The sequence below is a fragment of the Capricornis sumatraensis genome, chromosome 7 (assembly GCF_032405125.1).
Source record: "Capricornis sumatraensis isolate serow.1 chromosome 7, serow.2, whole genome shotgun sequence".
NCBI lineage: Eukaryota > Metazoa > Chordata > Mammalia > Artiodactyla > Bovidae > Capricornis > Capricornis sumatraensis.
The window spans coordinates 37,399,915-37,688,272 of NC_091075.1; the positions used below are offsets into that span (position 1 = coordinate 37,399,915).

Here is a 288,358-nt window from a genome sequence, read left to right on the forward strand (position 1 = left end):
AACTAGATGGTAACGTGTGGAAATTTCTGTTGGCCTCTTTGTAGTCTGTTTCCAAATAGTCACTTATTTCAGAACCAGAGAAACAGGAGCTTAAGAGGGAAAGGGGGAAACCACCCTCAAACAATAGCCCTGCCTTTATTCTCTGTAAGTGCCTAGCAACAGAAGCCCAGAGAAAGAGAAACTAAGATGCCTGAAGGCACTGACCCCCAGTCTGCTCCTGTCCTTTCAATGCTGATGTGATCCTAAGGCTGTTACTAAGAAGTGTTATCCAACCTGGAGATTTAGCCACTGTAAGGGAAGTGTTCTGACTAATATAAAGCTAAGAGAGTTTTCTCAAAAAACTTGATGGCATTATACTTTGGTAATTAATAACATTTAAGTCAGCATTGAAAACAGGCATAATATATCAATATATATAAATCTTCTGTATTACAATTTAGTCTTAATTCTATCAGATTTAGGAAACAAAACAAAAAAGTGGAGAAAGCTAGGGAAACCTGTTCTAGCTTTTTGATTAACACAATTGCTGCAGGCCTGGGTTACTTTACTAAGAGCATTTCATAATCAGCCACCCCTCACTGATAAAATCTGCTCTAATTCTTTGCTAAAGTGATCTCTATAGTTTCTTATACAGCTCTAGGGAGTGGAGAGAAAATTAGTTCTTGAGAGTTTGCCTCTGACAGAATTTTTCTAGTCTAAAAGTTTCAGTCAGCTAAATCTCTTTACTCTTAGCTTCTGCCTCTGTTTCAGCATGTGTTACATTTCTCCTGCTGAGTAAAAAGATTTTCCTCCACAAGCTGGTGGGAAGGGCCATGTGCATTGTTGTCTTTTGAATCCCATAGGCTTAGTAGTGCACATGATTAGTGATCAGTCCATGGTGTTCCTTCTGTAGCTCAAAGGAGTGAAAGCTTTGACATCAGTTTGATGTGTATTTTGCTCCCTTAAAGATTTTTCTCTCCCTGATCAGCTCAGACTCCCCAACTAAATGCATGGTTTACGACTGAAAAACAGTCTCCAGGTTATAGTACATTCAGATCTCTGCCTAAAATACATTTGAAAGTTTAGAGGTATATGGATGGAAGTGTATCGAGATTCCAGTGAGTCTTCAGTGTTCTGCTTTTCACACACACATACACACACACACAAAGTCTATTTAAGAAAAAGCCAACAAAAAATATAAACCCTGACTAGAACAATGTTCTTTTTAAAATTTAAAATCCATTTATGCTTCACACATTTGCATGCTTCATATACAAAAAATGTTTATAACCTTTGGAAAAAAAATGGTGTTCTTTTTTCGTTAATGATGTAAGCATTCCAATAGTTACCCTACTCTTATGAAATGGGTAGAGTCATAGCAAAGTATCATAAATCTCTCACATGAAATAATCCAAAGTTCTATCACAGATTTTGTGAAAATACAACACATAAAAGAGCATTGCATTCAGTTCTGTGTTCCACTAAGCTATCCTATTCAGAGTCACTGTAGAAAACTTCTAAATTGTTTTATAAATATCCGTTAGGTAGTTAGAATAGGACAAAGGAGTCCAGAATGGCGGTGGCCAAAAGACAAGGAAGAGAAAAGCCTGCAAAAATAGGACAGAGGAAGGTCCGAGAACCTGAGTGAGGACCTCAGGTGGAACAAACAGCACTCCCGGCTGGCCCAGTTTACACAGGGCAGGCCCAGGGAGGGAAAAGCAGAGAAAAGAGGAGCCAAAGGCCGGGGGTCTCTCTCCCTCGCGCACGAGCACGGGCATTCTCTCTCTCTTTCTTTTTTTTTTTTTTTTTTTTTACAAATTGAAGGCAACTCTATTGAGATAAATACTGGACATCAGTTGTATGAATCTTTAAGGCATAACTGCAGACATTCTTCAGACATTCTTCAAATTCATAGAATGACAACAAAGTATGGCTATGTACAATCCATTCGGTTTTATAAACCACTCATGAATAACCTCACAAGCCATTGAAAACCAGACGTCAATTTCAAATGTCATTTTCAATATTGAATAGCTTTGATCTACAAACAAGGCTGTAAGACAGAAAGTTAAAATCGAAATACATGAAGTAAATCCTCAATAGATAGGAAAACATCCCATAGTAGTGAAGTCAATTAACATTACTTATTAGGGCTTTCATGCACAGACTCATCTCCGATTGATGTGATCTCAATTCATATTTGGCAAAAAATACGAAAGCTGATCTTAACAGTCATATTATTTTTCTTTGTACCCCTAAAAAGAAAAACGAACATGGAAAACTAAATCTAACTTGGAGACTCACATTTCCCAATCGGTATACAAAGCAACGGCATGTCAAACTTTCTAATTCACATATGCATTTAAATGAAATTGGATGAAATACCCCTAAATTAACACATACTTCTACGCTCAATATTTCACAAGGCAGATAACTTTCAATGAATGAAACTGAGGGTAACAGCCAGGAAGGCCAGGGGTCTCCAAAGGGAGCAAATGGGGTGCGAGTGTCAGACAGTTGTTATCTGTCACTTCCGAGGCAGGAGGAAACAAGCTGTTCTCTTTCTTCCCCTTCTCGATACAAATTTAGAAAGAGGTTTTCTCTTACAATTCTGCGTTGCTATAATGACACCTGGTTCCACCTGAACTTCACTTTTCTCATACTTTGAGCTGACCAAGGCATTTTTCTTATGGAAAGGTTTGCCTTAAGCTATGTGAATGTACTATGTATTTACCCTAGACTCTATCTTCAAGTGGGTTCTGCCTAAAGGCTCAGAACTGATTTGACAAACCAATATGCGTTACTCATACATGGTTCTCCTGATCTATGTGATTGAAGCTATCTATTTGCTCATATCAATCGTTTTATGGCCCAGGATGACTCACCTGGTGCTACGGTCATCTCCATATGTCTTGTGGGTGAGGGGTCTGCTGCCATTCCTTTCTCTAATGAGTAGTCTGCTAGTAGCTAGATAACATCCAGCTAAAGATGAGTAGAGGGGCACTCTTTCTGCCCCCTTCTGATGTCTATGTCAGAAGCTTTCTCTCTTTTATACTTTAATAAAACATTGTGACACAAAAGCTCTGAGTGATCAAGCCTCATCACTGGCCCCGGGTTGAATTCTTCCTCTAAGGAGCCCAAGAATTCAACCATCTTTCATGGTTAGACGACAACCTTTAAAAACAGTGGTCTTTTCAAGAAAAAATGATGATAAGTGATGAGTATGCATATGTCTATGAATGAAATGGGACCCATATGTCAAACCACATAAAAATATATCTTCCCTCAACATACATATCAGGCCTTCATATGCATTGATTCTCCAACTATGAAGTCATACAAATATGGATGTAAAATATCACAATACATTCCAAAGTGATGGATATTGACTTTTGCCCGCTGGCACTTCTTTTTATGTCATCTCCATTATATTAGCTCTGACAGTGAATCATGTGCTGTGCTAAGTCACTTACATTGTGTCCAACTCTTTCGGATCACATGGACTAGGCCCCACCAGGCTCCTCTCTCCATGAGATTCTCTAGGCAAGGATACTGGAGTGGGTTGCCATCCTCTCCATCAGGAGATCTTCCTGCCCCAGGGATCGAATCCATATCTCCTATGTCTCCTGCATGGGTATGTTCCGCATGTTCTTTACCACTAGAACCACCGGGGAAGCCCCACTGGGCATATACAGAACCATTCCTCCAACAAAACTGAAGAATGACTTTAAAATCTCAAACGAAACATGAGTATATGTGTTCACAAACTTCATGGAGCAAGGGTTTCTTCGATCTGAAAACTGGCGTCGATGAAGGACTGTGTGAAGAATACTTCAAAGTCTATTTGGCAAACACAGCCTAAGTTGGCTATATTTAGTCCTCAGATGAATGAGAATGTCATGAGTACTGGTCGTTTCAAATAAGTAGCATGTGAAGCTGTTTACACTTATTGGGACGCGTGGTATACCACATTCACACATTTCAGTAGCATTGGTGCAAAAACGATACATTTCTCAGGGGAAGCTTCTACATGGACTCTTGGGATCAGAGATCTAACTCATACACACATACTTTTCCTTTTAAAATGATCCTGCATGATCAGCAAACAAAACACTGGATGAACACCTAGACGGTGAGCTCTGTACTAAATGATTAGGGTTATTTTCTTAATAAACATTGTAAGATTTCTGCACAGCTTTGTTACTGGCATGAATAGAATATCTACAATAGTAACTTATCACATTAAAATGGATTCACATTCGATATCGATTCACATCTATAAGTGATGTCATAGCTGTTTGATACTATTGCTTGAATGAATGCAACTTATGTGACTTCACAAACTACAAACACGACTAACATAATAGCTATTAAAAAACCTTGAGTGACATGAGTGTTAAGATGTAGTAGAGTTGCTCTCAAGAATAACGATACTATTATTCACTCCAGCCATAGTACTGGAATCTGTACATTGACACCCCCAGACGAAGTTCAAGGGAAGCTGAGATGCTCACTGCCCTTGAAGGAGTCCACGTGGAATGAAGAAGTACTGTGGGAAGTCTATTAGTAACCACCATGTCTTGGGTCCTCTGGATGACCTAAACAGGAGGTCCTGGGAAGGAACAAGGAACGAACAAGCTACCACCAAGCAGAATTCTGGAGAGGTCAGGTGATGGGAGGCTCCAGTTCAGAGGTCCTACCAACCTCCCAGGATCCACTTCGCTGGAATCCATCTCGGCTGAGTGATGTGTGTGCCCCCAAGAAGGATCCCAATTCAGAATGCCCATGCAGGGAACACAGGTTCAATCCCTGTGTAGAAGAGTCCACACGCCCACGGACAACGAAGCCCTTGAACAACTCTTGAAGTTTGCATGCTCCAGAGCCCAAGTTCTGTAGTCCACAGTCCTCCGCTCTGCTCGCTGAATGCGGATCGACGGGGACCCAGGAGCCCACGAAACGAGCATTCCCAGCTGCGATGGCGAGCCCTGAGAGCACAACCGGGAACCTCTCTCTTTCTTCTCTTTGCGTCTTTTGGGTCAGCATGGCCTCACATCTTGAGGATGCATTTTCCTTTTATTTTCTAAATAAAACTGAGCTGTAAGACAGAGCTGTAACTCTGATCTGATCAACAGCTATAACATGGTCTGTCTGAGAGCTGTGACATGACGAGGGCTTTAACGTCCGTTGCTTCAAATTTTTGTTGTGATGAGACAGAACTGAGGAAATGACCCACTCCCCTGACATATCTATCACAAATAGAATGAGTTAAATAATAATTAGTCATAAGTAAACAAAAATATTTTTGCCTTGACACTAACTTTTGACATATTTAAAAATAAGAAATATTTCTTTAGGTATATTTTCACATAAAAGGAAAAAATATTTAAAATAATTATTTATTAAAATAAAAATATAAAATTATTTTTATAGAAACGTATAAACACAAGTTTGTGACTTCAACAGAGAATGTCCTGTGGTATATTATATAGTATTGGGCATGACAAAATTGAGATTACACTACAAACTATTAAAGTTACTGCTGCTGCTGCTGCTGCTAAGTTGCTTCAGTCGTGTCTGACTCTGTGCAATCCCATAGATGGCAGCCCATGAGGCTCCTCTGTCCCTGGGATTCTTCAGGCAAGAACACTGGAGTGGGTTGTCATTTCCTTCTCCAGTGCATGAAAGTGAAAAGTAAAAGTGAAGTCGCTCAGTCGTGTCCAACTCTTCACAACGCCATGGACTGTGGCCCACCAGGCTCCTCCATCCATGGGATTTTCCAGGCAAGAGTGCTGGAGTGGGGTGTTTTCAGGTTTGTTAACTATTTGAATAAAAGTAGTAACTTTAATTACTACTATGTTAATTACTACTAATAAAAGTAGTAGTAACTAAAGTTATTACTTTTATTCAAATAGTTAACAAACATGAAAACTCTATGTATTAATGCATAATTAGCATGGGCATATTATATATAACATCTATATAGTATTCTATACACATATATAATATACTATATATACATAATATATTCTGAGAGAGATGGGAATACCAGACCACCTGACCTGCCTCTTGAGAAATCTGTATGCAGGTCAGGAAGCAACAGTTAGAACTGGACATGGAATAACAGACTGCTTCCAAATAGGAAAAGGAGTATGTCAAGGCTGTATATTATCACCCTGCTTATTTAACTTCTATGCAGAGTACATCATGAGAAACGCTGGACTGGAAGAAACACAAGCTGAAATCAAGATTGCTGGGAGAAATATCAATAACCTCAGATATGCAGATGACACCACCCTTATGCCAGAAAGTGAAGAGGAACTAAAAGGCCTCTTGATGAAAGTGAAAGAGGAGAGTGAAAAAGTTAGCTTAAAGCTCAACATTCAGAAAACGAAGATCATGGCATCTGGTCCCATCACTTCATGGGAAATAGATGGGGAAACAGTGGAAAGAGTATCAGACTTTATTTTGGGGGGCTCCAAAATCACTGCAGATGGTGACTGCAACCATGAAATTAAAAGACACTTACTCCTTGGAGGAAAAGTTATGACCAACCTAGACAGCATATTGAAAAGCAGAGACATTACTTTGCCAACTAAGGTCCGTCTAGTCAAGGCTATGGTTTTTCCAGTAGTCATGTATGGATGTGAGAGTTGGACTGTGAAGAAGGCTGAGCGCCGAAGAATTGATGCGTTTGAACTGTGGTGTTGGAGAAGACTCTTGAGAGTCCCTTGGACTGCAAGGAGATCAAACCAGTCCATTCTGAAGGAGATCAGCCCTGGGATTTCTTTGGAAGGAATGATGCTAAAGCTGAAACTCCAGTACTTTGGCCACCTCATGCAAAGAGTTCACTCATTGGAAAAGACTTTGATGCTGGGAGGGATTGGGCACAGGAAGGGAAGGGGACAACAGAGGATGAGATGGCTGGATGGCATCACTGACTCGATGGACGTGAGTCTGAGTGAACTCCGGGAGTTGGTGATGGACAGGGAGGCCTGGCGTGCTGCGATTCATGGGGTCACAAAGAGTCGGACATGACTGAGTGAGTGAACTGAACTGAACTAATGCAAACATAATCGTGCTCATGCTCAGTGGCTCTCATGCCCATGTTCAGTCGCTCAGTCATGTCCAGCTCTTTGCAACCCCATAGACAGTAGTCTGCCAGCCTCCTCTGTCCATGGGATCTCCCAGGCAAGAATACTGGGGTGGGTTGCCATTTTTTACCCAGGGGATCTTCCCCAGCCAGATGTCAAACCCATATCTCCTGCACCTCCTGCATTGGCAGGTGGATTCTTTACCACTGTGCCATCTGGAACCCATACACACACATACATACATAATATACAGTTATAACATATAGAATATATCTATATATATAATGTAGTATGCATATAGATAGTGTGTGTATGTATCACAATTAACTCTAATACAAAGTAAAAGAATGGTATTTTTAAAAAGCAAAAATATATGAAGAGCTATAAGATTATTCAGAGATTACTTTTCATACATTCAATTTTATAATTTGTGTTTGTGCATAGAGAAGTGATAGGGATAGAAAGAAAATCTCTTTATAGAAAATTAAGCTTCATTAAACAAGATATTTTGTCTTTTTCTCATCACTGTATTGCTAGAGTGTGGAACACTTCTGTATTTATTAAATAATTGTTGAAAGCAGTTCTCAAAAATAATGTCAAGTTTTCTGAAGTCTTTTTAATCCCTAAGTATCTGTTTCTCAACTGAACCCAGAGATAATTTATGTACCATATTACTCTGATCACATGTGCTTTCACTGGCGTTAAATCCTTGTCTTCCATTGTGCCTAGAAAATAACCCAGATTCTCAGGCACTGAGTGATCTTACCACTCTCATCTCATGTCACACAACTCTTTTGCTTACTGTGTCCCAGTCAAGCAGATGTTCTTCTAGTTCTCAAACTTGTCGCTTTGTCATTGAATGGACCCCTTGCCTAGAAATCTGTGCTCCCTGAGGCTGCTTCCTCCTCATCACTAATTCTCACTTGTATAGTTCCCTCTTTCCTATGAGCATCTCCTTCAAATGCATATTTCATAATTAGTCATTTGTTTACTGTTTATTAATATTGTCTTTCTATCACATATCAAAATTAGCTATTATTTCACTTATTTACTTGTTTTCAATCATTCTTCCAAATGAGTCACTGAATGTCATGATGGCAAAGGAACACACCATCACATTCATTTGTTTTATCATGTTGTCTAGCGTGGTATCTAACATACAGTAAGTGCTTAATAAGAATTGTGAATGAGTGGATAAACTGTACCCTCTGAAACCCACCCCTCTTTGTTTGTGTTTTTGTTTAAATACTTAGTTCTTCCAATCTTGTGTCTGAGTTCTTTGGAATGTAACTAGAAGGTAAGGTCCTCATTTGGCAAATGAGGCAAATGTGTTTTCTATTTCCTACTTTATCCTCCACAGCAATCATACTTCTAGCAGTCTTCAATGGTAGATATTACAAGGTCCCTTTACAGGAATGAAGATGTTTTTCCCCCAAGTGCTGGCAAAGAGCCCTCAATTGTCACTTCTCTTTGGAAATTTTCTCAGCTGAAGAGAATTGTCTTGCCCAACATATCTTTCAGCAAGAGTCTGCAGCCTGCAGTAAGTGACCAAAGTTGAAATATGAAGACTGACTGCCCCTGCCCACTTCCAACAATGGACAACTCTGAATGGGACTGGCTTAGATCTTTGTTGGGACTGTGGAGCAGTTCAACATCTCCCACAGGCATTCTCTTCCCCAACCTTTCATCAGCTGTTGATCCCAAGAACACTCTCCAATAAACTTCCTTGGAAATAACCTCTATCTCAGATTCTGTTTCCCAGGGAACTTGAAATGTAACATCAGCAAATATTTATTTCCCTCTTTCCCATACCAATAGAACCTGTTATTTTTATCTGTATCACCCAGAATGAAGGCTGCATGTCCTCATTTTCTCTGCAGTCAGCCATGGCCTTGTGGCTAAGTTCAGTGGTTGCAAGCAGAAGTTGTGCACCTAACTGCCAGAAAGTATCACTAAAGGAAAGAAATACACTTGCATCTTTATTTGCCTCTTCCTCCTGCCTTCTAGATGGAATGTTTAGAGCTCTGATAAATACCTGGTATCATAAAAATAACAAGAAATGAAAATCCATGTAGCCCAAAACATTAGGACAGACATGCCTATGTGCTGGACCTCATCATTATCACCATTTGGATTAGCAACATTTCACATGGTTGGTGATGCCATCTTTCTAGAAACACTATCTTCACTTGGAATATGGAGAATGCGACTGTCTTGCTTTTTTATCTCATCTCATTGGGCAGTTTTTCTGTTTTTTTTCTTACTCCTCCTACACTCCCAACACCTGAGGTTAGAATTCCCCCTAGCTTAGTGCAATACATGGGCCTCTTGCATTCCCTATCTCTATTTAGTACTTGCTGCTAAGTCGCTTCAGTCGTGTCCGACTCTGTGTGACCCCATAGACGGCAGCCCACCAGGCTCCCCCGTCCTTGGGATTCTCCACGCAAGAACACTGGAGTGGGTTGCCATTTCCTTCTCCAATGCATGAAAGTGAAAAGTGAAAGTGAAGTTGCTCAGTCGTGTCTGACTCTTAGCGACCCCATGGACTGCGGCCCACCAGGCTCCTCCATCCATGGGATTTTCCAGGCAAGATTACTGGAGTGGGGTGCCATCGCCTTCTCCGATTTAGTACTTAGAAGTCATCTATTTAAAGATTTTTAATCTATATCCAGTTGACTCTGACATTTAAACACACTTATGTCTCTAATTCAATGTTTGCCCTCTAAACTCCCCACAGCCATAGAAAATTGACCAACTTTTCTATAAATCCTCATTTATATGTATAATGGGTAATTTCAAAACTGAACTTTTGATTTCTCTATCCCCATATTAACAAAATAAAAGTAAATATTTGTTCTCTAGCTGCTTCTCTCATAGTAAGTAATCATAATTCACCCAATTGCTTTCTCTCAAAATGTACATCTAATATAAAAACAAAAATGATAGCTTCCATTTTCTATATATTTTTAGAATTGAACCTATTCCTATGACCTCCACTATTTCTAACTTAGTGTAAGTTCTCTTCTCTCTCCTAGACCTTTGTGTATCTCAGTTCTACTCTGGTTTCTCTATTATAAGTACTGCACAGCTGTCAGAGTGAATTTTTAAATTGTAGGTCATATTATAAAACTACGTCTTAAAACTACACAGTTACTTCCTATCACAGTCACTATAAAATCTGAATTTTTTTGTCATAATATTCAAGTCACTTCATGACTCTCTGCCTGATCTCATTGCCTATAATTATCTATCTGGCTCACTTCTCTTAGCCATATTGATGTTCTTCCTGCTATAAAAACACATCAAGCTAATCCTATTTCAGGACATTTTATTTACTGTTTCTTCTGGTTTCATCTCTGTGTGCTTTTCTCCCTTAAATTTGTATGTTTTCTGACAAATATCACCTTAAACATTTTTAAAAAATTTATGTAAGTATGGTTATTTACAATATTGTGTCAGTTTTAGATGTACAGCAAAGTGAATTAGTTATGCAGGTGTATATGTATATATATATATATATTCATTCTTTTTTTAGATTCTTTTTCCATATAGGTTTTTACAGAGTATTGAGTAGAGTTTCCTGTGCTAACAGTAGGTTCTTATTAGTTACCTATGTTATATATAGTTGTGTGTATATGTGAACCCTTATCTCCCAATTTATCCCTCCCCCCTTTACTCCCTGGTAACCATAAGTTTGTTTTCGACACCTGTGATTCTATTTTTGTTTTGTAGATAGGTTCATTTATACCCCACCCCCTTTTTTTAGTTTCCACATATAGGTGATATCATGTGACATTTTTCTTTGTCTGACTTACTTCAATCAATATGACAATTTGTCTATCCATGTGTATCAGTCATAGTTCTTTGTTGCAAATAGTAGAATTCATTATAGGCAATTTAAGAAGAGATAAATGTATTAAAAGATATTACATAACATATTATACCAGCACCAAAACTCATACCAATGATGCTGGGACCCCATTTACATCAATATTTGGGGGAAAATAAATACCAGAAATGGCCAGTACTATTCTCCTGGACTGTGTATTACTACATTTATCAAGAAACTCAGTGTACTGAATGAAAAAAAATCTTCAAGATGTTCAATTCCATATTAAAATCGATGTTAGTAAATATTATTTACAGAATCCAAGATACTGCCTGAATCCAAGATGAAAGATGGCTATGAAAGTAGGTTTTCTATTTTCCATTTTGGAAAAGGTAAAAACTCAATGTAGAAAACTCAAAATGTAATGCCAGTGCTCAAAAAGATTGTGTGTGTGAAGTCACTCAGTCGTGTCCGACTCTTTGTGACCCCATGGACTGTAGCCTATCAGGTTCCTCCATCCATGGGATTTTCCAGGCAAGAATACTGGAGTGGGTTGCCATTGCTTTCTCCAGAAAATCTTCCCGACCCAGGGATTGAACCCGGGTCTCCCGCATTGTAGGCAGGCGCTTTACCATCTGAGCCACCGGGGAAGCACTATTGGTTATTTTTAAATGACATATTCATTGTATATGTAAATGACATATATAAAGGTATATACTGCTTTTATTAATCTTTTTTATTGCTCTATCACTTTCTGATGTTATAGGCACTACTTATTTATTGCCAGGTTTTCTGTCCATTGAGATATAAGCTCCACGACCCCCAGCCAGAGCAAAAACTGTATATTCAACTCCCAGTATGACACTCTGATATTCTATGATTTTGTTAGCACAGAGATAGACGTATATTTTACCTTGGAACTGAATATCATGAAGACTTTTTTCATTTAGGTCACTGAATTTCTTGAAAGATAAAGGTGTCTGGGTCTTCAGGAGCAGTATAAGTGAAGTATCTGCATCCAAGTTATGCTCACTTTGGCATCCTCAGTTGCCTCACCTGTAAACTGGGAATCCCAGTGGTTCTTGCTTCCTAGTATTGTAGTGAAGTATAAATGAAATAACTTAGGACTAAGCAAAAGACTTTTCTTCTAGAAAATATTCAATAAATATTAAAGTTATTCATAATATCTATCTTACCTCTATCTTTGTATATTATTAAACAAAATCTCCAGCCTAATAGGACAATTAAGCCATCTATTTGAGAGATACATCCTTGAGTGAACACAGTGACTCATTTTTAAATTGGACATGTTAGTTGAAAGAAAATATTTTTTCTATTGAATAATCCACAGAAACTTGTATAGAAAAGAATCCAGGAGCTGCACTGGGTCATTGGAAAGAAAAAATGATCAAACAACCAAAAATTAATTAATATAGAACATACTTATATTTAAAGTTTATCTGTAAAATTGGAAAACTGTACAATATTTTACAGTAAAGGTGGAAAAGCAATTCTAGCTACAGGAAATTGATGGCATAATATTCAATGTTAGTCAGAAATCAACCTATATTATGAAAACTTTGTATGGTGACTTGAACATCTTAGAATTTTCAAACCCCTATCCCTCAAACTTGAAAAACATGGATAAATTTATCATCAGTCAGCATATGATTAAGGGAAAAGGAGGAGAAAATAATTAAGGTTGAGTCTCTTTCATTCAGTTCAAGTTCAGTAATGTGCAATGGAAAAAGACATGTCATATTTTTTTAGTATTTAAAAAAATGGGGTCATCAGCATCCAATAATTTTGATCATTCTCTACACCAACTGGTTTGGTTTTGAAGAATGTCTAATACAGAACATTAAAATGACACATACGTTAAGAGAGAGAGAGATGCTATTATTAATTTTGAGATAAAAAGGAAAGAAATGTTTAATTTTATAAAAACACAGGTGTAACTTTTAGGAAAACATTTGAAGGAAAAATGAATGGTTTTGTAAAAATCCTGACAGATTATATTGCTAAGTCTTCATGTAGCCAAAGTCAAATGCTGCTTTTTAAGTGTGTCACAATAATATTGGAACTAAGACCTAACGTTTCTAATTGTAACATGCTGAGTGAATGCTTATTTGAAAGAACATTGGGCTACCTTTAAATCTTCTGATCATTCTCATTTTCTATGCTGTTAACACTTGGCCTGCTTTTTCCATTTTCTTTTCTCTAGGCATGTCATGTAATAATTAAATGTACCTAAACTTTATGTGTGTAAGCTAAGTCCTCTATGATTTAAAAAATAAAATAGCAGATATGTGATTTAGGTGCTAGTATAACAAATTAGTTGCATTAGTATTAATAAGAATCAGTTCAGTCACTCAGTGGTGTCTGACCCTTTGTGACCCCATGGACTGCAGCAGGCCAAGCTTCCCTGTCCATCACCAACTCCTGGAGCTTACTCAAACTCATGTCCATCGAGTCGGTGATGCCATCAAATAGTCTCATCCTCTGTTGTCCCCTTCTCCCCTGTCTTAAATCGTTCCCAGCATCCGGGTCTTTTCCAATGAGTCAGTTCTTTGCATCAGGTGCAAAGCATTGGAGTTCCAGCTTCAACAGGAGTACTTCCAATAAATATTCAGGACTGATTTCCTTTAGGATGGACTGGTTGGATCTCCTTGCAGTCCAAGGGACTCTCAAGAGTCTTCTTCAACACCACAGTTCAAGCATCAATTCTTCTGGGCTTACCTTTCTTTATGGTTCAACTCTCACATCTGTACATGACTACTGGAAAAACCATAGCTTTGACCAGATGGACCTTTGTCGACCAAGTAATGTCTCTGCTTTTGAATACGCTATCTAGGTTGGCCATAACTTTTCTTCCAAGGAGCAAGCTTCTTTTAATTTCATGGCTGTAGTCACGGTCTGCAGTGATTTTGGTGCCCCCTCCCCCCCAAAATAAGTGTCACTGTTTCTACTGTTTCCCCATCTATGGGACCAGATGCCATGATCTTCGTTTTCTGAATGTTGAGTTTTAAACCAACTTTTTCACTCTTCTCTTTCACTTTCATTAAGAGGCTCTTTAGTTCTTCTTAGCTTTCTTCCATAAGGGTGGTGTCACCTACATATATGAGGTTACTGATATTTCTCCCAGCAATTTTGATTCCAGCTTATGTTTCATCCAATCTGGCATTTCACATGATGTACTATGCATAGAAGTTAAATTAGCAGGATACCAATATACAACCTTGACATGCTTCTTTCCCAACTTGGAACTGGTCTGCTGTTCCCTGTCCAGTTCTAACGGTTGCTTCTTAACCCATGTACAGATTTCTCAGCAGGCAGGCAAGGTGGTCTGGCATTCCCATCTCTTGAAGAATTTTCCACAGTTTGTTGTGATCCACACAGTCAAAGGCTTTGCTATAGTCAATAAAGCAGAAGCAGATGTTTTTCTGGAATTCTCTTGATTTTTCTGTGATCCTATGGATGTTAACAATTTGATATTTGGAGAGGAGTTTTCGTTAAGGGCTAATTTTGCTTGACTACTGAGACAAGAGCATTCCTCATACTCTGATGCCTTATGAAGTAATGTGGTTTTCCACTTTATGTGTTAGGAACATGCACTTATCCTGACCCTGTGTGAGATGTAGAGTTTGTTTCTTCTAACTGTTTTCTGCATGGTTTTCCCCCAGCTTCAGATTGTTTACTCAGATGAATATGCTCAACAGTACTCAGCCACGCACTTAAGGATGGCCCTCTGGAGAACTCTTGCTGCAGGTCTTTCACTCAGTTTTCTGCCCTGCAAGCTCTTACCACCTTTACTTCTCCAGTCTCCAAGTTTGACTCACTGGACTTAAAGAGAACCTTCATCTCCCTGTGCCATGGCTGGGTCCTTTCTCTAGCCTGTAATCTCAGGCAACCAAAAGCCTCACTGTCTTTGTTTCTCATCTATCAATGATCACTATTGCCTGATATCCAAGATCCAGAAAGCCATTATTTTATATTGTTTTTCTGATTTTTTCAGTTGTATCAACCAAGGGAATAAAGCCAATCCTTGTTACTCCATGATAGATGTAATTAGAAGTTTGTTCATTCAACTTCCTTAGGGGCCTGTATCTGTTTGAGAGATGTAAGACTGAGGACTTGTTTACATTTGTGTAACATATACTGATCTGTAAGGTTATTTTCAAAATACTCAAAATTAATTCATCATTGTGAGGTTATTATCATTGAATGTTGTCTACAGCTAAACACAGAGAAGAAAATAATCTTCTTGAAATCTTTCCTTATGTGAGCTATCAGTAGTGTCAAGAGATGAGTATAATACTTCATTCTGGAAATAAATGGGATTTAAAAAAATTTTTTTTACTATTTCTATTTCCACTCTTAGAATAACTATAGATAAGAGTGTAATTCTAAAAAGTAGTTTTATAATTCCACTGGTAAATGTAGTAACATTAGAAAAGACTCTGACTCAAGCAAATTTGAAATTACCTACTATTGAATGCTAAGCCGCCTCTGTGAAAAACAGTATAAAGTAACTTGAAATGTTGCTCAAACTAAGGGTTGTTTTATAACATCACAAACCTAAATTGTTTAGAAATTTCCTGGATACCCTTTTATCTATTAGTATGTAAACAAATTCATTATACCAACAAATCTTTTAGACAAACTGGGAAGAAGATGACAGAGATGTAGTAGTAAATAATTTATATGCACAGAAGATTGTTGTTGTTTTTTGAAATCTCATGAACTGCAGCACACCAGGCTTCCTGTCCTTCCCCATCTCCTAGAGTTTGCTCAAACTCATGTCTGTTGAGTTGGTCCATCTAGTCGAAGCTATGGTCTTTCCGGTAGTCATGTATGGTTTTTCCAGTAGTCATTCATGGATGTGAGAGTTGGACCAAAAAGAAAGCTGAGCACCAAAGAATGGATACTTTTGAACTGCGGTGTTGGAGAAGACTCTTGAGAGTCCCTTGGACTGCAAGAAGATCCAACCAGTCCATCTTAAAGGAAATCAGTCCTGAATATTCATTTGAAGGACTGATGCTGAAGCTGAAGCTCCAATACTTTGGCTACCTGATGTGAATAATGGACTCATTGGAAAAGACCCGGATGCTGGGAAAGATTGAAGGCAGAAGGAGAAGGGGACAACAGAGGATGAGATGGTTGGGTGGCATCACTGACGTGATGGACATGAGTTTGAGCATGCTCCAGGAGTTGGTGATGGACAGGGAAGCCTGGCATGCTGCAGTCCATGGGGTTGCAAAGAGCTGAATGTGACTGAGCATCTGAACTGAACTGATTGAGTTGGTGATGCCATCCAACCATCTCATCTTCTGTCACCTCCTTCTACTCCTACCCTCAATCTTTCCCAGTATCAGGGTCTTTTCTAATAAGTCAGCTCTTCGCATCAGGTGGCCAAAGTATTGCAGCTTCAGCTATAGCATCAGTGCTTCCAATAAATATTCAGGGTTGATTTCCTTTAGGATTGACTTGTTTGATCGCTTTGCTGTCCAAAGGACTCTCAGGAGTCTTCTCCAGTACCACAATTCAAAAGAATCAATTCTTTGGTCATCGACCTTCTTTATGGTCCAGCTCTCACATCCCTACATGACTACTGGAAAAACCATAGCTTTCACTATAAGAACCTTTGTTGGCCGTGATGTCTCTGCTTTTTAATACAGAAGATTAGCTGATTATGAAGGAAAAAATAGAGTGTTTAAACATATTTCTTTGGAATTCTGCTTTTATTTAACCAAGATACAGAGTCTATAGTAGAATTGTTTCATTTTTCAGCATGCTAAAATAAACTCAAAATTTTTTAGTAATAAAAAATCAAAGACAACAATCAAGTATAATTTTAATTTTCTCTTTTCCTCTGGAATACAAAGATTTATTTAGTATGTTGATTTTGTTATTATCAGTACTTAAGATCTTCTGGCAAGATAAAAACAAAAACTACAGTAATTAAACATATAATCACATAAAAATATTTTCCTTATATTATCCAAATAATTAAAATATATTTATAAAGATTATTTTATATAAGAATATCAAAATGAATATTTTGATGAATGAATAAAGTCATTCTTTTACTTTTATCTGCTTCTATAATGTTAGTTACATAGAGTATTTGAAATTTTCTGATTTTTTTTTTAAACAAAGAGAAATTATATAATTTGTGTTTCTAAACAAGCTAAATTCTCCAAGCCAGGCTTCAGCAATACATGAACCGTGAACTTCCTGATGTTCAAGCTGGCTTTCGAAAAGGCAGAGGAACCAGAGATCAAATTGCCAACATCCACTGGATCATCAAAAAAGCAAGAGAGTTCCAGAAAAACATCTATTTCTGCTTTATTGACTATGCCAAAGCCTTTGACTGTGTGGATCAGAATAAACTGTGGAAAATTCTGAAAGAGATGGGAATACCAGACCACCAGACCTGCCTCTTGAGAAACCTGTATGCAGGTTAGGAAGCAACAGTTAGAACTGGACATGGAACAACAGACTGGTTCCAAATAGGAAAAGGAGTACGTCAAGACTGTATATTGTCACCCTGCTTATTTAACTTATACACAGAATATATCATGAGAAATGCTGGGCTGGAAGAAGCACAAGCTGGAATGAGGATTGCCGGGAGAAATACCAATAACCTCAGATATGCAGATGACACTACCCTTATGGCAGAAAGTGAAAAGGAACTAAAAACCCTCTTGATGAAAGTGAAAGAGGAGAGTGAAAAAGTTAAAGCTCAACATTCAGAAAACTAAGATCATGGCATCTGGTCCCATCACTTCATGGGAAATAGATGGGGAAACAGTGGAAACAGTGTCAGACTTTTTTTTTTCGGCTCCAAAATCACTGCGGATAGTGACTGCAGCCATGAAATTAAATGACGCTTACTCCTTGGAAAGAAAGTTATGACCAACCTAGATAGCATATTAAAAAGCGGAAATATTACTTTGCCAACAAAGGTCCATCTAGTCAAGGCTATGGTTTTTTCAGTGGTCACATATGGATATGAGAGTTGGACTGTGAAGAAAGCTGAGCACGGAAGACTTGATGCTTTTGAACTGTGGTGTTGGAGAAGATTCTTGAGAGTCCCTTGAACTGCAAGGAGATCCAACCAGTCCATTGTAAAGATCAGTCCTGGGTGTTCATTGGAAGGACTGATGCTGAAGCTGAAACTCCAATACTCTGACCACCTCATGCGAAGAGCTGACTCATTGAAAAAGACCCTGATGCTGGGAGAGATTGGGGGCAGGAGTAGACGGGGACAATGGAGGATGAGATGGCTGGATGGCATCACTGACTGGATGGACATGAGTTTGGATGGACTGCGGGAGTTGGTGATGGACAAGGGAGGTCTGGTGTGCTGTGAATCATGGGGTCGCAAAGAGTCAGACACGACTGAGCAACTGACCTGAACTGAAACAAGCTAAATAATTTAAAACATAAATTTTATTCTTCCAAATCAAAAATATAATTATGTATTGCCATAGTTGAATAATCATTCAAAATTGATTATCTTCATTGTATAGAACAAAAACTCATTCTCTTCTTTAACATTTGTAAAAAAATTTAGGATTCATTATCTTTTGAAACAATCTTTATTATCTCCTATAGCTGCTTTTTTGCTTTTCATTTTTAGTTCATTTTCATTGAAATAATTATCTTTTAAAATAGTTGTTAACTTTAAAATGCTTATATAATATTTATATTTTTAGCAATTTCAAAGCTATAACACATGTTATACAATATATTAATAAAAGAAATGTCACATTCACTTGAATCCACATTCAGAAATACAGTGTGAATAAAGGACCATGTTTTTCTCTTTGTTGATTGATAAACTGGTCCTAATTAGCAAGAAAGAAATTATAGGTTTAAGGCATGTGCTATTTTGTTTTTAAACAACAGATGGCAGCACCAAATTCGCTATTCACTTTATAATTTTTTTCTATGTTTTCCTTTTATAATCTTTTTTATTTTAAGCTCATGATGACTTTCTTAGCATTAGAAACACAATCAATTTTAATTCAAGAAATACAGTTTTACTGACATTCAGTCTTGAAGAATAATGTTTGCAGAGTCTTGAACAAAATACTGTTCTTTCAGAATTAATGACAGTAGCTGAAGAGCTGATTGCTCAAATTTCACACATTAACATCAAAACAAATGAAGTCAAACTCATAATCTAACAGATTACACTAATAGCTCTGGAATGCTCCAATGTTAAACCAGGATAATCTCCTCTGACGATCCCTAGGTTTTAGGAGGGTCCACCAGTTCATCCTAAAGGAGACCAGTCCTGGGTGCTAATTGGAAGGATTGATGCTGATGCTGAAACTCCAATACTTTGGCCACCTCATGCCAAGAGTTGACTCATTGGAAAAGACCCTGATGCTGGGAGGGATTGGGGGCAGGAGGAGAAGTGGACGACAGAGGATGAGATGACTGGATGGCATCACCAACTCGATGCACATGAGTTTGGGTAAACTCCGGGAGTTGATGATGGACAGGGAGGTCTGGCGTGCTGCGATTCATTGGGTCGCAAAGAGTCGGCCACGACTGAGCAACTGAACTGAACTGATGAGGGGAAGTGCTGCACTGAAATAGAGTATGGCAACCCACTCCATTGTTCTTGCCTGGAGAATCCCAGGGACGGGGGAGCCTGGTGGGCTTTCGTTGATGGGGTCGCACAGAGTCGGACACGACTGAAGTGACTTAGCAGCAGCAGCAGCAGCAGCAAGTAGCCACTGGGAAGCCAAGACACACAGAGATTTTAAAAGGTAAATAAAATATTTGTGTTGTTTAGTCGTGTCTGACTCTGTGCAACCCCATAGACGGCAGCCCACCAGGCTCTGCCGTCCCCGGGATTCTCCAGGCAAGAACACTGGAGTGGGTTGCCATTTCCTTCTCCAATGCATGAAAGTGAAAAGTGAAAGCGATGTCACTCAGTCGTGTCCAACCCTTTGTGACCCCATGGACTGCAGCCCACCAGGATCCTCTGCCCATGGGATTTTCCAGGCAAGAGTACCGGAGTGGGTTGCCATTGCCTTCCCCTAACAGTAACAGTAACAGTAACAGTCACTAAGTCGTATCCCCAGGGGCTGTAGCCTGTCAGGCTCCTCTGTCCATGGGATTACCCAGGCAAGAATATTGGAGTGGGTTGCCATTTCCTTCTCCAGATGATCTTTCTGACCCAGAGTTCATATCCAACTGTCCTGCACTGGGAGGTGGACTGTTTACCACTGAGCCACGAGCAAAGCCAAAATAAAATGTAAAATTTGCCAAACTGCCTTTTTGTGTTCCACTCAAGAACTATAGTCTCAGGTAGAGATGTGGGAAAAGAGCTGAGGAGAAGGAAGAAAGATGGAAAAAAAAAAAGTTTATTCTCACAATAGAGAAACAGTCCAGTCTGGTGTAGGAAGAACAGATTCATTTAAAAAGAATTTTGCCACGAACATGAGTTATCCGCAGAAGAGTTTAGAGTCAGCAGCTTCATCCTGTTGGCTTTCTTCTAGTGCATCCTGGGGCTGCCAGGCAGTGCTGGAGGCAGAGTTGCCAATCTGAGGCGCATGTCTGCTCATGTGTTCCGTGAGGTTCCACTTGCAGTATCCTCAGTGACACACCATGCTGTTGTACCAGATGCTTTTCTTAGAACAACATTTTGGAAATTTAGCCTAAGCTATTCTCTTGAATGATTATAGTTATCCCATTTGCCTTGTTTATATCCTTTTCCATTAAAAACATTTTTCCTATCTTTTTTACCACTCAAAAGTTATCATATGTCTCTGTTCTCGTGACTTAGCAAAGTATTAATAATTTATCCTTTTCCATGTTTCCTACTTCATTCTTTTCAAATCCTTACTATGCTTGACAAAATAGATTTTGAATATAACTAAACTATTTTAATACCCTTTAATGTATTTTTTTCTTCTATTTTCTCTTTTTTGTATGAGAATATCACTGCATGGGTAGCTTAAAAGAGACCTCCACTGCAGTTTTTACATTCACTATTTTCACATCTCTACTGATTTATATAAGTGGCTTTTTCAGTTTTTTTGGCTATACTAAAAGCAGTGTACATTTGCTCTACTGATTTAATCACATCAAGAGTAAGATTTAACTGCTTTAGTCTATCTTCCCAGAATTTAAAACAAAACAAAAAACCTCATTCCTGGTTGTGCGGAACTCTAGCATATTATTATAGTGGAATTATTATAGTGGAATGTCATGATGTTTTTAAAAAGAAACAAGCAAATGAACCAAAATACCAAGACAAAAGTCTATGGTATCTAAGATGTGTTGGAATCTCTGAGGTAATCTCTTCTCTTACTCAGGTAAGCGAGGGGACGACAGAACCAACACGGCTGCTGGCACCTTGTTCGCCACCTAGAGCCCACCCAGAGAGTAAGAGCGGTAGCAGGGGGAGCAAGCTGAGGTGCTCACGGGTGACAGATAAGCTCATACACGAATGAGGAAGATCAGTCTTCCTAGAAAAATGTAGCTATCCAGTGCCATCTTTCCGATTTCCATTCTTGATACAGACGTGGCACCTTAGGATTCCCTTCAATTACAAACAGTAGAAAAACGCAAAATAACAATGGCTTCTATAAGATGGGCATAACTTCTCTCTTGTGGAGAAATTCACAGACAGTCAAGCACTGAGATGGCAACTGTATTCCAAAAAGTTGACAAAGCTATATGTAATCCACAGCTCTGCCATTTCTAGTATATGGCCACCAATACGTCAGTGAGCATCAAAACACAAAGCAAGGACTTCCCTGGTGGTAACAGTGGATAAGAATCTGCCTGCTAATTCAGGGGACCCCGGTTCAATCCCTGGTCTGGGAAGATCCCACATGCCGCGGAGGAACTAAGCCCTTGGGCCACAACTTCTGAGCCAGCAAGCTGCAATCAGTGAAGCCCGTGTACCCAGAGCCTGTGCTCCACAAGAGAAGCCACCGCAATGAGAAGCCAGTACATGGAGACCAAGAGGAGCCCCTGCTCGCTGCAGCTGGAGAAAGCCTGTGTACAACAGAGACCCAGCACGGAAAGCCACACATACACACACAGAGCAGTAACAAACACAGTACCATGTCTGTGTTTCAGGAATTACCATGAAGAAATCTATGAAGAAGAAAAAGAGATCAAATTTGTGTACCAGCTGTCTCCTTTTAAGGAAGGTCCTAGAAGCTATCATTGTGACATTCATGCTAAGAATTAATTGGCCAAAACCTCATCTCATATCACACCAAACTGCAAGAGATTATAGAAAATGTATCTTTTCCCACTCTGCCTGGACATTATCCCAGAGTATTTCTCAACACAGAAAGCTATGTAATCAATGTGAAAAAGCCAGAGTGGAAGTACAAATGCTGTACTAATTGCCTCTTTCATTATTGGTTGTGGCAATCAAATCCAAATGAGTTTGACTGAAATTGAAAATAGGGAAGATGCAGTATACTCTGTTGTTATGGTAACTGAGATAGTTGAAATGTGTGCATTATTTTCATGGCATAAATGATATACTTCTAAGTATATATTTTGAAGATTTGCTGCAGTGTTTGCTTAATAACCAGAGTATAAAGGAATATTGGTTTCTCAGTTGGCAAAAATCAGTTTTGACTGATTAGACAAAATTTTAGCAGCTTTTTAGCAGCTCTGTACTTTATTTGATTTAATTTAATTTTCATCTTATCCTCACAATGAGTAAATTGAAATGAAATTTAAAGGTCTAAACAGGAAAAATTTAAATCTGAATGTGTTGGTTGGTCAACATAATTTTAACTTGCAATTCAGTAGCAGATAAATAAGTTATTTCACTGGATCTGAGCCATCTCAAAGAGAACATCATTAATTGCACAGTCACTAGAGATTTAAAATAAACTACAGGACTTCCTGGGCTTCTTAGGTGAAGCTAGTGGTAAAGAACCCACCTGCCAGTGCAGGAGATGTAAGAAACGCAGGTTCAATCCCTGGGTTGGGAAGGTCCTCTGGAGCAGAGCATGGCAACCCACTCCAGTATTCTTGCCTAGAGAATCCCATGGACAGAGGAGTCTGGTGGGCTACAGTCCATAAGGTCTGTATGGGACAAAGAATGGGACACCACTGAAGTGACTTAGCATGCACAGGAACTCCTTGGTGGCCTAGTGGTTAGGATTCTGAGCTTTCACTGTGTTGGCTTGGGTTCAATCTCTGATTGAGGAGGGCCCTATAAGCTGTGAGGTGTGGTAAAGAGAAAAAACGTTAAAAAATAATAATAATAAAGTAACCTACAGATTAAGGTTATGTTCTTATAGTCCACAAAATGTTATAGTTCACATATTCAGAAAAACATTTTGTTTATGATATGTACATGTATAAGATATATATATATATACACACACACACATACATATGGATTATTGGGTATAAAGTTGTGAAAGATATGGCAGATTTTAAACTTTTGACCATAGTTGAAACTCTATGTTTTCAAAAACTAAAATTTAAAATGTTTAGTGTTTTTGATAAATGCATCATGGTTGTATAGATGGTAACATGAGGGGAGACTGAGTGAGAGATACACAGGGACTCTCAGTGCTTTACAACTCTTCTGTAAATGTTATATTATTTAAAATTTTTGAATGGCAGGTCTTAAATACACTAGAAACACTTATTCAGAGTTTTACTGGTGTTATGGCTAATATGTTAATAATGTTACATACAGAAAGACAAGGAAAACAGTCTGAATATGGCTATTAGATCATTCACATTCAGCCTTATCAACTTTACCTCAGGCTGGAGTATAACATCTCCCTGACTTAGATACATGGTTATACTCAGAATTTAAATCAAATACCAAGAGCATTGAAATATCAAGGACTCACTATGTGTCAGGAAATGATAACGTCCCTTAACCTTTCTTCACCAGCTCCAAGTGTCTTAGAGAAAGCACAGCTTACACTCATGAGTGGGGATCTATAGCTTCAAAAGGCAAGTGTGGAAGTATTTAATATAATGATTCATTAAAATGTTGAAATAAAAATTAATTCAGCTTTCCTTTTAGCTCAATTATTTTCCTACCTTCTTATTCACAACTGAAGCTAAAACCATTCCCCCAGGTGCCCAAGAGAAAAACTAACTCAGAAATGTATGATTTTGTAACAGAGATACAGCCTTGTTTACATTCAACCCTCTTCTCCATTGAGCCCTGCAGTTCAGCTTGATCTGAACTGTTCATCATCAGCTCCCCTGTAGCCTCTACCTACGCAGGAACAAAACGACCTTTTATTGTTTGCTCATATGATTCATTCCATACAGCACAATCAGCTTTTCCTAGTGCAAGTCAATATCTCTGGACCTTCCCTGAGATATGCTGCCCCACCTCACATACATACAAACATATTCAAGGAGTTTCAACACCTAACACTGAGCTCCAGTTCTACTCAGTTCACCAAATCAAAAACATTTCATTATAGGCTCTAAACTAAAGGAGAAGGCAATGGCACCCCACTCCAGTACTCTTGCCTGGAAAATCCCATGGACGGAGGAGCCTGGTAGGCTGCAGTCCATGTGGTTGCTAAAAGTTGGACACGACTGAGCAACTTCACTTTCATTTTCACTTTCCTGCATTGGAGAAGGAAATGGCAACCCACTCCAGTGTTCTTGCCTGGAGAATCCCAGGGACGGGGGAGCCTGGTGGGCTGCCGTCTATGGGGTCACACAGGGTTGGACACGACTGAAGCGACAGCAGCAGCAGCAGCAGCAGCTAAACTAAACACTTTTATTCACAGAAAATTATGACCAAATTTCTGAACTTACAAAAACAGTGGGGGCATTGGCAATCTAACATTATATATATATTTTTGTATTGTCCAAATTTGGTCTATTTTAATCTGAATGGACTGGGGATTTCCTAGATCTGCTCTCCACAACTCTTTTCCCTTCACTTAAAATGTTTCCCCTTTCCCAATCATTTTCTTTACAATGATCCATACAAATGGAACCAAAGGATCTCTGTTGTGAAATTTTCTCTAAAACCATACAGCAACTAATGATCTCCCTATTTTCTTTAAAAGCAAACTTTTTTTTTACACAATTACTGCATACCTATGAAGTTTCAAGACACAAGAGACTTGCCATTACAGTTCCCTAATATAACTTATTTAATGCTCCTTAGAGAATAACTTGTGATGTTGCCTGTGAATAATGGCTTCCAAAGACTCCAAGATTCTTGTGGATTTTGTTGATGAGGATCACTCTTGCAAGTCTTTAAGTGTACAAGGAAGTGTCAACCACAGCTCTTTCCTGCCTTAACAGTGAACAGTTACATTTACTGTTTGTAATTTTATGTTGTAGACTTAATCCATCTTCCGGTCATGTCTCCTCTTGAACTCTTCAGGAAATAAGCACTAAGCTTTCAGAGTGTGATCTCTTTTGATGTCGACCTCACCTGCCTCTTACACACCACTACCAACCGGAGGACTGGGGATGGGCCAGGGATAGAGCAAGAACAGCTGTCACATTTGTGCAGAAGTGTCCATTCTACCCGCAGCTTGGCGAAGATCTGTTCACAAGAAAACGACCTCATCACATGGAGGAGAAGAAAGAGAGGACATGTATCAGAAAGGCCCATAGGTGATGCAGAGCAATGTCTTAGAAGCTCTCAGAAGAGATAGGTGTGGCTTCCCTGGCACCTGGGGATATATCTAGCGGGTGGAATGGAGCCTGCAGAATGAATGGCATAATGGCTGGAGGGCACACAGGGCAGAAGATGCCTTCCAGCACTTTGGCCTATCCTAGTGCTCTATTTCGGAGGACTCCCAGGTGGCGCTAGTGGTAAAGAACTCACCTCTCAATGCAGGAGACATAAGAGACGCAGGTTCAAACCCTGTGTCGGGAAGATCCCCTGGAGGAGGGCACGGCAACCCACTCCAGTGTTCTTGCCTGGAGAATCCCATGGGTAGACAAGCCTGGTGGGCTACAGTACGTAGGGTCACGAAGTGTCAGACATGACTGAGCAACTTAGCAAGCATACATGCACACATAGTGCTATATTTCAGAGGTGGCACCCTGAAGGAAATGCGAACAGGTAAGAGTCCTTGCAGGAGCTTAGACACAGAGCTCAAGCCCCCTCAGCCAACTGTAGTAGGCTCCTAGCCCAGAACCTTGAACTGGTACTGTGTTCAGCATGAGCAGGTCACGTGAATACAGTGTGTTGGCAAGATAGATTCTGACTGTCCCTTTGTGCATAGTCTCATTAAAGAAATATTTTCCAGCCAGCAGGAATTGATGCCATGATGTCCTCCTGAGCCTGTCCTCATCATAGGGTCCCCAAACAAAGCTAATAATATAAACAGGAGCCCTGGGATTCTTAGGGGCATGTGGCCCACTCCATAAGGAACAGGACTGGGAAGTAGGGAGAGGGGCTGGTATTGGGAATCCTTTTCCAGCTTTTGGATTGTCTCTTCTGGAAAGTTCTGCTGACTTGGCAGGTCTCAGCTCTGGAGGGAGAAGGACTTAGAGTTTTGAAGAAGGCACTCACTCCAAAAATCAGCAGGGTTAAATGTAGAGTTCCATCATGCAGAAAGTTTTAAAAAATCCCTTTCTCCCAAGTGGTAATAGGAAGAAGTTAAAAATGTATCTTTCCCAGTTTTGCCCAGTGTTTAAATTACCTTAATGACCTAGGGCAGAATAAGGTGTTAGGGAAAACCTTCAGGAGAATTTACGGAACATCTCTATGGAAATCCAAGAAATGTGGGAAAACAGACCCTAATAATAGAAATGGCTACCTTTTCCTTTAGCCATTGAAATGAAAATTTAAAAGTTATTTTCCTTGTCCTTGCACCTGCCTACACCTTGGTCCCAGTTATCAAAATTGACTCTCATAGCAGTATCTACGTGATGAAGAGTGTTTCTTTCATCCTCACACTTTCCAAGCCATGTTCTCTTCTGATCACCTTATGAATAATGCTTAAAGTTGGCTCACTTAAATCATAATTTTTAACTCCCTTATTACCTTTCTGAAGGTTCAAATACCTGAGTTCACTTCAATTCAGTCACTCAGTCCTGTCTGACTCTTTGAGACACCATGGACTGCAGCACACCAGGCCTCCTAGTCCATCACCAACTCCCAGAGAGTGCTAAAACTCATGTCCATTGAGTCAGTGATGCCATCCAAACATCTCATCCTCTATCGTCCCCTTCTCCTCCTGCCTTCAATCTTTCCCAGCATTAGAGTCTTTTCAAATGAATCAGTTCTTTGCATCAGATGGGCATCAGGGATTGGAGCTTCAGCTTCAACATTAATCCTTCCAGTGAATATTCAGGTCTGATTTTCTTTAGGATGTACTGGTTGGATCTCCTTGCAGTCCAACGGACTCTCAAGAGTCTTCTCCAACACCACAGTTCAAAAGCATCAATTCTTTGGCACTCAGCTTTCTTTATAGTCCAACACTCACATGCATACATAACTACTGGAAAAAGCATAGCTTTGTCTAGATGGACCTTTGTTGGCAAAGTAATAATGTCTCTGCATTTTAATATGCTATCTAGGTTGGTCATAACTTTTCTTCCAAGGAGCAAATGTCTTTTAATTTCATGGCTGCAGTCACCATCTGCAGTGATTTTGAAGCCCTCCCCCAAAAAGTTTGTCAAGGTTTCCACTGTTTCCCCATCTATTTGCCATGAAATGATGGAACCAGATGCCATGATCTTAGTTTTCTGAATGTTTAGCTTTAAGCCAACTTTTTCACTCTCCTCTTTCACTCTCATCAAGAGGCTGTTTAGTTCCTCTTTCCTTTCTGCCATTAGGGTGATCTCATCTGCATATCTGAGGTTATTGATATTTCTCCTAGCAATCTTGATTCCAGCTTTTGCTTCATTCAGCCTAGCATTTCTCATGATGTACTCTTCATATAAGGTAGTAAGCAAGGTAACAATATACAGCCTTGATGTACTCCTTTCCCTATTTAGAACCAGTCTGTTGTTCCATGTTCAGTTCTAACTATTGCTTCCTGACCTGCATAGAAATTTCTCAAGAAGCAGGTCAGGTGGTCTGGTATTCCCATCTCTTTCAGAATTTTCCATAGTTTGTTGTGATCCACACAGTCAAAGGCTTTGGCATGGACAATAATGCAGAAATAGATGTTTTTCTGGAACTCTCTTGCTTTTTCCATGATCCAGCGGATGTTGGCAATATGATTTCTGGTTCCTCTGCCTTTTCTGAAACCAGCTTGAACATCTGGAATTTCATGGTTCATGTATTGCTGAAGCCTGACTTGGAGAATTTTGAGCATTACTTTACTAGCATGTGAGATGAGTACAATTGTGCAATACTTTGAGCACTCTTTGGCATTGCCTTTCTTTGGGATTGGAATGAAAACTGACCTTTTCCAGTTCTGTGGCCACTACTGAGTTTTCCAAATTTGCTGGCATATTGACTGCAGCACTTTCACAGCATCATCTTTCAGGATCGAAACAGCTCAACTGAAATTCCATCACCTCCACTAGCCTTGTTCGTAGTAATGCTTCCAAAGGCCCACTTGACTTCGCATTCCAGGATGTCTGGCTCTAGGTGAGTGATCACATCATTGAGAATATCTGGGTTATGGAGATCTTTTTTGCATAGTTCTTCTGGAGAAGGAAATGGCAACCCACTCCAGTACTCTTGCCTGGAAAATTCCATGGACTGAGGAGCCTGGTGGGCTACAGTCCATGGGGTCGCAAAGAGTTGGACACTACTGAATGACTTCACTTTCACTTTCACTTTCACTTTCTTCTGTGTATTCTTGCCATCTCTTCATAATATCTTCTGCTTCTATAAGGTCCATACCATTTCTGTCCTTTATTGAGCCCATCTTTGCATAAAATGTTCCCTTGGTATCTCTAATTTTATTGAAGAGATCTCTAGTTTTTCCTATTTTATTGTTTTCCTCTATTTCTTTGCATTGATCACTGAGGAAGGCTTTCTTATCTCTCCTTGCTATTCTTTGAAACTCTGCATTCAAATGACTATATCTTTCCTTTTCTCCTTTGCCTTTCGCTTCTCTTCTTTTCATAGGTGTTTGTCAGGCCTCCTCAGACAGCCATTTGCCCTTTTGCATTACTTTTCTTGGGGATGGTCTTGATCTCTGCCTCCTGTACAATGTCACCACCTTATTCCATAATTCATCAGGCACTCTATCAGATCTAATCCCTCGAATCTGTTTCTCATTTTCACTGTATAATTGTAAGAGATTTAAGTCATATCTGAATGGTCTAATGGTTTTCCCTACTTTCTTCAATTTAAGTCTGAATTTGGCGATAAGGAGTTCATTGTCTGAGCCACAGTCAGCTCCCAGTCTTGTTTTTGCTGAGTGTATTTAGCTTCTCCATCTTTGGGTGTAAAAAATATAATCAATCTGATTTCAGTGTTGACCATCTGGTGATGTCCATGTGTAGAGTCTTCTCTTGTGTTGTTGGAAGAGGGTGTTTGCTATGACCCTGCATTCTCTGGTCATAGCAAAACTCTATTAGTCTTTGCCCTGCTTCATTCCACATTCCAAGGCCAAGTTTGCCCATTACTCCAGGTATTTCTTGACTTCCTACTTTCACATTCCTGTCCCCTATAATGAAAAAGACATCTTTTTTGTGTGTTAGTTCTTGAAGGTCTTACAGGTCTTCATAGAACTGTTCAGCTTCAACTTCTTCACACTACTGGTTGGGGCATAGACTTGGATTGTTATAATATTGAATGATTTGCCTTGGAAATAAACAGAAATCATTCGTCATTTTGCGATTGCATCCAAGTACTGCATTTCAGACTATTTTGTTGACTATGATGGCTACTCCATTTCTTCTAAGGGATTCTTGCCCACAATAGTAGATATAATGGTCATCTGAGTTAAATCATACATTCCAGTCCATTTTAGTTAGCTGATTCCTAGAATGTCGATGTTCACTCTTGCCATATCCTATTTCACCACTTCCAATTTGCCTTGATTCATGAACCTAACATTCCACGTTCCTATGCAATATTGCTCTTTACAGCATTGGACTTTGCTTCTATCACCAGTCACATCCACAACTGGGTGTTGCTTTTGCTTTGGCTCTGTCGCTTCATTCTTTCTGGAGTTATTTCTCCACTGACCTTCAGTAACATATTGGGCACCTATGGACCTGGGGAGTTCATCTTTCAGTGTCCTCTCTTTTTGCCTTTTCATTCTGTTCATGGGGTTCTCAAGGCAAGAATACTGAAGTGGTTTGCCATTCCCTTCTCCAGTGGACCACGTTTTGTCAGGACTCTCCACCATGACCTGTGCATCTTGTGTGGCCTTAATGGCACGGCTATATTTTCACTGAGTTAGACAAGGCTGTGGTCCATGTGATAAGAGTGATTAGGTTTCTGTGATTGTTGTTTTCAGTCTGTCTGCCCTCTGACAAAGAAGGATAAGAGGCTTATGGAAGCTTCCTGATCAGAGAGACTGAGGGGGAAACTGAATGTGCACAAATACCTCATTCGTACACATTCACTTCCTGTGTTATTTGAGAATGCTGCATATGAAAAAGTTCCTAATTAAGAACCACTCCGAAAAGTCTCAATATTACTTCTTCTCTGCTTCAGATAACCTCTGTTTTATGATTGATTTCAGCCACAAAACTCCCCTGTCCCATGAGAGGATTTAGCCTTCAAACTGGTATTTGGAGCATCGTCATGCCTGCGTTCGTGAAATACAGCTCCCCACTTCCCTATTTGGGATCCTTCCACAGACCCTATAAACATGCAATTACACGAGGCTTTATTATTGTTCACAGAACAAATTGTGGGCCAAAAAAGTAAAATACTCAGTGCTGTTTAAATGTATAAATATGCACAGCAGCTCAATGTGTTTTTATTGGATTAACAACATGCTTTTACATTGTGATACTGCCAAAACCCCTGATATTTCAAAGCTGGGAACATTCTCACTGGAGAAAGAGGAAGAGTTGCTCCAGTTATGTTGATGACCTCTTTGTAAAAATGTCAGCTTCTTTGCCTAAAGCAGCACAAAAGAGTGCATGCCCAAGAACAAAACTCTGGATCAGCCCAACCAGGGTCTATTGCACTAACCTGTGGCTTTGATACTCTGTTTCCTTATCTGCAAAGCAAATGTTATTATTAATGCCCAATACAGTTCAGAGGACTGAATGAGGTTAATTTAAAGCACTTAGCTCACTGCCTGAGTCATATTGGTGTTAGCTATCTTTCACTAGAATGGGTGAATTTAACTCAGATGACCGGTATATCTACTATGGTGGGCAGGAATCCATCAGAAGAAATGGAGTAGCCATCATGGTCAACAAAGTTGTCTGAAATGCAGTACTTGGATGCAATCTCAAAAACGACAGAATGATCTCTGTTCATCTCCAAGGCAAACCATTCAATATCACAGTTATCCAAGTCTATTCCCCAACCAGTAACGCTGAAGAAACTGAAGTTGAACAGTTTTATGAAGACCTACAAGACCTTTCAGAACTAACACCCAGAAAAGATGTAGGGGACTGGAATGCAAAAGTAGGAAGTCAAGAAACACCTGGAGTAACAGGCAAATTTGGCGTTGGAATGTGGAATGAAGCAGAGCAAAGACTAATAGAGTTTTGCCAGGAAAATGCACTGGTCAAAGCAAACACCCTTTTCCAAGAAGACAAGAGAAGACTCTACACATGGACATCACCAGATGGTTAACACTAGAATCAGATTGATTATATTCTTTGCAGCCAAAGATGGAGAAGCTCTATACAGTCAACAAAAACAAGACCAGGAGCTGACTGTGGCTCAGATCATGAACTCCTTACTACCAAATTCAGACTTAAATTGAAGAAAGTAGGGAAAACCACTAGGCCATTCAGGTATGACCTAATTCAAATCCCTTATGATTATACAGTGGAAGTGAGAAATAGATTTAAGGGCCTAGATCTGATAGATAGAGTGCCTGATGAACTATGAAATGCGGTTCATGACATTGTACAGGAGACAGGGAGCAAGACCATCCCCATGGAAAAGAAATGCAAAAAAGCAAGATGGCTGTCTGGGGAGGCCTTACCAATAGCTGTGAAAAGAAGAGAAGTGAAAAGCAAAGGAGAAAAGGAAAGATATAAGCATCTGAATGCAGAGTTCCAGAGAATAGCAAGAAGAGATAAGAAAGCCTTCTTCAGCAACCAATGCAAAGAAATAGAGGAAAACAACAGAATGGGAAAGACTAGAGATCTCTTCAAGAAAATTAGAGCTACCAAGGGAACATTTCATGCAAAGATGGGCTTGATAAAGGACAGAAATGGTCTGGACCTAACAGAAGCAGAAGATATTAAGAAGAGGTGGCAAGAATACATGGAAGAACTGTACAAAAAAGATCTTCATGACCCAGATAATTATGATGGTGTGATCACTCATCTAGAGCCAGACATCTTGGAATGTGAAGTCAAGTGGACCTTAGAAAGCATCACTACAAACAAAGCTAGTGGAGGTGATGGAATTCCAGTTGAGCTGTTTCAAATCCTGAAAGATGATGCTGTGAAAGTGCTGCATTCAATATGCCAGCAAATTTGGAAAACTCAGCAGTGGCCACAGGACTGGAAAATGTCAGTTTTCATTCCAATCCCAAAGAAAGGCAATGCCAAAGAATGTTCAAACTACCACACAATTGCACTCATCTCACATGCTAGTAAAGTAATGCTCAAAATTCTCCACGCCAGGCTTCGGCAATACATGAACCGTGAACTTCCTGATGTTCAAGCTGGTTTTAGAAAAGGCAGAGGAACCAGAGATCAAATTGCCAACATCCACTGGATCATGGAAAAAGCAAGGGAGTTCCAGAAAAACATCTATTTCTGCCTTATTGACTATGCCAAAGCCTTTGACTGTGTGGATCACAATAAACTGCGGAAAATTCTGAGAGAGATGGGAATACCAGACCACCTGACCTGCCTCTTGAGAAATCTGTATGCAGGTCAGGAAGCAACAGTTAGAACTGGACATGGAACAACAGACTGGTTCCAAATAGGAAAAGGAGTACGTCAATACTGTATATTGTCACCCTGCTTATTTAACTTATATGCAGAGTACATCATGAGAAACACTGGACTGGAAGAAACACAAGCTGGAATCAAGATTGCTGGGAGAAATATCAATAACCTCAGATATGCAGATGACACCACCCTTATGGCAGAAAGTGAAGAGGAACTAAAAAGCCTCTTGATGAGAGTGAAAGAGGAGAGTTAAAAAGTTGGCTTAAAGCTCAATATTCAGAAAACTGCGGCACATGGTCCCATCACTTCATGGGAAATAGATGGGAAACAGTGGAAACAGTGTCAGACTTTATTTTGGGGGGCTCCAAAATCACTGCAAATGGTGATTGCAGCCATGAAATTTAAAGACACTTACTCCTTGGAAGAAAAGTTATGAGCAGCCTAGATAGCATATTCAGAAGCAGAGACATTACTTTGCCGACTAAGGTCCGTCTAGTCAAGGCTATGGTTTTTCCTGTGGTCATGCATGGATATATGAGAGTTGGACTGTGAAGAAGGCTGAGCGCCGAAGAATTGGTGGTTTTGAACTGTGGTGTTGGAGAAGACTGTTGAGAGTCCCTTGGACTGCAAGGAGATCCAACCAGTCCATTCTGAAGGAGATCAGCCCTGGGATTTCTTTGGAAGGAATGATGCTAAAGCTGAAACTCCAGTACTTTGGCCACCTCATGTGAAGAGCTGACTCATTGGAAAAGACTCTGATGCTGGGAGGGATTGGGGGCAGGAAGAGAAGGGGACGACCAAGGATGAGATGGCTGGATGGCATCACTGACTCAATGGACGCGACTCTGAGTGAACTCTGGGAGATGGTGATGAAACAGGGAGGCCTGGCGTGCTGCGATTCATGGGGTCACAAAGAGTCAGATGGGACTGAGCGACTGAACTGAACTGAACTAAACTGAATCTTTACATTCATTTATAGTGAGGCAATCTAGTGATATGTTTATAACTTACTTATCCACAAGATGGGCTTTCCAGATAGCAGTGTTAAAGAATCTGTCAGCTAATACAGGAGATGCAGGAGACTCAGTTTCGATCCCTGGGTTAGGGTAGATCCCCTGGAGAAGAAATGGCAACCCACTCCTGTATTCTTTCCTGGGAAATCCCTTGGACAGAGTAGTTTGGTGGGCTAACATAGGGTCGCAAAAAGTTGGACATGACTTACGGACTGAACATGCATGTACACCCTCAGAATTAATATAAAGAAAAATTCATTTTTGTAGTCTAAGTTGCTAAAAGAAATTGAAATTAAAATAGTAAAATTGTCAATAATTTGTGTTTCCTTGCCTCAGCCTTTTGGACGTTTCAGTCAGCTTATTTCTGTGGTTCTCCATGTATCCTTCTTGGGCCAGCAGCATTAGCATCACCTGAGGAAGGAGCTAGAAATGCACATTCTTGGGCCTTACTCTGGGGCTGACTGAAAACCACTGTTTTAGTGCGATTAGAGGAAAACCAACCAAAGCACTGTACTTAGCATCATGTAGGGGGGAAAAAGAAATCTGATATTGATACTTTCCTCATTTTCAAATGTTTCTGCTTATAGAAATCAGATCAAACTATATGTTTAAAAATAAAGTTGAACATTTATTTCACAAGGTATTTCCTCTGTTGTTTTCTGTGTTTAGGGAGATGCTCATCCCTGAATTCTAATGTACACCCAGAATCGGCCTGTTTTCTCCCACCTGTCTCTCTTCTCACCCCTGTGACCCCTGGACCCTAGTCTCCTTTCTGTCACAGAATGTTTTCCTCCACACCCCTCAGCCTGCTCTGTTTTATATGTGCAGCCAAATGTACTCACCAATACAGGCTCTTCTCCTTCCCATTCAAACAGCTGGAGCCTCCCTCACTACCAGAGAACCCAGAGAAGCTCCCAGTGCCAAAGACAATGTCTGTGTAAGAGTCTCCGTCTTAGCGCTGTTCACACTATTCCTTCTGCCTAGAATGGTATCCATGTTTTACATCTTCACACTGTCTCTTCTGAAGATCTTTTTCTTAGATATCATTTCTCGGGAGTCTTTCTATGACCACTCATCAAAAATGGCCACTCGCCTCCCTCCAAGAACTCTCCAATCCATTCTTCTGCTTTATTTATTTTAAAATTAATTACTTCTACCCCTTATATTACATAATTCTTAATTGGCCGCCTTTGACCTTAGGTTCTAAACAGATCTTTGCTCCAAACCAATGTGTAGCAAATAACAGACACACAATGAAATGAGCATTCTAATTTAAAACTTTGAAATGCCTTTTTTTCTATAAAAATTAGTATATACACAATACTTACTTCAAGACACAAATATTCATTGAGTGCCTAAAGCCTTCTGAGTATTTGACAAAGCACTGGGTAGGAAGAATAACAGGCTAATATCCCTGCATTCTAAGAATGTGCACCCCAATGGTTATAGATATAGTAACAGCAGTATGCACAGTGGCTTGTGAATGCTAAGGCCAATTTCACAGATCAGGAAAGGTTTTTAAGAAGAAATGATAAAATTTGCATTTATTTTGAAACTGATAAATATGTTTTCCAGAGGCAAACATTTATATTTTATATAACTATTATACATAGCATGCTTTATTCAGATTAGTTCAAATCACACTTTCAATAGCAAAATAGATTTGCCTCATTTACTCTTTCTTTTAAATAAAGAGTTCATTAACTTAAGAGCATATCAAATATATCTTGGAGACATCTTCTCATTGAAGTCTCTTAACATCCTTCTATCCTTTTGACACAGAAATCAGAAAGTTGTTTGACTTCTCCCTCTCCTTCAGCTCTCACATCCAAGCTATCTTTAAGTCATATCCATGGGATCTCCTGAATTTCTTACATCTATTTTCTCCGTATACATTCTCACTGTCAGTATCTTCTCTTTAGCTCACATAATTTCTTTCTAAACAATTAGAACAACTTCCTAACTGGTTTCTCTGAATGTTGTTTTCATCCCTGGTGATGGACAGGGAGGCCTGGTGTGCTGTGGTTCATGGCATTGCAAAGAGTCAGACACGACTGAGCAACTGAACTGAACTGAACTGAACTGAACTGAAACATCTACAGGATAACATCAGAGTATGCTCTTTAGGCAAAACGAATCAGATTACACTGATTGCATTTCTCCTTTGAACTCTTTATCATTATCTCTATCTGTAGAATAATTATGTACCCCAAAATGTTGATCCAAATTGACCCAAACGCAGTCCAGTTTTACAATCCGTTGTCCTAGTGTGATTATTTGTAGTGTTCCTTTTGCTCTTATAAATGTCTGGTTTGAATAACAAATTATATGATTGCTGTTTTCATTGCCTTCATTATTTAGTTTGAATTCTGTATTTTATATATGCAAAGACTTCACTCACAATATGCATCTTTCTATTAAGAGAAATAAGATTGATCTCATACTCTGATCGGTCTGTTATAAAATCTGAGTGCATCAAAATCATGGATTGTGTCTTAAACATTTTTGTCCACCTGATTTTCAACACCATGTTTCGCAGTGAATAGGCATTTAATGATGATCATCAAATTTTGAATAGTTATCTCTACAACTAAAGTTTTGTTATTAGTGATTGTTGTTGTTCAGTCGCTAAGTCACATCTTACTCTTTGCAAGACATGGACTGCAGCACTCCAAGCTTCCCTGTCCTTCACTGTCTCCTGGAATTTGCTCAAATTCATGATTGAATCAGTGATGCCATCCAACCATCTCATCCTCTGCTGCCCCCTTCTTCTTTTGCTCTCAATCTTTCCCAGCATTAAGATCTTTTCCAATGAGTCAGCTCTTTGTATCAGGTGGCCGAAGTATTGGAGCTTCAGCTTCAATCCTTCCAATGAATATTCAGGATTGATTTGCTTTGGATTGACTGGTTTAATCTCCTTTCAGTCCAACGGATAGTCCAAGTGCATTATCCTCTGATTACTGGGTATAGCCATATGGTTTTTGACCTTCTTTTAAGTATGTTAATTTACTCTAACAACAAACTATTATTGACCACCTACTCTTTATCAGTTGAGCAATGCCCTGGTAATGCTTGGAGCCAGAGAAACTGAAAAAAAAGAAAAAGAAGCAAAACAGAGGTGTAACCAAATAAGGGCACAAGTGAGGATGTAATTAGGTTCAAGGTACAGTAAGGGCACAAAAGGATGTGATCAAACATCAGGGAGCACAGAGAAAAGAAGGTTCATGAAAGAAAGGACAATTTAACTGAATCCGGGAAGATGTGCCATTGTTTTTCTGAGGGACAATTTGGGGGAGGCTATCTCGCCCATAAAGAATCAGCCTGCAATGTGGGAGACAAAGATCTGTCTAGTCAAAGCTTTGGTTTTTCCAGTAGTCATGTATGGATGTGAGAGTTGGGCTATAAAAGAATTAATGATTTTAAACTGTGGTGTTGGAGAAGACTCTAGAGAGTCCTTTAGACAGGGAGGAGATCAAACCAATCAATCCTAAACGAAATCAATCCTGAATGTTCATTGGAAGGACTGATACTGAAGCTGAAGCTCAAATACTTTGGCCACATGATGTGAAGAATGGACTCATTGGAAAAGACCCTGATGCTGGGAAAGATTGAAGGCAGGAGGAAAAGGGGACGACAGAGGATGAGATGTTGGATGGCATCACTGACTCAATGGACATGATTTTGAGTAAGTTCTGGGAGATGGTGAAGGACAGGGAAGCCTAGCATGCTGCAGTCCATGAGGTCAGAGTTGTACGTAACTTAGTGACTAAACAGCAGCAACTCCACATTTATTGGAGATAGTTCTAGATTTTGAGTTCTAGGCAAGGAACTGTAAATACTGACCTGAATGGGCCAAGCTCTGCTCAAGGAATTTTGGCTCCAGAGAGGAAAGCAAATTCAACCTCACCTTGATTGCATAGAAATGTGAAGCTTTACAGTGTTCTCTATTGCCTTTAACCTTACTATGTCTATTTTCTCCTTTTGGTACCAGATCAGAACTTTCTGACATATTTCAATTATTAAATTCAGTCTAGGATATATTAGGTGCCTCAGATGGGGTAAAGCATCTGCCTACAATGTGGGAGACCTGGGTTTTGTTCCTGGGTCAGGAAAATTCCCTGGAAAAGGGAATGGCTATCCACTCCATTATTCTTGCCTGAAGAATCACTTGGACAAAGGAGCCTGTTGGGCTACAGTCCATGGTGTTGCAAAGAGTTGGACAGGACTGAGTGACAAAATGCTTTTACTTTTTTCAGGAGATGTTCAAGCTTCAGCAGCAAAACCACTTCAAACTTTCTCTTGCCTCACATTAGGCTGGACATGTCACTCCAAAGAGCTGCGGAAAGAAGAGGGAGAACTATGTCTCTGGAGAGACTTCTCTCTCCCCTCCTTTGGAGTCCATAGAGATGAATGTAGGCACTGTTTGCCTGTACATGATGTGAGCACATCCTTGATCCATTTGTTTTCTTCCAGTTCCATCAATTAATGGTAGCCTTTGCTGATGATACTGGTGGCAAAGCTGGTAAAGAGTCCGCCTGCAATATGGGAGACCTGGGTTCTATCCCTGCACTGGGAAGTTCCCCTGGAGAAGGAAAGGCTAGCCACTCCACTATTCTGGCCTATCCACGGGGTCGCAAAGAGTCGGACATGACTGAGAGACTTTCACTTCACTTCACTTTGCCAATACGTGGCTCTGTGCATGGTGTTTGTGGGCAGTATCATTTTCTCCTGGTCTCTTGTTCCTTATGGAGCAGAGGTGTCATCCCTCACATAGCCCTACTCCATGTGCTCCAGTGGGGAGTCTCCCAGGAGCTCTACACCTCTCTCCTCCAAGCTCTGTCCTCCTTCACTGGAGGTATAGGAAGTACTGGGTGTGATCTCCTTGCTCCAGGGCTGCAGGGGACTGTAGTGGAGAGACTCTTATCCAAGCCTTCTCAGGCACACACCATCTCTGTCCTTTCAAAGGTTACATGTGGCTTCCATCATCAGAAATCTCTAAATCAGAAACTGGCCCTAGTCACTATGTGCAGGTGATTCAGATGGTTAAGCGTCTGCTTGCAATGCACAAGGCTTGGGTTTGACCGCTGGGTCAGAAAGATCTCCTGGAGAAGGAAATGGCTACCCACTCCAGTATTCTTACTTGGAGAATTCCATGGACAGAGAAGCCTGGAGGGCTACAGTTTGGGGGTTGTAAAGAGTCAGACATGACTGATTGATTAACACTAACAATGTCTACATCCCCCTCTTAACAAATGGATCCATGTCAATTTTGTGACCACACCAAAAATTTTTATATATCCTGTAGCTCAGCAACCATCCAACCAAGGCAACAGACATAGTCTCTTGCGCTGGACACCTTAACTCTGTGAGTAATTTTCTTAGAGCCAGATCCACCTTAGCTGTCCAGACCTCTCTTTATCTCCATAGTATAGAATTAAATAGTTTTGTCTTTAAGTGAATTCCAGAGAAAAATATCTAACCCCAGTTGTTGGTGAATCTCTTCTAGAATGTGGATTCTTTACTATTCATTCCTCAGTTTGGGGTCTTTGCCAAAATTTGGGAATAAGGAAAAGTCACATATTTTATTAAATTATAAAATACCATGTTCTATGCAACAATGTATGAAAAGTATAAGCACATGCAAACTATAGAGAATAATACTGAGGAGGCCATAATTAAAAATAGGGAAAAGAGAGGAAAGAAAGTATGCAAATCAGAATAAGCTTCCCAACAAAAGTCAAGTTTGAGTTGGGTTTTCAAGAATGATAGGAATTCATTAAAGAGATTCTGGTGTTTCTCCTAAGAATATTATTTTAATAATCCATCTGGCTACCTTCTGGAAAGTAGAATTTAGGATAATTTTGTATAGCTTAATAATGAGAGTCATAAGCAGGCCCATGAGTTTGAGAAAGTCACTGGGAACTATGCTCTATCACTCATCCCCTCTCTAGGACCAAATGACTTTTTCTTTGATTTTTCACTTCTCTCTCTGTAAATTGGCTTCTTGGCTCACCCAACCTGCTTGGCCATGGCTAATCAGTTACCTCAACAAGAAAATGAGACTGACCTTCCAGTTCAGTTCCCCAAGGACAGCTGTCTAACCCGTTGTCTCTAAAATTCCCTGAAGAAAAATGTTGAGAACCTGGACAGATGTCATGAATCCACTTCTAATCCAATTACATAAGGCCAAGGTATGGCTAGAAATGGGCATCGAGTGCTTCATGTGAGGAGGCTATGGACAAAGAAAAGTTTGTACTAGGAGGCATGCATAGAAAGGAAATGGCTAGGTATGTTTCCCAGTAATTTAGGAATGCCAAGTTACTGTCTTTTTTAATCTTTGGAACACTGATTGTGTGGATGGTGGACATGAAGTAAGAAAAAGGCATGAGTTTCTTCTATAAAGTTGTTTTTCATTTTTTAAATTATGCTTATTTTATTTATGATGTTGCCTGGAGAATCCCAGGGATGGGGGAGCCTGGTGGGCTGCCGTCCGTGGAGTCGCACAGAGTCGGACACAACTGAAGCGATTTAGTAGTCAGTAGTAGTAGTAAGAACTGAATCTATTAATAGGCAGAATGAGGAACTATCTATAGAGTAAATTTGAGAATGCACTAATGGTGGTAGTTAGAGTTTAATTGCTAAATAAAACTTCAATTCAGTCACTCAGTTGTGTCTGACTCTTTGCGACCCCATGGACTGCAGCAAGCCAGGCCTCCCTGTCCATCACCAACTCCTGGAGTTTACTCAAACTCATGTCCATTGAGTCAGTGATGCCATCCAAACATCTCGTCTTCTGTCATCCCCTTCTCCTCCTGCCTTCAATCTTTCCCAGCATCAGGGTCTTTTCCAATGAGTCCATTCTTCACATCAGGTGGCCAAAGTATTGGAGTTTCAGCTTCAACATCAGTCCTTACAGTGAAAATTAAGGACTGATTTGCTTTAGGATGGACTGATTGGACCTTCTTGCAATCAAAGAGACTCTTAAGAGTCTTCTCCAACACCATATCAATTCGTCAGTGTTCAAAAGCATCAATTCTTCAGTGCTCAGCTTTCTTTATAATTCAAATCTCACATCCATACATGACTACTGGAAAAACCATAGCTTTGACTAAAAGGAACTTTGTTGGCAAAGTAATGTCTCTGCTTCTTAATATGGTGTCTAGGTTGGCCATGGCTTTTCTTCCAAGGAGTAAGTGTCTTTTAATTTCATGGCTATGGTCACCATCCGTGGTATTTTGGAGTCCTCCCCCAAAAAGTCTGTCACTATTCTACCGTTTCCCCATCTGTTTGTCATGAAGTGATGGGACCAGATGCCATGATCTTAGATTTCTGAGTTGAGCTTTAAGCCAACCTTTTCACTCTCCTCTTTCACCTTCATCAAGAGGCTCTTTAGTTTTCTTTGCTTTCTGCCATAAGGGTTGTGTCATCTGCATATCTGAGGTTATTGATATTTCTCACTGCTATCTTGATTACTGCTTGTGCTTCATCCAGCCCAGTGTTTATCATGATGTACTTACAATGCACATAAGTTAAATAGGCAGGGTGACAATATGCAGCCTTGATGTACTCCTTTCCCTATTTGGAACCAGTCTGTTGTTCCATGTCCAGTTCTAACTGTTGCTTCCTGACCTGCATACAGATTTCTCAAGAGGCAGGTCAGGTGGTCTGGTATTCCCATCTCTTTCAGAATTTTCCACAGTTTGTGATGATTCACATAGTCAAAGGCTTTGGCATAGTCAATAAAGCAGAAATAGATGTTTTCTGGAACTCTATTGCTTTTTTGATAATCCAGTGTATGTTGGCTATTTGATCTCTGGTTCCTCTACCTTTTCTAAAACCAGCTTGAACATCTGGAATTGCATGATTCACATACTGTTGAAGCCTGACTTGGAGAATTTTGAGCATTAATTTACTAGCGTGTGAAATGAGTGCAGTTGTGTGGTAGTTTGAGCATTCTTTGGCATTGCTCTTCTTTGGGATTGGAATAAAAACTGACCTTTTCCAGTCCTGTGGCCACTGCTGAGTTTTCCAAATTTGTAGGCATATTGAGTGCAGCACTTTCACAGCATCATCTTTTAGGATTAGAAGTAGCTCAACTGGAATTCCATCACCTCCACTAGCTTTCTTCATAGTGATGCTTCCTAAGGCCCACTCAACTTTGCATTCCAGGATGTCTGGCTCTAGGTGAGTGATCACATCATCGAGATTATCTGGGTCATGAAGATCTTTTTGCATAGTTCTTTTGTGTATTCTTGCACCTCTTTATAATATCTTCTTCTGTTAGGTCCCTACCATTTCTGTCCTTTATCGAGCCCACCTTTGCATGAAATGTTCCCTTGGTATCTCTAATTTTCTTGAAGAGATCTCTAGTCTTTTCCATTCTATTCTTTTCCTCTATTTCTTGCACTGATCACTTAAGAAGGCTTTCTTATCTCCCCTTGATATTCTTTGGGACTCTGCATTCAGATGGGTGTATCTTTCCTTTTCTCCTTTGCCTTTCCTTTCTCTTCTATACACTGCTGTTTATAAGGCCTCCTCAGACCGCCAGTTTGTTTTTTTTGTGTTTCTTTTTCTTGGTGATAGTCTTGATCCCTGTCTCCTGTACAATGTCATGAACCCCTGTCCATAGCTCATCAGGCACTCTGTCTATCAGATCTAATCCCTTGAATCTATTTCTCACTTCCACTGTATAATTGTAAGGGATTTGATTTAGATCATACCTAAATGGTCTAGTGGTTTTCCCTTCTTTCTTCAATATAAGTATGAATTTGGCAGTAAGGAGTTTATGATCTGAGCCACAGTCAGTTCCCAATTTTGTTTTTGCTGACTGTATAGAGCTTCTCCATCTTTGGCTGTAAAGAATATAATCAGTCTGATTTTGGTATTGACCATCTGGTCATCTCCATGTGTAGAATCTTCTCTTGTGTTGTTGGAAGACGGTGTTTACTATGACCAGTGCATTCTCTTGGCAAAACCCTATTAGCCTTTGCCCAGTTTCAATCTGTACTCCAAGGCCAAATTTGCCTATTACCCCTGGTGTTTCTTGTCTTCCTACCTTTGTATTCCAGTCCCCTACAATGAAAAGAACATCTTTTTTGGGTGTTAGTTCTAAAAGGTCTTGTAGGTCTTCATAAAACTATTCAACTTCAGCTTCTTCAGCATTACTGGCATAGACTTGGATTACTGTGATATTGAATGGGTTGCTTTGGAAACAAACAAATCATTCTGTTATTTTGAGATACTCTTTTGTTGACTATGATGGCTATTCCATTTCTTCTAAGGGATTCCGGCCCATAGTAGTAGATATAATGGTCATCTGAGTTAAATTACCCATTCCAGTCCATTTTAGTTCACTGATTCCTAAAAAGTCAATGTTCACTCTTGCCATCTTCCGTTTGACCATTTCCAATTTGCCTTGATTCATGGACCTGACATTCCAGCTTCCTATGCAATATTGCTCTTACATAGCATTGGGCTTTGCTTCTATCACCAGTCACATCCACAGTTGGGTGTTGTTTTTCTTTGGCTCTGTCCCTTCATTCTTCCTGGAGTTATTTCTCCACTGATCTCCAGTAGCATATTGGGCACCTATGGACCTGGGGAGTTCATCTTTCAGTGTCCTATCTTTTTGCTTTTTCATTCTGTTCATGGGGTTCTCAAGGCAAGAATACTGAAGTGGTTTGCCATTCCCTTCTCCAGTGGACTACATTTTGTCAGACCTCTCCACTATGGCCCATCCATCCATATTTGATGGCCCTACTTGGCATGGCTCACAGTTTCATTGAGTTAGACAAGGCTGTGGCCCATGTGATCAGCTTGGTTAGTTTTTTGTGATTGTTGTTTTCAGTCTGTCTGCCCTTTGATGGGGAAGTCTTATGGAAGGTTCCTGGTGGGAGAGACTGACTGAGGGGGAAACTGGGTCTTGTTCTGATTGGTGGGGCCATGCTCAGTGAATCTTTAATCCAATTATCTGTTGATGGGTGGAGCTGTGTTCAATCCCTGCTATTTACCTGGGACCAAGGTAAGTTGGGCTTCCCTGGTAGTTCAGAGGTTAAAGCGTCTGCCTGCAATGCAGGAGACCCGGGTTTGATCCCTGGGTTGGGAAGATCCCCTGGAGAAGGAAATGGCAACCCACTCCAGTATTCTTGGCTGGAGAATCCCATGGATGGAGGAGCCTGGTGGGCTACAGTCCACGGGGTCACAAAGAGTCGGACACGACTGAGCGACTTCACTTACTTACTTAAGGGAAGCCTTGGTCCCAGGTAAATAGCTGGCTGCGACCGGCACACTAAGCGTGGCTGAGAGGAGCTACCCTACGTCCGAGCTCAGGGGCAGAAGCCAGAAGGACCCCATGCCCGAAGGGCGGTGGCCAAGAGGAGTTACCCCATGTACGAGGTCAGGGGCAGTGGCTGAGAGTGCCAGGCAGTGACGGTGCAGGAACAGCCGAGAGGAGCTACCCAAGTCTGAGGACAGGGGTGGCGGCCGAGACGAGCTACACCACGTCCAAGGAGCGGTGGCTGCACGGGCGCAGGAGGGCCTAGAGGAGATATCCCACGTTGAAGGTCAGGAAGGGCGGCGATGAGGAGATACCCCTCATCCAAGGTAAGGAGCAGCGGCTGCACTTTGCTGGAGCAGCCGTGAAGGGATACCCCAGGCCCAAGGTAAAAGAAACCCAAGTAAGATGGTAGGTGTTACAAGAGGGCATCAGAGGGCAGACACACTGAAACCATACTCACAGAAAACTAGTCAATCTAATCACGCTAGGACCACAGCCTTGTCTAAATCAATGAAACTAAGCCATGCCCGTGGGGCAACCCAAGACGGGCGGGTCATGGTGGAGAGGTCTGACAGAATGTTGTCCACTGGAGAAGGGAATGGCAAACCACTGCAATATTCTTGCCTTGAGAACCACATGAACTGTATGAAAAGGCAAAATGGTAGGATACTGAAAGAGGAACTCCCCAGGTCAGTAGGTACCCAATATGGTACTGGAGATCAGTGGAGAAATAAATCCAGAGAGAATGAAGGGACGGAGCCAAAGCAAAAATAATACCCAGCTGTGGATGTGACTGGTGATAGAAGCAAGGTCCGATGCTGTAAAGAGCAATATTGCATAGGAACCTGGAATGTCAGGTCCATGAATCAGGCAAATTGGAAGTGGTCAAACAAGAGATGGCAAGAGTGAACGTCGACATTCTAGGAATCAGCTAACTAAAATAGACTGGAATGGGTGAATTTAACTCAGATGACTATTATATCTACTACTGTGGGCAGGAATCCCTCAGAAGAAATGGACAAAGGAGTCTGAAATGCAGTACTTGGATGCAATCTCAAAAATGACAGAATGATCTCTGTTCATTTCCAAGAAGTGAAATGGAAAAATTTCCAAGAAATGGAAATTGTTCATTTCCATTCAATATCACAGTAATCCAAGTCTATGCCCCAACCAGTAATACTGAAGAAGCTGAAGTTGAATGGTTCTATGAAGACCTACAAGACCTTTTAGAACTAATACCCCCAAAAGATGTCCTTTTCATTATAGGGGACTGGAATGCAAAGGTAGGAAGTCAAGAAACACCTGGAGTAACAGGCAAATTTGGCTTTGGAATGCGGAATGAAGCAGGGCAAAGACTAATAGAGTTTTGCCAGGAAAATGCACTGGTCAAAGCAAACACTCTCTTCCAACAACACAAGAGAAGACTCTACACATGGACATCACCAGATGGTCAACACCGAAATCAGATTGATTATATGCTTTGCAGCCAAAGATGGAGAAGCTTTATACAGTCAACAAAAACAAGACCAGGAGCTGACTGTGGCTCAGATCATGAACTCCTTATTACCAAAATCAGACTGAAATTGAAGAAAGTAGGGAAAACCGCTAGACCATTCAGGTATGACCTAAATCAAATCCCTTATGATTATACAACGGAAGTGAGAAATAGATTCAAGGGATTAGATCTGATAGACAGACTGCCTGATGAATTATGGATGGAGGTTCATGACATTGTACAGGAGACAGGGAGCAAGACCATCCCCATGGAAAAGAAATGCAAAAAAGCAAAATGGATGTCTGGGAAGGCCTTACAAATAGCTGTGAAAAGAAGAGAAGTGAAAAGCAAAGGAGGAAAGGAAAGATAAAAGCATCTGAATGCAGAGTTCCAGAGAATAGCAAGAAGAGATAAAAAAAAAGCCTTCTTCAGTGATCAATGCAAAGAAATAGAGGAAAACAACAGAATGGGAAAGACTAGAGATCTCTTCAAGAAAATTAGAGCTACCAAGGGAACATTTCATGCAAAGATGGGCTTGATAAAGGACAGAAATGGTCTGGACCTAACAGAAGCAGAAGATATTAAGAAGAGGTGGCAAGAATACACAGAAGAACTGTGCAAAAAAGATCTTCACGACCCAGATAATCATGATGGTGTAATCACTCATCTAGAGCCAGACATCCTGGAATGAAGTCAAGTGGGCCTTAGAAAGAAGCACTATGAACAAAGCTAGTGGAGGTGATGGAATTTGAGTTGAGCTATTTCAAATCCTGAAAGATGATGCTGTGAAAGTGCTGCACTCAATATGCCAGGAAATTTGGAAAGCTCAGCAGTGGCCACAGGGCTGGAAAAGGTCAGTTTTCATTCCAATCCCAAAGAATTGCCAAAGAATGCTCACACTACCGCACAATTGCACTCATCTTACATGCTAGTAAAATAATGCTCAAAATTATCCAAGCTAGGCTTCAACAGTTTGTGAACCATGAACTTCCTGATGTTCAAACTGGTTTTAGAAAAGGCAGAGGAACCAGAGATCAAATTGCCAACATCTGTTGCATCATGGAAAAAGCAAGAGAGTTCCAGAATAACATCTATTTCTGCTTTATTGACTATGCCAAAACCTTTGACTGTGTGGATCAGAATAAACTGTGAAAAATTCTGAAAGAGATGGGAATACCAGACCACCTGACCTGCCTCTTGAGAAATCTGTATGGAGGTCAGGAAGCAACAGTTAGAACTGGACATGGAACAACAGACTGGTTCCAAATAGGAAAAGGAGTACGTCGGAAAAGGAGTACGTCAAGGCTGTATTCTGTCATCTTGCTTATTTAACTTATATGCAGAGTAAATCATGAGAAATGCTGGACTGGAAGAAACACAAGCTGGAATCAAGATTGCCGGGAGAAATATCAATAACCTCAGATATGCAGATGACACCACCCTTATGGCAGAAAGTGAAGAGGAACTAAAGTGCCTCTTGATGAAACTGAAAGTGGAGAGTGAAAAAGTTGGCTTAAAGCTCAACATTCAGAAAACAAAGATCATGGCATCCAGTCGTATCACTTCATGGGAAATAGATGGGGAAACAGTGGAAACAGTGTCAGACTTTCTTTTTGGTGGCTTGAAAATCACTGCAGATGGTGACTCCAGCCATGAAATTAAAAGACGCTTACTCCTTGAAAGGAAAGTTATGACCAACCTAGACAGCATATTCGAAAGCAGAGACATTGTCGACTAAGTTCCATCTAGTCAAGGCTATGGTTTTTCCTGTGGTCATGTGTGGATGTGAGAGTTGGACTGTGAAGAAGGCTGAACGCTGAAGGATTGATGCTTTTGAACTGTGGTGTTGGAGAAGATTCTTGAGAGTCCCTTGGACTGCAAGGAGATCCAATCTGTCCATTCTGAAGGAGATCAGCCCTGGGATTTCTTTGAAAGGAATGATGCTAAAGCTGAAACTCCAGTACTTTGGCCACCTCGTGTGAAGAGTTGACTCATTGGAAAAGACTGTGATGCTGGGATGGATTGAGGGCAGGAGGAGAAGGGGACGACAGAGGATGAGATGGCTGAATGGCATCACGGACTCGATGGACATGAGTCTGAGTGAACTCCGGGAGTTGGTGATCGACAGGGAGGCCTGGCGCGCTGCGATTCATAGGGTCACAAAGAGTCGGACACGACTGAGCAACTGAATTGAAGGCTTCCCTTGTGGCTCAGCTGGTAAGAATCTGCCTGCAATACAGGAGACCTAGGTTCAATCCCTTGGTTGGGAAGATCCCCTGGAGAAAGGCAAGGCTACCCACTCCAGTATTCTGGCCTAGAAAATTCCATGGACTGTATAGTCCTTGGGGTCACAAATAGTCAGACACAACTGAGTGACTTTCATATGACTTCACAAAGTAGCTCAGATGGCAAAGCGTCTGCCTACAATGCAGCAGACACGGGTTCAATCCCTGGGTTGGGAAGATCTGGGGAAGGAAATGGTTACCCATTGCAGTATTCTTGCCTGGAAAATGCCATGGACCGAGAAGCCTGATAGGCTACGGGCAATGGGGTCACAAAGAGTCGGACACGACTGAGCGACTTCACCTTGAAACTATGGTGGAGGTAATGAAGATAATGGTACCTCCTTCAAAAGATTTCATGCACACATTACTACAGTCACTGCCCCCAGCCCCACAGCAGGCCACCCCGGACTCACGCCTCCACAGGAGAGTCCTGGACACTCCCAGCAAGTCTGGGGCAGTCTCTTGTGGGGTCACTGCTCCTTTCTCCTGGGACCTGGTGCACACAAGTTTCTGTTTGTACCCTCCAAGAATCTATTTCCTAGTCCTGCGTAAGTTCTGGCAGCTCTATGGTGGGTTTAATGGCAATCTCCTCCAAGAGGGCTTATGCCATACCCAAGTCTGCTGCACTCAGAGCCCCTGTCCCAGTGGCAGTCCACTGCTGACCCGTGCCTCCACAGGAGATGTTCAAACGCAGTTCTGTCTCAGTCTCTTTGGGCTTCCTGGTGTGTACAAAATTTGTTTGAGCCCCCTAAGCATCTCTGGTGGGAATGGGGTTTGATTCTAAACAGAAATTCAACCCTCCTACCATCTTGCTGGGGTTTCTCCTTTGCCCTTGGGCATGGGGTATCTCCTCACAGCTTGTCCAGTGCCGTCCAGCTGCCACTCCAGCACCTACCATCTTGCTGGGGTTTCTCTGACCTTGGATGTGGGATATCTCCTCATGGCTGCTCCAGTGAAGTGCAGATGCTGCTCCTGACCTTGGACGTGGGGTATCTCCTCATGGCCACTCCAGAGCAGCCGCTGCTCCAGCGCCTCACCGCCGCTGCTCTAGCACCATTCCAGCACCGCGCAGCCTCCACGCTGAAGAAGAAAACTTAGAGGACCCAAAAGAATAAAGTTTAAAAATTTATGTTTTATTTCAGGAAAGTGATACAATATGATGACAAGATTAAAAGTAAAGCATCAGAGCCAATCACTATCTCCTGACAAGGAATCCAGAGAGGTCAGCTGTGGGCTCCTGCCCTTCTCCTTTTGAATCAGCGAGGGAGCACGTGAGTCCCTAAGCTTCACTAATTTCTTATGAAAACTTTGTCCCATAATAGCTGATTCCAATGGCCTTGGAACCGGCCTTAGTTGTTGAGCGAGAGTAAAACATCTACCTCCCTGTCCCTGATACCTACGTAAGGCATGACATGGGGTGATAAGTAGCATTGTTCTATAATCCTGAGGATGAGATAAGTTTCCAGAGGGTTTGTATCAGCTTGTCAGTATTGTTTGTTAATAACTAGGAGTTCAGTGATTTCCACCTAGCCTCAGTGAGACCCCTAGAGAATTACGTCATTGGAGATAGTTGTTGTTCAGTCGCTAAGTCGTGTCCAACTCTTTGCGACCCCATGACCTGCAACATGCCAGGCTTCCCTGTCCTTCATGATCTCCCACAGTTTACACAAACTCATGTCCATTGTATTGGTGATGCCATCCAACCATTTTATCTTCTGTTGCCTCCTTCTCCTATTGCCTTCAATCTTTCCCAGAATCAGGGTCTTTTCAAATGAGTAGCCTCTTCACATCAGGTGGCCAAAGGATTGGAGCTTCAGCATCAATCCTTGCAATGAATATTCAGGGTTGATTTCCTTTTGGATTGATTGTTTTGATCTTCTTGCTGTCCAAGGGACTTGATGGTTACATAACAAGAATAAACCTACATGACCAGCAAAATATAAGAAACCTGGCCTACACTCCATATTACACCCCCTGGTTCAGAGGAATTCTGCGCCCAGGTGTGTTGTTCCTAATTCAAGAGTGGCAGTAGACAGCCCTTACAGAGGGAATGATGATAGAAGCCCTCACTTGACCTCCCAGAGCCCCTTATTGGGAGACAGTCTTTGTCTGATGAATATACTTATTTTAATTTTCTTGCTATATTGTATCACTTTCTTGCAATGAAACATAAATTTTTAAATACTATCAATTTAGGTCCTTTAAGAATTTTCTGGCCCTTACAGTTGGTAATAATATCTATTAAATTTCACCAGAGTAGCAACAGTTTAACAGTTCTAAACATGTGCATGTTTATGTTTCTTAAAGCATATAGCTTTCCAACAGTGTGTGCCTTTTTAAGGTTCTGGTTGATAAACTGGTCTGGACTGCTCCTAATCCTAGCAGCATAATCTACTGATGGTCAATATCAACTGGATATGAGGCTTGGGGAAGAAGGTGTTTGTAGATATGAGAAGAAATACTTGTTTATCCTGGTGATGACACCATTGTGAAAGGTCTTGAGCCACAGTCTTATATGGAGTTATTACTTTGGGGGAAAAAATCCCCTACTTTAACCACTTGAAATGTTATGCATTCTTGTGAACATTTCAGGTTTACTGAGAAAGTTGCTGAAAGTGGCCATTTGTCATTTTGATCACTTAAGGTCTAGCTTTAAGTCTCGCATTATGAATTCAATATTTTACTGCCGGTTCTTCTGAATTCAGCATACTCCCAGGATGAAAACTGTCTGGCACTGTCTGTCCTGTGGGAGTTGTTCATATTTGAAGTAAACATCGAGTGTTAATGCATTTCAAATCTCCTCTTGCCACTTTGAGATTTTTAACACCTGCTAGCTCTGAAAGTTAAAATGTTAAATCAGGTGAAAAACACTGCAATGTTTTTAAAATGTGAATCTCAAAGAATTGAAGACATAGTTCAAGAATGTTAAAAGTTCAAGTGTTTTATCCACAAATAATAAAAAGTAATTTGTTATTTTAAAGAAGGGCAATAATAAACATGTGATACTACTGAAGCATTCGAGCAGTGGATCTGTTAAATTACTAAAATCAGTTTAAAGAAATATAAGACCTATATATTACCATACTTGACTGTTTCTGAAAAGAATATGAGTTAAAAACTTTCACAAAAATTGATATTAGACAAAATTTTCAGACATAAATGAGGATTTAATTTTTCATTCTTAATGATAATCATGTACTTTAATTAAGATTGTATGCCAAAAAAAAACAAATGGATCCACTGTGAGATTGGCCATTTTAGAAACTGATGTACCTGAGAAAGGGCTTCCCCAGTCTATGGAGTCTCAGAGTCAAAGAATTTCCACAAGTGCAACTAAGCATGCATGTATAGCTGCTTTCCTAAATTATGGCAGTTATGAATTCCTACTGATCACCATAAATACATATATTTTTAGACATGCAAGTATCTTTATATGTCCAAATATATAGAGATATATTTCAAAGTTATATGTTACAGGATTTTAAAAAATCATAACAATCCATTAGTAGGAAAGCAACTCTTAAGCTTTTCACAGATTTTAAATACAAACATTTGAGAAGTGAAAAGAGAGGAGAAGCAAGAAGCGGGGGGAAAAAGAGGAAGTAGGAGGGAGATGGGAACTGGCCCGGGGATAAACAGTTTGATAACTCAGGACATTCTGAAAATTTTATGTAATAGAGAAGTGACTCATATTGACAGCTAGAAATTGGACCCACTGTTTCATGTAATGACTGTACTAAGCACCAAGTAGGCTAGAAATACATTAAATAGAAAGAGCACTGGGATTAGAGGCCGGAGATCTGGTTCAAATCCAAGACTGACTCTTACAGCTCTCTAAGGACTCGGTTTCCTCAGTTTCCATGTTCCAAGTAAAAGAAAGAAAGTGACTAATGATTAATACCCCAAAACTTAAGGATTAAATGCTGTAATGAAGCAATGAGAATGTTGCCTGCTGTGAGTGTTCAAGAAATATTATTCCCTCCCTTCCTCCTTATGAGAGGAGACAAGCTCTTAATCTGTACATTTTCTTATTTGTTTTATATCCAGGTAGGTAAAGGCAAGAAACTATCTTGAGTACTTTTTAATCTGTGATTTGAAGAAAACCTGTTTTCAGTCAAATTATCCTTGTGCTATACTAAGTAGTGGGGCTTCTCTGGTTTCTCAGACAGTAAAGAACCTGCCTGCAATGCGGGAGACCTGGGTGCAAACCCTGGGTCTGGAAGGTCCCCTGGAGAAAGGAATGGCTGCCCACTGTAGTGCTCTTGCTCAGAGAATTCCATGGACAGAGGAGCTTGGTGGACTACATATGGTCCACAGGGTTGCAAACAGTTGGACACAACTGAGTGACTAATACACACACACATACTAGATAGTGAGACTGTTAGTTTTTAGACTTTCGTTTAGGAATAACAAAACAGAATTCTATGCATTGATATGTTTACAGAATTTCCACTGTGAAATTCTAAAAGAATTAAACTTTTCATCCATATCCTAATTCAAATTTTTAAATTAGTTACTGAGGCAGAGACTAAGGTTTACTTTTTCTTGCCTTATTGAAAGAACTACAAAAATGATATTAAAAATACTAAATTATTACTGTGTATTTGAATAATTAATATGTTTAATATTAATTATTTTAGGTATTAAATAAGAACAAGAACCTAAAAGGCTTGGTTTATTAAATCTATTTTTATGTTCCTAAGATAAACTTTTTGTGAACTATTATAAAATTTTATTTTCACTAGATCAGAATAGTCTTAACTATGTTTTATTTACCTAAATCACTCAGTCAGTCAATAAAGTTTTAGTGAAAACTGGAACAGTAGTTGATTTTCAGAGGAGGAAATTTAATATAAGATCTGTTTAAATAGTATTGAAGGACTAAAAAAGGACAAAATAGGATAACACAAAGATTACTAAGTACAAAAGTAGATATTGCTGCTGAGACTGGGGCAATGGAGGTCAAAGGTTGGGGTTATTACGGAAACCTAAACTCTGGAAGCAGGCCTCCTGTAGAGCTGGCTTTAATGATCCTGAGGAAGGGTGCTGCCAGGCTTGTGCTGGCGTGGCAGGAGCTCAGAGCTGCAATCAGACCCACAAGGAAAGATCTGATGAGGAAATCAAATTCAGAGAAAGAAGCACTGCCTAGATAGCTGGTGCTGATAACTCACAAGTCCAGGAGAAGAGTCCCTAGTGGGACCTCAGATATCCAAGGAGAGGGTGCTGCCCTCCTGGTTTTGGAAACCCTGAGGGGAGCAATGAGATTGGTTCTAGAAAGCAAGAACGAAGCTAGTGATGAGGACCGATTGCTGCTGCTGGAATGTGAAGATGGCTGGAATTGGATGTCAATGACCACAGTCATCAGGTAAGAAGGATCAAATCCCTTCCTCTTCTTTCTACTATACCTCTAAGGTCCTCATTTGGCAGAATCCAAACAGTCAGCAACCAAAGGAACATGGTTTCTGGAGCCAAGCCCCAGTACCAGATAAAAAAGAAAAGAAAAATAAACTTAGACTTAACAACAGTAGCTTTGTAACTGGCAGAGTGACATTTCATAAATTTAGCCAAATCTTTCTCGCCATCACAGTTGTTCAGCAAATACCCAGGTAGTAATGTGTACTTTTTGGGTAATACTCCACCAACAAAGGATTGAATATCTGTTTTTAGTGGAAAGTAAATTAATATTGTCATATAATTTTCAATTTAATGTTAAATATCTTGATGTAAATACAATCTGAGAGCTGTTGAAGTATAGTTAGCATTAATTCTGATAGATTATTACTTTTGTCAAAACTCTAGATATTAATAAGATATATCTTCTATGACTGTAAAATGACAAAAATTATTATAAGCTATTATTATTTATCTTCTGCACATATGCTCCACTTTAGTGATTTACTCATACAACAGAGTCCTATATGATGAATCTGCCCAATGTTAAAATCAAGCTCCTGTTTACTGTATCCAATGATGGAAAATGACAGTGATTTGATTAGGCATATAAATATACAATTTAGTATATAAAGACACTAGCCCTTCATGTTGCCAAAATTTTCCCTGCTTCCATACTCATCTCTGTTCCTGGAAGACATTCCTAGAATGTCTTCTTGGAGAAGGCAATGGCACCCCACTCCAGTACTCTTGCCTGGAAAATCCCGTGGATAGAAGGGCCTGGTAGGCTGTAGTCCATGGGGTTGCTAAGAGTTGGACACTACTGAGTGACGACTTCCCTTTCACTTTTCACTTTCATGTGCCTCTTTCATAGGTGCCTCTTTCAGCACCTATGAGGCTGCATTTCAAAGTTTCACTTGAATCACAGTTTTGTTGCTGAAAATACACAGCAGAACACAAAGCACATCCTACCATATTTGGAAGGACAGGAAATTTGAGGAATATAGTCTAAAATTAACACAATAAGCAGAGTATTCTAATTTTTCCCAAAGGTTCCACAAATCTACATGTTACAGGATGACAGCACTCAAGTTTTCATTTTCTTTTCAAAGTTTCCAATAATTCTGTCATTGAAAAGTGTTTTTGCTAGGATTGATGGATATAGAACTGAGTCTGGGAAATAATCCAACATCTAGGCAAAAAGAATGAACAAAGGTATGTGAGTTCTTCCCAGTTGTTCTTTCCTATTCTGACAAGTTTCTTCATCCTACAAAAATAGATAATTTTATCATCTGAATAAATTTGTTTTATTAATAGGAAAGTAAGAATAATAAAAACAAAAAAATAGAAACCTGAACAAGGAAGGGAAAGAATTTAAATGACTCAACCAATCTTATTTTAATAAAAATATTAAATAACCAAACTAGAATGATACAATGTTTTTATTGAAGTATAGTTGATTTATAATGTTATATTAATTTCAGGTATATAGCACAATGTTTCAGAATATGTACAGATTACAGTCCATTGAGTTATTATAAAATAATAGGCATAACTGCCTCTACTTTACAATATATCCTTGGTATTTATCTACTTTTTACCTGGGAGTTTCTATCTCTCAATCCAGTACTCTTAATTTGCCCATCCACTTCCCTTCCCTAATTGATAACCACTAAAATGTCTTCTTGGAGAAGGCAATGGCACCCCGATACAGTACTCTTGCCTGGAAAATCCCATGGATAGAGGAGCCGGGTAGGCTGTAGTCCATAGGGTTGCTAAGAGTTGGACACGACTGAGTGACGACTTCCCTTTCACTTTTCATTTTCATGCACTGGAGAAAGAAACGGCAACCCACTCTAGTGTTCTTGCCTGGAGAATCCCAGGGATGGGCGAGCCTGGTGGGCTTCTGTCTATGGGGTTGCACAGAGTCGGACACGACTGAAATGACTCAGCAGAATGTCTTCTGAGGTTATTGATATTTCTCCTGGCAATCTTGATTCCAGCTTGTGCTTCTTCCAGCCCAGCATTTCTCATGATGTACTCTGCATATAAGTTAAATAAGCAGGGTGACAATATACAGTCTTGACGTACTCCTTTTCTTATTTGGAACAAGTCTGTTGTTCCGTGTTCAGTTCTAACTGTTGCTTCCAGACCTGCATACAGGTTTCTCAAGAGGCAGGTCAGGTGGTCTGGTATCCCAGCTCTTTTAGAATTTTCCGCAGTTTATTGTGATCCACACAGTCAAAGGCTTTGGCATAGTCAATAAAGAAGAAATAGATGTTTTTCTGGAACTCTCTTGCTTTATCGATGATCCAGCAGATGTTGGCAATTTGACCTCTGGTTCCTCTACTTTTCTAAAAGCAGCTTGAACATCTGGAAGTTCACAGTTCACATACTGTTGAAGCCTGGCTTGGAGAATTTTAAGCATTACTTTATTAGCGTGTGAGATGAGTGCAATTGTGTGGTAGTTTGAGCATTCTTTGGCATGGCCTTTCTTTGGGATTGGAATGAAAACTGACATTTTCCAGTTCTGTGGCCACTACTGAGTTTCCAAATTTGCTGACATATCAAGCGCAGCACTTCCACAGCATCATCTTTCAGGATCTGAAATAGCTCAACTGGAATGCCATCACCTCCACTAGTTTTGTTCATAGTGATGCTTTCTAAGGCCCACTTGACTTCACATTCCAAGATGTCTTGCTCTAGGTGAATGAACACACCATTGTGATTATCTTGGTCGTGAAGCTCTTTTTGGTACAGTTCTTCTGTGTATTCTTACCACCTCTTCTTAATATTTTCTGCTTCTGTTAGGTCCATACCATTTCTGTCCTTTATCGAGCCCATCTTTGCATGAAATATTCCCTTGGTAGCTCTAAATTACTTGAAGAGATCTCTAGTTGTTCCCATTCTGTTGTTTTCCTCTATTTCTTTGCACTGATCACTGAGGAAGGCTTTATCTCTTCTTGCTATTCTTTGGAACTCTGCATTCAGATGCTTATCTTTCCTTTTCTCCTTTGCTTTTCACTTCTCTTCTTTTCACAGCCATTTGTAAGGCCTCCCCAGACAGCCATTTTGCTTTTTTGCATTTCTTTTCCATGGGGATGGTCTTGATCCCTGTCTCCTGTGCAATGTCACGAACTTCCGTCCATAGTTCATCAGGGACTCTATCTATTAGATCTAGTCCCTTAAATCTATTTCTTACTTCCACTGTATAATCATAAGGGATTTGATTTAGGTCATACCTGAATGGTCTAGTGGTTTTCCCTACTTTCTTCAGTTTAGTCTGAATTTGGCAATAAGGAGTTCATGATCTGAGCCACAGTCAACTCCCGATCTTGTTTTTGCTGATTGTATAGAGCTTCTCCATCTTTGGCTGCAAAGAATATAATCAATTTGATTTCGGTGTTGACCATATGGTGATGTCCATGTGTAGAGTCTTCTCTTGTGTTGTTGGAAGAGAGTGTTTGCTATGTCCAGTGCATTTCTTGGCAAAACTCTATTAGCCTTTGCCCAGTTTCAATCTGTACTCAAAGGCCAAATTTGCCTGTTACTCCAGGTGTCTCTTGACTTCCTACTTTTGCATTCCAGTCCCCTATAATGAAAAGGACATCTTTTTTGAGTGTTAGTTCTAAAAGGTTTTGTAGGTCTTCATAGAACCGTTCAACTTCAGCTTCTTCAGTGTTACTGGTTGGGGCATAGACTTGGATTACTGTGATATTGAATGGTTTGCCTTGGAAATGAACAGAGATCATTCTGTCGTTTTAGAGATTGCATCCAAGTACTGCATTTCAGACTCCTTTGTTGACCATGATGGCTACTCCATTTCTTCTGAGAGATTCCTGCCCACAGTAGTAGATATAATGGTCATCTGAGTTAAATTCACCCATTCTAGTCCATTTTAGTTAGCTGATTCCTAGAATGTCAAATTCACTCTTGCCCTCTCCTGTTTGACCACTTCCAATTTGCCTTGATCCATGGACCTAACATTCCAGGTTCCTATGCAATATTGCTCTTTACAGCACTGGACCTTGCTTCTATCACCAGAAAGGAAGAGGAACTAAAAAGCCTCTTGATGAAAGTGAAAGAGGAGAGTGAAAAAGTTGGCTTAAAGCTCAACATTCAGAAAACTAAGATCATGGCATCTGGTCCCATCACTTCATGGCAAATAGATGGGAAAAAAGTGGAAACAGTGGCTGACTATTTTGGGGGCTCCAAAATCACTGCAGATGGTAATTGCAGCCATGAAATGAAAAGATGCTTACTCCTTGGAAAGAAAGTTATGACCAACCTAGATAGCATATTCAAATGCAGAGACATTACTTTGCCAACAATGGTCTATCTAGTCAAGGCCATTTTTTTTCCAGTGGTCTTGTATGGATGTGAGAGTTGGACTGTGAAGAAAGCTGAGTGCCAAAGAATTGATGCTTTTGAACTGTGGTGTTGGAGAAGACTCTTGAGAGTCCGTTGGACTGCAAGGAGATCCAACCAGTCCATCCTAAAGGAGATCAGCCCTAGGTGTTCTTTGGAAGGAATGATGCTAAAGCTGAAACTCCAGTACTTTGGCCACCTCATGTGGAGAGTTGACTCATTGGAAAGGACTCTGATGCTGGGAGGGATTGGGGGCAGGAGGGAAAGGGGATGACAGAGGATGAAATGGCTGGGTGGCATCTCTGACTCGATGGACGCGAGTCTGAGTGAACTCTGGGAGATGGTGATGGACAGGGAGGCCTGGCGTGCTGTCATTCATGGGGTTGCAAAGAGTCAGACATGACTGAGCGACTGAACTGAACTGAGAATGTCTTCTATATCTGTGAGCTCATTTCTGTTTCATATATATATTCATCATTTGTATTATTTTTTAGATTCTTCATATAAGTGATATCATTCAGTGTTTGTCTGACTTATTTCAGTAAGCATAATATTTTCTAGGCCCATCCATATTGCTGCAAATGATGATATATCAATAGTTTTAATGACTGAAGATATCTATTATATATATATATATATAATTTTATTAATCTTATTAATTACTCAGTTCGGTTCAGTGATAGAATTCCAGTTGGAATTGGAGGTGATGGAATTCCAGTTGAGCTGTTTCAAATCCTGGAAGATGATGCTGTGAAAGTGCTGCACTCGATATGTCAGCAAATTTGGAAAACTCAGCAACGGCCACAGGACTGGAAAAGGTCAGTTTTCATTCCAGTCCCAAAGAAAGGCAGTATCAAAGAGTGCTCAAAGTACCGCACAATTGCACTCATATCACATGCTAGTAAAGGAATGCTTAAAATTCTCCAAGCCAGGCTTCAACAGTATGTGAACTGTGAACTTTCAGGTGTTCAAGCTGGTTTTAGAAAAGGCAGAGGAACCAGAGATCAAATTGCCAATATCCGCTGGATCACGGAAAAAAGAAGAGAGTTCCAGATAACATTTATTTCTGCTTTATTGACTATGCCAAAGCCTCTGACTGTGTGGATTACAATAAACCTTGGAAAATTCTGAAAGAGATGGGAATACCAGACGACCTGACCTGCCTCTTGAGAAATCTGTATGCAGGTCAAGAAGAAACAGTTAGAACTGGACATGGAACAACAGACTGGTTCCAAATAGGAAAAGGAGTACGTCAAGGCTGTATATTGTCATCCTGCTTATTTAACTTATATGCAGAGTACATCATGAGAAATGCTGGGCTGGAAGAAGCACAAGCTGGAATCAAGATTGCCGGGAGAAATATAAATAACCTCAGATATGCAGATGACACCACCCTTATGGCAGAAAGTGAAGAGGAACTAAAAAGCCTCTTGATGAAAGTGAAAGAGGAGAGTGAAAAAGTTGGCTTAAAACTCAACATTCAGAAAACGAAGATCATGGCATCCGGTCCCATCACCTCATGGGAAATAGATGCGGAAACAGTGGAAACAGTGTCAGACTTTATTTTCACTGCAGATGGTGATTGCAGCCATGCAATCATCTCCACTGGCTCTATTTGTCTCTTGATGAGCACTTGAATTGTTTCCATATCTTGAGTTTTTAAATAGTACTGCTATGAACATTGAAAGTTAAAGTGATAGATACTCAGTCGTGTCCCACTCTGCGATTCCATGGGCTGGAGCCCACAGGACTCCTCTGTTCACACATCCTCTAGGCAAGAATCCTGGAGTTGGCAGCCAGTCCCTTCTCTATGGATCTTCCTGATCCAAGTATCATACCCAGGTCTCCCACATTGCAGGCAGATTCTTTACTCTCTGAGCCAGCAGGAAAGCCCCATCTTGCATGGGGACATGATTATGACAAATTAGTGTTTTTTGTTTTTCCAGATATATACCCAGGATTAGAACTGCTAACTCATATGGAAGTTCTATTTTTAGTTTTTTCAGGAAAGTCCGTACTCTTTTCCATAGTGGCTGCAACACTTGGCATTCCCACCAAGAGTGTACAAGGGTTCCCTTTTCTCCACATCCTCTTCAACATTTGAAGATACTTTGATTATAACCATTGTGACATGTGTGAAGTAATATTTCATTGTTGTTTTGATTTTCATTTTTGTAATAATTTTTGGAATAATATTTTGAATCAAAATCAAAATAGCATTTAAATCTTCTCACCAATGCAGCAATCTGCCTTTCGGAAGATTTTGGAGCAAATTGCTAGGTTTTCAAAATAAGTACTGGCAGAATTAAAGCAGAACCCTTGTCCTCACAGGATTCCCTCAGGTGAGTAAATAGTTTCCTGCAAAAGTAAACAATGGAATTCAAGGAGAGACTGAGTCCTGTAAACTTAAGATCAAGTGGTGAGGAAGTGCTTGGGAACCTCCTGGGTCCTTCCCCTGGACACATGCTAGGCACCAAATATAGAAAAAGAGTGGCCCCCGTTTGTTCAATAAATAGCAATTATATGTATTGAATATTTAGTACCACATAGGTTCACAATCAGAATTTCAAGGCCGAGAAAGATACGTCTAAAAGATGAATCCCTTAGAATATAAATGATGCTGTCTGTCTTCTATGCCCTATTTAGTTGTCAACATCTCCACCTTCTATTGAGTTGTCTGGGCAGTTTGGAAATGAAAATGCTATAGGGTAGGAAGTTTAAGAGTTAATGAATGCTTTTGATATTCCAGCTGGTTGTAAGGGTGGTGAATTCAGACATTCCTTATAACCTGATTATAATTCAGGTCTTCAAATTCTCAGTCACAAACTGTTTAATACACCAATGATTTTTAGGTTAACCTGTTCACCACACCTTTTTTAATAATCAGAGATGAGCTAGTAAGTCATATGATATTGGTTAGAATGGATTTAGAGCCTTAAATTCAAGCTTCAGAATGTTACTTTTGGCTGTGCATACTTATTTAAAAATATTCATAGTGCCAGCTTTTGTTCTCCACCCCCAGATTTTGTCCTCCACCCTCTGAAGCCTATAAAGTACAAGACAAGCACTTATGAAGGAGGAGATGGGCTGGTGTTAATTGTACATATTTTATTCCCTGGCATATTTAATTATGAGAGAGTAGACAAAGGGATTAGTATCTGCAGGAAAATTATAGCCTCCTCATCATCCACTGGAGTGATACTGGTTGGTTAATCCTGAGCCAGTCACATAGCTTCTAGAAATTTCAGATTTCCTCAGGAAAATATGATGACAAGGCTCACTGTGTAGCTACATTGTTTTATTTGAAACTATAACTAGCATTCTTGAAGAAGGCAATGGCACCCCACTCCAGTACTCTTGCCTGGAAAATCCCATGGATGGAGGAGCCTGGTAGGCTGCAGTCCATGGGGTCGCTAAGAGTTGGATATGATTGAGCGACTTCACATTCACTTTTCACCTTCATGCACTGGAGAAGGAAATGGCAACCCACTCTAGTGTTGTTGCCTGGAGAATCCTAGGGACGGGGGAGCCTGATGGGCTGCCGTCTATGGGGTTGCACAGAGTCGGACACAACTGAAGCGACTTAGCAGCAGCAGCATAACTAACATTGTGAAGCATACGTTTTATAAAACTACCATAACAAAGTGCCACAGACTGGATGTCTTAAATAACAGATTTATTTTTTGTTATTCTTGGGCTCGAAGCCTGAGATCAATGTGTCAGCAGGGTTGCTTCCAACATAGGTCTCTCTCCTTTGCTGTAGCTGACTGTCTTCCCCTGTCGTTATCAGACTGTCTTCTCTGAGTGTGTATTTTTACCCTAAACTCCTCTTCTAATCAGGCCACTGGTTATACTGGATCAAGCCCAACTCAATGACCTCACTTAACTACTACTTTCAAGATGGTCTTTCGAATGTCAGTCATATGCTGAAATCCTGCAGGTTAGGACTTTAACGTATGTGTTTGGGAGGGACATGATTCAGCCCATAACACTTGGGATATTAATTCTACTAGCTGTTAGTTCCTTGGCAAAGGAAGACCAGTATTAGAGACAGAAAGGCATGAGAAATCAAAAGACAAAACTAAAAGAGAGAAAGGTTAGGGTGAAAAGAGGAAAGAAAAATCTTGACTAGATGACAGGCCCCCTAATTATGTAAAGCTTCTGCATCCTATCTTCTACGTATTCACAGAGTTTTCTGTATTTCTCTTTACCTTCATTAAAAGTCTCAATATGCCAATCAGAATACATAGTTCACATATGGGAAATTTTCTCATGATACTGTCTCTAAATCACAGAAAAAATAAATTTGCACATTTGGCAAGCATGCAGACACTCAACAACATTCCAACACTGATAGAATAATTTGAAAGGAATTTAGATGAGACTTGTCATATTATTATTGTCTCTAATTAGCACTCTAAAAGGTATAACATTCTTTATATGCAATTAAGCTCTACTCTGAAAGGTGTTAAATTCATGCTTTTTTTCCATGGGGAGAAGAAAAATGTGAAAGAAATTTTGAGAAGTAGGATTATATTGATCATGAAGGTAAAAATCATCCAGGCCAAATGCTTTAATAAAGAAAAACCCAATGCTTAATCTGTATGCAGGCCAGGAAGCAACAGGTAGAACTGGACATGGAACAACAGACTGGTTCCAAATAGGAAAAGGACTATGTCAAGGCTGTATATTGTCACCCTGCTTATTTAACTTATATGCAGAGTACATCATGAGAAATGCTGGACTGGAAGAAGCACAAGCTGGAATCAAGATTGCCGGGAGAAATATCAATAACCTCAGATATGCAGATGACACCACCCTTATGACAGAAAGTGAAGAAGAACTAAAAAGCCTCTTGATGAAAGTAAAAGAAGAGAGTGAAAAAGTTGGCTTAAAGCTCATCATTCAGAAAACGAAGATCATGGCATCTGGTCCCATCACTCCATGGGAAATAGATGGAGAAACAGTGGAAACAGTGTCTGACTTTATTTTTTCGGGCTCCAAAATCACTGCAGATGGTGACTGCAGCCATGAAATTAAAAGACGCTTACTCCTTGGAAGAAAAGTTATGACCAACCTAGATAGCATATTCAAAAGCAGAGACATTACTTTGCTGACTAAGGTCTGTCTAGTCAAGGCTATGGTTTTTCCTGTGGTCATGTATGGATGTGAGAGTTGGACTGTGAAGAAGGCTGAGCGCCAAAGAATTGATGCTTTTGAACTGTGGTGTTGGAGAAGACTCTTGAGAGTCCCTTGGACTGCAAGGAGATCCAACCAGTCCATCCTAAAGGAGATCAGCCTTGGGATTTCTTTGGAAGGAATGATGCTAAAGGTGAAACTCCAGTACTTTGGCCACCTCATGCGAAGTGTTAACTCATTGGAAAAGACTTTGATGCTGGGAGGGATTGGGGGCAGGAGAAGAAGGGGACGACCGAGGATGAAATGGCTGGATGGGATTACTGACTCGATGGACGCGAGTCTGAGTGAACTCTGGGAGTTGGTGATGGACAGAGAGGCCTGGCGTGCTGCGATTCATGGGGTCGCAAAGAGTCGGACACGACTGAGTGACTGAACTGAACTGAACTGAACTTAATAGAGAAAACTATCTTGTAAAAATAATTCCATGGATGTTTCCAACTGGTTAGTAAAGCAAGAATCAATAGTATATATGTTCTGCAGTGTCCTCTGGTTTGTGTAGGAATTAGAGAGCCTACTTCTCTCTCTGAAAGGGACAAGTGACTCTCTCTAGATGTTTTTCTCTGAGGAGCAGTCTCTGAGATGCTGACCCTCTTCACAGTGAAGAAAAACACTTGCCTTGCTTCACTACTGCTCTCTGCCACTCTGCTAGGTCCTGTTTCAGTTCAGCTCAGTTGCTCAGTCATGTCCAACTCTTTGTGACCCCATGGACTGTAGCACGCCTGGCTTCCCTGTCCATCACCAACTCCCAGAGCTCGCTCAAATTCATGTCTGTTGAGTCAGTGATGCCATCCAATCATCTCATCCTCTGTGGTCGCCTTCTCTCACCTTCAATCTTTCTCAACATTAGGGTCTTCTCAAATGAGTCAGTTCTTTGCATCAGATGCCCATCAGGTGCCCATCAGGTGTCAGAGCTTCAGCTTTAGCATCAGTCCTTCCAATTAATATTTAGGACTGATTTCCTTTAGGATGGACTGGTTGGATCTCCTTGCAGTCTGAGGGACTCTCAAGAGTCTTCTCTAACACCACGGTTCAAAAGCATAAATTCTTCACTGTTCAGCTTTCTTTATAGTCCAACTCTCACATCCATACATGACTCCTGGAAAAACCATAGCTTTGACTAGACGGACCTTTGTTGGCAAAGTAATGTCTCTGCTTTTTAATATGCTGTCTAGATTGGTCATAACTTTTCTTCCAAGGAGCAAGCACCTTTTAATTTCATGGCTGCAGTCACCATCTGTTTAGCCACTATAATACTAGACGCTTGTGAACCTCTGCTCATCTCCAGATACCTCTCTGTGTCTCATTGCAAGTTGCATCCTGAAACTTTGTAATAAAGATAGGGGACCCTCACCATTGGCACTATCCTTAGTCAAGGTTCTAAACTTCCTAAAGAAAAGCAGTGTACCATTTTAAATACACTTTGGCTAAACAACTCTTTTCATTACACACAGATATATATATATATATATATGATTATTAACTAAATATTACATATATACAACAATGTTGAAAGCTCTTCTGCTGTTTCAAGTGATTATTATATTTATAGACTATCATATGTCTGTCCCATTATGATTGATTGATTTTTAACATATCTTGGGAGAATCCCATGGACAGAGAAGCCTGGTAGGCTATACTCCATGGGGTCCCAAAGAGTCAGACACAATTGAACTGACTTAGCATGGGAGTGATTTTAATTATTTAAATGTTCCCTATAGTTCTGACCTGGTGGCTCAGCAGTAAAAAAAATCCGCCACAAGCAGGAGATGTGGGTTTGATCCCCGAGTCAGAAGATCCTCTGAATAAGAAAATGGCAACGAACTCCAGAATTCTTGCCTGGGAAATCCCATGGACAGAGGAACCTGATGGGCTATAGTCCATGGGGTTACAAAAGAGTTGGACATGACTTAGAGACTAAACGACAAAATTATTTTGTCACCATGTTGATGATCTGGTACGTATACACTACTTCCTTATCTGAAAATAAGCTGCACACCCTTAAGTAATTACTATCAATTAGATTTTTACATGAATCAGTTTTTCTTATTGATGGTTGCACTATATGAAGATGTTTGAATGCTATTTTTTCTTTCTTTTACTCGTGATTTGAGTATGTAGTCATGTGACATGTGAAACATCTAGTCAGATATCCTGTGGAAATTGGAGATTTTCATATTTAAGCAGGTCTATTTCTGCACTTTAACTTTTGGTAATTTAAAAATAAAAATACACAACTTTATTTTTTAACCATTTTCAAATTACCCAAGTTCTATTAAAAATTTCATTCTTTGTGGTACCCTGGAATTTACTACATGTTTCTTCTTAGCCTTAGACTTCCCTGGTGGCTCAGATGGTAAAGCGTCTGTCTACAATGCGGGAGACCCAAGTTCGATCCCTGGATTGGGAAGATCCCCTGGAGAAGGAAATGGCAATCCACTCCAGTACTATTGCCTGGAAAATCCTATGCACAGAGGAGCCTGGTAGGCTACAGTCCATGGGTCGGAAAGAGTTGGACACAACTGAACGACTTCACTTCACTCTTCTTAGCCTAACCTAAAAACAGAAACAAAAAACATTTAGTACAATATATTAAGGAGGAAAGTTAAGAGAAACTTAAATAAAAATAGACTCAGAAAAGAATCTATGACTTACAGAACAATCATATTTTACTATAGAGAAGTTGATTTAAAAGGAATTCATTCATAATACTTTGTATATGAAAAATTATTAGACTGAATATATAGATGTTTTTATCCTACTTTTGTGAAGATACTAGAAAAATTGTCAAGTTATGCTTATAAAAATAAAAAAGAAAAAGTTAAAATAGACAACTGATTAAATATATGATACATTATAATATTTTAGGCAAAATGATGTAACAAATCTGTATTTATTTATGTGAATATGTTTTGTGAATGTATTTATCAAGTAGCTGTTAAGGAATAATTTATTCTCATTTTCTTATCTCACTCTCTTAAAAAATTCCCAGTTTTAGATGGGATAACAAGCTTTCAAAATATTAGTGATTTTTTTTTATAGTGTTGAAGAAAATTTCTTAAATGCCACTTCATCCTGTCAAATTGTCTTCAGAGGGAAATATATCAGATGCCCAGATAATTACAGTATTATAAGAAATATACTCATTTTGCTAATTTGTTATGATTTCTCTGCTTATGAGGGCATTATAACTTCAATTTAAAACACCACACACACACACACACACACAAATTATAAATTCCCATGAAATGCTTTTTCATCCACTTATTTTCTGCTTTCTGCACACAGATGCTGTTGAAAAGTATAAGTCGATCTGTCACAGTCTCATCAATCTGTCCATTCTTCACTCACCTGGAGCATTAGAGGCTGAGTTTATCTCTGAACTGGATATTCATTCTGAAGCATTTCAGAGGTGCTGTCACAACGACTCCGTCAAACTTGGAACTCCATTTGTTGTTTCATTTTATTTTTCTCCCTTGGAAAATTAACATAATTCATATAGAACTCAGCCACCACCCCTTTAAAGAAACCAGATTCCAAGAATGTAAAACTGTCAATAAAGAGAGCAAAATATTTCTGTTACTGTATTAATTCAGTGTCCTGAAGCAAATTGCCATGAGTGCTGTTGTTATTGTAATCTACGCATTAAGGAGACACAAAAGATACTGGCAGATTTTCATCTAATGACCAGTAACAATGTCTTTAATCCCCCCACAACTTCTGTCCCAGGCTGGAAATATTTTACCTGCCATAATAAGTTAATATTATTGATGGGGAGGCATCAGATGCCTCAGCTGTTTTGTGGAGTAGGGGAAGTTGCAGAGGGCTGGAAATAGTATTGAAAACTATTGCAATGAAAAAAAGCGTTATGGCAACCCACTCCAGTGTTCTTGCCTGGAGAATCCCAGGGACAGGGGAGCCTGGTGAGCTGCCGTCTATGGGGTCGCACAGAGTTGGACACAACTGAAGCAACTTAGCAGTAGCAGTAGCAGCAGGGCACCCTGAAACATAGTGGCCAGATAATAATAATGCCTACTTATATTGAGAGATTCCACTATGCTTGGTTCTTTGCTAAATGTATTATTTATTCCTTACAATAGTCATAAGATATAATCCCCATTTTAAAGATAAACAAAAATTAGAGGTTAGAGAGTATGTACACTTGCTCCCAGTCAGGCTACAAAATAGAAGAGCCTGGATAAGTCCCTGCATTTAACTTGTACCCAGTACCTCTACTTTCTGAAGTCTACCATGCTTATGCATGTCTTGAGTTCATAAATACATTTTCCCTTTTAGTACTAAATCATTTTATTTTTGTTTGTTTCATTTATAATTAAAACATTTTTTGACTATAATCGATTTGCAGTGTTTCAAGTGTACAACAAAATGATTCAGAATATATACATTCTTTTTCAGATTCTTTTTTCTTTATAGATTATTACATGAAATTGAATATAGTTCCTTGTGCTATACAGTAGATACAGTCATGTGTGTAAGTTTTTAAATTTATTTTTAATTGGAGGATAATTGCTTTACAATGTTGTGTTGGTTTCTGCCATACTTCAACATGAATCAGCCATAGGTATATATAAGTTCCCTCCTGCTTGAAACTTCCTGCCACCCTCCACCCCATCCCACCCCTCTAGGTCGTCACAGAGCAGATTTGAGCCCCTGTGTCATACAGCAAATTCCCTCTGGCCATCTGTAATGTGCAGGTTTGTGTAAAGTGTATGGTGATGTGTATGTTTCAGTGCTACTCTCTCAATTCGCCCCACCCTTTCCTTCTCGTGGTCTGTGTTCAAGTCTGTTCTCTTTGTCTGTGTCTCTGTTGCTACCCTGCAAGCAGGTTCATCAGTACCATTTTTCTAGATTCCATTTACATGCCTTAATGCATGAAGTTTGTTTTTCTCTTTCTGACTTACTTCACTCTCTATAACGGGCTCTAGTTTCATCCACCTCACCAGAACTGACTCAAATTCATTACTTTTTATGGTTGAGTAATATTCCATTGTATATATGTACCACAACTTCTTTATCCATTCATCAGTCAATGGACATCTAGGTTGCTTCTATGTCCTGGCTATTGTAAATGGTGCTGCAATGAACATTGGGATACATGTGTCTTTCAGAATTGTGGATTTCTCAGGGTATAGGCCCAGTAGTGGGATTATTGGGTCATATGGTAGTTCTATTTTTAGTTTTTTAAAAAGAAATCTCCATATTATTCTCCATAGTGACTGTATCAATTTACATTCCCCCAACCCATTCCAGCGTTCTTGCCTGGAGAATCCCAGGGGCGGGGGAGCCTGGTGGGCTGCCATCTATGGGGTCACACAGAGTCGGACACGACTAAAGTGATTTAGCAGCAGCAGCAGCAGCAACCATGCAAAGGGGCTCTCTTCCGTATCCTCTACAGATTTTATTGTATGTAGAAATTTGAGGATGGCCATTCTGACCAGTGTGAGGTAATATCTCATTGTAGTTTTGATTTGCATTTCTCTAATTATAAGTGATGTTGAACACCTTTTCATGTGTTTATTAGGCAACTGTATGTCTTCTCTGGAGAAATGTCTATTTATGTCCTCTGCTCATTATTTTGACTGGGTTGTTTGTTTTTATGATACTGAGTTTGTGTATTTTGCTGCTCATGTATTTTGGAGATTAATCCTTTCTCAGTTGCTTAATTTGAAACTATTTTTTTCCCCATTCTTAGGGTTATCTTTTCATCTTCTTTGCTTTCCTTTGCTGTGCAAAACCTTTATGTTTAGTTAGGTCCCATTTCTTTATTTTTTGTTTTTATTACCATTTCTCTAAGAGGCAAGTCAAACAGGATCTTGATTTGATTTATGTCAAGGAGTGTTCTGCCTATGTTTTCCTCTAAGAGTTTTATAGTTTCTGGTCTTACGTTTAGGTCTTTAATCCATTTTGAGTTTATCTTTGTGTATGCTGTTAGGAAGTGTTTCTTTCTTTTACATGTAGCTGTCCAGTTTTCCCAGCACTACTTATTGAAGAGACTATCTTATCTCCATTGTGTATTCTTGTCTCCTTTGTCAACGATAAGGTGCCCATAGGTGTGTGGGTTTATCTCTGGGGTTTCTGTCTTGTTCTATTGGCCTATATTTCTGTTTTGTGCCAGTACAGTACTGTCTTGATGACTGTAGCTTAGTAGTATGGTCTAAAGTCAGGAAGGTTGATTCTTCTGGTTCCATTTTTCTTTCCGAAAATTGCCTTGGCTATTCAGATATTTTGTGTTTTCATATGAACTGTGGAAGTTTTGTTTTGTTCTAGTTCTGTGAAAAATGCCTTTAGTAATTTGATGGGGAATGCATTGAATCCCAATTCAAATGAGTTGAATTTGATAGGGAATGCATTTGATTAGGAATGCCTTGGATAGTATAGTCATTTTCACAGTATTGAGTCTTCCAATCCAAGAACATGGTCTGTCTGTCTATGTTCCCTTTGATTTCTTTTATCAATGTCTCATAGTTTTCTGTATACAGATCTTTTGTCTCCTTAGGTAGGTTTATTCCTAGGTAGTAGTGTGTATATGTTAATCTCAAATTCCCAATTGATCCCTCCATCTGAATTCACCCTTTGATAATCATGTCTGTTTTCTATGTCTTTGAGTCTGTTTCTTTCATAAATAAGTTCATTTGTATCATTTTTTAGATGCCACATATAAGTGATATCATATTTGTCTAATTTCACTTAATATAATTTCTAGATCCATCCATGTTGCTGCAAATGGCACTATTTCATTAATTTTTATGGCTGAGTAGTATCCCGTTGCATATATATGTGGATGGGCACTGAGGTGTTTTAGCTATTGTAAATATTGCTGCTATGAACATTAAGATGCATGTATCTTTTCAAAGTAGTGTTTTCTTATCTTTTTGCTTTAGGAGTGAATTACTGGATCATATGGTAATTCTGTATTTTAATGAAATCTCCATAGTGTTCTGCATAGTGGCTACACCAGATTACATTCCCAGCACCAGCACAGGAGAGTTCCCTTTTTGTACACCCTTTCCAGCATTTATTATTTATAGGCTTTTTGGTGATGGTCATTCTGACTGGTGAGAGATGATACCTCATTGTGGTTTTGATTTGTATTTCTCTAATAATTCATGATACTGAGCATCTTTTCATGTGTCTGCTGGCCATCTATTTGAACTTTTAGATCCCCAAATATTTAAACAATCTTTTCCATCTAGTTTTGAAGTTTTTAATCTTGGATCTTGCATGTCTTAATATTCTTAGCACGAAAATCACAAGGATATTTAAAATGATATCCAATTAAATTTTACATATTTCATATGACGTTTCTTGTGGTCACAAAACATTAATGAGGATATAATACAATAATGACAAATATGATAAATGACATTGTGCTAGAATAAATGCCCACTGTTTTTTGGGCTTCCCAGGTGGCGCTGATGGTTAAGAACCTTCCTGCCAATGCAGAAGACAAGAGATTCAGGTTCAATCTCTCTGTCAGGAAAATCCTCTGGAATAGGAAATGGAAATCCATGGCAGTATTCTTGCCTGGGAAAGCCCATGGACAGAGGAGCCTGGCAGAATATAGTCCATGGGACCACAAAGAATTGGACACGACTGAATGTGAGTGAATTTAGTTTTTTTAGTTTATTTTTTGCTGTATATGACATTGTAGAAACAACATGAAGTTTTACACAGGGTCAAATTAGATAATCTTCTTTGGACTTTATACACTTTCTTTATTCCTCTTTATATCTCTTTGGAGTAACCCTGCCGCCTTGTCTCAACTGCAGCCCTTTCCAGTACCACACACAATGTCATCCCAACTGGATGCATTAGGCTTTCCCTTCTGTACCCACTGCGAAATAGAAGAGAAGCCTACCAAGATCTCACTAGCTCCTGTTTTTCATACATCTACAGAAGACGAGAGGAAAGTGCAGAGAAAAAGAAACAAGTGGCCCAAGAATCGACATTACATTGCTCCTTGTGTTCACAACAAATATAGAATAAAATCATTCAGAGATAGTAAAGATTGCATTTTCCTTACTGACACACATTAAATCAATTCTTATCCTTCCTTTCATTTATAGTCACTGAAGCTTCCTTATTTTTCATGTCATTCCACTTTGTAGTTCAAGCTTACCACATGGCACACCTAAAAATTCACTTGTTTTATGCTAAAGACAGAGAGTTTAGATTAACCATGCATTTCATAGAATGTTCAGTTCAGTTCAGTCGCTCAGTTGTGTCCGAATCTTTGTGACCCCATGAATCGCAGCACGACAGGCCTCCCTGTCCATCACCAACTCCCGGAGTTCACTCAGACTCATGTTCATTGAGTCAGTGATGCCATCCAGCCACCTCATCCTCTGTCGTCCCCTTCTCCTCCTGCCCCCAATCCCTCCCAGCATCATAGTCTTTTTCAGTGAGTCAACTCTTCACATGAGGTGGCCAAAGTACTGGAGTTTCAGCTTTAGCATCATTCCTTCCAAAGAAATCCCAGGGCTGATCTCCTTCAGAATGGACTGGTTGGATCTCCTTGCAGTCCAAGGGACTCTCAAGAGTTTTCTCCAACACCACACTTCAAAAGCATCAATTCTTTGGCGCTCAGCCTTCTTCACAGTCCAACTCACATCCATACACGACCACAGGAAAAACCATAGCCTTGACTAGATGGACCTTAGTCAGCAAAGTATATGTCTCTGCTTTTGAATATGCTATCTAGGTTGGTCATAACTTTTCTTCCAAGGAGTAAGTGTCTTTTAATTTCATGGTTGCAGTCACCATGTGCAGTGATTTTGGAGCCCAAAAAAATAAAGTCTGACACTGTTTCCACTGTTTCCCCATCTATTTCCCATGAAGAGATGGGACTGGATGCCATAATCTTCATTTTCTGAATGTTGAGCTTTAAGCCAACTTTTTCACTCTCCTTTTTCACTTTCATCAAGAGGCTTTTTAGTTCTTCTTCACTTTCTGCCATAAGAGTGGGGTCATCTCCGTATCTGAGGTTATTGATATTTCTCCCAGAAATCTTGATTCCAGCTTGTGTTTCTTCCAGTCCAGCATTTCTCATGAAGTACTCTGCATATAAGTTAAATAAGCAGGGTGACAATATACAGCCTTGACGTACTCCTTTTCCTTGAAACCAGTCTGCTGTTCCATGTCCAGTTCTAAATGTTGCTTCCTGATCTGCATACAGATTTCTCAAGAGGCAGGTCAGGTGGTCAGGTATTCCCATCTCTTTCATAGAATGTTACTCTTAAGCTAAATTAGTTAATTAAACTCAAGCATTCCTATTAGAAAGGAGCAAAATATCTAGATTTCATTTATCAAAGAGTAAAACAAACATGAGTGTAGTCATTAACAAAACATAGTCAGTAATGCCTCCCAACTGGTTATCCTTCCATATTCTTTATGAGGTTCAAGTCATTCAATTAGTTAAATATTTTTTGTTTAAGCTTTAAAGTTATATTCTAATAGTCAAAAATTTTCTCAAGGCTATGCTGTAAACTAATGATGAAAGTGAAAAATACAAAACAGAATAAACCAAAACAACCCTTTATTAACTTCCAGTTTCCTTCTTTGTGCTTGAGTTGCTCTGCCTCCTTAGGAATACTGAGCTCAGAGAATACAGGTAGAACAAAAGGAATGTCACTACTGATATAACCAGTAACTAAAAGTTTATTGAATGCTTACTGTGTTCAAGGCACTTTGAGGGATGAAAAGAGGAGTAAAACATAAAGTTTTAAATGGCAAAAAATTATTTTATAATTTTGATTTAATTATAATTTTATAATATTCTTTTCTGTGGTTGATGAGAAATCAACTTCTCCTATAATTACTAATATAGAAATGGTAACATTTCAAATATGAAGGCAATGTTTTAGAACAGAAACTCTCCTTGATTTCCCAGGTCATATCCAAATTCAAAGGCTATTTCTAACAGAACTGGGTCTCACCTTTTACCTCCCACCCTATCCCATGCCCAGACAGTAAGGTACCAGAGAGTACTGCCAGCTCAGGAGACAACTGGCCTTTTGGAATAGTTCCTGCTGGCTTATGTCACCTCTGCCACTTTAAAGCAATGCAATTTCTGCCTGTTACCAAAATTCTTTGAGCCTTAGATTCCCTGAATATGAAAGTTACATAATAAAACTTAACTTACCCATTTGTCATGATTAAATGATCATATAATAGTCTTTTGCCAACCATAATATAACACATAAAGATGTAGAATCATAGAATGCTGTAAGAGGTAGAAAAATGTAACAACTGCTCCAAAATAATTCTCTTTTTGGTCTTCACGGGACCTAAAAAATAATCCTCTCATTGGTCTGCACAGAGTCTAAAATATCTGTTACTTTATTCATCCCTTTAATTACTCAAGAGGGTCTCTGTTAACTATATATATATATCATAATTGAGTATTAAATATGTACTAAATATATTAAAAGATGCTTACTCCTTGGAAGGAAAGTTATGACCAACCTAGATAGCATATTCAAAATCAGAGACATTACTTTGCCAACAAAGGTCCGTCTAGTCAAGGCTATGGTTTTTCCAGTAGTCATGTATGGATGTGAGAGTTAGACTGTGAAGAAAGCTGAGTGCTGACGAATTAATGTGCCGACAAATTGATGCTTTTGAACTGTGGTGTTGCAGAAGACTCTTGAGAGTCCCTTGGACTGCAAAGAGATCCTACCAGTCCATTCTGAAGGAGATCAGCCCCGGGTGTTCTTTGGAAGGAATGATGCTGAAGCTGAAACTTCAATACTTTGGCCACCTCATGAGAAGAGTTGACTCATTGGAAAAGACTCTGATGCTGGGAGGGATTGGGGGCAGGAAGAGAAGGGGATGACAAAGGATGAGATGGCTGGACAGTATCACTGACTTGATGGACACGAGTTTGAGTGAACTCCAGGAGCTGGTGATAGACAGGGAGGCCTGGCGTGCTGCATTTCATGGGGCTGCAAAGAGTTGGACACGACTGAGCAACTGAACTGAACTGAAATATATTAAATAACTAGTTGTGATGCATCACAATGCAAAACACTATTATTGGCAGTAATAAAAAGAAACAAATTGAAAACAAATACCACTGGTTCATGCAAAAACATGAATGACCAAATATTAGGCTGAGTGAAGAAGCCAGAGATTTTTTTTTTAAGTTCATATTGCATGGTTTTACTTTTATGAAATTCTAGAAGCTGTACAATTGAATAGGGCACAAGGGAAATTTCTAGGGGTTGAAAATGTCTTATTTCTTCAAAACGGTGTGGGGTACATTAATGCATGTACTTTTCAAAATGGATTTAAAGGAATACAGAGTGGAACATATCACTGCATGCAAACTTTACTTTTAAAGTTTTAAAAAGACCAGCAAAACATCATTGTGTTTACTTTAAAATAGTTCTGATATCTTATGGATGCGTGCTGAATTATTTAAAAATGAAAAGATATACATAATTCTTGGGATTTAGTTTAAAATGGGGAATGGGAGTAGTGATTAAAAAATGGGGAGTGGATGAGAATATAGATGAAACATGATTAATCATGAATTGGAAAATAGTGAAAGTTGGGTGCTATTCCACCGAGAGTCCTTTATTTTCTCCACTTTTGTATATGTTTGAGCATTTCCCATAGTAAAAAGTTGAAAAGAGAGGGATTGATGAACAGAAGGACATAACTTGTTGAAACTCTCAAAGTCATAAAGCAAACCAACTCCCAAGTTCTCCGATCCCAACGAAGTAAAATATGAATATTTTGAAAAGACCACTTTTCAAATGAGCCGACCAATAGTGCAAAGAGTTGCTTAAGTAGCATATACTCGCTTCCCATCTCTTTTGGTTTCAAAGGGTTGTTTTGTAGATTTAAATTGCTTTTTACTCACATTTCAGAGTGTGAGTGCAAGGATCAGAGAGAGGTGCAAGGTTCAGAGAAAGCCTTTTTTTCCCGCCCTACAAAAAAATAAGCACAATACAAAGGAACAAAAAACATATAGCAAAGATGCGTTTTTCCGTTACAGGTCTAAAAGCATCCTCTCTTCCAGGCAAAGAAAGCAGAGGGAGTCCGTTGGGGGGAGGAGTTTCGTTCTCCATTTCAGTGTGATCCAGGAACAGCTGTTTCTCCTTCAGCTTTTAAAGGTGAAACTGTGTTAAACAGTGCAAAAATTGTCTCGAACCCCTTGCGTGTGTCTGTGTGTGTGCCGGTGTGTGGAGATGGGGTGGCGTGTCAGCACCGAGGACAACGCGAATTGGAAGTCAGGAAGGTGAGTGGTGTGTGTTGATAGAATCTCCCTTTTCAGAAGGCTCTGCAAAGATTGGATATACTGGTTCAGGAGAGTCAATCACGCTGGATATGCCTCTTCCATCTAGGCACCTGCATCTGGAAAGTAAATTCCATTCTGAGAAGGAAAAACCTTACAGCCGTTTGGTTTCGACGGCTGGGGAATGTTTATTCCTTGTTCCACTGATGGGAAAAGAAAACAGCGTCTGGCAGCCGCTGATTGGTGGAAAAGAAAATGGTGATAGTGGGGTGGAGAGAGGACTTGACTAGCCTCCTCCTGCCTCTTCAACCTGTAACTCTTCATTACCAGTCTCCTCTCCACCCGCGAGACCATATCGGGCCCACGAGAGGTTAAGAGTAGGCCTAAATATGGGGGATGTTTAAACAAAAGCATCGTTAACCTTTTGTCCTACGACCGTTAATCACACTTCATTGGTCTGAGGGAAATGCGCCCCTGGCAGAGCTGATGTGAGCACGCTTCCTAGAGTGCCTGTCTCTTTCAGCAGCTCCTCCAGAGACTGGCTCTGCCTTTGGTGGTGGACCTGTCACCCTCCCCGCTTCCCGAGGCTGGATCTGACGTGGGGGTCCCCGCGAGGAACCAGAGGGAAAGGCGGGGACAAGGATGGGGGGTGATGGGAGAGAGGGAGACTTCAGCCCAAGCCTAACACTCGGGATCCCCACGAGAGCTCCCGTGACCCTGAGCTCGAGGCGAGCCGCAGAGCACCCCGTCCTCCAGTCCCCTGGGTGCAGGCGGGAGGCGGGAGCTGGAGGCTCCGTCTTCCCCCGCCCCCACCCCATCCGAGGAGAGCGTGAAGTGCACGCGGCAGGGAGAGCCGCGAGCGCCGGGAGAGGGGCGGGGAGAGGAGCTAACAAATCAGCCCCGGGGGCGGTGAGAGGAAGGGGAGGAGGAGGACCGCGGAGCCTAGCAGGAGAGGGGGCCAGCGACCGAGCGCGGCGACGCGGGGTGAGGTGTGTGCTGGCTTTAGAGCGGACCCAGGGACCGAGCCGCGCCTGCAGCATCCTTGGCGCTCTTCCCCGCTCCCCTCGCCCCCCAACCCTTCCCTTCCGACCTTCTGCCTTTTTCTCTCGAATCCTCTCGTGCGGGGGACGAGGAGTGGCAATTCGACGGCAGGTTGGTGGGTTTGCCTCCCACGCCCCCCGCCTCCCAGCGCAGGCTTGTGCTGACAGCCGCCTCCTCTGGGAACCATCCCTCTTCGGGTGCCGCCTCCACCCTTCCTGTGCGCTCTTTATCCTCTCTCTTCCCACTTCAATAACATTTGGGAATTGCTTTTAAATTTTTTTAAGTGGGGGTGGGGGAGAAATTGGAGTTCGTGGAGCCGAGGAAATCTGGTAAGTGCTTGTGGAACTAACTGGGCAGCTTTGGAAGTCGTGGAGAAGCCCTGGTGGGAGGCGAGTCGTCGCGGGCGCGCGGGGGTGGGGTGGGGGCGGGCGTGCTGCCGTGAGGACCAGCTGTAGTCGAGCCTCTCTCAGAGGTGAGTGCTTATCCCTAGCGTGAGCGTGAGGAAAGGCAACCGACCTGTTTGCCTCCTGCTTCGACTGCTTCCCTCTTCTCGTCCTCGGAGGCCGAGAGGTCTGGATTCTCAGGGATAAGCTTCTCCTTTGGGAAACGCGAGGATGCTCCAGGGAGTATGAGTATTCAACTTTTGTTTGTCGCTTTCCTTAACCGCCCCCCGCCTCTAGTCCGCCCTCTCTGTTCTCTCTGTGAAGTAAACAAGCTATGTTTGGCAAATCGTTAAGTGGGAGCGCTGAGAGGGCGAGTCAACAGGTGATAAGGGGTTAACAGGTGCGGCGCAGGGTAGGGGGCGGGTTCCAGGCACTGAGAACGCCCCCACGGGTGGCTGGCGCGCCTCCTGAGGCTTCCGCGGTTGTGAACTCGCGCCCTCCTGCACGCTCTGGGTTGATAGCCCAGGGTCGGGTGCATGGTTGGGTGAATTAGAGCGAGGGCGGTGGGCTCGCAGTTGGCCTGAGGTTCAGCCACACCCAGAGGGAGTGGTTCCTTCCCTCCCCTATTCGTGATTGATCTGTTAGCTGCCTTCTGGAATGTAAGCGTGTCCCTGACCCCCCTGCCTTCAGGTCCCTTTCCTTTTCCTCTGATGTCTTCTAAACGCACTTCTAACTTATACTGTCACCATTTGGACCCTGGGAAGTTAAAAGAGGAGTCTATCTTTCCGTGCAATTCCACTTCGGAAACGCGTAAGAACAGCTCATATGATTCATCCTAATCCATGTTTAGGCGGCTAGACTTTATCCAGCCAAGATGGATGGGAGATGCTAAATTTTTAATGCAAAAGCTAAGAAAAGCCTCCTTTGTCCAGTGGTTGAAATGGAGGTACACTTAAGAGAATCTCACTCTTTTGAGGATTCTACTGATCTTTCAATAGTTTTTACTTTGGGTGGTTCTAATTTCGTTCTTTACGCAGAAGTTCTTAAAGTGTATTTTGTCTTCTCCAGTGTGGTGTAAAGGGATTCGTTAGCCATGGATGTTTTCATGAAAGGACTTTCAAAGGCCAAGGAAGGAGTCGTGGCTGCTGCTGAAAAAACCAAGCAGGGTGTGGCAGAAGCAGCAGGAAAGACAAAAGAGGGTGTTCTCTATGTAGGTAGGTAAGCCCTAAATGTCACTTTGATATTTATTTGGGATTGATGGGTTAGGATGATTGATGCTTTAAATGCTGGTATTTCTCACCACTCCTCGAAGTGATGGGCTGAATCAGAGGTGTGTGTAAGTAGGTGAATGTGTGTGTTTGAGCTAATATACAAAGTGGGGCTATTTTGTTTTTCCAGACTATTTAATTTTGCAGTAATAGTTAGGACTTTGTTTCTTTTTTTAAATGAATGTTTCTATGCCTAAGTAACTATAGCTCTGAGGACACTTTTAAAAACTCAGTCTTAGAAAATATTCAATAGTATCTTAAAATCACACTCCTTCATGAGCTTTTGATTTATTTTCATGAATAATATATGCTAATTTCAGTGTATTCTAATTTAAAAAGTAAGACGTTGATATAATCTTGAGATATGTAAAGAGAGACCTACTGTGACCCTAAAAAGAAAAGGACAGATAAGTCTTTGGAGTTACTTCTTGTGACCACTTGGTAAGTTGGGGACTAAGCTCAAGAAAGTGCTTGAAGGCTGCTAATATCTCTGAGACATTTATATAGTTCATTTATCAAGTGATACAATAAATTAGATGCTTACTGTTTTTCCTTGTTTATAAATTCCCACATCAGAGTATTCTTGCAGTGAAGTGAAAGTTGCTCCATCCTGTCTAATACTTTGTGATCCCATGGACTGTCCATGGAGATTCTCCAGGTTAGAATACTGGAGTGGATAACATTTTCCTTCTCCAGAGGATCTTCCCAACCTAGGGATTGAACCCAGATCTCCCCAGGGATTGAACCCAGGTCTCCCACATTTCAACTGGATTCTTTACCCGCTGAGCCACAAAGGAAGCCCAAAAATGCTTGAGTGGGTAGCCTATCCCTTTTCCAGAGGCTCTTCCTAACCCAGGAATCAAACCAGGGTCTCCTGCGTTGCAGGCAGATTCTTTACCAACTGAGCTATCAGGGAAGCCCTACTCTTTTTTTTTTTTTTAATCTTGAACTGTGTTAGGTTGGGTGTTGTTTCACAAGTCACCTGGAATTCTTTGGGTGAAGAAATGGGCATACACATAGACACACACTCATCTATAGGGATACAAACAGGCACATGAGCATACACTCACACACTGCCCATTCTGTCTCTTTTCTCCTCTGAGCTTTTCCTCCTTTTCCTCACATTCTCTGGTAGCAGGTGTAGCAACAGTAGCCAAAGGATGAGTAATAAAGTGGAGGATGAGCATAACGGATTGTGTAGAATACTCTGTCTATGTCTGTGGGGTGAAAGAGAGCTATATCGTCTCTTCAATATAGATGGACTGGAGAAAAGTTATACTTGGAATGATTTTTATGAATATTTCTCTATTTTTTCTCACTGTTCATAGACTTTTTATTTTGGTTTAATCTTACCACAAACCTCTAGTTAAATTACTCTTTATCTTAAAATGTATTTTCAGAAAATCATTGAATTGAAAGATGTTACAAGAGGGAAAAGTCAATGAGTTAAACTCAGTTTTTTTCTTGTGAAATGTGGATTGTATCTTTTTAGGTGGAATTTGGAATACTGAATCAGTGACATTTAGATAATCAGTATTTTTATATTTGTCCTCAGCGTTCCAAGTTGTACAAGTGCATGCTTTGTAACCATTCCTTGATTTCAGTTACTTTATAGCTTAGTTACTTTTAAGATATTTTTAGTTGGATAATATTGATTTATTAGTTTTGAATGAGTCCAAGAACCACTGACTATTAAATTAACATGGTGCTGTTTTCCAGGTAATAAGCAGGATTATCATCTGGAAAACATTGTACTTGTTTTCATTTTCACTCATGAGTTTGGGCAAATAAAATAACAATTTTTTAGAGATTAATTCTGTTGTTTTCTCTGAGATTATTATATGAAATTTCAATTTGTTTATGTATACATATTTTAAAAAATAATCTTCAGTGTTCATTATGGTATTTAACAGAGTGCATTCTATATACTATTTATCAGTTGATATTTTAAAGTCAATTAAAAGTTGAACACAAATCCATAATTCAGGATGAAGTATGACCTTGTGAAGTATGACCAGGTTTTGGCAAGCTTTTTCCTTAAAGGCATAGTGAATAATTTTAGGGTATGATGTCTGTTTCAGCTGATCAGCTTTGCTCTCCTGAAGTGAAAGCAGCCATAAACAATAATTAGGGTGACTATGTTCCTTTCCTATAAAACTTTACTTACCAAAACAGCTGGAGAGTTTATTTGGCTCATAAGCTATAGTTTACTGACTCCTGATAAAGTAGGAAAAAAATGTAGATTTGATGTCAAACTTAAATTCCAGTCCAGACTACAGCACTTTTTAACCTCTAGGATAATGGAAAGGTACTTAACATATCTAAGCATCACTTTACTCATTTGTAAAAATACAGTTTGAATAAATGCAAGTACCTTGTAGAGTTCTTGTGAGAACATCATAATAAAGCCGAACCTGTAAGTAAAAAGGCATACTTTTAAAAAATTAAAGACTTAATTTTTATAACAGTTTTAAATTAACAGAAAAATTGATATATAGAGGTTTCCCATGTACCCCAAACCCCACACATGCATAACCTCTCAAATTACCAACATCCTTTACCAGATGGTACATTTGTTACAACTGATGAACCTACATTGACACATCATGATCATCCGAACTCCATAGCTTCCATTAAGGATCCCTCTTGCTGCAATACATTCTGTGAGTTTGGACGAATGTGGAAATGGCAATCCACTCCAGTATTCTTGCCTGGAGAATCCCATGGACAGAGAAGCCTGGTAGGCTACAGTCCATGGGGTCACAAAGAGTCGGACACGGCTAAGTGACTAACACACACACACATTCATCATTATAATATATAGAGTATTTTCAGTATCCTAAAAATCCTCTGTGCTCTGCTTATTCATGGCCTTCTCCCAACCCCTGGCTATCACTGATCTTTTTCTCTCCATAGTTTTGCCTTTTCCAAAATGTCATATCAGTGGAATCACATATTGCTTAGCCTGTTGAGATTGGCTTCTATCAATTAATAATATGCATTTAAATTCTTTCATGTCTTTTGAATGGCTCATTTCTTTTTAGTGCCAAATAATATTCTATTGTCTCAGTGTATCATAATTTATCATTCCCCTCCTACATCTTGGTACTTGGAGGGCATCTTACTTGCTTCAAAGAGTTGGTAGTTATGAATGAAGCTGCTATAAACATCTGTGTGCAGGTTTTTGTGTGTACATAAGATTTCAGCTCCTTTGGGTAAATATCAAAGAGCACCACAATTGCTGGGTCATATGATAAAATATGTTTAGTTTTCAAAGAAACCATCAAAGTATCTTCTGCAGGGACTGCACCATTTTGCATTCCCACCAGCGATTAACGACAGTTTTTGTTACTCTGCTTCCTTGACAAAATTTGATGCTGTCCGTGTTCTGGACTTTGGCCATACTAATACATACGTAGTGGCATTGCACTGTTATTTTAATTTGTATTTTAAAACTGGTGACATAGGATGTGGAGCATCTTCTCAAATGCTTATCTACCATCTCCACATCTTCTTTGATGAAGTATCTATTAAGATCTTTGGCCTATTTTTTAATCAGGTTATTTGTTTTTTTACTGTTGATTTTTAAGACTTCTTTGTCTTCTTTTCAGATATTTCATAAATATTTTCCTGTCTGTAGATTGTTTTCTTATTCTTTTAAAATTGTCTTTCATAGAAGTTTTTAATTTAAATGAATTCTCACTTACTAATGATTTAATGGAGTGTGTCTTTGGTGTTATAGCTCAACAGCCATTGCCACACTGGAGATTATGTAGATGTTCTTCAATGTGATCTTCTAGAAGTTTTATAGTTTCACATTTCACACCTAAGGCTATGATTCATTTTGGATTATTTGCTTGTGAAGGGTATAAAGTTGTGTAAAATTATTTTTTTCATGTAGATGTCCAGTTGTTCTAGCACCATTTGTTTAAAGACTATCTTTGTTCCATTTTACTGTGTTTTTTCCTTTGTCAAAACTCAGTTGATTACATTTATGTTTGTGTATTTCTGGGCTCTCTTTTCTAGTCCCTTGATCTATTTGTTTATTCTTTCACCAATATCACATTGTGTTGATTATGACAGCTCTGTTAGAAGTCTTGAGGTTTGGTAGTGTCAGTCCTCTTCTTCAGTACCATTTTGGCTGTTTTTGATCTTTGCCTCTCCACGTAAACTTTAGAATCAGTTTGTTAATATCCACAAAATAACTGGGGTTTTGCTTGAGATTGTTGTTGCTCAGTCACTAAGTCATGTCCAACTCCGTGACCCTATAGACCGTGGCACAGTAGGCTCCTCTGTCCTCCACTATCTCCCGAAATTTGCTCAGATTCATGTCCACTGAGTTGGTGGTTCTTTCTCTCTCTCTCTCTCTATATGTGTGTGTGTGTGTGTGTGTGTGTGTGTGTGTGTATAACATGGAATTGTAAAATCAACTTGGGAAGAGCTAACGTTGTTAATATTCTGTCTTCTATCCATGAATGTGGAATATCTCTCCATTTATATAGTTCTTTGATTTTGTTATCAAAGCTTCATAACTTTTCCCATATAGATCTTGTATATATTGCATTAAATTTATGCCCAGGTATTTTATTTATTTTTGATGCTAATGTAAATGATACTGTGTTTTTAATTTCAAGTTCTGCTCTGTTCATTACTGGTATATAGGAAGGTGATTGACTTTTTAACCTCACATCCTGCAATCTTTCTATAATAACTTATTAGTACCAGGATATTTTTTATTCTTTCTTGACAGTTTTGTTTCATCTTTCCCAGTCAGATATCTTTTATTTCCTCGTCTTATTGCAATAGCTAGGGCTTCCTGTAAGATGTTGAAGGAATGGTGAAAGGGGGTATTATTGCTTGTTTCTGGTAATAAAGTTCCTAGTGTCTCACAATGAAATACAATGTTAGCTGTAGACTTTTTTGGTAGATACTTTCTATCAGGTTGAGAAAGTTCTCTATTTCTAGTTTACTGGGAGGGTTTTTTTAATCACAAGTAGGTGTTGGGTTTTGCAAATTCTCTTTCTGCACCTATTAATATGATCATGACATTTGTCTTTTTGAGCCTGCTGATGTGAAGAATTACTTAATTGACTTTCAAACATTGAACCAGCCTTGCATACCTATGATAAATGCCACCTGATTGTGATGTATAATTCTCTTCATGCATTGTTGTGATTGATTTATTAACATTTCATTGAGAGTTTTTGTTAGTGTACTTCTATATGTAGGAGCCATGGTTATTATTGTCAAATAAATGCTGCTTGGTGGCTCCATTGGTAAAGAATCTGTGCCAAGCAGGAGACCTGGGTTTGATCCCTGGGTCGAAAAGATCCCTTGGAGAAGGGAATGGCAACCCACTCCAGTATTCTTGCCTGTAGAATCCCATGGACAGAGAAGCTTGGTGGGCTACCATCTATGGGGTTGCAAAGTGTCTGACAGGACTGAGCAATTAATGCATAATTAACGCATGCACACAAACTCTGCAACAGAATAATTTCTTTGTCAATGTATTTTCTTTCTATAATTTTATCCTTCATTATAAAACTATTATGAATAACTAGCTTGAAAGATTAGAAGTAACTAGGGAAAATTTTCCTGTTTCACTTATGGCTGAACACGTTTAGCATACTGTTTTCTTAAGCCTTATGAGAGAGTAATCTCATTCCTTTATAATATACTTTCAACAGCTAGCTTTTAATGCTAATTGATGAACCACCCATAAGGATCAGTATTATTTTTATGTTTTTTCTCCTTTTGTGATATCTTTGTATACAAATTTTCAATCAACCTACTTCCATTTAATGGACCAAAAATTTCTCAATCAAATGGTTTAGAAATTATAAGTTGAGAGTGAAATTCAAAAGCAAAAAAAAAATGTAGCTCTCTGCCAAATATTGTAACAGTAAAGGCAAGACTTCCCTGGTGGCTCATATGGTAAAGCGTCTGCCTACAATGTGGGAGACCTGGATTTGATCCCTAGGTCAGGAAGATCCTCTGGAGAAGGAAATGGCAACCCACTCCAGTACTCTTGCCTGGAAAATCCCATGGATGGAAGAGCCTGGTAGGCTACAGTCTGTGGGGTCACAAAGAGTTGGACACGACTGAGCGACTTCACCTCACCTCAAAGGCAAGAAAATGACCTTCAAAACTCTTCCAGTGACATTCTGCTCAATAAGTAGCAGTGGTCAAGACTGTGGATTGATATCGAACGCCCAAGTCACAATTTACTTCACCTCCACCATACTGAGATAGTCAACATGACATGCACAACAGCATAATTGAGTCCTCGGCAATGCCCAGGCATTATTTCTGATCATCGCCAGTCTGCAGCTTTGTGAAGTCATAAGAGACAAGAGGGAAATGGATGCGGGCTACATCAGCTTAGGGAGGCCATCAGATCCAGGGTCCCTTCAGCTGTTACCTATTATGAGATCTACTTATCTATAAGGTCTATCTGTCTATCACATTACTGGTGACATAGTACTTGGCATGTATTTTGTAGCTTTATCTTTTCATTATAGATTGCTTACCAATTAAAAGTTAATCATCAGTAACATATACTACTAAACAATTATGACAGCCAATAAAAGGTGATTGGGTTGATGCAAAGCAACCTCATTAAGTCTTTCTTGTAGGTTTGGTTCAGGATACATTCCATGATTTAGCCAAAGATTAAATTATCAGGTATAACTGAGGCAGAGAGAATAGACTACAGGCCAACTGTTAAAATATATTTTTACTAGTTGTTTTTAAAAATAAGGGGTTGAAGGAGTGGCAGGTAGCAAATGATAAATATTCATTTCCCAGTTTTTTGGTCCTAATTTCCTTACATTCTTTTCTGTCTGATAGAATTACTTTATTTAGCTTATAGAGTAGTTTTCAAATGAATTTTCTTTTTATTGTTATTTTCTCCAAGATCATTAAAAAGCTGTATGAAGTACAATAAAATCCAATATTAGAGAGCTGATGAATAAAATTATTCACAAACTTAATTTTAGCAATACGTATTAAAAAATTCTTTGTGTAAAAGTTTGGTAATGGTCACGATTTCGGGAAAATTCCTATCTTGCCACTTCTTGAAGCTAGCATTAGTCATACTTCAGTGATAAAATATTGTATTCCTTCTAAAGGTTTGCCTGGTTTCATAGAAACAATATGGGCTTAGGGTCACAGAGCCCTTTGTTTGAACATGCTTATAGCTGGTGACTTCAGACAAACCATGTAACTTTAATTTGTAATTGTGGAATAAAATGGGCATGATTTGAAATGGAGGGTTATCACAAACATTAAATGAGACGAAAAATGCCTTTTTCATAATAGATGTTCAACAGCTATGAATTCCTTCTCTCCTTGCCCCATCCATTTGTGTTCCATGGGTTAAGTAATCTTTCTCTGTACTGCATTTTCGTAGACCTTCTGCACTTCTGAATCCAAAGTCACCTTCCCAGCCAGACACTGTGTTGTCTCACTTTTTCTTTTCAACTTTCTGTAAGTTGATATGTGAAGTGGAACACAAGGGGTTGAAAAGCTATTCAGTTCAGTTCAGTTGCTCAGTCGTGTCCGACTCTTTGCGACCCCATGAATCGCAGCATGCCAGGCCTCCCTGTTCATCACCAGCTCCCAGAGTTCACTCAGACTCGCGTCCATCGAGTCAGTGATGCCATCCAGCCATCTCATCCTCTGTCGTCCCCTTCTCCTCCTGCCCCCAATCCCTTCCAGCATCAGAGTCTTTTCCAGTGAGTCAACTCTTCACTGTGTGCTAAAATCTTAATTGGAGCATATCCTGTTAGCTTTGCTTTGTTGTGTTTGTTGTAATGGTTACTGAATTTCTTTGTTTTAAATATTTTGCTCCCTGACGATACCTTTACACATGGCTTTTTGAAGAGTAAGATATTGTTTTTCCATTAGACATATTGAAAAGTAGCTTATTAGCAGTAAAGGTGACTTTGAAGCTTATGGTTTGAATTTTGTTTGTTTTTGTAGGATCCAAAACCAAGGAAGGGGTAGTTCATGGTGTGACAACAGGTAAGCTTTGTGGAACTTACATTCAAGGATGATATTGAAAATATCTAGTAAGCAGGATAGCCCCAGCGCTGATCGTTCAGGAAGTAAATATAAATAACCACTCTGCCCATAGAGGAGCATTCTAGAAAACATCAGCTTTGTTTAATCTTGATTCTTTATTAAATATTAAATATTTTAAGTATGTTAAGTATTTGTTATAAATAAGTAAAACACAGTGTTTGTAATTGTCAAGAATGATGACTGAATTGACTAGTTTCATTGTTTAACTTATAGTAGTGTAACATTTAAATATTCTGGTCAACTTAATCTTCTGGCAAATAATAGTGCAATATCATATAAGGACTGCCATTTTTAAAGAGTTGAATGAAAATTTTCTATAGAGTACAATGAAATATTCTGACACTAAATTATACAAATTATAATACTTCCTTGATTCAGAAGACATTTTAGGAAATACTCTTGGGATGATCAGTAAATTATTTATTGTATTTCTGTTTGGCCTAATTTCACCCAAATTTTGAAATTAGGTCTGTAACAAGATTACAATAACTGAATAGCGAAAATGATGAAAATTATGGTGGTGATGATGAGGAAGAAGAGGAGGATAATGATAGAAATAGAAAATTCACAATTTAGCAACTTTAATATATGGACTTGCTGTGATTGAGTTTTATGTTTTATGTACTCCAAGCTTTCTGACAGGCATGATAAAATAAGATAGTCATACGATCAGATATAAAATATAACTCATATGATGAGAAAACAGTAAATATGGCAGGGCCTTAGCAAAATAACATGCTTCTATTGCTAAGTTATAAAATAGATTTTGAGAAAATCAAATGGGAAAATTAATACAGTGTTTTGGTTAAGGCCACAAACAATGAAGCCAGAACTCTGTAGTCCAAATTTCTGCTTACCCCTTACTAGCTGTGTGACTGTTCTGCAAGACTCATTACCTCTGTGTGATTCAGTTTCCTCATCTGTAAAAGAACTCAGTGAATGAGAATATATATAAATACCTAGAATACTGAAGGCAAATAGTATGTATTACCTAGGTTTTACTATCATTTTGTAGTGAATCTACCTTGAGCTACATTTTTGTAGCTAGTGGAGAAAGGTATTTATATGACTTTTATACATACTTTTATACATACTATATAGTCCATGGAATTCTCCAGGCCTGAATGCTGGAGTGGGTGGCTTTTCCCTTCTCCAGGGATCTTCCCAACCCAGGGATCGAAGCCAGGTCTCCTGCACTGCAGGCCGATTCTTTACCAGCTGAGCCACAAGGGAAATCCAAGAATACTGGAGTGGGTAGCCTATCCCTTCTCCAGCAGATCTTCCTGACCCAGGAATCGAACCAGAGTCTTCTGCATTGCAGGCAGATTCTTTACCAACTGAGCTCTCAGGGAAGCCCTTTTATACATACTTTTGACTAAAAAAGTTAGAGTATAAAATAAAAACAGGGAGTTCTATGGTGGCCTTGTGGTTAGGATTATGGGTTTTCACTGCCGTGTCCTAGGTTCAACCCCTGTTCAGGGAACTAAGATCTCACAAGCCACATAGTGCAGCTGAATATAAATAAATAAATAAAAAACAACCCTTTGAAACTAATTTTTCTAGAAGCTAAGTTAAAGTATGCAACATACATTTGCTCTGTTGGAATTCAGTATATATAAACTGCCCTGTAGGGACCTTCTATAAATGGCATGTTATAAAGTATGACTTTTGTAAAAACTAGCTATCAGACAGTTGTAGACTATGCTATATGAAGATAGTCTACTTGGATTAACAGCTGTTCATTGTAATAACTGAGGGAGAATCCATATGGATGAAAAAGCGGATAAGCATGTTGCAAAGTTTAGAACCTGTGGTAAAAATTAGAGAATAAACTAATACTACCATCCAATAGAGGCTATGCAGATGGGCTGCAAGGATAACTATTGACAAAATCAGAATTTTTGAGTTTTTTTAGAATGACAGAATGTACACATGAGTTTTTGAGGTGTTTGTGTGCATGCATGTGTACACACTTGGCCTGGTACAAGTGACTGAAGTTTTGTACTATAAGGCAATAGTTTGCAAATTGTTTCTGAAAAACAGTAGCCTGCCAGCTAATGTTTCCATGGTTTTAAAATGTTTTTGCATATCCTGTCTTCCTTTTAGCATATTAAAGAAACTGAGCTGTTCTATAGTAAATAAATTTACATAATTTAGTTTAACCCAGGATTTCCAAAACTCATTTGACTTTCTTTCAATAGTTGAGAAAAAAGTGAAAGTCACTCAGTAGTGTCCCACTCTTTGTGACTCCCATGGACTACACAGCCCATGGAATTCTCCAGGGCTGAATACTGGAGTGGGTAGCTGTTTCCTTCTCCAGGGGATCTTCCCAACCCAGGGATCAAACCCAGGTCTCCCACATTGCAGGTGGATTCTTTACCAGCTGAGCCACAAGGGAAGCCTTTTCAATAGTTACTAGAGTTCAATTCAGTGAGTGTTCCCCAGAACACTACGGAAAATCCTTCTAAGCAGGGATACCATGATGATTTTGGTATGGGCAGTATTTACACCATTGCGCAAGTGACGTTAAATGCATTTACATCATTGCACCAAAGACTTCCCTGGTGGCTTAGAAGGTAAAGAATCTGCCTGCAATGTGGGAGACCTGGGTTCGATCCCTGGGTTGGAAAGATCCCCTGGAGGAGGGCATGGCAACCCACTCCAGTATTCTTGCCTGGAGAATCCCCATGGACAGAGGAGACTGTCCATGCAGGTTGCAAAGAGGCTGTATGACTGAAGTGAGTTAGCACAGCACCAGTCAATCACCCTGGCAGTAGTGAAATATCAAAAATGTAGTTATAAGTAATCTGGCCATGAAAATTGCAGTAGAACAAACCAGCTGCAATAAGGGCCATCCCTCTCTCATATCAGATAAATTAATTTGTTGAGTAAAGTTATTTCATGTAAAATTCTAAATTCATATTATAAGGGTAAATAAATGATTAAGGTAATAACCTCAGCAGTTAATTGGAGAGAGAATTGGTTGCTTTTTATATATGACCTAAAATGTTTATCATGGTACATAATAAATACTAAATAATTGTTATTAATTTTGTTATTACTTTTAAAGCAGGGAAGTGAGCAACTGTTATAAAGTGCATAACATTAGCTAATGTTAAAAGAAAAATTTCCACAAGATTCATTTCATTAACTATTTTGTAGAAATACAGACTTAAGTAAACTTAGGCCAGGCGTTTTTTACCTACAACATCCAGGGAAAATTAATCCTCCCAGTTAGATAATCTGAAGATAAAATCCAGAAAACTCTACCTTAATCCCTGGCTTTTTGATCTCAGGACATTATTATTTCAGTTGTCAGTACATCACATTATAGGAAAATATGAGAGTGCACTTAATCTGGGCTTATTGAATGACATGCCTTTGAAGGTATTAAAAAATAATTTGATATAAGCTGACTCATTCTCATTTTTTCCCTCATGAAAGTATGATATAAGAAATTCCTACTGTTGGAGATCTTCTGCAGGCTTTGATTCTTACACACAGAAATTTGTTATACAATAATGAACACAGTTAATTTTCAACATGTTACATTTTAAATTTCCTTGTTAAACTGCTTTAAAATATAAACTTCTTGTCCTCATATCTGTAATTTGTATACTAATTCAAAACTAGATCTTAATTTTGTAATTTTTTTTAATGTTATAGGTTAGATTTATTGTCTGTTCTAAAAGTTGGTGCCACATTTCCTTTGTGGAATTTTATTGTTAATTAGAGTCAATAATTGTTGAAATTAATGTATAAATTACACATATACACAAAATTTCTTTTAATGTACTCAAAATTGTTTAATGAGTGTTCCTATGAAATAAAGAAAATATGATCTCTTGATTTTGATCAACTCAAAACATACTAGTGGAGGTGGATAGATATACTGGGAAATCAATAATTATGGTGCAAATAAAAAGTTCAGTAGTAAAGATATACCTAAAATTTTATGAGCACCCAGGAGGAGGAAGAAGGACAGTTGTTGGGAAAAGAGGTTATTAACATGGAATTTAACTTTCGAGGTGGGTTTTAACAAAGGGGTTTAAGGTCAGTAAATTATCTGCTAGATAAATCAGTTCCTACAGAAATCTTAAAACATGTCTATCAAGGACTTCCCTTGTGGTACAGTGGTCAAAACTAAATGCTTCCAATGCAGGGACCTGGGTTTGATCCCTGGTCGATAAAGATCCCACATGCTGCATGGCACAGCCAAAAAATAAAAATAAATTAAGAAAATAAATAAAATGGTCCACCACTGCTATATGTAAATTCTGCCATTTTTTTATGTAAATAATTTCCTTATTCCTACAGTGGTAAAATCTAATAAATTATAATAAACTACAAAGTACATTTTACTGTGCAGTTTATGTGCATTAAAAAAGTATGTATATAAATCTAGAATTATAAAAATAAACTTTCATGGCTGGCAGAAGAAAAATTATGAATCTCTAAAAAGATCAAATTTTATTTTTGTCTTTGAGATTTTATAACAAATGTTCATTTTCAAGTAAAATTTTCTACTTGTGTTCTTAGAAAAGAAAAAAAAATGAGAACTTGAAGCCCATAATTCACTATTTTTAAAGCATCAACATTCTGGAAATGTTTTAAAACATGAGATTTCCAGTACAGTTTTTCACTGGCATTTAAATTGAACTTTGCATTGAGTATAGCCATGACTAGTTGGTAGGCATCCACCACATCCCCAGAAGTAGCAAAATGCAAATATCAAGCAATACCTGCTGTGAACTCTTCCTGCTTTTAGACTCTTGGGGCCACTTTCATTTCCCCCTATTGTCTACACTGAGGAGTGAGACTTGTTTTCCTTTATTCCTTATGTACCTCCTCAACTTCCATGACCTACATACTGTATTTGAAACCCAATTGTTTTGACCACACTATTACTGTTTAGTTGTGTCAGACTCTGCAGTGCTCTGAATAGTAGCCCTCCAGGCTCCACTGTCCATGGGATTCTCCAAGCAAGAATACTGGAATGGGTTGTCATTTCCTTCTCCAGGGGAATCTTCCTGAGCCAGGGACTGGCCCCTCCCAACTGGTGAAATGAAATCTGTACAATAATCAGGTGACTAGCACATAACACTTAACAGCTCACATAGTACAACTCATTGAATTCCTCAGAAAAGAAGGCAGACATTAGATATAGATAAGAATGGAAGACCCCGGCTTTATGAGTGTAAGTGTTACAAGGTTATAGTTCAGTTTAGTTGTTCACTTGTGTCTGATTCTTTGCAACCCCATGGACTTCAGTATGCCAGGTTTCCCTGTCCATCACCAACTCCCGGACCTTGCTCAAACTCATGTCCACTGAGTTGGTGATGCCATCCAACCGTCTCATCCTCTGTTATCCCCTTCTCATGCGTTTGATCTTTTCCCAGCATCAGGGTCTTTTCCAATGAGGCAGTTGTTTGCATCAGATAGCCAAATTATTGGAGCTTCAGCATCAGTCCTTCCAATGAATATTCATGACTGATTTCCTTCAGGATTGACTGGTTTGATCTCCTTGCTGTCCAAGGCACTCTCAAGAGTCTTCTCCAATACCATAGTTCAAAAACATGAATTCTTTATAGTCCAGCTCTCACATCCATACATGACTACTGGAAAAAGGTTTGGGTGGAGAGTTGTCTTGTTTCCCTTGACCTTGAAATTGTTAAAAGTGTAGAATCTCATCTTTTACTGCTTTTTCATAAAATTCTTAATTAATTGAAACAAACTTTTTTTATTGCAGCTTTGTTTATTTGATATTTGTATGGAGTTAATATAGAAAGATTAATTCAACAGTTATATATAGTCTTAGATAATTTTTGATATGAGAGCGAATCTCTTTCTAAATCTAATCCCAAACTATTTATACCATCATCTTAAAATTTAACTTATTTTTAAAAGCCTACCGTGGATTCAAGTCAATGTATGGCAAAACCAATACAGTATTGTAAAGTAAAATAAAGTAAAAATAAAAATTAAAAAAAAAAAGCCTACCGAATCTCCATATTTTGTTTTTAATGAAAAGAAATTAAGTGTCCTCAACAAACCATTTCATTTCATACTTTAAGTCCAGCTCTTTTGTTCCCATTAAAATGACTGAAAATAAATCTTAACACTAAAACTCATTCTGTTTCAACTACCTGATGCTTCATAAAAGGATCAGCGTAGTCATCCCTCCCTCTGTTTTATTTCTGATGGTACCATGTGAGAGCGTGTATGTACTCTGTGACTCAGAAGGTGTGATGAAAAAAACATGCTGAGTGAGATCGAAGACTTGGCATTGAAATTGAAATAAAGAAATATTTCATGCTGAGTTTGATACAACTACACCTGCAAGCCTTGCTTTCTGTAAACTTTCTTTCATAAAATGTAAACCAGAGCGAAATTGCTTATAGCCCTAAATTTGTGATCATTAGGCTTGAAACACCTTTAAGTATCTGCATGATTGCATAGACTGTCTTGGCAAAGAATCTGTGTTTGGCTAAGCCAGGCTCACTTAGCAATCCCAGTAACTTTTTCTTCTCCTGACTCACCAGTTATCTACGTGTGTGAATATAGGTCTTTGGAAGTTGATGGTTCGTGGAAGTGAAATTATTCCTAGTGGCTGTTGGTCCACCATCCCTTAACCTGTCATTGTTTTTGATTCATCCCAGTGGCTGAGAAGACCAAAGAGCAAGTGACAAACGTTGGAGAGGCAGTGGTGACAGGGGTGACTGCAGTGGCACAGAAGACAGTAGAAGGAGCAGGGAGCATTGCAGCTGCCACTGGCTTTGGCAAAAAGGATCATCTGGGCAAGGTAGGACTGTGTACGTCTTGTTCCATTTCTAAGCTTGTGGATCACCATTGCGTTTTCAGCAAGGCACAGAGGCAAGAATAAGATGCTTACTTGCGGGAGAGCTGACTGAGCTTCCCTCATTAAAAAAAAAAGTACTCCCTTTATATGTATTCTTTTTGGAGAAACTCACCCAGATAAATACTGTGAAAATCGCACAATAAATGTGATTGTTTTATTTCCTGGAAAAAAAAAGTTAATGAAATGAACAGTGTAACAAATGTCTAAAAGAGCCGTGACATTTCAGAAAGAATGGGTGCTTTTATGTTGGCTGTGAATCTTGGAATTTTTCTTTGTTGGAGTATAGCAAAGGCTTTGTGCCCAATCTTTAAATGTTCAAAATGAAAATCTTTTACTTAATTTCTTTATAGTGACATCATCTCTTATTAAATGGCATATTTGCTTATTATATAACAATTCACTGCCAAATATATGTTTGTGGAAACGGAGGGGCTTAAACTATGATCATGGTTTTGGGGTGATTTTAAAATTCTCAGAATTCTCACTTTTCCTTTCTTGACAAATATGAGACTCTAGGAAAATTATTCAAGACTTAGGACTTTCATTTTAAACAAATAAGCAACAGAAAATGAGGTATCAACTGGAAGAAGAACATTTTACAAAATTCATGACCATAAGCAGATTCTTTTTTTTTTAAATTGAAGTATAGTTGATTTATAATGTTGTGCCAATCTCTGCTGTACAACAAAGTGACTTGGTTATGGTCGTATATATATTCTTTTTTATATTTTTTCCATTATGGTTTATTCCAGGTGATTGGATATCGTTCCCTGTGCCACAGTAGGACCTTATTGTTATCCATTCTAAATGTAATGACTTGCATCTACCAACTTCCAACTCCCAGTCCATCTTTCTCTCTCCTCTCCATCTTGGCCACCACAAGTCTGATCCTATGTCTGTGAGTCTATTTCTGTTTTGTAGATAGGTTCATTTGCATCATACTTCAGATTTCACATATAAATGGTGTCATATGGTATTTATTTTACTCTTTCTGACTTTGCTTAGTATGATAATCTCTGGTTGCGTCTGTGTTGCTTCAAATGGCATTATTTTGTTCTTTTTTATGGCTGAGTAGTATTCCATTGTATATATGTCACACCTTCTTTATCTGTTCATCCGTCAACGGACGTTTAGGTTGTTTTCAAATTTTGGCTATTGTGAATAGTGCTGTTACAAACATAGGGGTATATGGATTCTTTTGAATTATAGTTTTGTCTGGGTATATGCCCAGGACTGGGATTGCTGGATCATATGGTAAATCTATTTTTAGTTATCTGAGGAACCATCATCGTGTTTTCCATAGTGGCTTCCCCAACTTATATTGCCACCAATAGTGTAGGAGAGTTCCCTTTTCTCCACACTCTCTCCAGCATTTATTATTGATAGACATTTTAACAAAGACCATTCTGACAGATGTGAAGTGGTACCTCATTGTAGTTTTGATTTGGATTTCTCTAATAATTAGCAATGCTGAGCATCTTTTCATGTGCCTCCTAGCTATCTGTATGTCTTCTTTGGAGAAATGTCTATTATGGTATTCTCATTTTTTAAATTGAGTTGTTTGCTTTCTTATTGTTATCGTTGAGTTGTATGAACTGTTTGTGTATCTTAGATATTAAGCCCTTGCCGGTCACGTCATTGGCAGCAGAATGATTTTTGGTTTTTCCCTGCCACAAAGGCTTCCTGGCTATTCTTTAAATCCATATAGTGTACCCTTGCCTTGACTCTTCCCATTGTCTAGAAAGCTCTTCTCCAGTGTAAGTAACCCTGACTCACTCCCTTATCTCCTCAGGTCTTTGCTAAATAACACCTTCTCAGTGAAGCCTACCCTGACCTATTTAAAATTGGAACCATTCTCCTTACCTCTGGTGTTCCTAATTTTTCTACTCTTTTTAAATTTTTGACCAAAGCATTTATCACCTTTAGAAATAATAACTGGCTTAATTATTTTTATGCATATTGTTTATTTTATTTCTTCCCTGCTGAAATGTAAGCACTATGAGGATAGAAGATATTAGTTTGTTCACTGATATTTCACAAGTGTCTAGAAGAGTACATGTAGGAGAAAATTAAGCAATTTGTATTACATTAAGACATAGAACAAGGAAATAGGTGATGTGTAGAGTGACTTTTATTTCTGTCTTTAATAAATATGTGTGTACTATAGCAACCATGGCTATTCAACTATCCAAAAGTTATCATCAAAATGTTTTGGAATAGGTATCCTGAAATCTGTAAGAAAGTATTTATTTGCTGACAAACTTCCCTGGATTCCTTCCACTCCTTGTAATCCTATGTAGCAGGCCTACATGAATGGGTCATTAAAACAGTGATAAAACAACTGAAAATGTGTGACATATTGAGATTTTATTATATGTAGTTATTACATTGGTCTGCAACAATTGATTCTACTCATGGAAAATCTGGACTGGCCTTCCAGTGAAGTTCTTCATCTAATACTTAAGTATGTGATTGATGATAGTATTCCTTTGTGCAGAATATGCTCTTCAAATAATCTTATTGCTCACGCTAATAATTACACTATTTCCGATTTCCATCTAAAATTATAATTCTACGTGTAGCTTTATTCTATTTTCAAAACTAGGAAGGACCCTCAGGTTTTAGTACAGAGGCAACTAACATGTTTTGTTTCCCAGATCCTTGCCAACATAATGGAAACTATGGACCCTCTTCCCAGAAAAATGTACATACACACCCCAAAGGGCTTAATGGGATCATGGAAACCCATCAACAGACAGAGCTCCTGATTTAGACCAATTTCCCGACTGTACAGATGAGGAAAGTTAGAGAGGGGAAGTGCTCAGGCCAGGGTCACATAGCCAGTTGTAATAGACTGGATTCCAGCAGTGCTTTTCCGCCTGCTATTGTCACATCCCCAACCCCTTCCTCAAAATTTACCTTCCTTTTGAGTTTTCATAAATAGAATTATGGACAAGCAGATTTAACTGGAAAAATTATTTGCTTCAGAATATTAAGAAACCAGGAAAGCTTGTACTGTCCTTGTCTCACCCCCATTGAATGTGTACAATGTAAACTGAAAATAAGGCATGAAAATGTTTCATTTCTTATGAAATTAGGCTTTGTACACTTTTAAAAATATTGCTCTTTATTTTCATGTTTTAAAGCAGAAGTCTAAATGATGTGACCAAGTTAACCATTTGGAGGTATTTCTCTTATGGGTACTTGTTGTGTCTTACAAATGTCCAAAAATGAAAATGAAGTCATAAACCTAAAAGTTACAGCATAGTTGTAGCAAAAAAAAAAAAAAAAAAAATTGAACTGGGATTTTAAATGGCTGATTTTCATCCCTGTGCTGTCACCAACAGGCTGAATGACCTTTTGAAGATCTCCTAAGACTCTTTCTTATATAATGAGGGATCTATAATAGAAAATTTTAAAATCCCAATTTAGCAGTGGAATTCTGTTTCTGTAATAACTAATGAAAGATGCTAATGAACTTTCATTTTGGCCACATCTATGGGATGCTAAAAATTCTAGAGTTTAAACAAAATCATTGCATTTTGTTCATTATGAAATGTGAAGTAATTTCATCCTTTAGACTCTGATCAGAGTGATTCTGGTGAATGGAAATAAAGCAATTTGTTTTAGCTTTAACCACTTATAATGACCTCATTTTGACACACATTATTCATTGAATAAATAATACTTGTTCACTGTGTGCCATAAATTTTGCTAGATATTAAGGTTAAAATTATGAGAAAACCATACACTGTTTTTTCTTCATTGTGCTTATAGTCTAGTGACAAAGATCAGTAATAATCATCTAATTACCCATAATAAGTGTATAGTTATAAACAGTGAAAAATGCAATGGTGTGCCTGATGCCAAGAATATCTAACTGAATGCTTGACCCAGTTACTGTGGATTAGGATAAGGCCAGATGCTCCCTTGGGGAAATGACGTCTGAACTGAGATCCAAAAAATGACTAGCAGTTATCAGAAGTGAGAGTTAGAGGAAAAGCATTCCAGGCTAAAGCATCAGCATGAGAAAGTCTAATGTGGTAGGAAGAGACCATGGCAAATCAAAGGACAGCTGGAGCCAGAGAAGATAAGGATGTAGCCAGCCCACATCACAGCTACCCATGGTAAAAATATTGGTCTTTGTTCTAAAAACAAAGGGACCTAGTCAAGTAGTGTAAGCACTTAATCTGGATTTCAGGTTATAGGTTTGCATGTTGAAAAGATATCTCTGCCTGTAGAGTGGGAAACAGATTAAAGAAGGGAAATACTGAAAATCAGGAACCAGTTAGTGGGCTACATGGGAAGAGGAGATGATTGTGAATACCAAGGTGTTGGTGAGGGAAAAAGAAAGAAATGGTTTAATTCAAAGACTACACAGGAAGTAATATCAAAGCGATTCAGAGATATAGTTCAGAAGGCTTGGTGGAAGAGGAATGTGACCAGCAGAGCTACTGGGTGTTGCTTGTTGAAGTGGATTAACAGCTGTGCCATTGTCTTGGTGGTTGATGCCTGCCTTGAATGTCATGATTCCTGCAAAATGACTGGCTGCACTGGTGCTCAGTCCTCATGCGCTTTGAGGGTACTTGGCCCATCATTCCCTGACTGATGAAGGGACAAATCTTCCTCCCTCCCTCCCTCCTTCCTTCCCTTTCTCCTTTCTTTCTTATTTCCATTTTGTTTGTTTTCCTAAACCAACAGTTCTAGTAGCTCATTTTTATTTTTCTGTCTTTATTTTCTAAAGTTATGCCTTTGAGGATATTTATTCTGGTGTCCTCATGTCCTTTTGATGTTAACAGAGATGTATGACTACAGATACCTAAGTGTTTTTGTGAATTTGATCATATGGATGAAGCCACCCTTAGTAATAATTTCTAAGATACTAGATTAAAGGATAAATCAGCTGTCATGAATTTTAAGAATTTTTAAATCAGATATTATTAGCTTCTTTAATACATCAGCATAATCCATCTACTGATCTATATTTTTACCTGTGTACAACCAAGAAGTTGCCAACCTTAAAATTCATTACTTGAGGCTCATTCACTTGATTGGCACAGTAAGAATAGTCTAAATATGCATTGGCAGAAGTATTCAAGTTTTAAGTTCAAACAATGATGTTATACAAGTAAAATTGGTAACTTCTATTGAGAACAGATGATCCTCTTATACCAAGAGTATTATAAAAGAAAGACACTGGCGTGTTATTACGTAGTGAGTGCATCTAGGTTCACAATATACAGCTGTTCACTGCAGCGTTTGCTCCATTCCATTCGCTCAATAGTGCTCTGCATGTGTTTTTTCGCAAGTAAATCCTTAATGAACAAATAAACATCTCTTTAATATTATCTGGAATGCCCTAAAAGCGTTGGAGCCTCAGTGTCCCTGAAGTTTATATTTTTGTAATTGTCTGCCCATGTAGAAAGTGAAAATTCTGAATAAACTAATTAAGGCCACTGCTTGACAAATAGTACAGCTTATTGTTCAGTCGCTTAGTCATGTCCAGCTCTTTGTGACCCCATGGACTGCAGCACGCCAGGCTCCCCTGTCCTTCACTGTCTTCTGGAGTTTGCTCAGACTTATGTCCATCGAGTCAATGATGCCATCCAACCATCTCATCCTCTGTTGTCCCCTTCTCCTTCTGCCCTCAATCTTTCCCAGCATCAAGGCCTTTTCCAACAAGTTGGCTCTTCTCATCAGGTGGCCAAAGTATTGGAGCTTCAGCTTTAGGATCAGTCCTTCCAATGAATATTCAGTGTTAATTCCTTTAGGATTGACTGGTTTAATCTCCTTGCAGTCCAGGGGATTCTCAAGAGTCTTCTCCAGGAGCAGAATTTGGGAGAAGTATCAGTTCTTTGGTGCTCAGCCTTTTTTATGGCCAGGTCTCACATCCATACATGATTACTGGAAAAGCCATAGCTTTGACAATATGGATATTTGTTGGCAATGTGACGTCTCTGCTTTTCAATATGCGGCCTAGGTTTGTCATAGCTTTTCTTCCAAAGAGCAAGCATTAATTTCATGGCTGCAGTCATTGTCTGCAGTGATTTTGGAGCTCAAGAAAATAAAGTCTGTCACTGTTTCCATTTTTTCCCCATCTATTTAACATGAAATGATGGGACCGGATGCCATGATCTTTGTTTTTTGAATGTTGAGTCTTAAGCCAGCTTTTCCACTCTCCTCTTTCACCTTCATTAAGAGGCTCTTTAGTTCCTCTTGGCTTTCTGCCATTAGTACAGCAGTCAAGTTCATTATCACATCCCGTTTAGGCACTGACCTATGTACATGGAGATGAATAGATTTTGTGCAAGAAATAAACTTGAAATATTTATAATCTCAGATACTTGAAATATTCAGATTTCGTCTGTTAATTTTTTTTCTTCAGGGCCAGAATAAAGTTCCTAAACAGTGCCATCTTGAAAAATTAACTGAGATTATAAATACACAGTATCCCAGAAAATGTTGATGTCAAATGTGTAGAAGCATGTATACTCTGTGATCCTGCCTTAATTTGTGGGAGAATAGCTCACCAAGTATGTACTAGGTGAATAAGACAAAGCTGAAATGAAAAATGTCAGATTGACATTATGATTTATAACATTTAAGTGTCCTTATTTTCCTTGATTTACCAGAGCTGTCATGTTTAGCTTGATACACATTTGTATGGAAACACTTGAGTACTACAGACCTTTTAATTAAATGATTAATCAGATGATGAATGTTGGCATCAGCTAATTCATTTAAGGCTGATTTCACAAATAAGCCAAAGGTCACAGGTGACCTTTCAGATTTCTTTGAAGAAGTATACACATATCATATACATGACTTTATTATTGTTTATAAGGTGGTAATATATGTCAAGATTAGTGAAATATTTTAATTTACAGTAAACATTTTCCTTTAATGTTTTTTAATAATTGAAATAATATATTTTCTCAAATAATTGGTAGTTTGAGTCCTGCCTTGTGCTTGAGCATAACCAACATAATTGTTCATTGTATTTAAACCTAAACTAAAAGCTTTGGTGAACAGTGCACTGCCTGATTTGTTTGTGGTGGAAACAGTGTATGTTATTAATATCATTGTAATCTTTGATTAAAACATAATGTGGTAAATAGGGGAGAAACCTAATTTACCCAATTGCTTTGTTTCAAAATGACTATAATCAATAATATTTTGCAATGTAGTATGTAAAAGTCAATATTCTATACTTTTATGAAAGTCTACTCATGCTGTGTAAACTGTCTCCATTTAGAAACTCATCTCTTATGATGAGATTTCTGTCTAATATTTCACCAGATTCTTGATGGATGAATCATGATTCCTATGCTTAGTTGTTCAGTTGTGTCAGACTCTTTGTGACCCCATGGACTGTAAACTGCGTGGCTCCTCTGTCATGGGATTTTTCAGGCAAGAGTACTGGAGTGGGTGGCTGTTTCCTTCTTCATGGGATCTCCTGATCCAGGGATTGCACCTGTGTCTCTTGCATTGCAGATTCTTTACTCCCTGAGCCATGTTTCCTAATGACTCTTAATCTTATAAAATTGTAAGCAGGAAAGCACCTTCTAATTACATATAAGACTATAAGGGACATAAACTTAGGGTTACATTTTCATTACAATTCAATAGCATTCAGTCATTTAATAGGTATTTGTGCTGGTTGCTCAGTTGGGCACTATGGGGAATGCAAAGTTGAATACCACGTGAATGGCTCTGGTCCCAAGGAACGTGCAGTCCAGGCAGGTGACTGATTTATTAACCCCTGGGAAAAAGGAGCATCTCTGGTCTTTGAGAACTTGTTTTGGTAACACGTATATATCCATCATAGGAAAAACGCTTTCTCTTTGAAATGAGAGAGACTTATCCTCTCAATAAATATTATCCTTGAATTTTGTTTTTGACAGTAGACTATGGAATCACCTCACGCACATGGAGATAAGAGCCACAATATTTTAGTTGCTGAGACACAGGAACATAAAAAGACTTGCACCTGAGTTCTGGCATCAGTGGTTAATAATTTGTAAGCATTACAACCCTGCAATATATACATGACTACAGATCCAGTTTTAGTCTGCAGAGAACTGATCATGATGATAGTTTTGTTTGTTAGAGAAATATAGGAAGAGAGTGATAGAACTGCTCCAAGGCACACCAGCGAAACAGCTTCAGATCATATTTGTGCATTTGGTTTATTCCTTCATAAATGCTTGAAAGTGAAAGTGAAGTCATTCAGTCATGTCCTACTCTTTGCGACCCCGTGGACTGTAGCCCATCAGGCTCCTCCGTCCATGGGATTCTCCAGGCAAGAATACTGAAGTAGGTTGCCATTTCCACATGGATTAAAATTCTGCCGAATGCTGTGTGAGAACAGTGTTCATACTTTTATGAATTAATTTTCATTGTGCCTGTGGCTAACATCTACTGCTACCAGTCCCTCACATGCAAAATTCACCATATTCTTAATAGTGGCAACCCACCCCAGTTTTCTTGCTTGGAAAATTCCATGGACAGTGGAGCCTGGCAGGCCACAGTCCATGGGGTTGCAAAGAATTGGACATGACTGAGCCCACACACACTCATTAATCAGATACTATTATATGTCAGATTATTTTAAATTTAGGTTTTTTTTAAACTTGTATTACCATCTGAGCCATATTTTCACCTTGTAATTCAATCAAAAGCCTGGAAAATAACATTAATAATTTTAATGGTAGGAATAAAATGAGTAAGATGTGTTTATTGATTATGACATACAGTAATCTTATTCCATACTTCAGTGATAATCAACTTGCATGTTCCTAAAAAGTAAGAATAATTTGATTCTTTATCCTGTCAGATAAAGGCTTTTAGTTTTCTAATTTTCAGGGAAGTGTTTGGTGATTTTTACTTTGTCAAGATACAATACAGAAAGAGATCGTAGGTTCTCAAAACATTCAAAATACAAATCTAGAACAAAATTTGTTTACTTGAATTCAGAGGAATAAAAATAAGATAAATGAGATGCCAATTGTGTTTCGCATGCAAATACACAATTATGAGAACTAGAGTTAGGTGATTTATCAATCTAATTGTTCTTCTCTGAGGGGAAAATTAGTAATTTGTCAACTCAAATATGAGGTAATTCTTTTATTTAAAAAACTTTATTAAAACTTTACCAAACATTTGTATATGTAAGTTGCACTTTAAATATTCCTTTTTACCTGGTAGTTCTAGTATCACTTAAGAGATGTTTTAAAAATTCCAAAAGTATTATTTGATTCCTATTAAAGCTGTAGTGTACATTAATACAAAGAACACTGAGACACTGTTTGAATAAAGAAATAATTGAATAAATACAAAAATAAAAAGAAGGGATATATATTTTTTGTCTTCCTGATTAAAGATGGAAACTATTTTATTTCTCTTTTGTGTTCTTCACACCCACAAAATATGATGAATGTATGTGGAACTCAGTTCATAAGAATGAATTCAGTTGCAGCTTTGGGAACTGAGAATAATGTGAATTTATAATTTAAGAAAATCACATAGAATTTAACTGTTCATGCTCACAAGGGAATGATGTAAGTCTGAGAAGCCCTATTAGCATATCATCTCCAATTCACATGTATATACATTTTATAAAAAAGCAGAAAATTGCCCTTTCATCATACACTGTATTATTTCATGCCATATGTGTTTCCTGAATGAGCACACACAGATTTGCCTTAAGGCCTCAGTTTTTATGCAGTGGGTTATATATTATTTACTGTCTGTAGCACAATTGGAAAAAGCACGTACTTCCTATGTGTGTCACTGACTTTAGGGCTTAATATAATCATCACACAAAATGTATAATGTTACTAAAAAGACTTCATCTTTAATTTCTAGCATTGCAATATATGTAAAATAAGCACTTAAAAAAATCTCCATTAAATATTAATAACTGCTTATAATAACAATCCTTCTCCTATAGTATTCTTCCTGAAAAAGGAAACTAATATTAGTGTTTGAATCAAGGGCAGATAACAAGTGTTCTGACTAAAACTGCTTTCTATGATAGCTAACTGGTCTCTGTCTTTCTACTGCTGCTGCTGCTGCTAAGTTGTTTTAGTCATGTCCGACTCTGTGCGATCCCACAGACAGCAGCCCACCAGGCTCCCCCGTCCCTGGGATTCTCTAGGCAAGAACACTGCAGTGGCTTGCCATTTCCTTCTCCAATGCATAAAAGTGAAAATGAAGTCGCTCAGTCATGTCCGACTCTTAGCGACCCCATAGACTGCAGCCTACCAGGCTCCCCCATCCATGGGATTTTCCAGGCAAGAGTTCTGGAGTGGGGTGCCATCGCCTTCGCCGGTCTTTGTACTGAGCACCTGGCTTATCCACACTATTGGATTTGGTCACATATAGGAGAAGCATGGCTGAGTGCAGAGTGCATGTGCTTTTAACTCAGGGAACATGGAGTTGCTCCTGTCTCTCTGGATGATGTCATTTCACCCCTCTGAGCATGGATTTTCTCATCTGTGAAATAAAAGTGTTGGACTAAATGAGTTCAGAATATTTTGAGTCTGTTTAATGGCTTGACGTTTAGGCCAGTTTGCTCAATTATGCATTGCCAGACCCCTGGCAACTCATTTAACCTTTCTGAACCAAACCTACTTGTCTGTAACTGGCCAGCCCCTGCACAGAGTGAGAGTATAAGTGAAATGAGATATTGTGGACAAGAAATAAACCAACTGCAATGCATTGTAGTTAAAACATTTTGCGAAGGAGGAGCCTACATTTTCCCTGAGTTGTGTTAGATTAGTGATTGTAGAAGGTCTCTTCTATATTTGTTTATATTTTGGTGATGTTTAACAAGTGAATTTCAAACACAAAAAAAGAAAGTGAAGTCATTGAGTGGTGTCCCACTCTTTGCGACCCCATGGACTGTAGCCTACCAGGCTCCTCCATCCATGGGATTTTCCAGGCAAGAGTACTGGAGTGGGTTGCCATTTCCTTCTCCAGGGGATCTTCCTGACCCAGGGATTGAACCCGGGTCTTTCCCGTATTGTAGGCAGACGCTTTACCGTTTGAGCCACCAGGGAAGTCTGAATAATCTATTTATATAAATAAAGTCATACTGCTATTATTTTGCATGGGATTTCCCCAATACAGTTCCAGTGATTATTACATATATGTTAAATTTGTAACCCTTATCACAGAAAGTGAAGAAGAACTAAAGAGTTTCTTTATGGAAGTGAAAGAGGAGAGTGAAAAAGTTGGCTTAAAGCTCAACATTCAGAAAATGAAGATCATGGCATTCGGTCCCATCACTTCATGGCAAATAGATGGAGAAACAGTGGAAACAGTGGCTGACTTTATTTTGAGGGGCTCCAAAATCACTGCCGATGGTGATTGCAGCCATGAAATAAAAAGACGCTTATCCTTAGAAGAAAAGTTATGACCAACGTAGACAGCATATTGAAAAGCAGAGACATTACTTTGCCAACAAAGGTCCATCTAGTCAAGGCTGTGGTTTTTCCAGTAATCATATATGGATGTGAGAGTTGGGCTATAAAAGAAAGGTGAGCACCGAAGAATTGATGCTTTTGAACTGTGGTGTTGGAGAAGACTCTTGAGAGTCCCTTGGACTGCAAGGAGATCCAACTAGTCTATTGTAAAGGAAATCAGTCCAGAATGGTCATTGGAAGGACTGATGTTGAAGCTGAAGCTCCAATACTTTGGCCACCTGATGTGAAGAACTGACTCATTGGAAAAGACCCTGATGCTGGGAAAAATTGAGGGCAGGAGGAGAAGGGGACGACAGAGGATGAGATGGTTGGATGGCCTCACTGACTCAATGGACGTGAGTTTGTGTGAACTCCGAGAGTTGGTGATGGGTGGGAGGCCTGGCGTGCTGCAGTCCATGCAGTTGCAAAGAGTTGGACATGACTGAGCGACTGAACTGAGCTGAAAATTGGAAAGATATAATTTTGGGAAATGCTGTAGAAAACAAAGTTGGCAATCTTTCTTTTAAACTGAGGAGAATCTAGAGCCCTGATATATTGTGTTAGTGGCATAATTGCTGTCTTTTCTTGTGTTTTTTTGATGTAAAACCCATGGAGAGTAGTACTGGCTATTCTGTGGAACACAGATTTGAGGTGCCCCAGGCTAACTGAAACTGTTGCCGCTCACTCAGTGCCTCATGTTCTTATGATTTACTTTTTTGCTTCTGGATTAGAAGTGTTTAGAGAGATTACGAGGACTCAGCATCCCATATCCAAATCCTCTTCTTTTATACTCATTTTCTAGAAGATCCTTTGTTGCTGTTCAGTGACTAAGTTGTATCTGACTCTTTTGAGACCACGTCTGTCAGGCTCCTCTGTCTGTGGAATTTCCTAGGCAAGTATACCAGAGTGGGTTGCCATTTCCTACTCCAGGGGATCTTCCTGACTGAGGTATTGAACCTGCATCTCCTGCATTGGCAGACAGATTCTTTACCAGTTGCTCCACCTAGGAAGCCCATTTCCCCTGGGACAAGGCCAACAAAAGGACTCTGTTCTTATGAAGCTTTGGTACCCAGTTCCGTTAGAGCTTTCAGATGGGGGCAAGTCTAAGTAGTTTGCAATTGTGAAAATTGGCTTAGGCATCTTCTTGGCCCTTTTCCATTTTACTCAAAGGCAAGGAAATCCATCAAAAGGAAAGGGACCAGAGAGGGCTTCCTCAAGCTAACTTTCCATGCCATCAATTTCTAGAATGAGAGCATTTCCAGAGGAGGAACAACCTCAAGCTCATCTGATTTTGACAACTTCCTGATAAGCACTAAGGCTTAGTTTCATCTTTAAGGCCTTGTATTTAAATTTATTTTAGTTATTTCCAATGTAAAACAGACTCATTCTATAAACATTCAATCAAATCAAGATTTATTTTTTGCTGGAGCTTAGCAGGAGCTCAAATTTCCCTTTCCCCCAAGTTCAGCTGAAATGGGAAGGTAGGTCTGTAGAGGGGGAAGGGATGATGGATGCGGGTAGGAATAGCTTTGCTCTTGAGGGGGTGTGGGTTTCATTCCACACAGCCACTGATGTCCTGGTGACTCTCCAATGTGGTCTAAATGGGCTGGACTGGTCACTGCCTCATCTCAGGGGTCTGGGACAAGCATGCTGCCCTGTCATTGCCTTCACATCTTTGCTAGCCGACCCCTTGCCAACACTTCTTTTCAAGGCCTTATCTGGACCCATAGGAAACCTAGGAGCCTTCCCACATCAGCCTTAACTCTTAGGAGTCAGGGTACGTGCGGGCAATGGAAACTGAACTCTCCAATGCAGTATGACAGTCCCCAGGTCTGAGAGGTTGTGGGCTCGTACTCTGTTGGCACCAGGAAAGCTCAGCAGGCCCTGATTCTCAGGCTGCATCTGTCAGGGAATAAGATGCCAGTGTCTCTGCTGACAGACATCTCCAACCTCATGAGATACCACCTGCCTCCACAGAGGAGGGTTCATGAGAAAAGACTAACCCTAGTGTTCCACTTCATATCTGTTCCCCTGAAAATCCCTTCTTCTTCTTTCTTTTTGTACTTTACTGATGGAAGAATAATGTAACAGTCTGGTATTTGAACTTTCATGATTTAGTGTGATTGTCTCAACAATGAGTTCTGGTACCTACTTGGATATGGGATAGAAAAGGGACCAGCTATTATTTTGGATCACAGTGTCCTTAGTTTGTGCTACAATTTTCAGCCACTCTATGTTGGAGATGTTCTTTCAACAGAAGGGTTGGAGAAAAATTGATTCAAATCATTCTTGAGGTCATGTTGGAAATCTATATTTAGAACATTGATATTATGCATATTCTTCAAATCAGCAGTTTCACTTCAAAGAACTTAAATGATCATAAAAATTTAAGTATACGGATGCTCACTTCAGCATTGCTTATCATATGAAGTTTTTAAAATATGCTAGAAGTTTGACAGTAAGGACTTAGTTAAAGGCATTCTGGTTGATCCTTAGAGCGGTTACGCTGAGCAGTCATCAAAATGCTGGTGTGGAAGAATAACTGATGGAGAGGAAGGATACTCTTGCTGCAGTAACTGAAAAGAACAGATTATAAAACAATATGGACAGTTTGTATCATATAATCCACCTTTATTAAAAAAACAACTGTGTGTATTGTGCATGTGTACAAAGACCTGAAGTGAATGTACCAGACTCTCAGTTGTTCTCAGTGAAGCACTTTGCATTTCCAGCTGGACAGTTCTTTGCTTTGGGGACTCTCTCATTCACTGTGGGATGTTTCTCAGCCTTGGGCCTTACTTGTTAAATGCCAGTAGTGCTCCCCAGGCATCATACCAACCAGAAAAAGCCCTTCTTGAGGAAACACTGCAACTGAGTGATTATTTCCAGGTCACAGATTGCATTCATTTTATTGTCTTCCTTTGTTTACTTACACTTTCTTCAATTTCCTTTAATAAGTATGTATTGCATTCATAACAAAAGGATAATAAATGGTACTTGTAATATCATACACTATTCAACATTTATTTGACTAAGCATCCTTCTGCTTTAACCATAATTAGAACTTAAAGAGACTAATTTCCTTCTTAGTGCCCTAGTTCCCACTTATATTTGTTCAACTGATTGAAAAACAAAAGTCATCTTAGCTTTATAGGTACTGAAAAATACAAGTATAGTATTTACTGTTCAGCCACTCAGCTATCTATTCATTCATTCATTTGATCCATATTTGTTACAATCATGCCATGTGTAAAATACTGTGCCAGGCATCATCAGAAATATGGGGATATATGAGACCAATTTCTTCTCCTTTAGGCATTGACATCTAGCTGTTAATCATGGTGAGCATATGTAGGAGTCTGTCTAGTCATAGTGTGTTTGAAGATTGTGTCTCCACCTACTTCTCTTTTCTTCAGATTTGAAGTAAGGCTGTCTCTGAGTGAGATATCATACCACTCATAGTCTTGTATTATTTCTCAAAAAATTCTGGTTATAGTACACTTTTTCCATTTACTCCTCTTGATCACAATTATCAAACAAAATTTAAAAACTATTTCAGCAAGTCTATTTTGCTGTCTAATAATATTGGTTTCCACATCCAAATTTCAAGATAAATTTTAACAAGGATTTTTGAAGAGTAATGGAGTGTTCTTCCCAATTGAATTAAATTATTTATTCTCTTTTTTGGCAAGTAAAAATTTAGGGCCTTACTCACAATTTGATTTTGCCAAATCTTTTTACAAAATGTGATTATAAATATTTTGGGTTCTGAGAAAAAGGTCATCTTCTTATACTCATGTATCCTCAAAACTTTGCCTTTCTCATTTCAGTATATTCTCACATGCTTAGTTACTTAATCACGTCTGACTCTTTGTGACCCCATGAACTGTAGCCCACCGGGCTCCTCTGTCGATTCTCCAGGCAAGAATACTTGAATGGGTTGCCATTCCCTTCTCCAGGGGATCTTCCCAACCCAGGGACTGAACCCACATACCTCATGAATTGCAAGTGAATTCTTTACCACCTGAGCCACCAGTGAAGTACCAGCATGCCCCACAGCATGACCAAATCCCCAGAATTACGAATAACCTCTCAATGTTTTTGTTAACCTCTCTTATAATATACAGGAAGTTGCAAAAGTGTCACTTTTTGATAGACTTTTTACTATAGTCAGTTTATTTCTATTAGGATAAGATAACTCCATCTTCAGTGTTCCGTTTATTTTATGAAGAAACAAAACTTTGTCCCTGGACTAGGAGGACCTTACATTCTTTCAGTTCAGTTCAGTCGCTCAGTCGTGTCCAACTCTTTGTGACCCCGTGAATCGCAGCACGCCAGGCCTCCCTGTCCATCACCAACTCCCAGAGTTCACTCCATCGAGTCAGTGATGCCATCCAGCCATCTCATCCTCTGTCGTCCCCTTCTCCTCCTGCCCTCAATCCCTCCCAGCATCAGAATCTTTTCCAATGAGTCAACTCTTCGCATGAGGTGGCCAAAGTACTGGAGTTTCAGCTTTAGCATCATTCCTTCCAAAGAAATTCCAGGGTTGATCTCCTTCAGAATGGACTGGTTGGATCTCCTTGCAGTCCAAGGGACTCTCAAGAGTCTTCTCCAACACCACAGTTCAAAAGCATCAATTCTTTGGCGCTCAGCCTTCTTCACAGTCCAACTCTCACATCCACACAGGAAAAACCATATCCTTGACTAGACAGACCTTTGTTGGCAAAGTAATGTCTCTGCTTTTGAATATGCTATTTAGGTTGGTCATAACTTTTCTTCCAAGGAGTAAGCGTCTTTTAATTTCATGGCTGCAGTCACCATCTGCAGTGATTTTGGAGCCCCCCAAAATAAAGTCTGACACTGTTTCCACTGTTACCCCATCTATTTCCCATGAAGTGATGGGACCAGAAGCCATGATCTTCGTTTTCTGAATGTTGAGCTTTAAGCCAACTTTTTCACTCTCCTCTTTCACTTTCATCAAGAGGCTTGTTAGTTCCTCTTCACTTTCTGCCATAAGGGTGGTGTCATCTGCATATCTGAGGTTATTGGTATTTCTCCCGGCAATCTTGATTCCAGCTTATGCTTCTTCTAGCCCAGCGTTTCTCGTGATGTACTCTGCATAGAAGTTAAATAAGCAGGGTGACAATATACAGCCTTGACATATTCCTTTTCCTATTTGGAACCAGTCTGTTGTTCCATGTCCAGTTCTAACTGGTGCTTCCTGACTGCCTCTCTATAATCTCTGAATATCATCTCATTAATAGGTACTGCCTTTGGTTAATAGTAACTAACAAATCTGATCATCCCAAATGGCTAAGGTGCATTTCAATATAAATTACATTTTTGGACCTAAAAGTTTATTGAAATGTAACAAGAATTGAACCAATATTGTATCTTTTTGAAAATAGAATTTAGTTACATTTTCAAATAGAAATTAGTTTTTCACACTTAAAAATATAGGCAACTATGATTAAAACATAAAGACAGAATTAAAGAGGGAAAAATTTTCCCACAGTGCCTCTTTTTAGATATTGTTTTCATTCTTTATAGAAAGAATGAAATTTCTTCCCTCCTTCACACATTTCTTGTTCTTATTTGAAACTAATTGATGCCTTTATAAAAAGAAACTGTAAAGACTTACTGGAGGGAGGTGCTTATGTTATCATTGATGGTTTTATATGAATGTGTAATGTGTATGTGCAAAATGCAATTCATGGTTGCATTTTCTTTAGAACTCTATTTGCTCTTCTCAGAATTCAAAAGTTTTATAAATGCATCTTCGTAAATCTCTGTCATTGGCATACATGAAATGACTTTGGCAGTACTTCCTTTAGTATTCTGGAAATTTGAACATTAACCACGTCCACTACCCATAGAATCAAGCCCCAAGACCTAATCCTATTATTCAAGATCCTTCCTTTCTGTTCAACCATGTGTTCCACAGTTACTCAAGAAAACTGCAGTTGAGACAGACAAGTGTCTTCAAAAGACCTTCCAGTTACTTAACACAGTATGTAAGTTAATTCTACCATAACTTTGAGAAGGCTTTATGACTCCTGTCTGAATTTTATCCAGGCTAAAAAGCCCAGCTCAAGCCTTCAGAACTCCAAAAACGTTCCCTTACTGCTGAAATGCATAATTTCACCTCACTTAGATCTCTTAGAGTTTGCAGATATGTCCTATGGTACATATCTGGGGCTTCCCTGTGGCTCAGCGGTAAAAAATCCATTAGCAGTGCAGGAGATGCAGGAGCCACAGAATATATCCCTAGGTCAGGAAGATCCCCTGGAGAAGGAAATGGCAACCTGCTCCAGGATTCGTGCCTGGAGAGTCCCATGGATAGACTGGGCCTGCTGGACTACAGTCCTTGGGGTCGCCAAGAGTCGGATGTTACTGAGTAATGGAGCACACACCCATACACATGTGTATTTGGTTGCTAAGGAGAAAACCGTCTTTTCCTTTCACTTTTCCAGTCCTTTAGCTAATTAGTTTACCTGCATTTCAAAATATATGTCTGATCTCACCACGTCTCCCTTCTCCACTGCCAGCACTCTGGGCCAAGCCTTCATCATTTCTCACCTGCATTCCTTCCCCTGCCTCTTAAATGATCTCCCTGTTTCCACTTGTGCAAACTTGATAGTCTGTTCTCCACCGGTAGGAGAAATTCTTCTGAAGCAGATCAAATCATCCTTCTCCTGTTTTCCATCATCTAGTGCCTCCTATCACACAGAGAATGAATCCAGGCCCTTGCTCAAGGGGTGGGGTTAAGGCCACGTCATCTGGTTTCCATCGTTTCATTTCCTGCCCCCAATTTCCCCTGGTGCACTGTCCTCCAGCTGCACTGGACTCTCTGCTGTCCTTCAGACCTGCCAAGCACATTTCCAGAAGTCAAGAAATACATATAAAATTAGTTTTATGAATTTAAATGTGGACTGTTTCCTTCTTTTGAAGGCAAATGCAAATGGTATAGTCTTTAAAAAAACAAAACCTGACTACTCAGAATTTCCGATATTAATTAAAAAAAAACCACACAAGAATGTATAAAATGGCAAAGATAGTCTCTCCTTCAGATTTCCCTGTGATTTTGATGCCTGTTAGTAATTTGGTATATTATGGAATATGAACCTGTTCTAATGAGATCACATTTATCCTTCATTCACATAAGTTCTTGCTTTTGCACACATTTATTACAACTCTAGTTGATACAAGAAATTAACTTTCTCCTTAAGAACAAAGCAACCATGTCATTCATAAGATAAATATTGGTGATTTTCAAAACTTCTCATCACTATACATTATTCATATGGCAATAAACATTTTCTTAGTAAACCACATAAGTTAGAATGACTGTTGGACAGATGGGCTGAACTGCAGGCATCCAATATTAAGCAGTTGGTGAGCAGAAGATGCCAGAAAGAAGATTGAGACTAGCAAGGCAGGAAGCTTCCGATTGCAAGGGATGAGCCCTTGCTCCTGACTTGCTGCTATGTGTCTTCCTTTGAAAATAATGCCTCCCAAAACAATTTATCGTGTTTTATATCCAAACACCAACTCAAGACTTTCACATGGTAATTGATATATAAATAATAAAATTAAATTTTTAAGCAGATTGAAAAAGGAACTCCCCCCCTGCTTCTGCATTTTATGCAAGGATGACAGCTCTGAAATGTGTTTTCTCAGCAAGGAATGTGACAGTGTTCAGTCGCAAGAAGATGAGAGGGAGGGAAAGGCTGCTCACTGAGGAACAATGTGTCGTTTGTCACCGCCCGGACTCATCAGCCATGTGCAACTCTGAGTGGTACTGGCTGAGACAACAGGCTTCTTCACTTATTTCTTCTGGAATACTTCAGCAATACAGATGTCATTAGGAGCAGAGAAAAACATTAATAGCTAGATATCTTTTGTGATATGCAGTAGTCATCTCTGAATTTTGATCAAGTGAAACTTGATAACTTATTCATAGGTTGTACTGGTTTATCTAGAATATTCTAACTGCAAGGTGTATCTTTGAGTGTGATAGATTTTCTTTACAGTAAACAATACATTGAAAACAAGGGATAAATTCCGCCTACTGTAATGTCTGATCTGGTTGAAACCATTTTAGTTTAACATATCCTCCTTTGTAGAAGGGAATTAATTGATATCCTACCTATAGGAAAACTATGTGTTAAGTGCCACTAGCTTCACAATCAAGGCAAATTTTGCATATATTTTCTTTCTTGATCCAAAATATATTTCTCAGATCGAGATGCCAAGGTCAATTGTGTGAGCAAGATAACTTGAGGGCCACAGTCCTTTTCACTTTCTGTGTTAGGACCCCTTTTAATTGATAGAGTAAAATTTGAGGGGCCCGAGAGCAGACGGTTGTATCCCTCTCCACACTTGACTCCCAAAGCCAACCACAGCTATGGTGATCATCTGTATATTTTTATGCCTGGGCAAATTTGGATATTTGCTTGGAATTCATGCTCTCTACTACATTAAAATTTTTTGGAAAATTGGTTATATGAATCAGGGTGCCAAATTTTGTTTTGTTCATTGTTTATAACATTTTGTGGAATTATTTCAGCCTAAAATGTTCACTTAGTTGTTGTCTACCCAAACTTTGAACTCAAATTAGCCAAACACGTAGAAAGAGATGGCTTTTACTTTCCCCAAGGTTAATTATTTTAAAATTAATTTCTTAAATTTGGCAAAATAGACTTTTGAAAGTGTTTATCTATGTAATATTTTTGTGAATTTTCTTCTTTTTTACTTTGGTTATATGTCTAATATTATTTTTCAAATTGATTCACAACTTGCTTTTAATGGTAGTACCTATGAGCTCTCTATCAATTCTAAATATTTCTTTCTTAATTTGTTTTTTGTACGTTCTTGTTAGGATTATTGATAGACGATTTATTAGCTTTTTTAGAATTCAATTTGCTGCTTTAGGAATCCATTTTAAAATATTTAAAGTGTCGTTCTCAGTTAATATAACATTGGAGTTTTTCCTGTTGGAGATACATTGTTGCTCTAAACCTCACTGGGAGAAAAGTTGGGTTGTGTGTTATAATGTACTTGGCTGATATTAAGTTTTCTAAGGTGCATTGTTTCTGAGAATATCCTTGTTGGGTTTCATTCAGGCACATTTCACACTATTTGATAGAGTTAGTTCTTTTCAGAACCAATTATTGTCTGGATATTAAAACTTGTCATCTTTTGTCTACTCATTTCAGATCCTTTAGGTGATCTTTGTTAGACACAGTTTGCATTCTTCGTTTCCATTCTTTTTTTAAAAAATATAAATTTATTTATTTTAATTGGAGGCTAATTACTTTATGATATTGTATTGGTTTTGCCATACATCAACATGAATCCAGGTGTACACGTGTTCTTTTTAAACATTGTATTTTCAGTGAAGGTTGAAGGGGATTCCCTAGAGAGCAACCAGTAATGACTCTAACAGCAAAACTGTTTAAAGAGCAAGCTCATAGACAGATAGAGAACATAAATAGCTCCCACAAATTACAGGAGGTCCTATTTACATTCCTACCTCTTTTCACATCTGATATTCAATTAATATTTAATGAATTTATGTCCAGTGCTATATGTGCTGATAACTTTTAGGGTACGAGAATGAATAAAAATGTTCTTTGATCTTAGGAAAGTAAAGAATATCCAACCCAACTCTGTGTAACAGCTATTTCAACAAATTTCAGTAAAGCTAAAGGAATAGTTTTCCCAGATCTATTTTAGACTCTCGGCGCTTAGTTCAATGTCTTTTTCTCCTTATCGAGCTGGAATCATTCCAAGCCTCTTAACTTCTGGGCAACCATGAAAATGAGATAGAGAGGATACTACATCTGCCACAAATTTATCTTGATATACTGTTCAGTCTTGATTGGTTCTGAAGGTCACAAATAAAGTGTAGCTGTTTTGTGTGTTTTTTTTTCCCTTTCTTTTTTTTTCTTTCTTGGTTGATAAGAGGAAAAATAAAACAGCAATATGAGCCCAGAGCCAATATCTAAAACTAATTAAAAAAAATTTTTGTCTTATGTTGATTAACAATGTTGTGTTATTTTCAAGTACACAGCAAAGTGATTCATTTATGCATAAACATGTACATATGTCTATTTCAAATTCTTTTCCCACTTAAGTTATTACAGAGTACTGAAGAGTTCCCTGTGCTATACAGTAGGTCCTTGTTCGTTATTTGTTTTAATATAGTAGTGTGTACATGTCAGTCTCAAACTCCTGGTCTGTCTCTCCCCTCATGCTTCCCCACCCCCTGGTAACTGTAAATTCATTCTCCAAGTCTGAGAGTCTGTTTCTGTTTTGTAAGTAAATTCATTTTTGTCATTTTCAAGACTATAAGCAACGTCACATAAGCAATAAAATATGATATTTGTCTTTCTTGGCCTTACTTGTTTCACTTAATATGACAATCTCCAGATCCACCCATGTTGCTGAAATGGCATTATTTTATTGTTTTTAATGGCTAAGTAATATTCCATTGTATACATGTACCATATCGTCTTTATCCATTCATCATCTGTGAGTGGACATTTAGACTGATTCCATATCTTAGTTATTATAAGCATTTCTGTAGTGAACATTGGGATGCATGTATCCTTTTAAACCATGTTTTTCTCTGGAAATATGCCCAGGAGTAGGATTGCTGGATCATATAGTACATCTGCTTTTAGTTTCTTAAGGAACTTCCATATTATTGTCTGTAGTGTTTATACCAATTTACATTCCCACCAGTAGTGCAGGAGGGCTTCCTTTTCTTCACACGCTTTCCAACATTTATTGTTTGTAGCCTTTTTGATGATCTCCATTCTGACTGGTGTGAGGTGATACCTCACTGTAGTTTCGATTTGCATTTCTGTAATGATTAGTGAAGCTCAGTATATTTTCATGTGCTTACTAGCCATCTGTGTATCTTCTTTGGAGAAACATCTACTTAGGTTTTCTGTCCATTTTTGATTAGGGTCTTTTTTCTTTTTGATATTGTACTGCATGAGCTGTTTGTAAATTTTGGAGACTAATCCCTTGTTCTCATTGTTTGCAAATATTTTTATCCCATTCTGCCAGTTTTTTGGCTTTATGGTTTCCTTGGCTATGCAAATCTTTTGTGTCCGATTAGGTCCCATTTGTTTGTTTTTATTTCCATTACACTAGGAGATGGATCAAGAAGGACATTGCTGTGATTGATTCAAAGAGTGTTCTGCCTGTGTTTTTCTCTAAGAGTTTTATAGTATCCAGTCTTACGTTTAGGTCTTTACTCCATTCTGGGGCTTCCCAGGTGGCACTAGTGGTTAAAAACCTGCCAATGCAGGAGACATAAGAGATATGGGTTCGATCCCTGAGTTGGGAAAATCCCGTGGAGGAGGGCATGGCAACCCACTCCAGGAGTCTTGCCTGGAAAATCTCATGGACAGAGGAGGCTGGCAGGCTGTAGTCCATAGGGTCACAAAGAGTTGAACACAACTGAAGTGACTTAGCACACAGCCGTTACAGTCCATTTTGAGTTTATTTTTGTGTATAGTGTTAAAGAATTTTCTAATTTCATTTTTTCTACATGTAGCTGTCCAGTTTTCCCAGTATCATTTATTAAAGAAACCAAATAAAGCTAATTCTTTTTTTTTTAAACTAGTTCTTGAATGAATAGGAAGCTTGCCATTAAGGATCCCATGTAAAGTGTTCCCACATTTTCCTGCTGTTAACGAGAATAATCTACTGTACGTAGTATTGTTTGAATTCTAGAAATGGCCACTGTAGTTAAGGGTATATGATGTAGCCTTCTCCAGTTCTCCATGAAAAGTGGAATTAAACTAAATTTATCAGCTATGTATGCATGAACAAGTTGCTTCTTTATTCAGTCACATGATCTGTGTAAAGTAAGAATACTAAAATTCGTATCTGAGAGGTGTGGTAACCACCTGAGACAAGAGTGGGCCCAGAGCCTGGCACAAGAGAGTTTCATAGTTGCATAGTTCTTCCCCATCCTGCTTTAGTGTTCCAGAGGACATGTGTAGTAGTGCGTCCGCAGCACAGATCATCTTATTCTGTGTTTAGTTGTGAGCTTTCCTGACACACAGTGAACTCTGGGGTAAAGACCATCATGGGTACGACCTTATAGGTAGTGCTTTATCTTTCTCAAATTGTTCGCATGGTATCAGACACACAGATAGTTATTATTAAGTGCTTGTTTTTTATTACAACAGCTTCACAAAAAGATGGCTAGAGAAAAAGAATGTATTTTCCATTTCACTGAATTTTCCATTTCAGTTTTGAACTTTTTAGAAATCAAGTGAACCAACTTTACATGATTATTGTGTGGCTCAGATGGAACAAACTGAAGCTCAGTGATGCCAGGCTAAGTGTTTGCCCCACATTAGAGAGATCACTGCATGTCCCAGGAGAGTCTCGCATCTCGAGTCACATAATTCTCATTTGTGAATTTGTATGTATCAGAAAAAGTGTCCTGCTACTCAAACTTGCTAGCGACTAACACGTATAGACAGTCAGTAGTGTTCAAGTCTTCACCAAATGAAACACTGATATCAGTGCAAGAATAGACAGGGAAAGGTTTATGTCCTATGGGTGTCATTAAGTCAACCTTCTTCACTCCTTAGTTAAACAGTTTGGCTGTTAGAAAACGCTTTCATTTAGCAACCAGACTTTTTATAATTTCAATACATTTCCTCATCACTATAATAGAAATCAAGTACCTTATGATTATACAGTGGGAGTGTCAAGAGATTAGATTTGGATAGAGTGCCTGAAGAACTAGGGATGGAATAACTTTGTACAGGAGGCAGTGAACAAAATCATCCCCAAGAAAAAGAAATGGAAAAAGGCAAAATGGTTGTCTGAGGAGCCCTTGCAAATGGCTGAGAAAAGAAGAGAAGTGAAAGGCAAAGGAGTAAAAGAAAGATATATCCATCTGAAGGCAGAGCACCAAAGTAAGTAATAGTAAGGAGAGATGAGTAAGCAGAAGATTTTAAGAACTGGCAAGAATACACAGAGGAACTATGCAAAATGGATCTTCATGACCCAGATAACCACAATGGTATGATCACTCACCTACAGCCAGACATCCTGGAATGAGAAGTCAAGTGGGCCTTAGGAAGCATCACTAAAAGCTAATGGAGTTGATGTGATTCCGGGTGAGCTATTTCAAATCCTGAAAGATGATGCTGTTGAAGTGCTGTATTCAGCACACCAGCAAATTTGGAAAACTCAGCAGTGGCCACAGGACTGGAAAAGGTCAGTTTTTATTCCAAGTTCAAAAATGGCAGTGCCAAAGAACATTCAAACTACCACACAGTTGCACTCATTTCACATGCTAGCAAGGTAATGCTCAAAATCCTCCAACCTAGGCTTCAGCAATATGTGAACCGAGAGCTTGCAAATATACAAACTGGATTCTGAAAAGGCAGACGAACCAGAGATCAAATTGCTAACAACTGTCGGGTCATAGAAAAATCAAGAGAATTCCAGAAAAACATCTATTGCTTTATTGACTACATTAAAGTCTTTGACTGTGTGGGTCACAACAAACTGTAGAAAATTCTTAGAAATGGGAATACCAGATCACCTTACCTGTATGCAGGTCAAGAAGCAATAGTTAGTACCAGACCTGGAACAGCAAACTGGTTCAAATTGGGAAAGGAGTACGTCAAGGCTGTATGTTGTCATCCTGTTTATTTAACTTATATACAGTGTACTTCATGTGAAATGCCAGGCTGGATGGTGCACAAGCTGGAATCAAGATTACTGGGAGAATTTTCAACAACTTCATATATGCAGATTATACCACTCTAATGGTAGAAAGCAAAGAGGAACTAAAGAGTCTCTTAATGAAGGTGAAAGAGGAGAGCGAAAAGACTGGCTTAAAACTCGGCATTCAAAAAACAAAGATCATGGCATCCAGTCCCATCACTTCATGGTAAATAGATGGGGAAACAATGAAAACAGTGACAGACTTAATTTTCTTTGGCTCCAAAATCACTGCAGACAGTGACTGCAGCCATAAAATTAAAAGATTCTTGCTCCTTGGAAGAAAACCTATGACATAAATAGACAGCATATTAAAAGGCATAGATATCACTTTGCCAACAAAGTTCTGTATAGTCAAAGCTATGTTTTTTCCATCAGTCATGTATGAATGTGAGAGTTGAACCATAAAGAAGACTGAGTGTCAAATAATTGATGCTTTTGAACTGTGGTATTGGAGAAGACTCTTGAGAGTCCTTTGGATTGCAGGGAGAGCAAACCAGTCAGTCCCAAAGGAAATCAACCCTGAATATTCATTGGAAGGACTGATGCTGAAGCTGAAGCCCCAGTAGTTTGGCCACTTGATGTGAAGAGCCAACTCATTGGAAAAGACCCTGATGCTGGCAAAGATTGAAAGCAGGAGGAAAAGGGGGTGACAGAAGGCAAGGTGATTGGATGGCATCACTGATTCAATGGACCTGCCTTTCAGCTAGTTCCAGGAAATGGTGAAGGACAGGGAAGCCTGGCATGCTGTCATCCAAGGGGTCACAGAGTCAGACATGACTGAGTGTCTGAATCACAACAGTAAGAGAAAAGCAGAACCTTGGTCCTCTGATATTGCCTTAGACATTTACCAACACACAAAATAGCTATCAAACTGTAAAGCCCACTACACACCTATTAGAATGGCTGAAATCCAAAGCATTCACAGCACCTAATCCTGGCAAAATGTGAAGCAGTAACAACCACCAATTGTTACTGGTGTGAATCCAATGTGATGCAGCCACTTTGGAAAACAGTTTGGCTCTTTCTTTCAAAGTTAAATATATGCTTCTCATATGTTCCAGCAATCTTATCCTCAGCAATTACCCAGTGGAGTTGAAAATATATTCTTTAGGGAATCCTCAGCACAGAAGTTTCTAGAAGTTTTATAGATAAGTGCCAAAATGTGGGAAAAACTAAAACATCATTCAATAGGTAAGGAGATAAATAAACTCTGGTACATTCAGACAATGAAAGATTATGTGGTGAGAAAAAGAAATGAGCTAGCAGGCCACAAAACACAGGGCAGATCCTTAAATGCATATTTCCAAGTGAAATGGGCCAGTCTGAATACATCCTATGTCGTTCAAACTATATGGCATTCTGGAAAAGACAAAGTTATGGAAACAGTGAAAAGATCGGTGGTTGTCAGAGGTTGGTGTAAGGACAGAGGGATGAGTGAATAGATAGAGAAGAGAGGATGTTCAGGCCAGTAGAACTATTCTTAATGATACTGCCGTGATGGATACATGGCATTATATATTTATTAAAACTCGCAGATCTGTACAATACAAAGAGTAAGCCCTAAGGTAAACTCTGGACTTCAGTTATAATAATGTATCACATTATTATCACAAAACAAGAGTGGGGTAGAGAGAGTCTCTGAAAGGTAAAAGGAAGAAACCAGTGTATCCACAAAAGAAACCAGTAAAAATAGAAGGCATGGGAAGAAATAACAGTAAAAATATAAAAGTCTCAAAAATATGTTTGGTAACATTTTATGGAATTTATTAAAATTCAACCTGAAGTGTGGTTTGGCAGGCCATGTTTGTCTTTAGAGAAATCCGTGTGAGATTTACACAAGGATTTATTAATAAAGAGAACACATAATACTAAGATTATATGCAGTCATGTTATGCGAGACAGGGACAAGGATATACTAGGAAAAGGGTTTTGTGACTACACAGGCAATCCTCGCTTGCTTTCATTTCTGTACTGTTAAAGGTTATCGTGTACATAGAAATATTGCCATATAAGATAGTAAACTTGACATTTATGCAGCTGTATGTTTGCACATACCAATACGTATGGCCTTTCTACCTGGCTGATATTTGAGTCTTTTATTCTTCTTTAGTTTATTCTCTAGAGCATTCTCTACAGAAACTTTCCCACATTTTCACAATGCAGGCCTCTATTTCACTCTGCCTTATAGATTTCTGACTTACCCTCCCTAACTTTTGTTCCTTTTCCCTCAGCAGTGTCACATGGTCTCATGACTATTGCTTTGCATGTTTCTAGCAGACTCTCTTTCCTAATAAGCACTCTCATATGTCTGTCCACTGCAAATATTTAGTTAGATATCACAATCTCTTTGATTTCATTAAGTCTATGGTTACACTTAGTCTTTCCTACAAACAAGGAATGAAACCCTCCATTCATTTATCACCACCGACACCAGTGTTTCCCCTTTGATCCACAGTGTAAACCTTTGATGTATTCTTTCCACATTTAGTCATAAAATGACTCTAGGATCCTTATCTTTTCCATTATTTCTCCCATCACTTCCATTTTGTTTTGGATAAGACTCTCATCAACTTAGGTCTTCATCAGCACACTAGGCTCTCAACTTATCAACCTGTGGCTTTCCTTTTCCTCCCAATAAAGTTTTAGCTGCTATATATACATTTAACACATCATATCCCATTCAAACATTCAGACATTTAACTAGCACCTCATTTATTAGAAAAGAATATTTGTCATTAGACTGTTATTTTAGTGTTTACATATTTTTGTTCCAATGTTATATCTCTCTTCCTTTGCTTATTCATATGCTTGCTGCTAAGTCGCTTTAGTCGTGTCCGACTCTGTGTGACCCCATAGATGGCAGCCCACCAGACTTCCCAGTCCCTGGGATTCTCCAGGCAAGAACACTGGAGTGGGTTGCCATTTCCTTCTCCAATGCATGAAAGTGAAAAGTGAAAGTGAAGTCGCTCTGTCGTGCCCGACCCTCAGCAACCCCATGGACTGCAGCCTTCCAGGCTCCTCCGTCCATGGGATTTTCCAGGCAAGAGTACTGGAGTGGGTGCCATTGCCTTCTCCGTTCGTATGCTTAAGACCTGGCTAATCTTTGAACACTCTTCAAATTCAATTTCTAGTTTATGAAGTCTGTAATGCTGGCTCATCTATTGTCACTGGAATGTATCAGGCTTTTTCTACCTCTGTGTATATGTATATATTTTATGCCTAAATCCTCTTCCTAAATCTCACATACTTAAGACACATACTTTTGCCCAATATCTCAGAAATCCCTGCCATAAATTCTTACAAAACTTGCTCTACAAACCTGCTCTTACAAAACCTGCTGTTATAAACACTGCTGAACTTCTCAGAGATGGCTGCATGCTGTCATTTGTCCTCTCAGTAGAAAATCTGTTTTCACAAATTCATTGTAATTAGTTTAGTGGTGCACTGTGATTTTTTTTCTATTGGTTTACTTAGTAGGTAATACAATTTTTATGTATGATAGGTACTTAATAAATGTTTCAGGTTGCTTTCTACACCTGCATCATCCATTATGGTAGACCCTAAACTCATGCTGCTATTAAGCACTTGAAATGTAGCCAGCCTAAATTGAGATGCAAGTGTAAAAAGCACACTTGATGTCAAAGACTTAGTCTGGAAAAAATTCATAAATTTCTTGAGTTTATGTAGATTACATGTTAAAGCTGTAATATTTTGGATGATATCTTAAATATAAAATTCATTTGTTTCCTTTTAGATTTTAATGTGGCAATTAGATTTTAAATTACATATGTGACTCACAAAAAATTTTGTTTTGGACAGTACTGCCAAAACTCATACTCATTAAATGAGTATTTAATGTGTGTGCAAGCAATATGGTTAGATAAAATATTAATATTGCTTGATGCTTCATTATTTTTACAGTTTTCCCTTATGTGTAGGTGTTTAAGTGCAGGTTAGTTATAGGTTTTCATCTTTGGACTAACTAGTAAGGCTACAGGGAAGGACCCAAGTTACCTGAATACTTAACTCAAGAATTGCCTTTTCATGGCACTGAGATTTCTGGGAACATTTGGGTTGTATATTGCACAGTTTGATTGCACATGTCAAGTGCTCATTATTCTTCTAATTATTCAGATCCCTGGGGTGTTTGAGTTTGTGTCCCAGTTTTTACTGTTTTTAGCCTAAATGTTAACGCAAAACATTGTGGAATCTCTAAATGGCTCAATAAAAATAGGTCTCTTTCCATAAGGAGCGAGTCAGCACAGAGCCTGGATCTAGAGCCAGAAAACCTGTGCCGCCTGCTGGTGCACTGTTACATACATGCAGTACTTCTGCTTCTTCATCTGAAAAGTGATAATAATGATAAATTCCAGAGTGTTGCTATGAGGATTCAATGAGATTAAGAATGTAGAATACAATGGTACATAGTAAAAATGCTATGGTATTACATCAGAACATGTTAGGTACTGCTCTTGGTATCTTGGTCCTTTAAAAATCTGAAACTTCTTTTCTATCAATAAAGCTAAAGTTAATATTTCAGATAAAGCTTTCAGATAAACAATAGAAAACTACCAAGTGTGTCATGGTAAAATACTTGTATGCAGAATATTTAAAACACTCTCCAACTCAATAAAAAAAATTAATGGGCAAAATAAGACGAAAAACTCTCAGCTTCATTCGTCAATTCAGTTCAGTCACTCAGTCATGTCCAGCTCTTTGCGACCCCATGAATCACATTCAGGACCCCCTGTCCATCACCAACTCCTGGAGTTCACTCAAACTCACGTCCATCGAGTCGGTGATGCCATCCAGCCATCTTATCCTCTGTCATCCCCTTCTCCTCCTGCCCCCAATCCCTCCCAGCATCAGGGTCTTTTCCAATGAGTCAACTCTTTGCATGAGGTGGCCAAAGTATTGGAATTTTAGCCTCAGGATCAGTACTTCCAATGAACACTCAGGACTGATCTCCTTTAGGATAGACTGGTTGGATCTCCTTGCAGTCCAAGGGACTCTCAAGACTCTTCTCCAGCACCACAGTTCAAAAGCATCAATTCTTCGGCGCTCAGCTTTCTTCACAGTCCAACTTTCACATCCATACATGACCACTGGAAAAACCATAGCTTTGACTAGACAGACCTTTGTTGGCAAAGTAATATCTCTGCTTTTCAATATGCTATCTAGGTTGGTCATAACTTTTCTTCCAAGGAGTAAGCATCTTTCAATTTCATGGCTGCAATCACCATCTGCAGTGATTTTGGAGTCCCCCAAAATAAAGTCAGCCACTGTTTCCACTGTTACCCCATCTATTTGCCATGAGTGATGGGACTAGATGCCATGATCTTTATTTTCTGAATGTTGAGCTTCAAGCCAACTTTTTCACTCTCCACTTTTATTTTCATCAAGAGGCTTTTTAGTTCCTCTTCACTTTCTGCCATAAGGGTGGTGTCATCTGCATCTCTGAGGTTATTGGTATTTCTCCCGGCAATCTTGATTCCAGCTTGTGCTTCTTCTAGCCCAGGATTTCTTATGATATACTCTGCATATAAGTTAAATAAGCAGGGTGACAATATACAGCCTTGACATACTCCTTTTCCTATTTGGAACCAGTCTGTTGTTCCATGTCCAGTTCTAACTGTTGCTTCCTGACCTGCATATAGGTTTCTCAAGAGGCAGGTCAGGTGGTCTGGTATTCCCAACTCTTTCAGAATTTTCCACAGTTTATTGTGATCCACACAGTCAAAGGCTTTGGCACAGTCAATAAAGCAGAAATAGATGTTTTTCTGGAACTCTCTTCCTTTTTCCATGATCCAGTGGATGTTGGCAATTTGATCTCTGGTTCCTCTGCCTGTTCTAAAACCAGCTTGTACATCAGGAAGTTCATGGTTCATGTACTGCTGAAGTCTGGCTTGGAGAATTTTTAGCGTTATTTTACTAGCGTGTGAGATGAGTACAGTTGTGTGGTATGTGAGCATTCTTTGGCATTGCCTTTCTTTGGGATTGGAATGAAAACTGACATTTTCCAGTCCTGTGGCCACTGCTGAGTTTTCCAAATTTGCTGGCATATTGAGTGCAGCACTTTCACAGCATCATCTTTCAGGATTTGAAATAGCTCAACTGGGATTCCATCACCTCCACTAGCTTTGTTCGTAGTGATGCTTTCTAAGGCCCACTTGACTTCACATTCCAGGATATCTGGCTCTAGGTGAGTGATCACACCATCGTGATTATCTGGCTTGTGAAGATCTTTTCAACTTCTGGGTTGTGAAGATCTTTTTTGTACAGTTCTTCTGTGTTTTCTTGCCACCTCTTCTTAATATCTTCTGCTTCTGTTAGCTCTATACCATTTCTGTCCTTTATCAAGTCCATCTTTGCCTAAAATGTTCCCTTGGTTTCTCTAATTTCTTGAAGAGATCTCTAGTCTTTCCCATTCTGTTGTTTTCCTCTATTTCTTTACATTAATTGCTGAGGAAGGCTTTCTTATCTCTCCTTTCTGTTTTTTGGAACTCTGCATTCAGCTGCTTATATCTTTCCTTTTCTCCTTTGCTTTTCACTTCTCTTCTTTTCACAGCTATTTGTAATGCCTCCCCAGACAGCCATTTTTCCTTTTTGCATTTCTTTTTCATGGGGATGGTCTTGATCCCTGTCTCCTGTACAATGTCATGAACCTCCGTCCATAGTTTATCAGGCACTCTGTCTATCATTGGTCAATAGGGAGATGTGAAATAAAGCCACAGTGAGATACCAGTACATATCCATTGTAATAGTGGAATGAAAAAACTATTATTAATAGCAAGGTGGTATAATTGCTAAGTCACATCAGTTGTGTCTGACTCTGTGAGACTCCATAGACGGCAGCCCACCATGCTCCTCCGTCCCTGGGATTCTCCAGGCAAGAACACTGGAGTGGGTTGCCATTTCCTTCTCCAATGCATGAAAGTGGAAAGTGAAAGGGAAGTCGCTCAGTCATGCCCAACTCCTAGCGACCCCGTGGACTGCAGCCTACCAGGCTCCTCTGTCCATGGGATTTTCCAGGCAAGAGTACTGGAGTGGGGTGCCATTGCCTTCTCCGAAGGTGTTATAAGGTGTAATAAGGTGTGAAACAACTAGAATTTTTATATACTTTCAATGAGATTGTGAAATGCTATAGTACCTTTAGAAATGCAGTTTCCAATAAAGTTGAAAACATACTTAATTCATGACCAGTAGTTTCACTGCTACATATTTACCTAAGATCAATGAAAAGATATGTTCATACAGAGAATTACACAGAGCCATTCATGGCAGCTTCACTATTACTAGCTCCAACTGGTAACAACTCAATTGCCAGTTAACAGTTTTGAAAGAATACTACTTAGCAATAAAAATGCCATTAGTTGCTGATAACTTCAGCAAAATCGATGAGTCCTCAAGTTGTCATGCTGAGTGAAAGAAGCCATGCACAAATGAACACATACTACAATCATAGAAAACACAAATCTTATCTCCACTGACAAAAAGTAGATCAGCTGTTGTTGGAAGCAGAGTATCAATTCAGGAAGCATCAGGAAGTCATCCAGGAAGCTGAGACCAAGATGGAGTAAGAATTACAAGAAATTTATTGAGGGTAATAACCTGTGAAGGGAGAATGGGAGCAAAACGAGGCTCAGAAAGCTTTGAGACCACCATGCAGGTTTGTGATCCATTTAAGAAGAGGTTGAAGGGAGAATTGGGCAGGAAGAGCCTCAGGCTGCAGTGCAGCTCAGGGGATGTCTGAGCTTCCAACAAAGAGCTCTGGTATAAAGATTGCTGGTTGAGGAGTCATACACTGGGCAGAAATGTCCAGGTCCTAGTTTCATTGCTGTTCTCAGTCATTGGCTGGAGCCTGACCTTAGTTCTTACACTGCGGTGGATCTCATGGCTGCTGCAGTGGGAGACTGATAACACATCTTTCCGTGAATAAACTTTTGAATAGAAACTGACCTTCATGGCTACCACACTGGACCATTAGGGAGAGGGAATTAGCTAGAAAAAGACATAAACAAAATTTGGGGAGGTAATAGAAATATATGATTTATTGATTGTGGTGGTTGTTATATGAGATCATTAATACATTGAAACTCTAGAAATGTACATTTAAATATATGCATATTATTTTACGCAAATTATGTTGTTCATTCGTATCCGACTCTGCGACCCCATGGACTGGAGCATGCCAGGCTTCCCTGTCCTTCACTATCTCCCCAGAGTTTGCTCAAACCCATGTCCATTGAGTCAATTATGCCATCCAACCATCTCATCCTCTGTCATCCCCTTCTCCTGCCTTCAATCTTTCCCAGCATCAGGGTCCTTTCCAGTGAGTCAGCTCTTCACATCAGGTGGCCAAAATATTAGTGCTTTAGCTTCAGCATCAGTCCTTCCAAGGAATATTCAAGGTTGATTTCCTTTAGGATTGACTGGTTTGATCTCCAAATTAGGCAATGGCACCCCACCCCAGTACTCTTGCCTGGAAAATCCAATGGACGGAGGAGCCTGGTGGGCTGCAATCCATGGGGTCGCTAAGAGTCGGACACGACTGAGCAACTTCCCTTTCACTTTTCACTTTCATGCATTGGAGAAGGAAATGGCAACCCACTCCAGTATTCTTGCCATGAGAATCCCAGGGATGGGGAGCCCGGTGGGCTGCCGTCTGTGGGGTTGCACAGAGTCAGACACGACTGAAGTGACTTAGCAGCAGTAGCAGCAGCATAGTTGAATTCTAAAGTTACAGACTCTGGTTTATAATAAGAACAATTTGAGACCACCCTCCTCCCCCCAAATTAGGTGCCTTGTGATCAGCATAGCAGTAGTTAACTTGAAGATGATTGAAACGAGACATTTAGCAAGGGAGGGTAAGATGTACCTTGTTCTAAATTAACAAACTTAAACATGTTCTACTAATAACATACATTTTGAAACAGTTACAGTGTTTTCCCAGTATAAAATATTGGATCTATGAAGGGGTTAGTTGATTTGTCCAGGGAAATAAAACCTTAAAGACCTATTGAAGGAGTCTGGAGAGGTAAAATAGAACAGGTCTCTGCTGGATGAGGTATTGAACTTTCAGAACACATGGAATGGAGTTGATGCAGGGGTCATTTTCTGTCACTGGCCCTATGAGGACCTGACCTTCCTCCCCCAACTGTCCCCTCTCTTCCTCCCCGACAGTCAGTTGTTCAGTCATCCTCTGCTCTTCCTCTTCCTCACTCACTCGCTTCATTATAGTCAGTCATAGAGTTCTATGATTTTGCTTTCTAGATACCATATTTCTAGAATTCACCTCACGACTTCAAAATCTCTTAGGCAGGCAAATGCAGTATCTCCAAATTATCTCTTTTTTTTCTTTTCCTGCCACCAAGTCTATGCTTCACAGTTGTCAAAGTTGTCACCTGCTCAACTCCCATTGGTGGGTTAACACCCGCCACATTCAGTACGCTCTCCCAGGCATTGACCTGCCTCTGCAAGCCCCTCTGCTCCCAGTTCAGGCTTTCTTTCCACGTCATCTCTTGCTTCTGTTGCCCCAGGATTTCACTTCTGGTTGCTTGGTGCTCTCTGGGTGTGATCTGCATATCTTTTAATAAATATTATGGCTTTTGATGAATAGTGACTTTGTTAAATAATTTATTTCCAATATTTGGCAAGGAACTTCCTGAGGGCGAGAGTTGTACCTTTCTCATTTTTAAAAAATTCACAGCATTCTATCAAGTCCTTAAACAGAGAGGTTCCCCAAATGAAATAAATCAATCATTATTTAGTGAGTTATTTCTCTTTTTTTTTAATAAAAATTGTCATGATCTTTTTCTTTTGTAAAGTAAATAATACTGAGTTTGACATAAATTTTAGGGAACCTAGAGATACTACTTTCTACAAGTTTTCTTTCTATGTTGTTGTTGTTTGCTTAGTCACTAAGTTGTGTCAGACTCTTCGCAACCTGTGGACTATAGCCTTCCAGGCTCCTCTGTCCATGGGATTTTCCAGGCAAGAATACTGGAGTGGGTTGCCATTTCCTTCTTCAGCTTCTTTCTCTAATCGTCCTAATAGTTTTCCATAAGAGAAAAAAAAAAAGAGTTTCAGTATCTTTGTGAATGATATTTTGACAAATAAGACTCAGGAGTTTTTTGAAATCACCACCTTTAATAGAGGCAGATATCAAGCTAGATTTTTCTATTGTAGTATAAATTAGTTTCATTGAAATCTTCCAAATTGGACTTTTTTTTTTGTCTGTGGTGGGGAGTTATTTCCTCTTGGAATATTAAAGAAGAGAAATTAAAAGAATTTTTTTTTTGTAATCTATTCTGCCCAGTATGTATTAGAGCCCATTTTAAGTGTCAATCCCCCATCGAGATTGGGCAAGATTTACTTATCCTGACTTGTAAGCAGTCGTGGTGACTTCATGTGACATGAAACAGCTGCTTTTAATATCTGATGATCAAGAAGCTCAGGGTCCTTCCTGACACCCTGACAGTAGAAGTAGGAATATTACGTTCATTGCATGACTTGGTGCTATTTCTAGTTATAACACTGCACTGCGGTGACAGTTGAAGCGGTTCCGTGGGAGCGTGTATTAGGGACTTTGTAATGGTTGTGAAGTCCTCTCTTTATAGGCCAAAGAGTCCCCGAAGAGTCATCATCTGGTGGATGAGGTCTGGATTGTAATGTGATGAGAACTAGAACAACTGTAAGTTTATTATGTGGGAAGTAAATAGAGGAAAGGTTCATTAAAGTGCTTCTGAACTTTTATTTCTTTCTTCACAAGTTCTTCACATAGCCAATATACCTATTTTCATTTTAAGTAAAAACCATACAAAGCACAGGTCTACCGAGGATGGCAGTATCAGAGTCAGGGATGACTTCTTCTCTGCCACTCTCCAAAACACGCAGACAATGGACTTGGCTTTGCCTAAGTGTTTTCTCCGGCTCCACCACAACAGTGTTAGTTCAGATCTTCAAAATAGTACCTCACCTGGTCTGTGATAATAACTTGGTGCCTGCTTCCTGTCACCATAGCCTATTCCTGCTATATTACCATACTGTGTCATATTTAATCATATACCATAACCTCTAGGTAGATTTTAAGGTTCTTTATATGAGGCTTGTGAACATGTTTGGTCAAATGGTCTTTAGGACCTAAAATACTGTGCTGTGGTAGGGATGTGAAATTTGAGGGGAGTGTTCTTGGCTTTCATCAGGTTCTGATAGAGTTAAATAACACACAAGTAAAGAACTTTTACAATAAGGAGAATTCAAAGCTTCTCCCCTCCTCACTACTCAGACACTACTTTGCATCCCACTTTGACTTTCGAAACTGAATCCATAAGAACACACAACAAAGTCATCATAATATTGGGCACAGCTTTAAGTGGTATATTCAGTTCAGTTCACTCACTCGGTTGTGTCTGACTCTTTGTGACCCCATGGACTGCAGAACACCAGGGCCCCTGTCCATCACCATCTCCCGGAGTTTACCCAAACTCATGTCCACTGATTCGGTGATGCCATCCAACCATCTCATCCTCTGCCATCCCCTTCTCCTCCTGCCTTCAATCTTTCCCAGCATCAGGGTCTTTTCAAGTGAGTTGGCTCTTCACATCAGGTGGCCAAAGTATTGGAGTTTCAGCTTCAGCATTAGTCCTTCCAATGAACACTCAGGACTGATCTCCTTTAGGATGGTCTGGTTGGATCTCCTTGCAGTCCAAGGGACTCTCAAGAGTCTTCTCCAACACCACAGTTCAAAAGCATCAATTCTTCAGCACTCAGCTCTCTGTTTAAAAAAATTAATTTATTTTAATTGGAGGCTAATTACTTTATAGTCCAACTCTCACATCCATACATGACTACTGGAAAAACCATAACCTTGACTAGATGGACTTTTGTTGGCAGAGTAATGTCTCTGCTTTTTAATATGCTGTCTCAGTTCAGTTCAGTTCAGTCGCTCAGTCATGTCCAACTCTTTGCGACCCCATTAATCACAGCATGCCAGGCCTCCCTGTCCATCACCATCTCCTGGAGTTCACTCAAACTCATGTCCTTCGAGTTGGTGATGCCATCCAGCCATCTAATCCTCTGTCATCCCCTTCTCCTCCTGCCCCCAATCCCTCCCAGCATCAAAGTCTTTTCCAATGAGTCAGCTCTTTGCATGAGGTGGCCAAAGTACTGGAGTTTCAGCTTTAGTTTCATTCCTTCCAAAGAACAGGCAGGGCTGATCTCCTTTAGAATGGACTGGTTGGATCTCCTTGCAGTCCAGGGGACTCTCAAGAGTCTTCTCCAACAGTCTAGGTTGGTCATAACTTTTCTTCCAAGGAGTAAACATCTTTTAATTTCATGGCTGCAATCACCATCTGCAGTGATTTTGGAGCCCCCCCAAAATAAAGGCTGACACTGTTTCCACTGTTTCCCCATCTATTTGCCATGAAATGATGGGACCAGATGCCATGATCTGTGTTTTCTGAATGTTGAGCTTTAAGCCAACTTTTTCACTCTCCTCTTTCACTTTCATCAAGAGGCTCTTTAGTTCCTCTTCACTTTCTGCCATAAGGGTGGTGTCATCTTCATATCTGAGGTTATTGATATTTCTCCCAGCAATCTTGATTCCAGCTTGTGCATCATCTAGCCCAGCGTTTCTCATGATGTACTCTGCATTTAAGTTAAATAAGCAGGGTGACAGTATACAGCCTTGATGTACTCCTTTTCCTATTTGGAACCAGTTTGTTGTTCCATGTTGTAGAATAAAAGGCCCCTAAAGTTCTTACCTGTACAAGTAGCATTAATTCAGCAAATATTCTTCGGCTCCTACTTGGTACCAGTTCCTAAGCTGGGTACTAGAGATACAGAGGCAAAGTATATGAGGTTCTAATTTCATGGGACAATTAATATATTAGTAAAGAAATAGGGTAATTTGGATAGGTTCTGTGAAGAAAATAGAACAGAGTTCTATTTTAATTAATAATAATACTATTGGTTCATACAGCATGCCAGGTCCTGTGCTCCAGGTGTTCCCAGATATAACCTCAATGTCTCCTGAAAAACAATCTCTTGGTTTGATACTGCCAGTTTACATATGGGAAAATTATGCTTTAAAAGTCTATCCTCCCCCAGATAGCATGTTATTAACTGGCAGAGGAAAATTTTGACTCATTTGTTCATAACTGGACTGAGTGCCCATGATGTATCAGGCATTGTTCTAAGACACTAGCACATAACTACAGAAAATAAAAATGAAAAGTCTTCCCATCAGGGAAATTACATTTTCACAGTGGTTAAGCAAACACACACACAAAAGTATGATATACAGGATACTGGATCATGATAAGAGCTAAGAATGAATTAAGAGCTAATTAAGCAGGTAGAAAAGACAAAGCAGAAGATTCTCCCCTAGGACCCCCAGAATCAACACAACCCTACCAACACTTAAATTTTAACTCAGTGAGACCCCTGTCAGGCTTATGCAAGATGCTAAGCTAATAAGTGTGTGATTTTAAGCCTCTGAATGTATGATAATTCATTGCAGCCACAGTAGAATAAAACTATATCAAAATACTTACATCATGGAACAATAAAATGTGAATGTGACAAATTATAGCTGTGGAATTATTGTAAATGCTAAAGAAGTAAATGGATGTAAAGCACTGAGAACAGAATCTGACATAAGTAATAGATGCTTTAATATTATCATCATTATCAAAATTTAGACACTAAGACAAATGACATGCACATAAAGAGGTATAAAAAAGATATCCTTGCTGAGGTAGAGGTTGTAATAGAGGATATAAGGATAGATAGCTGCTATCAAATTAGGGAAAACTGTATGTTTTATTGGATTAAATCTAATTCACAAGGCAATGCAAGCTCCATGGTAGGCTTTTAAGAGGAAAAATGCAAGCTAAAGGATAAATTAGACTCTGATTAGTCTGTGTTTAAGAATAATGAGACAATGGAAATATCAAGAGAATAGGTTGACATACTTTATATACTGGTGACAATCTTTACCAGGAAATTATCAATGGGAATAAATAAGTAATGATAGTGTTAATATTGAATGGTGTCCACAGAATGATTCTCTGGCCAGATGTTGGGCTGTTGTGAAGGAATTTGGTCTGACCTGCATCGCTGTGTTTCCCTAGGGAGGAATTGAGCACAATAGGCCTAATAAGCCAGTTCCACTACTAACTTATGGCTTAGGTGGGTCTCTCAAACTCACATACCCTGTTTCATTTGTAAGTCTGAGGATGTGTGTTACAGGATCTCTAAGATTCTTTCTAGCTATAAAATTGTTTAACTCTTGTCTCCACAGTAGAAATTTGCTGTTATATTAAAATACTCTAAATGGATGGGATCAGAAGCACTCATTTAAAAAACATTTAAAAAAAAGCATTCTAGAATTAAACATAATGATTAGATTCTATTTCTTTATTTCTCTTCAAAATGTGCCAACAGTACAATACAAACCATCCAAAGATGAGAAATTTTTGTGATATTATTAGTACAAGTTGAAAGATTTGATTTTCTTAAGTTGGAAAGCCCTTTTCTATTTTGAGCTCTTTTTAATTGTCTAAAACAATTTGGAGGGATCAGTATTTGTATCTGAGGATAGGTCAAAATTTGGGCTCCCAGGTGGCACTAGTGGTAAAGAACCCACCTGCCAATGCAGGAGATGTAAGAGACACAGATTTGATCCCTGGGTCGGTCAGGAAGATCCCTGGAAGAGGGCATGGCAACCCACTCTGGTATTCTTGCCTGGAGAACTCCATGGAGAGAGGAGCCTGGCAGATGACAGTCCGCAGGGTTGCAAAGAGTCAGTTACGATCGAAGAGCACTTAGCATGCAGGTCAAAATTACTTGTTTGCAAGACACTTTTATCTGTAGGAATCATTGCCATATAACATAAAAGTCAGCAGTTCAGTAGTAGGCATATTTATGCAAAGCCTGAAAATTTTAGTCAGCATGACTTTCAGGCAGCAGTATCTCATTACCTTTGCCAATTGTTGGGTTAAAAAAACCATTCACCTGGCTGAGTGGTGATGATGGAGGAGGGTGATCAAGTGATAAGATTTGTACTTTGGTTTCTTTGTGGAAAGGGAAACACATTCTTCATTTTTGTCACACTACTAAATCACAGCTATACAGAATTTATGAATATATTCTTCTGAGACAAGAAAATGGCCACCAGAGGAAATCAGCAACTTGTTCTTCTCACACACAGGATGAGAACAGGATGAGAAACCTATCCATCAGTGACTTTAGTGTTGACCTGTGGAGTAACTCCTTAGGAAGACAAATTAATTCAATGACTATCCTGCTTAATCTTTGACCTTTATTTTCTAAGAGATTTTTCCATATGACTTATTGAGCTGTCTCAATTATGTCTGTATGTCCCCTGAGAAAGGTGAGACAAGACCACAAATATTACTTAGCACAAAGTCTTTAATTGGGGTTATATACCAACGCATCAATTAAATATGTAGAATGTAAGTCATTCTCACTAATAGCTGAGAGCATGGCAGAAAATGCTGAATTAGGGCAGTTAAAAATATTGAATTGTAACTAGCATTTTGAACTAGCTTGCAGCGTTCCATTTAGGATATTAAATTGATACCTGCTGATTGTGTATTTGTGTGTGTGTGTGTGTGTGTGTTCATGTATTCATGAATGGGGTGATTTTCCTGAGGCGGGGATTCAGTTACCCACAGAGGCTACTGCTGGCATTATCCTTCCACCTTTTCGGTGACCTTATTCATCGCCTATGCTTCTTCTCACTTTTCTTTGACCATCACTTGTTACCAAAGATGTGGGCCAGCCTCTCTCTGCTAGTTGCTGCTGAAGACCTAGGGCACAGAGATTTAGGCAGCAAAGAACCAGATCACAGGTACTGATCATGGCGGCTCACGCAGACTCAGTCCCTTTCTGCAGCATCTCTTCTTTTACCCTCTGCTGCCTAGACCCCCACTACTGCCTGGAACGTTGGGATGTCTCTTACTTTTGAAAACTAGGAAAACTTACTACTGAGAACTAGAACAACTAGAGCTAACAGAGAAACGTGGGTCTTGAAAATAAACTTTTGGTTTTCTTGGTTACATAGTAGTACCAATAATACTGTTTTATAGTCTCATGACTATCATGAATAAGAGACACTGTTTTGGATTTACCTTGGGAACTAAAACACCCTTCATGTGATTCCTGTGTTGGAAGTAAGGTCTTTGTTCCAGAAAACAATTTGCAAACACATTTTTGGAAGAAACACATTCATAATTGAGGAGATAGTGCCCTGGGTAACAGTGTTCTCTTCCTGTTGAAATCGTTAAGTCATAATTTGTTTTATGACTTATTTATCCTTACTTGCATTGGTTCTTTTAAGCCCAGTTTGGTAATAATATTACAGATACTGAAGACAACTTTTATGTTTTTGTTACTGTGTCAAAGTACTTGATAAAATTCTAAATGTAGTATATTAGGAGATTTTTACAGGATTATTCAGTATAATGAATACATATGAAATTATTATATAAAATCGAAATTATTGTTGCATCTTGCTGCCCTGTCAGCTCTTTTTTCAGTTTGTGAGAATTTTTTGCATCGATTGTGAATAATCAAGGAAGGGAGTGTACTTCTAGCATGAACCTTATATATCCTACACAGAAGTGAAGCATTTACTAAAACATCTATGAGGCAAAATGTTTCTGAATGTGAACTATGCACCTCCTATAAACGTCTTCTGTTCTGTAGCTAGATTTCAGAAAAGAGTTTTATTTTGACCAAAAAAAATCATGCTGGCTTACACATAGATTTTAAAGGTAAATAGCATTCTGATACGTAATAAAGACAATGAAAAGGTTAAAAAAAAAAAAAAGGGCCCATGTAATTAGGGTCTCGTTGGTCATCCGAGTTATGTTACTGGACCATTGAAAAGAATGTTCAGTGTTCTCATGCTACTTTTAAATTGTCTCATGCCCAGAAAGATATTTTACAATTAAGGAAACAAGAGAAGAAAGATTGAGATTTCAAGCTGAGTGAAGTGTTCATCTTTGTGTGCCAAACCCTGTTATTTAGAGAGGCAGCAAAAAGATGCTGGTCATTAAAAAGAATTATAAGTCCAGGCAGCCAACTCTGATTTCTCAGCCCTTTCAACTCTTCCTTTCAATACAGATAGAGTTTTGAGAGACATATAAATGTCCACATTAGGCAGTCCCTGGAAATTTTTGCTACTGACTTTCAAAAATGTCATTTGCTAACATTTCCTTTCAGGTAGCTTTAATTAGAAATTCTTTTCTTGCTCTTCTCATTTTTCTTTTCTTTCCTCAATTCCCTTCCTTTTTGGCATGGAGACATGCTAACTTGGGTACCAGATGTCTGAGCAAGTCTGCGGGAAGGGGTTGCCCAACAGAGGTTAAATGCAATGTGCCCACAGAGAAAGTGGGAGAGGAACGGACGGGTCCTAAGATGTTGGGTGAAACACGTAGCCAGAATTATTATATTTCTCATACTGAACAAATGATTGAATGAACAATAAATGTATAATAAATTCATGTATTTTGCTTTGGTTGTTAGTGTCATATCACAGTTAACTTTCTGATTCTGAATTGTATTGTGTCAGTGTAGGAGAATCCTTTTGTTTTGGGGAGGTACACATTGGAGTATTGTTAAGGTTAATATACCACCAGGCCAGGGAAAAAATTACACACATTCAAACATATGGGCAGAGAGAGCAACTGAGGGAAAAATGCTAGTAATTAGGGGTTCTGGATAATAGGGGTATTGGGATTACTAGTACAGTTATTAACTCTTTTCTGTAGGTTTCAGTCAGTTCAGTCACTCAGTCCTGTACAACTCTTTGCAACCTCATGGACTGCAGCATGCCAGCCTTCCAAGTCCTTCACTATCTCCTGGAGCTTGCTCAAACTCATCTCCATTGAATCACTGATGACATCAAACCATCTCATCTTGTATCGTCCCCTTCTCCTCCTGCCCTTAATCTTTGTCAGGGTCTTTTCTAATGAGTCAGCTCTTTGCGTCAGGTGGCCAACATATTGGAGCTTCAGCATCAGTCCTTCCAATGAATATTCAGGGTTGATTTTCTTTAGAATTGAAAAATTTGATTTTGCTGTCCAGGGGACTCTCGAGAGTCTTCTCCAGCACTGCAGTTTGAAGGCATCTGTTCTTTGGAGATCAACCTGTTCTATTGTCCAGCTAACCCATCTGTACAGGACTACTGGAAAAACCATAGCTTTGACAATATGGACCTTTGTCAGCAAAATAATCTCTCTGCATTTTTAATATCCTATCTAGGTTTGTCATTGCTTTTCTTCGAAGAAGCAAGCTTGTTTTAATTTCATGGCTGCAGTCACCATCCACTGATTTTGGACACCGTCCACCAGAAAATAAAGTCTGTCACTGTTTCCATTGTTTCCCCATCTGTATGCCATGAAGTGATGGAACTGGATGCTATGAAGTGATGGAACCAGATGCCATGATCTTTGTTTTCTGAATGTTGAGTTTTAAGTGAGCTCTTTCACTCTCCTCTAATGAAGGTGAACCTTCATCAAGAGAATCGTTGGTTCCTCTTCATTTTCTGCCATAAGGGTGGTGGTGTCTGCATATCTGAGGTTATTGATATTTCTCCCAGCAATTTTGATTCCAGCTTGTGCTTCATCCAGCCTAGCATTTCACATGATGTACTCTGCATATAAGATAAATAAGCAGGGTGACAGTATACAGCCTTGACATATTCCTTTCCCACTTTGGAACCAGTCTGTTGTTCCATGACTAGGTCTACCTGTTGCTTCTTGACCTGTATATACATTTCACAGGAGGCAGGAAAGGTGGTCTGGTATTCCCATCTCTTTAACTGTGATCTACACAGTCAAAGACTTTATCATACTCAGTGAAGCACAGGTAGATTTTTTTCTGGAATTCTCCTGTTTTTTTCATGATCCAGTAGTTGTTGACAATTTGATCTCTGGTTCGTCTGCCTTTTCTGAATCCAGCTTGTCTATCTGAATGTTCTGAGCTCACATACTGTTGAAGCCCAGCTTGGAGGATTTTGAGCATTACTTTGCTAGCATGTGAAATGAGTGCAGTTGTGCAGTAGTTTGAACATTCTTTAGCATTGCCATTCTTCAGGATTGGAATGAAGAGACCTTTTCCAATCCTATGGCCATTGCTGTGTTTTCCAAACTTGGTGGCATATTGAGTGCAAAACTTTAACAGCATCATCTTTTAGAATTTGAAATAGCTCAGCTGGAATTCCATCACCTCCACTAACTTTGTTCATAGTGAGGCTTCCTAATGCCCACTGGACTTCAACTTCTGGATGTCTGGCTCTAGGTGAGTGATCACACCATCGTGGTTATCTGGGTTGTGAAGAACTTTTCTGTATACTTCTATGTATTCTTGGAGCTTCCCACAGAGCTCAGTTGGTGAAGCATCTGCCTGCAATGTGGGAGACCTGGGTTCAGTTCCTGGGTTGGACAGTTCCCCTCAGTTCAGTTCAGTTCAGTTCAGTTCATTTCATTTCAGTTGCTCACTCATGTCCGACTCTTTGCGACCCCATGAATTGCAGCATGCCAGGCCTCCCTGTCCATCACCATCTCCCGAAGTTCACTCAGACTCACGTTCATCGAGTCCGGGATGCCATCCAGCCATCTCATCCTCGGTTGTCCCCTTCTCCTCCTGCCCCCAATCCTTCCCAGCATCAGAGTCTTTTCCAATGACTCAATTCTTCACATGAGGTGGCCAAAGTACTGGAGTTTCAGCTTTAGCATCATTCCTTCCAAAGAAATCCCAGGGACAATTCCCCTGGAGAAGTAATATCTTCTGCTAGGTCCATACCATTTCTGTCCTTTATTGTGCCCATCTTTGCAACAGATGTTCCCTTGGTATCTGTAATTTTCTTGAAGAGGTCTCTAGTCTTTCTCATTCTATTGTTTTCCTCTATTTCTTTGCATTGCTCAGTTAGGAAGGGTTTCTTTCCTCTCCTGCTAGTCTCTGTAACTCTGCATTCAGTGGATATATCTTTCCTTTTATCCTTTTCCTTTTCCTTCTCTTCTTTTCTCAGCTATTTGTAAGGCCTCCTCAGATAACCATTTTGCCTTTTTCCATTTCATTTTCTTGGGGATGGTTTTGATTACTGCCTCCTGTACAATGTTATGAACCTCCGTCCATAGTTTTTTAGTCACTCTGTCTATAAGATCTAGTCCCTTGAATCTATTTCTCACTTCCACTGTATAATCGTAAGGGATTTGATTTAAGTCATACCTGAATGATATAGTGGTTTTCCCTGCTGCTGCTGCTGCTGCTAAGTCACTTCAGTCGTGTCTGGCTCTGTACGACCCCATAGATGGCAGCCCATCAGGCTCCCCCGTCCCTGGGATTCTCCAGGCAAAAACACTGGAGTGGATTGCCATTTCCTTCTCCAATGCATGAAAGTGAAAAGTGAAAGTGAAGTTGCTCAGTCGTGTCCGACTCTTAGCAACCCCGTGGACTGCAGCCCACCAGGCTCCTCCGTCCATTGGATTTTCCAGGCAAGAGTACTGGAGTGGGGTGCCATTGCCTTCTCCGAGTGGTTTTCCCTATTTTCTTCAATTTAAGTCTGAATTTGGTAGTAAGTTCATGATCTGAGCCACAGTCAGCTCCCAGTGTTGTTTTTACTGACTGTATAGAGTTTCTCCATCTTCAGCTGCAAAGAATATAATCAGTCTGATTTCAGTATTGACCATCTGGTGATGTCCATGTGTAGAGTCTTCTCTTGTGTTATTGGAAGTGGGTGTTTGCCATGACCAGTGCTTTCTTCATTTTGTACTACAAGGCCAAATTTGCTTGTTACTCCAGGTATCTGTTGACTTCCTACTTTTGCATTCCAGTCCCCTATGATGAAAAGGACATCTTTTTTTGGGTGTTAGTTCTAGAAGGTCTTGTAGGTCTTCATAGAACGGTTCAACTTCAGCTTCTTTGGCATTAGTGGTTAGGCCACAGACTTGGATTGATTTGTTTGAGTGTATTTTGAGTTGTTTTAAAAAATCAAACTGCAAAAATGAATTTATTCCATAAAAATCTACTAAACACATATGTATTTAATACCACAGATTGCATTTCTATAAAATTACTCAAAGATAATAAATGGCTATTTGTCATTCACATGGATATTTTGGGCTGCCAAATGAGTTTCCTCCAAAGAGTGATTAAAGGATTCAGACTCCTCCCATTTTGCAGCCTCGTCATTGTCTAAGGGACATATCCATTCCCAGTTTGAATTAGCATGCATTATTTCCCGTCTCCCTTAATTGGATGCTGACCACTACTAATTCAAGGTAGACTGGAAAATGTATCAATAAAATATAGTCCACCTGTGCTGACAATAAGAGAAAACAGATTTTGGTGGATAGCTAGAAAATTCTGATATAACCTATTTTTAAGCATTGTTTGTAGATACATGCTAACTAGAAGGAGATTTCTTTTCACTTCAACAAACATATATTGTACACCTTCTCTTTGACTGGAACTGATCTAAGTAATGAAGATTTAGAAATTTTGTGAAGGGACATAATCATTTGTGTCAACGAGCCCACACAGGATGAATATGTGTAATATCATACATAGGGCTTGTGTCACTTAAGAAAAATTAATATTCATGAGTGCCATTTTAGTAATTAATTTCTGTTGGATGGTTAAAACTCATCCTGAATATTATGTCAAGAAGAGGCAGATGATGTTTTGGATTTGGGAGTTAATAATTATAGTAAATATCAGTTCTTAATTTTTTTAATCTCAGAATTCTATATTTAAGCATGTTTATACATGCTGACATTCAGGGAGTAGAGACTGTTTTTTATAGCCATGACCAGAAGAGAACATGTTAGTAACACCAGTTCTACATTTTATGCAATCAACTAATCATGTTGACCGTTTTGAACTGAACTGACTATTAAGATCGATCCAGCTAGGAGTGCAGACATGGGCAAACTGCCATGAGCCCATCTGTGTTGTAGATGCACTTCAGTTCAGTCCAGTCCAGTCTCTGTGTTGTGTCCAACTCTTTGCGACCCCATGGACTGCAGCACACCAGGCTTCCCTGTCCCTCCTGGACTCCAGAGCTTGCTCAAACTCGTGTCCGTCGAGTTGATGATGCTATCCAACCATCTTATCCTCTGTTGTCCCCTTCTCCTCCTGCCTTCAATCTTTGCCAGCTTCAGGATCTTTTCCAATGAGTCAGTCCTTTTCCACTCTTAGATAGCCTTATTCACTCTTATTATAATGTTCCTTATATTTTTATTAATGGATGTATTTTTGGAGGTCAGACACCCTTTTATCGGTCATCACCTTTTATAACAAATACATATGCCATTCTCACTCTGGCTAGGATTTCTATACTGTGTTGAATAGAAGTGATGAGAGTGAGCATACATGTCTTTCTCCCAACTTGAGTGGAAAAGCCTCAGCTTTTCACCACTGAGTATGATGTTAGCTGTAGGCTTGTCGTATATAAGCTTTATTGTGTTACAGTATGTTTTTCTTTCTACCTTGACAATATATTTAATAGGAAGTGTATTATCTAGCATTTGATACATGTGGCAGCTTAATAACTTACTAGCTATAATCTATTTTTCCTCCCCTTTCTTTTAAAAGACTAATAATTTTAATCACAATTATACGTAAATCCGTACCCATATACAACAAACAACTGGGAAAACCATAGATTCTGCAGTATAATGTCCTGTTAGAGATCTGTATCAAGATATAGTTAACATGCAGCTGAGTCCCAAATTGGTCCCTAACTACTTCTGTGTCTATGAGCAAATCACGTGTCTCAACTTCCTTGTGAATAAAATAACACAATTTAGTTTAATTTTGTGTATTATAAATAATGTTATGATGAATATCCTTAAGTTTAAACTGTTGTTTTTATTGTCACCAGTTCCTTAGGAAGGACTGAAGAAGTAAATGTTGAAGATGCATATGTGCTGCTAAAAATATTGAGAAAATCTCTGATGTACAATAATTGTATTATATTTAATAAATACTTTTTATTTTTAATGTATTCACCTTGCTTTTGCAGCAATTTCCTGAACAAACACATATGAGATCACTAAAGAGTTAGTAGAACTTTACATAATTATATAACTGAATATATCTTTTGATATCAATTGAAGTAGCTGATCCTCTAGGAATAATTCAGGAATGATAATCATCACATAGTTGAGAGCTCTCTGACTTAATTTGTGTCATTTATCATCCCTAAATTTTATGTGTTATAGGAGGGTAATATTACTCATCTAGAGCAGTAGTTGTGAGAATAAATGAAAACATATGTGTTTATGCTTATGTATTTAACAAGTGGTAAAACACTGTATACTTTTATTATTCATTTTTGATAAATAAAATGGTCAACTTTATTGAGTGATCTTTAATATCAATTTTAGGTTATATTTTTTTCTCTAACATTTCTTATGATTAATAAGACATTTATTAATATATTAACCTCTATCTTTCAATAAATATATTTCTATATAATGTCAGAACATGGTGAAATTTTGAAGTTCTTTTTAGAGTACAGATTTATACACAAGATTAAAAATAATAAAATGAACAAATGGAATTATATGAAGCATCTTCAAAAACATTTAACTAAAAGGGGCCAATTTCATAAAACCTGACTTGTTTTTCATGGAGATTTCAAAATAAATCTAGCTCATGTGGTACAGTTTTAAAGAGGGAAAAGAAAAAAAAAAGCAGAATCCCTGAAATATTGCCAAAAATATAATTTGGCATTTTATCCCACCTTCTGGATAAAATTGATTGGCAGCAGTTATGTGAAGCCAGAGGCATAGTGGGACTGGAAGGAAAAAACCAGAAAATTCAATGTTCTTGCTCCTAAAGAACAGCTTGTTTCTGTAATAATAAAATTTTGCCACCCTGTCTTCCAAATCTGTGTTACATAATATGTGCGATCAATCTCTTTTATGTTGCTAGACCTTCACATTCCCTTCCCATGCTCTTAGAAGAGTAAACATTGCTGGATAAATATTGGTTAATAGTCTCATTCTGTATTTCTAAAAAAAGAGTTACTTTAAGGTGAATTTATGCATATAGATGAAAATGATTTAATAATACTTCAGATATTTAAAGTAAAATATTTTGTTATTTTAAAAGGAAAATTATTGGATCCTGAAATTCAGTAGTCAGGTAGAATGATCAACAATTCTAAATGAGTTTCTAAGATTTTTTCAGCTTCCACTACCTTGGGAGCAGTTAGTTGTGTAGTTGTGTCTGACTCTTTGCGACCCTGAAGACTGTAGCCTGCCAAGCTCCTCTGTCCATGGGATTCTCCAGGCAAGAATACTGGAGTGGGTTGCATTCCCTTCTCCAAGGGATCTTCCTGACCCAGGGATCAAACTGTGTCTCCTTTGTAGGCAGGTGAATTCTTTACTACTGAGCCACCTGAGCAGCCCACTACCTTGGGAAGAGAACCACTGAAGAGAAATTTTAATGAAGACATCTCTTTACACACGTGGTAGTGTTATGTGAATTTTTTATAAACATATACTAAATTTGATAGCATTGGGAAGCTTCTGAAATGCCAGAGAAATTTTGAGATGTAACTGTGGACTCAGGATCACCAGATTTAGCATTGGAATGGACCATTACAGGCCCTCATCTTCAGATTCATTTTTAGACCCAGACTAATCAAGTGACTTGGCCAAGGTCATAAAACTGGAACGTAGTAGAATGGGCAGTAAATTACTATTGCTTTCCTTAGTGCTGTAGTTTAATTACTAAGGCTTCTTTGTTTCAAAAGTTACGAAGACCCTTCTTGCTGTAGATGTCCTTTCCTTGATGGTTCATGTTTTCAAGCAATGGAGATACAAGTCCTCTGTTCCCCATTTCCAACACATCTTAGAACTTAAAAACAATTATCATCATCCTCTCTCCTTTTATGGGCTTCCTTGGTGGCTCAGACAGTAAAGAGTCTGCCTGCAGTGCAGGAGACCTGGGTTGGAAAGATTCCCTGGAGAAGGGAATGGCTACTCATTCCAGTATTCTTGCCTGGAGAATTCCATGGACAGAGGAGCCTGGTGGGCTACAGTCCATGGGTTTGCAAAGAGTTGGACATGACTGAGCAACTTCACTTTCACTTTTTGTCTTCTTTTACTGAAAGATGATTGATAGTGACAATATCCAATGTAAATGTTTCTCTCCAAGGCAGGACTTCTAGGTTCATTGTTAGAAATGTTACACATTATCAAGTGTACAGAATTTTTCATCAACAAGAACTTTCAAGCCTTTTCCCTCCCCTTATTATAGCAATCTAAGTGTTCCATCCCGTGTTCTCGTAATGCCTATGACTGAGACAAGTTATTCACAGGTGGAAGAAGTATATCACATGGAATTTGTCTAACAGGTTTAGACTGCTCATGCAAGATGGCCAAGGGTCACCAGACATCCATCCATCCCTCACCTATTCATTTGTTATTTCACCTTATAATTACTGACTACTATTAAGTTGCCCTTAGATTTAATTTTATCATTGAGTCATGGAGGAATTTGGGGTGAAGCCATTGCATATTCTTTTCTTTTTCTTCCTTTTTCAGTATATTTCCTTCTATCTTATCTAGCCTTGACCGTGGTCTCTTTGTTGTACTTCACGTTTTTTATTCTTTAAAGTTATTTCTGTAATGCAGATTATTCTCTTGGGAATTTTGTTTCTTCACTTATGAAAGTAACTCTGACCTGAAAGATTATAATAAATCATAGACCATAAAATATAGTACTGTCTATGTCAAATTTACAAAGTGTTTCAAACACAGACATTGAAAAATACAAACCTCGAATAAATTAGTTTTTATTATCCCAACCCCATACTGAAAGTCAACATTAAAAAAAAAGGGAAAGAAAGCTACATTAAGACATTTATCCTGGAAAATAAGCCTATCATTATAAATAAAGATCTATTCATATAGTTTATAAACCCACAGTTAAAAGCATGTTTCCTAAACTTCCATTTACTTATTAGACTTTTGAGTTTGAATGCAAATATATAATTCTTCTTCAAAAGAAATATTTTAAAATTTTTGTAAAGGTAGATATTAAAGCTAGAGATAAAATGTTTAAATCTTATTTTTGTACCGTAAGTGGATGAAAAATGATAACGCTTTTCTCATAATGTAACTTTAACTATGCTTAAATGTAGACTCAGGAAGATATCTTTTCTTCCATTCAGAAGCCATACTTATAGATCCTAAAATTGGATATGAAACATACTTTTGGTTTGATGCCAGTGGCCCATTCACTTGATCATAAGAACAATAGTTGCAGGTAGTGATATGACATTGCGTATCTCAAGTAAAAGTGTTTGATACACCAAAAGTATGTAAATAAAGAATAGGAGGAAATGTGTATTTTCTCAAGGCATCATATATAAAAAAATATATATAAGCAGGAGAGTAAACCTTTAAATTACATTTTAGATACAGTCTTTTTTTCTTTCCTGTTCCCTTGTGAAATGTATCAAATAACTGAAACCTGGAACTACTATTCTTAAAAATCTTTCTTATCATTCTGTTGACAACTGGAATAAGTTTAATTTTTTGTCTTACCTGAGTCTTCCAATATCATATGAATGGACCTTAATGTGGCCTTTGGTTAGTAGATAAATAATAATTTAACCATTGCTGGAGGGACCAATTTGTCCAAGGGTGATTAGAATTAGGCTTGGAGTTCTAAGAAATGAAATAATTCTAGAAAACTTTGTACTTAAGATGTTAGTATGTCAGAACATGCCCTCCTAGCATGTAGAAACCACCATGTCCATATGCATGCGCCTTGTATTCACGAAGGACCAGCCACGCAGAATCCTGCTATTGTTCCAGAGAGGCCAGCAGCAAGGGTACTGTTCTAAAGGTTCAAAGAAATGTTTTAAAAAGGCTTCTGTTGGTTTAGCTAAAACAGGTTCAACTAAAGCAGGATATTTTCAATTGGTAGTGGCTTTTAAAAATTGAAACAAGTTCAGCATGTAGGTCATTCACCTTGGAGATGTTCTTTGCTGTTATGATTATTAACCATCTAGTCTCAAATCTAAAGACTTTTTTTTCTAGATCGTACTCATTCTCACATTACTTAAATAATTTCACCACATTTAAAGAAAACTGTAAAAGTAATAACCTTCTACATCATATTTTTTAATGACAAATTTTGAATGAAATCCTCTGGGATTGAGAAAGGAACCAAATAACATTTTTGCTACTCAAGTTGACTAGTTCTCAGTGTTTGTAAAAGACATGTATCTGAAAGAAAGCTAGCAAAAGTCAGGTATTTCACTATCTCTCCTTTGAGAATTAAGTTTATAAAATAAATGTTAGGATTTTTTTTTCCTATTATGGGCTTGTTTAGCAACAAAGTATGAAGGATTGAAAAAATCTAAGGCCAGTGTATAATTGTAAAGGAAAGTGGGATGCTAATGGCATTAGGTAAAATGCTGCACCATCTTCTTACTATTTTGTTGTTTACTCACTAATTCATGTCTAATTCTGCAATCCCGTAGACTGTGAGCCTATCAGGCACCTCTGTTCACGGAATTTCCCAGGCAAGAATACTGGAGTAGGTTGCCCCTTCCTTCTCCAGGGGATCTTCCTGACCCAGGGGTCAAACCCAGTCTCAGCATTGACAGGTGGGTTCTCTTTAACACTGAGTCACCAGAGAAGCCCTTATTGTCTTACTATAGAGCCATTTAACTGAGAGGAAAAGAAGCTGGCGTCTTGTTTAACATTAAATGTGAGCTATAAAGAGGGTTCTACACTCCCTGGTACACAACTTGCTTTTTAATGAATGATGTTGAATGGTACTGAGATATATACCTCTCTTGTGACTACAGTTTGTGTGGCAATGCAGGCAGTCAGGCTTAGAGATGCTCTCCCCTTGTGTCAAAGAGTGATACCTGATATGAAGCTATGAGTCTAATAGGCTTTGACTTTATGAGAGTATAAACTAGGGAACTTCATGACTTTCAGTTGCCTTTTTTCAAGTTAGCGAAAGATATTTCACACTTTCTCCTACAATATATTGTTCATGCAGGTCTTGTTCCAAACTTCAGCCAGTTGATGAGGCAATCAACTGATTTGCTGTTGATTTTGTTTGACATATAAGTGCATAAAGGAGGCCCTCTATGTGAGGCTCTATATAAAGAAATATAATTGAATTCTGCAGTCATTTGGGCCTCTACTCAACAGCCCTTCAATTTGTAGACTACTGATAAGGGGAGATGAATGAATGAATTTTTAAAATCACTTACTATGACTAATACTTTAGTTATTTAATAATCAAACAATAAAATCAGCACATTCATAAACAGTTGTATGAGTATTATAAACAATAATTCTGGAGAAGAATAAATAGTTACAGCTAGGGGTTGATTGTCTGGGGTCTACATACAATAGAGAAATTTAATCAGATCCTTGAAATTTTTTAAACTATTTAGTTTTGGCTGCGCTGGGTCTTGGTTGCTGCCCACAGATTTTCTCTAGTTGCCGTGTGGGAGGGCTGCTCTTCGTTGTGGTGCACAGGCTTCTCATTGCAGTGGTTTCTCTTGTTTTAGGACAAAGGCTTTAGGCATGTGGGCTCAGTAGTCGTGACACATAGGCTTCGTTGCTCTGCAGCATGTGGAATCTTCCCAGACCTGGGATCTAACCCATGTCCCCTGCATCGGCAGGGGGTTTCTTATCCACTGTACCACCAGGGAAGTCCTTGAAAATTTTTGATGAAAGAAATAACATGATAAAATTGAAGCTTTCAAATAATAAAACTCATGGCAATGCACAGAATGCATGGAAGGGAGAAGTTACAGGTAGGAATGATCATTTGAACGCCCCAATAGATTCATCTGGAATCTCAAGATTTTGGAGTGCTTATTTATATTTCTAACTGGCCATCAAATGCTTAAAAGATAGTTTCTTTAAGATAAAAAGATTGCTAACAATGGCCCATGCATAATAATTTTTGAGAAGTATTTTCCCTATTTTCTAATATGGATGTAGACGTCTGAAAAATGATTTGCGTGTCACTTATTGATAGACTTTTATAAAATGATAAGCTGGTGTAGTGTTTCTTAAGGTCATCATTATAAATGAGTGAAATTTTTGCTTATGGGTTGAGGTCATGACCACATATATTCTGTACATTCACTTGTTTTCTAAAAACTCTTCTTAAAGTTTGTGTCATATTTAAACCTTTGTGATCTTTGAATCTGCCTGTAATGCAGGAGACTCCAGTTCAATTCTTGGGTCAGGAAAATCCCCTGGAGAAGGGAACAGCTACCCACTCCAGTGTTCTTGCCTGAAGAATTCCACTGACAGAGGAGCCTGGCAGGCTACAGTCCATAGGGTAGCAAAGAGTCAGACACGCCTGAGCGACTTTCATTCCTTATTCACTATCTTAGTGTTCAGATATGGGCTAAGGATATACATCTCCTAACAGGCAGCAAAAAGAAGTATTACATAAGATGTGTAGCACTGGTGAGAAAGCTCAGTGGCACCAGAGGTCTACACTGGGGTTTTACCAAAAGGCAGGTAACCATGCAGTTGAGATCCATGAGAGATTTTCCTCAGGAATCCAGTGGAAACCACCACCACACCACTACACATAGGGAGTGTGTGGGTGAGCCAGGGAGAGAGGGCCGTGATAGTACTGACAGGCATCCTGGGTGACCATTAAGGAGTGGGTTTCTGCTTCCACAGGAACACGGCAGGGGCCCAACCTAATGAGCAGGCACAGGTGCTTGGCACCGAGAAGCAGAATTCAAGGCAGGATCCGAGGTGTACAAGTTGAGGCACCTCAGGCAGGGGAACTGCATCTCTGGAACGTAGGCCTGAAAGCACCCTCTTGAGACAGAGCCCTGCACGTCATGCAGGGGGTGATCGGCTTATACGTGTACCGTGGAGCACGCAGGGCAAGGAGATGCTTCTGTGAGTCAGGCGGATACCATCAGCTCGTTAGACAAATATGGGAGACTTAGATCAAAAGGTAGATGCCTAGTGACCAGTTCCCAGGCACTTCCATGATGAGCCTCACAGGAAGGGACGTGGTGTCTAGTGTTTTTCAGGTCTGACTCCAAAGAGAAGGGAAATAACGATACGTTGTGGACATAGAAATAGGTGAGAGGTCCATTATAGAGATGTTGTAGGTAGGCTTTTGAAGTTACTTAAGTGTCTGGGGCTTTAAGTCAGGCTGGTTCTGGAAAGTGAGACATAGATGCACCTCCTGGGAAACCAGTGGGTTCAGAAATTACAGCAATTTCAAAAAAAAATAGGGAAGGGTCATCTGTTTTTTTATTATAACCAATCTCACAATAGTTTGAGACCCCAAATATTAAGTTCTTGGGTAATGCTTCTTGAATTTAGTCTTTTAGGCTCTAATTTCTAAAATTTTCAAGATTTAACATAATATTTAAAAGGGATAATTTATGACCATGTGCTTCTTTACAACAGGGACTGTCTCTCCCAGTTTCTCTGCGAGTCCACAATAGGAGATTTTAAATTTCCAACCCCACCGAACCACCCAGTGTTATGCAGCCTCTGTATGCACAGAATACTTGTGTGAGTCACACTGTGGGTTTGAGGGACAAAGACAAACGATGGTCATGGCATGTCAGTCGAAGTATTAGAAAGAATGTGATAGATACAGCAGTGGATGTTAGTATAAAGTGAGGTGAGAGCACTGAGAGTCAAGAGTTGAACTCTGAATGAGAAGATAGTGAAAAGCTTCACAGAAGGGTTTGAACATCAGCAGCACCAGACTGTGTGTAACCAGGCTTTTCCTCCCTTGGTGCCACTGCGCTGCTCCCCTGTGCCTCTTTCTCCCCTTACCTAGCCTTCTCTTTGCTTCACTATTTCACACAGGCACTGCCTCCTCCAGGAAGTCCTCCTGAACCCTCTCCTCCTCGCATTCTGGCTTATTAGATATCCTCTCTCTTTGCTCCCATTTGCACATTCCTGGCCTTGCCCCTCGCCAGACTGTTTTTATAGTTATCTGATTGTCCAACTCCCCAATCAGACTGTGAGCTCACTGAGAGCAATGGCTATTGCAGTCACTTCTGTGTCTTCAGCGCCTTGCTGAGAACCCAGAAAGGGATAGATACTAAGAAGTGAAGCTGGGAAGTAGCATGCGCCATGTGGTGGATGACTCTTTGTATGATGTGAATTTGAACTCTACTTGGTAGCAATATGGACATATTGACCACTTTTCAACAGAGGTGTGGTGAAATCACATTTGATTTTAGAAAGAAAACTCTCATGACACATATGGAAATAAGAGATTAGAGATAGGAATTCCAATTAAGAAATTTAAGCACAAGTGTAGGTGAGAGGTCACTGAAAGTCTGAACCAGATTGCAAATGTGATAATAGAGAAAAAAGTTAACAATTTCGGTGTGAGAAGGGTGAGAGAAAGAGGGTGTGTGTGTGAAGAATGACTAAGTGTGGAATCATTTCTTAGGAGTGAATGGAAATTTGAGTATTTGAGCTAATAAGGGCTAATACTTGCTTTTCGATGAATAAAATGTTAGCGATTTATCATTTCAGCCAGGAACTTTAAAAAATATAAATCTTCACAACCTTGTTCATAGACTCCGTTTGAAAAAAGAGCCTAGCCTTTTCCCTTCCCTCTAAACTCCATTGCAAACCTAGGGCAGGAAATCAAGAGAGTTCTACTTCCTCCCAGAATTCTAGATGAAAGATTTATTTTCCTTTTCTCTAGTATTGTGTATAAGTGTGGGTAGAACTTTTGCTTTGTATTTTAATAATTTTTACCATAACCATTTATCTTTGTAAATATTTAAGGTAAATAAATTATTTCCCTAACCTGAAAAATTTGTTGTTCAGTCACTCACTCATGTCTGATTCTTTGTGACCCCATGGACTGTAGCCCACCAGGCTCCTCTGTCCATGAGCTTTGCCAGGCAAAAGTACTGGAGTGGGTTGCCATTTCCTTTTCCAGGGGAACGCCACAGGCCGGGAATCAAACCCACATCTCATGTTCTTGCAGGTGGATTCTTGACCACTGAGCCACCAGGGAAGCCCCCTGAAAAATTTACAACTGGATACATTATTTTTCCATAAAAAATAGAAATGCTACAATAAATATTTTGGAAGTTAACTTATTAAATAATTTTGAAATATTTATTATATACAGTATTTCAAGTCATTTGAAGTATAACATGATTATAAAAATACTTCAACTTTGTTGTCTATGTTTGTAATGATGCTGTTCACATAATTTCACATTTTTATACAATTACTAGTAATATTTTCTCCAAACCTTGATAAGGTATACTTTTGTGCACACTAACCACGATACTGGAATCCACATTTACATCTGAAAAGCAATATTAGTTTAAAGAAATTGCTGGCATAGTTGCAAGAATATGCATGAGTTTTACCTTCAAGTAAAAAGTTTTCTTGGGTTTTATGTGTAATCACACAAACAGAATTTACTTTCAGACCTTCAGAATGCCAGTAGAGGGATGGTCAGGAGACTCTGGGCTGATTATTGGAAATCTCATAACCTTTCACTGGTGGATTGGTGAGTACTGTATAAGGAGACCATGAATGACCATCACACTGGCTGTCGCAATCAGAGGGTCAAAGGGACGTGGAACTCTGCATGACCCAGCAAAACATCAGTATCTGTGCTCTCCTCTGATGTTTTCTTGAAACTTTAAAAGAGAAGAAAACTTGGAAAGCACCATTTATTTATAGCTATGGATCTTGATTGAGGGCAGGAGGAGAAGGGGATGCCAGAGGATGAGATGGTCGGATGGCATCACCAACTCAATGGACATGGGTTTGGGTAGACTCCTGCAGTTGATGATGGACAGGGAGGCCTGGTGTGCTGCAGTTGATGGGGTCGCAAAGAGTCGGACATGACTGAGTGAGCAACTGAACTGATGGATCTTGAAAAATAAAAATGTCAATGGTTAGAGTGCTAGTGATATGTCCTGGCAGGGCTGTCATGAGCCTTCTTTGCAGCAAGGCTGACTCTGTCTGAGGTAAGTGAAAGTCACACTTGCTTCCCTTTTTTCCTCAGGCTACACATTTTTCCCCTCCCTAGGTTAATATCTCTAGATGTGAAAGCTGAGAAAAGTTACCTGTCTTGTTTTTCTTTCTCTGTCACAACTTACCAGAAGTTACACTGGGGCAGTATATCTAATTTCCAGACTTTGGCCACTGTCTCTTCTTTTGGTGAATCAGCTTCCTTCATTTTGTTTCATTCCACAGTTTTGAGCTGACATTCAGTACTAGGTTCTATAACACTTACAGGTGTGTCTTACAGGTCTGTTTCCTAAAATTTGCTGTTTAACAAAAAGTCCATAAATGAGAACTATGAGTTCACTTATTTAATCATCATTGACTGAACATCTGTAGTTTGTCAGGGACTGTATTAAACTAGAGTTTCAGGATAAATAAAGGAAACCTCACACTTAAAGAAGTTTCTGTGCTAAGTTCTGTCATAGAAGTAGGTTCAGGGACCTGGGAGCACAGAAAGAGGTTGTGCTGTGGGCCTCGTCTTAGCTTTGTCAGAGTCTTCCAAAGCAGAGTCTGATACACACTGGGGAATGCAAGTACTTGACTTTGATGGTAATCCCAAGGAACAGGAAAGAGTGTGGCAGGTATGGAGAAAAAGCCAATGTAAAGGTATGCTTTTGGGTGCAACGGAGCCTTTCAATCTCTGCAACCTCTTGAGAACCATGTAGACAGCTTCCCTGAATTATCTGCCTGAAGGACAAGAAGAAGAAACATTTACCCATTAGCTCCTGTGCTCCATTGTTTGAGAGCTGCCACCAGAATATTAGCTCTGCAATTCTGCCAGGGTTCCATCTTATCTCTGGTGCTGGAAAAAACCCAAGGCAGAAAGTAAGAAGGCACAGCATACTTAAGGCAACTGCTGGCACAAAATCAATCAAAGCCCATAAGAAATTGTGCATCCAGCAGCGGCTGACATCAGAAGATTGGGAAGGGACTCTGAGGGGTGGCATTTTTGACGTTCCTTTTGTTCTGAACCACAGTTGCCCCTGTATACAGGTTAGTAAAGGCATACTGGATCAATGGATTAACGTGCAAAAACATGGGCAGCAAAGAGCACAAATTAAATTCAGGAAAAGGCAAGGCGTGTTGTGTCTTTACTGACTGTGAGTCAGTTAGAACACGAAGGCATGTGGAAGAGAGGCAGGAGTTGGGATAAGAAAGTTAGGTGGGGCTAAGTCTCTTGCTAGAGAGAGTTGACTTTATCCCATGGATGATGAGAAGCTCCTCGAGGATTTTTTTTTAATATAAATTTATTTATTTTATTTGGAGGTTAATTACTTTAAAATATTGTATTGGTTTTGCCATACATCAACATGAATCCACCACTGTAGCCATCATGGTCAACAAAAAAGTCCGAAATGCAGGACTTGGATGCAATCTCAAAAACGACAGAATGATCTCTGTTCGTTTCCAAGGCAAACCATTCAACATCACGGTAATCCAAGTCTATGCCCCAACCAGTAACGCTGAAGAAGCTGAAGTTGAATGGTTCTATGAAGACCTACAGGACCTTTTAGAACTAACACCAAAAAAAGATGTCCTTTTCATTATAGGGGACTGGAATGCAAAAGTAGGAAGTTAAGAAACACCTGGAGTAACAGGCAAATTTGGCCTTGAAATGCAGAATGAAGCAGGGCAAAGACTAATAGAGTTTTGCCAAGGAAATCCCCTGGACACAAGAGAAGACTCTACACATGGACATCACCAGATGGTCACCAAATCAGATTGATTATATTCTTTGCAGCCAAAAATGGAGAAGCTATATACAGTCAACAAAAACAAGACCAGGAGCTGACTGTGGCTCAGATCATGAACTCCTTATTACCAAATTCAGACTGAAATTGAAGAAAGTAGGGAAAACCGCTAGACCATTCAGGTATGACCTAAATCAAATCCCTTATGATTAAACAGTGGAAGTGAGATATAGATTTAAGGGCCTAGATCTGATAGATAGAGTGCCTGAAGAACTATGGAATGAGGTTCGTGACATTGTACAGGAGACAGGGATCAAGACCATCCCCATGGAAAAGAAATGCAAAAAAACAAAATGGCTGTCTGGGGAGGCCTTACAAATAGCTGTGAAAAAAAGAGAAGTGAAAAACAAAGGAGAAAAGGAAAGATATAAGCATCTGAATGCAGAGTTCCAGAGAATAGCAAGAAGAGATAAGAAAGCCTTCTTCAGCGATCAGTGCAAAGAAACAGAGGAAAACAACAGAATGGGAAAGACTAGAGATCTCTTCAAGAAAATTAGAGATACCAAGGGAACATTTCATGCAAAGATGGGCTCAATAAAGGACAGAAATAGTATGGACCTAACAGAAGCAGAAGATATTAAGAAGAGGTGGCAAGAATACACAGAAGAACTGTACAAAAAAGATCTTCACGACCCGGATAATCACGATGGTGTGATCACTCATCTAGAGCCAGACATCCTGGAATGTGAAGTCAAGTGGGCCTTAGAAAGCATCACTATGAACAAAGCTAGTGGAGGTGATGGAATTCCAGTGGAGCTATTTCAAATCCTAAAAGATGATGCTGTGAAAGTGCTGCACTCAATATGCCAGCAAATTTGGAAAACTCAGCAGTGGCCACAGGACTGGAAAAGGTCAGTTTTCATTCCAATCCCAAAGAAAGGCAATGCCAAAGAATGCTCAAACTACCACACGATTGTACTCATCTCACATGCTAGTAAAGTAATTCTCAAAATTCTCTAAGCCAGGCTTCAGAAATACATGAACCGTGAACTTCCTGATATTCAAGCTGGTTTTAGAAAAGGCAGCGGAACCAGAGATCAAATTGCCAACATTCACTGGATCATCAAAAAAGCAAGAGAGTTCCAGAAAAACATCTATTTCTGCTTTCTTGACTATGCCAAAGCCTTTGACTGTGTGGATCACAATAAACTGTGGAAAATTCTGAGAGAGATGGAAATACCAGACCACCTAACCTGCCTCTTGAGAAATCTGCATGCAGGTCAGGAAGCAACAGTTAGAACTGGACATGGAACAACAGACTGGTTCCAAAACGGAAAAGGAGTACGTCAAGGCTGTATATTGTCACCCTGCTTATTTAACTTATATGCAGAGTACATCATGAGAAATGCTGGACTGGAAGAAACATAAGCTGGAATCAAGATTGCTGGGAGAAATATCAATAACCTCAGATATGCAGATGACACCACCATTATGGCAGAAAGTGGAGAGGAACTAAAAAGCCTCTTGATTAAAGTGAAAGAGGGGAGTGAAAAAGTTGGCTTAAAGCTCAACATTCAGAAAACGAAGATCATGGCATCTGGTCCCATCACTTCATGGGAAATAGATGCGGAAACAGTGGAAACAGTGTCAGACTTTATGTTTTGGGGCTCCAAAATCAGTGCAGATGGTGACTGCAGCCCTGAATTTAAAAGATGCTTACTCCTTGGAAGAAAAGTTATGACCAACGTAGATAGCATATTCAAAAGCAGAGACATTACTTTGCTGACTAAGGTCCGTCTAGTCAAGGCTATGGATTTTCCTGTGGTCATGTATGGATGTGAGAGTTGGACTGTGAAGAAGGCTGAGCACTGAAGAATTGATGCTTTGGAACTGTGGTGTTGGAGAAGACTCTTGAGAGTCCCTTGGACTGCAAGGAGATCCAACCAGTCCATTCTGAAGGAGATCAGCCCTGGGATTTCTTTGGAAGGAATGATGCTAAAGGTGAAACTCTTGGCCACCTCATGCGAAGAGTTGACTCGTTGGAAAAGACACTGATGCTGGGAGGGATTGGGGACAGGAGGAGAAGGGGACGACAGAGGATGAGATGGCTGGATGGCATCACTGACTGGATGGGCGTGAGTCTGAGTGAACTCCAGGAGTTGGTGATGGACAGGGAGGCCTGGCGTGCTGCGATTCATGGGGTCTCAAAGAGTCGGACACAACTGAGCGACTGAACTGATACACGTGTTCCCCATCCTGAACCCCCCTCCCTCCTCCCTCCTCGTACCATCCCTCTGGGTCGTCTCAGTGCACCAGCCCCAAGCATCCAGTATCATGCATCGAACCTGGACTGGAGACTTGTTTCATATAAGATTAGTGTTTTAGAATGACTTCTCACCAATGTTGAGGTCTGACTTGAAGGCAGCAAAACTAGTCAGGAAGGCCATTTTGATGAATAATGATTTTGTTGTTGCTCAGTCTGTAAATCGTGTCCAGTTCTTTGTGACTCAAAGGACTATAAGATGCCAAGCTTCCCTGTCCACTATCTCCCAGTGTTTGCTGAAATTCACGTCCATTGAGTCAGTGATGCCATCCAATCATCTCATCCTCTGTCACTCCCTTCTCTTCCTGCCTGCAATCTTTCCCAGCATTAGGGTCCTTTCCAATGAGTTGGCTCTTCGCATCAGGTAGCCAAACTATTGGGGCTTCAGCTTCAGCATCAGTCTTTCCAATGAATATTCAGGATTGGTTTCCTTTAGGATTGATTGGTTTGATCTCCTGCAGTCCAAGGGACTCTCAAGAGTCTTCTCCAACACCACAGTTCAAAAGCATCAGTTCTTTGGCACTCAGCCTTCTTTATGGTCCAACTCTCACATCCATACATGACTGCCGGAAAAATCAGAGCTTTAACTATGTGGACCTTTGTCAGCAAAGTAATGTCTCTGTTTTTTAATATGCTGTCTAGGTTTGTCAATGCTTTTCTTCCAAGGAGCAAACATCTTTTAATTTTATAGCAGTTTTAATTGCCTTTAAGGCAATGGCACCCACTCCAGTGCTGTTGCCTGGAAAATCCCATGGACAGAGGAGCCTGGTGGGCTCCAGTCCATGGGGTCTCAAAGAGTCAGACATGACTGAGCAACTGCACTTTCACTTTTCACTTTCATGCTTGGAGAAGGAAATGGCAACCCACTCCAGTGTTCTTGCCTGGAGAATCCCAGGGATGGCGGAGCCTGGTGGCCTACTGTCTGTGGGGCTGCACAGAGTCGGACACGACTGAAGCGGCTTAGCAGCAGCAGCAGCAGCAGCAGCAGTTGTTGTCTGCAGTAATTTTGCAACCCAAGAAAATAATTGTTGTTGTCCAGTTGCACAGTTGTGTCCGAATATTTGGACCCATGGACTGCAGCACGCCAGGCTCCCCTGTCCTTACCATCTCCTGGAGCTTGCTCAAACTCATGTCCGTTGAGTTGTTGTTGCCATCTAACCATCTCTTCCTCTGTTGTTCCCTTCTCCTCCTGCCTTCAATCTTTCCCAGCATCAGGGTCTTTTCTAATGAGTCAGCTCTTTGCTTAAGGTGGCCAAGAAAATAACATCTAACACTTTTTGCACTTTCCCCATCTATTTGCCATGATGTAATTGTGAGAAAAATGTCATCTTCAACCAATGTATGATGCTTATGATGTGTAATCAAGAGAATTTAACAGATTTGATATGAAAAAAGAGGGAGAAAAAAATAAGTCATTTATTGTTTATTCTTTTTTTTTTTTTTTTGCTCAGCCCCTCCATCTGCATGTGGATGAACTTTTTAAACACTTATAATCAAAAAATTCAGTGTGCTCCCCGAACTTGTCTCTTAGATGAAACAAATAAACCTTTATATATTTGAAAGTATGTAAACAAGTATAAATATTGGGAGTAATTTTTAAAAGCATTAGGCAAATTTCTTTGGGAGGGAAAGACTTGATTCAGTTCTTTGCTGGCAGTGTTCTTTGTGAATTTTGTCCATGATCTCTATATCTAGACTCAAATGTTGCTAGTTGGAAATGTTTCTCTTTCAAATTAGTGTTACTTTTATTACATGCTTTACTATTTACTTTTCTGCAATCAGAAATCAGTGATTAATCCAATAATTCTTTCTGACAATTTTTTAAAAAAAAGTTTGAAACATGCTATCTTCTGTCCCAGTGTGTAGTGGCACAAAGGAGAAAATGCGATCAAATTTATGGAAATAATCTCTGATTTATCCACATATAAATGCAGTGGTAGCTCAGGAGGAGCACAACTGTTGATGTGTCTTGGAATCAGAGTTCCCTAAATGAATACAGAGGACGAGTTCTAGCTGAAGTGTAGTTGAAGCTGCAGTCAGCTCTTCAACACGAAGGCCATCCTAGTAAAAAATTTCTCAGTTTTCATTGCCTCAGTCTAAAAATTGGTCTTTTTTGTCATGGATGAAAGCAAAGTAACTGAAAAGGATCTGTTTCAGTTTTCAAACATCTTGAAAATATATTGAAGTGAAGCCACTTTCCCTTCAATAGGGGACAGTTTGCTGGTTGGTTGCTCTAGGCAGATGAGATGCCCTTTCTCTCCTTAGTCTCAGCATCTCATCTGTTGCCGTGTATCAGAAAGGCAGGGCATCCTAAACGGAGGTACTTCTGATGGAGGGAACTTGAGGAGGGAGTAGTATCTGTGTGGATACAAGTGATTTAGGATTGGGAGCTGATGTGGAACCAAAGAAATAATCATTCGTTGAACCTTGTGTGTGAATGTGTGTGTGTTTGTCTTAGCAGAATGTAAGAGAGTGGAAACACAGGCAGACTTCTGTCTCCAGTGATTAGTCTTTGATGAAATCTTGGAACATTTATAATTTGGAGGATAAATAAATCCCTAACCACTTTATGTAGAATACTAGTTACTTGGAGATATGACAGAAACATAAATGTAAAAACAAAAAATAATTGCCTAAAGAATTCTAAAAAAAGGTGGCCCAGTGATTTTTTTAGTTAGTATAATAGTTCTAATCATGGAGTCCATTGAAGAGAAAGGAATACAGAGAAATGGTGAGATGATAGCCTTTTAATCTGTGTCACAGTAGAGTCTTTTCTATACTTATGGGAAAGACCTGGAATTAAGGAAATATAACAAGATATAAATCATCTTCTGATAGGTAAGAACTATAGTAATTAGCGTCAGATGCAAACAAGTACCATTATTGAGTATTATTGAAATACTAGGATTAGTTTGTATGTCTTATTGGTAGTACTGGTACATTTTAGTATTTAATTCATATTTATTCATCTTATTTCTAACTAAATTCCTGAATGAAAGGAAGGCATAATATTGAGGAAAAATATTATTTACAAAACAAACTTTGTCTTCCCTTTAAGAATGATAGGTTAATGCTTAGCTCAATTCGGTCGCTCAGTTGTGTCCGACTCTTTGTGACCCCATGGACTGCAGCACACCTGTGATCACCAACTCCCGGAGCCTACTCAACCTCATGTCCACTGTGTCAGTGATGCTGTCCAACCATTTCATCCTCTGTTAATGTTGGTGTTGTGGGCAGGCTAATGTTTCCTCCTTCACTTCCCCACCCCCTAAAGTTGTCCATGTTCTAATCCTTAGAACCTGTAACAGTATTATGTCAATAAAAAGGGAAATAAGGTTGCAGATGGAATTAGCTTTGTTAGTCAGCTGACCTGGCGATGGGGAGGGCACCAGGTTTATCCAGATGGGGCCAGTTTAATAGCCTGCATGTGTGCTTTCGTGTCTGACTCTCTCTGACCCTGCCAGGCTCCTCTGTCATGAAAGCCTCTAGGCAAGATTACTGGAGTGGGTTGCCATTTCCTCCTCCAAGGGATCATCCCCACCCAGTGATTGAACCTGAAGTCTTCTGTGTCTCCTGCATTGGCTGGTGGATTCTTTACCCCTGAGCCACACAGTTTAATCATTTGGATTCTTGAAAATGAGAGAGGATGCAGAAGAGTCAGTGTTAGAGAGATGATGCTTGAGAAAGGCTTGAACAGCCATTTCTGGTTTTCCAAGAAGAGCCATATGCCAAAAGAAGTACATGCCAAGAGGAATGTGGGCACTCAGGAAGCTGAAACATACAGGAAATGGTTTCTGCTCTAGAACCTCTATAAGCACAGTCCTACTGACACCTCCACATTAACCCAGGGAGAGCCATTCCAGACTTCTGACATCTAGAACTGTAAGATATACCTTTCTATTGTCTTCGCCACTTCATATTTGATATTTTGTTGTGGCAGCAATGGAAAACTATAATTAACTAAAAATCATGAAGGAAAATTAAGCGGGCATAATACTAAAATAATTTAGAAATGATCATAGGAGTTTTGTTACCAAAATAGGAATTTAAAATCCGTTATTACTTCTAAAATGTAGTCCTTTGAATGATGTGGAGATCCCTTTTCATTTTGTAGATAGACTATTATTTGATGAATTGTGAAAAGCAGAATGAATTATAACAATTTTAAAATCTAAGTTAATGCTATTGAGAAAGAAATAGAAAGAGTATGATGCACTATACCAAAAGTCTTTCTAATGGACCTTATGTTATCTACCTATTCATATATTCATGGAAGCAGAATTGGGTTATGAGATATGATTAAAAAGCAAAAACTGTTAAGGAAAAAATACATTTTATTCAATGGAAACAAAACAGATGTTATCAGCCAGAAAATGTGACATGTTTGGAACATCAAGCCATATTTATTATATTTAAAATTTTAGGAGAGATTAAAGTTGGTGCTAGATCTTGACTTTTAATTTAAGACATAGCTATGATGTGTAACAATTATTTCATATTTGAAGGGAAAAAAAGCTTAAATTCAGCTTTACAGTTATACCAGGAGGTGGAAGATACTTTGTAATTCTAAGCTTTATCAATTATATCAATATGTTAAAAGAAAATGCTTCATTCTATTGTCATTTGGGAAGAAAAAGCAGAAATTTTACATAGTGTTAAAAGAATTGAATATCAAAGTATGAAACAGGTAAAGTGTTTTTATTCATTTCTGTACCTTTTAGAAATCAAATTCATATTTTACTTTTTGTAAAAAATAAACTGAAGACTCAGTCTAAGGAAAGTCTAAGACTTAGATTTTAAATGATTCATTATTCTGGAAGTATAATATTTTGTTTAAAGAGTCTATACTTTGTCTTCTACCAAATCTAGATTTAGAAAACCAAGAAACCGTGAAAACGTACCCACTTGGACTTTAAGGTGGAGGAAACCAATTAAGTGGATGAGTAATATCACACTTTCTTTCCTCAATATCTTTTAATTTTTAATGCAGAAACAAAACTTGGATGGCTTTAGTCTTGGGATCTCACAAGTGTTAGTATTTCACTCTCCTCCTTATCTTGACAGCAACTTGAAATAGAATCTCAGTAGTCGAAATTGGGCCCTGAGATTTGGTTAAAAATTATTTGGCTGAGAGCCTGTTGCTGAGGGAAGATGAAACACACTGAGCATATTTTTGGAGCCAAATGCCAAATTGTCTGTGCTTAGTATCACAGCTCCAGGCTTACCCTTCAAAATGATTCTAGAGCCAACGCCATAGCTGTTCTGGTCTGGCTACAGAGTTCTATTACTATTTACCAGTGATAGAAAGTAAGAAGCAGCATCGTGGTTCTCCATGGCCCCTCTTGTTTTTCAGATTAAGGATCCTTTGCTTTTTTTGGTCTTATACTGTTCTATTTTTTTCATTTTTTTTATATGTCTTAATTTTAAGGAGATTACTTTATTGAGACAGGTTGCCCTTCTTGTGACCTTTAAGTTTTTGTTGTTCAGCCATTCAGTTGTGGCTGACTCTTTATGACCCCATGGACTGCAGCATGCCGGCTTCCCTGACCTTCACAATCTCCTGGAGTTTGCCCAGACTCATGTCCATTGAGTCCATGATACCATCCAACCATCTCATCTTGTGTTGCCCCCTTCTCCTCCTGCCCTCAATCTTTCTCAGCACCAGGGTCTTTTCCAATGAGTCAGCTCTTCACATCAGGTGGCCAAAGTTTTGGAGCTTCAGCACCAGTCCCTTCCAATGAATAGTCAGGGTAGATTTCTTTTAAGATTGACTGGTTTGATCTCCTTGCTGTCCAAGGGACTCTCAAGAGTCTTCTCCAACACGACAGTTTGAAATCATCAATTCTTTGGCACTCAGCCTTCTTTATGGTCCAGCTCTCACATCATACATGGTTACTGGAAAAACCATACCTTTGGGTATAGGGGCCTTTGTTGGCAAAGTAATGTCTTTGCTTTTCAATATGTTCCCTACGTTTGTCATAGCTTTCCTCCCTAGGAGCAAGCATCTTTTAATTTCATGGCTGCAGTCACTGTCCACAGTGATTTTGGAGCCCAAGAAAATAAGTCTGTTGCTGTTCCCATTGTTTTCCTATCTATTTGCCATGAAGTGATGGGACTGGATGCCATTATCTTCATTTTTTTGAATGTTGAGTTTCAAGCCAGCTTTTTCACTCTCCTCTTTCACCTTCATCAAAGGATCTTTAGTTCTCTTTGCTTTCTGCCATTAGGATGGTGTCATCTGCATATCTGAAGTTATTGATATTTCTCTTGATTCCAGCTTGTGTGTCATCCAGAACTTCAAGTTGCGAACTTTCAAAATTTCAAACGTGCCCAGAGAAGGGAGGAATAGAGACCAGAGGAGGAAGAAGTAACTGAAGAGCCTAAGAGATTCATATTGCAGAAAGTGGCAAGGGGATTTTCTTTATTTGAGGAAGCACTGTTAGTTTTTGAGGCATAAGACCCGAACATAGAATGGTGCAGAAAGGTTGCATCAGCTGTTCAGAGTGCAATCCAGTACTACCGTGTCATCTTTGACGGAAAAAAAAAGAGCTACCACCCCGACATTGGGGCTTCCCTGGAGGCTTAGTGGTAAAGGAATCTACCTGCCAATGCAGGAGACTTGGGTTTGATTTCTTGGTCAGGAAGAGCCCCTGGAGAAGGAAATGGTAACCCATTCCAGTATTCTTGCCTGGGAAATCCCACAGGAAGGGAGCTTGGCCGGCTGCAGTCCATAGAGTCACAAAGCGTCAGACACAGCTTATTACTAATTGAGCATGCACGCACCGGACATTACTGGATCATTTTCTCGAAAGGGTAGATATAATTGAATCCAGCAAGGAACCAGAACATGCACCATCAGTGTCACATGTGGGTGAAACTGCAGCTTGTCCTGCATCTCCTATTGATGATGATCCTTCAGCTCTACAATCCCCCCTCCTCCCCTCCTCCAATCATTTTCTCTTCTTGCTTGTTCACATGATGCCAGCCCCTGTATACCAGCTATTGTACTATTGTATTTTTCAAGGTACTGTACTGTAATATTAAAAACATTTCCTCAGTTTTTTATGTATGTTTTTTATGGATTATTTGTGTGAAAAGTTTATAAACCTGTTATAATATAGTACTATATAGCTGACTGTGTTAGTTGGGTGCCTAGGCTCTTTACAGACAAGTTGAAATTACAAACATGCTTGTTCATATGTAGAGGACTTAGTATAAGTATATATTTAAAACATTACAATTTTCTATTTTTTTTTTGTAATGTCAAATGGATGTAAGGAAAAGGGACCTTAAAACATTCTTTCCCTACACTGCCCTACTTTGGCATCTGCAGTAAAAATTTTTTCATTGTCGACTCTCTATATGATGAAAGTAGCTTTACATAGGGAGAAGGAAATGGCAACCCACTCCAGTATTCTTGCCTGGAGAATCCCTGGATAGACGAGCCTGGAGGGGTGCTGTCGATAGGGTCACACAGAATCGGACACGACTGAAGAGACTTAGCATGCATGCATGCGTTGGAGAAGGAAATGGCAACCCACTCCAGCATTCTTGCCTGGAGAATCCCAGGGACAGAGGACCCTGGTGGGCTGCCGTCTATGGGGTCACACAGAGTCGGACACAACTGAAGTGACTTAGCAGCAGCAGCAGCTTTACCTAAGGCAACTCTGTCACTCTATGCAGATGAACATAAATCTTGAATCTTGAAGATATGCTGGTTTTAGGGTATATTCCTGTGAGTGGAAGCAATCATTTTACTTAATGGTCATTCTTTACCCCACTGATTGCTGTGAGAGCTCTGACATAGATCAAGTTCCCACTATGCATGGCTCTTTTTTCTGAGCTTTCCATTTAATTCCATCACTTTTGGTTTACTTATCTCTATGTCTATACCATAGTGTTTTAATAATTATAGATTTTTCTTAAAGCCTTCATTTTTAGTAAGGTTCTTCCTCCACCTTTTTTTTTTTAGAAATATGTTCACCTTTGCTTTTTTTTTTTTTTAATTAATAGACTTTCTTTTTGAGCACTTTTAGAGAATGGACAGAAGGTTCTTAATCCACTGAACTAGTTAAGACGTCCACTGGAATATTGACTTGTAGAGTGGTGAGAGCAGGCATCCTGATTTGAAAGGAAATCCTTTTATTGTCATCCTAGTAAATATGATGTGTGCTTAATTGTTTTTATGTATTCCTTTTACCTGGTGAATGTTTGGCCCATTTCCTAATTTGCTAGGGGACTTAATATGAATATAAATGTGAATTTTAATGAATTGTTTTGCAGCTGAAGAAAATAATCGTTTTGGTTTTGTTGCCTACAGACTTCATGCAACTCAAGAATAAACCTCAAGTCTGAAAAATAAAAGTTTCTATGCCTCTGAGTATAGATTCTTGATGTTTACAATTGATTAAGAAAGAGCAGATTTGAAAACAGAGAACCATATAATATATGCACAATACCTATATATAGAACAAGATAAGGGTTGTGGTGGTGGTGGTTGTTCAGTCGTTCAGTTGTGTCCAACTCTTTGTGACCCCATGGACTGCAGCACACCAGGCTTCCCTGTACTTCACTGTCTGCTAGAGCTTGCTCAAACTCATGGCCATTGAGTCAATGATACCATCCAACCATCTCATCCTCTGTTGTCCCTTCTCCTCCTGCCTTCAATCTTTCCCAGCATCAGGGTCTTTTCTAATGAACCAGCTCTTCGCATCAGATGGCCAAAGTATTGGCGCTTCAGCCTCAGTCCTTCTAATGAATATTCAGAACTGATCTCCTTTAAGATTGACTAGTTGGATCTCCTTGCAGTCCAAGGGACTCTCAAGAGTCTTCTCCAACATCACAGTTCAAAAGCATCAACTCTTTGGTGCTCAACCTTCTTTATGGTCCAACTGTCCCATCTGCACATGACTACTGGAAAAACCATAGCTTTGGCTATGTGGACCTTTGTCAGCAAAGTAATGTCTCTGCTTTTTAATATTCTGTCTAGGTTTTTTATAGCTTTTCTTCCAAGGAACAAGCATCTTTTAATTTAATGGGTGCAGCCACTGTCTGCAGTGATTTTGGAGCCCAAGAAAATGAAGTCTGTCACTGTTTCCATTGTTTCTCCATCTATTTGCCACGAAGTGATGGGACCAGCTGCCATGATCTTCGTTTTCTGAATGTTGAGTTTTAAGCCAGCTTTTTTACTCTTCCCTTTCACCTTCATCAAGAGGCTCTTTAGTTCTTCTTTGCTTTCTGCCATTAGGGTCATGTCATCTGCATATCTGAGGTTATTGATATTTCTCCCAGAAATTTGATTCTGGTTTGTGCTTCATCCACCCCGGCATTTTGCATGATGTACTCTGCATATAAGTTAAACAAGCAGGGTGACAATTTGCAGTCTTGATGTACTCTTCCCAATTTGGAACCAGTCCATTTTTCCATGTTCAGTTCTAACTGTTATTTCTTCACCTGCATACAGGTTTCTCATGAGGCCAGTAAGGTAGTCTGGTATTCCCATCTCTTTAAGAATTTCCCACAGTTTGTTGTGATCCACACAGTCAAAGGCTTTAGTGTAAGCAGTGAAGCAAAAGTAGATGATTTTCTGGAATTATCTTGCCTTTTTCTATGATCCATCAGATGTTGGCAATTTGATCTCTGGTTCCCCTGCCTTTTCTGAACCCAGCTTGAACATCTGGAGGTTTTCGATTCAAGTACAGTTGAAGTCATGCTTGGAGGATTTTGAGCATTACTTTGCTAGTGTGTGAGATGAGTGCAACTGTGCAGTAGTTTGAACATTGTGTGACACTGCCTTTCTTTGGGATTGGAATGAAAATTTAGCTTTTCCAATCCTGTGGCCATTGCTGCTTTTTCCAAATTTGCTAGCATATTGATTTTAGCAGCAGTATCTTTTAGGATTTGAAATAGCTCTGCTGGAATTCCATCACCTCAACTAACTTTGTTTGTCGTGATGCTTCCTCAGGTCCATTTATGTATAATGTATACATAATACCTATATATAGAATAAGATAAGCATTAAGCATAATTTAACTTGTTTTTGTTTTTTTTTAACCAACTTATAGCTATACATTTATGGGCTTCCCAGGCGACTCAGTGGGTAAAGAATCCACATGCAATGCAGGAGACATAGGTTTGATCCCTGGTTGGAAAGATTCCCCGGAGGACAGCATGGCAACCCACTCCAGTATTCTTGCCTGGAGAATCCCATGGACAGGGAGCCTGGCAGGACATGATTAAAATGATAGTGCATGCACAGATATACATTCATATTCTAAATTTAGATAACTTTATAAAGCAATTGCTTCTCTATTTAAATATTAGGTATATTTTCAGTAGACTGAGAAACTTATAAGGTCTTTTTTGTAGTCAGCTATTTGTTTGTTTCTCAATTTCACTGCCCGATATTTTTGTTTAAATCTTTTAGCAAACATTAAAATGCTTGTGAAATCAAATGAGAAAAAAGTGGTTTCAGCCTAAGCTGAAAGAAAAAGATGCCAGTTATTCATAGAGGAGAAGAATGTGATTCTGAAATTAGAACTACTTCTTTTGTTCTGTATTTTCAAATCTGCTCTTGCTTAATCAGTTGTAAGCCTATGGATAATTAATAGCCTTGGATAAAGAACCCTATGGATAATTAATACAGAAACAATGATGACTTAAAAGAGGATAGCTACAAAGAATTAAATGAATTGCAATGAATTCTTATTACTTTTAAACATAACTCCCTGGTAGCTCAGATGGTAAAGTACCTGCCTGCAATTTGGGAGACCCTGGTTCGATCCCTGGGTCAAGAAGATCCTCTGGAGAAGGAAATGGCAACCCACTCCAATTCTCTTGCCTGGAAAACTCTATGGATGGAGGAGCCTGGTAGGCTACAGTCCATGGGGTCACAAGGAGTCGGACACGACTGAGCGACTTCACTTTCCACACTCATTGTTCTATTCCTCAGATTTTGTGGGAGGAATATCCAGCAAGAAATTTAGTTCTGTGAACATTTCAAACGTCAAGATTCTTACTCACAGAGGTGACGGCTGTTTAAGATTTCACCTCTTGGTCTGTGCTCACGTATCTGACACTGAAGGTATTCTTAATTCAGCAGGTCCTTCCCTCCACATGTTCATCTGAGGCTCAAAGAGATTCTAGGAGGCAGGAAATTTGTGATTGGGAGCAGTGTTCCTTTCATATAAGGATTAACTATATCACCACATTTGGATGAGAAAAACCCTCAATATCTTTTAAAACTAAGGGGATCACAGGACTTCCAAAATCATAAATTTGTCATCTACCAATGGCTAGGCACTTTATACTCAAACATGTAGTGAGAATTCCCAATGAAATCCCTTACTTCTCCAAATAATTTTATTCTTTGGATACCCATCTGTTGCTGCAGACAGTGACTATGTTGTAAGACTGTCTTGTGCATGTGTTTGCTCTACTGACTTTGAGATCCTGAAGGCCAGGGATAGCATCTTGTTCTTCCTGGAATTTCCAACCTTTTGTGCTGTGTTGGTAACAGAGCAGATGCTTGCTGAAGAGTTGAGTAAAAATATGTACAAGGAACAGAATTAGCTTTGTTGGGAGCAATTTAACACAATATCAGTATATAGTAGCTTTCAAGAGTAAATCTTCAGAGTGACCAAGAATATCTCTTTTTGTCTTGATTAATTGGTCTTAGACTTATGCCACTGAACCAAACATACAGCATAATACTAATTCTATATGTTCTTGAGTCTAATAACATATACTATGAACTTAATAATAATACTGTAAGAGTTTAAGGAGACAGACCAACAGAAAAATTATAGATAACTATATGTCATTGAACCAGAGGAACACCGTATTTTAAGCTGCTCAGTTTGCTATGACTCCGTGGCAAATCATTATTATCATTGACTTATTGAGCATTTAATATATACCAGCCACAGAATTATGGCCTTTACATGTATTCTTTCATTTAATCTTCACAGTAGCCTAGGATGTAGGCATTTTGAGAAGTTAAAAACACTTGCATTTGCTCAGACCTAGTGTTTAGAATTCAGACATGTCCAGCTCAGAGCCCATGATTTTATAACTGTTTTACTCCCTCCATTAGCTCCCAAATTTACTTACAATCCACACATTAAAAAGGGAAGTCATAAGCTTAGTGTTACCCATATATCTACTTACTAAGCTTTATTTTCAAATAGTGGTTTTATCTTATAGATTAACCAGTATGGTGGTGTTTCATATTTTTATGTTATATAACAAAGTCTTATTTATAGATGTAAATGTGCATGATTACAGATAGATGTATTTCCTGTGCTTTTTCACAGTGGTGAAATGCAATGAGAAAAATAAATAAATCAGTTTGCAGATACCCATAGGCCTGTGGTGTCTAAATAGAAATAAATTCTCCTAAAACAGAGGGAGAAAGCATGTGAAGTATCCCTGTGAACAAAGGCCACTCAGTCAAAGATTACAAAAAACAATAACCAAAACATACATTTTTCATGCAAAGTTCATAAAGACCGCTTTGTTTAAACAAACTATGTTTTTTATACTTAAAATATTTCTGTTGAATGTAAGATTTTTTCTTCTGAGATTTTTTTCTGCCTGATTTAAGTTAATAGAATATGGCATACTTTTAATTTGCCCTGACTTCTTCGGAGACTTACAGTAGAAATGTTAAGACTGTGGTCTCTGAGTTGCATTACTGGTGTTAAGAGTTCTGCTTTCCCATTTACAGACCCTGCCTTCTTGGGCAAGTCAGTTTGCTTCTCTCCCAAATCTCCCAAGGACAGAACAATAGGAATATTCCATATAAACAAGCTATAACATGAAGTGTTTAGAAAAGTGCCTGCCAGGTAGTGAGCACTCATTGAGGCTGGATTTTCTCAACTCTCTGGAGATAAAGAGTTGAATTATCAGCATTATGTCCCTAAAATCCTCATAAGTGACAGAAATGGAAAACTTCCCAATCTGATTAGAGAGCATTTCTGGTCTTGGCAGATGCTTTCAGGACAGGACAGTTTCACTCCAGCTTCAGATGAGAAAGCATCTCTGAGTTTTTCGACCTCTGTGTTCAGGCTTCTTGCCTCCATCTTGAGATAAAGAAACATGATAGAAAAGAGGTAGAGTCTTTGGCTGCAAAGAGTTTCTTGAAGGATATATTTATAGACACCCTCTAGCCCCAGCTTTTAGAGTCAGAGGATCCAGCCCTAGCTAAGTGAAAGCCATTTTCCCCTCTAAGCAGTCTAAATTCTTACCACTTGGAGAGAATTAAGGTCAAGGAATTCAGTGTGCCATAAGTTTTTATTACTGAGACCTGCACCTCTTGGGAATATTCAAAGTCAGCACCATAGTGAAAGCCACTACTTAGATGCAGCATCTTGCCAAATGAACTTATATGTCAATTGCATTAAAGTCCTAATTGCTGCCACCCTGACGGTCATTCTCAAGCTATTCATGAAGCACCTATTCTGTGCTCATCCCTGGCTTGATGTGCTTTTTCTTATATTGTCATCATCTGCTCTCCACAGTCCCTAAACCATGAACTTAGGAAATGAGCCATTTTTTAATACAGCTATATTTTCACCCCAAATACATACATTATCCTAATAAAACTACTACCATAAATTTGGGGTGTACCATTTAAGAGATTTTTCTGTATGTGCACATGGAAAAATATACTTATGTATATAGACTTATGCTGAGTCTTCATTGGAGCATGCAGGCTCTTTCCAGCTGCAGCACGAGGCTTAGTTGCCCCACACATGTGAGATCGATCGTACTTGCCCCACCAGTAATCAAACTTGCTTCGCTTGTGTTGGAAGGCAGATTCTTAACCACTGGACCACCAGGGAAGCCCCTTATTTTATCTCTTGATACTTTCTTGAGCTAGTTAAGCATTACCTTACATGACTTTGGACTCCGAAGCTGTGCTGACCTATCTGGTATAAAGCATGGCTCTTTCACAAGCAGAGCTAAGAAAACGTCATTTTAAGGACAGCTTTTCTGCTGAAGTAGTAGAGGTATAGAAGTATGACACCTGTTTTACTTTTGCAACTGGGCAAGTGTCTTGCAAGTCACATGATTTTAATTATATAATATTTGTGTGTGTATGTGTATAATTTATGGATCCCCTTAAGTTATAGAAGCATGACTATGATGATTAGTTATCTAAATTTGGTCAGCTTCCATGGTGTTCTGAATACTGCTTTGGTGTATAGAGGAGTTTTACCTCCAGATATAAGGAACCACTTAAATCCTGTTTTTGACCAGATTTTTGTTGTTTAAGAAAAACAAAAAGACATTATTCAAAACAAGTCTGTCAGCGACTAAGATACATAAGCAAATATAGAGCGAAACTACCTGATCACTCACAGCCCCGCTGCCTCAGGCTTTATCATGATCTTTCCTGTTTCTATGACCCCGATCCACTGGGTCTGGGAAATTTGATTGCATGGGGAAGCAGCCATGGGCCGGGGTGGGAGGAGGTTGCTCAGTCTAGGCTGAGAGTGGTACTGAGAGCAGGGCAGAAAACAGACCACTTTTTTAATGCTGTGGTCATGATAGTCCTCAGTGTTTGAGATGAAGCAGCCTCTTCATCCAGCCATTCACAGGGGCCTGGAAATGTCACTTTTCAAGTATTTTCTGATTCTCTCCCTCCTCCCAATTTATCAACATTAACATAGTTGAGAGTCTTCTCTCCTCTCCCATCGTGACCTCAGTTATCGCTCTTCACAGTGCGATTCTGCACATCCCTCAGTGACATTCTACCCCATGCAAAATAAAGTTCAGACTTTTTGTTAACACAGTCACGTACTCTAGGCCTACCTTTATTTTCTCAGCAGACTAACTTTTTTTTGCGATTGACTTCCAATGTCAGTGAAAACCTAGTGTCATGAGTGTGTGATGAATATATTTGAAACTGAAGATCCCAAATGTAAAGACCATGCAAGGAGAGGTTTATAGTGATACACAGGAAGTTTTACAATACAGTGATTGAAAGCTACGTTTTTATAGTTAGACCATTTTCCAACTATGAGATTTTGGGCAAGATGCCTTAATCTTTATGTGCATCAATTTATTTACACGTGAGATAAGGTTAAAAATACTTCTACTTCATAGGACTTAAGTGTTCGACTCAGTACACTTGCTGAGTGCCAGATAAGTTTATAGGATAGCAGTTGCAAAGTGAGTGGTGGTTATTATTCTAAAGGGAAGTATATTTATATCCATGTTTAAAAACATTCTGATAGAGAGGTATCGCTATAAAATAGAGGTTAGAGAATGCTCTGGAAAGAATTGGCTATAGGATGATTGAAGGCAGTGATGAAAGAATAAAAGATGATGGTAAAGAGTAAGCCTTCAATCTGAGGAGGAATGCAGCCCTAGGCTTTTCAGGATCTGGGACAAGGGAAAGACAGATAAAAAAGACTATTCATGGGGTTTTGGGCTCTTTTGCCAAAATGCAAATTAGAAATTTGGGATTTAAAAGTTAGGGCAGTCACAAAGTTTGGTTTCCACCGAATTCTTATCCCTAAAAAGAATCTGTTTTTGTTTAGTTGCTAAGTTGCGTCAGACTCTTTTGCAACCTCATGAGCTGTAGCCCGCCATGCTCCTCTGTCTATGGGATTTTTCAGGCAAGAACACTGGAGTGGATTACCATTTCCTTCTCCAGGGGATTTTACCAACCTGGAGATCAAACCTACATCTCCTGTGCTGGCAGACAGATTCTTTACCACTGAGACTCCAGGGAAGAAAAAGGAAGTATAAGAATCCCAGAAGATATGCCATGGGGAGCATTAAATTTCAAAATAATCTCTTAGTTATTAAAATTATATTTTAATTTTCTAATATAAATTGCAAATTAAAAGAAATGGGTTCCAAATTTGTGACAGATAACATAAGGATAAAGCCTATTAAAATATAAATTCCATCTCTTTAGAGATCAAGCGCATGATTTATCAATATCCAATTAAACCTTCAACTAGTACATTTAGACTCATCATAATTTCAGAATGTTACTTATTGATGCCAATTAGCAGTACAATATCTCTGAATACCACATAGTCCTAAAATTATTTGTGCAAAATAAAATTGGTCTGCAAGAAATATTCATGCTCTAATTTATAGGGGCTTCCCACATGGCTCAGTGGTGAGAAATCCACCTGCCAATGCAGGAGACTCAGGAGACACAGTTTTGATCCCTAGGCCCAGAAGATCCCTGGAGGAGGAAGTGGCAACCCACTCCAGTATTCTTTCCTGGAGACACACTACAGAGGAGCCTGGTGGGCTACAGTCCATGGAGTTGCAGAGTCAGATATGACTTAGTGACTGATCATACACACACACACACACACACACACACAGAGATGTAAATTTATAACAAAATGGAATATCAGTGAAATTATATCTGTTGGGATTAGAAAATGAGAACTTTCATATCTCCTCATTTCCTTTTTCTTCAAGGGTATGATCTTGCTTAAGATAGCTCTGCATAGCAAGGTCATATAAATATTCTTTAAGGTTAAAAAAAGATAACTTGTTGGTTCCAGTATAGATATCAAATTAGTTTGTAGATGACAGCAATTATATTAGTAATTATAGCTTTAATTATAGCTTTAACCCTTTTATCATTTTCCGTTTTATTTTCCAAGGTGGAGTTTTTAAAGTTGAATATCCTTTGGTACCTATAAGCTTTATTGAAAAATGTGTTCATTTGTTTGGGTCTGCTGATTTTTATGGTCATAATTTCACTCTTCAGACTTCTTGCATATAATTTATAAATATAAATACATATAATAAGTACATATAATTTATGAATTTTTTGTTGTTCATATTAATAGTCTTTTCCTTATGGAAAGCAAACATTGATCTGAAGTTTATTAAAAGACTAAGTTCTGAATTTATATTTTTCTTTAAATGTTCTCAATTTATATTTTAACAGTTACATATTAGGAAAATTCATGCCCTCTGGGTATATTAGAATCTGTAGATAATCCATCCATCTTTCCTTAATGAATAAAGTGAAATTTAGTGGTGAAAAATTATCAGTGAGTTAACACTATGTAATTTAGCTAATTTAGACATTAACTCTAAACCTATTTTAAAGTCAGTTTATAATTTACAGTAATTTCCTGTTGAGACTTCACTTATTCATTTATTGAACAAGTGTTTGAGTTCTTATAATGTATAAGATTTTGTACCTAGGCTAGAGTTTACACTGTTACATAGGCTTGTCCTTGAAATATTATCAAAGATCTGAAGATGAAGAGAAAGAGTCTGAGAAAAGACAAAAGGTTAATTCATTTAAAAAAAGTTTGAGGACTTCTCTTTTTTGTTTGTTTGTTTTGCAAGGCATAAAGTTACCATCTTTATTAAAAGGAGACATTTCAGATTGAGGATGTGAGACTTGAGTTCCAATAAAGCTGATTGAACAGCTGTTCCACTGGTGACACTGGTAAATGAACTCTGAGCAGTATTGCATAGTAGCTGCGTATTCAGCTTTCATGATGGTTAATTCTTTCCATTCTCATTAGCGACTTTCTGAGCTTTGGGATTTCCTGTAGCACCTAGGGTATAAAGGCCTATTTGTCAAAATGAAAAACAAAGAATTAGATGTAACAAATGTGCATAAAATACAAATGGCTTCATCCCTTTATTGTCACAGAAAATGGATGTGGGAGACATTAAGATGATGCTAGAACATATGACTGCTTTTTTAGCTAGAAAATATCTCATGCCTAGTTTTATGTACATTGGGGTTGAGAAAGAAATGAAATTTATATTTTATGCATTGTCCTCTCTTTTCTTGGAAGAGCTCTCTGATGAATGAGTGCTATGTAGATAGAGTAGATATGTAATTATAGGCTTTCTTGACCCAGTTTCTAAATAGTAGATGCCATTTCAGGAACATCCTTTGGCTCCAAGCCGTATCTAGACACATATCCAGTCCACTGTCGTTTCTATCCACTGTGGCCATACTTACTATTCAGGTAACACTTCCAGTTCTCTGTTCATATGACACATACCAACTAGACTTTAGAGTAGCGATGGCTGTGCCTGCCCAGGTTCATGCTGTTTGTCTATCATTATGATTTTATGGTGCTTCCCAGGTGGCTCAGTGGTAAAGAATCCACCTGCCAATGCAGGAAATGCGAGAGATGGGGGTTTGGTCCCTGGATTGGGAATGTCCCCTGGAGAAGGAAATGGCAACGACTCTGGTATTCTAGTCTGGAAATTATCCATGGACAGAGGTACTTGGTGAGCTACAGTCCATGAGATCACAAAAGAGCAGATATGCAGATATGACTGAGTAACTGAACACACACATGGTTTTATGAGCAAAGGCAAGAATTCTTGGTAAAGTACCATAGGAAAGATTACTATAATAATAGCCCACCAGGCGTTTGACTGACCCATTCATTTGCCCTCTCTTCACTTCACATAGCCCTCTTCTGAGACTGCAGCTGGCACAGATCAAATTAAAAATGCTTGTTTCTTGGAAAACTACTATCTTTCTTGACATAAAAGAGTTTGGAGTTGCTAAATAGTTCCTGACTATGCTGGTATATTACATTTATATGCTTTATTAAATATACCAAAACATCAGCAAATAAATACGATTAAAGGGATAAATTAAATGGAAGATATAACTATAAATAAGAGAATGACAATGGTATACTTGTATAAAAATATCCTGTTAGAGAAGAGAGGGTCTGTATTATAAATGAAAATATTTTTTAAAGGAGTTCAGTCACAGGTCTGAAACATGAATAAATGTGTCTGTGATTTAGACTGTTCCATCTGTGTGGATATAACCTTTATTTTTCCTCTCATGAAAGAATGCCAAGGTAAAGAACATAATTTTTTTCTATAAGCATTTCTGTATGAATGCCTCAATAGAAGGATTATTGGTTACGTTTTCTTATTCCATGAGTATATGAAGAGTGTCTCAGTTAATTCAGCACTGTTTAGTCCCAAAGGCCCTACGTGGGGAAGCATTCCCAATATAAATAACTCCCAAATCCACAAAATCAGTGTGGCAGTGTAGGCCGAGATGATGATACAGTCCAGCAAGGGGTTTACCCACTTGTTTGGGGTTTCCCTGGTGGCTTAGGGGTTAAACCGTCTGCCCGGAATGTGCGAGGCCTGCGTTCGATCCCCTGGAGAAGGAAATGGCAACCGACTCCAGTACTCTTGCCTGGAGAATCCCATGGAGGGAGGAGCCTGGTAGGCTACAGTCCATGGGGTCGCAAAGAGTCAGATCCGACTGAGTGGCTTCACTTTCTTGTGATTATACAAGCACAGTTAGAGAAGTGGTAATGTGCATCTAGAATTCTGTAATAGGGACTTTTTCCCACACATAATATTATGAAAAGATTAAATTCAAAAAATTAGATAATGAAAGTGAGTGAGAACCTTAGATCATGTACCTGACCATCACTGTTTTAAACCACAAGTCTGTTTAATGCATTGCTCACTTATATTGAATCTAGTTGGATTTTGGTGGCTAGACAGTATCCTTTCTCTGGAATAAATTTTTTTCCTCTCATAATAATATTCCAAGTGGTGCACAGACCAGCATTGAACGATGGCTATTTTTTTTTTTTTTTTAGCTTCCAAGAAATCTCTTCTATAATTATCTTTAATGTTAAAGACCATTCTGAAAAATAATACCCATGGGATGTTCTGCGTGGGACTTGTGTAGAGAATTTTAAAGGGGTTTTAATTTGAGGTCATTTTATTGTCCTCAGATTATGTTAATCATATTGAAAACAAGCCAGTCACTGAGTAGAGCTCAAAGCACCAGAGACGTTTGCCTAACGTGGTATTTTAAAATAGGAGTGTTCGCAGTTGAGTGTTCTGTCATACTTGAGAGATTCTGGCCCTTGAAGATTTACATGAGTGCTCAACTCTTATTGAACTGTCTCATCATGGATGACTTAATAAATGTTGGTTTTTGCATCAGATAATGGCTTACCATTTAATCTCCTCCTGCACCCATTATACACATTACTCTCTCTCCCTCCTACCCCACCCCCAAACAGCTTATAAAGTAAAACAGAAAAACTTTAATTTCTGCTTCTAATTGATCGTACCACACAGCCACCTGCTCATCATCTGTTCATCACACTGGCAGAGTTTACAGTTTCAAAGACACTGAAAACTGTGCATATATTAGGAAACTAGCAGTTTTCTGAAATAAGTTTTGTTATAGTCTTTTAATTACCTAACTCTGTTAGCCTTTGGCCTGCTTAATTGTGTACTCCAAGACCAAACTTGCCTGTTACTCCAGGTTATCTCTTGACTTCCTACTTTTGCATTTCAACCCCCTGTGATGAAAAGGACATCTTTTTTTGGTCTTGGTTCTCAAAGATCTTCTAGGCCTTCATAGAACTGTTCAACTTCAGCTTCTTTGGCATTAGTGGTTGGGGCATAAACTTGGATTACAGTGATGTTGTGTAAAAGAATTAATGCTTTTGAGCTGTCATGCTGAAGAAGACTTTTGAGAGTCCCTTGGACAGCAAGGAGATCAAACCAGTCAAACCTAAAGGATATCAACTCTGAATATTCCTTAAAAGGACTGATGCTAAAGCTGAAGCTGCAATAAGTTGGCCACCTGATGCAAAAAGCCAGTTCATTGGAAAAGACCCTGATGCTGGGAAAGATTGAAGGCAAGAAGAGAATAAATGAATACCTGACTTCCTTTATTATATACAAAGAATTTTTGTTTCTGGCCGTCTTTGTCGTTAGAGCCTAAAAAGTATTTGGAGAATAAATGACTAGAATAAGAGCAAATTTCTATACAAAGGACCTCTTTATTAGGGTGTAATTCACTATGTTGAGTTGCTAGTAGTCTCTAAGGATGACAGCTACAATTAGCTGGATAAACCATTATGTTTATTATTAGGACATTAGACAATTTATAGACCCAAATAATGCATAAAATTCTTACTTCACATTACTGTGTGATCAATATCAGATATTGATTTACTTTCTGGTTCTTTCCAGTTATTCCACTGAATTTTTTGCTTGTCCATTTGCTGAATCTTAAAAATCATAGGTCAAAGGAGGGAGAGTATAGAAAATTTTAGACAATTACATTTAAAATGTAAGAAATAAAGCATTATTTGTAAATATATAGTATATATAATACTTTAAAGTATATATTTGAGTACTTTAAAAATGTATAGTGTTGCTTAAAATTTGCCTTTGAAAATACTAAATTAAAAATAGGGTAGCTAACTGCATTCCCTATTTATGTCCAAACAGTGAACTTTAACAATTTTGTAGGCTCTCTAGAAAACTATCTACCATTTACTGTTTAAAAATGTAAGGAATAGGTGACACAGGCCAGGCTGTTTTTCTACTTTGCCTGAACTCTTTCAACTTTTTCTGAAATCTTTGCTTCTTTCTGTTGCATTTTGTCAAGAGTTCTGAGGGACTGTGCTTTATCTTAAGTATCACAAAGCATTTAGGAGAATATTTCTGCTTAAATTCTTTTAGAGCTGTTACTTTCAGGACAAATATAACATTGTGTGTTTTGAAATCACATATGTATTTAAGATTTCAAGTTATTGGTGAAATAATTCTTTCTGTTAAATATATTTAATAATTTAAAATTATGTGAAAGATATCTAGCTGTTCACACCTTTCTTATGCTAATAATCATAAAAAGTTTTACTTTGTGATTTGTAGTCATATAGAGTATACTGAGTGTGAGGTTTTTTTTTTTTTTTGTATACAGACAAGTCATATATCTGAACTGATGAAATGAAAATAGTATATTAACAAACATATGCTGAGTTGTTGTTCAGTCACTCAGTTGTGTCCAGCTCTTTGTGACCCCCATGAACTACAGCATGCCAGGCTTCTCTGTCCTTCACCATCACCTGGAGCTTGCTCAAACTCATGTCCATGAACTCAGTAATACCATCCAGCCGTCTCATCCTGTCATCCCCTTCTTCTCCTGCCTTCAATCTTTCCGAGCATCAGGGTCTTTTCTAATGAGTCAGCTCTTCGCATCAGGTGGCCTAAGTATTGGAGCTTCAGCTTCAGCATCAGTCCTTACAATGAATATTCAGGGTTGATTTCCTTTAGGATTGACTGGTTTGATCTCCTTGCAGTCCAAGGGACTCTCAAGAGTCTTCTCCAACACCACAGCTCAAAAGCATCCCTTCTGGTGCTCAGCCTTCTTTATGGTCCAACTCTCACATCCCTACATGACTACTGGAAAAACCATAGCTTTGACTAGCTGGATCTTTGTTGACAAAGTAATGTCTCTGCTTTTTAATATGCTGTCTAGGTTTGTCACAGTTTTCCTTCCAAGGAGCAAGCATCTTTTAATTTCACGGATACAGTCACCATCCGCAAATTTTGTGATAATTCTATTTAAAACAAACCTTTTAAATCTCCCAATTTCTCTTGCTGCATTTGTGCATTTTTATTTTTAAAATTGGTAATTTTTTCTTTCCACTGAATAATTTTTAACATAGGTCTACAAATAGTGGATCATTTTGTGGAACTTTATCATTGTAACCACAAATTACAGTTGCCTGAGCTCCAATTGGAGACCTAATGAATGGCTGAACCTTCTTACACTAAACCCCCCACTGCTGTGCAATATGGCCATACAGGCAAGCACACAACCGTCTGACTCATGCTCAGTACTATAAATGTTTTAATAGTTTTCTTGGAATCTGGAAATGGAGTCGTCCCCAGATGATCCCTCTTCCTTTGAATCTTCTTGTTGTCTCCTTTACAAATCAATTAATAAAAACTTAGGTGTTAAATTATTGCTTGATGAGGTTTTATATAGCCTTGCTATTATTATTCTGTGGCCACACATATCAAATATATTTTTAAATTACTTTTTATTGAAGGATAATTGCTTTATAGAATTTTGCTGTTCTCTGTCAAACCTCAACAAGAATCAGCCATAAGTATACATATATACCCTCCCTTTGAAACTCCCTCCCATCTGCCTCCCCATCCCACCCCTCTAGGTTGATACACAGCCTCCGTTTGAGTTTCCTGAGCCATACAGCAAATTCCCCTTGGCTATCTATTTTACATATGGTAATGTAAGTTTCCATGTTACTCTCTCCGTACATCTCACCCTCTCCTCCCCTCTCCCCATGTTCATAAGTCTATTCTCTATGTCTGTTTCTCCACTGTTGCCCTGTAAGTAAATTCTTCAGTGTCACTTTTCTACATTCCGTATATATGTGTTAGAATATGGTATTTATCTTTCTCTTTCTGACTCACTTCACTCTGTATAATAGGTTCTAGGTTCATCCACCTCATGAGAACTGACTCAAGTGTGTTCTTCTTTATGGCTGAGTACTATTCCATTGTGTATATTTACCCCAATTTCTATATCCTTTCCTCTATGGATGGACATCTAGGTTGCTTCCTTGTTCTAGCTAGTGCTGCAATGAACAATGCTATACATGTGTCTCTTTCAATTTTGGTTTCCTCAGGGTATATGCTGAGGAGTGGGATTGCTAGGTCATATAGTGGTTTTATTCCTAGTTTTTTATGGAATCTCCATACTGTCTTCCATAGTGGCTATATCAATTTACATTCCCACCAGCAGTGCAAGAGTGTAACCTTTTCTCCACACCCTCTCCAGCATTTATTGTTTGTAGGCTTTTTGATGATGGCCATTCTGACCTGTGTGAGGTGATATTTCATTGTGGTTTTGATTTGCATTGCTCTTATAATGAGCAGTGTTGAGCATCTTTTCATGTGTTTGTTAGCCATCTGTATGTCTTCTTTGGAGAAATGTCTGTTTAGGTCTTTTTCCCACTTTTTGATTGGGTTGTTTGTTTTTCTAGCATTGAGTTGTATGAGCTGCTTGTATATTTTGGAAATTAATCCTTTGTCAGTTGTTTCATTTGCTATTATTTTCTCCCTTTCTGAGGGTTGTCTTTTCACCTTGCTTATAGTTTCCTTTGTTGTGCAAAAGCTTTTAAGTTTAATCAGGTCCTACTTGTTTACTTTTGTTTTTATTTCTGTTACTTTAGGAGATGGGTCATAGAGGATCTTGCTTTGATTTATGTCATCAAGTGTTCTGCCTATGTTTTCCTCTAAGAGTTTTATAGTTTCTGGTCCTACATTCAGGTCTTTAATCCTTTTTTAATTTTATCTTTATGTATGGTGTTAGGAAGTGTTCTAACTTCATTCTTTTTCATGAAGCTGTCCACTTTTCCCAGCACCATTTATTGAAGAGGCTGTCTTTGCCCCATTGTATATTCTTGCCTCCTTTGTCAAAAATAAGGTACCCATAGATGCATGGGTTTATTTCAGGGATTTCTATCTTGTTGCATTCATCTATATTTCTGTTTTTGTGTTAGTACCATACTGTTTTAATAACTGTAGCTTTGTAGTATAATCTGAAGTCAGGAAGGTTGATTCCTCCAGCTCCATTCATCTTTCTCAAGACTGTTTTGGCTATTTGGGGTCTTTTGTGTTTCCATATGAATTGTGAAATTTTTTCTTCTAGTTCTGTGAATAATGCCTTTGGTAATTTGATAGGGATCACATTGAATCTGTAGATTTGGTAGTATAGTCATTTTCACAATATTGATTCTTCCTACCCAGGAACATGGAATATCTCTCCATCTGTTTATGTCATCTTTGATTTGTTTCATTAGTGTCTTATAATTTTCTGTTTACAGTTCTTTTGTCTCTTTAGGTAAGTTTATTCCTAGATATTTAATTCTTTTTGTTGCCATGGTTAATGGGATTGATTCCTTAATTGCTCTTTCTGATTTTTCATTGTTAGTATATAGAAATGCAAATGATTTCTGTGTATTGATTTTGTATCCTGCAACTTTGTGAAATTCACTGATGAGCTCTAGAGTATCAGAATTTTCTGATACTATCTTTAGGATTTTCTATGTATAGCATCATGTCATCTGCAAACATTGAGAGCTTTAATTCTTCTTTCCCAATCTGGATTCCTTTTATTTCCTTTTCTTCTCTGATTGCTGTAGCTAGGACTTCCAAAACTATGTGAATAATAGTGGCAAAAGTGGACACCCTTCTCTTGTTCCCGATCTTAGGGGGAATGCTTTCAGTTTTTCACCATTGAGAATAATGTTTGCTGTAGGTTTGTCATCTATGGCCTTTACTATGTTGTGATAGGTTCCTGCTATGTCCATTTTTTGAAGAGTTTTAATTACAAATGGGTGCTGGATTTTGTCAAAGGCTTTTTCTGCATCTATTGAGATGATCATATAGTTTTTAATCTTTCAATTTGTTAATATGGTATATCACACTGATTGATTTCCATATATTGAAGAATCTTTGCATCCCTGGAGTAAACCCAGCTTGCTTATGGTATAAGAGCTTTTTGATGTGTTGCTGAATTCTGTTTGCTAAAATTTTGTTGAGAATTTTGCATCTATGCTTATCAGTGATATTGGCCTGTAGTTTTCTTTTTGTGTGTTGCCTTTGTCTGGTTTTGGCACCAGGGTGATGGTGGCCTTAGAATGAATTTGGAAGTGTTTCTTCCTCTGCAATTTTTTGAAAGAGTTTTAAAAGGATAGGCATTAGCTCCTTTCTAAATGTTTGATAAAATTCTCCTGTGAAGCCATCTGGTCCTAGGCTTTTGTTTTTTGGGAGATTTTTGATCACAGCTCCGATTTCAGTGCTTGTAATTGGGTTCTTCATAATTTCTATTTCATTCTGGTTCAGTCTTGGAATATTGAACTTTCCTAAGAATCTATCCATTTCCTCCAGGTTATCTATTTTATTGCCACATAGTTGTTCATAATAGTCTCCTTTAATCCTTTGTATTTCTGCATTGTCTGTTGTAACCTCTCCTTTTTCATTTCTAATTATGTTGATTTGATTCTTCTCTCTTTTTTTCTGGATAAGTTTGGCTAAGGGTTTGTCAATTTTGTTTATCTTCTCAAAGAACCAGCTTTTAGTTTTATTAAACTTTACTGTTGTTTCTTTCATTTCTTTTTCATTTATTTTTACTCAGATATTTATGATTTCTTTCCTTCTACTAATTTTTGGGGGTTTTGTTCTTCTTTTTTCCAGTTGCTTTAGGTGTAAATTAGGTTGTCTATTCAATGTTTTTCTTGTTTCTTGAGGTTGGATTGAATTGCAGTAAACTTCTCTCTTAGAACTGCTTTTGCTACATCCTGTAGGTTTTGAGTTATTGTGTTTTCATTGTTATTTGTTTCTAGAAATTTTTTATTTCTCTTTTGATTTCTTCAGTAACCTGTTGGTTTTTTAGAAATGGTAGTAAAGATTATTTTTAACTGAGATATGGCAGGAAAAATTGCTGTTTTAATCACTGGGGTCACCATTTAAAATAGATACGCATTTACCTTTTAATCTGGAAATAAGTTAAAGCAAATAGTATTTTATATCTAAATCACATTTAACATGTTTCAAAATTGACAGTAATTGTTTTAAAATTTAAAAATGTATTTGAACACAGAAGCACCTCAACACATAAGGCAAACACTAATGGACATAAAAGGAGAAACTGACAATAACACAATAATAGTAGGAGACTTTAACACCCCACTCACACCAATGGACATATCATCAAAACAGAAAATTAATAAGGAAACGCAAGTCAAATGATACATTAGATGAGATGGATCTCACTGATATCTTCAGGACATTCCATCCAAATGCAGAAGAATACACCTTCAAGTGCACATGGAATATGGAAAAGGCAATGGCACCCCACTCCAGTACTCACCTGGGAAATCCCATGGATGGAGGAGCCCGGTGGGCTACAGTCCATGGGGTCACGAAGAGTTGGACATGACTGAGCGACTTCGCTTTCACTTTTCACTTTCCTGCACTGGAAAAGGAAATGGCAACCCACTCCAGTGTTCTTGCCTGGAGAATCCCAGGGACAGGAGCCTGATGAGCTGCCATCTATGGGGTTGCACAGAGTCGGATGTGACTGACGTGACTTAGCAGTAGCAGCACATGGAATATTCTCCAGGATAGACCACATTTTGGGGCTTCCCTGATGGCTCAGAGGTTAAAGCGTCTGCCTCCAATGCGGGAGACCTGGGTTCGATCCCTGGGTCAGGAAGATCCCCTGGAGAAGGAAATGGCAACCCACTCCAGTATTCTTGCCTGGAGAATCCCATGGACTGAGGAGCCTGGTGGGCTGCAGTCCACGGGGTCACAAAGAGTCAGACACGACTGAGTGACTTTACTTACTTACTTACTTACTTACTTACTTATCAGTTATAGAAGACAGAGTTTCCTCATTGACTGGAATGATATTTGAAGTAGGTAAATTTATTAAAAAACAATAAAAGTTATTTCCATGCTTTGTTGAGTTTCTGTAGAAGTTGATTTGTTTCATATTGGGAGAAAAATCTAACCAATGGCCACAAGTTCTATGATGTTCCCTTGCCCCTAAAGTGCATCATATTAGGCCAGAGGAAACTAGGAGAGATAGAAAATGTTTCATGATAGTCCATCAATATCACAAGGAATAAAACTGAAGGCATATGTTGAACTGGCAGCATCATATGCATGCAAGTGAGAGCACATTTCTACTGTCAAATCTGTTGCAATTTTTCACGGTTGAGAGTCAAATGAAATGCTTAAATGTATTGAGTCATTGAAGTTAGAGATTAATTACAGCTAGATTTATGGCTGTGCTAAAATAAAGCTAGTCAGAAAACAGCTAAATTCCCTGACCATACCAAGTCTGACTGATGACTCACCTTATATATTTAGAGAGCATCATTTGTTCTCACTTCTGTGTGTTTATTTGACAGCTTGCCAGTATCCATTAGGTGGCCAGGAGGAAAAGGGAAAACACTATGTGAGTGCATGACAAGGCACTGGGATTGATTTGTGGCTTTTGATAATTTCAGGATGGTGTTATCTGGTTTAGTACAGAGACAGATCTGTAACTGCAGATAATCACTGACTGTTATCATCCCAGGGGTCATTTACTTGACCCAAGTATCTTTGGACCTGACAGCCTGAGGATAAACATTATTCCCCTCCAATCCCCTCCATCTGCAGGGCTTCAGCCACCCCTCGCAGTCTCCGAGTGATTTATTGCCATCCCCAAGGGTATCTCACACATGCTCAAGAACAAATCTGCTTGCTTTCATCTGCTTTCCTTTCCTTTTTGGAATCTACTGTCTTTGAGTTACTAAGGGAGGAATCATGCCACTGCCACCCTTGGTGGTGACCTTGCTTCTGGTGCCCTGAGTACTTCAATTACGTCAATCAAACAGGCACCTTCAGTGTTTGCTGTAGTGGTGTGTTTTTTTTTTTTTCCTCTCTCTCTCTCTCTCTCTCTCTCTCTCTCTCCCCCTCCTTAAGATCCCTGGAGCTATTCAGGGAACAGATACTGTTTCCCCTTTTACACCTCTGCATCAGTACTTCTGCTCTCCTGAGATCATTTCCTTCTCATTTTTTCTCCCCACAAACAAACCATTATAAAATAGATGCACAGAGGGTATGTGATGAGAATGGAAACCCATTAGCCATTTGGATTCAGTCAGTTCAGTTTATGAAAAGTTCATACAGGAAGGTCACATTTAAATTGAGATCAGAAAGGTGAGAAGGGGCCAACCGTGTGATCAGAGAATGCTTAGGGTGGGGTAATTAGAATGTGGGGCAGAAAAATCCAAGGCAGAATGAGCTGACCTGTGAAGGTCCTGTTGGTGGGAGAATCTGGTGGTTTTAATGGCATGAAATGACCTGCATAGATAGAATATAGGGGATATGAGAGAGGAAGGAAGATATAGAGGCTGTAGCTATTTCATATTTTACAATGAAAAAGTTTGGATTTATGCATAGATTGTGGGAAGGCATTGAAATTTTATTCCTCTCTCATTACCCTATTTATGTAGTCTCTGATTTATGAGCTAAAAATATGCAAGAAATAACTGTGGTAATGCTTTTGGTCAAAAAATGCTATATATCCATTTCCAAAATGTAAAAATCTTCTAATATAAATTTGGATATGCTTGTAAGTATTAAGCATTATTGTGTAAACGTGGGATTTATTGCATGAGTACAATTAAACAGATGAGAAACACTTCAGTATCACCTCACCTCAGAGTTAATGCACGCGCATTTTTTATCCTCCTGAAATGCTATGAAAAGAAATTGTTAGGTAGTGTACATAAAACACTTCAGTTTCTTTGAAGAAAGTAACTCTTATAAATAGAAAAATTATGACTGGTTGGTTCTGACAGCTTCCAAAGTCATCACTCAAAAGTGAATTTTGAATTTAATTATTGAAATGACTCAGATGTAGCCAAGTTCTCAAAAGCATTTAGTTCCCTAGTTTCCTTCAAAAAACAAGGACTCTTGAATTTTAATGATGAAGTGTCCATTTCAGAGTAGAGATATTTTAAAAACTGACTGCCTTTGTTTTGGAAAAACAATCTGTATTTATATTACATAAACTGATGATTTATACCTAAAAGGGATAGCATTCTACTTATGCCTTTATCATTACGTATCCACCTGTAGGATCACACCCATCCATTTGTTGAAGGTTGTCAGATCTTCAGAGTATGCTATAATAATAGATCTTTTAGGTCCAATGGCTCATTTTATGTAAGCCCCTTAAAGTGACAAACTGTGGTCACAAAAGCATCAGATACTTGGTGCAGAATTTCAGTGTTCTTTTTTTCAAAAAAATCTGTTTTTTCAGGAAAAAAAAAAAAAGTATGTTTTGTTCATACCTTCACCACAAATACCAGTTTTTAAGAACAATAAAATCCAGTGCTTGTTTCCTCTCTCAAAATATCTCCTCTCCATCCATAATTTTTATGCTTAGTCACTAAGGACTATACCAGTATCGGATGCTATTGTCTGTGTTTCTTCCTGGAACAAGTGTTAATTAATCTCCTTGGGTGTGTATATAAACTGAGGAACATGGAGGGAAGGAGTCGTCATTGTCTAGGGAGTTACCCTCATCTCTGTAGGAGAGCAGATAGATGCTCTATATGAAAACTTTTCAAAGAGGAAGTGGAGCGGCCACTTCCCCAGGGCTTTCTCAATAGTCAGACCCCTTCATGGCTTTAGATCATCTGGTTTTTGTCCTGCCAAGGCCACTTGATGAGTTGAGTAGCCACTGTTCTTGTTCAGATTTTGTCATACATATACTCTCCAGAAAAGATGCTTGGAAGGAGACATATGCTTTCTCTGAAACCATGAGAGTATGTCATACATTCCAAATAAAAAGAGAAATGAATGAGACAATATAACTTATAAAAATAATTTACAGAAACACCCAGAGGATGTATGTTTAAACAAAAAATTGACTTTCTTGCTTAGATCCTAATTAAGGAGTCAGTATGTTGAGTATGGCCTCAAGATTGGAACATAGTTGTTGTTGTTGTTTTCTTTTATATATTTACCTTTAAAGAATGAGATAGTAGATTATACTACTTAGGAAGACTATAAACACAAAACATTTTGTGAGTTTTTCAATAACATAGAATTATATAGAATGTTAACACTTAAAGAGGAAAAAGGATTTAGCAATGCCCCAGGTAAATATCTTGGAGAAGGAAATGGCAACCCACTCCAGTGTTCTTGCCTGGAGAATCCCAGGGATGGCAGAATCTGGTGGGCTGCCATCTATGGTGTCGCACAGAGTCGGACATGACTGAAGCGACTTAGCAGTTAGCAGGTAAATATCTGGAGAAGGAAGTGGCAACCCACTCCAATATTCTTGCCTGGAGAATCCCTATGGACAGAGGAGCCTGGTGGGCTACAGTCCACAGGGGTGCAAAGAGTTGGACATGACTGAGTGACTAAGCACAGGTAAATATACCATTTTGTCTTTCTACAGTGTGATAAGCTATAGCTTTCAAACAGTAAAAAAAAAAAAAAAAGAAAGAAAATAAGAAAATATGTTTCACACCAAAATAAATACGTGTTGAAGGTTTTATTATTGTTACTAATAATATTATAAAAATGAGAATCATTAAGCTGGTAAGACTGGTTCAAAGGAGAATTTGAGGAATAAAGATTTATAGAAACAGTGAGTCACAGGCTTCTGAAATGAATTGGCTAATAGGTACAAAACCAGTTAATATTTTACTAGTCAAGTAACTGTAACCTTTGGAATTATGTTTTCTGTTGTTGTTCAGTTGCTAAGCTGTGTCTGACTCTTTGTGACCCCATGGACTGCAACATGCCAGGCTTCTCTGTCCCTTACTATCTTGGAGTTTGCTCAAACTCATGTCCATTGAGTCAGTGATGTCATCCAACCATATCATCCTCTGTTGCCCCCTTCTCCTCCTGCCCTCAGTATTTCCCAGCATCAGGATCTTTTCCAATGAGCTGAATCTTTGCATCAGGTAGCCAAAGTATTGGAGCTTCAGCATCAGTCCTTCCAATGAATATTCAGGGGTGATTTCCTTTAGGATTGAACTGGTTGACCTCCTTGCTATCAAAGGGACTCTCAAGAGTCTTCTCTGGCAAAACAGTTCAAAAGCATCAATTTGGCTCTCAGCCTTCTCTCTGTCCAGCTCTCATATCTGTACATGACTGCTGGAAAAATAGCTTTGACTATATGGTCCTTCGACGGAAAAGTGATGTCTTCTGCTTTTTAATACACTGTCTAGGTTTTGCTCAAAATTCTCCAAGCCAGGCTTCAGCAATACGTGAAGTGTGAACTTCCTGATGTTCAAGCTGGTTTTAGAAAAGGCAGAGGAACCAGAGATCAAATTGCCAACATCCACTGGATCATGGAAAAAGCAAGAGAGTTTCAGAAAAACATCTATTTCTGCTTTATTGACTATGCCAAAGCCTTTAACTGTGTGGATCACAATAAACTGTGGAAAATCCTGAGAGATGGGTATACCAGACCACCTGACCTGCCTCTTGAGAAATCTGTATGCAGGTCAGGAAGCAACAGGTAGAACTGGACATGGAACAACTGACTGGTACCAAATAGGAAAAGGAGTACGTCAAGGCTGTATATTGTCACCCTGCTTATTTAACTTATATGCAGAGTACATCATGAGAAATGTTGGACTGGAAGAAGCACAAACTGGAATCAAGATTGCCGGGAGAAATATCAACAACCTCAGATATGCAGATGACACCACCCTTATGGCAGAAAGTGAAGAGGAACTAAAGAGCCTCTTGATTAAAGTGAAAGAGGAAAGGGGAAAAGTTGGCTTAAAACTCAACATTCAGAAAACAAAGATCATGGCATCCAGTCCCATCACTTCATGGGAAATAGATGGGGAAACAGTGGAAACAGTGTCAGACTTTATTTTTTGGGGCTCCAAAATCACTGCAGATGGTGAGTGCAGCCATGAAATTAAAAGACGCTTATTCCTTGGAAGAAAAATTATGAGCAACCTAGATAGCATATTCAAAAGCAGAGACATTACTTTGCCGACTAAGGTCCGTCTAGTCAAGGCTATGGTTCTTCCTGTGGTCATGTATGGATGTGAGAGTTGGACTGTGAAGAAGGCTGAGCACTGCAGAATTGATGGTTTTGAACTGTGGTGTTGGAGAAGACTCTTGAGAGTCCCTTGGACTGCAAGGAGATCCAACCAGTCCATTCTGAAGGAGATCAGCCCTGGGATTTCTTTGGAAGGAATGATGCTTAAGCTGAAACTCCAGTACTTCGGCCACCTCATGCGAAGAGTTGACTCATTGGAAAAGACTCTGATGCTGGGAGGGATTGGGGGCAGGAGGAGAAGGGGACAACAGAGGATGAGATGGCTGGATGGCATCACGGACTTGATGGACGTGAGTCTGAGTGAACTCCACGAGATGGTGATGGACAGGGAGGCCTGGCGTGCTGCGATTCATAGGGTCGCAAAGAGTTGGACACGACTGAGTGACTGAACTGAACTGAACTGAACTGAGGTTTGTTATAGCTTTTCTTCCAAGAAGCAACCGTCTTTTAATTTCATGACTGCAGTTCTAATCCACAGTGATTTTAGAACCCAAGAAAATAAAATGTGTCACTCTTTCCATTTTTTCCCCATTCATTTGCTATAAAGTAGTGGGGCCAGATGTCTTGATCTTAGTTTTTTGAATGTTGAGCTTTAAGCCAGCTTTTTCACTCTCCTCTTTCAGCTTCATTAAGAGGCTCTTTAGTTACTCTTTGCTTCTGCCATTAGGGTGGTGTCATATGCATATCTGAGGTTGATATTTCTCCTAGCAATCTTGATTCCAGTTTGTGATTCATCCAACCTAGCATTTCACATTATATATAAGCAGGGTGACAATATGCAGCCTTGACGTACTGCTTTCCCAGTTTTGAACCAGGTCATTGTTCCATGTCGGCTTCCAACTGTTGATTCTTGACCTACATATAGGTTTCTCAGCAGGCACGTAAGGTAGTCCTGTATTCCTATCTCTTGAAGAATTTTCCACAATTTGTTGTGATCCACACAGTCAAGGGCATTAGCAAAGTCACTGAAGCAGAATGTTTTTCTGGAATTCTCTTGCTTTTTCTATGATCCAATGGATGTTGGCAATTTGATCTCTGGTTCCTCTGCCTTTTCTAAATCCAGCTTGTACATTTGGAAGTTCTCAGTTCATGTACTGTTGAAGTCTAGCTTGAAGGATTTTGAGCATTACCTTGCTAGCATGTGAAATGAGTGCAATTGTATGTCTTTGACATTGCCTTTCTTCCAGATTATGTTTTCTAAAACACAAAAATCTACATTTTACAACTCAAGGTTTTGAGCTTGAATTAAGTATTTCATCCAAATCTAATTCAGATATTTTCTTTTAAATATTTTAATAATCATTGGTGAGCCTGTTAAAAATAACATTTAAAGGACACATAGTAATAATCCTTTCTTTATTTCTGTTTTTAATTTTCTCATGTGTACCAGTAATATGAAAACTTAACAATTGACATCATTTAGTCCAAACACTCCTCTAAGAAAGCATTCTATTTATAAAATTTATGCAAAAAAGCATTCTAGTCTATGATATGAATATGTACTTGCTTGTGTGTTTGTGTTTACAAATGTATTTGTGTATGTGTATATTAGAGCCAGATATCCTGAAATGTGAAGTCAAGCGGGCCTTAGAAAGCATCACTACAAAGAAAGCTAGTGGAGGAGATGGAATACCAGTTGAGCTATTTCAAATCCTGAAAGATGATGCTGTGAAAGTGCTGCACTCAATATGCCAGCAAATTTGGAAAACTCAGCAGTGGCCACAGGACTGGAACAGGTCAGTTTTCATTCCAATCCCAAAGAAAGGCAATGCCAAAGAATGCTCAAACTACTGCACAGTTGCACTCATCTCACACGCTAGTAAACTAATGCTCAAAATTCTCCAAGCCAGGCTTCAGCAATACGTGAACCGTGAACTTCCAAATGTTCAAGCTGGTTTTAGAAAAGGCAGAGGAACCAGAGATCAGATTGCCAACATCCACTGGATCATGGAAAAAGCAAGAGAGTTCCACCTATTTAGAAAAACATCTATTTCTGCTTTATTGACTATGCCAAAGCCTTTGACTGTGTGGATCACAATAAACTGTGGAAAATTCTGAAAGAGATGGGAATACCAGCCACCTAACCTGCCTCTTGAGAAACCTATATGCAGGTCAGGAAGCAACAGTTAGAACTGGACATGGAACAACAGGCGAGTTCCAAAAAGGAAAAGGAGTATGTCAAGGCTGTATATTGTCACCCTGCTTATTTAACTTATATGCAGAGTACATCATGAGAAATGCTGGGCTGGAAGAAACACAAGCTGGAATCAAGATTGCCGGGAGAAATACCAATAACCTCAGATATGCAGATGATACCACCCTTATGGCAGAAAGTGAAGAGGAACTAAAGAGCCTCTTGATGAAAGTGAAAGTGGAGAGTGAAAAAGTTGGCCTAAAGTTTAACATTCAGAAAACGAAGATCATGGCATCTGGTCCCATCACTTCATGGGAAATAGATGGGGAAACAGTGGAAACAGTGTCAGACTTTATTTTTTGGGGCTCCAAAATCACTGCAGATGGTGAGTGCAGCCATGAAATTAAAAGACGCTTACTCCTTGGAAGAAAAATTATGACCAACTTAGACAGCATATTCAAAAGCAGAGACATTACTTTGCCGACTAAGGTCCATCTAGTCAAAGCTGTGGTTTTTCCAGTGGTCGTGTATGGATGTGAGAGTTGGACTATGAAGAAAGCTGAGTGCCGAAAAATTGATGGTTTTGAACTGTGGTGTTGGAGAAGACTCTTGAGAGTCCCCTGGACTGCAAGGAGATCAGCCCTGGGATTTCTTTGGAGGGAATGATGCTGAAGCTGAAACTCCAGTACTTTGGCCACCTGATGCCAAGAGTTGACTCATTAGAAAAGACTCTGATGCTGGGAGGGATTGGGGGCAGGAGGAGAAGGGGACGACAGAGGATGAGATGGCTGGATGGCATCACGGACTCGATGGATGTGAGTCTGAGTGAACTCCGGGAGTTGGTGATGGACAGGGAGGCCTGGCTTGCTGTGATTCATGGGGTGGCAAAGAGTCGGACACGACTGAGCAACTGAACTGAACTGAACTGATATTAACAAGACTAAACATAATAAGAAACTGTAATTAACTAATTTTATAGCAGGTATACTAAAAAGCCTCTTGATGAAAGTGAAAGAGGAGAGTGAAAATGTTGGCTTAAAGCTCAACATGCAGAAAACGAAGATCATGGCATCTGGTCCCATCACTTCATGCACAATAGATGGGGAAACAGTGGAAACAGTGTCAGAGTTGAATTTTTTGGGCTCCAAAATCACTGCAGATGGTGAGTGCAGCCATGAAATGAAAGACACTTACTCCTTGGAAAGAATGTTATGACAAACCTAGATAGAATATTCAAAAGCAGAGACATTACTTTGCCAACAAAAGTCCATCTAGTCAAGGCTATGGTTTTTCCAGTAGTCATGTATGGATGTGAGTTGGACTGTGAAGAAAGCTGAGTACTGAAGAACTGATGCTTTTGTTCTGTGGTGTTGGAGAAGACTCTTGAGAGTCCCTTGGACTGCAAGGAGATCCAACCAGTCCATCCTAAAGGAGATCATTCCTGGGTATTCTTTGGAAGGAATGATGCTAAAGCTGAAATTCCAGTACTTTGGCCACCTCATGTGACAAGTTGACTCATTGGAAAAGACTCTGATGCTGGGTGGGATTGGGGGCAGGAGAAGGGGATGACAGAGGATGAGATGTCTGGTTGGCATCACTGACTCAATGGATGTGAGTTTGAGTGAACTCCGGGAGATGGTGATGGACAGGGAGGCCTGGCATGCTGCACTTCATGTGGTTGCAAAGAGTCGGACACGACTGAGCAACTGAACTGAACTGATGCTCTTGGTTTGTTCAGTTGCTCAGTCATGTCTGACTCTGCAATCCCATCGGCTGCAGCACGCAAGGCTTCCTTGTCCTTCACCATATCCTGGATCTGGCTCAAACTCATGTCCATTGAATCAGTGATACCATCTGACCCTCTCATCCTCTGTTGTCCCCTTCACCTCCTGTCGTCAGTCTTTCCAGTCATTAGGGTCTTTTCCAATAAGTCAGCTGTTCGCATCAGGTGGCCTAAGTATTCGAACTTCAGCATCAGTCCTTCCAGTGGATATTCAGGATTGATTTCCTTTAGTATTGACTGGCTTTATCTTCTGGCAGTCCAAGGGCCTCTCGAAATCATTTCTCCATATATTTGCCACTAAGTGATGGGACTAGATGCCATGATCTTTGTTTATCAAATTCTGAGTTTTAAGCCAACTTTTTCACTCTCCTCTTTCATTTTCATCAAGAGGCTCTTAGTTCCTCTGTTTTCTGCCAAAAGTGTGGTGTCATCTTCAATATCTAAGGTTATTGGATATTTCTATGATCCAATGGACACTGGCAATTTGATCTCTGATTCTGCTGCCTTTTCTAAATCTAACCTGAACATCTGGAAGTTCTCAGTTCATGTACTGTTGTAGCCTAGCTTGAAGAATTTTGTGCATTATTTTGCTAGTGTGTGAGATGAATGCAGTTGTGTGGTAGTTTGAATATTCTTCTATTTGGGACATTGCCTTTATTTGGGATTGGAATGAAAATTGACCTTTTCCAGTCCTGTGGCCACTGCTGAGTCTTCCAAATTTGTTGGCATATTGAGTGAAGCATTTTCACAGCATTATCTTTTAGGATTTGAAATAGCTCAGCTGGAGTTCCATCACCTCCACTAGCTTTGTTTGTAGTGATGCTTCCTAAGGCCCGATTGACTTTGCATTCCAGGATGTCTGGCTCTAGATGAATGATCACACCATATGGTTTTCAGGGTCATTAAGATCTTTTTTGCATGATTCTTCTGTGTGTTCTTGTCACTACTTCTTGATATGGTATGTTTTGAAGGGAGTTAATAGGAGAAGTAAACACTATGCCTTGTGTTCAGTGTTTTTTTCTTTTTGCAAACACCTTTGTAGAAGTCTGTTAGAAGATATTAGTTTCTGAGAAATGTGGCAGGATTTAAAGTTAAATCCAGAGGGAAGGAGAGACTTTGGAGTAGCTGGTAATAGAGAGGTTTGTTTTCTTTTTTCCTTCAGCATTTCTTGAACTTGTGTTTGAATTATAGTTCTGTAAGTTCCCACCCACTGTTCTGTTTTCAATGTTCTGCTGAGATACATAGGGATAAACCTGTTAATGAATTCTGCTAAAGTTTTAATGGTTTAGAAGGTATAAATATTTTTCCATTTGCTTAAAGTAAGCACTGGCTGAGAGTTTTAACACAAATAACTCTCTAGTATGCAGTATGCTTAAATGTGCATCCACACACTTCCAGGCTTGCTTTGCGGGGCAGTGTGGCCTGTTACTTCAGAGCACAGTTTCTGGAGCTAGGCTTCCTGGTTCCACGTCCTACACACTGAGAGAATTGGGATAGATTTGTTACGTCTGTAGAGTGGACTTCATCTTAGCACCTACCTCCTATGGTAAAGTTCCTAATAAGTATTAGCAAGTGGTTAACCAATCGTGCTGCAGTCCAAGTGGTTGCAAAGAGTCAGACACGACTGAATGGCTGAACAACAACAAATCTTTAGAAATATGTATTAGCTACTGTTAATACCTAGTCTACAGTTTCATTCTATTGTCAAGACCCTCTCAGTTTACACTTTGTTTATACTCCTTCATGTTTTGTAATTCTGAAAGGCCACTGTGTTATTAAGTACTTTAAGATTGGTAGGTACTTGCTTTCTTTATCCAGAACACTAAACTGCCATGAAGTCCCATAGATAACACCAGGAATATAAAATGCACCATCTGTAATGAGATTTGGGAGCTTCTTCCACAAGGGAGTCAGGCTAAGGAGTGAGGTAGTTCTCACTGCCATGGGATACAGAGTCCCAAGGATTAAGGCTTTTCTAGAAGTGTATACTCTCGGAAAAGCTGATTATCTTTTGTCCTTCTCCCAAGGAAAAAATTCCTTTCTCAAAGGAGTCTTACCAGACAATGCATAGGTAAAATTTTTGCAACAATGGATTAAGAAAATGTTAGTCTTAATCTCTGCATATTACCTGAAGAGTTTATTTTTAAAATTCAAATTTCTGTTGGTTCTTCCTCAAAGATTCTGATTCAGTAGTTAAAGGACAAAGCCTGGGGCTCTGTATTTATAATAAGGACTTCAAATGTTACCCATTCATAGTGATGTTAATGTTCTATATCTCGCTGTACATAAAAGGTAAATTAAAATGTGTAAAACCATAATATCACACAGTATGTATTTAACATATAACAAATTGTTTTATCTTTTTGGGGTGGTTGTATCTCTTCTTACTTGGACCTGAATCCTAAATTCTATTACAAATCACTGAGGGATTCCTATTTTAAAACAATTAAATTGAGTTAATTTTTCAGTAACTCACATTTTCTGTTTCCTCTGTTGGTATTTTATACACATTAATTTATTCTTTTTTTTTTTAACTTACTTGGCATTGTTTGCTGGGCACTGGGCAAAGAACTAACTGTGGAAGGTGCATGCGTGCGTGCATGCTGAGTCACTTCAGTCGTATCTGACTCTTTGTGACCCCATGGACTGTAGCCTATCAGGCTCTTCTGTCCATGGGATTCTCCAGGCAAGAATACTGGAGTGGGTTGCCATGCCCTCCTCCAAGGGATCTTCCCAATCCAGGATCAAACCCTGGTCTCCTGCATCTCCTGCATTGGCAGGTGGGTTCTTTACCTTTATTGCCCCCTGGCAACTGTAAAAGGTAATGTTGAGTGTAATGTTATCCCTCCTCTCGGAAACCTACAACCCAACAGAGGACATCAGCCTATACCAGTAATTTTGAAACAGGCAGTTTCTGCTGAGCTACCTCTGTGGGGAAAATGTTTAGGGGTACACACAGGAGAGAGATTAGCTCTGAGAGAGGATATCATGGAGAGGATATCATGGAAGAATTCATATAAGAGGTACGATTGGTCATTTGATGAATACTTACAAAGCAAGTACTGGGTGCCTACAACTGTTCTGGGATATAAGGAAGACTTTTAGGTTACTTCTCTCAGATCCCTTCTCTTTTAGTGGGCATGTGACCTGGCCTTAGAAAAAATTAAGAAAATTGGTGAAGAAAGTGAAGCAGTTTTTAACACTCAGTTTGCATGCTTTTGCTTGTGTTTTTATTTTAGTGCAGCACAATGTAATAAGACATTCTCCAAAGTGTAGGAATGGTTATGCTCTGGTTTGCCTCCCTATAGCCAGCAGCCAGGATCTCCCATCACTGCACTAAGTGGGGAAGGCCCCTCTACATAGATTTGAATCTCTTGGTGACTAATCAGTTATCAGTTGGCATCTTGTCTCCCTAAGCTTTCACACCTTAGAGAGTGATACAGTGTAAATATAACTTTAGTATTTTCATTGCAACAAGCAACTGATTCCTATTTCTTTACTAGCTCAGCTGAAATCAGAAAAGTACATTACAGGTTATAAAATATGTGTAAAATTCATAATGACCTCTTATAAAAAAGTGCAGAAATAAGATTAAGCCCATTCCAGAGACCTTTTTGAGTATATCTGTATATTGGAAAATTTGGCTGAGAAGCAACCTGTTTCTCAATACATTTTTTTTCTCTTTTGATAATGAAGAACTAAAAATACTTAAAGATGCAGAACAGCAATGTGTCTCCAGTGATTCTCTCTTAATTAATGTGGTGATCTATGTAGAGAAAAGGGACAATCACAAGAGTCCCTTAATAATTATCTAGCCAAGAATTTCAGGTAATTACAGCAGAGAGATTTTAAAGACACAAAATATTCTGTAAAAATTTGACCTCTCATTTTGATTCACGCATTTTATTTAAAAATAATATTTTCTTTCATGCTAATGTCTAAGCTTCACAAAGTCAGCTAACGTCAGATGGATCCTAGGAAATCAAAATGTTGCTGACTTCACAGTTGGAGGATTTGGATATAGTAAACCAGCCTTTTAAAAATCCTATAGTGAGAGTAAAAGTACTGAATGAAAAAAAATCAAGACATTGTCAAGTAGAAATAAACAGAGAAATGTGGAGTAGCATAATAAAATATATTCAAAATAAGTATTAACTCTTGGCAAAGAAAAAAATAGTCTCAGACAATGATATGTTCCATTTGTAAAGATGATCATTAATTAGTGATTTTGCTGGAGGAAACATTGGAGAAAATGCTGAACCATCACATTCATGAATATTAAAACAACCCATTAGCCACACTTCCCTTTTGCTTAATTTCACAACTGATAGTCCAAATAATATTCAGTTTTCCTCCATTGTAATTAAAAAAAAAACAAAACTTAAGCCATCAGTTGAGTTTCTGGACTTTATAATTTCAGTCAGCCAGGAAATACATAAAATTATTTCTTGTTAAAAGCCAGTTTGCCTTCATGATCTTTCTAAATCTTAAAAAAATCTCCCATCAGCCCTCTCTCTAACTTGAATAATGACAGTGTTTTCTGATAATGATAAACTCTGTCTCCTTGGTTTGCCTCAAGATAGAGTATATAAACCGTCCTTAGAGATTGAGCTCTCAGTTCTAAATTGTCCTTTGTGATACCAAGCAAGGACACTGCTTTGTATTAAGTGGCCACAGTGTGAAGCACAGCCAGGCGGCACTGAATTTTCTAACACCTCTGTTCTTTTTAAAATGACTGAGATATAAATTAGATTATAAGTAGAAAAGTGCATAGGTGCTATATTTCCAGCATATCTTTTTTCCTGAATTATTTCCCTATTGTGACATCCTTTTTTTTCAGGTGCCTTGCACTCCATGACGTTATTTGTTCGCAGGCACCAAGGCAGTTGTCTCACCTGCCAGAAATAGCTGTGAAATTAAAAAGAGGACCAGAGGAGAGATATGTACCTAACACCTAAGGTTGAATAGCTGAGAGTAAAACTGGGATGTCAGTCATGGAACAATTTAGGGATAATGGATATATAGGTTCATCATTAAATTAATTTATGGAAATAATTTCTGTTTTGAATGTGATTTAAATTAACCCATGTCAATCTGGACTGATAATTAATCCATTCAGTACATAGTGTGCTTGGCCATGAAGAATGTAAAATTGAAGGACTATGCTTTCACATTTAGATACTTGGTAAAAACTTGTTTTATACCACCTCTGTGTAGCTAGTGGGTATGTGGGTTTTGGAGGCCTCATTTTACAGGTGTGCAGGTGAAAAATGATTAGATGATCTGTCAAATTACCTTATCAGCTATACATTGAAAATGGCTTCAAGAAGTTTCTTAACTAGTGACATTGTATTATATCAGTCTGTATTTTCCCTGAACTAAAATGCTTGTATCTCTCTTTCGTGAGAAACACTGATGTGTTAATAGTTGATCCGTCTGGTTTTCACACCTGCTTCAAGGCTTTCTGTCAATTCCTTTGATGTGCCTATGTCCCCTGTCCCAGGGGCAGTGGGAATGGTGGGCAGGAACCACTTTTATCTGTTTACACAGACTTTTCAAAGTTTTTTTTTTTTTAATAAAAATAGTTATTTTATACTTTATAATGATTACTATGTGATGATGATAAAAAGGTTTAAAATGATTAGATTGTCAGTTCTGGGCAGGAATTTTTCTGCTGTGATAACCACTAGTCTAGGAGAAGCTCCAACCTGCTATTTTCTGAGCATAAGCACATGACACCAATACAGTTCTACTTTTGTTTTATGTAGAACATCCTGCTGCTGCTGCTGCTAAGTCGCTTCAGTCGTGCCCGACTCTGTGCGACCCCGTAGATGGCAGCCCACCAGGCTCCCCCGTCCCTGAGATTCTCCAGGCAGGAACACTGGAGTGGGTTGCCATTTCCTTCTCCAATGCATGAAAGTGAAAAGTGAAAGGGAAGTTGCTCAGTCATGTCCGACTCTTCGCGACCCCATGGACTGCAGCCCACCAGGCTCCTCCATCCATAGGACTTTCCAGGCAAGAGTACTGGAGTGGGGTGCATCCAGTGGCTTTCAAATATTCATTTTGCCTAGGGAAAAATTCAAGAGAGGCAGACATTCTTTTCCAGGGAAGGTTTGCTGAGTCTGTTAGGAAAGTAAACTGTGGGCACTGGCTCTTCTGCTCTAGTGGACTTTCTGATGAAACCATCTTTGTACTGCCTTGTCTTGGTTTCCACAGGGACGGGATGCATGGTACTCTATACCAGATTATGGTTTGAGATGTGAAAAAAAAAAAAAGGGATAGAAAAGTCACATCAAAAAAGACTGCCAGCACTTTAAAAGGTTAGGGCGAAAGAGGAATAGTTCCCTAGACTTACAATTCAGAGCTATCAAAATCTAGAGAAATCTAGAATGAGGGTAAGCAAAACTATAAAAGTTGTTTAGAAGAAAATGATGATTCTCTGACTACTGCTTTTATTATGAGGAATAAAGTCATTTGTCTCTGACCCAGGACTCTTGTGTCTTTGGCCAGCCTTCATAGAGCTACAGCAGGACAACTTGTTGGCTTGCAGGTAGGATAAAATGAGTTACCACAGTTAGTAAATAACAGTTGCTAAACTATGTCCAAGCAACTTCCACAGTAGCTCGCAACGGCAATCCCTTTGCTCTGTTTTCACCCCCTTCCTCTAGTCATATCATCACCTCTCTCTGGATTATTGCTGTGAGTGCTCCCCTACAAATGATCCATCCATTTCTGGTTCCCTGCCTTCCAAACTGTTCTGTGCATCATTTCCAGGACATTTCTCCTCAAAGAAAATGCATACCGTACAACTTTTCTAGGTGATACACAGAACAGTTCTTCTGGCCTTTTCTTTCTTTCTTTGTTTTTAGTAGATATTTATTTATTTACTTGCTGTCGTGGGTCTTTGTTGCTGCTTGTGGGCTTTCTCTGGTTCCCACAAGCGGGGGCTACTATTCATTGTGGTGAGCAGGCTGCTCACTGTGGTGGCGTCTCTTGTGGAGCACAGGCTCTAGGGTGCCGGTAGCTGGGTGGGTGGGCTCAGTAGCTGTGTTGCTCAGGCTTAGTTGTCCCACAGCATGTGGAATCTTCCTGGACCAGGGACTGAAGCCATGTCGCCGGCATTGGCAGGCAGATTCTTTACCACTGGAGCACCAGGAAAGTCCACACAGAAGCATTCTTCTCTGTTTAAACCCCACTGAGTAACCATCACAGTACTCCTCTATCTCCATACCCTATTTTCCAGTCAGCCAAAATCCCTTCTCTGTCACTGTGTTTTTCCCATGACTGTGTCCTCTTCATGAAGTTGCTAGTCTGAGAAAAACATTCATATCCAGTTCTAATGATGTTTCATTTAACCAGAAGTCATCACAGGTCATTCTGAACATTTAATTGTTGCCTTTCTTCTGCCATTTTATCACATTTACTACCTTGTGTTTTACCAGCTTTTATGTATCTTTTAGTTATTTATCTAGACATAAGGTTGCTTGAGGTAAAACATGTCTTATATAGCATTGTACCTTCTATGATTCCTGATATATGTACTATACATAATTATGTTTATTAGATTTATACTGCTAATTATTTCCTTTTGATTAATTGAATAGGTTAATATTGGCAATATGATTGCGTGTTTGATATTTGGTACTATAACACAAAACATAGAACTTCTATCTCTGAATTAAGAAGTAGAGAAACATTTTCTGTATCATCAGTTCAGTTCAGTCGCTCAGTTGTGTCTGACTCTTTGCGACCCCATGAATCGCAGCATGCCAGGTCTCCCTGTTCATCACCATCTCCCAGAGTTCACTCAGACTCATGTCCATCGAGTCCGTGATGCTATCCAGCCATCTCATCCTCGGTCGTCCCTTTCTCCTACTGCCCCCAATCCCTTCCAGCATCAGAGTCTTTTCCAATGAGTCAACTCTTGGCATCAGGTGGCCAAAGTACTGGAGTTTCAGCTTCAGCATCATTCCCTCCAAAGAAATCCCAGGGCTGATCTCCTTCAGAATGGACTGGTTGGATCTCCTTGCAGACCAAGGGACTCTCAAGAGTCTTCTCCAACACCACAGTTCAAAAGCACAAATTCTTCAGCACTCAGCCTTCTTCACAGTCCAACTCTCACATCCATACATGACCACAGGAAAAACCATAGCCTTAACTAGACGGACCTTAGTTGGCAAAGTAATGTCCCTGCTTTTGAATATGCTATCTAGCTTGGTCATAACTTTTCTTCCAAGGAGTAAGCATCTTTTAATTTCATGGCTGCAGTCACCATCTGTGGTGATTTTGGATCCCAAAAAAATAAAGTCTGACACTGTTTCCACTGTTTCCCCATCTATTTCCCATGAAGTGATGGGACTGGATGCCATGATCTTTGTTTTCTGAATGTTGAGCTTTAAGCCAACTTTTTCACTCTCCTCTTTCACTTTCATCAAGAGGCTTTTGAGTTCCTCTTCACTTTCTGCCATAAGGGTGGTGTCATCTGCATATCTGAGGTTATTGAGATTTCTCCCGGCAATCTTGACTCCAGCTTGTGTTTCTTCCAGTCCAGCGTTTCTCATGATGTACTCTGCATATAAGTTAAATAAGCAGGGTGACAATATACAGCCTTGACATACTCCTTTTCCGTTTTGGAAGCAGTCTGTTGTTCCATGTCCAGTTCTAACTGTTGCTTCCTGACCTGCATACAGGTTTCTCAAGAGGCAGGTCAGGTGGTCTGGTATTCCCATCTCTTTCAGAATTTTCCACAGTTTATTATGATCCACACAGTCAAAGGCTTTGGCATAGTCAATAAAGCAGAAATAGATGTTTTTCTGGAACTCTCTTGCTTTTTCCATGATCCAGCGGATGTTGGCAATTTGATCTCTGGTTCCTCTGCCTTTTCTAAAACCAGCTTGAACATTAGGAAGTTCACACTTCACGTATTGCTGAAGCCTGGCTTGGAGAATTCTGTATCATAGTTTTTATCAAATTTGCCAGTGCTCATTGATAAATAATATGATAAAAAATCATCATTATTAAGTCAGATCTTAATACAGAACAACTTTAATTCTAAACTTGCCTTCCAAAGTGTTAGACATTTTAAAAATGTATGGCACATTTTTGGAAGCAAGTCACAGTGTTCCCAAGTCATTGTGATTATACAGTGACTGTCATAAATGCAGTCCCTGACTTGTGATGATTCAGCTTAGGATTGTTTTGACTTTATGATGGTGTGACCGTGATACTCATTCAGTGAAAACCATACTTTGAATTTTAATGTTTTCTAAGACTAACAATATGTGGTACAATACACCCTCATGATACTGGGCAGTGACAGCTGTCAGTCAGCCATGCAGTCAGGAGGGTGAACAAACAATACACCACCATGCTATAGCCAGACGCCCATTCTACTTCTTACTTTCATGGGAGCATCAATAAATTACATGAGATATTCTATACTTTATTATAAAGTAGGCTTTGTGTTAGATGATTTTGCCCAGCTATAGGCTAATGTAATTGGTCTGAGCACATTTAAGGTAGGCTAGGCTAAGTTATGATGTTGAGTAGGTTACTTGTATTAAATACATTTTAAACTTAGGTTTTCAACCTATGTAGGGTGTTGGGATGTAAATACATTTTAAGTCAAGAAAGATCTGTAGTAATGTTACACTATTGGTATTTTCCATTTCTAAGATCTCAGTACTCTATATTTTCCCCTGTGTTGTATTTTTATGATGAGGTTATAATTGACTGATTTAGCAGTTCAGAGTTTCACAAGTACAGTACTGCCCCTTTTGTGAGGTTGACCCAAGAGTCTGCAAAGGAAAAGTCAGGACTTTTAAAATATAATGTGTTTTGTTCCAATTATAAAAAGCTAAGTATTGCAAGGATAAGAGGTGTTTCTTTAACAACATTATAAATATCAAGAAAAGTATATTTATCTTCAAGTACAAGTTCTGTGAATATTTCTCATCCTTGATATTGTCAAAATATAACACTGCTTCTGCTTGAAAGTCTTCAGTTAAAAACAATTAGAACATTGTATTTGTAGCATCTACACTAATAGCTCTGTAGTGTTTGCTTCTCATCTAAGTTCTAAGATGTACTCAGGATATAACAGGTCCATCTATCATTTAGCACAAAAGCTTTCAGCTGTATTCATAGGCAGCCAAGAGGAGAACAGAGAGGAGAGCATGTGCACAGTTTGAGCAAATAAAACACTGCAGTTCATTGGAGAGTCAAAGCCAACTAGTCAGTAAGATAAGGCAAAAGCTGTCATTTTTTTCAATTGGAGGGTAATTGCTTTACAGTGTTTTGTGTTGGTTTCTGCCATACATCAGTAAGAATCAGCCATAGGTATACGCATGTCCCCTTCCTTGTGAACCTCCTTCTTACATCCCACCCCTCTAGGTTGTCCCAGAGCACCAGTTTGAGCTTCCTGCATCATACAGCAAATTTCTTCTGGCTATCTATTTCACATATGGTAATATATAAGTTTCCATGTTACTCTGTCAATTCTTCCCATCCTCTCCTTCCCCCACTGTGTCCACAAGTTTGTGCTCTATAACTGCATATCCATTGCAGCCCTGCAGATAGGTTCATCAATACTATCTTCCTGGATTCCATATATATGTGTTAATATATGATGTTTGTTTTTCTCCTTCAGACTTACTTCACTCTGTAAAATAGGTTCTAGGTTCATCTACGTCATTAGAACTGACTCAAATACATTCCTTTTTATGGATAAGATATATTCCTTTGTATATATGTACCACATATTCTTTATCCATTCATCTGTCGTTAGACATCTAGGTTGCTTCCACGTTCTATCTATTGTAAATAGTGCTGCAGTGAACAATGGGATACATGCGTCTTTTTCAGTTTTGGTTTCCTCAGGGTCTATGGATAGGACTGGGATTGCTGGGTCATATAGTGGTTTTATTCCTAGTTTTTAAGAAATCTCCATACCGTCTTCCATAGTGGCTGTATCAAGTTACATTCCCACCAGCAGTGCAAGAGTGTAACCTTTTCTCCACACCCTCTCCAGCATTTATTGTTTGTAGGCTTTTTGATGATGGCCATTCTGACCTGTGTGAAGTGATATTTCATTGTGGTTTTGATTTGCATTGCTCTAATAACGAGCAGTGTTGAGCATCTTTTCATGTGTTTGTTAGCCATCTATATGTCTTCTTTGGAGAAATGTCTGTTTAGGTCTTTTTCCCACTTTTTGATTGGGTTGTTTGTTTTTCTAGCATTGAGTGTATGAGCTGCTTGTATATTTTGGAAATTAATCCTTTTCATTTGCTATTATTTTCTCCCTTTCTGAGGGTTGTCTTTTCACCTTGCTTATAGTTTCCTTTGCTGTGCAAAAGCTTTTACGTTTAATCAGGTCTCACTTGATAGCTTTTGTTTTTATTTCTGTTACTGTAGGAGATGGGTCATAGAGGATCTTGCTTTGATTTATGTCATCAAGTGTTCTGCCTATGTTTTACTCTAAGAGTTTTATAGTTTCTGGTATTACATTTAGGTCTTTAATCCATTTTGAGTTTATCTTTGTGTATGGTGTTAGGAAGTATTCTAATTTCATTGTTTTACATAAAGTTGTCCATGTAAATGAGGACATATTTATTAAAGAGAATGTCTTTGCCCCATTGTATATTCTTGCCTCCTTTGTCAAAAATAAGATACCCATAGGTGCATGGGTTTATTTCTGGGCTTTCTGTCTTGTTGCATTGGTCTATATTTCTGTTTTTGTGCCAAGTCCTGGGTGTTCTTTGGAAGGACTGATGCTAAAGCTGAAACTCATGCGAAGAGTTGACTCATTGGAAAAGACTCTGATGCTGGGAGGGATTGGGGGCAGGAGGAGAAGGGGACGACCGAGGATGAGATGGCAGGATGGCATCACCAACTCGGTGGATATGAGTTTGAGTGAACTCCGGGTGTTGGTGATGGACAGGGAGGCCTGGCGTGCTGCAATTCATGGGGTCGCAAAGAGTCAGACATGACTGGGCAACTGAACTGAACTGAACCATACTGTCTTGATGACAGTAGCTTTGTAGTATAATTTGAAGTCAGGAAGGTTGATTCCTCCAGCTCCATTCATCTTTCTCAAGACTGTTTTGGTTATTTGGGGTCTTTTGTCTTTCCATATGAATTGTGAAATTTTTTCTTCTAGTTCTGTGGAAAATGCTGTTGGTAATTTGATAGGGATTGCATTGAGTCTGTAGATTGCTTTTGGTAGTATAGTCATTTTCACAATATTGATTCTTCCTACCCGGGAACATGGAATATCTCTCTATCTGTTTGTGTCATCTTTGATTTCTTTCATCAGTGTCTTATAATTTTCTGTGTATAGTTCTTTTGTCTCCTTAGATAAGTTTATTCCTAGATATTTAATTCTTTTTGTTGCCATGGTTAATGGGATTGATTCCTTTATTTCCCTTTCTGATTTTTCATTGTTAGTATATATGCAAGTGATTTCTGTGTACTGATTTTGTATCCTGCAACTTTGTGAAATTCACTGATGAGCTCTAGTAATTTTCTGATAGTATCTTTAGGGTTTTCTGCGTATAGTATCATGTCATCTGCAGACAGTGAGAGCTTTACTTTTTTTCTGATCTGGATTCCTTTTATTTCCTTTTCTTCTCTGGTTGCTATAGCTAGGACTTCCAGAACTATGTTGGATAGTAGTAGGGAAAGTGGACACCCTTGTCTTGTTCCTGATCTTAGGGGGAATGCTTTCAGTTTTTCACTGTTGAGAATAATGTTTGCTGTAGGCTTATCATATATGGCCTTTACTATGTTGAGATAGGCTCCTTCTATGCCCCTTTTTTGAAGAGTTTTAATCATAAATGGGTGCTGAATTTTGTCAAAGGTTTTTCTGCACCTATTGAGATTATCATATGGCTTTTATCTTTCAATCAATGAGATCCATCTCATCCAATGTATCGTTTAAGACTTGTGTTTCCTTATTTTCTGTTTTGATGATCTGTCCATTGGTGTGAGTGGGGTGTTAAAGTCTCCTATTATTATTGTGTTACTGTCAATTTCTTCTTTTATGTCTATTAGTGTTTGTCTTTTGTATTGAGGTGCTCCTATATTGGGTGAATAGATATTTACAATTGTTATGTCTTCCTCTTGGATTGATCCCTTGATCATTATGTACTGTCCTTCCTACCTCTTGTAATCTTCTTTATTTTAAGGTCTATTTGTCTGATATGAGGATTGCTACTCCAGCTTTCTTTTGCTTCCCATTTTCATGGAATATATTTTTCCATCCTCTCACTTTGTCTATATGTGTCTTTAGGTCTGAAGTCGGTTTCTTGAAAACAGCATATATATGGGTTTTGTTTTTACATGCATTCAGCCAGTCTGTGTCTTTTGGCTATAGCATTTAATTCATTTACATTTAAAGTAATTATCAATATATATGTTCCTATTGACATTTTCAACTGTTTGGGGTTGATTTTGTAGATTTTTTTTTTCTTCTCTTGTATTTCTTGACTGTATAAGGCTGTTTAACATTTGTTGTAAGGCTGATTTGGTGGTACTGAATTCTCATAACTTGTCTGAATAGCTTTTTATTTTTCTATAAATTTTGAATGAGATCTTTTCCTGATACAGGAATCTTGGTTGTAGATTTTTCTCTTTCAGTACTTTAAATATATCCTGCCATTCCCTTCTGGCCTGCAGAGTTTCTGCTGAAAGATCAGCTGTTAAGCATATGGGGTTTCTCTTGTGTGTTACTTGTTGCTTCTCCCTTGCTGTTTTTAATATTCTTGGTTTGCGTTTTGTCTTTGTTAATTTGATTAGTGTGTGTCTTGGCGTGTTTCTCCTTGGGTTTATTCTGTATGGGACTCTTTGTGCCTTTTGGACTTGATTGAGTATTCCTTATCCATGTTGAGGGAATTTTCAACTATAACATCTTCAAAAATTTTCTCATACCCTTTCTTTTTCTCTGTTTTTCTGGGACCCATATAATTCAAATGTCAATGTGTTTGATATTGTCCCAGAGGTCTCTGAGACTGTCCTCAGTTCTTTTCATTCTTTTTACTTTATTTTGCTCTTCAGAAGTTATTTTCACCATTTTATCTTCCATCTCACTGATTCATTCTTCTGCTTCAGATATTCTGCTATTGATTCCTTCTAGAGTATTTTTAATTTCAGTAATGGTGCTGTTTATCTCTGCATGTTTATTCGTTAATTCTTCTAGGTATTTGTTAATTGATTCTTGCATTTTCTCCACTTTGTTTTCAAGGGTTTTTTTTTTTTTATCATCTTTACTATCATTATCCTGAATTCTTTTTCAAGTAGTTTGCCTATTTCCTCTTCATTTATTTGGACTTCTGTGTTTCTAGTTTGCTCCTTCATTTGTGTAGTATTTCTCTGCCTTTTCTTTCTTTCTTTCTTTTTTTTTTTTAAACTAACTGTGTTAGAGGTATCCTTTTCCCAGGCTTCAAGGTTGAATTCTTTCTTCCTTTGGGTTTCTGCCCTCCCAAGTATGGTCCAGTGGTTTGTGTAAGCTTTTTATAGGGAGAGATTTGTGCTAAGTTTTTGTTTGTTCATTTGTCTGATTGGCAAGGCCTAGTGAGGTGGTGTTCTTGCCTGGAGAATCCCAGGGACAGGGAAGCCTGGTGGGCTGCCGTCTATAGCGTCGCACAGAGTTGGACACGACTGAAGTGACTTAGCAGTAGCAGGGTCTTGGAGTCAGTGCTCCCACTCCAATGGCTCAGGGCTTGATCTCGAGTTTTGCATGGGTCTATAAATTTTTTTCTGCTGGTCAGGTACTCCTCTCAGCCAATGTTCTGCCTGCACTTCTGTGTCTGAGGTGTATTGCTGATGTATCCGTGGAGAGAGATGTACTCCACACCCACCTACTCCTCTGCCATCTTGTCCTCTGAGAGAAAGCTGTCATAGTTACCATCTTCTAGTTGAGACATCTTCATTGCTCAAAATCTCACAGATAGAATTTGCCACTAGGTCAGTTTGCCACCATATCCCATGCTCTTTAAAGCATATTTTCTTTCTTGTGCTTCCAAATTACAAATAGTATATACAGTTTCAGTTTCTCAGCAATTAATTAGAATTAGGAATCATCCTCAGTAGGTAGTTTTTGCAATACTCACACACAAGCTTCTACCCACCCCACCTACTCCTTAAGGCCATCAAGACAGTTGCAGTACCTTAAATACAGAATATTCTGCATGTTCTTTGCTTTTTCTCCCTCTGATATATACTAATCATGAGTTTCTACTGAAAAAAAAAAAACCCCAAAAAATAAAAGGGAGATATAAATGAACCAAATTAAGCAAGAATGTTTGAAAAAAATATAGAACTCTGTTGAGTTACTGAGAGTTCAGTAATGTTATCCAGAAATAAAGGATGCTTTAAAAGTAATTAAAAGAACACAAATAAGCATTTAGTGCTTAATTAAAGGTGGAAAAAAAGATAATGTTAGACAAAGTAAAGGTTATCCATTGGTTGTGACGAATAAATCTTAATTTTCTCAATTCTCTTTGGAATAATACAGAATCAATCAATAAATAAACATCATGACTAAGTGTAACATCTGCCCGGGGACTTATTGGATCATTACTTTTTATTTTGAGAATGATAAATTATGTTGCTGGTATTGGTAGAGATGACCATTTCAAGTGAAAAACTAAGGAGGAGAAGCTCTGTGACCCAGGCAAAACCTTTATTAGCTGGTCAAAGGAGTGAAGAAAGAAACTCAGGTGATGATTCAAACCATTTGGAAAACTGTAATTTCTGTGCCATATATTTAGGGGAAAAAATGAACAACTTTTTTCTGACTATATAGTCTATAAGAACCAGTGTAATGAAAAGGTCTAAACTTGAAAAATGTTATGTATTGAATTCATAATAAGCTATTTTACCCTGTAACAAAAAGTTAATCAACTTAGTGTTTGCAGATTTAATAACCATGTGGTTAAAATGCTATTCTGTCTGATTTTTGTCTGTGTAAACATACCACTCAGATATAAATATAAACAGTTCTTTGAGCCTATAATTTTTTTTCTAATAGTGACAAGTGTTTAAGTAATAGTAGAGATAGTTCAGATATTTGTTCATAACATATTTTACACTGCATTTTGAGAGTGTTAATTTTTTGAAACTGAATTTTATCTTCTGTTTAACTTATCTTTTGTTTAACACTCTGCTTAATTTAATGTTTTAGTAAGATGCTTTTGTCAAGAAATTGCCTTGTAGCTGAGCTTGGGGCTTAGAGCTACATTGCCAGTCTCTATTCATTCACTGAAAAAATAAATAATTGTAGTAACCACCGGGAGTTGGTTTTTAAAATGAAATGATGCATGTGAAACTCTTGAAACACAGCTAATACAGAATAAACACTAAATAAACCTTAGCTGTTATTTCATGTAAGAGTAAGATGCATAATTAAGCATTTAAGGATACTTCATTTGAATGACCTTCAAAACATCTATTTCTGCTTTATTGACTATGCCAAAGCCTTTGACTGTGTGGATCACAATAAACTGTGGAAAATTCTGAAAGAGTTGGGAATACCAGACCACCTGACCTGCCTCTTGAGAAACCTTTATGCAGGTCAGGAAGCAGCAGTTAGAACTGAACATGGAACAACAGACTGGTTCCAAATAGGAAAAGGAGTACGTCAAGGCTGTATATTGTCACCCTGCTTATTTAACTTATATGCAGAGTACATCATGAGAAATGCTGGGCTGGAAGAAGCACAAGCTGGAATCAAGATTGCTGGGAGAAATATCAATAACCTCAGATATGCAAATGACACCACCCTTATGGCAGAAAATGAAGAGGAACTAAAAAACTTCTTGATGAAAGTGAAAGAGGAGAGTGACAAAGTTGGCTTAAAGCTCAACATTCAGAAAACGAAGATCATGGCATCTGGTCCCATCACTTCTTGGGAGATAGAGGGGGAAACAGTGGAAACAGTATCAGACTTTATTTTGGGGGACTCCAAAATCACTGCAGATGGTGACTGCAGCCATGAAATTAAAAGACACTTACTCCTTGGAAGGAAAGTTATGACCAACCTAGATAGCATATTAAAAAGCAGAGACATTACTTTGCCAACAAAGGTCTGTCTAGTCAGAGCTATGGTTTTTCCAGTGGTCATGTATGGATGTGAGAGTTGGACTGTGAATAAGGCTGAATGCCAAAGAATTGATGCTTTTGAACTGTGGTGTTGGAGATGACTCTTTAGAATCCCTTAGACTGCAAGGAGATCCAACCAGTCCATTCTAAAGGAGATCAGTCCTGGGTGTTCATTGGTAGGACTGATGCAGAAGCTGCAACTCCAATACTTTGGCCACCTCATGCGAAGACTTGACTCATCGAAAAGACCCTGATGCTGGGAGGGATTGGGGGCAGGAGGAGAAGAGGACGACAGAGGATGAGATGGCTGGATGGCATCATCAACTCGATGGACATGCATTTGGGTAAACTCCGGGAGTTGGTGATGGACAGGGTAGCCTGGCGTGCTGTGATTCATGGGGTTGCAAAGAGTTGGACGTGACTGAGCGACTGAACTGAACTGAACTGAGGATGTATACACTCATTATCTTTCTTGATAATCTTCTAAGTCTTGATAATCTTCTGTTTTATCTCATATTTGTTGAGACATGGATAGAGGAAAGTTTTTCTCAGTATCCAAAAGAAACAACCACACCTGATATGGCAAAACTTAATGAGGGTAGAATTTACACAGTAGAGTAACTTCAGTACCTACTGAAATTGACCACTGTGTTTTGTGGGATTTGTTCCTTCCACATCCCCTGTTTTATGTGCTAGACAAAAATATTCCAGCTTGAAAGCTGAGGTCCTCTTGAAGAATTTTCCTCCAGGTCTTGAAAACCCTTCACATCTGACAGGGATCTCTTCCCAGTATCATGGAGAATCATGAAACCTCAGATTGTCACCTGCACTTGGCTGTATTGCATTCCTGCTCAGCCATTTATTTTACATCTCTTCCTAGTGTGTTCTCTCTTAGATGAAGAAGACAGATGTTTACTCATTCTTTAAGATTCTCTTCCTGGGTTTCACATGCCCTGATCTTGAACATCTTGGCTTTTCTTTCTGCCTCAGAGCCTTAGAGGTCCTATGCACCTTTGTGTGTCTGAGCAGTTTGTTTTGCCTGAAGTATTTTCTCCCCTTCAGGTATTAAGAAGAGTTTTCCACTTTTTTTTGAGCAAACATCTAAGCCTTGGCTTTTGATAGAAATTTCCTCTTTCTCAGGGGCCTTTCAGCATTCCCCTAGGATCCCTAAGATATGAAAGCACACTCCCTGTCTCAGTTCAGTTCAGTTCAGTTCAGTCACTCAGTCATGTCTGACTCTTTGCGACCCCATGGACTGCAGCATGCCAGGCTTCCCTGTCCTTCAGAAGCTTGCTCAAACTCATGTGCATTGCATCAGTGATGCCATCCAACCATCTAATTCTCTGTCATCCCCCTCTCCTCCTGCCTTCAATGTGTTCAAACATCAGGGTCATTTCCAAAGAGTCAGTCCTTCGCATCAGGTGGCCGAAGTCCTGGAGCTTCAGCTTTAGCATCAGTGCCTCATAGCTCAGTTGGTAAAGAATCTACCCTGCAAGGCAGGAGACCCCAGTTCGATTCCTGGGTTCAGAAGATCTGCTAGAGAAGGGATAGGCTACCCACTCCAATATTCTTGGATTTCCCTTGTGGCTCAGCTGGTAAAGAATCTACCTGCAAGGTGGGAGACCTGGGTTCGATCCTGGGTTGGGAAGATCCTCTGGGGAAGGGAAAGGCTACCCATTCCAGTATTCTGGCCTGGAGAATTCCATGGACTAAGTCCATGGGATTGCAAAGAGTTGGACATGACTGAGCGACTTTCACTTTCACTTTCCAATGAATATTTATTTAGGACTGATTTCGTTTAGGATGGACTGGTTTGATCTCATTGCAGACCAAGGGACTTTCAAGATCTTCAACACCACAGTTCAAAAGCATCAATTCTTTGGTGCTCAGCTTTCTTTTTGGTCCAACTCTCACATCTACACATGACTACTGGAAAGAACATAGCTTTGACTATATGGCCCTTTGTCGGTAAAGTAATGATTCCGATTTTTAATATGCTGTCTAGTTTGGTCATAGCTTTTCTTCCAAGGAACAAGCATATTTTAATTTCTTGGCTGCACTCATCATCTGCAGTGATTTTGGAGCCCAAGAAAGTAAGGTCTGTCTTTGTCTCCATTGTTGCCTCATCTTTTGCCATGAAGTGATGGGGCCATATGCAATTATCTTGATTTTTTGAATGTTGAGTTTCAGCCAGCATTTTCAATATCCTATTTCACTTTCATCAAGAGGCTCTTTAGTTCCTCTTCGCTTTCTACCATAAGGGTGCTGTCATCTGCATATTTGAGGTTATTGATATTTCTCCCGGCAATCTTGATTCCAGCTTGTGCTTCATCCAGGTCCAGCATTTCACACGATGTACTTTGCATAGAAGTTAAATAAGCAGGGTGACAATCTACAGCCTTGACATACTCCTTTCCCAATTTGGAACCACTCTGTTGTTCCATGTCCAGTTCTAACTGTTGCTTCTTGACCTGCATAGAGAGGTTTCTCAAGAGGCAGGTTAGGTGGTCTGGTATTCCCATCACTTAAGAATTTTCCACAGTTTGCTGTGATCCACACAGCCAAAGGCTTTGGCATAGTCAGTAAAGCAGTAGTAGATGTTTTTCTGGAATTCTCTTGGTTTTTTCTATGATACAGTGGATGTTGGCCATTTGATCTCTGGTTCCTTTGCCTTTTCTAAATCCAGCTTGAACATCTGGAAGTTCTCAGTTGAAGTGCTATTGAAGCCTATATTGAAGAATTTTGAGCACGACTTTGCTAGCACGTGAGATGAGTGCAATTGTGTGGTTGTTTAAACATTTGGCATTGCTTTTCTTTGGGATTGGAATGAAAACTGACCATTTCCAGTCCTGTGGCCACTGCTGAGTGTTCTAAATTTGCTGGCATACTTAGTGCAGCACTTTCACAGGATCATCTTTTAGGATTTGAAATAGCTCAGCTGGAATTCCATCATCTCCACTAGCTTTGTTCTTAGTGAGGCTTCTTAAGGCCAAAATCTACCCTCTCCACTGATTCCTCTTCCAGTTGCTAGTTTTAAGTGCATGAATATATGCTGCTCAGATGTGTCCAACTCTTTGTGACCCTATGGAATGTGGCCTGCCAGGCTTCTCTTTCCATGTAATTTTCTTGGCAAGAAGACTGGAGTGGGTTGCTGTTTCCTTCTCCAGCGGATCTTCCCACTAGTTTTAAGACTTGCCGCCAAATATCAATGCATTTGCAAGGACTGGTTCCTTCTTAGCTCAATAGAGGAGTTTATCTTCCTAAGGCTGACCCACTTTCATACTGATGATGTCTTATTCAAGCACTTCCTAAGTGGAAGCTCTTCCTAAGTGGAAGCTCTTCAAGAACTCTATCCATGCAGATTTAAGTAATAAGCAAATATAAATATATATTTAGACATAAAATATTTTATTAATGGAAGAAGAGGATTAATCTTTGGACCTGAAAACTGAAACTACTTTATTCCCAGACTCCCTATTGTATATTAGTATTTGCAGCTAGATCTATATCCAAGTAACATGAGAAAAGCTGGCAATTGTTGCTTTGCTGTGAAGTCATATTAGGTGAGTCAGCTAATTACATGCCACTTTCATAAAAATGAGTTGACTCATTGGAAAAGACTTTGATGCTGGGAGGGATTGGGGGCAGGAGGAGAAGGGGACGACAGAGGATGAGATGGCTGGATGGCATCACTGACTCGATGGACGTGAGTCTGAGTGAACTCCGGGAGTTGGTGATAGACAGGGAGGCCTGGTGTGCTGCGATTCATGGGGTCGCGAAGAGTCAGACACAACTGAGCGATTGAACTGAACTGAACTTCATAAATATGGCAGTTTTACTGAACTACTTGTTATGCTTACCAAGGATGAAGATTTAAGATAGAATACTACCTCTTTGCTATAGAAAGAAAATTTCTTCTCAAAAATGATTTCACACAGATTCCTGATTTCCAGCCTAATTATTTTATAGTTTATGGCTGAATATATTTAAAGCTGGATTCAGGAATACTGATAAAGAACCCTCAAAGAATAGCACTAAAATTGATTTAATATGTTAGCTTTACTCTCTCTTCTACTCATAAACCTCTTAAAAACAAACTAGTTTTCATTTCATCTGTCCCTTTCTCTTTCTTTGTGAAAGGAGTGCCAAGACTAAAGAAAGAATTAGAAAAGCAAAAGGCAAGAAAATGAGTAATATGATAATATATAATCCAAAATAGAGCACGATCAATTTCCAAGTACTTATTTCAAAATCAGATTGGTTTCTCTAAAACTATTATTTATAATAGATTTTAATATTATTTTTAATTGAAGTATTACTGATTTACTATGTTAATTTCTTCTGTACAGCAAAGTGATTCAGTTACACACATACATGTTGTTTAAAATTTTATTTTCCATTATGGTTTATCCTAGAATACTGAATATAGTTTTCTGTGCTATACAATAGGACCTTGTTGTTTATCTATTCTATATGTAACAGTTTGCATCCACTAACCCCAGAATCATGGTCCATCCCTCCCCACCTTCCCTTGGCACCCACAAGTCCGTTCTCTATGTCTGTGAGTCTGTTTCTGTTTCATCGACAGCTTCATTTGTGCCATGTTTTAGATTCCATATATACGTGCTATCATGTGGCATTTGTATTTCTCCTTCTGCCTTAGTTCACTTGGTATGATAATCCCTAGTTGCATCCATGTTGCAGCAAATGGCATGATTTCATCCTTTTTATAGCTCAGTGGTATTCCATTATGTGCATACATTGTACAGTGGTAATACATTATGTACATCTTCTTTATGCATTCATCTGTTGATGGACATTTACGCTGTTTCCGTGTGTTAGCTGTTGTGAATAGTTCTCTATGAACACAGGGGCACATATATCTTTTTGAATTATATTGTTGTCTGGATATATGCCCAGGAGTGGGATTGCTGGATCATATATTCTGTTTTTAATTTTCTGAGGAACCTCCTTACTGTTTTCCATAGTGGCTGCACCAACTTACATTCTCACCAATAATGCTAAGAGGGTTCCCTTTTCTCTACATCCTCTGTAGGATTTGTTATTTGGAGACTTTTTAATGATGGCCATTCTGACTGGTGTGAGGTGGCACCTTGTTGTAGTTTTGATTTGCATTTCTCTAATAATTAGCTGTGTTGAGCATCTTTTCATGTTCCTGTTGGTAAGCTGTACTACTTCTTTGGAGAAATGTCTATTTAGGACTTCTGCCCATTTTTTAATTGGGTTTTTTTGTTGTTGTTGAGTTGTATGAGCTGTTTGTGTGTTTTGGAAATTAAACCCTGTTTGTCACATCATTTGCAAATATTTTCTCCCATTCTGCAGGTTGCCTTTTCATTTTTTTATGATTTCCTTTGCTATGCAAAAACTTTAAGTCTGATCAGGTCCCATTTGTTTTTGTTATTATTTCTATTTTCTTGGGAGATTGACCAAAGAAAATAGTGGTTCAGTTTATGTTAGAGAGTGTTTTGCCTGTGATCTCTTCTAGGAGTTTTATGGTGTCTTGTCTTATATTTAAGTCTGCTGCTGCTGCTGCTAAGTCGCTTCAGTTGTGTCCGACTCTGTGCGACCCTATAGTCAGCAGCCCACCAGGCTCCCCCATCCCTGGGATTCTCCAGGCAAGAACACTGGAGTAGGTTGCCATTTCCTTCTTCAGTGCATGAAAGTGAAAAGTGAAAGTGAAGTCGCTCAGTCGTGTCCCACTCTTCGCGACCCCATGCACTGCAGCCTACCAGGCTCCTCTGTCCATGGGATTTTCCAGGCAAGAGTACTGGAGATATTTAAGTCTAAATCACTTTATTTTTGTGCATGGTGTGACAGTGTGTACTAACTTCACTGATCTACATACAGCTGTCTAACTTAGCCAGCACCACTTGAAGAGAATGTCCTTTTCCCATTTTATATTCTCGCCTCTTTTATCTAATTTTAATTGACTGTGGGAGTGTAGGTTTATTTCTGGGCTCTCTATTCTGTTCCATTGATCCATATGTCTGTTTCTGTGCCAAGAGCATGCTGTTTTGATTATTGTATCTCTGTAGTATTGTCTGAAGTCTGAGAGAATTATACCTCCTGCTTTTCCTTTTTTCCTCAGGATTGCTTAGATTCTGGGTCTTTTATGGTTCCATATGAATTTTGGGATTATTCTAGTTCTGTGAAAAATGCCATGGATAATTTGATAGGGTTTGCATCAAATCTATAGATTGCTTTGGGTAATATTGCTATTTTAACAATATTAATTCTTCCTATTGAAGACCATGGGATATCTTCCCATTTCTTTGAATAATCTTTTATTTCCTTTGTTCTTTCAGTTCCTTGGTCAGGTTTATTCTAAGTATTTTTTTTGGGGGGGGGGTGCAGTTTTAAAGTTTTTTTTTTTTTCACATTTCCTTTCTGTTATTTCATTATTAGGGTAAAGAAATGCATCCAATTTCTGTATGTTAATCTTGTATCTGGCTACCTTGCAAATTCATTTATCAGTTCTAGTAGTTTTTTTGTGGAGTCTTAGAATTGCATTTTTAATCTGAAAACATTTCTTTGTAGGTATGAATTTTCTTTGTATGTGTATATAATATATTGTCTTACTATATGATTTAATGGTGTTCATCAGTGTGACTAACCCCAAGTGATCCAGATGGTTGATTACACAGTAATTTGTAAATTTGCTGAGACAATCTCAATAGGTATCTAACACAGCTAATGAGGTGTGTAGGTCATTTTGCTAATAAGAAAGCCTAACAGATGACCAGGAGCCCCATCTTTACTCAGCCTGTTGCTAATTTTGCTTGTTGGTAGCATGTGCAATTTGTGATGAAAATGACGTGCTGCAGCTATACTTTTTAATTAGGAGATTTAAGATGGTCTCAGGAGATAACCCCAGAGATAATCAGTGGTCTAGAGTTGTGTGTGTGTGTGTGTGTGAGCTTTCTTTTATCTTAAACCATATCTTATACAAATTGGTAATGAAAGCTCATGGAAAGATTATGGACTAGGAGATCTAAAGCATAACATGGCAGTATGTTATAAAAACTTGAACTTTTCAAGAAGAAAACAATTTCAACAAAATCTAAAATACTACTCTATTGAAATAACAGTGCAAAAACATTCAAAATGCTGTAATTATAGCTTTGTCTTTATGACTGTACCAGGTCTATCACTCTTTAATTCCTGTCAATGCCTTGCCCTTCCACTTACTCATTCTCTTTTACATCTAACTCACTACACAAATAATGCAGTTCTTAGCCCTCTCTGTATGTAACTGAGTTGAAAGGAGAAGACTAGTTGGATGGGCTGAGTGATCCGCTGTGTCTTGTCTCCCTAAGCTGATATGCTTCTCTGTCTTCCTTGGCTGGTTTCCTATAAAGTATTATCAGTTAAGTCTCATTTTATGATTTTTTTTTATAGAGAATTCAGCTAGACACGCATCAGTTGGTAATTGGTTATATATCAGCTATTTGACAGAAGAGCTCCATTTTAAAAATAACATGAATTTGTGTCCTATAGTGGGAAAGGTCAGTCACAACCATTTCTGCTCCATGCAGCTTCTCATAAGTCTGTATCTTTGCTCATTAGCAATGGAGGGCTGTACCACTGTAATATTTTTGATAACCTTTTTTATTTCCAAGGTTTGTGGGCAGAGGTGAGATACTACACATACAATATGTTGGCATCCTTAGAGCAATCCCATTTTTAAAAGGAGGCCAGAGATATTCTGGAAATGGTATTATTAGAGAGAATAAAGGTATTGTTTTACATCTGTATATACTACCCTATAGAACCTATAGAACACAGATTCTCTTCCTAAACATGCAGGCATATATCATAATCCATATAGTTTTATCCTGTATTTTATTACCCTACCATGTTCTGAGTTTATACATCATTAACATAAAAATGGAACAGAATGTTTTTTCAAAGGTGTTCAACATTTATTATGTTTGGTTTTTTTTTTCTTTTGTGGTAAAAATGAATAGAAGCTGCATTTCACATTATCAAATATGATTGTTTTAAAAACAAGTCTTTAATATCCATAAACTACAAAATTTCAAGGTTCCTTTTATAGCATTCAATGCATACTTAGGTACAGTTCTAAATGAGTTGAACTACGTTGAGATCTTTCTAAATAACACTCAGTTTTTTAGAGGTAGGTTTATACAACAGTAAATATACAGGTATCTCGGTAAAGTTATAACTAGTGACTCTCTGAAATGTTTCTTGTTATATTTTCTTGGAATAGTTACCAAATGTTTTACTATGCTTAAATATATATTAATACTATGGAGTTGAGAAATTTAAAATAATCATATTCAGAAAACAGAAAAGCTATTGAAATGAACACATACTTTTAAAAACTTACAAAAATTAAAGATGGAAAATGGGCAGAAAAATTTCTGCTTCTTCCCCTCTAGTTTCTTTGGCTGGTCTAATAAATAAATTGACATAAAACATAGTGCCAGGAGAAAGACATTTAATTTTGTACAGGTGGGATCTCCACAAAGATACAAGATTCAAAAGCAGCCAGGAAATTGAAATTCATACACTATCCTAAAGCTAAAGAATAGGGACCTGCAGCTTCAAAGGGGAGGAAGAGATTCACTGAAAGAGGTAAAGAGCAGATGTTTGATAATCAGATGTTTGCTTTGCCTCTCAGATAAAATAAAATTTATCTGAAAGTTACCTCTGGTTAAAGCTCTCTTTCTGGTACAAGGCCCTATCTAAATCCTTTTTTCCCCCCACTGTTTCTTCATTTATTTGCCATTAAGTGATGGGACCAGATGCCATGATCTTAGTTTTCTAAATGTTGAGTTTTAAGCCAACTTTTCACTCTCCTCTTTCATTTTTATTAAGAGGCTCTTCAGTTCTGCGCTTTCTGCCATAAGAGTGATGTCTTCTGCATATCTGAGGTTATTGATGTTTCTCCTGGCAATCTTGATTCCAGGTTGGGCTTCATTCAGCCCAGCATTTTTCATGATGTACTCTGCATGTAAGTTAAATAAGCAGGGTGACAATATACAGCCTTAATGTACGTCTTTCCCTATTGGGAGCCAGTCTGTTGTTCCATGTCCAGTTTTATACTGCAGTAGAGGAGAAGGCAATGGCACCCCACTCCAGTACTCTTGCCTGGAAAATCCCATGGACAGAGGAGCCTGGTAGGCTGCAGTCCATGGGGTTGCTAGGAGTCCGACACGACTGAGCGACTTCACTTTCACTTTTCACTCTCAATCATTGGAGGAGGAAATGGCAACTCACTCCAGTGTTCTTGCCTGGAGAATCCCAGGGACGGGGGAGCCTGGTGGGCTGCCGTCTATAGGGTCGCACAGAGTCGGACACGACTGAAGCGACTCAGCAGCAGCAGCAGCAGAGTAGATTTACAATATTGTGTTAGTTTCAGGTATACTGCAAAGTTGTTTAGTTATACATGTATCTATTCTTTTTCAAGATACTTTTCCCATATAGGTTATTACAGAGTATTGAGTATAATTCCCTGGGCTATACAGTAGGCCTTTGTTGATTATTTTATCTATAGTAATATGTACATGGTAATCCAAACTCCCAGTTTATCCCTTCCCTCCCATATTTTCCCATTGGTACCATAGTTTATTTTCGAAGTCTTGAGTCTGTTCCATGGTATGATTGGAAAGTATCAGAAATCAGTACTTTTCCAGGAGTCCTCTTAAAGGTGAAGCACTTTTGCAGGTACACTTTTCCCAAAGCACTAGAGTAAAAGAGAAGGTGTTTATTAATCAGAAAAGAAAAAAAAGTCATAAAGATTTGTTGAGAATTCATTATAATGCAATTGATAAGGAAATTTGATTATTTTTTGTGACATTTTTAGGTAATTGGAATTATGACTGAAAATGTTATAATATTTTTAAGAATTGCACACAATTTCTGGAGTACACATTAATAACATACATCTAGAGAAATATAGCTCAAAGAAGATTTAGTATTACTTCCTGCCTGACAATGCTTACCATGTAATTTAAATATCAAATAAACAATGTTTAACATCCTCATATATATATATGAGAGAATAAATCTTTAGAGCTGTTTCAGGGACACTCTTGAAAAGGCCAATTATTTCAAGAGCAAAAATATTTCATTTAGAGTATGATATGGGGAATTCAAGGATCGTAGATCATTGTGATATAATATTTAGTTATCCACATAACCAAAGTGACAACAAAATACTTTGCAGGCAGATACAGAAAGTTATATAGCTGTTAAAAAAAAAAGCTCTTTTGATAGAGAAGACTCAGTTTTCTTAAGTAATCAAATACTTGTAAATATAACATGAAGCACAAGAAATGATTTTGATAAAATATAGAATCTTTATTCTAGTCAGATTACTTAAAAGGGTAACGAGAAACCTTTCACAATCTTACAAAGGGCACACCAGTAGACTAAGGAAATCTTGTTGTTGTAACAGATGAAAGAAAATTTTACATAAATAGGCATATACTAATTGTTATTAAAGCTTATTCTTGAAAAGATATATAAATTTATTCAATGTTATCCAACTTAACTACACAAGGCAAAATTCTCTTTTCTTCTTCCCTCCCCACTTTTCTTCTCAACTTTGTATATCCATTTAGTTTCAAAATGAAAAAGCAGAAAATAAGAGAAATAATTGTTACTTTAGGACAAAATTAGTCTTTTCCCCTTAATAAATCATATCTCTATACTTCATACCTTTTCTCAAACACATCTTACCTTCCTGCAGAGTTTTAATTACATATATTAATTATAATTCTTAAGTCTTGGAAAATTAATATCTAATGAAAACATAAGGAAGTGTGAATTGTCAGACTAATATTCCATAGATTAGCGTTTTAGGAATATATTGCATAATTTCTAGAAGCATACACTTTCTCATAGTACAATTTTTTTTTTTTAAATATGGTGCAAGGCATGTTACTGACAGGTGCAAATATCTTTAATTTCTCTATAATAAGAAGTGAAAACCAATAATTGATGTTTCTCTCTTTTACCTGCTTTGGAAATGACCTCAATGAATTTCCATCATTTAACTTAATATAGCAAAACTCTAAATTACCAAAGAGATTTAGGACATATAGTAAAACATAATTATTTTTGAAAAGTTCACTTAAAATTTGTATCTCCGTTACAATTATTTAATTCACTTGTTTTTAATAACCATGTTTAGAATACTCATAAGATGAGACATTAAAGCAGCAAGCCATCATCTTAGGTTATTTTTCCTTCTGATAAATTCTGTAACAGAGATAATATGAGCTTATTTGACTTTTAGTAAACCTAGGTAGAAAGCTCTGAAGATATGCCTATTTTAATTAAACTGACAAATTTAAACTAGGTTGTTTTTTTTTTTGTAAACTAGTTTTATTTATCAAAGATTACCACAGACCACATGAACTTGGAAAACATTTGGATTAGTGTCTTATTTCTGAGGGTTTAGAAATATATAAATTAATAAATGCATATTTTTCTTTAAGCCAGTTAAAGTCAGGTTTTTTTTTAACAAAGTAATTGTAGCTATACCTTCCAGTAGAAAAATATCACATATGCATAACATACATCTATAGATGTATATAAATACACAGACAGAGATCCTATATGTCAACTCGCAGCTCAGGTTGTACATTTTTTAGAAGCTAAGTTTTATTTGGGGGCAGAATGAGTACTGCAAGTCTGAGAGACAGCACCACAGATAGCTTTGAGAAACTGCTGTAAAGAAGCAGGGGAACGGTCAGTATATATGTGATTTTGGTGAAGGGAGAGAGACATACAATCAGATACATATTTTTCAGAAGCTTTCTGCTAGTCACAAGGAACAGGCATCACCATGAAAGATTTTAGTGCTTTTTCTAGGCATAAGGAGATATAAGAATTGGGCTTAATAAAAATCGGCTGCTGAAAATATCTATCTAAAGACTTGTCCTGCGAGTTTTCCCAGAGCACAGACTGCCTCATCTCTGCTCTCCACCCTGAACTCCTTTCAGGGTGTGTTGAAAATTAGCAGCTGCTGCAGCACGTGATTTAATCCTTGTAGAGGTAGATGGCAACTGCCAATTTGTAGTGAACATATAGCTTCCATCCCAATTGTAGCCACGAATCAGATACAACAGAACAGAGCTCACTAATTCATAAGTAACAGCTGAATCCAAATTGTGTCTCTGGAAGGTGGAACAAGTGAAGTTCACCTACTCAAATGGCTAAAGCATTTTACTAATTTTTGTGGAGAAGACTTTTAAGATTCGTATTTGTCCTTGACAAGTAATCTTATGGGAGCTGTGTACTAAATTTTGAGGAAGGGAAAATTTATAGCAGTTTGTATTTTCAAAAACCTTTTCTCCATCCCCCCTTGTTTACTTCTGTCTCAGATGATTGTGGGCTGTGTATTAGTTATCTCCCTTGGGTGTTTACATTTGAAAGATATGGAAGATTTACTTCTTCAAGCGACAAAGAATGCATGATGTCTCCAAGGAGTTTGGGAGTGTGTTTATGATCCAAAGTCTAGAATAATTACCATTTTCTTCTTTTTAGAACACTTGTTTCAATGTCTTGATCTTTTACAGTGTGTGCAAGCATTTTGAGATCAAAAGGGGAAGTTTGGAGGTTGGTAAAAGATAGGTGTATTTTGCATTGTTTTCTAGAGGTGCATTTCTGGTTTTATGAAGGTTTATTAGACAAGGACTGTTGATTTTAATTCCTCGAAGAGTTGGGTTGCAGCCTGAGTGATATCAAATGGCTGGTTCACCCATTCAGATACATTATCTTAATTTGCTCCCTTATGTCAAGGAGATTTCCAAAGAAGATGGAAATCAAAAGATTTCTATGTTCTGGAGTTCAGGGTTTAACGCCATATGCCTGTTAAACTTCTGAATAAAGTTTTTAATGTTTTTCTTTTTTTCTCCCCTGACTGTACAATTCAATCTTCGACCAACTCACCTCAGGAGGAAAAACCTCAACTATTGCTTCTCTTAGCCCCTGAATACTGGCCTTTCCCTGATTATTTAGGAGGGCCTGGGTCATCTGTTTCTTCTTTAAGAATGCCCCTTCTCCCCATAGGGAACTGTCTGTTTTCTCTGTTAACTACATTATATCCAAAATAATGTTTATGGTCGGGAGAATACATCTTAGAAGCGAATCAGAGTCCCTGTAAGTGGGACTGTGAACATGCAACTAATCTTTTTAATGCCTCTCTAAATCTGTGAAAGTGGAGGTAAAAGGACTTTGTAATTTACTAGAACTACTGCCATCCATAAACACCAGTTCTTTGCATTGGGGGACCAGAATATATTTGCATTGCATAGGAAAGCCTGAAGCCAGCAGAACCCAACTCAATTACAGGGCCCTGGAAAAGTAGGAGTTGTTGTAAGGATCAGTGAAGCCAGCCCAAGTGATTGTGTTAAATTCACTTCCTGGCTTTCAAGATTTACACAAGTATTCTTTACATCCTGGGCCTAGTGATCTGGACAGAGTTATTCTCTGCAGATCTTAACAGGAAAGGGAAGTTGAAACAGGCAGATGTGGCTGAGCAAAACAGAAAGAATACTTTATCTGTTGTTGTTTTTTAATATAGGGGAAACACAGCAAAACTTGTCTAAAGAGACACCAGCCTAGTGAGAACAATGAACTCACCAGTCTGTGAGACCAGTTTAAAAAACAAGCTTATGGGATCTGTGCCTATATTCAACCCTATGATTATCCTCTTTATGACAAACAGCACAAAAGAAAACAAGAATATTCATAAGAAATCTTTACCAGAGTCACTATACCAAAGATAGTGGTTCACACAAATATTTTCTCCTGCTAATCTAAATCTAGAAAAAGAAAAGAACTCTCCCTACTCTTATTTCCACCACGTCCTGCAGGCAGAGACCCAGGAAACTGATGTGGTAAGAACGCTTACCTTCCACCAGAGCTTCCAGGATCTCTCAGCTGTAGCAGCCATGGAACAAAAGATGTCCAGCCAAAGCAGAGCCCCACACCGGGCGCCAGACTACTGGGGAGGAAAAATTTTCCTTTCATTCCTTATAGGTTCTTTGGTTGGTCTCGTAACTAAATTTTGACATAAGACAGATTCACAGGAGAAATACAAATTTGATTTTATACATATGGGAGCCCCACAAAGACATGAAACTCAAAGGCAGTCAGGCAATTGAGGCTTATATACTACCCTGAGCTAAAATATAGGATAGAGGCCAGAGTTGCAAAGGGGACGAGGGCAATTCACAGGAAGATGAGAAGAACAGATGTCTAGTAATCAGATGTTTGCCCTGCCATGCAGATGAAGCTTTCAGATTAAAAAAAAAAAAAGTTATCTCTGGTAAGAGCTCTTTCTGGTACAGGCCTCTAATCCATGCTCTTTTTGGCAGTTATGGAGGAAGTAAAAAGCTACTCCAGAGTCTGGTGGGCCTTGATTGCCTTCATTTCAAGTAATCCACCTGTCAAAGTGTCATATTTTAGGGTACATATCCTGCTTCCCTTTAAATGCAGCCAATCACTACCACATAGACTCCTGTTTCCTATACAGCCTACTCAATTCTGTCCATCCAAACCACATAATTTCCAAGCAAATACCCAGATATCTTCTTTGATCTAAAAACTTTTGATTATTTTTTTAATTTAAAGAATTTCTTTAAGTAAAACCCCAATATTACATTTTAAAAATAAACAGTAACTCCTTAATTAAATATCCAAAGCAACGTTGAAATTCTCCCCTCTCATGTTTGTTTCTCATTTTCTTAAACTAGGATTCCAAATAAGACTGAAATAAGATTCTTAAATTGTAATTTTCTAATGCTCTCTCAAGTCCACTTTATAGGTTTCCCAAAACTTGTTTTTCTTGCAAAACTTACTTGTTGAAGTAGTTATTTGTCCTGTATCATTTCCCAGTCCAAAATTTGCTGATTGCATCCAGTGATGTGCACTTGTTTTTCAGTCCCTTGTATTTGCTGTAAACTGTCAGCTCTAGTGATATTTAGGTTTCAGTGAATTCTAATGTTTGGCAAAGATATTTTTATTGGTGTTGATATGTCTGCCATCAGGCACATGTATGCGGTTATATCTCTTCATGTCACATTGGCAAGCCTTTAATGATCCTTGCCTAGATCCCTTGTAAAAAAAGGTGATAGAATTCTAATTCATTCCTTTCTTAGAAGAAAAGACGGTATCTGTATAAAGAAAACCTGTGGCCAACTATTTGATTACCCTCAGTTCAGTTTAGTCGCTCAGTCGTGTCCGACTCTTTGCCACCCCATGAATCACAGCACGCCAGTCCTCCCTGTCCATCACCAACTCCTGGAGTTCACTCAGACTCACATCCATTGAGTCGGTGATGCCATTCATCCATCTTGTCCTCTATCATCCGCTTCTCCTCCTGCCCCCAATCCCTCCCAGCATCACAGTCTTTTCCAATGAGTCAACGCTTCGCATGAGGTGGCCAAAGTACTGGAGTTTCAGCTTTAGCATCATTCCTTCCAGGGAACACCCAGGGCTGATCTCCTTTAGAATGGACTGGTTGGATCTCCTTGCAGTCCAAGGGACTCTCAAGAGTCTTCTCCAACACCACCGTTCAAAAGCATCAATTCTTCAGCACTCAGCTTTCTTCATAGCCCAACTCTCACATCCATACATGACCACTGGAAAAACCATAGCTTTGACTAGATGGACCTTTGTTGGCAAAGTAATGTCTCTACTTTTGAATATGCTATCTAGGTTGTTTACCCTAGGGTACAGTTTTTACCGGAAAGGCAAGATACATGTTTGATGATTTTCCTGTGACACGTTTTTCCTGGTCGATTCTGATTCCAATTCCTTGCTTCCAATTATGCAGTCCATCTCATACCTCTGCTGTGCTTTCCTCATACGCCCCCATCCTATTCTGACCCCTGGGTAGCACTTTAATGAATATTTAGAGCCAATAGGCTATGTGTGAAGAATATAGTAGGATGGTGAAATTATACTGCAGCACAATACTGGACAGAAAATAGGCAATTGAGCATCATAACCCTTATTTTTAAAGAATTTTGAGTAATTATCTTTTATACTGCCACTTCATCCCCACTATTTCCTTAACCCTCACTAGTTTCTCTGTTGTTTTTTTTTTACACACTAGAGAATTTATCAGGGTTTTGATAAACAAAGGCAACTCTCACTTGTGTTTTGACTAATACTTTTTGTTGTTTTTTTCCCTCTGGGTAAACTTTTATAGTATGAAGGGTATAACAGGCCCATAGAAGATATAATGCTTGTGAATAAACTTTGATGGATTTCAGTAATCAAGTTATAAGACAATTTTGTTTACAAGGAATAGACTATTAACTGGGTCCTAAAGGAACAGTCAAGGCATAGTCAGGGATATGACAGAATTTCCTATTGCTCAGTTTCTACAATCTATAGATAAAACATTTTGAATTCCAAAATTCTTTGGGGGAAGTAGTTCAGGATAGTGGTTAATGGCACAGAGTCTAGAGTCACCTGTGCTAGTTTGAGCAAATTACTAAACCTCTTTAAATCCAGATTTTCTTGGGAAGTGGTTAAGGATATTCTGCCTCATGGGAGGTCTATGAGCTATTTCTACTTCATGTAATGTAATACAGGTAAATATCTTAATGATAGCTTATTAATATGTTTTATTTTAATGAAACCAATAGTCTTAGTCTCTAAAGAACAACATTTAAAGTCAGCAGTCAGACTTGTGATATCAACATATATTCCTTTAGAGAATAACGATCATCTGAAAATATGGGCCTCTTCTTATGCCATCTTAATACTTGTTAACCATCATGGTATTTGTTTCACTTGCTTCCACTTTTCCCCATTTATCTAAGTATCTTCATTTCTGCCTTATCACTTGTGCTCTGTAATATTATATCTGTGGTTTCTCAAGCCCTGACCCACAAGTGACATATTTTACTTCAAAAACTGTGGATATTTGAAGTGTAATTTTAAGGATTAGGTAAATACATGGTCAGAAAAGCATGTACTTTTAAAAATGAGTAATTATTAAATACTTGCAACCTAAGTAAATCATTATTTAAAATTAATAGGGGTAGTTTTTGCTTGAACCCAATACATGATCAATCTAGCCAAAGAATTCATTACTTGGATGAACTTTGAAAGGTGCAACAGACACACCCAAGTACACATAGACACACATATCCAATAACATTCACCAGTCTTAGTTGTACAATTAACACCTTATTTGTGGTAGAAAGCAAGTCAGTTCTGCATATTGACTTGTCCAGTCTGTATCAAAATCTTTAAACAAATTAGGTTAGAGAAATAAAGCTCTAAGAGCTTAAAATGATAGTAACGGGAAATTTACCTTATTTTCTTCATACTCGACTATCACTAAAAGTTAATCTAAATAACTACTGAGAGGGCTAATGATGTCACTGGCTCTTCCCAATGAAAAAATGGTATTGTTGCCCCATTTTATCACCAAGGCTATTTGATGCTTAGAGAAAGCTTAAGAAACATGCCCAACATCATGAAAGATCTGGAATCTTTAGCAGCTAGGATCTAACTCAAGTCTTGTGATATTATAGTCCTTATATCTAACCACCAATCAGCAGAACTTGTATTCTTTACATTACCAAAAGGCAAAACACTGAAAATATCACCTTTACTCCATGTTTAGAAGTAAAGTATTTTAGCGAAGGTTTATATTACCTTATTTCATTTGTAAACAACCAGGACTTTTTAGATCAATCAAACAGGAGTTGGGCAGAGGAGGATGACCTATAAAATTCTCTGCCCAGATAATTTAAGAATGGGCTTTAGTTTGACCTTTTCTCACTGTCAGCCACTTCCTTATCCCTCTCCCTACTTGTCAGTCATTCACATGATGAAGACATGGGGAGATGTTATTTACATCAAACGTGTGGGTGCAAAACTGCTTCAGTCATGTCTGACCCTGTGCAACTCTATGGAGTGTAGCCTGCCAGGCTCCTCTGTTCATGGGATTCTCTAGGCAAGAATACTCAATTAGATTGTCACGACCTCCTCCAGAGGATCTTCTTGACCCAGGGATTGAACCTGTGTTTCTTATGTCTCCTGCATTGGCAGGCGGGTTCTTTAGTACCAGCTGGGAAGCGCCCCACGTCAGGCATAGTTTTAAATAGACGCCACACTGACTGAAGGACTATTTGATATATTTGAGTGATTCTGTATAGACTCATGTTGCTTCCTTGCTTTTTCAATTTTCAGTGACTCCTTTATATAATTCCTTTTCTGGAATAAATGCAAAGCAACAAAAGGTACTTAATGAAGAACAATAATAAAACCATGACCATTTCAGGTTGAATTTGTGGTATCCTATTTCTGACCAAATATTTGATTTTTGCTCCTCCAAATATGTACAGTTTCAATCTTGAAATTTCAGTTTTTTTGTTTCTTTGTCATCTTTAGAAATAAAATATAAATTATATATAACCATTTATAATATAAAAGCATACATAAGTTAAACGCTTACAAAAATATATGCATAACTGCCCAACAAATATTACTAAATATTTTGTTGTGCCTTCCTCCAGTCTGTTTCACTTTTGCATCTGAATTCTACCAATTATATCTATAATATATACAACACTTACATACTGCTAAACATTATAAAAGAGGTTATTTTCATATAACTTACATCATAGTAATAGATGCTTTCATAATTATCTATTGAATAGCTGAATGATAATTGTTCTATCTCTTCATCATCTATTAGAATATTTAGGTTAATAATTTGTTATTCTGTCACTGATCCTATTAAAAACACCTCTGTTCTCTAGCTTTGGACTGTTTTCTGAATAGTAAATTACTTGCCAAAAACAAATCATCCATTTTTAGAGTAAATAACACATGTAGCGTCAATGTTTTACCAAAGGCACTGTATAGTTTAGAATATTATCCGTAATATTAAAGAGTGTCATTTTTTACCACATCCCTGCCAGTACTGTGTATAAGATTTTTTTCAAAATATGATTGTGATTTTTAGAAGTAAATAACGGTACGTCTTCATAATCTTTGTTTGCTTTTCATTTAAATATTAGGGTGAAGAAGGAGCCTCCCAGGAAGGAATTCTGGAAGATATGCCTGTGGATCCTGACAATGAGGCTTATGAAATGCCTTCTGAGGTAAGAATTTATACATAGAAAACTCCAAACAGAAAGCTTAAAAGCTTAACATTGGGTCTAGTAATCGGTAGCCCAAGTCTGTCACCTTCAGATTTCCCTCACCTTTGTTCTTAAAGAGAATGACGTACTCTCTAGGTGCACAAGTTGGCCAGATCCAGGACGTCTAGCATGTGGACAACTTGCAAGCTGTGAATCGTTTTTACATTTGTAAAGAGTTATTTTTAAAAAAGGCAGCAGCAGTGACAGAGACCATATGTGCACCACATAGCCTAAAATATTTTCAGCCTGGCCCTTTACAGAAAGAGTTTGCTGATCACTACATTAAAGAATTATTTTACTAGAAACGTTACCTTCTAAAACAAATCCCAAAATGGAAAGTTAGAGAAATCAACTAAATACCAAGAGAACATAATTATTATTGACCATACATTTCCAGCATAGTAAAAGTAAATCAAAATTATAGAGTAGAAATATGATAAATGCATGTTTTTAATAACGGATATATTTCAGTCTATCATTCTAAACAGCATAATTTAAAGTTTCTTTAATAGAAAATGTTTCAGAAGGGAAATTAGAAAATACTTTTAGATGAATGACTGACTCGGGAAGAAATAGAAAATCTGAATAGATTTCTAACAAAAATATTGAATTATTAAAAAAATAAGTGAGAACAATATTACCTTGATATCAAAACAAGACATCACCATTAAAACCTGAGTTAAAGTGTGTTCTAGTAGGGTTGTTCTTCTTCATGGCATTTTTAAAAAGTATATTGATAATCTCCCACTTGTAGAAACAGACTAAATTGTTTATTTTCCTAATTTTACCAATATTCTGCTTTTTTTTTTTTTTAATATTGGATTGGCCAAAAAGTTCATTGGGATTTTCCATAAGATCATACAGAAAAATACCAAAACAAACTTTTTGGGCTCCCAATGAATGCACAATGCTAAACACTAAAGAGAATAAAAGAGTACTTACTAGTACAAGAACACAAGGAGTTTACACTTCAGTATGTTTGATTAAAAAATAATACAAATGTATCCCTTCATTTATTTATCATGATACCCGTGACAATCATTACTGCCTTTTATGCACGAGGCATCACAGGGGCAAAAATATACACCATGCACAAAGTTAGTATTTTACAAGATTTTTTTTAGCTCAGTCGGGGTAAGTTTTATAGAAGAGGTGGGTGGGAAGGGGTGGGAGATGTGACAGGTCAAAATGAAGGAAGGACATTCTAGCACAAGAAAATCTCCAAGGCACACATGCCTGGGAATCCAGGTGGATATGTCTGAGGCACAGTGAGTAATTAAATGTGATTCAAGCTCTGAGAATAGTGACAAATGAAGGCTGCAGAGATTGGTCCAAGATGACTTGTGAACTACTAGAAAAACCTAGCCATTTACGTTTGTACTTTATTCAGAAAGCAGCTTGAGTATTGAAAACATGTTTGTTTTTAAGCAGGATTCTGATATTATTAGAGTTATTCTTTAGGAGGACTGATTTGGCCTCTTTGGTTAAGACCATTGATATTTTTATTGTACGTGTCACTCAAATATTGGAGGGGAAAGGAGGAGCTTTGAAATAGGAATAATTAAAGCTGCAGATGAAGATGAAATTTTTAATCTTTAAGTGTCTTAATTTCTTTATAAAAAATTACCTGATTTGGTTCTCACACTTTAATTGAAGAAAATGAGAGTCAGATAAGACAGACTAGCTACTTTGTCCTACAGGACCAGGTCACAGCCGGTTAAACGGCACATCTAGAAGTAGGATTCAGATATCTGACTACCACCCTAGTTAATTCACTTTTGTATTTGAAAGGCAGATGAAACTGTTAAAAAGAAAATTGTATTGGATGTAGGAGAATAGTTTCAGATCTGTAGGACTATATCCTTTTTTCAAAATGGCAAGCCATGTCCTATCCCATTTTCCTGGAAGCCCTTGATTACTGGTCACTTATGCTAAACTTCATGTTGCCTTTCTGATTTTCCTTATACTAGGAAGGGTATCAGGACTACGAACCCGAAGCCTAAGAGATATCTTTGCTCCCAGTTTCCTGAGACCTGCTGAAAAATGTTCCACCCTGTACAAGTGCTCAGTTCCAACATGCCCAGTCATGACATTTTTCTCCAAGTTTCCACAGTGTGTTTTGAAGTCTTCCATCAGCAGTGATTGGATTATCTGTACCTGCCCCACCAACTCAGCATTTCGGTGCTTCCCTCTCACTGAATAAATGGTAGCAGGGTCTTTGTGTGCTGTGGATATTGTGGCTTCAAACATAAAATGTTAAAACATTTAAAAACACCTAAGTGACTACCACTTATTTCTAAATCTTCACTATTTTTTTGTTGCTGTTGAAAAATTGTGAGTGATTTACTATCATAGATTATAAGATTTTATGGTGTCTTTTAATGATTCTAAAGAATAATGATGTATTGTGAAATTTGTTAATATATACAATACTTAAATATGTGAGCATGAAACTATGCACCTATAAATATTAACTATAAAATTTTACTGTTTTGTGGTGTGTTTTATTAACTTGTGTTTGTATATAAATGGTGAAAATTAAAATAAAATGGTATCTCATTACAAAAATTTTTATCTCCTCTCACTTTAATAATAAAACCATGCTTATAAACAACATGAAATGAGAACCAACAACTCACTTAAAGCTCTTAACAGTCATCTGAAGGAGGAGGAATTTTAGAGGTGTTTAAAAAAGACGAGATGAAATATTAACCCTTTACTGAGGAAATTTCCTGAAGCAACACTGTCCAAAGTTTGTTTTGCTATGCATTAGCACCTTAAGAGGCTATACTAAAAACGTGGGTTCCCCTCCTACACTGTTGGTGGGGATGTGAGCTGGTGCAGCCACTATGGAAAACAGTATGGAGATTCTTCAAAAAAAACAAAAATAGAATTATCCTATGAGCCAGCAATTGCACTCCTGGACATATATCCAGACCACACTATAATTCTAAAAGATACACACACCCCTATGTCCATAGCAACCATTCACAGTAGCCAAACCACGGAAACAGCCTAAATGGTCACTGACAAGAGGGATGAGGATGACGATGTGGCGCGTGTGCATAGTGAAATGCTGCCCAGCCATGAAAAGAATGGGGTAAGGCCACTGGCAACAGCACAGACGGACCTAGAGATTATCGTGCTCAGTCAGTCAGAGAAAGAAAATGCAGTGTGATACCAGTTATATGTGGAGTCTAAAGTATGACACACAGGAAACTGCTGTTATCTATGAAACAGACTAATGTGTTCATATGTAGAGAACAGTCTTACGGTTGCCAGGGGGGAGGGTAGGATTGGGAGCCGGGGTTATAAAATGCAAACTAGCATATATAGAATGGATAAACAATATCCTACTGTATAGCACAGGGAACTATATTCAGTATCCCAGGATAAACCATAATGGAAAAGAACACACACACACCCCTGAATCACTTTGCTGTACAGCAGAAACTAACACATTGTAAATCAACTATATACTTCAATAAATAAATAAAAACAAAAATGGAGTTCTATAGAATAGTGAAGTATAAGATAATTTTGATGATGTCCTCTTTGGATATTCATAAGGCATATTAGCACATTAACCTAGCATTTTCTTTTTTTAAAAAAAAAAAAGTTTTTCCTTCTAGGAAATACCTTTTAAACATCTCTGGGAACTACCAAAGAATTGCCGTAAGATCTCTAGATGTATGAAAATTTCCTGGATGCCTTTGAATTCTGCTAAACATATGAATTCCAGGATATATCTCTAGAAAAGTTTATTTCCTTCTTTTTCTTTTTTTGAATTAGGGAAGATCTGTTAACTGCACATGGGTACTGACAATAAATTTTCATGTCAAAAGACCTATACAAATCAATCTTTTGATTTTTTAATTATTCAGGAGAAAAAATTGCATAGTCCCTTTAAAAAGTCACCGGTAGAAGATATAATTTTAAGAAACTATTCTAGAAGTGCTAGGCAGCTTATATGCAATCATGAGTAATTTGATGTATATTAGGCATTGGCAAGGAAGCAAGTTAGGATGAATATAATGATTATAAGCCTGATCACCACAGAAACTTTCCTTTTTGCATAATTGGAAACAGACTATAGAGAGTGTTAAACTGCTGTAGTCAAACTGGAAAAAAGTGGTAAGTCTCTTGTTTTATTAGATACATTAATGAAGAAACCACATGGAAAATTAGATCTTTTTGTACAAGAAGCCTTCTATTCTAACACTAATATGTGCCTAGAAAATACCATAGGAAGATATATACCAGTAGTGGTTATTTTGAACAAAGCACTTAGAAAGTAGTGCAAGGCACATAAGCCTTGTCAAGAATCTTGTCTCATAGCCACTGCTGAGACAACCTCCTGACAAGTGGCCTGATGGTTAGCTTGCTCTCAGGTTTATTTTGCAGACCTCATGCCCCCAGATCTGAGTTATTTACCCTCATATGCTCCATGCACTTAAGCAAAACAGGTCAGGATGGTCTTTGGCCACAATTGGCAGTACAACAATCAAATATGTGGCTTGACATTCCAAGTCAGATCTCTTTCAAAAGCTCCCCACCAGCATGAGATATTAATATTCCCTATGCTGGCTCATCCAGTGGGTAACTATTGGACCAGCACTCATGGCACACATACACATACACACAGTTCAAGAACAATCATAGTGCCTCCCACATCCATATTGAGGAAGAAAAACACACTTTCGAACTGAAAACTTGACAGACTCATTGTCTACTACATGACTTTTTATCTGGCATGAATTCATCCTACTGGGTTCTGTCTTGGGAAAGAGTACAACCAGGCTGGTATCTCCCTGTTTGCTCTGTCCCTGGAATTTGAATTGGAGATACTTTGTTTAATTACTATATGTCAAACATACATGTGATTGATCAATAGTAACTTGATTTATTCTCAAAACAGCTCTAAGTTCCATTCCTGTCCTCACTTTATATATGAGCAAACAGGAGTACCTGCAGGCTAAGTAACGTTCTCATAGCCACAGAGCTGGGAAATGGCCAAAGCAGAAGTCCAATCAATACGGGGCCAATGCCAAACCATTTCTCAGAGTGAGGATCCACAAGTAAGTCAGTATCTCACTGAAGTCCAGAGAATGGGGTAGTAGCCTTGCTTTTCTACATATTACTATATTTCTAGTCTTCTTCAGGTGTCTATGTCTAAAATAAGTGATACTCATACATATGGACATATATTTCTAACTCTAGGAGAAATTAGAGAGCTCCTAATACCCTGATCAATCTTTCCTTATAACTAAATTATGCATATCATGTCATTAAAACTAAGCTATTTACTTTCAGTAGAAGAGAAAAATATCAACATAGTAACAGTAGATTATAGTAAGGCAGGCTTTTTCATCTTCCTATTGCATCATGGGTACTTAGCTTCTATCAAATGGCTAAAGTATAAATAAAATGTTTTCAATTATACATATTTATTAATGGATGAGTTTATAAATGAACAAATGAAAGTACATGAATTAACATATTTTCAAATTATATAAGCCTTGATTTTCTAAGTGTATTTTGTGATATAGTAATACTATATTTTATTCTTTGAGTAAGCCAACTTTCAAAAATCAAAATGCAATAGAATAGCTATAACACCAAATCTATAAATTTTATTTTAGCTTCAATGTCTCCCATTTAATTATCTGAGATTTTCTTTTATGTTTCTTTTCTACTGCCTTTAATTATTTTAAATCCAGTGGCACAGATGGCATATTGGAAGCAGTTAAAAAACATTCCTTCAAAAAGTCCAGTTTGAGCCTCTAGTAGGTTTTGCTGATAGAATATACTTCTAAAATCAGATAGGATTGCATAGGGGATTTTGAAAGTTGATCCTGCAAATACAGTTAATATTCTTGAGTAGCTCTTCTTATGAACCTTATGAAAATGTATCCTCAGATTCCCTTAAAGGTCAGTGACCAGAAATCCCCACTGTTTCTATAGCAACACAGCAAGATATGGTGCCTTGGAAATGTGCTGCATTTTAATTAGGTTCCTCTAGGGTTTCCTAACTGCCTTTTGCAGGTGAACTAAATACCAGGTTGCTTTATGTCTTGCAGGGAGATGAAAGCTAGACCATCTGTAAATGTCAAAGCAAAGCTGGGCTCCAGTAAAGTCAAATCTAAACAAATATAGTGGCAAGTCTATGTGTTTATCTTAGAAAAGAATACAATATTCTTTACCAAAAATAATCAGGAGTGCTTGCTTAATTAGCTTGGGAGCAGTAGTGGTGAGGATCCTGGATTCTAAAACTAGACTACGTAGGTTTAACTCCCAGTTATGTTATTTACTACCTGTGTTACTTTGCCCAAGTTACATAAGCTCTTGATGTTTCTGTTTTCTTGTCTGTAAAACTGTAGAAGACAGTAATAGTACCTCATAGCAGTGTTGTGTGGATTACATGAGTAAATAGAAGCAGAATGCTTAGGACTATGACTTACCTATAATAAGTGATCAATGAATCATGGTGCTATTCGTAGTAGTACTACAAGTGGTGGTGGTGGTAGTAGGGGACACTATATTTTTAAAGGTAAATAAGAAATAAATATTTTAAATGTTTAGATATATTCCTAATGTACATCCTAATATAAAAGTTATAATAGCTAACGCAATCTTGAAAAAGAATAAAGCTGGAGGCACCGTACTCCATGACTGTAAAATTATAGCAGTCAGAACAATATGGTATTGGTAATAAAAACAGATAGCTCAATGAAATAGAATAGAGATCCCTAAAATAAATCTCTGCATATAAGGTCAGTTAATCTACAACAAAGAAGCCTGGAATATACAATGGTGAAAGGACAGTCTCTTCAATTAATGATGTTGGAAAAACTGGACACAGGCAGAAGAATGAAACTGGACTACCATCTTACACTATACACCAAAACTAACTCAAAACGGTTGAAAGACTTGAATGTGAGACCTGAAACCATAAAATTCCTAGAATAAAAAGCATGAGCAATAACCCTTGACATCAGTCTTGGCAATTATATTTTGGATTCAAAGGAAAATAATAAAAGTAATAAAAGCAAGAAAAAAAGAGAAACAAGTGGGACCATATCAAAATAAAAAGCTGCAATCAAAGGAAATCATCAACTAAATGAAAAAGCAATCTACTGAACTGGAGAAAACATTTGCAAATCATATATCTGTTAAGAGGTTAATATGGTCCAAAATATACAAAGACACACAGAGCTCAATAGCAAATAATTCAAATAAAACATCGGCAGGAAATCTGAATAGTCATTTTTCCAAAGAAGACATAAAGATGGCCAACATGGTTATGAAAAGGTGACTCATCACTAATCATCAGGGATATGTACATCAAAATCATCAGGATATCACCTCACACTTGGAATGGCTATTGTCAAAAAGACAAGAGGTTGAGACTTCCCTGGTGGTCCAGTGGTTCAAAATTCACCTTGCAATACAGAGGACACAGGTTTGATCCCTGGTCAGGGAACTAAGATCCTAAATGCTGCAAAACAACCAAGCCCGTGTGCCATAACTAAAGATCTATGCACTGCAGTGAAGATCCTGTATGTTGCAACTAAGACCCAACACAACCAAATAAATAAAATAAGGAGTATTAAAACATAAGTTCTCATCACAACAAAAAAATATGGTAGTAATGGAGACATTACTTTGCCAACAAAGGTCCATCTAGTCAAGGCTATGGTTTCTCCAGTGGTCATGTATGGATGCGAGAGTTGGACTGTGAAGAAAGCTGAGCGCCGAACAATTGATGCTTTTGAACTGTGGTGTTGGAGAAGACTCTTGAGAGTCCCTTGGACTGAAAGGAGATCCAACCAATCCATTCTGAAGGAGGTCAGCCCTGGGATTTCTTTGGAAGGAATGATGCTGAAGCTGAAACTCCAGTACTTTGGCCACCTCATGCGAAGAGTAGACTCATTGGAAAAGACTCTGATGCTGGGAGGGATTGGGGGCAGGAGGAGAAGGGGACAACAGAGGATGAGATGGCTGGATGGCATCACCGACTTGATGGAAGTGAGTCTGAGTGAACTCCGGGAGATGGTGATGGACAGGGAGGCCTGGCGGACTGCGATTCATGCGGTCGCAAAGAGTCGGACACGACTGAGCGACTGAACTGAACTGAATGGATGTTAAGACTTATTATGATCATTTCACAACATATACAAATATTTATCCTTATATTGTACACCTGAAAATAATGTAATGCTATGTGTCAATTATATCTCAATAAATACAACGTTGATCAAGATTAGAATGATGGAAGAGTCATGGCTGGACATACACAGAGCCACTCTGGAGACTTGAGTAGAGACTATTTACTAAGAGTTACGGGAGGATTTTAATGGTTGAATGACCAGTATGGATATTTGTAGAATATCACTTAGCTTCAAAGAAAGTTGAGAAATCATAACTTACTAAGAGATAAATATGTACCAAAAAACACTGTATTCATGGAACACATCTATCTTTAGACACAGCTGTACTCATCAAGTCATACATCTTCACATTCAAGTGATATGTTTTTTATATGTATATGTATAATCATATATTCAGTAATTTTGGTTCTGGTCACAAGAAGAAAAAAGACAAGTATATGTATGTATGTGTGTGTGTGTGTGTGTGTGTGTGTATATATATATATATATATATATATATATGCTTCCCTGATATCTCAGTTGGTTGGTAAAGGACCACCTGAAATGTAGGAGACTCCAGTTCAATTCCTGGGTAGAAAAGATCTGCTGGAGAAGTGATAGCCTACCCACTCCAGTATTCTTGGGCTCCCCTTGTGGCTCAGCTGGTAAAGAATCTGCCCACAATGCAGGAGACCTGAGTTTGATCCCTGGGTGGGAAGATCCCCTGGAGAAAGGAAAAGCTACCTACTCCAGTATTCTGGCCTGGAGAATTCCATGGACTGTATAGTCCGTGGGGTCACAAAGAGCTGGATATGACTGAGCAACTTTCACTTCACTTCTTGATATATATATGGTCTAAAATAGATTTTGTACTAACCACAAGGTGAAAGGAGAAAAACAGGCGATTGAATTTCCATTCATTTCACAAATCTCATTCATTTCCCATTATCTTGCCCAATACTACTCTCATTTTTTACCCCAAAGGAGGCAACATTTTATACAAAATTTACACAAAATGCAACAGAAATGCCAATAGTCACAAAGGAAAATATTGTTTCCTCTTTAGTGAGTCCCTAGGATCACTGCCGAAAAAAGCAAATGAGCTGGTAAGATGCTTGCCAGGATCCTGTGCTACATGAACTATCTGAAACAGATTATTCTGGGAACTAAGTTACAGTGGCAGAAAATTATCATCCAATACTACAGTTTTGACAGTGATCAATTCTCGGGGTAAAAATAACCAAAGACTAAATCCAGATAGATGAGCGTCTAGCATACACTGTCTGTCACATAAGGCCTCACGCAGGTCTTTACAGCAACGGTCAAGGCAAGTCTGGAGAAGCTGCTAAGCATTTGGAGTTCTGCAGGACAGACTCCTGCTGTTGAAAACGGACTGCCGTGTTGAATGAGGAGATATCTGGCACACCTTCTTGACATGCTTCCCCAGCAATCAGCTGTGAGCACGCCTAGCAACCTGTCCTAAGCTTGTAGCTAGGCCATTTGCCAGAGAATGGTGAGCGAAAGGGTAAAACTAAGACAAAAAACCTTTTTCACCATTTTCTTCATGTCCTCTAAACCAAAAATAGAAGCATGATTTAAAACATTTGTATATTATATATTGTTAATAACGGATACTGAGTTCTGAATATGAGAGCAATGTTTGGAGATGAAATATTGTTGAACATTGGTGTCATTCTGAAAAAGATTCTAGTCCAACTCAAAGCTATGTCAGTCATGTTTAAGAACAGCTCTGCAAATCAATATTAAGGAGTTTTGCTCTCACTGTTTTGTCACTGTCCTATGTAGTTCCAGGACATTAGACACAGCTTTTAGTCATTGTTTTCATGCCAACAATTCCTGGATGCACTAGGAACAGGTTGCTCAAAGTAATTCTTTTTGGAGTAACAACAATTTCCACAGAAGAGTCACCTTCCTATAGATGATAATTTATATTGATAGTCTGTAATTGACTTGAATTTTTAAAGCAATTTCTTTACAGATAAACCTTTCCATCCCTATTGCCACATACACCCATCACTAGCTTAAAACAAACCAATCTTGTAATCTTGCATATTTAAATGTGGAATGCATTCAGTATGAAGTTGTTCACATTTTAATCTTTACCACTTAATATCTGTATAGTGTTTCTGATTTCTGAATGCATTTTTTGTTCTTATCTAATCTACATAAGAAATATTCAGACCTGATTTACAGTAATAACAAACAAACCAAAAAACCCCTCTGGACTGTAAAATAAATCTGAAATGTTTTAAAATGTGAGACCTCATTTATAGAGAGTGGAGAAAAATGTCTTGAGAATATAGTGTGGAACAATACATTTAAACCCTAGAAATCTAAGTTTCTTAATAACCAAAATCTGAACGGGAAACACAAAGACTGTATAATTTTCAATGTCTTCAGGAAGAAGATACTTTGTTATTGCTGTTGTTTCTGATTATTTTCATTGTTATAATTTTGCAGAGAGGCAGAAGAACCATTTTTCTTCTATTTTATGTCTAGTAGAAATGTATGACCAAACAGCTCTTTTAAAAATGTAACACAGTCAAATGGAACCCTTCTAAATCATAACTCCCCATAGTCAAGGACATTCATAATCAGGTTATTTCTTAAGAAAGAAGTCCCAGACCATCCTAAGGATGGGTGACTGTGCAAACTGCACTGACTTCATCTTTAATGCAGGCCCACATTATGTCCAGAATAGATGGAGATGGATGTTTTGATTTGCCACTTCTTCTAGGTTCCTAGAAGCTCTAAGCAGAAGTCCCAATTGCTGTCTACCCAGCAATAAAATTAAAAGCATTTCTCTTCCTTAAGGAAAAGACCCGATGGAGTGGTTGGTACAAACTGTGAAGGTACCTCACAACATTTAATTAGAGAAGGCTTGGATGCTTTGTAGTACAGAACATATTGGGAAAAAAGATATTCTGAAATTTACTCATCTGTGGGGAGAAGGAAATACTGGGGAAAACTTTAGATATACAGGTAATAGGGGGAAAAAATTCCCAAAATGATAGCCCACGAGTGGTCCAGAAAGAAATGGCCAGGGGCAGGTGGGTGAGATGGGGCTCTAGGACACAGTACTGGGACAGAGGAACCAGGACTCTTCATCCAGGCAGCATCAGGGAATCCGGACAGCAGAGCAACGTGATTTCCATCAAAGCCAGGGGTTCCCACTGAGATTCTGGAGTCCCCTATGAGTTGGCAAGACCAAGGTCAGACTGCAGACCAAAAAGGTGAGTACTGAAGAGAATAAAAATAAACCACTTAAAATGCCTTATCACTATATCCATTGGGTAGCCCAAAATGTCTACTTTAATCAAGTTTTTGCTGTAATCTTGACACTTAGAGAAATTTAGAATTTTAAAAAAAGATTATGCTGAGAATTTTGTTCTAAACCAAGTGATTTCATACATATCTTGGGCAGAGGTGAAACAAAAATATAGAAAAGGTATATTTTCATGTATTTGGGCCTCACAATCTCTGAGATACAACATTCACTTTGTAGAAGTTCACTGTTTTGTTTTCTTTCAGGGGAAAAAAAAAATCAAAGCCTCCTAACATATGAATTCCGAGAATATGATTGATTGACATTGTGCTTTAGGAAAATCCTCAAAGCACACATTTGTAAAAGGTCAAATTTCCTACGTGGATTCTTGACTGAATTTATGTTGCCTGTGGTTATCTAGTTAAGTTTTCTTTTTGGTGGATGCTTTCATTCTGTTAAGTTCAGACAGAAGCTGAGAGTGGGATTGCTATTGTGAACTTCCCCCCAAGCAAAGCAAGAATAATTCAAGACAGTCTAGATTGCGAAAAGGTAGAAAAAAAAAACAAAAGGAGTGAGGCAAAGTCAAGATTTAGGATCTAACACAAACGTAGGAAGACTAAACGACCTTAGCAGTTCTGTATATCAGAGTCTAGAAAACAAATTCATGTCCACAGCTCCTACAGAAGAGTGATCCTATCTTTCCTCCCCAGTCAACCCTTCCCAGGGGTAAACTAACAGAAAAAAGCTGCCTGATAGCCTAGAACTTTCTGAGCATCAGAACATCACTTTATAACTGTCCAGTGCCTTCATTTTATAAATAAGCAAACACCTAAGACTGTATGGTCTTGTCATCTTGGCTAGATTAAAATAGACTTTCAACCAATAACACTTAATTGCTGCAAAAACTATTCCAAGCAAAATTCACCCGAACTCATGGCAATATTCTAGTATATGTCTCTAGAAGGGATAAAAGTTATTAACAGTAAAATCCAACATACCCTGGAAGCATAATAATGCTTCCAATCCTTGAAAGTTCTCGTATACTATAGACTTAGGATTCATTATCTTCTTTCTCCAAACCACTATATCCACTCTTAACCTAATAACTTCTTTATTGCTTGTTGGGAAATGAATATATAATTCTTAAGTAATTAAGTATAATAAATTTACATACAAGTGTCCAAGAAAATAAAACACAAAATTCAATGTCTAAATTTTAAGCACAAAAAATAGGAACTTAGTATTTAAGAATGACCCATATACCCACACAAATATAATTTAATAAAGTTCCTTACTGAACACGTTCTTGAACTTTCATAGTACAGTTTCAGGTAGAAACTTGCTCAGAGTAAACATTTGAATGAATAACTCAATCTATTAGATGTCATTTCTAAATATCAAATGTCTTTCACTGGATGTATTAAGAGTAAGATGGAAAGAAACCCATTTGTACAATTGCTAAACATAAACTTACGACTAAAACTTGTTACACAGGTCAGTGTATGTGCGCATGCTCAGCTGCTGCAGTCGTGTCTGACTCTTTGCAAACCTATGGACCATAACCCACCAGGCTCCTCATTCCGTGGAATTCTCCAGGCAAGAATGCTGGAGTGGGTTGCCATTTCCTCCTCCAGGGGGTCTTCCTGACCCAGGGACCAAACCTGCATCCCCTGCGACTCCGGTCACCTTTGCCAGTGAGGCTACCAAAGCGGCCCTTTACCACTGAGCCACCAGGGACTCCCTTCAGGTGTATAATTAACATAAGCATAGCGTAGATGACATCTTCTAAGTGCCTACCATCAAGTAAGCGACACTTATTTTTGAAATGATAATTCTGTGTTCTTTAAACCACAATCAAGTTGACTTCACCCTTTAAATAAACTCTAAATCATTGAAAACAAAGGAGGGAGTGCCAATCTTTAGGGAATACGCTACTGGATATGCCCAATATGCTACTGGAGAAGAGTGGAGAAATAGCTCTAGAAAGAATGAAGAGGCTGAGCCAAAGTGAAAACAATACCCAACTGTGTATGTGACCAGTGATGGAAGTAAAGTCTGATGCTGTAAAGAACAATATTACAATATTGCACATGAACCTGGAATGTTAGGTCTATGATCAAGGTAAATTGGAAGAGGTCAAACAGGAGATGGCAAGAGTGAACATCAACATTTTATGAATCAGAGAACTAAAATGGACCAGAATGGGAGAATTTAATTCAGATGACCATTATGTCTACTACTGTGGGCAAGAATCCCTTAGAAGAAATGGTGCAGCCCTCATCATCAACAAGAGAGTCCAAAATGCAGTACTTGGATGCAATCTCAAAAATGACAGAAACATCTCTGTTCATTTCCAAGGCAAACCATTCAATATCACAGTAATCCAAGTCTATGCCCCAAATACTAATGCCAAAGAAGCTGAAGTTCAATGGCTCTATGAAGACCTACAAGACCTTCTAGAATTAAAACCAAAAAAAAAAAAAAAAAAGACATCCTTTTCATCATAGCAGACTGAGATGCAAAAGTAGGAAATCAAGAGATACCTGGAGTAACAGGCAAGTCTGGCCTTGGAGTACAGAATGAAGCAGGGCAAAGGGTAACAGTTTTGTCAAGAGAATGTACCAGTCATAGCAAACACCCTCTTCCAAACACAAGAGACTACTCTACACATGGATACCACCAGATGGCTAATACCAAAATCATATTGATTATATTCTTTGCAGCCTAAGATACAGAAGCTCTGTATAGTCAGCAAAAAGATCAGGAACTGACTGTGGCTCAGATCATAAACTCCTCATTGCCAAATTCAGACTTAAGGTGAAGAAAGTAGGGAAAACCACTAGACCATTGAGATACAATCTCAATCAAATCCCTTAAGATTACACAGTGGAAGTGACAAATAGATTCAAGGCATTAGATTTGATCGACAGAATGCTTGCAGAACTATGGATGAAGGTTCGTAGCATTGTACAAGAGGCAATGATCAAAACCATCCCCAAGAAGAAGCAATGCAAAAAGTCAGAATGTTTGTCTAAGGAGGCATTACAAATAGCTGACAAAAGAAGAGAAGTGAAAGGCAAAGGAGAAAAGGAAAGATATATCCATCTGAATGCAGGGTTCCAAAGACAAGTTAGGAGAGATAAGAAAGCCTTCCTAAGTGATCAATATAAAGAAATAGAGGAAAACAATAGAATGAGAAAGATTAGAGATCTCTTCAAGAAAATTAGAGATACCAAGGGAACATTTCATGCAAAGATGGGCACAATAAAGGACAGAAATGGTATGGGCCTAAGAGAAGCAGAAGTTATTAAGAAGAAGTAGTAAGGATACAGAAGAACTATACAAAAAAGATCTTAATAACCTAGATAACCACGATTGTGTGATCACTCCATAGAGCCAGACATCCTGGAGTGTGAAGTCAAGTGGGCCTTAGGAAGCATCACTATGAACAAAGCTAGTGGAGGTGATGGAATTCCAGCCAAGCCATTTCAGATCCTAAAAGGTGATGTTGTGAAAGTGCTGCACTCAATATGCCAGCAAATTTGGAAAACTCTTCAGTGGCCCTGGGACTGGAAAAGGTCAGTTTTCATTCCATATCAAAGAAAGGCAATGCCAAAGAATGCTCAAACTACCACACAATTACACTCATCTCAGACACTAGCAAAGCAATGCTCAAAATTCTCCAAGCTAGGCTTCAACAGTACATGAACCAAGAACTTCCAGATATATAAGCTGGATTTAGTAAAGGTAGAGGAACCAGAGATCAAATTGTCAACATCCATTGGATCATAGAAAAAGCAAGAGAATTCCAGAAAAAATCTAGTCTGCTTCATTGACTACGCTAAAGCCTTTGACTATGTGAGTGATGGGTGAAAGTTGCTCAGTCGTGTCCAGCTGTTTGCGACCCCATGTACTATACAGTCCACGAAATTCTCCAGGCCAGAATACTGGAGTGGGTAGCCTTTTCCCTCTCCAGGGGATCTTCTCAACCCAGGGATCAAACCCAGGTCTCCCATGTTGCAGGCAGATCCTTTACCAGCTGAGCCACAAGGGACGCCCCTTTGACTGTGCAGATCACAACAAACTGTGGAAAATTCTTAAAGAGATGGGAATACCAGACCATCTTACCTGCCTCCTGAGAAACACCTGTATGTAGGTCAAGAAGCAACAGTTAGAATTAGACATGGAACAATGGACTGGTTCCAAATTGGGAAAGGAGTACTTCAAGGCTATATACTGTTACCCTGTTTATTTAACTTATATGCAGAGTACATCATGTGAAATGCTGGGCTGGATGTAGCACAAGTTGGAATCAAGTTTGCCGGGAGAAATATCAATAACCTCGGATATGCAGATGACACAACCCTTATGGCAGAAAGCGAAAAGGAACTAAAAAGAGCCTCTTGATGAACGTGGAAGAGGAAAGTGGAAAAGCTGTTAAAACGCAACATTCAAAAAAAGAAGATCATGGAATCTGATCCCATCATTTCATGGCAAATAGAGAAGGAAACAATGGAAACAATGACAGACTTTATTTTTTTGGGCTCCAAAATCACTGCAGATGGTGACTGCAGCCATGAAATTAAAAGACACTTGCTCCTTGGAAGAAAAGCTATGACCAACCTAGACAGCATATTAAAATGCAGAAACATTACTTTGCTGACAAAGGTCCATATAATCAAAGCTATGGTTTGTCCTGCAGTCATGCAGGGATGTGAGAGTTGGACCATAAAGAAAGCTGAGCACTGAAGAATTGATGCTTTTGAACTGTGGTGTTGGAGAAGAGTCGAACTTCTCTTGGACAACAAGGAGATCAAGCCAGTCCGTCCTAAAGGAAATCAATCCTGAATATTCATTGCAAGGACTGATGCTGAAGCTCCGATACTTTAGCCACCTGATATGAAGAACTGACTCATTGGAAAAGATCCTGATAAAGATTGAAGGCAGGAGAAGAAGGGGACAACACAGGAGGAGATGGTTGGATGGCATCACCAACTTGATGGTCATGAATTTGAGCAAGTTCTGGGAGTCGGTGATGGACAGGGAAGTCTGGCACGTTGCAGTCCATAGTGCTGCAAAGAGTTGGACACGACTGAGGAACTGAACTGAACTGAATCTTTAGGGAAAGAAAAACCTCAGTCATCTCAGGACACAATCAGCTTTAAAAAAAGACAGTGCTTTTTTGGGAGTATGTTTGACATTTTCCACATATTTCAAGAAGGTCCTATACTGATCTAAATTTGTAGCAGATGGAGAAGCAGCAGGTGTGAACTCAGCAAATACACCAGAGACGAGATTCCAAACTAGGCCAGCTACTTCAGGCCTTTCACATTCGGGGTTACGGAATGGATATACTTCAGAAAAAAAAACACAAAATTGTGTGTGTATGTGTAATGTATTAAAAATTATGAGAGTGTTTTTCTATATGACATGCCATAGATCTAAATCCTAAAACAGGGTAAAAACAAGGGAAAACAAAGGTAAGAGACACAAAAGCATAAAGAAGAAAGGTATCTCTGTCTATTGTACAACTAACTCAATATTTATTGTGTTTTAGCCATAGCAATATGCTTCTCTAAAGGCAAATTCTTATTTAACAACCTCAACCCCCAAACTTGTTTTGCCAGTTTCTTTGAAATTATTGTTATTATTTTTTTAATTTTTATTTTTACTTTATTTTACTTTACAATACTGTATTGGTTTTGCCATACATTGACATGAATCCACCACAGGTGTACATGCGATCCCAAACATTAACCCCCCTCCCACCTCCCTCCCCACAACATCCCTCTGGGTCATCCCTGTGCACCAGCCCCAAGCATGCTGTATCCTGCATCGGACATAGACTGGTGATTCGATTCTTACATGATAGTATACATGCATACTGACGTTTAAAATCAGAATCTGTCAGTGTAAAGTTACAGCTCAACCACTTTCTAGCTATGTGACCCTAGGAAATAGTTTTGTATCTCTGAAAATTAGATGTAAATTAGAAATAATGGTATTTAGTATACTTCATTAAAAAGATTAACTGAACTCTAATTAAATCACTCTTTATTACATATAGTATTTCTTCATTTCTTCTCTTCAATGTTGTAAGAAAAAGTCAAGTTTTTAGGAGTAAGGTGTAATAGAATTAAAATGATATAAAATATTATTTGAATAAATATACAATCCAATAAATATACATTTGGGATTAAATGCAGTAATTCCTTATTCTATGATGAGGAATACTATAAAAAGAGAAGCAAAAAAAAAAAACAAACAAACAAATTAGCAAATGAGATCTTGACCCACAAAAACTTAGGACAAAATAAACCAAAGGAAAAACATCTGAAATAAAGTGTTCAAGTTTATTAATAAAGAAATAACTTTTCCTGTTTATGTTTGACAGAAAACAACAAAATTCTGTAAAGCAATTATCCTTCAATTAAAAAATAAATATATTTTTTTACAAGAAATAACTTCTTGTATTTTGGAGATTTGAAAATTCCAAAAAGGCTTTTGACTTAGTAAAAATATACATAAGCAAAGAAACTTAAATTACAAATGAAAATCTACTTATTTACTTACACAATCCTAAATTATATAGAGAAAAAAAGAAAATAATAGAAAAACTTATTAAAAATATATCTGGAATAGACTTCACACTAACCAAATACATTATGCATTTTGTACTCGGACTATAATAAAGCTCAGAACGTTTTGCAGACTTGAACTTCTCAATATTATGCTTCTGAATATGCATAATACAAATGGAGTACGGAAATTATATCTCTGAACCTAATCCACTAAAGGAAAGCATTTAAAATTTTATATTGTAAATGCTGTGTTTCAGAATATACAAAAAGGGGACAAAATATCAACCTTGACTTCCTTGCTCCTGGTTCTCTGATAATGTCTATATCTTTCCTCTTGGAGGTGATTTAAGAGGGTCATGACAAGGACAAAAGGCACATACCGCACTGAGTAAATGTCAGTAGTAAAAGTTTTGAAGACATACCATGAAGTATGCTTCATGGTGCATGTGTGAGTGCAAAGTCTTTTCAGTCGTGTTCAACTCCTTGTGACTCTATGGACCACAGTCCGCCAGGCTCCTCTGTCCGTGAGACTCTTCAGGCAGGAACACGAGTGGGTTGCCGTGCCCTCCTCATGGTAGCAGTACCCAAAGAGGAGCTTAATTGGTGAGTGAACCAGAAGGTTCACGTTTCCTTAACATGGTGCCAGCGGTGACTTTTAGGAATCACCCTTAAATAATATGCAAAATTTTGAACATTATGTAAAATTTAATGTCTGTATGTCTATAATCTTTCTTTGGCTAAAAACATTTACAGCCTTCGTCCATTTCTAAACTGGGTGTGTCTCAGAAGAGGTTAAATAAACTAAAGAATAATACTCTATAATTACTAGACATCTCAAACTCACTAAAATCTTATTTCCATCAAATTTATTCCAGGAAATTCCAGTTTCTAGTGAGTTAAATAGATATAAAAAATGTGATAGATAAACTTCTCTACAGCAATACTTTTCAGAGTCATTAAAATTTTAGCATTTTATCTAATATTTTCAATTTATCAATCTTATTTTTTTCACTTCTATGAGTGTAACATTATAGGCAGTGTTTCCAAAACTCAGTGAAACTTCCTGTGGAAGCATTTCCAGCTCCACTGTTCTAAGGAAAACACTTGGGGGAATGATGATTTAAGAGCTCACTTCCTGACCAGATATTCAGCAATAGATAATCAAGTGAGGATGTTAGAATTTAATACAAATCAACTAATTTTAGTCAGTTACATGGGCTTCACTACTCTCTAGGGAATAATAACAAGAGTTGCGCACAACTGGGTAAGTTTTCTGATAGGCCTCAACTGGATGAATAATTTCACATATTCTTTAATCATGTGGGCAAATTATCTTCGAAAAATATAATGCCTGGCTCTGTTGCCCCAGGATCCTTACTACTTCCTCTCTAGTTAGTCAGCAGGTATATTGAAAAAAACAAACAAACAAAAAAATAAGAACCATAAACGACTGGGAAGAAAAGAAAAAAAGAGAGAATGTCTTAGCTAAAGCTCATGGAATCATAGTCACTGGTGAAATTCTGTAAAATGTATAAAGTGAAGAACAATACTTTATTTGTATGATTACCAGGATTTGAAATAGAATTCATTATAAACCTATGTCAAAACAAACAAATAAAAACCAAAGAGAAAGAAAGAATCAAACATTCCCACAATTAAACAAGCATAGGAGAATCCCATGGGTGGAGGAGCCTGGTAGGCTGCAGTCCATGGGGTCGCGAAGAGTCGGACACGACTGAGGGACTTCCCTTTCACTTTTCACTTTCATGCTTTGGAGAAGGAAATGGCAACCCACTCCTGTGTTCTTGCCTGGAGAATCTCAGGTACAGGGGAGCCTGGTGGGCTGCCGTCTATGGGATTGCACAAAGTCGGACATGACTGAAGCGACTTAGCAGCAGCAGTGAATCTAGTTGTCATACTTCCTAAGCCTCATTCTTTGTATCTGCTTCTCCTGTTGCAGGGACCATATGGATTGATGTTCCTTATGAGTGAATCAGAAACACATTTTATTTCCACAAGAATCACAGCTGTGACCTAAAGAAAGAAAATAATGCTGTGGGTCATCCTTTCCCTTCCTATCTACTTTATCAGCTGTTCAATTATCTCCACTGTCTCCATTTAAGCTGACAACTAGTATTTTTCTTTCATTCCCTCTGTTCACACTACTGTCTCATAGCTTCTGGGTTCTCCTCTAGGTGCATCATCTTGGCTTTCCCTGCAGCTGTTCTTCATTAGCTTCCCAGAGAGGTATATCTTCACTCAATAATATTGATGGAGCATCCGTGATGAGCATGAGACAGAATATATGCACTTGGGAAGATTTGTTTCACAATTGAGAGATGCTGATAATCACACAAGGGAACAAAGGACAAAAATAGCTGCTACTTTATCTGCCAAGAATAAGCTGAATTTTTGATAAGTGGCTTTTGTGTGTGTGTAGTAAATGAGAAAGGGGATCACTTATTTGATTCCTCATTAGGGAATGACATTCTGATATTACCAAAAGGTTGTTTTGGATGCTTATATTACTTATTTGTAAAATGGCAAGAAGTTGCACATTTTAAAAAGAATTATAAATATTTTTAGAGAATCTGTGTTACTAAAAAAAGCTCTGTTAGACCTGTAACATTATTTAAAATGCTGCGATAATTTTTATTACACTGTGTCCTTTAACAACTACCCTTTACACAGCTGTCATGAGAACACTGAATTATCAAAAAATTGAGGTGGTGTACTGAGCACTAGAAATATGCGCTCTAGGAACATAGCTATCCAAAAATACAATAATGGAATTTTTTAAATTAATCAATTTTGACTGATTACCTTTTGCATATTTAGATTAAGGACTTTTTTCAACAATATTCAGAGAACTACAATATTAAAGGTAGATTTTCTAATATATATCCTCGAAATTTTGTTTCACTATGGTTAATGCAAATGTTCTAACTTGAGTACAGATTTTCAAAGAAAAATGTTTATCATACATTTGTTAACAGGTAGGAGAAATGTAAAATGGCATTGACACTTACAATGTGAAAACAAATATATATGTGTGATAAGGACAATATATAGTTGAATTGCATTTGGTTGCAAGTAACAATGACAAGTGGATCTAAACAGGTAAACACAGTCTTTGGAAGATACTGGCACATCTCACAGGAGCTCAGCTAGAGCTGAATAACTGGGTCTTGGGTAAATCAGGTATCAGAGCAGGTACCAGCCGCTGGAGTTCACAGGGCTCAGGGAACTGCCACTAATAAAACTTAACTACCAGAAGCTCCCAACATCTGTGTCTCTCAGTTACCTTCCTAAATTCCTGGGATCATGTAATGGCCACTGGTGAGGTGTCCACCTCTGACCCAGGCAACCATAGCAGATGAAGCAGGTTACAGAGCACAGCCAAAACTGGGGGAGACCCATCCCTTCTGTATCAGGGGCAGTTTCCAAAGAAGGAGAATGGTTGCCAGCTAGATACTAACCAAAGAGCTAATTCCTACAGCCAAAGAGAAAAAGAGAGTGATCTCCGACCTAGTTAAATTTTAATCATTATCAAAGTTGATGATTGTACATTTAAAAATATCTGTTCACCAATTATGAGCAGGTTCTTTCCCATTTAGGTGATACAGCTAAAACATGTGCTCAGCCTTCCTTGTAAAACAGAGAGAAGCATGACACAACACATCCAAATTTTTTAATATAAGTGTATACTTAAATAGGGCTTTCCAGGTGATGCTAGTGGTAAAGAACCTGCCTGCCAAGGCAGGAGATGTAAGGGACACGGGTTCAATCCCTGGGTCTGGAAGATCCTCTGGAAAAGGAAACGGCAACACACTCTAGTATTCTTGCCTGGAAAATCCCATGGACAGAGGAGCCTGGCAGTCTACAGTCCATGGGATCACAAGGTTGGCCACAACTTAGTAATTTAGCACACACGGCTTCCTTGGTGATGCTAGTGGTAAAGAACCTGCCAGCTGGTGCAAGATATATAAGAGATGTGGATTTGATCCCTGGGTCAGGAAGATCCCCTGGAGGAGGGCATGGCAACCCACTCCAGTATTCTTGCCTATAGAATCCCACGGACAGAGGAGCCTGATGGGCTACAGTTCATGGGGTCGCAAAGAGTCGGATGTGATTGAAGCAACTTGGCATGCACACAGGCATACTTGAATAACCAAAAATCTCAGCTCAATAGACTTTAATGTTTATTTTTTCTCTCTTTGCTCTTTGAATGTGAAGTGCAATCATTCAACTCTATTAAATGTTATAGAAATTGGAAAATAGTGGTGATAAAAGAATAACAACAGTGTTGGTAACAAATATAGTGGTGATAAAATAACAAAACAGTGGCGATAAAAGAATGATAAAAGAATAACAACTTTTCTATAGAATAATGTATATATCAAAATTAAATGGATTATTTCCTTTTAGAAATAAGCTAGCAGTTCTTTTTGTAAATACCTTACAAGATATTAGAGCCTCTGATTTTCAAGAGTTTTACTCTGTTACTGACTGCTTTTGGAGTCAGTAAAGAAGGTTTTTTATTTGTTCTTCAAGAAAATTAATAATCATGTATCAGTCTACTTGCTTTACATTCAGAACTTATCAAGAAATACAGCAATGATACAAGAGGCACATAAATCAGCAAAGAACAAAAGAAAATAATGAGTTCTTTAAATAATTACATAGTTTGTATTTGTTTTTTAGCAACACAAATCAGTTACTTTTCTACCTATTTTATGTTGGCATAAGGCAGTGATCTGTAGAAACTGTTGCTGATTCTTTATGATTACTCTAAGTGAGGAAAGAGCTGACTTCAGTGGCTGTTGTAAGAGACCTCTGTGGGCAAAAATAGCTCAATCTGTTTTCCCTCCTCTAATAATAACCAAGCACTTAACTCCTTTATGGGAGTGGAGAATGGGAAGCAGGAAATTGCAAGATGAAGAGACAGGCTCTCATTGTCTGAGCAGCTGACTGCCTAGCTGGAGCAACATCAGTGGGGCTCAAGCAAGAACAGAAATGACAAAAAAAAAAAAAAAAAAACACAGATCCCTTTGTACATTCAGTGGTGTGTTAGATTCAGGGCCAGATACCAGCAGTGCACAGGTGACAAGAGCCAAGCATGGATGTCTGTGAGGAGATGGAAGCCTTGCTGTTTTGCACACTGGCAAATGACATCCAGGCAAACACCAGGAATTTTCCACAAAGCTCTGTCTTTCTCATTCTCTCTCTTTGGAAGAGGGAAATCAGTTACACTCGAATATCTTGACCTTCATCCTCAGTTCAGTTCAGTCACTCAGTCATGTCTGACTCTTTGCAACCCCATGGACTGCAGCAAGCCAAGCTTCCCTGTCCATCACCAATTGCCAGAGCTTGCTCAAACTCATGTCCTTCGAGTAAGTGATGCCATCCAACTATCTCATCCTCTGTCGTCCCCTTCTCCAGTTCCTCTTGGACCTCTCCACCCTTGAGTACAAAAACTAGCCAAAATGGCACCCTCTCTATGAGAGCATGCTATTCTGCCTTGAACTAGGAAGGAAGGGCAGAGTTTTCTGTGAGTATAGACAAAGGAGGGTATGAAAACTGATTTATTATGTTCCACAGGTTAAGGCAACATTACCAGAATTTTGTTGGTATCCATAGTGAATTATAATTCAGTTTTAAAATTTTATATAGGAAATGTGTGTGTATATGTGTATAAAGGTGATGACTTCTCCATGTAATATGGTTGATGCAACTAATATTGACAAAACTGATTCTAATTTTAATCTAGAACCATAACTGAAGCTTATTTCATTACATGCAGAGAGGCTTCTGTCAAGAATAATAACGTCTGCTTCCAAAAAGCTTGAGCAAAAGCTATGGCCTGGAGCCATCTGATCAGACCCTAACACATCACACTGGCCTGTTCAGGCAGATTTTTGATCAGTGATAACCACTGCAATCTGTTTCCAATAGAAAGAATCCAATTCCAGTATGTAAGTCATGAAAATTAGATGGTTCTAGTTGCACTATATTAAAAAGAAGTAAATTATTGAAATTAATGAAAATCATCACACAGTCCCTAAAAGAAACCTAATATTTACATACATAATAAACAATTATGTTGTGCCCAACACTGAAATAGGGGCTTGCAACTCAGTTTGAATTTTTAGAGGAAAAGAAAGACATCAAACAAAATAAAATGAAGTTTGATGCAATTGAACATTATTACATTTTCTCCAGATGAAATGGATGAAACACCAAAAAGGGGAACTGCACGGGCTGGGTTCAACACATCAGGCTTTTGGAAGGTTCAGTAGAAGCACTAATTATAAGGACAATGGAATCTGATTGCTCTTGCTAAGTATAATTGATATGTGGAGAAAGACACTGAAAAGTCAAGGGTACTTTCACAAATCAAAAGCAAAATGTGAAAGTTAGAGGTCCTCCTAGGCCACATATAAAGTAACTTGTTTTCTACAGTCTAAGACAGATAAAGCAAAGGGTCTGGGCCAGTAGCTCATATCTAAATACTGAAGTCTTAGCTCAGTTCATTCGCTCAGTCATGTCCAACTTTTTAACAAAAAGTCTACGTGGACTGCAGCATGCCAGGCCTCCCTATTCATCACCAACTCCCGGAGTTTACTCAAACTCATGTCCATTGACTTGGTGATGCCATCAAGCCAAAGCTCCAGCTAAAAAGTAGTGAGACTCTGAGACGTGAGGTGAGGCTATGTTGATAGAGAATAATTAAGCTTCAGATCCCCTTGAGCCCTCTGGATCTACAGGAACTTTCCACACCTCCCTGTTAGAAGGGGAATCCGAAGGTCCCAGTTTTCTCTTGCTTGAAGGCAATGCAGCAGCCTCTAGATCATACTCCTACCCTATCATAAGAACCTAGCCCCACCTTCTTTCCTAGCCCCCAGACCAAAAAGAAGCATCAAGCTGCAACAGAGCATGGCCAGTGAAGGGCTGTGACTGAAAGAAAGGAAATGGCCTATATCCTGAAAAACTGCATGATTTAGCCAACTTGTCCCAGCAGGAGCCTGGAAATGATATAAGGAACTGGATGCTGAGAGTGCTATACTGTGAAGTTGGACAAGGAGCATGTAGATGAACAGAAGGCTGGATACGGAAAAGTCTGTTAACATAAGTGTATTCTTCCATGATACAAAATCTAATAATCTGGCAAGGACACCAGAAGATGGTGCTAATATGCTAATTAGATAGCTCTAATTTGGACGACATTTAGAAGTTTGGAGAGACCACTGGCCCAGAGTAAATGAGACAGAAATGGAATAACTGCAGATAGTGGAAGTAGGCATCTAGATGGACATCAACATAAAGTTAGAAAATCTACCAGTTGACCATATTCTGTGCATGGAGTTAGAGGACACTTTTATCTATAAAAGTAATAAATTATACTCCAGTGAGAGTGCCACTAGCATCATTAAGACACCTAATGATGGCTTTTCATATGTAAGAGAGAACAGAAGGAGATTCTATTACAAGTAGTTTCAAAAAACAGAATTAGGAATGTCAGAATTTCAAAATAATACAAGTTAGGAAATGGCACTTAACCATCAGAAGTTGCAATCAAGTCAATGAGCTGCAAGCTTGGAGTGGCAGATTGGGACCTGAACCGAGGGGCACCATGGAAATGATTATTAACATATAGCTCCCCTGTACACAAGCTAGGTGGTAACCTACAAGGGTATTACTCAATCCATAAAATCAAAAGAATTTAATAAAGAAGGCTGAGGGCCTCTGCCTATAAAACATCTCCAATTCTTGCCCAGTTTCTTGACCTGAGCCTTTTGCAGATCTGAAACATATTGACTGAAGTCTTCAGGAGGAAAAACCCTGCAAAACCATGCAAGTGGGCAAGCATGCAGAAAAATGATTCCCAGTCTTTCCTCAAAGAGATTTACAGCCATTCACTCAAGTAACCACATACAGGAAGGGGGTATGAAATATTTCCAAGAAAGTCAGACATTGATCCTGAGCTAACTTGATGTTCAGGAAAGTGAAACTTATAATAAGTACAATATTGTCACAGGTTGGGTCACAGGGAGTTTCCTGGGTCCCCAGACTCACTCAATGGTCATTTCTCCAGTCCCTGGTCCCAAATGGTATCATTGGTATAGACATTCCTGGTTGTTTTTAGAATTCAGTCATGTACAGATGTGAGAGTTGGACCATTAAGAAGGCTTAGCAGTGAAGAATTGATGCTTTTGAACTGTGCTTCTGGAGAAGGCTTGAGAGTGCCTTGGACAGCAAGGAGATCAAACCAGTCAATTCGAAAGGAAGTCAACCTCGAATATTCATTGGAAGGACTAATGCTGAAGCTGAATACTTTGGCCACCTGATGCAAAGAAGCAACTCACTGGAAAAGACCCTGATGCTGGGAAAGATTGAGGGCAGGAGGAGAGGACGACAGAGGATGAGAGGGTTGCATGGCATCACCAACTCAATGGACATTGATTTGAACAAACTCTGGGAGATAGTGAAGGACATGGAAGCCCAGCGTGCTGTCATTCATGGGGTCACAAGGAGGTGGACACAACTAAGAGACAACAACAGCAAAATAAGTTCTGTGGATGAAAAATGTTTCTTGCCATATCAGTAAACGAAGGATGTTGCAGTCATCGAGCCAGCAGCCACTCCCAACTATGCACCCTAAGGGGGTCCAAGAGAAGAAAAACAGGAAGTTGGCCCTAGACAGTTCTGGTATATATCAAAGAAGTGATTTCAGTGAGCCCAGACTACTGCATCTTGCCCTACACAGAAAAGCACTAAATGCATTAACTTTAGATTCCTGGCTTTCTTGAACAGTAACCTTTTGATATTCTGACTACCTGGTTTTTGCTTCAAAAGCTCCTATGAGTCCTTGCTCCTCTCTTACCTTTTTGGAGCAATCCTTCAGAGACAATCTGAGTCTGTCTTCTAGGCTTAAGTCCCCAGAAAATCCACCAAATAAAATATATTTCTCAGCTTTTAGGTTGTCCATTTTTTGGACATTTGTTGGCACAGTTCCTTTCCCTGATTGGTAGATTATACTGTAGTGGCAAAGGACATTCGGAAACATCTGAACTGTCACCATCCCATCCTACCCCCACTGGCCAGCTGAGTAAATCAAAAACAGTAATGTATCTTAGAGAGATTGGCAGAAATTAAATTCTCAGAGAATGCAAATTATTGGGATTATTACTATATCTCAAATTAGTTTCTAATCAAACATATAAATTCTGTTTGCTGTGCAGGATGTGGATATGGGCTCAGCTACATGGTATGTGGCCACTGATCAAACAAATGTTTTCCTTTCTGTTCCTATTATGAAGGAAGGTTTAAGAAAATGTTGCGGTCATTTGGAACAGACAGCAGCATACTTTTCTGGTCTTACTTCAGGGCTACATTAGCTCTCCTGCCATCATTCGTAACATACTTAGAAGACTTGGGCCATCTGAACATTGACAGAATACCACATTAGTATGTTCTATTGAAAACATCACATTAATAGTACCAGCTGAGCAAAAAGTTGCAAATATGTTAAAGGTTTTGGTTAAATGCATGAACTCTGGAAACTAGGAGATAAACCCTATGAAGAATTAATCAGGGCCAACCATATTGGTAAAGTTTTGAGGGGCCCAATGGCCTAGGCCATGATGGGATGTCCCCTACAAATAAATGCACGTCACACCTAAAAGGACTTTAGTATGTAGAAAGCTAAGAAAGAAGCATCTTTGCATCCACGGCAGAACATTGCATTGGTAAGAATGGTACTCTGACTTGCAGTGGATGCCATGGAAGACTGCCACGTGAGTGGGATCCAGGGCAGGAAAGGGGCCTGCAGTATGTCTGGGCTGCTGCGAAAGCAGTTTGACCACTTGGCCCAGAGTCCTGTGAAACTACTATTGTCTTCATGTTCCTGGATGGCCCCGGAAAAAAAGGATGGCTGAACAGCAACCCCAAATATAGATCTCCCCTGAGGCCATGTGTTTATATATACCAAAGTACTGCATAAAAGCTAGAAATGCTTTCTTCTCCTCCCTGGAGAAAATTTGTTTATGTTTTGGTGCAAAAGTCTCTCTCTGGAGAGGAGGAAGGAGATGTGCCAGCTGCCCTATAAATTCCAGTTATCCTAATTTCAGGGTTCCTATTCTACAGTGCAACCTCTGCATGCAGAAATGATACCTGGCCCTCACTGTGTTGGCCCAAGAGGAGCTAGGGCACTGCTGAAAGGCTCTGTAGGTAAGCCATCTGTTTTCTCATACATTAGTTTGCTGTCTCTGTTAGTAGATAAATAGAAGGTTGGTGACATGCCTCTTGAGAAACCTGTATGCAGGTCAGGAAGCAACAGTTAGAACTGGACATGGAACAACAGACTGCTTCCAAATAGGAAAAGGAGTATGTCAAGGCTGCATATTGTCACCCTGCTTATTTAACTTATATGCAGAGTACATCATGAGAAATGCTGGGCTGGAGAAAGCACAAGCTGGAATCAAGATTGCCGGGAGAAACATCAATAACCTCAGATATGCAGATGACAGCATCCTAATGGCAGAAATTGAAGAGGAACTAAAGAGCCTCTTGATTAAAGTGAAAGAGGAGAGTGAAAAAGTTGGCTTAAAGCTCAATAGTCAGAAAACAAAGATCATGGCATCCAGTCCCATCACTCCATGGGAAATAGATGGGGAAACAGTAGAAACAGTGTCAAACTTCATTTCTGGGGGCTCCAAAATCACTGCAGATGGTGATTGCAGCCATGAAATTAAAAGACGCTTACTCCTTGGAAGGAAAGTTATGACCAACATAAATAGCATATTGAAAAGCAGAGACATTACTTTGCCAACAAAGGTCCATCTAGTCAAGGCTATGGTTTTTCCAGTGGTCATGTATGGATGTGAGAGTTGGACTGTGAAGAAAGCTGAGCATTGAAGAATTGATGCTTTTGAACTGTGGTGTTGGAGATGACTCTTGAGAGTCCCTTGGACTGCAAGGAGATCCAACCAGTCTTAAAGGAGATCAGTCCTGGGTGTTCATTGGAAGGACTGATGCTGAAGCTGAAACTCCAATACTTTGGCCACCTCATGCAAAGAGTTGACTCACTGGAAAAGACTCTGATGCTGGGAGGGATTGGGGGCAGGAGGAGAAGGGGATGACAGAAGATGAGATGGCTGGCTGGCATCACTGACTCAATGGACATGAGTTTGAGTGAACTCTGGGAGTTGGTAATGGACAGGGAGGCCTGGCGTGCTGCGATTCATGGGGTTGCAAAGAGCTGAACACGACTGAGTGACTGAACTGAACTGAACTGAGGTAGGTAGGTTAGAAGAAGAAAGGCTAGCTAATTCATTAACTTGTAAGTGGAATAATGTCTCGTGTCTTTTACACTTTCAGACTTAAAAATGTGAACTATCACTTGAGGTGGAAAAAAGAGAAACCCATATTGTATGGACATTTGAAAGCCCTAGTAGGAATTTCACAGCATAAAAACCAAGGATTTTGGAGGTAGATGGCATCATCTACATCAGAGAATTAAACACCATTTTAAAAAAAACAGCTTATGGGTTGCTCTTTAGACCTAAGAGAGATGGAGGTAATATGGGTGATTGGCATGAACCATAAAAGAGCATGCAATTTTTTAAGAAGGCCAAGGACTGTGTGTGTGCTCAGTGACAATGATGTGCAAAGATGCTAAGATGCTGTCTCTCTGTTCTGAGAGATAAGAGAGAGGATATGCAGATTTGTTGGGAAGAAGAAAAGGTTAGTCAAGGTCTTCTAGGGAAGATGAGATTCCATCTGACACCAAGGGGCACAAAATATTTAGTGAAGAGTTTTAGGATCTCTGAAGTTCATTAACAATGGAGTGGTAGACTTAGGAAAGTAGTTTAGGGAGAACCGAGGAGAGGATGGGGTCAGGAAATAGAAACATGAAGTTATACTGACATGAGAGTAAGTCAAAGCACTACTTAATCCCAGGAGTCTATGTCTGGGTAACAGGTGAAAAAAAAAAGAACATGGAACAGGTTGACCTTGGGTCCTAACGAGGCATGATGGCGAATGACAGCCATTCGGTCAACATGATGGCTGTTTTTGTGTGTTCTCTTGATTGACCTAAGGATGCCCAGACACTAGGAAAACATTACTCCTGGTTGTGACAGTCTTTCCAGAAGAGATTAGCATTTAAATCAATAGACCGAGTAAAGCAGATCCACTCTCACAAAAGTGAGCTGGCATCATCCAATCCTTTGAGGGCCCAAATGGAATAAAAAAGGCAATGGAGAGGTGAATTCTTGCTTTCTCTTTTTCACCTAGGATGCCTATCTTTTCCTGCCCCAGACACTGGTGCTTCTGGCTCTTGGGCCTTCAGAATCTGGGACTCTTTATACCAGTGCCCCCTGGCTCTCGGGCCTCTGGCCTGGGAATTACACCATTGCTCTTCTGATTCTCGGGTCTTTGGGTTCAGACTGAATTATGCCACTGGCTTTTCTGGTCCTCCAGCTTACAGATGACAGACTATGGGATTTCCAGCCTCCAAAAACACATGAGCCAAGATTTGGTAGTATATCCCCTGTTTTATTATCTCTATATATCCTATTGCTTCTGTTTCTTTGCAAATCCCTGAGTAACACAGTCAACTTGGGACTTAACTGTCATCAGGATGGAAAGCTAAGTAACTGCCACTACACAAGAGAGTGGGGCCAACTTTAAACAGCCCGTAATGACAGCAACATCACAGGACAACATCATATGCAACATGACAAAGGCATCAGAGAGAGGAATTCCTCATCTCTCTGGGATGGATAGGAACTCAGCTGTGTGTTTTGTTTGTCCAAGCATGCCTATTTTCAGAGAGAATTTTTCAAACTCTAGAATCTGCTTGGCCCATATTTCCCTTTTAAGCACAAATAAACCTGCTGTGAGCCCCAGTGAGAAAAGCAAACAAACCTCACCTGATTTGACCTACAGAGCTAAAGAAACTATGGCTAGGTGAAAATGCAAGAGCCATTGTGGATGATAATGGAGCTAACATACTTAGATTGCTGAGGAAGCATGAGAGGTCCAGATACACAGAGAAGCCAGTGTTGCTTGCACTCACGCTAGCTCTCAGTGATACGAAGCTACTCTCCTGGCTTACCTGAAGTCTACTGGATGGCAAGACTAGATCCTGGAGGGTATGCCATATGGTAAACACTCAGCTCACCCTAATTCTCCATGTGCTGACCCTCACTAGTGCCATTTTTCTTATTAATAAAAAAATAATGGCCTAAGAGTTCACATTTCCTGAGGACTTAAAATATGCTAAGTACTGAGCTGTGCTTCATAAACGTTATATTGTTTTATACTTAAACAACTTGATTGGTACTATTTTAAAAAAAATTATTTTTAATTGATTGATAATTGATTTACAAGATTGGCTTGATTTCTGTCATACATCAACATGAATTTACCATAGGTGTACATATGTCCCATTCTTCTTGAATCTCCCTCCCACCACCTGCCCATTCCCACCCCTCTAGCTTATGACAGAGCCCCCATTTGGGTTGCCTGAGTTACACAGCAAATTCCCATTGGCTATCTGTTTCATATGTCAGTGTATATGCCTCCAAGCTACTCTCTCCATTCATCTCACCCTCTCCCTCTTCTCCCCCACCTTTATCCATAAGTCTGTTCTCTATGTCTGTGTCTCCACTGCTGCTCTGCAAATAGATTTTTCAGTACCATCCTTCTAGATTCCATATACATGTGTTATTATATGGTATTTGCTATTCTCTTTCTGACTTACCTCACTCGGTATTACAGGCTCTAGGTGCATCCACCTCATTAGAACTGACTCAAATGCATTCCTTTTTATGGCTGAGTAGTGTTCCATTGTATACATGTACCACAGCTTTTATGGCTGAGTAGCGTTCCATTGTATACATGTACCACAGCTCTTTATCCATTCATCTGCTGATGGACATCTAGGTTGCTTCCATGTCTTGCCTAGTGTAAATAGTGCTGCAATGAACATAGGGGTACGTGCATCTTTTTCAGTTCTGGTTTCTTCATGGAATGTGCCTAGAAGTGGTATGGCTGGGTCAGATGGCGGTTTTATTCCTAGTTTTTAAAGGACTCTCCATACTGTCCTCCATAGTGGCTGTATCAGTTTACATTCCCACCAGCAGAGTAGGAGGGTTCCCTTTTCTTCAAACCTCCTCCAGCAGTTGTTATTTTGGATTTTTTTTTATTATGGCCATTCTGTCTGGTACTATTTTTAAGAGCTTCACTAATGGCTCAGGGGGGAAAGAATCCACCGACAATGCAGGAAACCCAGGAGGCGCAGGCTTGATACCTGGTTTGGGAAGATCCCCTAGAGCAGGAAATGGCAACCCATTCCAGTATTCTCACCTGAAAAAAATCCCAACGACAGAGAAGTCTGGCAGGCTACAGTCCAAAGGATTGCAAAGATCAGCCACTACTGACCAGCAAAACATGCACTATATTTTAAACCTTATGTCATAGAAAGAAAACCATTGTACAAAGACGTAAAGTAAACAAGTCACACAAATGGTAAATTGTGGAATTTCAAACTCAGAAGTATAGAGTTTCAGAGCCCATGCAATTAACCACTAACAACACTGGTCTGTGTTTCTCCTTTCTCTCTGCTTAGTCCCATTTTCCCCTTGAGAATCTCTCTGTTAGCACACACAGCTGCAGCTATTTGTTGAAGTCAAAACATTAGGTTTGCTCACCCAGGAATAAGTAAAGTGGCAGGATAGAGGTAGATAAAGAGAAAGAGGTGGACATGGGTTAATGTGATTGGAGACAATTCATTTAGAAACAAGTAATTTTTTGTTCAGAGGAGCAGACAGTGGAGGAATATTAACTATTACAGTTCAAACCTACAAAATAGAGTATGGTTCAGCTGCCACCTTAACCCTTTTAGCCAATCTGTAAAAAGTTGCAAGTCTATTTTGGAACCATAGATATAAAACCTAAATTTTAGTTTCAGACTTTTTCTTTAGTAAAAAATTGAATATTTACCACACATTTAATTTTAGATGTATTAAAGTCTATTCAGTCATTTAACTGTGTGTCAACTATCAATCATAAACATCTCTCAGAATTACCTAAATAAGGGATACATTTACTAAAAATTTTCTCATGCATTAGCTCCCTCTCCCTCTTCTTCCTGATCCTTGAAATTCAGCCACCATGTTGTGAAGAAGCTTTGGGCACAAGGAGAGGCCATATGTGAGGGTTGCCACTGATAATTCCAATTAAGGACTCAGGGGACAGCAGAACTGACTGGTAAATGAATAGGCAAGCATGTAGACAAAACTAGTCCCTGGGTCACAAGGCTTCTTTCTGAGCAAAAAAAAAAAAATATATATATATATCCTTTCAACATTCTATCCTCATATTAAATGTTACTTCCTTAAAGAGTTTTCTCTGAGCTCTCACATTTGATGAAATTGCTCTTCTATGCATCATCATAATGCCAGCAAATTTGGAAAACTCAGCAGTGCCCACAGGACTGGAAAAGGTCAGTTTTCATTCCAATCCCAAAGAAAGGCAATGCCAAAGAATACTCAAACTACCGCACAATCGCACTCATATCACACGCTAGTAAAGTGATGCTTAAAATTCTCCAACCCAGGCTTTAACAATATGTGAACCGTGAACTTTCAGATGTTTAAGCTGGTTTTAGAAAAGGCAGAGGAACCAGAGATCAAATTGCCAACATCCTCTGGATCATGGAAAAAGCAAGAGAGTTCCAGAAAAAACATCTATTTCTGCTTTATTGACTATGCCAAAGCCTTTGACTGTGTGGATCACAATAAACAGTGGAAAATTCTGAAAGAAATGGGAATACCAGACCACCTGACCTGCCTCTTGAGAAACCTATGTGCAGCTCAGGAAACAACAGTTAGAACTAGACATGGAACAACAGACTGGTTCCAAATAGGGAAAGGAGTACGTTAAAGCTGTATATTGTCACCCTGCTTATTTAACTTCTATGCAGAGTACATCATGAGAAACGCTGGGCTGGAAGAAACACAAGCTGGAATCAAGACTGCCGAGAGAAATATCAATAACCTCAGATATGCAGATGACACCACCCTTATGGCAGAAAGTGAAGAGGAGCTAAAAAGCCTCTTGATGAGAGTGAAAGAGTTGACTTAAAGCTCAACATTCAGAAAACGAAGATCATGGCATCTGGTCCCATCACTTCATGGGAAATAGATGGGGAAACAGTGGCTGACTTTATTTTTGGGCTCCAAAATCACTGCAGATGGTGATTGCAGCCATGAAATTAAAAGACGTTTACTCCTTGGAAGGAAAGTTATGACCAACCTAGATAGCATATTAAAAAGCAGAGACATTACTTTAACAACAAAGGTCCATCTAGTCAAGGCTATGGTTTTTCCAGTGGTCATGTATGGATATGAGAGTTGGACTGTGAAGAAAGCTAAGCGCCGAAGAATTGATGCTTTTGAACTGTGGTGTTGGAGAAGATTCTTGAGTCCCTTGGATTGCAAGGAGATCCAACCAGTCCATTCTGAAGGAGATCAGTCCTGGGTGTTCATTGGAAGGACTGATGTTGAAGCTGAAACTCCAATACCTTGGCCACTTCATGTGAAGAGCTGACTCATTGGAAAATCCCCTGATGCTGGGAGGGATTGGAGGCAGGAGGAGAAGGGGATGACAAAGGATAAGATGGTTGGATGGCGTCACTGACTCCATGGACATGGGTTTGGGTGAACTCTGGGAGTTGTTGATGGACAGGGAGGCCTGGCGAGCTGCAGTTCATGGGGTCGCAAAGAGTCAGACACGACTGAGCGACTGAATTGAACTGAAAGCCTTATTGTTTCCCTCCACAAAGCATATGAAATGTATCCATCTGTTTAATATTCATTAAAATTCTGTGCCCCCCTTTAGAAAGGTATTAGGGGCTTTTATCCACTGTATTTTAAGTCTGACATTTAGTAGATATTCAATGCATATTTGCTCTATAAATTAATTGTTACTGCAGCCTTGTACTGGTAAGGTTCTGAGTTCCTAGAGGCTCAGAAAGACATTGGTTTTTGACACTCCAAAAGATTGGAAGCGCGATGGTAGAAGGCTGTTGAAATAACCTAGTTTTCAGTTTTGCATTTATTATTTTGTAATAAACTGCATGTGTTTTAACATAAATAACTCATCTGCACAGATTTTATTGTAAAAATACTTTTCTTTCTTTGGAACATACAGATGACTGCTTCGACAATGTCCTTGCTTCTTTCTCTGCATAGCTCTAACACTGATCATTCAGCAGATGAGACTATGATACAAAAGGTGAAATAGAAAGGAGGGCATCCAGAAGACAAACACTGCAAATTTAATCCTGACTCAACAACTGACGGGCTGGGTGACCTAGACCTGGACATGTTTTCAATCTTCCTATATCTGAGGCTCCACAAAGCTGCATAAGCAAAGTTTTCCTAATGGAAACAGATGCCCATATATTCCCAGTTATATGTGCAATGCAACTTGAAGGCATGTGAAGCAGTGACATACATTGTGGAGATTTTTTTTCAGGGGCAGCATGCTATAATAGAAAAAATGACTGCTGTAATGTCAGCTAGACCTTGAACCTTGCTCTTCTACTTTCAACTGGGCCTCATGAAAAGTGGCCTGTACTTAGTGAAAGTCACTCAGTTGTGTCTGACTCTGTGACCCCCATGGGCTGTACATTTCATGGAATTCTCCAGGCCAGAATACTGGAGTGGGTAGCCTTTCCCTTCTCCAGAGGATCTTCCCATCCCAGGGATTGAACCCAGGTCTTCTGCATTGCAGGTGGATTCTTTACAAGCTGAGCTATAGAGCAGCCCTATACTTAGAATTAATAAAAGAAAAAATATAAAACACACTGCATAGTAAGCTCTCACTAATTTTAATCCATTTACTCAATAAATATTAAGGAATCAAATTTATGATAAGCTGTTCTATATTTTACTTGAATCAATGTAAGTATTCTAGAGGTAGTATTGTACTATATGTTTACAAGATGTTACCTTTAAAGCCCAATGTTGTAAGGAGCAATATTGCATAAGAATCTGGAATTTTGTCCACGAATCAAGGCAAATTGGATGCAGTCAAGCAGGAGATGGCAAAAGTGAATATTGACTTCTTAGGAATCAGTGAAGAGAGTAGGAAAGCTACTAGACCATTCAGGTATGGCCTAAATCAAATCCCTTATGATTAAACAGTGGAAATGATGAATAGATTCAAGGGATTAGATCTGGTAGACAGAGTGCCTGAAGATCTATGGACGGAGATCCCCAACAATGTACAGGAGGTGGTAACCAAAATCATCGCCAAGAAAAAGAAATATAAGAAGGCAAAGTGGTTGTGTGAGGAGGCCTTATAAATAGCTGAGAAATGAAGAGAAGTAAAAGGCAAAGGAGAAAAGGAAAGATATACCCATTGGAATGCAGAGTTCCAAAGAATAGCAAGGAGAAATAAGAAGGCCTTCTTCAATGAACAATGCAAAGAAATGGAGGAAAACAATAAAATGAGAAAGACTAAAGACCCCTTCAGGAAAACCAGAGATACCAAGGGAACATTTCATGCAAAAATGGGCTCAATAAAGGACAGAAACGCCAAGGACTTAATAGAATCAGAAGGTATTAAGAAGAGGTGGCAAGCACTATGGAGAACAATGTGGAGATTCCTTAAAAAACTGGAATAGAACTGCCCTACGACCTAGCAATCCCACTGCTAGGCATACACACTGAAGAAACCAGAATTGAAAGAGACATGTGTACCCCAATGTTCATCGCAGCACTGTTTATAATAGCCAGGACATGGAAGCAACCTAGATGTCCATCAGCAGATGAATGGATAAGAAAGCTGTGGTACATATACACAATGGAATATTACTCAGCCATTAAAAAGAATACATTTGAATCAGTTCTAATGAGGTGGATGAAACTGGAGCCTATTATACAGAGTGAAGTAAGTCAGAAAGAAAAACATGAATACAGTTTATTAATGTATATATGGAATTTAGAAAGATGGTAATGATGACCCTATATGCAAGACAGCAAAAGAGACACAGATGTAAAGAACAGACTTTTGGACTCTGTGGGAGACGGCAAGGGTGGGATGATTTGAGAGAATAGCATTGAATCATGCATATTATCATATATGAAATAGACCTCCAGTCCAGGTTCGATGCATGATACAGGGTGCTCAGGGCTGGTGCCCTGGGCTGACCCTGAGGAGTGGGATGGGGAGGAAGGTGGGAGGGGGGATCAGGATGGGGAACACATGTACACCCATGGCTGATTCATGTCAATGTATGGCAAAAACCACTACAATATTATCAAGTTATTAGCCTCCAATTAAAATAAATGAATTAATTTTAAAAAAGAAGAGGTGGCAAGAGTACACAGATGAATTGTACAAAAAAGGAATTAATGACCAGATAACCATGATGGTGTGATCACTCACTTAACCTAGAGCCAGACATTCTAGAAAGTGACGTCAAGTGGGCCTTAGGAAGCATTTCTATGTGGGCTTTAGGAAGCTCCACAAAACTAGTGGAGGTAATAGAATTCCAGGTGAGCTATTGCAGATCTTAAAAGAAAATGCTGCTGAAGTGCTGCACTCAACATGCCAGCAAATTTGGAAAACTCAGCAGTTCCAGTCACAGGACTGGAAAAGGTCAGTTTTCATTCCAGTCCCAAAGAATGCTCAAACTACTGCACAGTTGCACTCATTTCACATGCTATCAAGGTCATGATCAAAGTCATTCAAGCTAGGCTTAATTAGTAGGTGAACTAAGGGCTTCCAGAATTCAAGATGGATTTAGAAAAGGCAGAGGAACCAGAGATCAAATTGTCAACATCCACTGGATCAGAGAAAGCAAGGAAAATCTCCCAAAAATCTATATCTGCGTCATTGACTACACTAACACCTTTGACGGTGTGGATCACAACAAACTGTAGAAAATTCTTAAAGAGATGGGAATAACAGATCACCTTACCTGCCCCCTGAGAAACCTGTATGCAAGTTAAGAAGCAACAGTTAGAACCAGACATAGAACAACAGAATGGTTCCAAACTGGGAAAGGAGTACATCAAGGATGTACATTTTCACCCTGCTTATTTAACTTATATGCAGAGTACATAATGGAAATGTGGGGCTGGATGAAGCACAAGCTGGAATTAAGATTTCTGGGAGAAATATCAGCAACCTCAGATATGCAGATGACAGCATCCTAATGGCAGAAAGTGAAGAGGAACTAAATAGCTTCTTGATGAGGGTGAAAGAGGAGGGTGAAAAGGCTGGCTTAAAAAACATTCAAAAAACTAAGAGCATGGCATTGGGTCCCATCACTCCATGGCAAATAGATGGTAAAAAAAAAAAAAGTGGAAAAAGTGATAAATTTTATTTTCTTGGGCTCCAAAATCACTGCAGATGGTGACAGGAGCCATGAAATTAAAAGACGCTTGCTCCTTGGAAGAAAAGTTATGACAAATGCACACAGTGTACTAAAAAATCAGAGACATCACTTTGTCGACAAAGGTCTGTACAGTCGAAGCTATGTTTTTTTGAGCAGTCATGTACAGATGTGAAAGACCATAAAGTAGGACCATAAAGAAGGCTGGACTATAAAGAAGGCTGAGTGCTGAAAAACCGATGCTTTTGAATTGTGGTGCTGGGGAAGACTCTTGAGAGTCCCTTAGACAGCAAGGCAATCCAATCATTCAATCCTAAAGGAAACCAACCTGGGATATTCATTGAAAATGCTGAAGTTGAAGCTCCAATACTTAGCCACCTGATGTGAAAAGCCAATTCACTGGAAAAGACACTGAAGCTGGGAAAGACTGAGGGCAGAAGGAGAAGAGGGCATTAGAGGATGAGATGGCTGGATGGCACCACCAATGCAATGGACATGAACTTGCGCAAACTCTGGGATGGTGAGGGACAGGGAGGCCTGGTGCTGCAGTCCAGCAGGTCACAAAGAGTCAGACATAACTTGTAAACAACAAAAACGATGCTATGGCTAGGAACATCCATCCCTTCTTCTGTTGGAATATGATAAATGAGAAACATTTAACATTTACAAATAAAACAGATTGGATGCATTAACTTTAATACTTTATTGAAACATCATTCAGGGCCAACAAGGGCTTTTGTGTAGTATGTCCTAAAGAACAGCAGAGATGCCCCTCTCAAGGCCTCTGTATCTGTTACTGCTTCTCTGTCTGTAACTCTGCCATTCTTTTCGTTCTTATTGGTTACATCTTGGCAGCATCTCAGAAATGTAGCCTCTCAGTTGTTACCACCAATGTTTTACATTCCTTTCCAACAGAAAACCTGCTGAAACTAACATCTTGGGGATATAAGACATAAAGTAATTAAATTTCACTGGAAGAAACATTCAACCCTAATAAGGAGGGGCTGGTCTTCATGGGCTAAGGTGATGGGAACCTTAATGCAGCAGTATACCTGGGTGAAGGGTATGTACGTGGGGGAAGCAGTTAATCAAAATTGGGAGAGAAATATTAAAAGGGTTTAAGAGAAGGATGATTTAGAAATACATTCTGCTAGTTTATTATTTTATTCAATGTAAGTATTTATCACTAACATAATACTATTAAAACTATGCACATAGTATTTTCCTAAAGAGTATCAAAGGGAATTTAATTAATAAATATAAAAGTACACACTACTGTGTACAGACTAGATAACTGGTAAGAACCTACTATATAGCACAGGAAACTCTACTCAGTTCTCTGTAATGGCCTATATGGGAAAAGAATCTAGAAAAAGTGGATATATGTATCTGTATAACAGATTCACTTTACTATACACCTGAAATGCAACACTGTAATTCAACTGTACCCCAATAAAAATTATTTTTAAAGTATCATGCATATAAGAAAATAAATGTCTTGACAAATGTTAAGTATGACTCATCAAACTCATACTAAAATTTTTAAAATTAACATGCAAGTGATGAGGAGGTATAAGATATAAAATTTTCCCACCAGAAACCATTTGCATGTAGTAAAGGAGAACTGGACATATTTATAATGCCTTAACTGTAAGTTCTGATGTTAAAGTAAAACCTCTTCTTCCACTAGTAGACTAAAAGATCCCACTAGAATAATTTATGTATATTCGTCACTTCTGCAAAAACAATTATTCAAATGTCTCTTCCATTCTTTCAGTTGTGTACAAGAATAGCTCTGCATAAGTGGATATGTCACCCTGAGCCCTCAAGAAATGAACGAGGCATAAAGCTAACAGTACGAAACAGCAGTTAGAGATGAACTGCATAGTAGTTCATTCTGTGGCTATTTTGGTATCGCTACAATCAAGCCATTTATTGAATTCTATTTGAATTCTATTTAGAACTGCACTAGAAAATATGAAAGCATACTTTGATGCTTTTTCTCACATATGTGCAATTCTTTATTACTGAGAATTCCATACCTAAATGCAACAATGTTTTTGGACAGTGGATGCGTGACACTCATAATTTCTTAGCCTACATGGCAACATTTACCAAACACTGTTTTCCTGATAAGAATGAAATTTCTACAATGGTGGAAAAAAATATGTGGAACATTGTTTCCACCACTACCTTGCTTCTTTACATCATCTTTCCTTTAAATCATAAAAGGAAAACAACACTTCAGAAAAACAGCCAAGTGGGATAATCTCTTTGAAACTTTAACTTGATTTCAGGCTGACTATTGCACACTTTCTAGTTGCTTCAGTCGTATCCGACTCTTCGTGACCCTATGGACGTAGCCTGCTGGGCTTCTCTGTCCATGGGATTCTCTAGGCAAGAATACCGGAGTTGGTTGCCATGCCCTCCTCCAGGGGATCTTCCTGACCCAGGGATCGAACCTGCATCTCTTGTGTCTCCTGCATTGGCAGGTGGGTTCTTTACTACTAGTACCACCTGGGAAGCTCATTATATCACTATAAAGGTTCACTGTGTGTCCTCAAAAGCCAATTTCTAGCCAGTTACAAATACCTAGAGATCTTTTACAGACAGGAACCTATAAGCACACACACTGTATTATATCATGCATTTTTTATGACTTGTTTTCTACACCTAATGTGTTATATAAATTAAATTTTTATCAGTGATAGGGTATTTCTAATTATTTGATATTATAGACATAATGGTAAAATAATGTACTTAATACATTTTTTATTTTGATAAGTATTGACACATTTCTATCCCAAAAGACTAGACACATTCATACTCTCCCCAGCAGTAAAGCATGACCCCTTTCCCACCACCTCATTTTACATTTCACATTCCAGTTCTTCCCAGTAGAATTTTCTGCAGCTGCTGAAATATCTTCATGCTATCTAATATAGTAGCTATTAGCTATATATGGCTATTTAACACTTAAAATCTGGCTAGCACAATTAAGGCATCAAATCTTAAATTTTATTTAATTTAAATTATTTTAAATTTAAGTAGCTATATATGACTAGTGTCTACCATATTGAGTAGCACAGTGATACACAGAATAGGATCTGGTTTAATTTGTCTTTTCCTGTTTATTCACAAAGTTGATCCTTTTTAATGCTTTTAGTTTGTCATTTTAGCTGCTAAATTTTGTTTGCAAGCTTTGCCATTTTTCTATTGTATGACTTCATCTTACTGATTTATAAGTAATATTTCTCTCATGCGTTTATTTCTATAGGATGTTTATTAACAACTACTCCATCATATACGCTGCAATATTTTGTTCCAGGCTCTTATTTATTCATAGATATTTTACCCACTAGGTACTATCATGAAGTATACATTTTACAACTGTCTTAACCTTCAGGTCCTGTTGTGGAGACTCAAAGCCACCATAGGTGAGAGATTCAGTCCTTCTCATGTGCTTACTAGGCATGCATTTGGTAGACATGCTTACATTTGTGGCCTTTTAGATAACTAGGAAAACAAGGAGCTTTAAAAAGTCCTCTAAAGTCCTCTTGTTCTCCAGTTTTCCTTTTAAATTTCTTTGCCAGCTTTTCATTAGCCCCAAGTGGTATTTTCACCTCAGGCCGCTATGATTTTAAACAACTGTCCATGATTGTTTTAGACACATATCCTGGGGATATGATTATTCTCATAGTGCAAATTCTAAATCAGGCCAAATAAAGATAAGCCCCACGTAGAAAATAGTTTAGACAGAATGGATAAACAACAAGGTCCTACTGTATAGCACAGAGAACTATATTTAATATCCTGAGATAAACCATAATGGAAAAGTATATAAAAATGAATGCATGTGTAACTGAATAATTTTGCTTGACAGCAGTAATTAACACTACTTTGCAAGTCAACTATGCTTCAATTAAAAAAATAAAAAGTAACAAAAGGAAAGAGAGAAGATATGAAAAAGAAACAATGTCCAAGACTGCATAAGATTCTTAATCAAGTAAAGGATACATGATAAAAACAGAGTTCTAGGAGGACTCTCACTAAGAGAATCAGTAAGGCTTACTGAATTAACTGGGGATTAGAGATGTAGCACTTAATTAAAAAAAAAATCCTGAGAATGTAGCTTTTCAGGTAGCTTCCATAAAGATCAAATGATGACAACAAAATGGGATGAGATTTGGGGGAAGTTCCAAGCCTTCTCTTCCTGATCTACTGGTTTGTATGCTGGTGGTTTTCTCAGCTATGATGACTGTAGTTATGGATCTGTTGCTTTGCAAGGCTACCACAGAGCTTGTTAGATGAAAATAAATGGGAATGAGGCATCTGAAACACCATAAACTTCACAGTTCTTACCAGGATTCAGTATTTGCTAAAATAAAATTTTTTGTGATTGTTGTTAGCACAGGGTCAGACATGACTGAAGCGACTTAGCAGCAGCAGCATGGTTAGTTTCCAGAGTTCTAAAAAGGTTGATTTTGACAGTTTCACTAGTGTCCCTGGCTTCTTTTACAAAGAACTGGTTTTGGAGGAGTTAACTCCACCATTCTGTAGGTGCTTCTCTCTCTTTCTTTCACTTAAAAATAATTATAGATGATTATGAAAATATATCTAGCAATATACAGTTCCAGAAAAACATCTACTTCTGCTTTATTGATTACACAAAAGCCTTTGACTGTGTGGATTACAGCAAACTGTGGAAAATTATTAAAGAGATGGGAATACAGGCCCACCTGACCTGCCTCCTGAGAAATGTATATGCAGGTCAAAAAGCAATAGTTAGAACTGGACATGGAACAATAGACTGGTTCCAAATTGGGAAAGGAGTATGTCAAGGCTATACATTGTCATCATGCTTATTTAACTTATATGCAGAGGACATCATGATAAATGCTAGGCTGGCTGAAGCACAAGCTGGAACCAAGACTGCCAGGAGAAATATTAATAAACCTCAGATATGAGGATGACATCACCTTTATGGCAGAAAGTGAAGAAGAACTAAAGAGTCTCTTGTTGAAAGTAAAAGAGGAGAGTGAAAAAGTTGGCTTAGAACTCAACAATCAGAAAACAAAGATCATGGCATCTGGTCCCATCACTTCAGGGCAAATAGATGGGGAAACAATGGAAACAGTGAGAGACTTTATGTTTTGGGACTTCCAAATCACTGCAGATGGTGACTGCAGCCATGAAATGAAAAGACACTTGCTCCTTGGAAGAAAAGCTATGACCAACCTAGATAGCATATTGAAAAGCAGAGACATTACTTTAACAACAAAGGCCCATCTAGTCAAAGCTATGGATTTTCCAGTAGTCATGTATGGATGTGAGAGTTGGACTATAAAGAAAGCAGAGCACTGAAGAATTAATGCTTTTGAACTGTGGTGTTGGAGAAGACTCTTGAGAGTCCCTTGGACTGCAAGGAGATCCAGCCAGTCCATTCTAGAGGAAATCCGTTGTGTTCAACTCTTTGCAACCCCATGAATCGCAGCACACAAGGCCTCCCTGTCCATCACCAACTCCTGGAGTTCATTCAAACTCATGTCCATCGAGTCAGTGATGCCAGCCAGCCATTTCATCCCCTGTCATCCCCTTCTCCTCCTGCCCCCAATCCCTCCCAGCATCAGAGTCTTTTCCAATGAGTCAACTCTGCATGAGGTGGCCAAAGTACTGGAGTTTCAGCTTTAGCATCATTCCTTCCAAAGAAATCCCAGGGCTGATCTCCTTTAGAATGGACTGGTTGGATCTCCTTGCAGTCCAAGGGACTCTCAAGAGTCTTCTCCAACACCACAGTTTAAAAGCATCAATTCTTCGGTGCTCAGCCTTCTTCACAGTCCAACTCTCACATCCATACATGACCACAGGAAACACCATAGCCTTGACCAGACATACCTTTGTTGTTAAAGTAATGTCTCTGCTTTTCAATATGCTGTCTAGGTTGGTCATAACTTTTCTTCCAAGGAGTAAGCGTCTTTTCATTTCGTGGCTGCAGTCGCCATCTGCAGTGATTTTGGAGCCCCTCAAAATAAAGTCTGACACTGTTTCCACTGTTTCCCCATCTATTTCCCAAGAAGTGATGGGACCAGATGCCATGATCTTAGTTTTCCAAATGTTGAGCTTTAAGCTAACTTGTTCACTCTCCTCTTTCACTTTCATCAAGAGGCTTTTAAGTTCCTCTTTACGCTCTGCCATAAGGAGGTTGTCATCTGCATCTCTGAGGTTATTGATATTTCTCCTGGCAATCTTGATTCCAGCTTGTGCTTCCTCCAGCCCAGTGTTTCTCATGATGTACTCTGCATAGAAGTTAAATAAGCATGGTGACAATATACAGCCTTGACATACTCCTTTTCCTATTTGGAACCAGTCTGTTGTTCCATGTCCAGTTCTAGCTGTTGCTTCCTGTCCTGCATATAGGTTTCTCAAGAGGCAGGTCAGGTGATCTGGTATTCCCATCTCTTTCAGAATTTTCCACAGTTTATTGTGATCCATACAGTCAAAGGCTTTGTTTGTACAGTCAAAGGAAATCAGTCCTGAATATTCATTGGAAGGACTGATGCTGAAGCTGAAACTCCAATACTTTGGCCACCTGATGTGAAAAGCTGACTCATTTGAAAACACCTTGATGCTGGGAAAGATTGAAGGTAGAGGAGAATGGGACAACAGAGGATGAGATGGTTGGATGACATCACTGGACTCTACGTACATGAGTTTGAGCAAGTTCCAGGAGATGATGATGGACAGGGAAGCCCGGCATGCTGAAGTCCATGGAGTTGCAGAGTCGGACGTGACTGAGTGACTGAACTGAACCTAAAGAATGTATAATGACATCCTTTATATTAAAAAAATAAAATGCCAAGAGAAAACATTAATGGCAACAGCTGTGCATCTACATAAAAATAAATCTAGACACAGACCTCACATGCTTTATAAAAATTAACTTAAAAGGGCTCATGGAGCTAAATGTAAAATACAAAACTCTAAAACTTCTAAAAGATAGTATAGGAGAAAATCTTGATGATTTAGGGTATGCTAATGGCATTTAGATGTAACATCGAAGCATTGATCTTTGAAAGAAATCATTGACAAAACTAGAATTGATTGAAATTTAAAATTTTTGCTCTCTGAAAGATAATGTCAAAAGAATGAGAAGATAAGCCACAGACTGAAAAAAATATTTGAAAAAGACATCTGATAAAGGACTTAAATCCACAATATATAAAGAATACTTAAAAGTCAACAATAAAGAAACAGAAATCTGATTTAAAAATAGGCCAAAAATCTTAACAGACACTTCATCAAAGATGATATACAGATGGCAAATAAGCACATGAAAAGATGTTCCACATTATATATCATAAAGGAAATGCAAATTAAGACAAGATACCACTACACACCTATTAGAATGGCCAAAATCTGCATATGGAACACAGACAACATCAAACGCTGATAAAGATGTGAAGCAACAGGAATTCTCATTCACTTCTGGCAGGCATGCAAAATAATACAGCCACTTTGGAAGATAGTTTGGCCATTTTTTACAAAACTAAGCATACTCGTACCATGTAATCCAGCAATCCTGCTCTTTGGTATTTACTCAAAGAGTTGAAAATTTATGTTCTCACAAGAACCTGCCACTTTATTCACAACTGCCCAAACTTGGAAGCAATCAAAATGTCCTTTAGGAGGCAAATGGATAAACTATGTTATATCCAGACAATGGAATACCTTTTGGCACTAAAAAGAAATGAGATATTGAGCCACAAAAGGACGTCTTAAATGCATATTACTAAGTGAAAGAGGCCAATCTGAAAAGGCTGGAGATTTTGGACTCTTAACTACATGACATTCTAGAAGAGACAAGACTTGGAGACAGTAGGATCACCAGGGTTGCTGGAGGCTGGGGAGAAGGGATGAACAGGAGAAACACAAAGGATTTTTAGGGAAGTAAAAATACTCTATAAGATACTGCAGTGATATATATGTCATTATACAGTTGTTCAAACCCATAGAAAGTACAATACCAAGAACAACCCCTGATGCAAACCATGGCCTGAGGATGACTATGATGTGTCAACATAGGTTCATCAGTTGTAATACATGTACCTATTTGGTGGGGATGCTGATAAGAGGAAGCCAAACATGGTCCTAATAATAAGCAGAGTGTAAAATGTGGCCTGATTTTGGCTTGTCAAAGGAACATGAGAATCAAAAATTCATTTGAGCTTGATGTTTTTAGAGTCACAGGGATTATGGCATCAGACTTATTGAGAAGGAAAGGTAAATTCTAGTATACTACTTGACTCAGGAGTGAACAAAGATATAATGAAATCACAGCTTGTTTAATTTGGATGTTTTGCTCAAATTTTGACTAAGCACAGATAAATTAACTGCAATGTTATTGTCCTTTGAAATTACAATAATGAAGGTGTCTACATGAGAGCTTGAGATGAGAAGAAAATTAAATGGTAGGTTCAATAATGTCTTCTTGGAACATGACAAGTAGTTCAGATCCTTGTCTAAAGTTATTGTCATAAGAAAGACCGGCAAAGGAATATTATTTAAAGTAACTAAGGCAACCACAGAGAGTTAAAAATATCAAGCGAAAAAATGACAAAGGCAAGAAGAGACAGGAGTGTGAGCAAATTCTGATCTTTCAAAGGTAGGAAGTGATCAATAATGTCTAAAGTTGTTAATCCTATTGATTTTGTGCAAATGCCTGACAGTCATTTTTTCTCTTCATTAGAAAGGGGAGACTAGGCCTCCCTGGCGACTCGGTAGTAGAGAATCTGCCGGCCAATGCGATAGACATGGGTTCAATCCCTGGTCCAGGAAGATGCGAAGGTCCTGCATGCCGAGGAGCAGCTAAGGCTTAGTGCCACAATGGCTAAGCCTGTGCTCCAGCACCCAGGAGTCACAACTACTGAGCCCATGTGTTGCAACTACTGAAGTCCACGAACCTAAGCCTGTGCTCCACAACAAGAAGCCACCACGAGAAGCCCAAGCACTGTCACTAGAGAAGCAGCCTGTGCAGGAAAGAAGACCCAGCACAACCAAAAATCAGTCAATAAAATTAAAAAAAAAAAAAAAAAAAACAAAGGGAAAGGGAAACTAATTTGATTAATATTGGCACTGGCACAGGGTTCTATTATCTTTATGTATATTTGTTTCTCAAAGTATTTTCTGTCTTGAAAGAAAAAAAGCAATATCTGGGTTCATAGAAAGGCATGTGAATTTTTAAGCTTTGTTTTAGAAGACTCAAGGGCAGGTAGCAGCCAGGAACACTGTCCCCTACCTCAAAAACTGATTTGTTTATTTTGCTTTTGCCATCTTGGTGAATTACTAATTGGTGATTTAAATTAGACCTGTATTGGGGCTGTTTAGAGTCCCAAAGGCATTGTGAATTCAAACCTGTACTGGGAAGAATGTCTCCCACATCTGTTGAAATCTCCGTCTATTGTCTGGCTTCTAACTCCTCCACTCAGTTTTTATCAATGTGTGTCCTTTAAATGTGGCTCTCAAAAATGGCTAATTATGTTGTCTTTAATGGGGAATTTATCTAATTAATATGTTTAAACTTTTTGTTGCCATCTTGTGTTTTATTTTCTATTCATGTTTTCACTGTCATTAAAATTTTTTTTTGTATTTAATCTAACTATGCTACTTCTTTCTCCTTGACTGAGTGAAAGTCACTCAGTCGTGTCCAACTCTTTGCGACCCCCTGGACGTGCAGTCCACGGAATTCTCCAGGCCAGAATACTAGAGTGGTTATCCGTTCCCTTCTCCAGGGGATCTTCCCAACCAGGGATCGAACCCAGGTCTCTCACATTGCAGGTGGATTCCTTACCAGCTGAGCCACCAGGGAAGTCCAAGAATACTGGAGTGGTAGCTTATCCCTTCTCCAGTGGATATTCCTGACTCAATTCTTCTTAATGAATTATAAATTCTATGTCTTATTTCTAGTATTCTATTGGGCTTCCCAGGTGGTGCTAGTGGTAAAGAATTTGCCTGCCAATGCAGCAGACATAAGAGACACAGGTTCGATCCCTGGATCATGAGATCCCCTGGAAGAGGGCATGGCAACCCACTCCAGTATTCTTGCTTTGAAAATTTCATGGACAGAGAAGCCTGGGAGGCTATAGTCCATAGGGTCACAAAGAATTATTCTATTAGTTATCCTTAAATGTGGAGCAAAATATTTCAATCCACTTTTCCATCAATGTCAAGAATTAACCCTTTGAATTTTGATAAATTATTATAATTGTTTATGTGAGAAATTGTTTAGGTAAGTTTTGTGAATCCTCATTTAAGAATTATATTAAAATTTGGGGTGGAAGCCTCAATAATTATTAGTTAAATGAACATTTTTCCGGCCCCTTTGCTCATCACTGCTTCTTGAATCCAAAACTTTCCTCTTCATTGGTTTACAGTTATTTTTCTGATACTGTTTCCTCAAGTCAAGTGTAAGGGTGCCATCACTAGTTAAACAATGGCTGTAGAAATATGCACAGCCATGCTAAAGTCTTATTTAAAACTCATGACTATGAACCATATGTGGCTCTCAATTCTCATCTGTGATCACAATACATTGCCCTATTCTATTCACTCTCCTATTCCTCTAGATCTGTGCTATCCAGAAAGAAGCCACTAACCACATTCAGGTCTTTAAATTTTCATTTAAAAATATCTTGTTCTCAGCAGCACTAGTCTTACTTCAAGTGCCTAATCATCATAAAGATAGTGGTCACATTGCTAGGATGAATAGTCGCCCCCAAAGCTATGTCCACGTCCTAATGCCCTGAATTTGTGAATATGTTACCTTACAAGGGGAAAGGGGCTTTGCAGATGTAATTAAGGTTAAAGACATTGAGATAAGGATATTAGCCTGAATTATCTATGTAGGCTTACTGTAGTCACAAGGGTCCTTAAAAGTACAAGCAGAAGGCAGAAGAAAAGATTATAGTAGTATAATATGAGAAGTATTCAACAAGCCACACTGCCTTTAAAGTTACAAGGAGAGACTGAGCCCAGGGATGCAGGTGGTTTATAGAAGCCAAAACAGGTAGATTCTCCATTAGAGCCTCCAGGTTGGAATGTAACTCTGCCAACATTTAGATTTTCAACCACTGACACCATTTTGGACTATTGACCGGAGTCGTTTCTTGTGTTGTTGGAAGAGGATATTTTCTATGACCAGTGCACTCTCTTGACAAAACTCTGTTAGCCTCTGCCCTGCTTCATTTTGTATTCCAAGACCAAACTTGCCTGTTACTCCAGGTATCTCTTGACTTCCTACTTTTGTATTCCAGTCTCCTATGATGAAAAGGACATCTTTTTTTGGTGTTATTTCTAGAAGGTCTTGTAGATCTTCATAGAACAGTTCAGCTTCAGCTTCTTTGGCATTAGTGGTTGGGGCATAGACTTGGATTACTGTGATAGCGAATGGTTTGCCTTGGAAATGAACAGAGATCATTCTGTCATTTTTGATATTTCACCAAAGTATTACATTTTAGACTCTTCTGTTGACTATGAGGGCTACTTCATTTCTTTTAAGGGATTCTTGCCCACAGTAGTAGATGTAATGGTCATCTGAGTTAAATTCACCCATTCCAGTCCATTTTAGTTCACTAATTTCTAAAATGTCGATGTTGACTCTTGCCATTTCCTGTTTGACCACTTCCAATTTACCTTAATTCATGGACCTGACACTCCAGGTTCCTATGCAATATTGCTCTTTACTTCCACTACCAGCCACATCCACAGCTGGCACTGTTTTCACTTTGGCTCCATCTCTTCATTCTTTCTGGAGCTATTTCTCTACTCTTCTCCAGTAGCATACTGGGCACCTACCAACCTGGGGAGTTCATCTTCCAGTGTCTTTTTGCCTCTTCATACTGTTTATGGGGTTCTGAGGCAAGAATACAGAAGCGGTTTGCCACTCTCTTCTCCAGTGGACCATGTTTTGTCAGAGTCATACATGACTGAGTGATTGAACTGAATATATAAGACCTTAAATAATTGAAGGTGTGGTAGATGCAGCTCCCATTAACTTTTCGTAGTCTTCTCTTCTTTATATATGCTCATTTTTGGATGATCTCTTCTAATCTCATAATTTTGCATGTGTAATTATAAAAGCTGTTGATTTTCAAATTTATATCTCCAGCGTGGTCCCCTCTTTTGAACACCAGAAGCATATACATATATGCATATATGTATGTGTGTGTGTATGTCCAACTGAAAATTTGACATTGCCTATGAGGTGTGTAATAGGCATCTCAAACAGAGCATGTCCAAAACTGAATTCCTGATTTCCTCCATTTTACTGTTACTTTTTATTTCTCATCTCAGTTAATGGAAACGCTATTTTTAATGTCTTGGACAAACCCAGTAGAGTTATTTTTGATTCTTTATTTCTCCTATAAAACTCATAGAACCTATCAGAAATCTTGCTGAATCAACCTACAAAATATATATTTGCTCTAATGCCTTCTTATCATTTCCACTGCCAATTTCTGAACCACCATTATCTTTAGCCTGGTATAATAGCCCACTCTATTAGTCAAGATCCAATGGAATAACAGAAACTACTTTGGGGAATTAATAGAAATCAATTAATTATTTTTAAAAGTTAGAATATCTGAAGAAACAAGTAGAAGAGTTAAAATAATCTGGCCATTACTTACTACAAGCAGTTTCTATCCTAACCTTTGAGGTAGTGTTACTAGAACCCAAGAGCTAAGATCACCCAACCCAAGTAGCAACCAGAGTGGTCTGTCCAGCATGGACTAACCACGGAACATGTGGGGCAGCCACTCAAGGTGTAACTCAAAGCAAACAGAAAGAGGGAGGTTGGTTATCCCTTCTTCCTGCCTTTAAATTCATGACAGTGTTTATTTTTTATCAAATTCAGCTTGAAACCTTTTAGCAAAGAAGCCTTGGAATTGTACTTTGCAAAGATTATACCTCTAATATATTGATCTGATGAGAAGAAGGAAACAGAATGGACTTAAGAGAAGAGAACATACTACTTGATGTGTCCCCAGCTTCTATTATATAGCTGTCTGTCCACTACCAGTCCTCAACATACACATGTTCTATTCTGACAGAGTAGGCAACGTGATCATTTTATAAGTATAGACATATAGAATGGATAAACACAAGATCCAAGATCCTACAGCACAGGGAATACTCAATATTCTGTGATAAACTATCATGAGAAAGAATATACGTATACATGTAACAGAAGCACTCTGCTATTTAGCAGAAATTAATACATTATAAATCAACTATACTTCAATAAAAATAAACTGGAAAAACAACAACAACAAATCACTCCAGGATTCTGCTCAAAATCCTATAACTGTCTTCCCATATTTCAGAGTAAAAGTCAAACTCACTAAACTTACATGATTTGTCCCCACTTTGCCTCTTTGATCTAATATCCTCCCTTTTTTTTCCAGCTCAATTTTCTCCAGCTATAGTGATCAGCTTGTTGTTCCTAGAGAACACAAAGAACTTGCCTAATTCTATCTTTTCAGCTGCTGGAAATTTCTTCCCCTATATCTGCTTGGACAAATCCTTTACCCACTTCAGTCATGCTCAAATGTTTTGGGGGCTAAAGAACAACTCTCGGGCATCATAACAAGGTGTGGAGAACAGTTAACAAATATTGCATTGTGAAAGAACGGAACTGGGAGGTCTGTGTTTAGTGCTGAGTAACTTTACTGGTGCTGATGATTCCTTTATTATATTAAACTATGCCAATTTCACTCAGCTTTGTTGTCTTCCTCTATGAGTTAATATCTCAGGAAAAACATTACATTCTTATCAAAGCTATAACTCTAAAAAGAAGTGAACAAACAGAAATGAAAATTCGGATGACATCCAGAACAATTTTGTTGCTGATGTTCAATACAATTCATTTCATGGTTCAGTTCAGCACAGTCTCCTGCTTGAACAAAATAAGAACAGAGGAGAATGCAGCAGGCTAAGGCAACAATTTCATTGTTATACCAAGAACAAGTGTTATCTGAACAAATGATAGACTTGACAGATTCTCAACACGAAGAAGCTAATGTAGTAAAACAATCTTCGTTGGCTATGAATCTCTCTCTTGTTTTTTTTCCTTGTTTCAAGGAAATTCTTTTACTGAATTAAACTGATTGAAGCATAGATTTGCATGTGTCACACTTTAAAGATATTTCTTAGTTTCTCTTAATAAAAGAGTAACAACAAAATAACATGATTTAAAGTAAAGTACATTGACAAAGTAGAAATCAATATGTAGGCACTTCTCTGCCTCTGTGCTTATACCTCACACCATGTAAGCAATATCTTACTTGAATGTGGTATCAGCTAAGTTGCTGCCTTCAACTAAGATCAATTTTTTTCAGTATTGACCTGAAAACCATCATCTTGGCCAATGGCAAGTTGGGTAGTTTGCAAAAGTGACATAAAATCCTCACTACTTTCTGTATTCATGTCCTTTTCAATATAATTTTTAGCTCCTCTCAACAAGGGGTGGAGGATTTTTCCTCATCTCTAAATGTGGGATGGCCTGGTGAAGAGATTTGATAGGAATGACAGTGTCCCATTTCTAAGCCTAGATCTCAAGAGGTCCTGCGTGTAACACTGTCTTTCATACTCCTGCCACCATGTGGACAAGGATAGGCTGGTCTTCTGGAGATATGAGAAATGAGAGAATCTCAGATGAAGAGAGGGGCTATCTCAGCTCAGGCAACCCTGGATCAATCAGCCCACAACCAACCTACCGGCAGATCGCTTACACAGGATAAGCCCAGAAAAGCCACTCAACTGAGCACAGACCAAATCACTAATTTGGAAATAGATGAGTTAAATGAAGAGTTCCTGTCTTAATGAACAAATGAAAGAAAAAAAAAAAGCAGCAAATGAAAAATAAATTTTTAATTAAAAAAAGTTTCGGATCTCATCTTAAATTACAGGTTGGATACTCACTGGAAGAAACAGCAGTTCTCTTTCAGTATTTACAGATTAGAGAAAAGAAATGACTTGCTTGCTTCCCCCAGCATCTCCTCACAGACTGTAACTCTAGGTGCAGGTGGCTGGCATGGAAGGACCAAGTGGCAGCACAGGGAGTCATTGCCCTTAGTGTACAGTTGCTGTTAAAGCAGACCTGGCTCTGTCAAAGATGTTCCAGTGGGAAAACTCCAAATTTAATCACTGTCACACAAATGTCTAACTTTCACTTAATTGAATAACCCCTTGTGTGAATAAGGAGGCTAAATTCCTCTAGATGACCATGCAAACTGAAGAAAGAACTCATAAATCAAACACTGGAGCTAAGACTCAGCTATTTTGGAAATACTGAGTAAGGAGATACATTTATTCAACAGAGTCTCAGACTAGAATATAATTGTTACTGTGGCTACAACTTTGGGAAGGGTAGGAGATATTCTTTTGATACATTCTGAAAACAAATGAACTGTGCAAATTCCAGCCTCAGTAGGAAAAGCCAGTATAAATCTCAGAAAAATTAATAATGGAGTAAGATTTTTTTCAAAAAAGAATTAGTCTTTATCTGAAAGAATTTCTGAGTGAAGAACAATTTTGCCATAAACTTTCTCAAGCCTGATGGATTATCCTCTGCCTTGAAGTGAAGTGAAGTTGCTCAGTTGTGTCCAACTCTTTGCGACCCCATGGGCTGTAGCCTACCAGGCTCCTTAGTCCACAGAATTTTCCAGGCAAGAGTACTGGAGTGGGTTTCCATTTCCTTCTCCAGGGGATCTTCCAAACCCAGGAATTGAACCTGGGTCTTCTGCACTGCAGGCAGACGCTTTACCGTCTGACCCACGAGGGAAGCCATCCTCTGCCTCAGTTCAGTTCAGTTCAGTTGCTCAGTCGTGTCCGACTCCTTGCGACCCCATGAATCGCAGCACGCCAGGCCTCCCTGTCCATCACCATCTCCCAGAGTTCACTCAGGCTCACATCCATCGAGTCCGTGATGCCATCCAGCCATCTCATCCTCGGTCGTCCCCTTCTCCTCCTGCCCCCAATCCCTCCCAGCATCAGAGTCTTTTCCAATGAGTCAACTCTTCACACGAGGTGGCCAAAGTACTGGAGTTTCAGCTTTAGCATCATTCCTTCCAAAGAAATCCCAGGGCTGATCTCCTTCAGAATGGACTGGTTGGATCTCCTTGCAGTCCAAGGGACTCTCAAGAGTCTTCTCCAACACCACAGTTCAAAAGCATCAATTCTTCGGCGCTCAGCCTTCTTCACAGTCCAACTCTCACATCCATACACGACCACAGGAAAAACCATAGCCTTGACTAGACGGACCTTAGTCAGCAAAGTAATGTCTCTGCTCTTGAATATGCTATCTAGGTTGGTCATAACTTTTCTTCCAGGGAGTAAGTGTCTTTTAATTTCATGGCTGCAGTCACCATCTGCACTGATTATGGAGCCCAAAAAAATAAAGCCTGACACTGTTTCCCCATCTATTTCCCATGAAGTGATGGCACCATGATCTTCGTTTTCTGAATGTTGAGCTTTAAGCCAACTTTTTCACTCTCCTCTTTCACTTTCATCAAGAGGCTTTTTAGCTCCTCTTCACTTTCTGCCATAAGGATGGTGTCATCTGCATATCTGAGGTTATTGATATTTCTCCCGGCAATCTTGATTCCAGCTTGTGCTTCTTCCAGCCCAGGGTTTCTCATGATGTACTCTGCATATAAGTTAAATAAGCAGGGTGACAATATACAGCCTTGACGTATGCCTTTTCCTATTTGGAACCAGTCTGTTGTTCCATGTCCAGTTCTAACTGTTGCTTCCTGACCTGCATACAGATTTCTCAAGAGGCAGGTCAGGTGGTCTGGTATTCCCATCTCTTTCAGAATTTTGCACAGTTTGTTGTGATCCACACAGTCAAAGGCTTTGGCATAGTCAAGAAAGTAGAAATAGATGTTTTTCTGGAACTCTCTTGCTTTCTTCATGATCCAGCAGATGTTGGCAATTTGATCTCTGGTTCCTCTGCCTTTTCTAAAACCAGCTTGAACATCAGGGAGTTCACAGTTCACATATTGCTGAAGCCTGGCTTGGAGAATTTTGAGCATCACTTTACTAGCATGTGAGATGAGTGCAATTGTGCGGTAGTTTGAGCATTCTTTGGCCATTCTTTGGGATTGGAATAAAAACTGAACTTTTCCAGTCCTGTGGCCCATGCTGAGTTTTCCAAATTTGCTGGCATATTGAATGCAGCACTTTCACAGCATCATCTTTCAGGATTTGAAACAGCTCAACTGGAATTCCATCACCTCCACCAGCTTTGTTCATAGTGATGCTTTCTAAGGCCCACTTGACTTCACATTCTAAGATGTCTGGCTCTAGATTAGTGATCACATCATCATGATTATCTGGGTCATGAAGATCTTTTTGTACAGTTCTTCCCTGTATTCTTGCCACCTCTTCTTAATATCTTCTGCTTCTGTTAGGTCCATACCATTTCTGTCTTTTATCGAGCCCATCTTTGCATGAAATGTTCCCTTGGTAGCTCTAATTTTCTTGAAGAGATCTCTAGTCTTTCCCATTCTGTTGTTTTCCTCTATTTCTTTGCATTGATCGCTGAAGAAGGCTTTCTTATCTCTTGCTATTCTTTGGAACTCTGCATTCAGATGCTTATATCTTTCTTTTTCTCCTTTGCTTTTCGCCTCTCTTCTTTTCACAGCTATTTGTAAGGCCTCCCCAGACAGCCATTTTGCTTTTTTGCATTTCTTTTCCATGGGGATGGTCTTGATCCCTGTCTCCTGTACAATGTCACGAACCTCATTCCATAGTTCATCAGGCACTCTATCGATCAGATCTAGGCCCTTAAATCTATTTTTCACTTCCACTGTATAATCATAAGGGATTTGATTTAGGTCATACCTGAATGGTCTAGCGGTTTTCCCTACTTTCTTCAATTTAAGTCTGAATTTGGCAATAAGCAGTTCATGATTGGAGCCACAGTCAGCTCCTGGTCTTGTTTTTGTTGACTGTACAGAGCTTCTCTATCTTTGGCTGCAAAGCTCACTAAGTGCAGGCGGCTGCGGCAAGCCGGCGCACTAAGCGTGGTGGAGAAGAGCTACCCCATGTCCGAGGTCAGGGGCAGCGGCTTAGAGTGCCAGGCTGCGACGGCGCAGGAATGGCTGAGAGGAGCTACTCTAGGTTCGTGGTCAGGGGCCGCGGCCAAGAGGAGCTACCCCGCGTCCGAGGTCAGGGGGCGGCCGGGAGGAGACACCCCGCGTCCGAGGTCAGGGGCGGCGGCCAAGAGGAGCTACCCTGTGCGGAGGTCAGTGGCGGCCGGGAGGAGCTACCCTGCATCCAAGGCCAGCAGCGGCTGGGAGGAGACACCCCACGTCCTCTGCCTCAGTACATGCCATTACTTGATATTCCACACCTACCCCCATCCGGTCTCTTTCATCTTTCTTTCCAATTTGCTGTTAGATTTTTTAATTAAAATGCTGATTTTTTTTTTCTTAAGAAGAGCCTCTGGCCTTTGGTAATTAATTTCTGATGGTAAAATTATTTCTCTGATAACAATTGCATTTGAACAAACCAGTTAAATCATATCCCTTTAAACAGCTTCCTGAAAGCCCCATCCACTGACCTCCACTTATGGATCATTGGTCAGAGCTGTGTCACTGACTACTCTTAGCTTAAAAGACAATTGACATTCTTTACCAAAGTGGTAGAAACCCATTTTGTACTATGAAGACAGCAAAATTGATCATTAAACTACAGAAAAATAAATGAGTAAACAAATACAAATATGTGTGTATAGCTCTTCTCCATCAAATCTGGGCACCCTGTAGTCTCTCTGTGAACAAAAAATATCAAACTGACAGGAACTGACTAGATACATGATTGGTTTCCTGAAAAAAAATTTCTCTAGGAGAGGAAAATCATTACATTCATGAAGATGATAAGTTATTTTAAAATAGTATAATTTTAAAACAATCTCTTAATCAGCTGTACAAACCTAGCCACCACAAATTTGGCCTATTCATCTCTCCATTGCGTTAGAGCCACCCAGATCCCCTCTTCCTACCCAACATTCTCTATTTTTAGGGTAAAAATTATCCATCCTTTAAGTTCTCAGTGTTTAGTACCCTTTATGCTGATCAACAGTTACTAAAACAAACTAAAAAAGGCCTTGAACTTAATAAGAAAGACATAGAATATTTCCCTTGCCTCAACTGTCAAAAGTGTGCCGAGTAGAATTAAAGCAATAAAAATTTGGAGGCTAGCTCTTTCACTCTGTCTTAAAGTATTTTTATTCAAAAATTATGCTCAATTTCCAGAAATAGACTTATCCTTGGCTTTGTAATGTATCATTCTGTACATCACATTTACTTTTTAAAAAACATGGTTAAAAGAAAATAATCCAAATTTAGAGAAAATTTATTGCAAAGCCAATTGTCAAGAAAGAGATGCACTTTTACAAAGTATAATTACAGATTCACTCAATTGAATCACTTTAATCTCAAGCTCTACAGGTTCTTCTAAGATGACAATCACCTCAGCTTAGGTTTCTTCATCAGTTGTCAACCTTAGGCACTTAGAGACCACTTTTATACTAATGTGCAAAATGGAAAAACTTTCCATATAAACCCATAATATCATCTCACATATGTCTTTCTCACTTTGTAATATGCTAAATGGACACTTGCCTTTCAAATAATGTAGCTCAAAATAAGAATCAGAATCAAAGAACGAAGCCTAGAATCTTGGAAGTCATTTGGTAAACATGAGGCCAATCTGTATTGGCTTGAGGTCTGAGATCAGGGTGGCAGCGTGGTTGAGCATGGTGGATTCCTTCTTGTAGGTTGCAGTCTGTTGACCTGCTTTTTCATCTTTACAGGGCAGAAACCAGAGAGCCTGAGCAAACTCTTGAGTCTCATTTTATAAGGGCACTAATCTCATTCATGAGGACTCCACCCTAATGACCCAATTACCTCCTGAGGCCCCAGTCTCTTAGCATCATCACATTGAGGGGTTAGGATTTCCAGAAATGAATCTGGGAGAGGGGAGTACACAGATATTTTGTCTATAATAAAATCCATGACATCTCACTGAAGGCTTCTATTATTGTTCACTGTCCCTTATGAGTTTTCATTCTCAACCTTGCTTTAAAGGCTATAATCATTTTCCACAGCCTCTTTGCTTAGAATCCAAAATGGTTTCACTAATATTATAAATCATGTCTTCTGCAAGAATCTGTGAGATTGGCAGGATGACTTACTCGGTTTCAAGAAGGGTAAAATCACAGACTTTTTATAGTTCTTAACACAGAAATCTTAAAGTGGTTGCTTTGGGAAGAAAAACATTTGACTGGAAAGAACATAAGAGAACTTTCTGTGGGAAATAAATGTTCTATTTCTTGTTTTGGGTGGTGTGCACATTGTTAAAGGTTAACAACTTAAAAATTACACATCTATCATAAATTTTAATCCATTATAAGGAATAAAAATAGAACAAATAAATTTAAGTATTTATAAACTATAGATTAATTTTAAAATACACAAATAAATGTAAAACAAAATGTAATCATGTTTTAAGGTCTCTAAAAATGCTTACTGAATGGTATTAGGCCAATTCTTTCTAGTAATAATTTTGAAATATACTTGGAATATTAGTACCATTGGCATACACAATGTTAAATGACAAATATTAAATAAATATTTGTGAATAGTAACAAAGCAGCAGTCACCAAATGAATTATATTAATGTCAATTCAGAGGAAGAGAAATATCTATGTGATATGAGAGACTTAAATTATGAATAACTCTTGATAAGCTTAAATGTTTATTGTTTGGGTTTTATGAAATATCCATAACTAAAACAGAAGCAGAGAAGCCTTAGTGAGGATTCCCAACATGTGGCTATTGAGGGAAGACTGGAAAAGATGTCAGCAGAATTTTGTAAAACAGAAAAACAGGTCTAGCTGCAAAAAAAATATCCAAATGCATCCAAAGATATTTGAATATCCAAAAATGTTCAAATGACAAATTGAAACAAAGTATTGAAATTTTGAAAAACTTAGTAAAAAATTAACATTGGAAGGAACTGAAAAACACATTTCAAAGGCAATTGTAGAGCTCCTATTTCCAGTCCAACAGGTAAGAAGCTTGGATGGCACCACCCCTTCCTAATAACACTCCTTAATATTTTATCTAGTAAGGATAAAAGCCGAATAAACTGAAGAGTCAGCAACTTAGAACTGTAACAGAAGTGAGAACACAGGTAAAATCACTGCCAAATTGGAGAGACTGACAGGCAAATATGAAGAATTAGAACTTAATGGAACAGAACCCATGAGCAGCATCCTTCTTGGGAACCAGTACCAAGACTAGACAAGAAATTCTGAACTGTAATTATGAATTGTTGGAGTCTCAGTGTGAACAAGTCTAAGAAATAAAACCTCCAAGGAGACCAAGGCATTGGTGGATGGGGGAAATGTGTCCACACTTTTATGAGGTTTTACCTCCTAGATCTCTACTAGGTTCTCATAGTAAATATCAAAGAAAAAAAAAAATTCTCCTCATGCTTCCAGCACTGGGAGAAACAAGGATTTAACCTAAAATATACCAAAGCATTCTGTTCTCCTTAACATGGTCTACCCTCAGGAGACACTATTTAAACAGAGCTTAAACTTCTGGGGTTTTATCAGGGCCTAACCTGTGACCATCCATGTGTGCAACCTAAGTTGAGATGCACACTCATTCCAACCTCTCCTGCTCCCTGTCATATTTCCACACTAGGGTGAGAGCTGCAGCAACTGAGGAGAGTACACAGTACATATGGATGGAGCCAGCTCAGACACAAAATAGAATCTGAACACAGCAAGGGCAGCCATTGCTGGCTGTTATGGAGGCAACACACTGGGAGAGGCTTGGAACACTGACTGGGACCAAGACCAACTCAGTCCATTCTCTGACCCATGTTGAGTATCTATTCAGTTCTTGCTCTAACAGTCCTCTATGAATCAAATGTGCCAGGGATGAGAAAGAGAGGAGCACACACTTGGAGGGAATGGAGCCAGCTAGGTCCCAAACATCAGGGTTTCTGTTCTGGAAATGGGGGACCAGATCCCAAATCAATAGGGAAGTGTTGGCCAGTGAGCAGAGGAAAAGCCCCAGTTCACCGAGGCTCTGGCTCTAACTCT

The 288,358-nt window shown here is 38.7% G+C and overlaps 1 protein-coding gene across 1 annotated transcript; it reads left to right on the plus strand.

The window, feature by feature from the left end:
* Positions 1 to 77,668: 77,668 nt before the first annotated feature.
* Positions 77,669 to 229,748, plus strand: SNCA (synuclein alpha). The gene is made up of 5 exons (XM_068975562.1): positions 77,669 to 77,789; positions 85,827 to 85,868; positions 92,588 to 92,730; positions 227,623 to 227,706; positions 229,716 to 229,748. The coding sequence occupies exons 1-5, from the start codon at positions 77,669 to 77,671 to the stop codon at positions 229,746 to 229,748; spliced, it is 423 nt and encodes a 140-aa protein (XP_068831663.1).
* The last annotated feature ends 58,610 nt before the right edge of the window (positions 229,749 to 288,358 follow it).

Excerpts from the sequence above, each read along its gene's own strand:
- SNCA (XM_068975562.1), top strand. The coding sequence starts at position 77,669 with ATGGATGTTTTCATGAAAGGACTTTCAAAGGCCAAGGAAGGAGTCGTG. Across the intron at positions 85,869-92,587 it reads AGTTCATGGTGTGACAACAG|TGGCTGAGAAGACCAAAGAG; the intron begins GTAAGCTTTGTG and ends GATTCATCCCAG. Across the intron at positions 227,707-229,715 it reads CTTATGAAATGCCTTCTGAG|GAAGGGTATCAGGACTACGA; the intron begins GTAAGAATTTAT and ends TCCTTATACTAG.